Source organism: Heterocephalus glaber, unplaced genomic scaffold (assembly GCF_053883595.1).
Source record: "Heterocephalus glaber isolate CG9 unplaced genomic scaffold, H.glaber_assembly_v1.0 deba00000943, whole genome shotgun sequence".
In the NCBI taxonomy this organism is placed as follows: domain Eukaryota; kingdom Metazoa; phylum Chordata; class Mammalia; order Rodentia; family Bathyergidae; genus Heterocephalus; species Heterocephalus glaber.
In genome coordinates, this window is record NW_028258175.1 from 6,506,815 (window position 1) to 6,795,172 (window position 288,358).

General features: G+C 43.1%; 1 protein-coding gene, 1 long non-coding RNA gene and 1 pseudogene across 2 annotated transcripts; all 3 read right to left on the reverse strand.

The window, feature by feature from the left end:
- Nucleotides 1–76,401: 76,401 nt before the first annotated feature.
- Nucleotides 76,402–79,997, reverse strand: LOC147828649 (uncharacterized). The gene is made up of 3 exons (XR_015450448.1): nt 79,326–79,997; nt 78,154–79,225; nt 76,402–77,950 (listed from the first exon to the last, which is right to left on the reverse strand). It is a non-coding gene; the product is annotated as an uncharacterized LOC147828649 (long non-coding RNA).
- A 20,319-nt stretch (nt 79,998–100,316) lies between these two features.
- Nucleotides 100,317–193,848, reverse strand: Hs3st2 (heparan sulfate-glucosamine 3-sulfotransferase 2). Its single transcript, XM_004855935.3, has 2 exons — nt 193,236–193,848; nt 100,317–101,640 (listed from the first exon to the last, which is right to left on the reverse strand). The coding sequence occupies exons 1-2, from the start codon at nt 193,709–193,711 to the stop codon at nt 101,022–101,024; spliced, it is 1,095 nt and encodes a 364-aa protein (XP_004855992.1). The 5' UTR covers nt 193,712–193,848; the 3' UTR covers nt 100,317–101,021.
- On the reverse strand, nt 159,649–160,153 carry LOC101715488 (ubiquitin-conjugating enzyme E2 L3 pseudogene; annotated as a pseudogene).
- Nucleotides 193,849–288,358: the final 94,510 nt, after the last annotated feature.

A 288,358-nucleotide genomic window follows, 5' to 3' on the forward strand; every position in this document is an offset into this window, starting at 1 on the left:
TACCTGCATGTAATCTTAGCACTCTGGGAGGTTGAGGAAGGAGGATTGCAAGTTCAAAATTTAAGCCCAGCCCGAGCAATTTAGTGACTTAACGAGACCCTGTCTCAAAATTTAAAAAGGCTGGGGATGTAACTCAGTGTGAAGTCCCTTGCTTCAATCCCTTGTACCACAGGCAAAAAAAAAAAAAAATGTATGTGTGTAGGGATTTATGATTTATGCTGAGGATAAAGGGAAAGATCTGCACTTGGACATACACTGTGTGTTTTTCTAAATCCTGGTATAAAAAGAAAATATTCAAATCTGATAGGAACAGAAAATGGAGTGGCACTGTATTGTCCCCTGCAGACTGACGGTGGGAAGGCACAGGGTTATGGAATGGAGCAAGGACGGGGACCCCAGAATCCCGCACCTTCCCAAACTGGTGTTTTTGCATAAAGATAGAAAAATATTTTTAAACATTCAAGAATTCATAAAAGATACCATCCACATATTAGAAATATATTTGAAGCAGATTTCCAGAAAAATGAAAAAAATCAAAATAAGGAACTGAACAAAAAGAAAATGGCATTCAGGAATCAGTGGTTTAAACTATATCCATGAAGAAATATTAGTGGATTAAAGAATCCAATAAAAACAAACTAATCTGGTGGTCAGACTAGATTAAAAAACCAGATCTACATGCTGTTTATAAAGATGCACTGTAGATTAAAAATAAGTTGGAAGTAAGGGAATGGAAAAAGATTTGCAAATAGCTGGAGTGACTAGTAGCAGATGAAATGGACTTTCAAACAAAAGTATGAGAGGGACAATTTTATAATGGTAAAAGGACTGATAGGAATATATACCAATTATAAATATATATGTTAACCTACCAACAGAATCTCAAAATACATGAAACTGGAATGGCCAATCTTGAGGGTCAAATATAATTCAATAGAAATAGTTGGAGACTTTTATAGCCCACTTTCTTTTTAAAGTTTTATTTTACTTTGATAGAAAATTTTATTGGAGTACAGTGTGACATTGATATAGGATGCATTCACTACTCAAATCAGAGTAATAAGTGTATATAATCAGTACTTCACTTTTGATGATGAATAGAACAACTCTAAACCAATAAGGAAACAGAAGACTGAACAGCACTATAATTGACATAGGCCTACTGGACATCTATAAAATACTGTACCCAACAAGAAAATACACATTCTTTAAAGTTCACACATGGGACATTCTCATATGATATGCCACAAAACAAACCCTAGTAAACTTGAAAGGATTGAAACCATAAAATATAAATTCTGTTTATAAATGAGAAATTAGAAATTAATAGAAATTAGGAGAATTCACAAATATGTGGAAATTAAAACATATCCCTAAATGAATGAATGAGAAAAAATTAAAAGGAAGCTACAAAGTACTTTGAGACATGAGATGCAGCTGAAACAGTGGTAAATTTATAGATATAAACATCTTTTTTTAAAAAAGATCTTAAAAACACAATCTACTTCCTTAAGACTTGGGAAAAAGAAGAGTAAACCAAACCCAAAGCAAGCAGAAGGAAACAATAAAGATTAGATCAGAAATTAGTGAAAGACAATAAAAAATAGAGAAAAATCAATTGAACTGAAAGTTGGTACTTCGAAAATTTCAACAAAATAGGCAAATCTTTAGCTAGACTAATCGAGAAAAATAGGAGACCCAAATTATTAATATCAGGAAAGAGGGAACATTACTACTGAATTTACAGAAATAAAGTGAATTATAAGAAATACTATAAACACTGACAAAAACTTAGATAATGTAGATGGAATGGACAAATACCTAGAAGACACAAATTACCAAAACACACTTTAGAAGTAGAACATCTGAATAAATTTTTAATAAGTAGAGATTGATTTAGTAAAAAAAAAAACCTAAACTACTCATGAAGAAAAGCTCAGCCCAGATGGTTTCCTTGGTAATCTCTACCCCCCCCAAAAGATTAAAGAAGAATTAGTATTACACTTTTCATAAACTCCCAAAAATAGAGCAGAGGAGGGAATACTTTGTAACTCATTTTTTGAAACTGATATTACCCTAATTCCATAACAAGATAAGGGCATTGCAAGAGAAGTGAACTACAGACCAATATCTCTTATGAATACGGATGCCAAAATCCCTATCGAAAACTAGTAAACTGAATCTAACAATATATAAAAAGGATTATATATCATGACCAAGTGGGATTTATCCCAGGAATGTAAAATTGGTTTAACATCCATAAAAAATCAATATAATGTGTCATATAAATAAAAGACAAAACCCAAGTGATCATCTTAATTGATACAGAAAGGTATTTGAAAATGTTCAACACCTGTTTATTATAAAAGTACCTAACAGAGAGTAGAGGCAAATTTCTTCCATCTGATAAAGCACGTCCATTAAAAAAAACTAGAGCTAACATTATACTTTTTTTGTCCATTAAGTTTATTGACACATTTTAGGTCTAAATACAGTTACATTCATCATTGGGATCTTTTACTTGTACATGATGTATCTTGGTTATTTTTTCCCCATTCCCCTGCCCACCCTTCCCTATTTACAAAGACTTTGCTTCCATTTTTTCCATTTCTCATATTTTCTCTTTTCTCTTCTTTCCTTTCCCCTTCCCCTATTCCTTTAAACATTTTCTTCCTATTTCACCATATTCATTATACATTTTGATTCTTATTTACACTTTTAGTTTTTCACACCAGAGAAACTATTCGGTATTTACATGTGTGTGTCCTATTTATTTCACTTAAGAGTATGACCTCAGTGTGCATCCACTTAGCTTTAAAGAGAATGTCTGCTCTCTACTAAGATCAAGAACAAGACTCTCATGACTTGATTTGTTTTGGGATGGGGTCTTGCTATGTAGCCCAGGCTGGCCTCGAATGTGCAGTTCACCTGCCTCAGCCTCCCAAATGCGGGGATTATAGGCATGCACCACCACATCTGGCTTTACTCCCATGAGTTCTATCTAATATTATATTGCAGATTTTAGCCAGAGAAAGTCTAGAAAATAAAATAAAAGGCATTCATGTTGGGAAGGAAGAAGTCTAGGTATCTCTAATTTGCAGAAAACGTGATTGGACTAGTCAGCTTTCTCGTGGCAGAGACAATACCCAACACCCACAATTTAAATGAGAGGTTTGGTTTAGCTCACAGTTTTGAGGAATTCAGTCCATGGTTGGCTGGATTCAGGGGAGGAATATCATGGCAGAAGGGTGTCATAGAGAAGGGGCACAGGGCCAGAAAGGAATGGGCAATATATAGTACCCCTAGTCACACCTCCATGACCCAGCCCGACACACCCAGGAGTGAGCTTTGGTAATCTGCTAGGCATTTCTTAATGCAATGAAGTTGACATATGAGGATTAATGGTCACAATGATCTTATACATAGAAAAATCCTAAGGAATCCACTATTAGAATTAGTAAATAACTCCAACAAGGTTGCAGTATACCAGATAAACAAGAGGTATGAACATATGGTTGGTGTATAAATTTTAAAAATTCATTACAGTAAAAGATACATTGGCATGAATCTCTCTCAAAATATTCTGCCTTGCTTTGAGCATGCTTATCTCATCATTCTTGCCACTTTCTGAGGCAGTTCTGGAAATCCTTTTTTGTGGATGTTTTTATGAGGTGTGATCAAAAATACCGTGAATGCTGCTGCTGAGTGCCATCCAACAGAAAGGCAGGCTCTTAAAAACATGATGATGTGTCTTTATCCATGTTATTCATTGGATCTGGCACCTTACAACTTCTGACTCTTCCCCAGTGTCAAAATGACCATGAAAGGTCAACGTTTTGAGTCAGTTTGGGACAGCAAGGCAGCCAGGACAGCACAACTAGAGACACAAAAGAGGACCTCCAGATCTGCTTCAGAAAGCGGCAAGAATGATGTGAAGTGTGTTCAAAGCAAGGAAGAGTATTTTGAAGGGAATTAATGGCAATGTGTCTTTTATGATAATGAAAATTTTTAATTTAAACATTCATGTTTTTTATTACATCTTGTGTAAGTTGTAAATCTTTGTGACCTTGATTTAGGGAATGGTTTCCTAGCTATGACACCAGAAACAACAGAAGAAAAAAGATAATTTGACATCAAAATTGAAAACTTTTGTGCTTTAAAAGATACCATAAATAAGTGAAAAGACAATCCACAGAATAGGATATAAGTTTTGCAAATTGTGTATCTGATATTAGCAAATGTAAATAGTTTATAACAATAATGTGAAGACAAATAACTCAGTTTAAAAATGGGCAAAGAATCTGAATACATGATTCCTCAAAGAAGATATACACATGGCCAAGAAAGCACATGAAAAGATGTCAACATCACTAACCATCAGGTGAATGCAGATTAAACCTATGATGAGACACTACGTCACACCCATTAGACTGGTGTAATAAAAGAGGTGGCTAATAACAAGGGTTCAAAAGGATGTGGAGAAATTGGAAGCCCCAGCACTTGGTGGTGGAAATGTAAAGTGGTGTTTTGGAAAAAAAAACCTCAAAAAGTTAAACAGACTTACCGTACAACACAGCATTTCCTCTCTTGGGTGTGTATACACCCCAAAGAATTGAAAACAGGTGTTCAAATGTATGATTCCATTTATATAAAATGTTGGGAATAGGCAAATCTGTAAAAACAAAATACATTACTGAATGCCTTAGCCTAAGGACTGTGGGGGACACAGGTGAAACAGGGAGTTCTTCCAGTGAGTACAGTGTTTCTTGTTAGGGAGATGAAAATATTTGAAAATAGTTTGTGGTGATGGCTGTATGACTTTGTGACTATACTAACAACTATTGAACTGAACTGCATATTTTATACAGATGAATTACATGGTATATGGATTATATCTCAATAAAGTCACTAAAAGGGAATCAAACATCAGTGAAAATAGAGTTGGCTAGGTAATGTTAGTATGGTTGTCTTATAATTGATAAAAATATATCTTATTGAGAAAAATAGGTTGTTTGTAAGGAAAATGAATTTTTTTATTATGTATTTTTACTATAGAAATTTTCATATAGAAAATATAATGGATTCTATTTATCCCTACTTAGTTTCAATAATTATCAATATTTTGCCAGTCTCATATCATCTCGTAGCATATTTTTTATACATCCATGATAATCTGGAAACATATAAACTTCAATATTTAGAGATACATATTTAGTATTCTTTCCAGTTGTCCACAGAATACTTTTAAAGGATTATTATTCACTGAAGATGGGAATTGTCTGTCTTGTTTACTTAACTGAATTCTTTTATCACTCAGAAATACTTTCAGATGACAGTAACAAGAAACTCAACTATGGTGGCATGTACAAACATGAATCTACTTTTTGTCCATATAAGAAATCAGGAGTAGGCACCTCTGGTATTGATTCTGAAGCTCAACATTGTTGAGGCAAATAGTTCCGATATTCTCTCGGCCTTTCTCCAATTAACAATCAAGACAAGAATAAGGGAGGCAAGGCAGCATCAATATCAGAAAAGAAAGTGTTCCCAGGAACCCCAGCAACCTACATTTGTATCAGGTCACATGGCCACTTCTGCCTGCAAAGTGGATGAGAAATGGTTTGGGAATGAGAAGTGGGTCACCAGCTAACGATGTCTACCAGACAGCCCCTGTGTAGAGTAGGAGGTATCTCACTAGTTCTGTATAAAAGTCGGTTGAGGGTGTACGGCAGGTGTTTATTCACAAATATTCAATCTATCCACAGGATAAAACATCTGTGTTCTGCTGAACTCAGGCATTTGAATGTTCTTTGGTCAATGAAATGGGCATAGAAGTGGCAGTAAGAACCAGGCTCTTTCTTCCGTGAACACACAAGTCTGTTGAGATGGGGTTTCCATCAGCTTGGGTCCTTTAGTGACCTACGAGACCCTCCAGTTTATCCATTATGAACACATAATATGAGCACAGATTAACGTTTGTTATTTAAGCCACTGAACCTGATTTGGTTGTTTGTTACTGTAGCCTGACTTACCCTGTTCTGACTAATACAGTGCCTGTATCAGGTTACAGAGAAGTCCATAACAAATTCTCCACATTAAAATTTTGCAGATGATATTTCCTGATCACATTGATAGAAAGAGTATGCTTAAATGATAAGGCAATGATAAATGATAGCCACTAGAAATTTAAACAACACGAAAATAGCTTATCAAAACAAATCAGTACTAATAGAGGAGTCTAAACATTTAAGAGAATGGGGCGAGTGTATAAAATGAGGTATCACAAAAGTTATTCTTAGCGGGCTGGGGATTTAGCTCAGTGGTTCTGCCGCCTGCTTCACAAGTGCAAGGTCCTGAGTTTGATCCCCGGTACCAAAAAACAAAAAGGTTATTCTTAGCAAAATCCATACTTTTAAAGCTGTTATTCCTAAAATAAACATGCCTAAATGTTTAAAGGTTGAAAATAATTGAACTTAGAATTTGAAATAAGTAGAAAATGAACAGTAAAATAAATGTAAAGTCAGATGAAGCAATTAATATGGGTAACAGCATACATTAATCATGAAGCAAGTCAGTGGGATTGATAAATCAAGAATCAGAACTTTAAATCAATAAAATAGAATAGATAAATTCTGGAAAGTTGACTCCCTCTAAAACAAGAGAAAACAGATTCCACGTAAGATGAGGAAAGGACAGGGTATAACTACCATTTCTGTGGTTTGACGTAGCTGTCAAAATGTAGAATGTGCACACCTTGAAAAATTGTTGAGTATGTTGGATTGAATTAGATGAAGTTCTCCAATTGAGTCATGAAAAAATACTGTATTTTGTGATACTTTGGGGCATCTGGACCTGCTGAGAAGGAATGAAATGGAGACGCTTCTCCAACAGACTGGAGAAGGATGCGTCTCGGTCATTTCGGTCTTATGGATAGGCCACATGACGTGGTCCCCATGGCTGTATGAACCCAGAACAGGGGGAATAGTCCTGACTATCCTGCTTCCCTTTCCTCTGTCTCCTCTAGAAGTTTCTCCTGGTTTGTTCCTGTCTGGGATCCCAGAGCATCCCTAAGCTTTATGGGTGGTTCCAGCGAGGTCCTAGCCACTGGCGGAATTGACTCCCGACTGATGCTTCAGAGAAGCACCTCGGCTCTGCTTGCTCTTCCTCATGCTACAATGCAGGGCTCTCTCTGACCTCAGGGGAAGCTCCCCCTTCTCTCACCATTTTGCCCCAAGTTTAAAAGAATTAGCACTTGGGGATGGGAGGCTGAGGCTTACCCTGAGCTCTGGGCCTGTCCAGATTTCTTCTTTAATGCCCTGAATCCTAGAATGCAAAGTACAAATGCATTCAGGTTCCTGATCTACAGTAAACCTGGACCGTTTAGAATTTATTGCTAGAAATAAATGACATACCCTTCATTTGTGCATGTCTATGTTTATTCATTTACTCATTAATTCTCTCAAAAATATTTCTTTGCCCATCTACTTACTGCTGGGCATTTTACTAGTCTCCGGAGATTCAGTAGTGTGCCAGTTAATCTTAATTCACTTGGCTGGATTAAGAGACTGCTGGAGAGATGATTGGATCTTGGGAGTGCTACGGTCACCGGTGGATTAACCCACTGATGTTCAGAGTCGAATGTGCTGGAGGAGGTGGGGTCCAGCTGGAGGAGGAGGTGGCTTGTGGGGTGTGCCTCTGGATGGTGCCCCTCTCTCTGGCATCTTCCCAACCTTTTCTACTTCCTGGTCACCATGAAGTGAGCAGCTTTCTTCATAGTGTGCCTTTTCCACAGTGTTCCTGCCTTGGAGCCAGATGACCAGTACAGGAAACCATTTTTATTTTAAAAAAAAAATTCTTTCCCTCCTGGAGCTAGCATTATTGAAGGGGAGATAAGCAATAAACAAAGCAAATGGGTCAAGTAAAATGTATATTAGATGGTAGTAAGGTCTATGGAGAACAATAAAATGGGAGTGGAGGTTAGGATATAGGGGGTATTTGTGGTTTTAAGTTGAGAAATTAAAGACCCCACTGACAGGTGACATTTGAATAAAGGAGGTGAGGGAGGGAGCCATGCAGATTTCTGGAGAGAGAGATGTTCCGGTGACAAGGAATGACCCGTTGAGAATCCTCAGAGGAAGCACGTGAAGAATATTCCAGGGAGCAGCAAGGAGTTTGGAGCTGGAGCAGAAGGAGTGAAGGGGAGAGTGACAGGAGTGGAGTTGGGGCACCGCAGGTGGACGGCACCGTCGGACAGAACTTGGGCCACTTCCTGAGTGAGCTGTGCCCTGGGACCCTGAGGACGGGAGGGACTGGACTCCTGTGGCTGCTGAGCTGAGCAGACTAATGAAGCTTGGGCACACACGGGAGTCCGGTGAGGAGGTTTCTCGGGTAACCTGGGTGAGAGTGATGATGGATTCCCTTGTGGGGGTGGTGAAAGTGCTGGGCACTGGGGAGTCGAAGATCATGCTGCAGAGAGGGTGCAGAGGCAGAGCGGAATCTTCGATGACTCCAACAACAGTTTTTAATGCCGAGGACCCGTGCTTTCTATAGGACACCCCACAGGACAGCGCCTCCTTCCTCTCCAAGGCCCTGCATGAGATCGCCTCTGAAAGCTTTCCTGGAACTCAACCGTTCTCCCTCCAGAGGGCTCTGCTTCCCATGCTTGGGCTGGAAAAACAAAAAGAAGGCAAGCAGAAAGTGAGCCGGAGCTCATTTGAATTCTGCCTCAGCCCCCTTGCTCTCTTCAGTGACAGCAAAAAAAATTCCTGTGGTACTTGCTCAATGAAAAGCAATATTTAATTAGGGCTGAGAGAGTTAGACAAGCAAACAATTAAATGTTCTGTTACAATCAGTCGTGAGCCATTTAAGCTTCAGTTCAATAAGGAATTGTTATAAAGGTCTCATAGAAATGAAAATATAAATGCAGCAAATTCGCGTTGCGTTTGCACCATTTCCTCAGGCCATAGGATCTAAAGGCAGCTTGACCGTGGTGGAGGAAGGCTCCCAGCCCCAAGGGGGCTCAGCACAGACCTGAAGAAGGTGGAAGGCAGGCGCATCCACTTGCTGGCCGGGGAGGCAGGTGAGGGAGGAGAAAAGCCTGTTGGCTAAGCCTGTTTGGACCAGATCAACAGTGATCTTTTCATCTTATTTTTAATGTCTGAGAAGCAACGTGAGCATTCTGCCTGCAAGGGAGAAGCAGCTTAAAAGAAACTCCTGAATGTCTTGTGAGATGCTGGATTACAGAATAAACATGTCGAATAAAATCCCCCTTGGTCCTGCAGCTTTGAGGATTTGGAAGGAACTTCAGACTGTTTCAGGAGAGACAGCTGCAGAGGGTGCCACTGTCACCTGGAGGGCTGTGAGGTGAAGATGCTGTCCACCCCAGGTGCGGTCCTGCACGCCAGGACCCTCCAGGCCTCTGGATGCACAGGCACAAGTGCAGGTCCCCTCACCTCGCCCCTCTAGGGGAGCTGTCCCCACCTCAGGAGTTTCAGTTCCCTCTGCAACAACCAGTGTGTCTTGGGGACAATGTTTGGATGTAGTCTTTGTGCAAGTAGTCTTGTGGTGGGCTGCAGGGGACAGAAAACCCAACTCGAATTGATTCGAGCCAATCAGTGGGATAAAAGTTTAGATTTGGGACAAAAGCCTTTTGGTAAAGAGATGGGATTTTGCCTGGGCTCTGGAGCAGGTATGTCCAGCTTATAGCCCCCAGGCCCACATGGCCCTGGACAGCTAGTAATGCGGCCCGAGAAGACTGGAGACTTTTAACATTACTGTATGATCGTTAGAGGCGTTTTCATTGGTACATGTTGGCAGTACAAGACCATCACATTCATCACGGGGAGTTGGTAGACACATATCTTCATTCTCCTTTTAATCTCCTCCGCAGTCCCGCATTTTTCAGACCCCTCTCCCCATTTTGTGGTACATGTTTGCAGCACATTCCCTGTGGGGAGCTGATAGCCTACACAACACATCGCAATTCCTTTTTCCTTTTTCATCCCATTCTCCTCCCCTGTTAGGGATATTTTTTCACGACTCTGTTGTGTGTGCTCGAGCATGGTTTGCACAGGTGACAACGGAACCCTCTAGGGAAGGGCACAGCGCAGGGCTAACTCTGCTTCCTGTGACTCCACACACATTCAGTCGCACAGAAACCCACGTGTATCAGACGTTACGTGCATTTGTGAGATTTCGCGAGTATTACACAGGGATTCCCAACAACAGTATTCCAATCTACCTGCACATGTGTGTGCCTAGGAAGACAGGAGTTTATTGGGCCGGGGATTTAGCTCAGTGGTTCCAGCGCCCGCCGCGTAAGCATAAGGTCCTGAGTTCAATCCCCGGTACAAAAAAAAAAAAAAAAAAAAAAGGCAGGAGTTTATTGTTATTAAGCAGACATGTAAAAGTTTTCTTATTTAATTACTAAATGGGCTTATATAAATAATTTATTGAGTTAAAATATAAAAAAGCAAAGTTTGTTACTTATATACATTGACTATATTACGTATTTAATATGCAGCCCAAGACAAAAGTTTGAACAACCAAAGAGCATCCTTTCTCCTGTGAGCTCTCGGACACGTTCAGCTGCTAAATGAAAAGTCAGAGGCCATGGCTCCTGGCCAGGCTCACCATGGCTCCCACAGTTGAGGTTAATCAGATGCATTCTTTTTAGTTTTATTTTTAATCGACAAACTTTTAGTTATAATTTGTCTTCCTGTGTGGCCTTCTCCATAGCAGAGAATATACTGAGTAAACCAATTGTACTTCTAACTGTAAACGAATGCTTTGGAATTACAGCTCATGCACCAAGCTTGGTTTCATGTGAGTCTCAGAGAAATGAGTTCTTGGTCACAGTCCAGGCGAGATTTCAGCCTGATGAACAGAGAGCTGGACTGAGTCGCTTGGGGATTCACCAAAGCACATGCCACCCTGTAGAGCTTTTGCAACTGAGGAAGGCTTCTTTTCTTAGAAACTTCCTGATGCTCCAAGCTCCTTTTCTGATCTGCATTACAACTAAGAGAGAAGATTGTTTGGGTGGATGACAACATCTAGGTCTTTCTTCTTAACATTTCATTAAGTTTTCAATTGACAGATTATAGTTGTGGATATTCATGGAGTATCACATGATGTTTTGATACATACAGTGGACCTTTGAATTATGAACTCAATTTGTTGGGCTGGTCAACAAGGCCTGATTGTAACTCAAGTTGGTCAATGGAAGGCTCAGGCTCCTCTACACAGCCTTCAGAGTCTCTTTCTGTACACAGGCAGATCTCAGTGTCCTTGGAGAGACACTGGCCCAGGATTTCTCAGTTAGCCCCGCACAGGAAAGGATGCTGTAATGTTCCTTCCACAACTCTTTAAGGGTTAAATCTGTATCTGAGACCATCTGGAAGCACAAGTGGCCAGCATTAGGGCCGTAACTCAAGACTTTGTAAGTTAAAACTAAAATTCCAGTCATAACCCAAGTTGTTCATATGTCAGGCCAGTCATAACTCGAGGGTTTACTGTATATACATTTTATAATATTCAAATAATAGTAAGCATATCTATCTCCTCTGATATTTACCATTTCTTCCTGGTGAGAACATTCAAAATCCTCTCTTTAATCATTTAAAAAATATACAGTACATTATCATTATCTATTGTCACCCTTCTGTGCAATAGAACATCAGAACTTATTTCTCCTATTAACTGTAACTTACAATCTATTTGCCAACATTTCCCCTCCCCTCAATTCTCTCCAACCTCTGGTAACTACCATTCAACTCTCAACTTCCATGAGACTGACTTTTTTAGCTTCTACCTATGAGTAAAAATGTGTTACTTGTCTTTCTGTATCTGGTTTTTTTCACTTAACACAATGTCTCCAGGTCCATCCATGTTGTTGTGAATGGCAAGTAATTAGTCAGCTTTCCATTACTGGGACAAAATACCTGAGATAATCACCTTAAAAAGGAGAAAGGTTTATCCTGGCTCAAGTTTCAGAGATTTTGATCTATGGCCCATTGGCCCACTCCTTTAGAGCTGTGGCAAGTCAGTGTATCATGATGGGAGCACAGTGGGGAAGGAAGCTGCTGACTTCAGGGCAATTGGGAAGTGAAGGCAGGGAGAAGGGAATGGAGTCTCAATATCCACCTCAAGGGCACACCCACACTGCTCCCTGGGCCCCCCCTCCTAAAGATCCTACCACTTCCCAACTGCACTATGGAGGGAACCAAGCTACTAACACATGGGCCTTTGGGGAAGATGCCAGAACCAAACTATAGCAATAGTATTTTATCCTTTTGATGACTGAATAGTATTCCATTGTGTGTATGAACTCATCTTGTATATAGTCCATTGTTTTTTGGTACCAGGGATCGAACTCAGGTCCTTGTGGTTGCAAGGCAGGCAGTGGAACCACTGAGCTAAATCCCTGGCCCTACATTTTCTTTTTCTATTCATCAGTTGATGGACTACCAAATCTTATGTGATAAGACCCATCATTCAAAACATCTGTAATACCATAAGCATAATGCAGAGGCTGACAACCCTAAAGAACCATAACCTGAGACCCCTGAAGTAGATTTGAAAGGCACAGGCTTCCAGCTAAAGACAGTATCTCCTTACTGCTAGCTGGACATGATTATGTATCTAAATTCCAGATGATGGGCTGTGGGAGTAAGGAATGGTTGTGTCCTCTAAGCTATGCCCTCATAGGCAAAGCAGAACATCTTCCCCTTTCTCATTTCCTTTTCCACTGGATGGGATGCTGATGTGATAGTGGTGGTGGCACCTGCAGCAGCTATTTTGCGTCACTAGAGGGCAGCTACCCAGTAGGTAGGTGGAGCCATAAGATAGAAGGAGTCTGGGATCCTGGCAGATAGGCAGACATGCTGCCAACCCCCAGACTTTTCATGACAAAGAAATTAATGTCTCACTTTTGAAAGCCACTGCTGTATTGGCTCTGTCTCTTAGAGAAGCTGAACTGATAGCCTAACTCATACAGTGCTTTATTCCTCACGTATGTGATTACAGAGGACTGACAGGAGCTTGTAGGCTCTGGCCAAGATTGATCTTGACCAATATCTAGGATATTATATCAGGCATAGTACTGACTGTGACTGGAGGTGAAAGGGTGTTTGTCAGAGGCTGCCAGGGAGACAGATAGGTCTGACCCCAGTACCAAGATTTTGACAACCAGTGGAGAGACAGGTCAGAGAACAGAAAACTGGTGAGTGCCTGCTGAAATCCAGCTGATCTTACCCTTACCTAATCCACTGACTGATAAGGTCCAGGAAAGCAGGGAGTTTACTCTGACTTACCACTGTATTCCTGGAATAGAGTAGGTTCCCAGTAAATACTTGTGGAATGAATGCATAGAGCATCCCACACCAATTTAATAAGATCGGTAGTAATGATCTGATTTAGGCCATTGTGGAAATGAAGGCTCAAGTTAAGTAAGTAACTTACCTAAATTTGCGCAGGTGGTAAATAGCTAAAACTAGGATTCAAAATCAGGCAAGTCTGTTGGAAAGGTTGGGTTCTTTCCTCCATGTCTCAGTTACTTTTCCCATTGGTGAGACAAAATACCTAACACCTACAAGGTAAAGTAGGAAAGGCTTATTTTAGTTCATAGCTTGTAGAGGTTTCAGTCCATAGTCAGCTGGCTCCAAGGTGGGGCAGCATGGCAGAGGGCAATGGCAGAAGAAAAACAGTCCATGGCATGGCAGGCAGGAAGCAGTGACCAATGAAACATCTTTTCCCCTTTATCTCATCTAGACTACACGCATACTATTGGATGGTGCCACCCACACCCAGCATGAGCCTCCCCATCATCCACACCCAGAACTATGCTAAGCTAATCAGTAGACTGATTTAGTTGTCATATACCCTTAATCCATATTCACATACCCTAGATCCAACCACCTCCAAAAAGCACCCCACCTATGAGCTCATGAGGCTTTTGGGGGAACATCTAGATACAAGCCATAATACTCTAGTGTCATCTTCTTGGTAGTATAGTTTTCTGGTTATATAGCTAGAAACACTATAGACTCATGTTATTTAAACAAATAGCATAAAATTCTCCTTTGCAGTAGCATAGGGTCAGTAGCATTGTGGTTTAGATATGGAATGTTCTGACCAGGTAGGGCCTGGTCAGAAGAGGTGCATCACTGTGGTGTGACAGGGAAAGGTAAATCTTATTTCCAGCTCCCCCTTTGTCTCTGTTTCCTGGCTGCCATGGGGTGAGGAGCTTTCCTCCTCCATGTCCTTTCACCATTGATGTTTCTGCCTTGGAGCCAGCAACCATGGACTGAATCCCCTGAACCATGAGCCAAATTAAACCTCTCCCCCTTTAAGTTGTAGATGTTAGGTATTTTGTCCCAGCGATGGGAAAGTCACTAATACAGGGTCTCTTCAGGGCAGCCACATCTATAAGTGGCAGGCATGCTGAAGTCATTGTAAGAGTCCAGGGGATTGGGGCCAGGAGTCTTCTGGGAGTAGAGGAAAAAAAGCATCAGGGAGTGCCCAAGTTAGAATAAAGTGGACTTCTGTGGTTAAGTACAAGAGAATTATCACATATGGAAAACATCCCATCAGATACATTGTGGTGTAAATCAAGACTACCCACTGATTTTCGCACATTTGCCATAGCCAGAGGGGCTGCTGGTGATAAAAATTGACGAGATCTGCCCTAAAGTAGAGACAGGAGAACAGGAGCGAGTTGCCAACAGATTTTGTTGTTTGTTTTGCACTAAAGGAGGGAGAATTTAAAGCATTTGATAGTGGGGGAGCATTTTAATAGTTGGAGAGCATTTCTCACTTCTCTTATGTAGGGCTTGAGCAACATCTGCTTTCTTGAAATGGACTTGAGACTCCACGCCTGGGCCTCCACCAGCTGCCCTTGGCTGTATCACCAGTCTGGTTCTTGGTTCCTCCTGCGTTTGTGACCTTTTGTTTTTGGGAATAGAGCAAGTAGGTCTTGCAGAGGACAGACGTGGGCATGGATCTTCCCTGAATCTCCCTGGCCTAGGGGAGGTGCTGGGCACCAGCCTACAGGATGTCAGCCTGGGGCCTCAGGAGTCCATGGGGTCTTTCCATCCTCAGGGACAGGGACACCATGTGACCTGAGCATACAAGGCCACTAGGGATGGCATCTTTCTGTGGGGGAGAGTTGCTATCACCAGAGCCACAGAATTTCCCAGAATCCAGGTAGATGTGGGCCGGCTGGCCACTGGTATATGTGCGGCCATGAAGTGGTGGGTGAGTGAGTTTGTGTGCATCTCAGTGTCGGCTGGGTCTGCAGAGGGGCTGGCTCTGGGTGGTGTCTGGCTGCGTGCACAGAGGGAATGCGGAACTCTGTCTAAGGGCTGAGTCTGAGTGTAGCTGTGCCTTGGAGGCGTAGGTGTGTGATTGCGGGCAGTCCTCAAATCGGTGTGCTTGCTTTCTGTCATCGGACAGTTTTGTTTTATCTGCACACTATTTCACTTTCATTGACAGCAGCCCCTTCCCCAGAGTCATTTCGACGGGCTTAACACTGACCACAGGAATGAGGACCATCCACCCTGGTTCCACACAGTGTCGAGGGTTTACCTCCTGGTCCTGACTTACCTCTCTGTTTAGTTAGGGTTAGCTAGCCGGTTGAGTGGTCACATTTCAAGTTACTTTGGTTGATATCCTCTATTCAGACATTTTTTTTTTGTTCTGTGAAGTTGTTAAACCCTCATTCTCTCTGCAGCTCTATGCTGCAGAATTCTTCTTTTAAAAATTTAAATGAGTTTAAATCATCTCAGAATATATTAGATTACTGTCTCCCTTGGGTTGGATATTTGTAGGGATGGAAGTAAACTGAACATTTAGCAGTCATCTTTTCTTCTTTTAATTGAATGGAGGCTGGCGGCCAGGAGGATTGGTATTCTGCCCAAGGACTCCTTGAATATCCACAGCTGGGCTCCTGACGGTCTGTAAACACACAAGGCCAGGCTGGGGCAAAGGTGCTTCCTAATTTAGAGCCAGATCCTTGGCTTGTGAATAAAGCTGCGTTTGGGGCCCTCCTGAATCTCTGATGGTTAAGTCCCTTCTTAATTGGCAGCCCATCTGCCTCACATGGTGACTCAGAGGCCTCATGCCAGCATTTAAGAAACTTTCTGTTTTGCAAACAATTTATGATTCAGGATGAGCAAAAGATCTGCTCTTCAGATGGCCTGGCAGGGTAAGCATGACCTGGGTTTGGGATCCACAGGGTGGGGGACCCTATCCCCCATGTCCTGAGGGACAGGGGTGGCCAGAAGGTCCACAATAACATGAGGATGCTGAAGGTCAGGGCTTCCTGCCAGGCTCCATGGTGCCTTTGTCAACTGCTCCCCTGGGGAGACACAGCCCCACTGCCACAGTCTGGCAAGGGGAGGGCTACTTCTAGGAAATAAGCCTGCCTATTTGTCCCAGTGCATTTGGTCTTGTGCCAGGGAGTGTGGCTTGGTGGTAGACTGCATTTGAACCCAAGAGGACTCCCTGGTGAGGCACTGGGGGGCAGAGTCTGGGAGCAAATGCCATTCATTCTTTTGTGGCAGTTGGGCAGGTTCTGACTCTTCCCACCTTGAACAAAAGAATGACCTCTCCTCTTTGTCACCTTCTCCTCACGTTCTAACCATTCTGCTGGGAAGTAGGTGTTGGTCTCATTTTATAGACGAGAAAACTGAGGATCAGAAAGAGAGTGTCTTCGTTACTTTTCTCATTGCTGAGACAAAATACCTGATGCCCAAAGTCAAGGGAGAGAAGGTTTATTTGGCTCACAGTTTGTACAGGTTTCAGTCCATAGTTGGCTGGCTCCAAGGCAGAGTGGCACATGACTGAGGGACGTCGCAGAGGAGAAACTGTTCATGGTGGGGAGAAGACAGCAAAAGCAAAGCAAGGGACCTTAGCAGCTTCTTCCTGCCCCTTTTATACTCTATCTAGGCTACCGGGATTAGGGTGGTGCCAAACCAATCAGTGGACTGTTTTAGTAATCACCTACTCTTAATTCCAGCATCACACTAAATTCAACCACCCCTGAAAAAGCCCCACCTATGACCACATGAGGCTTTAGGGGGACATCTAGACACAAGCCATGTGAGAGCGTATTCTAAGGTTCTACAGCTGATAAGTGTTGACACTGGGACGATGAAGCACAAGTCAGCCCCCTACAAAGCCCTTCAACTACATTTACCTGCCCAAGTCATGGGATTTATTCTGTTTTCTTTGTGCATTGTGATTTTATGGTTGCTGCCGTATTGCCTCTCTCTACCTCTTCACCCTGTGATAATCCCTTTGTTCCAAATCTAGCTATGAGCTCTTTGGAAGGCTCTGTGATAAATGCTGGCTATAAGAGGCACATGAGCAAAAGGAGGACCTGGTCTAATTTGGAGAGATAAAGTCATTTGCACAAAAACTCAGTCCATTTCTGTTTCTCTATGGAAGAGTCCAGTGGGAGAAGAGGGAACCCTGAACTGGGGGTCAGGAGCTTGGGAATCTTCTCCGAGGCTGGCTGCTGATTTGCTGTGACATCCTCAACAAATCACTCAACTAGGTGTCCACCTCACAGGGTTTGTTTGGGACTTTCGCATGTCCTGAGAGACCCCTGTGTTCTGACTAAACTGCTGTGATTCGTCACCCTACACTCTGCCCTGAAACTTGTCTGTCTCCTTCATGAGGTGTTTTGCAGAAAAAAGGGAACCAGCGTTTTTTTCTTTTTGTCTCTTTTATAAGATTATACAAGTCATGCATGTTGATTGCTGGAAACAGAGATAACCGAAAAGTACAATGCTAGAATGGCTAATAATCATAAGAAAAGCTGCTCAATTTCACTCTTAAAGAAATGCAAATCAAAACACAGTATCACATTCACCTTTCAGATTGGAGAAAAAAAATGAAAACAGGGAGAATGCTTAGCTTAAGCTGGAGAGGCTGTGGGGGTGGGCATATACCCTTTCATTTTCTGTGCTGGGAATGCAAATTGGTGCAACCTCTTAGGAAGTCCGTTTGGCATATCTATTAACATCTGAGTGTGTACGTGATTTGTCCCGGCACATCTGTTTCTAAGAATGTGTCCTGTAGAAATTCTTATATGGGCCCATGATGATGTGTATAAAAGAATGTATGCAAACTTTTTTGTTGCAAGGGGGAAAGAATGGAACTAGTCTAAGAGTCCACCAACAAGGGTGAGCAATATGACAATTCCATATGGTGACAGTGTAGGTGTCCACTTCCTGTTATTTCTGTAGAAAGGGCTTCTCACACTCCAGTGAGCATCTAGATCTCCCAGAGGGCTTGTTCAGACAGAAGGCTGGCTGGTATCTCCAAAGCTTCTGCTTTAGCAAGTTGGAGCCTAAACATTTGCATTAGTAACGGTGCTGGTCTCAAGATCACACTCTGAAACCACTGACAGAGATAAATGAGAAAACCTGTTAAAAGTGTGACCCAGTCCAGATCTAGAAGCAGCACAGTTGGTAACAAATACTCAAGCAGGAGTTGAGGAGGAGGAAGGGAGGGTCTTCTGATGTTGCCTTTCTTGGCTGGAGCTCCCCCATGACCATCACTCAGAATGGGCCAGTAAATGGGGCTGGACCCCTCAGTAAATGTGAAAAGCTGCAGTTCCTGGAGAGCAGGACCCAGGCGTGGGCAGAGGGAGGACGCAGCTTGTGGGTTGCCCCTCAGCAGCAAGGTACAGGGCTGGGAGGAGGAAGGAGGGCCAGCGAGGGGACTTTGCCAGCTGTGTCTGTTGGTATCTCTGCTCCTCCCTAGGAAGCTGGCATTCTGGTTTTGAGGACAACATCAGATGCTTGGGGACGAGAGGCGCAGGTGTTACTAGGAACCAAACCTCACAAATGAGTTAACAGGTGTTGATTGCTGCCAGGCAGAGGTATTTTATGCATGGACACTGTTTTCTGCCTTATTTTCCTTTTAATCCTAGCCTAACACCATCACCTCTCCCTCCTCAGCTACAGCTTCCCTTGAGATCTCCTGTGACTTATTATGGGACTTTTCCCTAGGCCCGCAGTCATGTGCTGCCTTTCCCAGCTGTGACAGGAGTTTGTGGGGTCAGAAGCAATATAAGAATGGAGTGAGGGCACACATCCTTATTTTCCCTCTCTTGGAAGCCACCAAGTGCTGATCAGGGGATGGAACTCATAACTCTGGCTGGCAGCACCTCTGCTGTCCACGGTGCTGAATTCCACTCGCCAGTCAGCTCTAGGAGAACAGGAACAGGAACAGGAACAAGTCCTCAGGAAGGAAAATACAACTAACTGTCCTGGAACCTCAGCCCTCATCGGGAAGACACTACTAAATTAGGATCCAGTCAAACTGCAGTTAGTTTAGGTCTTTCATTTGGACTGGGACGCCTGGCCAAAGACAAAGGAAATGTAGTTAGGCCTTATGCTTGACACCTTAGCTACGTTATTTAATCTTTAACATAACCGGCATGGGTGGATGTTATTATCTTCATTTGCTAGTGCAGAAACACAGGCATAGAAAAATTGCTGATAGAAAAGTTGCTTTCAACTTTGGTGAAACTCATATAGTTTCGCTCCATCACTCTTAAGTGGTGGAGCCAGGGCTCAAACAGAGGTGCTGGTTCCCAAAGATGGAACTGGTGGCAGTGGACCCACAGGCCCCAAGGCTAGTGCCGGTGGCTCTTTGATAGGCAGCTATTCAAAAACTGCTGACACTGGCTTAGGTCACCAGATTGCATGGTTTTTTTCCCCTCTGGGACATTTCAGATTTCAAATCTTTGAGACTCTGAGATGATTTCAAAAGCTTTCATTGTCCTAACAACCACACATACCTGGCTCCCACAAATGAGCAAGCTTCATTTACTTTTTCATATATGGGAAAGAGATATGAATCTAAGCAAGGCATTCAAATTAAAATGGACTGTTTTATTTTAATTGACCTTTGATTCCCAACTCACCAACTCCCTCCACTCCCTGCTTTGGCTTCCTCCACCCCTTGCTGTGTGTGGTGATTCATCAGGGCCTGAGGCTCAGCAGCTGTAATTGGTTTGTAACTTCCTGGAATGTCAAAGCCGAGATGGAAATTTTACATATCACTCCACCAATTCCATCCTAGCTTTAATAATAAGTTGGCAGAAGGGAAGGCAGATTTACAGCGGGAGAGAAATGTAATCAAATTTGGAGGTGAAATGCACTAAGTGCAAATGCTAGTTTTCATTTGGAAGCTTCTTAGATAAATGTGGGCCCAGCCAGCTCCCTAACCAAACCCTTTGTTTTCCCCTGAGAACAGGGCGGCCTCTGTAAACTAATAATCCTCGAAGGGCAAGTTTGTATCTGGGGTTTCTTAGCCTGGCCTTCGCAAGTGACCCTGGAGGGTGGGAGGGCCATGAAAGGTCAGTTGGGGAGACAAGGCTTGACTGGGTGCCTCTGATATGCTGTGTACTGGGGGTCAGGGCAGAATCCTGTGCTCACTGGGTACTGTATTAGGTGCTTCGCATTTCTTGCCTGTTTCAGGTTCATGGCAACCTTGTAAGGTGAGTAATGATTTTTCTTCCCACTTTATAGAGGGATAAAGTGAGATTTAGGAGGGGATTCTCAGGAATAATATGCACATGGGGGTAGCTTTTAGACTTTGTAGGCTTTCTGTTTCTGAAAGAATAGTAACGGTTAATGTTTCTTAAATACTTATTGTTAGGTTCTTCGTGAAAACTTTCACAACATCTCTGTATGGAAAATGCTACCATCCTCTTTTTAGCTCCATTTATCAGGTGAGGAAACTTTCTCAAGATTGATCTCCTTATAAAATCAGTGAGAGTCATGTAAAAAGATGTTCGGCATCATTAGCTATTGGGGAAATCAAATTAAACCACGATAAGACACCATTATATATCTATTGGCATGGTTCAAATAAAAAATAATGACAGCACCAAATGCTGGTGTGGATGCAGAGAATGGAGATGGCTCATTCATTGCTGGTGGTGATATAAAATGATACAGACACTCTCAAAATGAGGATGGCAGTTTCTTACAAAGTTAAACATGTACTTACCATACAACCGAGCAATTGAACTCTTGGGAGTTTGTCCCAGAGAAACGAAATCTTATGTTCACACAAAAGCCTTTGCATGAATGTTCATAGCAGCTTTATTCATAACAACCAACAATTGGAGATGATCCACATGTCCTTCGACAGGCAAATGATTAAACAAACTGTAGAACATCATACATGAATTCCTAGTCAGCAATAAAAAGGAACAAGCTATTGATACATTCACTTGGATGGAACACAAGGGATTACACTGAGTGGGAAAAAAGTCAATCTCAGAAGGTTACAGACTATATGATTCTATTTATACAACATTCCTGAAATGACAAAGCTATGGGAATGGAGGACAGATTAATGGTGGCCACATACTAGGAGCTGGTAGGGAGGCAGGTAGCTCTGGCTACAAAGGATAGCACAAGGGATCCTTGTGGTGGTGAATCCTGGTGGTGGTCAAGTCTCTCTTCTCCTTCTCTCACTTCCCCTCTTTCTCTCCCCCTCTCTCACAGATCTGCATAAACACACACACAGAAAAAGACCAGTCTATGTAAAACTGGTTAAGTCTGCTAAGGTTGGTGGGTGGTATACCTGTCAATTTTTTGGTTGTAATATTGTGCTGTATTTATGGAAGATTAAATTCACCACTGGGGAAAACTGAGCAAAGCCATCTTCCATCTCACTGTCACAGACATCATAACTGCTTATGAGAGCCAGGCATGATGGGCATGCGGGGAATCCCAGCACCCTAGGACGATGAGGCAGGAGGATCACAAGTTTGAGCCCAGTCTGGGCCACTTGGAGACTCGGCAAGATCCTGTCTCAAAAGTAGAAAAAAATTTAAAAGGCTGGGAGATTGGACTCCAAACTTCATAACCTCTGCTCTGTGCTACCAGCCCCACCTAATAGAAAAATACTAGGTTTTTTACATCGGGGATGCATCTCTCCTCTCTCACACGACTCTAGTGATGTCATCAGTAAGGGGTACCTGGACCCAGGATGGCGAGCCCATGCTCTTGACCATACTCAGGGAGCGCATGTCCGAGCTGCACCCACAAGTCCAAGGACACAGAAATTCCCAAGCACTGTTTTTCCCACCATATCGAGATACGCTGCCTGAGAATAAACAGAAAATCAGAGGAAGTGTGTAGAAGGAGAAAAGCAGAACCCTGAGGATAAATAAGGAGGATCTATCTCTCTGTATCTGTGCCTATACTTGTATCATCTACCTGCATTTGTATCTGAAGCACCCACTAGTGGATTTCTTAGAGCTGTGAAGAATTATGTCCACTTTTCAGGTGCTGAAGTTCGAGTATCATTCCTATTACTTGCAACCCAAAGGGCCCCAACATATGACCACTCTGCTGCCCTGTGCCTCCTGGCACCTTTTCTACCTGCCTGAGCCCTGCTCTGCCACGGGGGGATTAGTGAGTCCACTCCCTGAAGGTCCTGAGGCCTGGCAAACTCCCCATATATTTGAGGATTCTAATCTAGGCTTCTCTCCTGGAGTCCTGAGCTCCATCTAGAGACAGCAAAATCATAGCCATGTCCTGAGGTGGGAGCAGCTCCCCTGGGCTGAGAAGTATCGACCCCACATGCCTTGGAGACCGTTTCCCACTTCTGCTGTCGGCCCATGACCAAAATGATTAAAATCAGCATTTTGGGGATACAGGTTGTCACTGAGGTCCTGGTAATGGGTACAGGACATAGAGCAAGTCATCTAGCGGCCGTGTCCTCACTCATGCCTGGGATTTGATCCCTACAAATGAAAACTCACTATGGGACCCTGGTGGCCTCTGTCACTACTTACTGGACCAGAACCTGGGATGGAAGTTACAGCATTTCCCAGAGTGTTTAGGGCCATTGCCAAGTTCTGGAAGATGCTCTGCAGGTTGAGGGAGGGGGAAGCGCAAGCCCTGGTGAGCACCAACAGGTATACTTAGGAGGATCCATACTGTGCAGTGTCCTTTCCTCCCCCACTCCCTTACTGATCTCCCCAAGGAGGACAACCCCCTCCCAAACAATTGCATGAGGCCATGTTTAGACAGACTATGTGGGAGGACCCCCTGCTTGGTCGGGAAGAAGCCTTGTCCCATCTTACCCCACTTTGTCTTCAAGTTCTCTCCACCCCACCCATCCCACCCTCCACTGCTCCCTCTCCCCCTTCTGCCTCTCTAACCTGTGCTTCCCTCATCCCCTCCAGTTCCTGCCTACGCCTCTCATTTCCTTTCCATTTCATCCCGTTCTTCCCATTTCACTCCAGCCCTTCCCATTTCTCTGCATTCTGCTCACTTCCATTTCCTCCCATTCACTATGGAATCTGGGGTCCAGTTGGGCAGCCTGACCACCTAAATCACTGCATGCAGGAATGACCTGAGAGTGGTTCTTAGAATCTCAAATGCAAACAGTGGTGCTTACTCTTGCCAGACACTGTCCTAAGCTCTTTTATTCTCTTGAACAGCTTCATTAGCTAGATGCAAATATTCTCTTCATTTTCCAGGTGAGCAAACCAAGGCACAAAATGCTAAATAATTTTTTCAAGGTCAAATAGCCACGGAGTGTGGAATAGCCAGATATGCTTTTATCTATGTTCAGTAGCAGTGGCAGGGGTCTCAATGGAGGGAACAGTTGAAGTCGGTTTTTATTGTCTATTTTGACAAAATACTTGTAATGATTAAACATTTCCAAGACATTATAACATGAATCCATAAGTAAGGAAAACGACTCCCCTGCCGCTCTCTGTGCACGTGGGACTGATCTCTCTTCTGACTCCATGAGCGGCCACAGAACAGGTCTGTCCAGGCAGGATCCGAAAGTTCCTGGCCATAGTGATTAATTCAGTGGCAGGCCCTTAACAAAAGCCAGATCAATGAGATCTGATGTGGTGTTCTGCTTGGCCCCTTTGCAGTTGGAGAGCCAGGTACTATGTGTTGATTGGCCAGGCCTGGGTCACATGCTCAGCCCCGAACCAATCCCTGTGGAGAAAGGGAGGAGATACGAGAATGGGATCACCACGGTGTCCTGGGCTTGTGGTGACCTCCACTCAATCTGCACGGGCTGAAAGTGGGGGCAGAGTGGGCCCTCCAAGAAAGGCTGGAATGCTTCTTTCTAGAGGAAGAGGGAGCGGATGCTGGAGGGCCTTGCTCCCATGCTCCTGCACGTGCTGTCTTCACCCACGAAGGCCGCAGTGAGTTCTCCTTTACCAGCCCAGCCCTGTCTGTTGCAGACCAAGCCAGAGCAGAGGAAGCAAGCCCAGTTTCATGAAGCTCACTTGTGGATCAACAGCCTTTGGCAGGCTGATCTTCAGATTCCAGAATACCTGGCCACTCTTCCACTGAGATGTTCCTGCCAGTTAAGGGGCTCCCGACCTAAGTCCTGAGCCCTGTCTGTTTGTCTCGTCTTTCTGTCTGTCTGTCTGTCTCTCTCTGCTTCTCCCTCTTTCTCTGTTATAGGACAAGGCTTCTATTCTACCTCTCATCCTGCATTCCTGCTACAGGTTTTAGTAGGGCTCCCAGTTGGTGCTCCACAGATACATTTTCTTTGGCTCACAGTTCTTAAAAAATGGAATTACCGCTGCCTGCCTCGCAAGCGCAAGGACCTGAGTTCGATCCCTGGTACCAAAAAAAATAAAATAAAATAAAATTAAGAAAATACGTTTGAGACTCAGCGAGCCAATGGCAGTGTGAGCCGAGTAGGGTCTCCTTCCTGAGAGCTGGGCCGAATGTGACATTGGCACACCCACCCTGACTCTGCACGGAGCCCCCAAGAAGGTCCCCATCCGTGGGCAGCCAACCCTCTCCCTTCCAGCAGTCGCCATCCGCAGTGTCCTAATAAACTGTCCCCCGCACAGTGTCAAAACAAACAAACAAACAAAAAAATGGAATTCATCGACATCATTAGAAAACAGTGATATTTCATTTCCAAACACAGATTTGCAGATTGTCTTCAAAACCTTGGAGGAACTTGAGTGGCAATGAGCCGAGTGGCAGCCGCCGCAGTTAGAAGAGCATGTGACATTCAGCTCCCCCGGGAGCCGACCCCTTTTTGGTCACTGCCAGGGCCTGCCTGGGCTCAGTGGGCACTGGGTTACAGCCCCCACTCTGCGGGCTGGGCCTGCCTCCATCTCTAGCCCTTTTCCATGGAGCTGAGGTTGTTCACTGAAATGCCATCCAGGTTTTGTCTGAGTTGAGATCAGAGCCACCATGAGGACCATGCTGCTGTACTGGGCTGGGTGGCCCTGGGCAGTCCCCCAGAGCTCCAGGACCCAGGTACCTACAGGGAAGAGGAAAGGAGATAAGAGATGTGAATGTCTTAGAAGCAAAAGTGCTCAGATGGGTGGAGGGGACTCTGCTAGCACCTCATTTTTCATGTACTAGGTGTGTTAGGCTTGTGGGGACGTAGCCAAGATGTCTAGGACCCAGCTAGCGGGCAGTGAACTGAGGGAGTTTGCTCTTTTCCAGTATGTAGTTACTTGCCCTGAACTTTTCTCCAAGGGGATGATTTTGCCTAAAATTTATAGAGCACAGAAAAGAGCAATTTTTTCTCATTTTCAGTATCCTCCCATACAGCCTTATAAGTAGCCACACCGAGTCACTGAGCAAGATGAGGAGGTGGGGATGGAATTGTGTTGAGAGACCCAGGAGCAATCAGTGATCTGCTTTGTCCTGGGCTTGGAGAAGTCTCATCTTCTCCTTCTGAACTAGTCATCGTTTTAGGATTTTTAACACCTGCTCCTAATGTTGGAAGGATGTGGGTTTTTACTAAGCATGTGGTGCTTAAGTCCTCTCTGCCATGTCAGACGGAGACCAACATGCAATCAACCACCATAGCGAGGAGCCAGGCATTTTTCACTGCAGGGTCTGTGTTCCGGGTATCACTCTGGGTCCACTCTGCCCTGGAATCTGCATTTTACCAAGCCATCCTAACCTGGTAAACCATATCCACGGGAAAGATTTAGATTCACTAACTTGGACCCTAAATTTTAGTTTCTTCTTTTTTTTTTTTGGTCCTGGGGATCGAACTCAGGTCCTTGCGCTTGCGCAGCAGGCGGCGAAACCACTGAGCTAAATCTCCAGCCCTGGACCCTAAATTTTAGAATAAAGGTTAAAAATAAATAGATAGTGGAAGTCGAGGTTTTCACTAGATGACTGTTTCACAGACAAAGCCCAGCAGCCCAGAAAGCTGCAGCGCTTAAGGCTGGGATTTAAGGCTGTAAGCATTGAAAGATTAGTGTTCCCCAGACCTGCCAATACTAATTCAAAGCAAAAACAATAATAACGCATAAAATGTAAGAATACATATTGAAATGACTTCCTTTGCGGGGTGCAAATTGGGAAATGTTGAATATGTTCATGGCAACAGAAATGGTCTGATTTTGGGGAGAAATCACTCCCTAACTGGTGGCCCATGATGATGCTTCTCCTGCTTCCCGAGTAATAGGGTTGCAGCATCATTCATTCATGCAACTAATATTTACTGAGCTCAGCGCAGCCGTTAATAAAAAGGCAAACATCTTTGTCTCTGTGGAGCTTACCTTCTAGTGATGCAAATGAGTATGCAAACGATGTGGCATGCTGTGGGGGGCTGCGTGCCCCGGAGAGAGAGACAGCGGAGAAAGAGGTAGCAGTTCTGAGGGCTGGAGTAAGAGGGAAACTCGGCCCTGCAGCAAGAAGGTCCTGGAGGAGGGGCCAGGACTTTGCCTCCTTCCGAGCAGCAGCCGTGCAGGCTCCAGCCCTCAGGCAGAAACCCCGGGAGCCCCAATCCAGAGGGAGGCTGTTCGGGACCACTGTGCTGCACTCGCCCTGGGCGTCCAGTCTGAGTTGTCTCCCACGGCCAGGCGGCCGCAGTCAGCTCAGGTCTGTTCAGAACGTCGGTCAAGCACCAGTCTTGTGCATAGGCTTGTGCTGGGGCTTAGTTAGATCCTGGTCCGCCAGCGGGACACAGCAGAGTAGCAGAGCCAGAGAGGGAGCGTCCGCGGCCGAGCGCCAGTAGCGCTAGCTAGCGGGCAACCGGAAACGCTCCCTCCTGCTTCTCTCACCTCACTCTCTGCTCTCCAGCACACTGGCTGCTTCCGGGGCCCAAAGGGATCAAGTCCCTTGTGGCTTCAGGGCTTTCGCTACCCCCTCGCCACCCCAAGATCTCTCCAGGAGTGAGTTCACACCGTGCAGGCTCAGACAAACGTCCCCTCCTCTGCTCGGCCTCCCCGATGGATCCCTGCAGCCTGTGCCTCCTCACGGTGTGCCGTGCCACCCGCCTTGTTTCCTTCCAAGTGCCCTCTGAAACTATCGTCGCCTTGTTTTTACGCTCTTCCCTACCCCGCCCAGAGCTGGGGCTTAGTTTCTCTCATCTGACCCTTCATCAAGGGACCACCGATGCACACTGCCCAGCCCCTCTGCCCGCTGGGGAGGCCTGTCCAGTCCATTCTTGGGCGCTCCCGCTGGCCACAGAGCACTGTTGTCCTCTGTCCTGCAAGACCTGGGGCAAGGTAATTGTTGACATTGTGGGCTGGGGACCCAGACAGACCTGCTTGGATCTCTGCTTCTGCTGCTTTCAAAAGTGTGTGCCCCGGGGAAATTAACGAACTTCCCGGACCCCAGCCTCAGCTTCCCTGCCTGAGCAAACTGCGTTCAGTCGACATCAGCCTTGGTTAGTTTTCCAGCCATGGTTACCGGAGGCCTTCCGGAGGCCTGGAAGGGTTGCTTGAACCACTGCGTACCTGAGATGAGAACCCTGGCCTGGGTGGGATCCCCCAGGGACCCCCTGAAGAGGGACCCATAACAATAAAAGTCCAAACTCAGTGATTGTGCCCCTGGGGACCAGGAGTTAATGATCCAGGGATGGTTAATGAGCTTCCACCTCTGCTCCTCTCCTCACAGGTTAAGGTATGGCGGCCTTCCAGGCCAGCGGCTGCTCCCTGCACCTGCCCTCCTACACAGCCAATTTCTGTGCAGTGTCCTAAAAAGCTAACCAAGCTGAAATCGCTCACTCCAAGGCTCCAAAACTCCTGCACCATTACTCAGTATTCTCTGAGGCCCAGACCTAGCCCCTGCCTCCCATCCTTCCCATCTGTCGGGAGCCGAGGAAGCACTTAGCTACAGTAGCTGCTGAGACAGTGATCTCAGTGCTGAGTCTTGGCCTTGCTCAGGTGGGGGACAGAAGGAGCCTACTCTGGATGGCTTAATTGACTGCAAATTGCCACAGTGAACTTTCCAGGCCTCCACTCTTCCTGAATAGGCCCCTATATTATGGTCACAATTACATCAAGACACGATGAATGGCACCAGTGAGCACTCCTGGAGAAAAGGCAGGACATAGAGTAGGATCAGGTTTCCTGGTTCAAATCCTGTTTTCACCATTTAATAACTGTGCAGTCCTAGACCTTAGCCCAAAATAATGATCGAACCACTCATGTATGCTAAGCACATGCTCCTTCACTAATCTACAGCCCCGGTCCCCAGTGTTGGCATCTGTTTTACATACAGTATGCTTCCTGCTGGCCAGGTGTTGTTCATAAACTCTCTAGCTAATAATAATACTAGTCAATATTTATTCAAGTCCAAGAAATAAAATTAACTCCTCGATTCATTCACTTAAACAAAGACAAACACATTAATGAATAACTTTTGGAGGTGGTAAGGGCTGTGCCTCAGCTGAGCCTGGACTCAGCAGCTCACGGGCATTGTACGGACCAGAGAAGAGAGGATAGCATGGCCCTAGTCCAGCCCTGTGAACTGGAGAGATATGTGTGAGGGCCAGAAGCACAGTTTCCCAATTCTTAATAACTTTGGTTTCCTGTCCATATCCTGAGGGTTGCTATTGCTTTTGGGATTCACATTGTATCCTTTTAGCTGCAGCCGTGGTGGGCAGTCCTCGTGCACATAGACAGCATCCCACCTCAAGTGTCCACCTCTGAGTCTGCTTCTCTGCCTCAGTCAGAGCTCACAGAGCCCTTGGGAAAGGGAGAGAATACTTAAAGGACCCCTTCAGACAATAGAGTGTGGGAGTCAGTAGTAAAAGTTTCAGCTTCCTGACCGTTAGAAGGACAGAGTGTTCCTCAGAATATCTGCAGCGGGACTGGGTCCTGTGCTCACAGTGGTACTCAGAGCAGGCTATGGTTTGAATGTGTCACCCGAAAGTTTCTGTGCTTGAAGCTTGGTCCCCAAAGTCATGTGTTAATGGTAATGGAGGTTCTGTTTTGGGGAAGTAATTAGAATTAGATGTGGTCATGAAGGTGAGACTCCTCTAATAGCATTAGTGGCTTTATAAGATGAAGAAGAAGGTGAAGAAGAAGGAGGAGAGGAAGAAGAAGAAAATGAATAAAGGGAATAAGAGGAGAGGGCGGGGACACTCAAGCTAGTATGCTTGCTCTGCTCACCATGTGATGCCTCTGCCATGTTATAACACAGCAGGAAGACCCTCACCAGATGCTGAACAGATGCCAACATTACGCTCTTGGACTTGCCAGCCTTCAGAATCATGAGCTAAACAAACCTCTACTTTTTATAAATTACCTGATCTCAGCTATTTTGTTACAGTAACAGAAAATGAACGAAGGTCAATAACACACAAGGTCTTGGCTTTTCCTCCTTCCTTAGGCTCCTGTCAGATTTGTCACAGATCTCAGCAGCCATCTTCTTGGTTTGTATCCCCTGCCTTGTAATACTGTCTGTCTCTATCCCTTGACTTCCAAGTCCTCTCCTCCCAGGCTGGCTGCCCACTGGTGCTCAGGCTGCCTTGAGTGGAGCAGACTTAAAAAGAAACATCAGGGAAAGTGTTCTATTTACCTCAGTATTTACAGTGCCTGGTCCATGGTAGGCACTCAAGAAATATTTGAGTATAGGACAAGTGATACAGTTATTACTATTTCTGATTAATATAAGCAATGGGCCTAGGTAAAATAACTGCACTTGTTTGAAACACTGTTGTTGCAGATTCATCCCTTGTTTTGCTTAGTGTCTCTTAATTAAGGTAATTAATCATCCCAATTTGTCCAAGACTGAGGGAGTTCTTGGAACTCAGGACTTACAGTTAAAACTAAAATGGAAGGGTTTCCCCAAAACAGGATACTTTCAGTGCTAAAACAGAATTGGGCATCATACCCTAATTAAAGACCCAAAGGAAAACGAGATTTTCTTGAAGCTCATGTAATGCAAAGAGATTGTCCTTCTGCTAAATTGGAGTGTTTCCTTTCAACTGCTCATGGGGGGGCTGCTTATGTTCCCCTCTTTGCACTGACCTCAGAGGAGCACAAAGATAAGGTTTATGGATAATGTCACAGCATCTATTGGTCTAGGTTGCCTGGAGATAATTGTTTTGTTGCTTCCGGCTTTCTTTTCATTCTTTTTCTCTTAGAAATTTTAACATATGATGCAAATTGCTCCCAGGACGACATTAAATAATTCCTACTGAGCACACAAGAGAAAATAACTATACCTTTTATCTTTTGACTTCCCTTCAGTTGGCTACTGTTTCATTCTATGTGTTTGTAAGTTAGGGAGTTCATAAACTATGGCCTATGGGGTGCATCTGGGCCTGCTGTAGCTTTATGTAAATACAGACATTTATTGGAACACAGTCATGCTCACTGATGTATGTATATTGATGACTGCTTCCGTAGGTTAGTGGCAGAGTTGAGCAGTTGCAAGAAAGAGTGTATGGTTATCAAAGCCTGAGTATTTACTATCTGGGCCTTGACAGAGAAAGTTTGCCATACCCTGTATTATAGTGAAACTTAAAGGGGTTTGAATGTAGTTTCCAATTTTGCATATATATGTATATTTCCTATTTCAGAAATGTATAGCTTCAAATTTTAGATATATGTATATCTTCTGTGTACAAAAGTAATGTGGGGAGATTATAGAAATGGTAACATCACAGGAGTCCATAGTGACCGTGTGGTCCCCTTTTACCTCAATTCCTATTGGTGTCTTCAGTTAATAGTTAACTAGTATAGATTTCTCCAAATTCCTTTCAGTGCAGCAGCTAATCTACATATATCATTAAAATAACACCACAAAAGACCTAAATCTCTAGGTGAGGAAATTTCCTGGGTAAACACTCAGATCCTCTATTAGCAGCAGTTTTGGGACACCTTCTCAGACATCCGCACTCACTGCATTCAATATCTTTCCTCATTGATCTGTTTTCATGAAAAGCCTTTTCTAAATCATCTTCACAATAGCAACATCTTTGCAAGTTCTAATTATCCCTGGTACCTCTCATTGTAATAATTATTCTCTTGTTTAATCAGTCCTAATTACTGTTACTTTAAAATACATCTCAGAATCAGTGAGGATGGCAAAGACCTAGATACGGTCACCTTGCTTCCAAACTGTCATGCTTAGTCAGGACTGTGACTTCTGCTGATCGCTCACTTGTTTCTAGAAGACCAGCAGGACCTACACCCTCATGTCCTACTTACCTGATTGCATCACCCACCTCCAGAAGCCCACATTTTCTAGGGGATCTGTCATCACCCAGAATCTCAGATCCCCAGAGAGCTCCATACGTTCGTTAGTGCCCTGTTCCCTTTGTCTCCCCACCTTTTGCTTCCCAAACACTCCCCCAGCGCCCTCTGGAATTCCCTTTCTGCAGCCAGCAAACATCCCTGTACTCTCAATGTCTTCTCCAAACATAGCTTTCTATTTTCTTGCCTCAGTTTAAACCTAGACGTCTCCTAGCCTCCTGCAGCCTTCCCAGCTGTAGGGTGCTTTTCCCTCTCACCTCATGTACTTAGTGTTCCTTGCTGTAACTTTCAAAATTTTCCGCCTCTTTTTGCTTATAGCAATCCCAGAAAGCTTTCAGGTAAAGTCCTTAGATCATCTCAATTCAGACCAGCTGTATTTAAAGTGCTCAATAAATAGCCACATGTGGTCAGTGGCTACCGTCCTGGACAGAGTAGTTACCAGGTCAGCTGTGCCTCCCCAAGGGATCCTCTACCACCTTTCCGTCACTAAACACTCCAGGGCCTAACCTGGTCACTCCTTGTCCTCCACTTCCCTCATCATCTTTGGTGGTTTCAATATTTGCATAGATAACCCGTCCAGCCTTTTGATTTCTTCATTCTTTGACCTTCACACTCATCCATGACTTTCTCCTTCCCTTCAGCCACACCCTGAACCCAACCATTGGAGGCAACTACACAACCTCTGGAATCTGGAGTTTAAGTTTCCCAGATTTTCTGGTTAAATACCCTACTCTGAACAATTTTCCTAATTTAGTGAGATCTTTGGTTTGATCCTGTCACACAGGAACATAATTCAAGCCATGCTCATGGCTTATAAATTTCTAGTAGCCACTTTAAGAAGTATAAAATCAACAGTGAAAAGTGAATTTTAATAATATATTTTATTTTAATCTAATAGATCCAAACTATTGTTGTCAACATGTGATCAATATAAAATCACTGATGAGATATTTCATGCTCTATTTTTTTCCTACTAAGTCTTTGAAATCCATGTGTATTTTGCATCTACCACATCTCGGTTCAGATTAGCTGCATATTGAATGGTTCACCACCACACCTCACATTGCTAGTGGTTACCACATTGGATAGAGCTGCTCTAGACTAATTAAATTTTCATCCACCATTTGCAATGTCCTTCAATTTTTCTGATCTGTTGTAGATTCCATTTCTCTTTACTGCGATCTATCACACCATTGCAAATGTTCCTCCACTCTCTATTTCTTCACCTAGGAAAAAACCAGCCTCATTCCTAGTTGGACCAAACCATCTGTCTACTCACATGCAACTGAATATTACAGGAGCAAATCACACACTTGGGCTGCTTCGGTGCACCTTCACTTCATGACCACAAATTTAAAATGGACATATAATGGTCCCTAGAAACCTTATCACATTTTCCTGGTTGAGTTTGCTTCCTTACTCGCAGAGACTACTATTTTATATGTTTTCATCTCTTCTCAAACCTCCCTAGCCTCCCCTTCCCCTAACCACTACCTCTCAGCACATGCCCTTGTTTCATTATTCATTAACAGACATCACACATATAATATATCCAAAATGCAGCTCTATACTCCCTGCCTGTTCAATCAGGTACTGGTGCCATTACCAAGGTCAAAATCTGAGTCCATATTAAATCTTTCCTCACTTATTTACCAGCAAGTCCTGTCAACCCAAACAGATCTAAAATCTGTTCGCTTCTTTTTGTGTCCATAGCTACAATTCTGGGTGGAGCCACTGTCGGCTCTTGCCTGGACTGCAGCGATGACTGGCTGGTCTTCTTTGTTTCCGTGCTGACACCTTGAAATCCATTTTCTACTGAGCAGCCAGAGTGGTCTTTAAAAAACATAAATCCGATCATGCCATTCCCTTTCTTACAACTCTTCGTTTCCATGGCTACAAAAGGTCCTATGTGATGTGACCTTTGCTTACTCCCTCAGCGCAGTCTTTCCTGGCTCTTCTGCCCACTCACTATGCTCTGGTCACAAGGCTTCTTTCTTGTTTCTTGAGCATATCAAGTTGCTCTTTCTTGCCTTCTGGATTTTGCACAGCTATTTCTCTGCCTGGAGAGATCTTCCCCTGGTGTTTCTGACGATTGGTTCCTTTCCTCCTTTTCATTTTTAGAGATGTCTTCCCTTAAAATTCCTTTACAAAGCCCTCTCCTCTCTCCCTCATCAGTTACTCATTTCTTGACTCTCTTTGTCATTTCTTTCATAGCATTTATTGTAGGAAACTACAGTACTTGGATTATTTCTTGTTTGCTTCTTTATCATGTTTATACCCTAGAAATAAGCCCCATGAGAGTAGGGACTTTGTCCTGCTCCCCCACTGTGTTCACCAAGGCTGGAGGAGTACCTGGCACATAACAGAAATTCAATGAGTATTCATTGAATGGATGAATACATGGAGGAACCAAGGAACTGGATGCTCCAGTATTTCAGTACTCCACTTATCACTGTGAAATGCACAGACTCACATGATCGAACTTAACATCCCCAGCAAGTTCATTAACCTCAGATTTGGGTCAATGAGGTTGACAAAGTGCTGGCTCTCTTTCCCCCTTGATGGAGATCATATCTATAAATACTTCTGGGTGCTTGAGCTCTTTAAATGTGGCAAAGACTGCTGGTCTGACAGGATTGGGTCAACAGAATATATCATCCTAGGGAGGCAGATGGGGTTGAATCCTCGGGGCTACATCAGTTAGTGAGCTCAAGTGATGTTCATCATGTGAACTGTACAAGTAGGCTATGACCTGGTGGTAGTTCTGGAAACTTAAAATCATGAGTCCCTTAAAAAATCATATTGGGTTCTGCATGGAGAATGGATAGGAAGGAAATGAGAATTAAAAGTCTTTCATTTGCAAGTAACAGAAACTCAACTTAAATTGATTCCAGCAACAAAAGCAGGAATTAGTTCATATAACCAAGAAGGCTGAGAGTATTTAGCTTTAGGTATAGGTAGATCCAGGTGCTCAAAATTATAGGCAGACAGGATGTGGAGCTTAATTAAGGATAATCCTTATCCTTGGCATGGGCTGAATTTAAAGTCTCACTTCCAAAAAAATGGAGTATGGAAATGGAAAGAAATAAAGTAAATTTAATAGTTGAGAAATCTGGGAAATTTTGTTGGCCAGATAATGAAGGTTAAAATCACCAGTGATAAATCATTTTGATAAGTGCACCTCTGTCATAAGGTGATGAGGTAAGCACTGCACTTTGCAGTTTACTCCTTGAAGCCCATAATGCCAGTCTGATCATAGAAAACACTCGACAAACTCAAGTGGAGGGACATTCCACTCCTGCCTGACTAGTACTCTGCAAAACTCCCAATGCCACGAAAAACAAGGAAATACTGAGAAACTGTCACAGACTAGAGGAGCTAAGGAGAGGTGACTATTCAGTGTAGTGTGGTCTCCTGGACTGGGCTCTGGAAGCAAAAATGCATTAGTAGAATAGTTAGTGAAATCTGAAGAAAGCATAGTTTAAGAATGTACCAGTTTTGGTGTCTTAGTTGCAACAAAAAGTACTGGGGTAATGTAAAATGTTAACAGTAGTGGAAAGTTGGTAATAGAGTATAAGGGAACAGTACAGTATCTTTGCAGCTTTTCTGTAACTCTAAAATTATTGCACTTATAATTTGAATTTCTCATATAATAGAAACCATGTGGTATTTTATCTGATTTATTTCACTTAACATGGTCCCAAGGTGCATCCATTTCTTTACAAATTACTCAAGTTTATCTTTCTTTATGGCAGGGTAGTACTCCATTACGTATAAATACTACATTTTCTTCATCTACTCATTTATTGATGGACATACAGACTTGCTTCCAAGGTACAGCTATTATGAATTGTGCTGCTATAAACATAGGTATGCATGTATCACTGTAATATGATGTCTTTAATTCTTTTGGAAAGATACCTAGAAGGGGAATACCTGGGTCAAGTGGAATTTTAGTTTCAGTTTTTTGAGGCATCCCTGTATTGATTTCTATAGCAGTTGTACTAGTTTTCATTCCCACCAACAGTCTAAAAGCGCCGCACCCCGGCAGCCTTGCCTGCATCTGTTATTATTTGATTTCTTGATGATGGCCACTCTTTCTGGGATAAGATGGAATCAGTGTTGTTTTAATTTGCATTTCCCTAATGGTCAGTGATGTTGAGCATTTCTTTATGTATTTATTGGACAGTTATAGAGCAAAATTAAAAAAGGAAGAAGGGAGGTAGATCTTTCTCAAATGGGAAGGGATCAAGAGATGAAGGGAGGGGAGGGAAGAGAGGGAAAGGGGATGAAAAAGGCATTCAAATGTGTTGTGTACACATAATAACACCACACAAAGAGTGTAAACATTATGTACTGCAAACATACCAATGAAAATAAAAAATAAAATGGCATCAAATTAAAAAATAAAATAACTACAAAATAAAAATTTGTAGTATATGTGCTGCTGAAGCAAGCACCAAATAAATTTTTTTTTTAAAAAAGATATTAACAGGATCTAGTTTCCTTGTTAAAAATCGTATATTTATTAGGAAGATTTTTTTCTATTATCTTTCTACAGTTTTCAATTGTGGACAATACATGTGTTATGGTTTAAATCTAAAATGTCCCCCAAAAGTCTCATGTGTTTGGAAAGTGATTAAATTATGGGGTGCTACACTTACGGGTGGATCCATCCATTGATGAGTTCCGTAGCTAAATGTTATCAGGAGGTAGGCCCAGATGGACTTGCGTCACTGGGGGCCTAACCCGGAAGGGTCTGTTCTCATCAGTTCCGCAGTTTGAGCAGCTTTCCTCTGCCACGCGTTTCCACCCTGCTGTTTTTGCTTTGGAGCCAACCAACCATGGACTAAATCCTCTGAAAACTGTGAGCCGAAAATAAACCTCTCTTTACATTGTGGGCGTTGGATATTTGATCCCACCAATGTGAAAGTGACAAATACAACACGTAACAAAGTTGCTTGTTTTAGGTATACAGCCCAGCGGCGTGAAGTACATTCACAGTGCCGTGCAGCCATCACCACCATGGATCCACATGACTCTTTTAATCATCCCACACTAAAATGCTGTCGCAACTAAATAGTAGCTCTCCATTCTCTGCTAGACCTGGGGGATTACTATTCCACTTTCTGTCTGTATGAGTTTGATTACTCAAGGTTCCTCAGTTAAGAGCAATCATACAGTATTTGTCCTTTTGCCACTGGCTTCTTTCACTCAGCATGAAGGCTGTCAAGGTTTATCCATGTTGTAGCATATATCAGGATTTCCTTCCTTTTATAGGTTGAGTAATATCCCATAGTGTGCATGGACCACATTTTGCTTATTCATTCATCCATCACTACATAATTGGGTTGCTTCCTCCTTTTGGCTGTTTTGTTTGTTTGTTTGTTTTCGGTACCAGGGATCGAACACGGGACCTTGCGCTTGTGCGGCAGGCGCTGGAACCACTGAGCTAAATCCCCAGCCCTCCTTTTGGCTATTGAAAATAACGTTTCTATTTTTGAGCTCTGCTTTCCTTGCTGTTAGCTCTTCTCATAGGCAGAACAACCAACCATCCCAGGCTCCCTGAGTCCCAATTTGTGTCTATTGTCCAGCGTAATTATTAATAGCACCTCTCTTTACTCCCCAAAGTGTTCCGGTTTAATGCTAACTTATGTGTCCACCCAGTCTCCCCGCACAGATGTCGGCAGCTCCAGTCTCACATCCTCCCAGTGAGAAGCCCAAGAGACAGGAGAAATGTGACCTCTCAATGGTTCTCACAAAGGTCCCCGTGCTGAGTCTGCTGGACCCTAAATGACCAGGTGGCCAGTCCTAAGACAATAGTCTGGATAGCTGCATACCATGTTTTTAGTAGGTGAGAATGGACCATGTTCCCACCTCGAGCATGAGGCCTGAAATCACTTCCATCCAAATTGTGTTAGAAAGAGAAAGGGCTTGTTTACACTTAAAATTGGAGGTGGAATGGATTCCAGTTAGACAAAACCCACAGATGTTAGCCAGGTGAGGAAGATGAGGTCTTCAAGTGATTTCCTTTCCAAATCCCCAAACTGGAAAGTTGTGCTCTTAATGTATCGCTCTCACTTCCTTGTGTCACAATTTAAGAATCACACGTATCTGCAGACAATCTAGTCTTGGTGATAGTTCATAGTGATCAATTGTTGCTGTTGTATTGTTTTCTGAACAGTGAGAGCTGGAAATTATTGTCTTGTTTGTGTACTGTGATTTATAGTTGCTTCAAGTTTCTTTTACATTTACCCATGGGGAAAATAGAAATTTGTTTGTGTTGACGGCGGTATATTGTGAATTCCATCTGATAGGTGTCAGTGGTCAGAAATGGGGAAGAACTGTTGTTGCAGTGAACAGATGACTGCTCCCTGTGAAAAGAGGGTCTCAAGGCCACTGGCAGGGCTGGCACAGTTCTCAGGGTGCTGGGTTCTTGGTGACTCCCACCCGCCAGGGCAGCTGATTCAACACCACCTAAGATCACAGCCTCCGAAGGAGGCAGTCTGTGTTGGGACCTCAAGCTTCCCAAAGCTGCGACCTTTGGCAAGTTACTGAATCTCTCTAAGAATAAATGAGTAATCATTATGCTTCCTCCCAGCATGGTTTTAAGATTAAGATAACGCCTTGAAGGACTTTGTAGTGACTAGCATAAAGTAAGAGCTCAGTAAATACTCTCTGCTGTTTTTATTTTCTTAGTACAGCTCCAGAACCCTGCCTACTAGAAGTCAGCTTTTCAATGTAGAATGTCTGAGGACAGCTTAAACAGGGGTCTCAGGCCCCTGTGGCCATCGCCTCAGCTAGGAGCTTGTTAGAAATGGAGTCTTGTGGGCTCTGCCTTCTGGACCGGAACCCTGGGGATGAGGTTCCAATGTATCAAGCTCTCCAGTGACTCACATGCCCAGTGTGAGCCCTCCTTCCTTCACAACATTCACTTTTCTACTCAGGCTCAGCACGTGTTTATTTACCTGCTGTGAGAGCAAAGGTCAGATCTGTTTGCTGCATCTTTAGGGCCTGGAAAGTACCGGATCAGAACAGACACTCAACAAATATTAGCTGGATAAATATTTAAAAGCCTTTTCTAATTTTCTAGTTCCAGTATTTCTTTACCCTCTGTGCCCTGGCCCGGGTTAGGTTCTGGAGGCCAAGGTGTGCGTGTGGGACACTCTGGGACAGCACCCATGGGGCTGGGTAGAGAACCAAATATGGGCGGAGGCAGAAGTTGAGCTGAGAAGGAGTTGTAAGAGAACCCTTAGCTGGTCTGGGAAGGGCTCCATAACTGAGATGACCCTCAGAAGCTCTTTCCTAAACCCACACTGAAAAACTGGGGGCAGCTTTAGGAGAAGGAAAGCACAGTGAATGGAGGGCAGCAAACTTTCTGGCAGCTGGGCAACTGAGAGACCAGAGGCAAGACCTCAACAGCTCATTTTCTGCCTACTGCACACCCTACTTGCAGCACTTATATCAATTATTTGTGGATGCTCATCTCTCCCTCTCAATATACCAGCCCTGGAAGGGTATGAGGTAAGATTTTCCCCATTTTTGTGATCCCCTATCGTGCTCAACAGACAACATGTGTCTTGTGAATGACACTTGAGTTTCATTTAGCAGGAGGAAATTGTAGCTAACAATGCCTTTCTATTTGGGAAATTCTGTGTGGAGTCCACAGAAGGGTTAATGGAAACTCTCTTGTGGTTAGAGAGGAAAACCACAGCCAGGCTCCTGGAAAGGTAGGCTTGGGAACTGAGCGCTCCTCTACTGAGTAAGTTCCAAGGGAGCTTTGCCGTTCGGCTGGGTGTCACTCTGTACTTGAAAAGCAAGCTATGAATGAGTGCTGAACACCATGGATCTGGTCTCCTGACACATAACACGCCAGCATGGAGGGAGTTTTCCTATTAGTTTTTGTTTTTGTTTTTGTTTTTTATTAGTATATGTTTGCAATACAAAATAATTACGTATGTCTTGGAGAATTGGTACATACACACATTGTATCTTGGCCATTTTTACTCTTCCTCCCCCACCTCCTTCTAACTACAGCTCCTCTTCCCACTCCCAGGGTCCACCTCCCTGGCTCCTGTGCTCTCTCTTATTTTACTCTTTAAATTGTTTATATTTTGGGTCTCTCGTATAAAAGAAACCAGGAAATATTTAGCCTTCTATGTTTATTTCACCTGGAACTGTGGTCTCAAGATCCATCCACTTTCCTACAAATGACTTAAATATACTCTTCTTTATGGCAGGGTAATACTCGATATTGTGTACATAAAGCACATTTTCTTTACTCATCTGCAGATGGCCGTACAGCTTCCATAGTTTAGCTATTGTGAGTTGTGCTGATGTAAAAATGGGTGTGCATGGCTCGCTGTAGTATGATGTCTTTGACTCTTTTGGGGAGATACCCAGCAGAGGTATAGCTGAGTCAAATGGAATTTCTAGTTTCAAATTTTTGAGGACCCTCCATACTGATGATTTCCATAGTGGTTATACTAGTTTACGTTCCCATCAACAGAATGTTCCTTCCTCTCAGCAACCTCACCAGCATCCATTGTTTTTTGAGTCCTCGACAAAGCCATCCTTCCTGGAGTAAGATGTAATCTCAGTGTGTTTTTGATCTGCATTTTTCTAATGGTCAGAGCTGCTGAGATTTTAAAAAATGTATTTATTTGCCATTGTTTTCTATTTTTTAATCAACTCATACTAGTGTACGTTTATGTGGAACACTGTGGTATTTCAATATATGTATACAATGTGTAATGATGAGAAAGCATATTCATCACCTCAAACATTTATCATTTCTTCGTGTTGTGAATATTCAAAATCTTCTTTACTATCTGTTTTGAAATTTACAATTAATTGTTGTCAACCACAGTTAATCAATCTACTGTGCCATAAAACATTACAAATCATTCGTCCTACCCAACTGCATTCCTGTACCCGTTAACCACCCTGTCTCCACCCCTTTTCTCCCTGCCCAGCCTCTGGAAACCACTATTCTACCCTCGACTTCTATGAGATCAACTTTTTAAGCTTCCACAAATAAGTGAAAACATATGGTCTTTGTCTTTCTGTACCTGACTTATTTTACTTCACATACTGTTTTTAGAAGATGAGAATTTGTTGGGAAATTCAATGTATTTTGCCGCTTACCTTTCACACACAGTATCTAGCACACATAGGCTGGAGGAAGGAGCCAGAAGGGGAATAATTAAGAAAAGTAATGGGTTTCAAACTGGCGTTACAACCCTATTTAGTGAAAAACTGGATTTGTCTTCCTACTGGATGAATAATTACACAGAATGTAGCAGGGGATGCCCAACATAAGGCTCTTGGCAGAGACGGTCGAGTTAGGGCTGAACTGTTTCCCGTCTAATCCGCTTTCCCACCATCCACACAGGTGGACTGGCTTATGTCTCACACACCTGTCTGAGGCTCGCAGCTGGTGGAGCCTTACCCTAACTGGATAAAGACAACGAGAGATGCCAGGGCAGTGGCAGAAAGGGTCCTGTTGATTTAGGAACTGGAGGAGCAGTTGGAATGGAGAGAGGGAATGACCTCCTTGGGCTGTGACAAAACATCATGACTGTGTGCCTTGGGATTCTTGGGTTAAACACAGAAAAATCAGACACCAGAATAAATCTCAAAACCTTGGGAGTTTTATTAATGTCGTGACACTTCCTATAATATGGAAACAAGAGTGTAGCTGTCCCCAGCCAGCTCCGGAGGACATGCATGTGAACTGTATTTAATAAGTCACTAGCCAATCCTACCATTCTCTCCACCAGCTAATGACTTGTCTGTATTAAGATGTAGCATAAGCTAATCTCACATTCACTGTGGCCTTGGGCGATTTTGTCATATTTCCTGTTTTTTAGAGTGTTATAATGCATGACATTCAGAATGTCATATGTCACCCATATAATTTATGACATGATATTGTTTTGTCCATATATGCTAAATATATGGACAGTTTCTTTGGGGCCTCCAGGGTTTATTTTTTGACCCAAGCAGCTCACTAGGTCTCGTACTAATAATTGAAACAACTTCCCAAACAGGAGTTCAGCTGGATTATGAAGACGGACATAGGAGTGATTTGGACATTAAGTGTCCCAGGGGAGGCCAGGCTCAGTAGGCTGAGTGTGTCCCTGGGGCATCTCACATGATATCTCTGGATCCTGCAGGTGGGGAGACCCCAGTGGTAAGAGAGACAGAGAGAGCTGATAATACTAGAAATGCCATTTGGAGGTAGGTGGACCTTTTCCGGGAGACTCTCTGTTATGGGTTGAATTGTGCCCCCTCAGAATACATACATTGAAATCTTACCTCCTCAGTAGAATCTTTGTAGAAGGTCAGACAGTAAGTACGATACTTTAGGTTTTTAGGTCCCATGTTCTCTCTCACAGAGAACTCAAGCATACCCCATTGTATGTTGGAGCATCAAAGCAGCTATAGACAATATGCAAACACATGGGCATTGCATGTGCCAATAAAACTTTATTTGCAGGAACAAACATGAACAGGGTTTGGTCTGCTGATGGTAGTTTTCCGACGCTTGCGTTAGGGACACTTTGAAAGACAGACTACTTGCTAACACCCAGGCTAGAGTGCAGGAAGTTGGGGTCTCACCATAGAATTGAGACTTCCGGGGGAAATTTCTTCCTAATAAACTTCACCCACCCAGGTTGGTTTGTCCCAAGCTCTAGCCGGGAGGCAGAGGGGCCTCTGCAGTGGTCTCCTGGCTGGTGAGCGAAGGATGATCGGTCATCAGCATGTGGTGTCCTGTGTAAGACAAGAGATTTGATGGTGAAATAATCCAGTAAGGCCCAATTTCTTTCGCCATATATTCAGTCAAAAATAGAATCCAGCCACACAGGAAGTTTAGCAACTTTATTCATTCACCTTGCATTATTAGATCATATTCCTGCTCTGTGGCTCCACCTTGCCCCGAGTGAAAGTCAACATCCTTCTGCTTGGAAGGACCTGGGTACCTCTTGGATCACATCTTCCTTTCCTCTCCCCCTCGCTCTGTCCAGCCACAGTGGCTGTTTTGCTGTTCTTTGAACACACTAGGCACACTCTCACCCCAGGACCTTTGCACTGGCTGTTTCCACTGCCTTGTCTTCCCTATTATTTCCATAATTTTCCAGCTTGTCACCTCTTTCAGATCTTTTCTAAAATGTCATCTTATCTTGGGAGGCTTCTGTGATCATGTCATTTGTAATTGTAGCTTTCCTTCCCCCACCTCGTCCAATGCCTTATTTCTTCTTCCTGTTGTATCATTCTTCATCACAGGTACCACCAGTTAACATCCCATGAATTTTAATTATTTATATGCTTATTGTCTGTTGCCCTCCATTAAAATACAGACTCCAAGAGGCCAAGGGTGTTGTTTTGCTGACTGCTACACTGTTAACACCCAGACAGAATGCAGCACAAAGTATATATTTAATACTGTACACATTTACTGCAACTTTCTGGCTCATGTAAATTAATCACAGAGCTTTTATGAATCCCGTTACAGGGTTATATCCTCATTTATTCACCCAAGTTCCTTTTGATGGACAGCAGCTGCTGAGTCCATTGTTTTGTTATTAAAAATAGTGGTGTAAAATCTAGACTGTGAAAAAGTTTATAAATCCTCTGCTTTTTTTCAGCAAAGAAATTACAAGACAAAAAGGGGAAATGGGTGAGGAAGAAGACCTACAGATTAAAGAAATTTGGGAGACAAGTCAGAAATCAGCACTGTGTGGACATTCATTGGATCCTGATTCAAATAACAAACTTTAAAAATTCATATTTTTGGACATTTATGATAGAATTGGAAATTTGAACACAGGATATTTAGCGATACTAGGAAAATATTAATTTTGTTGGGGTATGATAACGACATTATCATGTTGAAGGCTGTGTTGAAGGAATAAAGTTATCACTTTTGACACACAGGTTGAGCACACTTAATCTGAAATGCTCAAATTTGAAACTTTTTGAAGCCAAAAAGTTATAGATTTTGGAGCATTTCCAATTTTAGATTTCTTGACTCGGGATGCTCAACTGGTAAAGCCCATGCAAATATTCCAAAATCTGAAATACTTCTAGCCTCATGCATTTGGCATAAAGGGATGCTCAGTCTGCACTGAATGAAATATTTGCAGATGAAATAATAAGGTATCTCAGACACGTTTGTAAATAATACAGGAGTGGGGGAAGTGAGAAAGATACAGATCAAATAAGACCGGCCATGTATTAATAATCGTTGAAGCTGGGAGGTAGCTTATGGGTTATTTTTTGTACTGTTTCTCGACTGTAGCATACATTTTGACACTTTTTATGATGATAAAACTAAAAGAAATATATAGTGATCAATAAGCTGGTGTGGAGTCAGTGTCATTTTAGATGAAATAAAACTATGCTGGTTACTGGGTACACAGGGAATTTTTAGGTCATCCTCTCTATATGTATATGCCTCCATTTTCTGTTATGAAAGGTGATACGCGTATGTGTCAGAGAATATCCTCTCCTACACTCATTCTTAAATCTTTCTTGACCTCAGTTCCTTCATTTTGGTGTGGCTGGTCCAGAGCGGTGTCTGACCAAACACTGTTCCTGCCTTAATAAACCAGCCCTGTTTTTAAAAAATAAAAATCCCTAATGCCATTGAAACAACTTACAGACTATACGTAGAATTTACCAGTGTTTAGTGATTTTTAGTAAGTTCATAGAATTGTGGATCCATCTCCATAATTTCGTTTTGAAACTTTTCTATCACTCAATAAGATTTTTTTGTTTTTGGCAGTAGTGGAGATTGAACTCAGGGCACTCACATTGAACTACATCCCCAACCCTGTTAAATTTTGAGGCATGGACTTATTAGTTGCAAAATTGCCCAGTCTGGGCTGGAACTTGTAATTGTCCTGCCTCAGCCTCCTAGAGTGCTAGGATCACAGTCAATAAGATCCCTAGAGCCCACTTTCATTTAATTTCCTTGCCCATCCTCAGCCCTAGGCTACCACTAATCTACTTTCTGTCGCTATCAATTTGCCTTTTGTCTTTGCTTTTTTTAAATTCAGGGACCTCATGTGGAATTTTTTTTGTATTTTCTTTCTTACTTGTAAAATGGTGTCCCTTATGCAAGGATCATTCTTGTTCAGTTCTTACTGAACTAGTTTTTGTGACATATCTCCTCAATTTTCTCAGAAATTTGAAAGATTCCATTTCCTACATTATTGTGTCGCAGTGGGGTCTGTGACCCTGGAGTTACACAGAAATTAATGATATGCTAATAAGACAGTAATGATCAAGGCTCAGAAAATGTCCTACAGGTTAATGAGTGGCTGAGAGAGTAGACAGCCCAATCCAAATGGAGAGGTCACCAACCCCATTAAGTATGTCTCTCAATCCATGTCCCTAGGACCATGGCTCTCACAAGGTCTCAGAGCCCTTTGGGGTTTCTTGCAGTCCCAGGGCTCAATTTTGCAAGACTTCCATGCCACATATCTTTAACCCCAAGTCCTACAGGGTCATCGATATGATGATATTTCTGGGGCTTAATTCCTTACTTTGTAGTGCACGTCCTCCTGGTTCATTAGAAAGTATATCCTGTGGGTGTTCATGTTCTGTGAGCTAGACTTCTCCCTGGATCCAAAATATTAATGCAGGATCTGATGACCTGGCTATTGGATTGTCTACCTATTGAATAACTTCTTCTATCAATCCAGAGCCAGGGGAAAATTCATTCATTCATTCATTTCAATAAATACAAAGCATGTGTCACAGTCTAGTGGTGATGACAGACATAGAAATAGTGGCAAAACTGGAATATTGTGTGCAAGATGCAATGCTAGTAGAGAGGGAGTCAGGACATATTTCACAAAACTTATGTTTGATTTGGGTCTTGAGGAATGAATGAAAAATCGGATATGGTGGAAAAAAGGGGACAGGAGCATATTTTTTTCAGTGCTGGGGACTGAACCTAGGGCCTCAGTACTGAGCTGCATCCCCAGTTTTTCTTTTTTTTTTGGTACCGGGGATTGAACTCGGGTCCTTGTGCTTGTGCAGCAGGCGGCGAAACCACTGAGCTAAATCCCCAGCCCTCATATTTTTAGTATGAAACAGAGTCTTACCGAGTTTCTGAGTTGTCCAGGCTGGGCTTGACCTTGTGATTTTTCTGCCTCAGCCTCCCAGGATGTAGGAATTACGGATATATGACACCACACTCAGGTAAGGGCAGGCGCATTTTAAGAGAGAGAAAAATATAAAGTATGTGGTATAAAATGAAATTTGGAAGCCTAATTATTTCTTTTAAAAATTTTCCTTTGAAAATTCTCCTTTTTCTCTTTCAAAACTCTAAATGCGTTTCTTTCTCTTTAGTATTATTTAGTATTAGTATTATTTGAAGCTATAAATTTACCTTTGTATGTTGCATTGGAAACGCTTCATATTTTTTGACATAAAGTGTTTTTATGCAGTTTCCCAGATTCAAACTCTTTGGCTTGAAATCTAATTATAAAATAGAGCAGCAAGGCAGTCTTTGTAGGCTTTGTGGAGTTCTCCTTAACCTCTTCTGTTTTGTGTCTGGCTTTCTTCCTAATGCTGATGTGGTAACAATATTCACAGGCTATTCATTACCTTTATTAATTTGTACATGCTACATTCTTCCTGGATTCAGGTACCTTCAGTCACTTTTCCAGAAATCATTTTACTTTGACAACATTGTCTCCTTATGAGTTTTCCATAGTTAGCTGCTAAATATATACAGATACTAAAAACGTTGATTTGTTGTTGAGAGTCACTTGTATTGATCAGATGAATTTGGGGAATGACTGCCAAAGACAATAATTTCCAGAGTGACATTGAGTTTTTTTTCTTATTGGATTTAATATCAGAGTTACTTGTCTCATTAGGTTCATGGTAGTAAATCTTGGTACAGGATAATGAAACCATGTCCTTGGCACATGAGCATAAACTTTTCTTCCTATTTTCTACAACATAATTCGTGGTTCTTGTAGTGAAATAAAGATACAGAATTTTTAGTTGACTTAATATCTGAAAACTTCTCAGATGCTTACATTACAGATTGTTCTACCCAAATGCTCAAAAGACCAGTGAAAAAATTAATAAAGTTGCCAAAAGCTTTACTTTCCTCTTAGCAGATGTCTTCCAAGGAAATGGAAACTCTGCAGTTGATACAAAATAAGTGATTGAACCTGGCTACTCACTTGAGGCGTCAAGCTGATTTATCCAGAATACAGTCCGCTGAGTAGAAGCTGATGGATAGATTTTTGAAGTTCATGTGGAAAACTAACAGCTCCGTACCATGGATGGAAGACACAGTTGAAAGGAGGGAGGATTTTAAGGCCCATGGAGGAAATTGTAGCAAATTGGTCAGAAAAAAAAATCTTTCAAAAGTTCTAATGGCAAGATATTTTCTGGAGCAGGATACATCAGGGGGAGCTTCTACTCTTCTCAGGATCTTCAATAGAGACGCCTGTCCATATTCACTTTAGGATACCTTTGAGATGACTTATTGTTGTTACGATTCTAACCAAACTTATATAAGACAACTAAAACTACAAACTTGATCATATCTACATCTGTTTGTGCATTCTGTTCCTTACTATGAGATTTACTTTTTTTCTCCCTGAAATATTTCCCTTTTTAGTTCCCTAGTGGAAAGAGTATTTTGTTTTTCAAAGCGGCAGCACGTACTTGTAAGGACTGATAGTTTAGCTAGGTACACGATTCTGAGTTGACAGTTACCTTCCTTCAGTACGTCAGGACCTCCCCCTATTGTTAGCAAGTAGCCATGGAAACTGCACCTCAAGCTTTCCTTCGTATGTGTTTTATTTCTGGCTGCTTTTAAAATATATTTCCTTGGCAGGGAGGAATAGTTCAAGTATTCTTCAGTTTCACTGTGATGTGCACAGGTGTGAGATGTATTGTTTTGTTTTAGTTTTAACAATTTGGATTTGTGTGTTTTCTAAGTGTGAGGGTTAACTTCTTTATCAATTTCAGAATATTTTCAGTCATTGTCTTCTCAGGAACTGCTTTCTCATTCTACTTTTGGAAATATGATCTGATATATGTTCTAGAATTAATATTTCTTAATCAGTCTTAATTTTGTTTTTCTTTATCTCTGTACAGTGCTCTGGGTAGTCTACTTTTTGGTGATGGGGATTAAACCCAAGGCCTGACCCATGTGAAGCATGCACTCTACCACTGAGCTACACTCCTTAAGATTTTATTTTGCATTACATTTTTAATTCTAAAAAAAAATACTTTTGTTTTTCACTCTTGCCTCTGCTCTTTTTGCATGGTATTTTGGTGTGTCTCCTTTTAAAAATATGTACTTTATATTTTGAATTTGATAATTCTTGGGAACCTAATTGTGCTGTTGACTGCTTCTCCTTATTTCCATTCATGGTAGTTTATTTATTGACATGATTTTTTGGTTTGGGCAAGTGAGCACATGTTTAGAAAAGTATTATCTGTGGAGTCCTGGCAGGTCTGGGTTGAGGGTGGCTGGCTACCTCTGAAGAGAACTTGTGATTTTTATCCTGTAGGTACTGTAAAGTGTTACCAACTTGGATTCATTCTACTAGATTTTCAGCATGAGGTTTTCCAAACTACGTGGGGAGTTTCATTTAAATCTCAAATCCACATGAGAACGACTCCTGCCATTATGAATTCTCAGGGGATTTTTTTCCCATTTCAGATTCCAGAGCAAATCCAGCAGGCTTCTTTGACAGTGGGTAAATTATTTTCCAGTCAAACTTTCAGCAAGTGAATAGTCCTTTGAGGGTCCTGCCCTTACAGGGTATTTTCCCACCATGGATAAGTCTAGGACTTGGGTCATTCGTCCCTAAATGACTGCTAAAATCTGCAAACTGTAAAATCTCTTGGTTGCTGAGATTCGCAAACATTCCTAAGCCTACTATATCTTCAATGTCAATTTACCACTCTGTTTTTTAGGCCCTACTTCATATTTTGGCATATGGAGATTGCTGTTATTTGGATCCTGGAAGGATTGCTACATGTTTTGTGTCAGGGATTTCCCAGGATACCTAGCCTACTAAATTATTAGAGATGCAAGTCCTATGTTGTTTTATTTCATTTTTCTTGATACTATATAATGAACATATTTGGTACCAATATATTCATAATTTTTTATGAATGAAAATATTTTCCTATTTCTTTGTATATTTCTATAAGAGATTTTTATTTCATTAATTTTTTACATAGTCAAGTTTAAATATATGGGGTTATTTCTCTATTTGAAAGTGAGTGCTTTTTTAAAATGACAAACAGGCAATTACAGCCCTTTTTATTGTTGCTGCATCTTAAAGATAACTCCTTTAACTTTTGTCTCAGTTATGGCTTTTTGTTTCTTCCTTGGGCAGACCCCCCTCCCACTAACTGTCTGAGATATCATTATCATTGTGCATGCTCGCCAGTGCTATTTATAAAAGCGAGACAGAGAGGGAGACAGAGAGAGAGAGAGAGAGAGAGAGAGAGCATATACAACACAGAGACAGAGGCAAAGACAGAGAGAGACAGAGAGGGCAAGAGAGATCGAAGGCCCTGGTAGACATATGCACTTGCTTGTTATGCGGACCTCTTCAGCTTCCCCCAGGGAGCGCCTCGACCATCACAGCAGCTTAACTGGGGTTGTGTCTGGAGCTGGTGTGGTCTGTCTATCGATTTCACATTGCTAACAACCATGTGGAATAGAAAAAGCTTCTGTGGCCCGACTGAGTCCAGACTCAGACTTGCATGAGGAACCACGCCTGAAACATGGTCTGCTGAGGTAGTCACACTAGGCTTTATTTTTCATACACTTTCCATCTCCAGTCTCCTTGTGGTTGCAGGTGGGGCACAGCTGGGAGGACGGTATGGACAGGGCTGGGTGACCCTGGGAGGGTGGATGCTTAGCCATGGAAAGGTTTCTCACTGGGACGGTGAGCAGAGATGTGGCCTTGGACAAGTCCTTGGATGAAATACCCTCATGGGGTGCAACCATCCCTCGGTCTCACCCAGACAGCAGTTCCTTTAGCAGTATCCTCTGGGCTGGCAGACTTCCTCCATAGGCTTCTGGGAATATAGACGACAGGGGACAGACATGGTCCCAGATTATATTTATGCACGGTTGGATAAGAAGTGCTCATCCAAAGAACCACACACCAAGCCCTAAGTCAGTGGAAGTCTCACATGAAGCAAAAATTCCTCGGTGTCCAAACAGTTCTTAGAATGTCTCCCACCTCAGTTGGAGTGACAGAAGAAGGAAGGCTCCAGTTCTGTTTCTCACAGGAATCTGACGAGGTTCCTCACCTCCCAGGGCTTTTGTTGTAGTTCTGTTCTCACATTTTCTTTCTTTCAGGGTGGGGCATCACTGGAATATCCTTAGCTGGGTGGGCATCTCTTTGAACTGCTCTAAAATTGGCCACTCATCACGAGGAGGGGCAGAAGCACAGAGTCCGTTTAGGAAGCAAAAGATGATGGTGGTTTGGGCCAGGGGGATTGCAGCGAAGATTGGAATGGGAGGAATGAGAAAATGATTCTGGCTGATAATGAGTCCTATGGAAGAGTCTGCACTTCTACTGCAGCACTGACTACCAAGGCAGTTAATCGCATATTTACTTTCTCTCCATTGCACTGGAGTCAGAAACCATGCTGCTTCTTTGATTCTGTATTCTAGGACCCGGAACAGTGCCTGATAGCATGTGGCCACTCAAAGGATGGGTAGATGGGTGGGTGGGGGAATGAATGGATTAATGGATGTGTGAGTGGACAGATGGACACACGGTCAATTCAGGGATTCATGGATGTGTAGAGGGATGACTGAATCCCAGAGATATTTTTCCCACTTCCATTCTCCATACAGCAGCCAGCAATGCAGCTAATCACGATTTAGATCTTATCATTCCTCTGCTCATCAACATCTTCTTCAAGTGGCTCCCAACCCTAGGGCCCCTAGACCTCCCCTTTAGCCTATTCCATACCTCTTTGACCTCATCTCCTGCTGTCCCCTGACTTTCCTATCCCAGCCACACTGGGCTCCTTGTTGATCCTGGAACATGCCACGATCCCACCTCAGGGCTTTGCGTTTGCTCTGTAGTCCACCTGGAATGTTCCTCTCCTAAATATCCCAAATACCTGATCCAGGATCAGATCCCTTGCCACCCTTGGTCTGTATCCAGATGTCACCTTCTCATTTCCCTGATTTATTTTTTCTCAGCACTTATCACAAATACACTACGCATCTCAATTGCTTTTATTATTTATTATCCATTTCTCTGCTTTGGAATTAAGGTCCAGGATGGCGTGTATATTTGTCTGTTTTGTTCTCAGCTGGTTCTCCAGCACAGTGTCTGGGTCCTAGTACTGCCCCGTCCTTGCACTCACCAAGGAAAGAGCATTAAGACATCACCAGGGAGAAGGTCCTCATCCAGAGCCAGACATGCTGAGCCCTTGACCTTGAATTTCCAGCTTCCAAAGCTGTGAGAAATAAAGGCTTGCTGTTTAAACCACTTAGTCGGCGGTGCTCTGTTAAAGTAGCCCGATAGACACAGGCACGAACCAAGCCCGGGTGCCAAGTAGTTCAACCCAGAGTCCAGCTGCTCAAGGTCAAAAAGAGAATCCCCAAACATGCCGAGAAACCAGGGTTATCGTGGGGAATGGAATGCGCTGGCAGGGTGATCCAGGAAGATACCTAGGGACAATTCCTAAGTCCACTGTGGAGGAGTCAGTCATACCTTTCTGCCTACCATCATTTGGGATCATATTTTTGCCTTTTGTTTCTTTTATGTCCTGGAGAGCCTGGAGTTAGTTTCTTAAACCATTAGGTGGTGACCCTGCTTTGAGGAGTCAAAACCTGGAGGCAATTATTGACTGGGAGCTGGGCGCTCGATAGGCAGGTATGTTATATGCATCATCTCATTTAAACTTCACGGCAACTACAAGGAGCAAATGCTATTATTATTATTATCTCTAATTTACACAAACAAAAAGCCTTAGGCTTAGCAAGTTTTAAGAGTTTTGCCGAACGCCGCTCATCCGATAGGCGGCTCTCTTAACACATTGCTTTCTGAGTCAATTTGGGATTGGAGGAAACTAAAAAAAATGAGCATTCTGAACCTGGATAATGGCAGAGCTCTCAGGTGAGTATATATTTAGCATTGAAAATATCATTAGTCGTATTTAGTGCTCACTGATGGAGTCCTTCTTGTATCTTGGGAGCCAGAGTTATGTTTTATAGCTATGATTTAATTTAACTTTTGAGATAAACCTATATATTGGGCACTGTTGTTATTCTCATCATAAAGATGAGTTTGTTGTTGAGTAACAATCACTCTGTAGGTGGTTCTGAGCAGGTGACAGGCCAAGGCCAAGAGCAAAGATTGCCTGAGCTGCCAAGGTGATTTGCTCAATGGCAACAGGAAACAACTAAGTTCTTGGCCTCTGATGGGTTTTTAGAGATCTCGAGAAGAGAGTCTAATCCAATAGAATCCCCAACTTCCCTCAAGTAGGAAGCAGTAAAAGATTTGACCCCAAATTCTAGCTTTGGCCATAATTCAAGGACTAAGGAAACAGCTTCTACTGGGTGGCTTGGTTTTGTTTTGTTTTGGTTTGGTTTGGTTTTGTCCACAAAAGTTGGGTTAGAGTCTACTTTTTATTAAGATTCCAAACCGAAATACTTAAGAGAGTCATCCAGATAACAAAATGAGAGATATACCCTGTGGCAAACTGGTGAGCTCATACCCTTCTAAAGGGCCATTCTGGTCAACTGCTACCATGTTGAAATGTGGGTATATTATTGCTAGATTCCTTGATCTTCTAGGACAATCTGAAAATCCAAATTTTTAAGTAACATGTCCTTCAAAAAAGGTTGGCATTGAGTCCAAACCTTAAAAAAAGCAAAACAACAACAAAAAATCTGATTAAACACACGCACACAGCCATGAGCCGAATTTGGCTGGCAAATCCCTATTTATTGTGCCTGAAAATGCCTTCGCTTCTGTCCATTTCTTTACCTCCTCCCCTAATTCTTTGAACTTTAAGAGATATGGGAAGTAGAATTGAGGAAAGAGAAGAAATTTGGAATAAAAGAAAACCCTGGGAGGCTTCCCTGGGACTCTTCCCCTGGGGCTGGTCTCCTAGATCAGCAGTTCTCATGCACTGATGAGTTCAGAGCCACCTGGGAGCTTTGTAGCATGGCCAAGGGCCAGGCCCATCCTGCTTCATGTCTGGACCTCTGTACACCGTGTTTTGGATGACTCTGACACAAAGCAAAGATTGAGAACTGTTGTCCTGGATCAGTGGTTGTTAGTACTGAGTGTGAGAGTCTCCCTGGGAAGGTCTTAGAACCACTGATACTCAAGACCTGCTCAGGACCAAAGGACTAGCCCCCAGGGGACTCTAACCTGTGCCCAGTGTGATGGCCAATTACCTGGGTCAGTGCTCCTCATAAAGATGAGCTCATCACACTTCGATGGGCTCAAAGATCACCTCAGGATCTTGTGAAAATTCAGTAGATCTGGGTGACGGCTGAGACTCTCCATTTCTAACAACCCACCAAGTGTTGCTAATGCTACTGGTCTGGGGACGACACTTGAGGAGCTAGGGTCTGGGATAGGGTTTTCCAAATTTCCCCGAAGATCAGAATCACCTGCTCTTGTCAAATAGACAAATCCTGTGGCTATAAACAAAGATCATCCAGTGAGAATAAGCAAAGGGCTTTTACTCAGAGCTTGCTGTAGGGAGGGACATGGCCACCATCACTCCCGTTTGTCAGGGACTTAAGGGCAGGCAGAAGAGTGGTAAAAGCTTTGGGGTGGAAAAAAGGAAGCCTCGGTGTCCTCCGATGAGGCCGTTGGGCTGGGGAAGCTGCAGCCAAGTCACAAGAAGCAGCATCCTTGTGATCAGTTGGGAATATTTGCTGTTCTCTGTTTGGTCCTAAGGTGGAAACATGGCCAAAACTCAGAGGAGCTAATGTCAGGTATTTGGCTACAACCAGGTCCTTTTGTGGTTGAGCTCCCTGCAGATGATTGGTTAGAGCTTTGTTTTTATCTATGGTCTGGTTGCTGGCTGCTCATATATTCAGGCTTTCAATTCCGGGGCCTCTTCTCTGGACTTTCAGACCCAGACGTTCTGCATTGGGGCCCAGGAATCTCCAGCTGATTCCTTTCATTGGGAATGTGGGGAGACGCCAGTGGATACCATGTGAATTACAACTGCCTGGAAAAGTAGTCACCAGGACCCTCCAGACTGAATGCGTTAGAATCTCTGGGGTGGGTGAGGAGGGATTTGCCTATTTTGGGTATTGGTTATCTATTTCTGAGTAACGAAGCATCCCAAAATGGTGGTTTGACACTGTAATCCCAACACTCTAGGAGACAGAGGCAGGAGGATCATAAGTTCAAGCCCAGCCTGGACAACTTAGCTGCTTAGAGAGACCTGCTTCAAAATAAAAAAAAACTGTAAAAGGGCTGGGGATGTAACTCAGTGTAAAGGGTCTGGGTTCAACCTCCAGTGCTGCAAATAACAACAATAATAATGATGATAATAATAATTTATTACTTCTCATGTTCTGTGGGTGGACTGGGACCCTCTCCACTTTAAAGCCTCTGGATCCAAGGGCAATTCTAGACAATCTTTCCCAGGAAGGAAACTTGTTAAGTACAATTGGAATCATCAACGAATTGTACTGAAGTGAGCCGGTATGGTGATGGACACCTGGAATCCCAGCACTTGGGAGGCTGAGGCAGGAGGATCTTAGCAAGTTTGAGGCCAGCCTGGGCTACATATTGAGACTCTGTCTCACCCGCCCCCCCAAATACTGTATGGAAGTGAGGCCGGGCAGCGGTGTTGTTGGCAGGCTTTGAATATCAAAGTATAGTGATATCAACAAATCCCAAGGAGGAGTTTCTTTTAAATTAATGCAGTAACTCCAAGTGTTTAATTTGCTGCCTGATGCCTGCTCTAGTGATAATGATGTAAATGTTTAAAGCTTTTGAATGATGGATGTGACTTTCAAGTCAGTAATAATATGTAGTATTCATTGAAATATATAACATGCCACTCAGTTCTAAACACTTAATGCATATAATCTTCACTTAATCTTCAAGACAGTCTGATGGGGTAGTTCCTTATCAGGTAGGGAAATTAAGGCATGCAGTAATTAATTGGCCTGAAGTCATAAAGCTAGTGCATAGAGGAGCCAGGATTTGAGCTCAGGTGCCCTGACTGTGCACTACACATATTAAATAATCTGTATATGTCATGCACACTCAAATAAGAGAAATCAGCTCCTTCTAAAGCCCCAGGTGTGATATCTCCCAGCACATATTTCATGAATTAAAGAAAAGAGATTGTTTTGCTAGCAATTACCTGTCAGGTCAGAAAGGACTGGGCAGGGGTCTCAGCCCTCTGCAAGAAGTTACCTTTTGTGGCTGTCCACTCTTCAGCCGGGACAGATGTGGCCCTTTAACCCACTTCTCCCACCTAGAACCCTGTGATCGTCCATACACTTAGGGCAAGCTTGACAGTCTGGAGATGATAAAAATAAAACCATGGTGAAAACAGCCACATAATCAGTTGCTATGCCAACCTGTGCTACAACCCAGGCTATTTTATAGGGATTTGTCAAGGTAGAGATGGAGCTGGAGGATAAGGTGGTGATGAGGGGCATTCAAAATTTCCTTTGACAGATTTCCAATCTCTCTGCCCACAACGTCGCTCAGTGGCTTACGTTCGCCTTTAGGACAGACTCCCCACTTAGCAAGGCTGACCACCGTCCTTCCCCTTCTTCTGGTTTCATCTCTATCCATCCCGTCTTCTCCAAGTTCTCTCCTCCCACTAGATTGAACATTTTGTTCTGATGCCTGGCTCTCCCCCACCTTGAGACTGTTTCACGTGTTCTTTTTCTAGAACTCAGATCCCTCCTTCTCTCCCTCCTCCTACTTTATTCATCCTTCAGGTTTCATTTTGTAGATCCTGTTTTTTGGGGAACCAAAGTTCCAAGAATGTGAAAGCTCCGAATTTTTATCTTCTTGGCAAGCTCATCTATCAGCTGGCCACAGAGTCATGGATGCTATAGAAGACACAAGACCCTGGGTCAGAGGCAAAGGGTAGCTTACTACTTACTACTAAAGTCTGGAGCAGCAGCATTTTTGTGTTAGTGCTCCAAGCCTCAGGCCCTGCAGTGTGATGTAAAGAGGGACAGGTGACATGTGTGTACCAGCGAGCTACATTATAGGAGAGGAGCTCTGAACTTCATCGCAACGGTCCTTGTCTCAACTGAATGATCCTTTCCTTCACTTTCCCTCTCTTGATCAATGAACGTCACGAGAGTCATAAATTCCCATAGAACTTTGTACTTTAGGGCATTTATTTATCTCAGTCTGTAATTGTGTGACTGAGATTATTTAACATCTGCTTATCCCATTATGTTATGTAGTGAGGGCAAGGACGATGTCTATTTTTACAGCTGTAGCTATGTTGTTCAATGCAGTGCCTACCGGGTATACAGTGGTAACTGAATAAAATGATTATTGAAGAAATGGTTTATTGGATCAAATAAAATAAAAATCACTGGGATGCAGAGAAATGAGGTAATCTGTTCAGATTCCCTGAACTACAATTTGTTTTTCTTTTCCAACCACGGATGCTTACTCATATTTTGTCGCCACTCAGTTGTGCCAGAGGATTGTTGATTGGCCATGGCAATGAGAGGAGAGCAGGAATGACTTGGGCATGGATGAGAAGTATCTGGTCCACCTTGGCTTTTCCTCTCAGCTATTTCCTGCTTTGGGCTTCAGTGGTAACCCAGATTGGCTTAAGATTATTAGAAGCCCATGAGGCAGATAAATGAGTGGTTCACAGTTAAGAATATTGTGGAGATTACGAAGACAGCCTACAGTTATTCTTGGGATAGTCAGCTCCCACATGAACTCTGGACTGGCTTTGTAATTTGCTTTGGCCCATGGATGACTGGCAAATATGACATGTGTCAGTTCACTTTGTGTTAGTAAAATGAAATGAGTGAGGCTGGATAACTTTATAAAGAAAAAAGGTTTACTTGGCTCACAGTTTTGGTAGTTTAAGGCCCACCTCTAGGGGTGGCCTTCTTGCTTTTCCCCAAAGCAGTGCAGAGTATCACATGGGAAGAGACAGGGCAAGAGCACATATGTGTGTCTCCTTTGGTCTCTATTTCTTCTTATACAGCCACCAGTGTTCAGTGATAGGGATCCCACCATTCTGAGTTTATCTAATCCTAATCACCTCTCAAAGGCCACAGCTCTAAACACCATAGTCAGATTAAATTCCTGCCATCTTAATGTCTGACAATGGGTATTAAATTTCAACACTTGAACCCGTTGGAGGCCCACTCAAGCAGTACCCAAACCATATCATCACCCTGGGGGACTTTGAAAACACACCCCTCTAGCCCTGTGACTCCTCTGAGACTACTCCTGTGTGAATAAATCCAGGGTAGCCTGCTGAGGGATGACAGACACACAGCCAAGCCATTCCCATCCCCTCTGCCGGCCTGGCACCTCCTCCAGGCCCACGAGCTGCCCGCTGACCACCGAGAACAGCTGAGCTGACACAGACCGGAAGAACCAGCCTGTCCGCTCCTATCACTGTGAGAAATGATATATATCTGCTGTCTCGCTGGCTGTGGCAGTGCGCACCTAAAATCCCGGCACTCTGGGAGGCTGAGCCAGGAGGGTCACAGGTTCAAGCCCAACCGGGGCAACTTAGTGACTTAGTGAAAATGTCTTAAAAATAAATGATAAATAAATAAAATAAAAAGGGGCTAAGGATGTGGCTCAGTGCACAGGCTCTGGGTTCTAGCTCAGTATCACCAAAATAAGTAATTACATTAAATAAATATCTGTTGTTATTTGAAGTCATTAAGTTTGAGATGGCTTGTTACACGGTGACAGCAAACAGATACAACCATGACTTATTTAGGGCTAAATCCCAGGATCACCATTTATTTGTTTAACCCCAGAAAAGCCCCTTAACCTCTCTCTGCCTTAGCTTCTTCTCTAGGAAATAAGGATTAAAACGGATCATGTACCGTAAAGCATCAGTGTACACATTAAATAAGTTCAGATTTTAAAAAGCCTCAGAGCAGAACCTGAGACCGGGGAAGCACTGTACACAGACACAGCTATTATAAAAGATTAGGGTTTCCACTGCCCCCCCCCCCCAGGTGTAATGAAGACAAAAACCGATAAATGTAAGGATGCCTACGAAGTCTGTTTGGGAACTATGGAATTCTAAATGCTGTCAGACCCCCAGCCCATTTTGTGTGCACCCCTATTGCTAATGCGTATGAGTATTTTGGTATGGGGGACCCCAGCCGAGAGCCCCAGGCTGGAGGGATTCTCCCTCGGGCTACAGCGAGTCCCAGCAGCAGCTGCCGCACTTCAGGGGCTCCTTGGTCGGCAGCCAGGGAGTGACAGCAGTGAGGTGTTCACATGCACGCGGGGGTCCTGGGAGGTCTGTCCCCTGCACTGCGATCCACAGTGAGGGTCCTTCCGCGCTGGCTGGAGCCTCTGCCCTCTCCGCTATGGAGAAGGGCAGCTGAGTGTGTGGGGCCCCAGCCAGGCCCCTGCACCTCTCCCTAGGGGTCTACTCAGGCCAAAGCCTTTGACCACTTTTCCAGGCGCGCCAGCCAATGGAGTTCTGCTCCTTCCAAATTTCCACTGAATGGTACTAGAAAGGGATGAGCAGGCCTCCCTCCCCTGTGTCCCGAGATCCTGGGGGTGAGGCAGGAGGGACGTCACCGTTCGCTGACACCTGTCCTTGCGGGCTTTGGCTTACACCCTGCTCATTAATAGTTACCAGGGCCCCACAGTCTCAAAATGCTTAACCAAAGAAAATATGAGTGAAAGAAGAGAAGATGTAGTGCTGCGAGAAGTGTTACTGACTGTTCCGGCATCTCTCCACCTTTTGATTTTATATTGTTTGCTCTCCTGGGTACAAAGACCATAGCATAGATAAGGGGGCTGGGGAAGAACTCAGAGCACAGGCTTTGACGGCAAAGAGCTCTGCATCCTGGCCCAAATGGGGGAGTGACTGTGAGCTTGAGTGTGTCACGAAGTCTCACCGTGCCTCAGTTTCCCCAAATGAGAAATGAAAATGATAGGGTTATAAGAGATGAGGCACCTTTCCATTCTTCTCTGCTCTCAGGGCCTGGAGCATCCACTAGGTCCCTCCCTCACCCCCTCTGTCCAATGGAATGACTTCATTCTGCCCGGGAGGAAGCAAGAAGCCCTGAGAAGGGAAGTAGATTGCTCCAAGCATCCCACGAATTAGCAACAGTGCCGTTCTCTGAGTGCATTGTCCCCTGAGCTCCGAGCCCTGGGTTTGTCCCTGCACCCTCCTATTAGGAATATCTTCCCATCCCCACGCTGGCCTTCTCAGCTCTGGCTGGACAAGGGAGAGGCACCCAGATGGAGAGGCGGCCTGGCAGTCCTTGCTTGCAAGAATTTCCCTGGTGCCTTCTGCTGAAGCCGCGGGGGTCAAGCTGCACAGAGAGAGGTTGTCATGCTAAGAGGGGCCATGGGTGGTGGTGGGCAGGGGGTGTCCTATGCAAAGGGCAGCTGTGGAACAGCAGGATTCACCACATGAAGGACAGGTAAAGCGCATCTGGGTGGAGATGGGGCAGAGGTGTGCAGAGGAGCACACATGGGGGCAGTGGGGTGGCAAGTGGCATGGCGCCTAGCAAGTATCTAGGAATGAAGGAGGTGCTGGAGGGACGGGTGGGGACACTTGGACCCTCTTGGATTTTGTTCACTCCCTCCCTGCTTCCCAGCCTTATCCACTAGCCCAGTCAGCCAGTTCTTGGACTTCTGGGATTTGTCATCCCTAATGCCCCCCAGGCGTTCTGGCCAAACCTCTGCTCTCGGCTTTTCTGTGAGCAGAATGCTCCTCTGTAATGTGCAGTGCACAGCTGCAAACGGCAAGGCAGGTGGTGATCGGTGAGGGCTCAGGATGGAGGAAGGAGCTGTCTGAGGACAGGTGGGAGGGCAGCTAGGAGGACTGGCAACCTCCTCAGGCCAGACACCGTCCTCCCCCTCCCCCTCCCCCTGCCTTCCTCCTTACTTTCCTTCCTTCCTTTTTTCCTTCCTGTACTGGAGACTGGAACCAAGGCCTCGCACATGCTAAGCAAGTACTGTACCACATCCCCAGCCCTTTACAAATTTTAATTTCAGGATAAGGTCTCACGAAGTTGCCCAGGCTCACTTCAAACTTGCTTCCTCCTGCCTCAGCTTCCCAAGTAGCTGGGATTACAGTTGTGTGCCACGTAACCACACCTGGCTGATTTTTTTATTTCTACTGTAAAGAACAGTCCTAAACCTTGGAACACCTGTTGGGTATTGTCTCTGGATGGGTCTGCAGATTGATTAGGGTCAGCCACATGGCCTTTGCTCGGGGTCTCTTTTGCCACCATAGGTAGATGACAACTGGGCTGCAGTCATCTGAAGGCTCGATTTCAGGATTTCGGTGGTTGTCCCAATGGCCACTTACCTGGCTGGCAGTTGACCTGTCCATGAAACGCGGGGTGAGCGAGCGTGCACAGTGTGAGTCCTAGAAGCAGACAAGCCAAGTGAGGCCCCACTCAGCCCACTCGCTCAGGGGTGTTTCAAGGCAGCCATGTGGACCAAACATGGGAAGGGGCTGGCAGCAGGAGCTAACTGAGATCCGGATGGGGGGTGTGTCACTGAGTGACTGGATGGCAGGGAGCTGTAGGCGTTTATTCAGAAAACTTGTGTGTTACACTCAGAGGCAGAAGCCTGCCTCTCAGTCACCACTTGAAGAGCCAAGAGAGTAAGTCTTGTCTGTAAGCAAAAATGTTGGTTTGCTTTGAGCTCCCAAAGTGGGGGAGATGTATTGTGTAAAAGGCTTCGACCTTACCCTAAAGGTGAGAGTGGGGTGTGAGCTGAGCCTGCCTCTGATGGTGAGTTCCTCCTTGTGTGGACGACCTTTGCTCCCTTCGGTCATGGTGCAGGCACAGTCAGGGAGGAAGGGGTTTTTGAGAAATGCTACCACTGGTATGCATTGCCCCGTGGTGGGGAATTGATTCCAGAATTCTCCAAAACTGTCCCTGGAGCAAGCAATGTAGTTTCTTACATGGAACAGCAGCAGGAGTGCTATAGCCTACAAGATCCATTAAAACAGAATCTTGTTGCTACTCCACAGTTGGCCTTACCTTTGTTCCAGGTTCTCCGGGGTACAAGCATCAGCCAAATGAAGCTAAAAGTCTTGATTGAGTTTGACAGTGAAACCCAAACATATTTTTACTTGACTTCTTTCTTTAAATGATTCCTAGACAGGCTAGAGAGTGAACCCGATGCTGGAGATCATGCTTTTGTAGTGACAGTGGGGTGACTGGCAGCCTGAGCAGATTCTGGGAGAGGCTGGTGGTGGCAGGGAAACAGGGGAAGAGGAGCAAGGAAACTGAGAGTGGGAAGCAAGTGGGTGAAGTGAGGGCTTGTGGAACTAAGAAGAAACACATGGATGGAGAAAATGAGAAGGACAAGACACTGGATGCCCAATGTCACCGAAGCATGGGAACAGTGGGGAGGGTGGGATTGCAGCTGGGGAATATGCATTTATGACATGGGGCACCTCCAGGAGATGCCCAGAAGTTCCAGGATGGTGGGGGTTGAACTGCAGGACATCAGAGTCGCATAGTCAAGGAACTGGGTCTCTTTTGGGGAGATCATCTTCATAGACACTGAAAGTACCCCAGCCATGGAGGGGGCCCAGGAGGACTTGGAAGTCAGTGGGGAGGCATGAGAGAGAAGTGGGAATGTTTTTTTGCTTAGGTTTGGAAGAGCTGATGAAGAAGCAGCTCAGGAGAATTTAAAGGTGAGAAAGGTCCAGAGGACAGATGATCCAAGCAGCTGCATTTTATAAGGTAGCCCCTAATGGTGGTGCTCTCTGGTGGTAGGAACTGTTCTCACGTTTCCACCTCAGGCAGCTACACATGCAGGAGCCCAGGAGGCCCTGGCTGCCTCTGGGTTTCACTCAAATCTCAGAGTTTGTAGAACTTGACACATAATTCATTCCAAGAGCAAATGATGGGCAGCCACCATGGTGGACCCCACTGTTACTAGGGTGACATAATCACACACGTGCCCACAGCCTTAGGGGAGGCAAAAAAAGCTTCTGTGGGCTCATGCACCCCTCCATATCAGCATGCTTTCATGGCTCTGTGGAATCTGCAGTGAAGAAAGTCACCAATAACCTCCGAGGCCAGAGAAAGCATCCTCGGCTACGGTAATTTCCAAGCTGATTTCTCCTTTACTGATTCCCCCGTACTGTGTCCTTTTCAGGAGCCGCAACTGTGTACAGAATTGTGGTACTTGTGCTACGGATGCTTCCCCAGTGGGAGGGTCTTCTTTGGAGGGATGGTTTGACCAAATCTATCCCCCGCCTATTTTTCCTTTGTAATACTGTGGGGAGACAATCATTTTAGATGCTAAAGCAAGGATTCTTCCCTTATTCCATGACTTTCCCTCTCCACCAAGTCAGTGTGTTTTAGTGCTTGAGAGGAAGAATGGTAGCAGGAAAAGTAGGTGGACTTTTTCTGTTAGGGAAGGAGGACTTGGAAATAGCCGAATGCTGGACTCAGTGTGACTCTGGGGCAGAGAGGAAGAGATCTCAGCAGGGACTCTCGTGGGGATGGATTATGGGTGACGGATGACAGGTGAGATAGGAGAGGAACAGCGTGGCCTGGAGGATGCCAGCGTGAATGATGGGCAGGGATAAGGGACCAGTTCACCCTCTGGCCACTTTGCACCCAGGACATAGGTTCCCACCCACCCAGGGAACAAGTGGGAACCTTCTAGAACTGCAGAGATTGCATTTCCACAACCCAAGGAAACAAAGGTTGAGATATCAGTGAAGATCAGCTCTAGCACCATCCGAGGAGACTCAGTTTCTTGCATCTCCAGTTTGTGGCCTGAAATCCTTACCTCTGGAGGGGCTAACTCTCAGGACCACTCATCAATCATGTTTTTAGGTTAAACTGCACGCTCACATGCTGCATGGATAGCAGCTATGAGACATACAGCCACACCCCTCAGGGCCACTCGGAGGTCCTGAGAACCAGTGAGGAGGGATGAGGTGGCTCTGAGAAGTTACTACTGGATTTAAAAGGATGCTACCTGGGATACGCATGAAGGCAAGCTGGAGCAGAGCAGGAGACTGGAGGACAGAAGAGCAGTAGCATGGCATGCTCAAGGAGATCCTTGTTGAATGTGGTGTTTTGTAATGGAATCAGACTTGTTGGTGGAGAGGGCAGGCAGGGCCACGAAGTCAGAGAGGACTGTGACACACAGCCGAAGAGCTACCCTCTGAGCTCCCCACGCAGCCCTCGGGAGGGCCAGGGAGGACCCACGTGTTGGGATTCTTCTGGCCACCAAGTTCTTCAGGGTTGAGCCGGTGGTCAGGGCTCCTGGCCTCGGAAGTGGGGCCCTCGTTAGCAGTCTCCTGTGCCCCCGGGCGTGGATTGGAATAGTTTGGACATAAACACAAGCGTTCCTGATTGGCTTGTTTCCATCGAGTCCATCCCTATTAGGGATCTGTTGGTAATTATCCGGCTCCACTCCGGCCTCTGGGGGCCTGTATTCCGCAGCAGTAATGAGTCGGAGTGGCCTCTCTGGCATAATAAACAGCACCGGAACGCCCAGAAGGGCACTGCCTTCCGCTCTCAACAGGGCAGCTCAGGCTTCAAGGACGATGCAGAGACTCGCGATCACAGGCGAGCTTCAATTGCTTTTGTAAAACCGCAGATGAGTAGCAGGCATCGAGGTCCCCCCAGTCTCTGCTGAGAGGCGAGTTCTTTATTCATCTTGCTTGTTTGGAAAGTAAGTGGGAGGAACAATAACAGCAGCTATCATTTAGTGTTTATTATGTGCCAGGTTCTGCGGGAGGTACGCCGTGCACAGTATTTGATTTAAAACTCACCGCTACCTTCTGAGACTGGGACTTCCATTGCCCCCATTTTACAGATGCAGAAAGCAAAGCTCAGGAGAAGTGACGCAGTGGTAAAGAAGGGATCTAGCTGTAAATTGCAAGGAGCTTGGAGGAGCGCGTGAAGTAGTCTTTCTTGTTCTCTTTTGTCTTCAAGCTTGATGGCAGGAGTGACTTTAAAGGAAGTGGAAGTAAGACTATTTTCTTAATGTAAAATCTTTGTCATGGCTCCTAATTCTCTCTCATAAAAATGGAAAATTACATCAATAACTTCTGAAGTCTACCTGAAAAGTGGGCCGTGGTGTGCACACCTGTGATCCCAGCACTCTGTGAGGCTGAGGCAGGAGGGTCTCAAGTTCAAGCCCAGCCTGGCAACTTAGTGACTTGGCAAATCCTGCCTCAAAATAAAATCCTGGAAGAGGGCTGGGGACATTGCCAGTGTGAAGGCCCTGAGTTCAGTCCCCTGTACAATCTATCAATCAGCCCATCTACCCATTAATTTCCATGTTCACCCAAGTTATGGTAGGCCCCCCAAAGATTACAAGCACCCCAGCAAGAGCTCCTGATAACCACATGTACAACATCTGGGGAAGAAAGTAGCTTTGCAAGACAAGAGATAATTTGTTAAGAATTATAAGAAAGAAGTAAACAAATGGGCAAAAGACTGGAAAGATGTAGCCTGAGTGGGAGAATTCTTGTTGATTTTCTCCTTTCTTTTTGTTTGCTACAATAATTCCATTTTTAATTTAAAATTATCTCTAAAGCAGTTATTTTAAAAAACAACCGTAAACACTCTCCTACAAACTCAGCTGTGGGTATAAAACATTTCAACGAAGGAGGAAATGAAATGAAAAATCTTTGATTTTATGGGATTAGCTGAATTATTTAGGAAAAATAACTGTCTTGAATGCTTTAGTCATTCAGGGAGTAAAAAGTAAAAATGAATGTAATGAGAATTGACCTCAAGCATGGGAAAGAGAACAACAAAATAAACTCAAAGAAAGGAGGAAGGAGGATTAAAAAAAAGAAAAGAAAGATTATAAACTGAACTAGAAAACTTAGGGCCAATAAAAATGGACAGTTTCACCCAGGACCTGGTTCTAGGCCAATGAGATGAATATACCTCTTGTAAATCTAAGAAGATGAGCAAAATTCAAAATGGAAAAGGAATCAACACTATGGAATTAGAGGTAATTTGAAGTGAATTATTGAAGAATTATACTATAATACAGTGCAAATAAATTTGAAAATCTGGATGAAAGGACTTTTAAGGAAATAAAAAATAACTAAATTTGCCTAAAGAAGTGAAAAATCTAAACCAGCATCCCAGAAACAAATAGTAAAAGTTTTAGACAAACAAAACCTCACTTTGCCAAAGGATTTTTGTGCTCAAATTGTAGGTGAGTTCTTTAAGTATACAAAGGATGAGAAATTTCCACAGTACTTGAATTATTAGAGCAAATAAAAAGATTAGTTTGTCAAATAATTTTATGAAGCTACCAAAGTTGAAAGCAAAAATCACAAAAACACACATTAAAAAAGGAAAAATATCAACCCATTAAACATCCTTAGGAGTAATGATTTAAAAATCCAAAACCAGTTCCCATTTCTGGACCCCGAGAGGCATGTGGCCTCCCTTCTGGACCCTGAGCTGGTACGGGTGTCTGGCAGATCTGGATCCGTGTGGCACAGACTCCTGGGGCCAGAGAGGCATGGCTGTGAGCTCTGGAAGATGATGCAATGGTGAGCAGCAGAGAGAGGGCCTCACCGAGGCTTGCTGTCATTGAAAATTGAAGCCCACTAAAAGAGGGAAGACAGAGCAGACTACAGCAATTGGTGAGTTGCTGGGACCAGCACCTCCTTCTAAACCTGGACCTGCTACGATGGAAGGGAGCTCAAACCTGCAGTAGAACCTTGTAGAGTTCTAACCCATGGGAGGGGAGGGAGCTCAATTCTGGCCTAGCAGCCAGAAACCAGCCTGAATCTCACTGGACTGCAGCTGGCTCACTGAGATTGATGGACTTGGCTCTGCACACTGCTGCCCACCTTGTATACCACCAATAGCAGAGTCACACCTCGAAGGGACCTTGTCTTTCTCTCTCTCTCTCTTTCTTTCTTTTCTCTTATTTCTCTTTTCTTCTTCATTTCTCTCCTTTCTTCCTGTTTTTGTCCTATTCTGTTATTTTCTTGATTGTTCTTTTTTTTAAATTAAATTCTTTTATTGGTCCATTGTAGGTATACAACACAATTTGTTCTTCTTATTAAAAGAGTGTGTATACAGTTTCTAGTTTTCCTGTTGCTGTTAGTTTGTTCTGTTCTTGTTTCTGTTCCTTCCTTCCCTCTTTTCCTCCTGTCTTCACCAGTTTCCCAAAGTCTGTGAGATCCTCCTGTGTCCTCTAGCCCTACTTCTAACCTCTCCTTCTACCTCTCTATCCTGCCCTCCAACTGCTTCTAAGTCTTCTTCCTGGAGGGTAAAGCTGCTATATTGAAGGGCTTATTAAACATATTTCTGGTTGGTCTTGATTCTGATATATAACCACAAGTCTAGTTTATACAGTTAAATGTGTCAGAATAATAGCTACCACAATTGGTCATTTTCTAAGCTGTGTTTGATGCTATTGCTGTTGCAGATTGTATTACCTTAGCCAAGGTGACATGATGGTTTTAGTCAGTTGTCTTTACTGGTATACCAAGACTGAGATCGCTTAAATGCCATTACAAACTCAAAACCCAAACGTCAACTCTACCAGGAAGACAATCCAAGAAGTAGCCATTCCCTAAGGGTTCTAAATACTAGCAATAAAGGTAATTGCAATAAGCAATTTACAAGTAGCAAATTAAACCAAAAACATCATCAATAATAAAAAATAGAAATGAGAAGACACTTAAACAAGATGCAAACCCGGACTTCCAGATCACCAAAGGGAAATTCAGGAGGTGAGATGAAACAATCCAAAACTCAAGTAGCTGGACTCCCTGAACTGGCAATAAAATAGGATCTGGAAAAAATGAAATCAGAAATAATTTCTCAGATAACAACAGAGATGGTGACTATGGTGAGAGACATGATTAAAAACTCTAGAGAAGGCACATGTAAAAAAATAGAGGAGCTCAGGAACATGATGGAATCCCAGCATACAAAAGAAATGAAATCCATAAAACAGATTCAAATAGATATCCAGGAGATTAAAAACTCCATTGAAAGTTTACACAACAGAATGAGGCAATGTGAGGACAGAATATCAGATATAGAAGACAGGATTGTGGTTAGTGGTCAGGAAAGGAAAGATTTCTTAAAAACAGCAAGGGACCAAGAGAAATCAATCTAGCAGCTGCTAGATGGTGCAAAAAAGAATAACATACTACTGATTAAAGTCAATGAAGAAACAGGGGAGAGTGCAAAAGCCATAAAAAAACCTGTTCACAGAAGTAATGGCAGAAAACTCCCCAAGCAGGGGAAAAGAATTTGACATAAAGATAAGTGAGGTATATAGGACTCCAGCTAGCTGGGATCAGGAAAAAAAAAATCTATCCCTAGGCATATAATAGTCAAGATTCCAGAAACCCAACAGAAGAACAAAATATTACAAGCAATTAGAGAAAAGAAATGAATCACATACAAAGGAAAGCCCATCAGAATCACAGCAGACTTCTCAACACAAACCCTCAAGTCAAGAAGAGCCTGGAGTGAAGTAATTCAAGCTCTAAAAGAAAACAACCTCCAACCCAGATTGTTGTACCCTGCAAAACTATCATTCGAAATTGATGGAGAAATAACATATTTTCATGACAAAGAACACCTGAGGAACTTCATGAATACTAAACCAGCACTCCAAAAAATTTTAAACAATATGCTAGGAAAAGACAATGAGGGCCACAACTCCATGAAACCCAGCAGAATGAATCCATCAGGCATTAGCCACAGCAATTAGACAAGAGAAAGAAATAAAAGGAATAAAGATAGGAAAAGAAGAAGTTAAATTGTCATTATTTGCAGATGCCATGATACTCTATATAGAAGACCCCAAGAACTCCACCAAAAGTCTTCTAGACTTAATAATTAAATTCAGTAAAGTAGCTGGATACAAGGTCAACACACAAAAATCAAGTCTTCCTGTCCACAAACAACAGACTCACTGAGAGAGGAACTGGAGAAACTCCTTTCATAATAGCACCCAAGAAAGAAAGAAAGAAAGAAAGAATCAATCTAACAAAAGAATAAATGACCTGTACTCTGAAAACTTCAGCACTCTGAAAAAAGAAAGTGAAGAGGGTATCAGAAAATGGAAAGACATCCCTTGCTCCTGAGTAGGAAGAACCAATATAGTGAAAATGGCCATACTTCCAAAATTGCTGTATAGATTCAATGCAATCCCAATTGAAATTTCAAGAGAATATTTCACAAACCTTGAGAAAACAATACAAAAGTTCATCTGGAATAAGAAGAGACCTAGAATAGAAAAAGAAATTCTAGGCAACAAAAACAAGGCAGGGGGTATCACAGTCCCCAATTTAAAACCATACTACAAAGCTATTGTGATAAAAACAGCATGGTACTGGCAAAGAAACAGACCCAAGTGTCAATAAAATAGGTTAGAAGATGAAGAAATAACTCCAGACATACTCAGCCACCTCATCTTTGACAAAGGAGCCAAAGACTCTCACTGGAGGAAAGATAGCCTCTTTAATAAATGGTGCTGGAAAAACTGGGTTTCAACTTGCCAAAGATTAAAACTAGACCTATATCTCTCACCATGCACTAAACTAAAATTGAAATGAATCAAGGATTTAAATATTAAAACAGAAACACTAAACTTGCTGAAAGAGAGGTTAGGTAGAACTCTTGAAGACATCGGTGTAAGAAAAGACTTCGTGAACAAAGCCTCAGTTGCATGAGAACTAGCACAAAGAATCAACATCTGGGATCCCATCTTATTAAAAAGCTTCTGTATAGCAAGAGAAACCATCAACAGAGTGAAGAGACAACCCACAATCTGAGAAAATTTTTTTATCAGCTGTTCCTCAGACAATGGTCTGGTATCTAGAATATATAAAGAACTTAAAAAAAAAAAGACCTAAATTTAAAGATCCGGTCCAAAAATGGGTATCTGAAATGAACAGATATTTCTCAGACAAAGAAGTAGAAATAGCAAATAAACATATGAAAAAATGTTCAAGGGCTGGGGATTTAGCTCAATGGTGGTGCCATCTGCCTCCCAAGTGCAAGGTCCTGAGTTCGATCCCTGGTACAAAAAAAAAAAAGTTCAGCATCATTCAGGAGATGGTCATTCAAGAGATGCAAATGAAAACAATGCTGAGATTCCACCTCACTCCAGAAAGAATGGCTGCTATCAAGAAATCAACCAATAACAAATGCTGGTGGGGTTGAGGGGAAAAAGGAACCCTGCTCCACTGCTGGTGGGAGTGTAGACTGGTGCAAACACTGTGAAAATCAGTATGGAGATACCTCAAAAAACTAGGGTTAGAGGTCCCATTTGACCCAGCTATTCCTCTGATGGATATCTTTCTAAAAGAATTAAAAGCATCATACCACAGTGATATATGTTGTGGGACTGCATAACTCTGTAATCATAAAACTCCCCTAGCCCCAACCGTGATTGAATGTGAGTAAATAGATAAAGATGCTTGTTAGTTCCGGGACACTAGATAAGATCTGTATCAGCCATAAGGTCCCAAAGTAAATTACTCAACTCTTTGTTCGAAACTGATGTTCGGGACACCGCTATCTATAGAACAATCTACAAACATCTGCTGACCACCAGTACGTGTCAGCTGACCACTAACCTTTGTTCCTGTTCTGTAAATTTCGCCTGTTAACTTCCCCTGCAACCCTCTATAAAAAGAGCCTCGGACTCTGGGCTAGATGCCTCTCTAAGCTACTTTGCTTTGGGAGTGCCATCTGGCCAGACTAAGGTCTGTTTTACTTTCCAACTTGTCCGGTGTATTCCTTCCCGGGTGTTCTTCGCTGCAGTCAGCTCCTCGGAGCGTTTGGTAAGGCCCTCGGTCTTACATGTGTAACCATGTTTATAGTGGCAAAGTTTGTAATAGCTATATCTTGCAAAGAGCTCAAATGCCCATCAGCATTTGATGTGGAAGATGTGGAGTGGAGTTTTATATATATATATATATAAAATGGTGTAATTCCAATGCCTGCCTTGCAAGTACGAGGTCCCGAGTTTGATCCCCTATACCCAAAGAATGGAGTACTATTCAGCCATTAATAATGATAAACTAGAGACATTTATAGCTAAATGGATGCACATTGAGGCAATACTCTTAAGTGAAATAAATAGGACACACATGTGTAAATACTGAGTAGTTTCTCTGGTGTGAGGAACTGAAAGTGTAAATGAGGACCAAAATGTATAATAGATAATGTGAAATGGGAAGAAAAGGTCCAAAGGGGAGGGAGAAGTGGGAGGGGTAGGCGAAAGGAAAGAAGGGAAAGGAAAAAATATGAGAAAAGGAAAAAAGGGAAACAAAGTCTTTGTAAATAGGGAGAGATGGAGGAGTTGAAGGGAGGTCAGGGGAAGGGGGAAAAATAAGAACCAAGATATATTATGCACAGGTACAAATTCCCAATGATGAATGCCATCATACTGTATACCTAAGATGTACCAACTTAATGAATTTTAAAAAAATCCAAAATCAAGTATCATCATATTAATTCTAATCAAGTTGATTCTAACATTATATTACAGTTATAATAAGAATGATCCAACTAAGCTTAGTCTTATAATTCAAGGAAGGCTTAATATTAGGAAAGTTATAAACATATCTGATTACATCAGTATGTCTGAAAAGCAAAGCCAAATGATCAACACTGTAGGTTTCATTAGAAGCCTGTGATAATAATCAATATCTATTTTTCTTAATATCACTAGGTAAAATTGGGTTAAAAGTGCACTTTAATGATGAATTTCTATCCTAGACCAGTATCCATTTAATTTAAAGCAAAAGAGATAATCCCACATGGTTAAGAGCAAAAAGAGATGCCTATTATGATTTCTATATCATCAACATTTAATACTGTCAGTTTTCCAGCAAATATTTTTAAAGATAATAATATATAGTCAGAGATGGACTGACATGGGAGCTGTTGTGAGTATGTTTCTGCAAACCTAATTTTAAAATTTAAAATGTGAATAATAAGAGTTGTACGTGCTTGTGGAAACAATTACTGCTACTCAAGTATCTGAAATGAAATTAATAATTGTTTCTTTTTATATCCAAACTAATATCCCTAATGGTACTGTTAAAAATGTGTGTCTTCCTTTCCTATTTTCCTTTGCTTATGTAAACACATAGAAACATGAGTACTTATGCAGGTCCCCCTTTCTTTTTATGAAGTAGGGAATACAAGATATTGTTACTCAGCCTGCTTTGGTCAGTTACCAGTTTATCATGGAGAGATTGTCTTAGAGTTAATACACAATACTATGTATAGTATAATTAAAAATGATGTTTATTAAATGTTTGCTCTGTCATTATAAAGCAGAGTGGCCAGGTGCTGGGTGCTGAGTAGAGGAGTGGACTTCAGCCTTACCATCAATGCTCCACAATTCAGCTCTGGCCCTGAACTTGCACACCTCACTGAGCAAAACGGCACCCTGCAGTGATGTGGACCAAGCTCCCTACACACTACGTCAATGACTATTTATCCTGTGAGGGGCCTCACCTCTCTTCTTCAGATGGCATAATGGCACGTTCCTTCCAGCTATCTAAGAACCTCTGCTGGAGAAGAACTGACTGGAATGCTCATTCGCTTTTGGGTACCTCAGTGATGCTTTGTTGATGCCTCAAATGACCAAGCATCTTTCTCCCCGATCCAGCTCTAAACTTAAAGTAGGTCAGGAGTGAAAGAATGAACCTTCACATACTGTATGTGGAAATTTGATGTAATCTTTGAGTAGGGCATACGCACATCAAAATTGCCTACCATTTCATCGGGTAGTTTAACATAAAATAATACGCATAAAGATTTTGTTCTGCAAATGAAATAATTGGAGATATAGACAGAGTTTTCTGGACAAAGATGTCTACCAGTAATTTTTTTTATACCCCAAATGGAAACAATCTAAATGATCATTACCAGGAAATATAAGTATGGTATATGCATGCAATGGAATTCTATGTGGTTGTGAAAAATAATGTTCTAGAAGAATATTTATTATCCTAAGGAAATATTTATAGTATTTTGAAAAATTGACAGTCACTAAGGGGCCTGCTTTTCCTCAGGACATAGAGATACCTCTGTTGGACACAGGAACAAACCAGGCAAGACCAGGCTCAATTCTTGATTCCTATGTAGCTTACGATCCAGTGAGCCCTATCTTAATGCAATAGTAACATGAATAAATGTGGTCTCCAAGCAACGATGTCAACTGTTCCTGCATATGGGAGCTGGGAGAACAGGCTTGAGCATTGCTCCTTGCCTGGGACCTTCTGGTCCCCTTCCCTCCTTTTCCCAGCAGCCGGGGCAGGTGGCTAGGAAGCCACCAATTTTAAATCCTCCATGCTATGAAATGCCAGAGAATAGGTGGAGGAAGTGGTCTTCTCTCTTTGTCTTAGGATCAGAGGATGAGTAGGGCCTTTGCTGATGTCCCCTTCCACTGCTCAAACACAGGACAATCAGAGCAAGACTCCCTGTCTAAGAAGAAGGCTCTTCTCACCCCTTGGAGTAAACACACATGATGGAAGGAGATGTAGGAAGAGGGAGGAGAAATGTGCCGGGAGAGGGGAAGGTCTTGGGATGACCGTAAATCATCTGCAGTTGGCAAATGCCCATAGTCCAGATTAGGCCTGTTTGTTTTCCAGCTCCTCCTGAAAATCCCAAGACTCTGGCACAGGTGGTACCTTGCTTAAAACTTGCTTCATGTTTTCTCAGGTTCTGCACACAGCCACCAAATACTGCACAACCTCCGAGGGTGCCATTCCTCATGGAATGGGAAAGGTGCCCCCTCGAAGCATTCAATGTGGCGACCCTGCCCTTGCTTTTGCTTGTGCTTTGGAACTTCGAATTAGGGATTTTGACATATAATGTGTGATTTGCTCAAAGTCGTATTTGAGAAAGCCAAGGATCATCTGCCCCTCAATGTACTAGTGGTGCTCCTCTGGCTGGCGGTCTTATGACTGAGTTTTATTTTCTTCTTCGTGAATTTTCATTTCTTCCACTTCTTCTGCCATGCCCACATTTCTTTCTTTAAGCCGAGAACAGGGGGAGAAACGACAATAAATGTTACATAAAGAAAAAAGTAAACGAGGTGCTCCAAGAGTCTGGCCGGCAGCAGAGCAGAGGCCAGCATTTACTTGTAAGCGAGAGGCTGGAAGCAGACAATGAGAGGATTTCTAATGAGGACAATAGTCCAGGGAATGCACCAGAAGGGGCTGTGATTGCCATCTGAATCTAGCAGCCTTCTTTAGAGACTGCTAAGTGCACACCGTCCTGGGAGCACAGGGAGACATGGAAACCTGCTCAAGAGCAGGGTAAGTTGCTCCAGGAAGGAGGATTGCTTTCCTTCCTCCCTCTCCCTGAAAGGAAGTGAAAGCAGGCTCTGAGCTGGGGAGAAGCTTGATTAATTGCCAAGCTGTGGCTAGTGAATAAAAGTTCAATTAGAATTGTGCTTGCTAATGAAATCCAAATGCTGGAGCAGGAAGCTGGCAGGAGCAGCTCTGTTTTCTATAAGCACAAACCAGGAAGCTGGAGAGGGTGGGCTTGGGGGGGACCTGGCAAGAGCAGAGGGGTGCGTCCCCTGGGCTGGACACATTGCCAAGCAAGAAGATTTCACTCCAGCTCCAGCAGAAACAAATTGCATCCAAGTGTGTAAGATGTAAACTGGTTTATACTTCAATTTCCTCATCTGTAAAATGAGGATAACAATACCGTCCTCACAGGGCTATTGGAAGAATTAAATGGTGCAACTCATGTTAGTTTCCCTTCCCTTTTTCTCAAGCTAATTCAGTGTCAAGTACAAGGTCAACACCTGCAGGGGGCAGCTGGGCCCTGCCTGGAGGAGTATTTGAAGGGATGCATTACGGTATCAGGTGCTGTATTCTTTATGTGTATGGTCTCTTACCCATCACTACAACCCCACGAGATATATTGCTTTATAATAAATTAATTTCTTAACTTTTCATTTTGAAATAATTTTAGACATCCAGAAAAGTTGAAAAAAATAGCGTAGAGAGTGCCCACAGGTCCCCGAAGGTTAATATCTTATGGAACCAAAGTACAATTTCCAAACCAGCAGATTAACATCGGTGCAATTCCATTACATAAACTACAGAGCTTACTTGCATTTCACCAGTGGCTCCCCCAGCATCTTTTTCCTGTTCCAGGATTCAATTCAGGACCTCATCCTGCATTTTCGTCCTTGTGTCTTCTTGGTTTTGCCCAGGCAGGGCTGGTTTCCTGTCTTCCATGACCCTGACACCTTGATGAGCTCTGGTAAGTTATTTTTGTAGCGTGTTTCTCAGTGTGGGTTTTTCTGATGTTTTCTCCTGATTAAGTTGAGCTTCTGCACTTCTGGCAAGAGCACCACCCAAGTGATGATGTTTTTGTCAGTGCATCCTGCAGAGGGCTTCGTGACGCTCGTGTGCCTTATGATAGCTTTTTTAAACGTACGGCTTGAGGAATAATGGTGGCCCAGCCACTCCTCTGAGGCCCACAGCTTTGAACCAGGCAGAGTCATAAGCCACATCCCACTGGTCTGGTGGAGCAGGAAGGATTAATCAGTGTTAGAAATGCAGGATTGAAATTTAGGTGAGCGCTCCTGACTGCACTGTTGTCTTTTGTACATGGATGTAAACTAAGAAGATCCCCAGGTGAGGGCACTGCGCTCCTGGTCCCCTGTTCTGTAGCAGAAGTAGCACTAGTGGGTCAGGTGGACCCAGGGTACGTTGGGGAGCACTTGCTCCCCCTGCAGGAAGCTCGACTCTGCTGTGCTGGCGAGACCACGAAGGAATATGGATCCAGTGTGGCCAGATCTTCGAATTAATTTTTAAATGACCAGTAGTTTTTATTCTCATGTGAAATAACCTGACTATTACGTGTTGGACGTGAATTCCAGACAATAAGAGGAACCCTGTATGAACCAAACAAAGCACATTTTTTCCTGGCTCCTATGGCTCCTATGTCATCTCCGGGCAAGGAGCAGAAATCTGGGCATGAGCTTTGGGGTGAAGGAGGAGGAAGAGGGGAAATCAATCTCCAAGACCCGAAGTCTCGGCCTGAAGTCTGACCTAGCAGGACAGGGCAGCCCCTCGAGGGAGGGGAGGAGCTGGGGGTGTCCCACTGAACCCTGGTAAGAAAGGTGAAGAACAGCAGAGCAAGGCCGACTCTTTCCTCTCTGGTAACAAAACGTTGGTATTTAGTGGGTTTTGTTGCCGCTTAGAATAAAGACTCTTCCACCTCTCTTCCAGCTAGGTGTGGCTATGGGATGAAGTTGTAGTCAGTGAGATAGAGAGGGAGGGTTATATATGAGATATGATTTAAAAATACAGTGAATGTTTACATTTAAAAAATTATTCTGATCAAAGAGACGGTGTCATCGATCCTCCTCCAAGGACTCCCCTCACTTTAAGCACACTTATCCCATCTTCGTCCCTGCCACTTTCTGGAGCAGTTCTGGAAGTTCTCTTTTGAAGTGTGATCAGAAATACGGTGAACTCTGCTGCTGAGTGCCAGTCAATGGAAAGGCAGGTTTCTAAAACCACCAAGGTGTCCTCACCCACCCTATTCACCAGCTCCAGCACTGTGCGACTTCTGGCTCCTCCCTCAAGTCAAAATGACCACGAAGGCAAGTGTTTTGCATCGATTCAGGACATTGAGGCAGCTACAACAATGTGACTAAAGACAGGAAAGAGGATTCCCAGAACTGCTTCAGAAAGTGGCAAGAACAAGGGGTTAAGTGTGTTCCAAGCAGGGATGAATATTTTGAGGGGGATTATTGGCAATATGTCTTTTACTGTGATAATTAAAAAAAAAATTTGAGCATTCGCTGTATTGTTCCATCACACTTCCTAGGAAGTCCAAGAAGTCTCCTTAAAAGCTAGGGCCATCCCTCTTCCCTCCTTTCCTTCCTCTGGTTGCCCACAACATGAGTGCAAGGGCTAATTACAGTCCTCTTGGACCATCCAGTGAGGGCATAGGACAGTGGAGCATGAGCATAGGAGGAGGCTGGGTCCCTGGTGACCACAGAGTTACCAGACCAGCCCTGGGCTTCCTACCTCAAGTCTTATTCTTACAAAAGAAACATCAATTTTTATCTTGTTCGTGACCCTGACATTTTCAGCGGTTTTTCTTTGTATTCATGTTGGGTGAGAAATAAGAAAATGCCATCTACAGGGGCATCGATCTGGCTGTGCCAAAGAGAAGCTGGAAAGTGCTTCCTTTAAGTGAAAAGGTAATGAGAGAGAGAGAATATGCACATAACTTTTGTTACAATCTACAGCATTGCATGATCGTTATATTTTAGTATTAGTTATTGTCACTAACCTCTCATTGCTGTGGTTTGAATGCATCCCCCCGGATCTCATGTGTTGGAACCTCAGTGTGGCGGTGCTGGAGGGTGAGCCTAGTAGGACGCAATGCTCAGGAACGGATTTAATGCCTTCTTTGCAGACCTGACTGGTTACTGAGAAAGCAGGTTGTTCTACAGTGAGGCCGCTCCTTGCAGTTTGCTTTTTGCATGGGCCTGCTTGCCTCTCCCCTTTCTGCCATGAACTGAACTGGCAGAAGGCTCTCTCCCAATCTTAGACTTCTCAGCCTGCAGAAGTGAGAACCAAAAGAAGCTTCTCTTCTTTTTAAGTTACCCATTCTCAGGAACTCCATTATAACAACAGAGAAGGGACTGAGACACTTACTGTTCCTAATCATAAGTTAAACTGTATCTTAAGAATGGATGTATAGTGCATGCAGGTTACCATACTGTCAGTGGTTTCAGAATCCCTGGGGGTAAGAGCCTATTTCTTACAGACAAGGGGTACTACTGTGTATCTACCTGCCTTGTCAAGCTCATGGAAGCAATGAGATTCGCTTTGGTCAGTGCAAGTTGTCACATGTAAGCAGAACCACTTAGAAGTAGTAGAGAGTTTACGACCTCTCAGTAGCATTGCAGTACTGTCAGCCAGGGGCCTGGAATGAGGATGAGACAGAGCAGAGCCCCAGCCATGGAATGAGCAGGAAACCTTCGCTGTATTCAACCCCCGGGATCTGGGGGTCATCACTGAGGCAGAATCTAGCTCATTCTGACTGACACCAGCTAATTTGTCTAAAGCTAATTCATCGTGTTGCCCATTCATTTAAATAGATGGCTATTTTTCTCACTTTTCCTAAGGGGATTTTTAACTTAATTTTTTAGTCCTTTGAAACAGTTTCCACATTTGATCCATTTTGTTCTTGTGGGTGTCCTTTTCTCTTCTGTTTGCTGAACAAGCTTTCTTGAATATGTATGTTTAATAAATATTTTCCGATCTGTAGGGTTTTGAGCAGGATTTACCAAACCTGTCCATTTTGATTCCTTTTGTCTCCTTGACTTCTTTTTTTGTACTGTTCATGCTCAAGTGTATGTACCTCATGAGCTAAACCAAATTAATATGTTGTCAGTGCTCTCTGCTGTGTAAGGAGGCATTGGCTTTTTGACAGCAAAGATGACGGCACAAGATATATGGGTTTGGGATTGTATTGCATTCAACTCTATTTTACTTTTCAGGATATTTAATTCATAAAGTAATTCTGGGGTGATGAGACACAATGAAACATATAACATGACTACCAACTGCATTTATGACTAAATTGTAAAACTTTGCAGAAAATGTCACTAGACAAGCTGGCAAAGAGTCATTAAAGTGTTCGAGCACTCATTCAATCAACACATGTTTATCTAGTGCCTCCCTTAAACCAGGGATATAGGGAACAGTAGGACAGATGAGAGGCTGCAGAGTAGTGGCCAGAAGGTTTTAGGTCACTAGGGTGACTGAGTGGTTTACTGCACCCTCCCAGGCTCCGTCTTCCTAGCTGTAAAACGAAAATGATCATCATTCACGTGGCTGTATGATGAAGGAATGAACTCATGTCTCAGAGGATGCTGAACTGGCAGGTAGAAAATGCCTGAAGAGTGGTCACCTTGGTGGCATTAGACAAACGGTCCTGGAGAGCCTGGGAGCAGAGGACACACCAGAAAGGCACCGCTGCCTCTCCGGAGCACAGTGCGACAGTGGAGGAAAAGAGAGAGAAGGATGGTGGCAGGGAGGTGGGAAAATGTTGCGTGTTCAGTTCCAAACACTTATGTCCACTGGCAGAGAGAGAATGCAAAAACACTGATGTCTCAAGAGAGATGGGACAATAGGGGAAACTAAGTCTCGGGATCCCCGGGCTGATGCAGCACGTAGGACACAGGCGGAGAAGTTGGACTCAAGGGAGAAGAGGAGCTGCTGCTTTCAGGGCAGGGATGAAGCCTGGAATGAGAGCAGGAAGACGCTCAGGAATCCCGAGGAGGAGAGGCAGAATGTGATGGTCATCAGCTGCCAGGAGCCCCGGGTCTGCGTAGAGCCGTGAGGCTTGGAAGGCAGCTTGAAGCAGCGCAGAAAAAGTGAGCAAGCAGCGCGAGGCGGCTCTGGGCTCCTCCCTTCCCTCTGGACCTGCTCAGGGACAGTGGTACCTGTAGGCCAGTGGGACGCCGCTGGGCAGAAGTGTCTTCTCCCCTCCGGGGTTCTTTGGAGACGGCCTCAGTGATTTCTAGGAAGGAAGTCCCCAGACTTCACCTAAGAAGCAGCATCTGTCTCCCGGGCTTATCGCTAAGCCCTTAAGCACTTGCTGTTTGCCGGGAGCCTGCGAAGGCCGGAGGCCGGAGGAGATAACCCGGCTTCCAGGACCCGGCAGGAGCTGGCAGCTGCCCTCACCCTCGCACCCCCCACCTTTCCCTTTCCCTCCCCGCGGGGGGCTCAGACTTTCCTGTGGAGACCGGGGGGCCGCTGGGTGGTGCTTCCCTGCCCAGAGCTGTGCAACACTTCGTGTGACTCTGCCCAAGACTGGGGCAGCCCCCATCGTGCATCTCGAAGGGTGGAGAAGGTGGGATGCAGCTCCTCTACCCGGGTGGAGTCCGAGGGAGCCTGGCTCTGCCCCTCGCGTAGCTGAGGACCGGGTCTGTGCTCCACCCTAGCGCCTCATGCATCCCTTCCCTCTGCCTGCCTGGAACTCCTTTCTTTCTTTTTTCTTTCTTTCCTTTCTTTTTTTCTTACCTTCTTTCTCTCCCCTCTTCCCTCCCCACTCCCGCCCCATCCCCTTTCCCGGGTAATGAACCCAGGGAGGGCTGAGCTGCTTTAAAAATGTTTTATTTTGAGACAGGGTCTCACGAAGTTGCTCGGGCTGGCCTTAAACTTGAGGTCCTCCTGCCTCAGTCTCCTAGATTCATGATAGATGCCACTACGCCTCACTCTGGAACACATTTCTAGACCCTTCTTGGCTCGGATAATGTCTACTTATCCTTCACATTTTAGCCCAAGTGGCTCCTCCTCCAGGAAGCCCCCTTTCCCTCCCTCCCTTCTCATTATCCTTCTATCCTGTACTATCGTTGCCTGTGTGAAATGTGTCTCCTCCTCTAGACGAGGAATCTTGTACTTCAGTCCAGTTCCGTGCTCCTGGCAATAAATGGAACGACACGGGCCGGGGATGTAGCTCAGTGGCACTGCGCCTGCCTCGCAAGCTCAAGGTCCTGAGTTCGATCCCGGGTACTGCGAAACAAACAAACAAACAAACAAACAAATAAATGGACCAACCAGAGGCCCAAAGAACGACTCAACGGGACCCCAAAGAAACAACGACCAGCTCTACCTGTAGGTGGCGGTGTTTTAAAGGCAGCTCGGAGCCGGGACGGCAGTGAGGTTTCCGGACTCTGCACCCTCGCGGTTAAGCCTCGTGCTGCTCGACTTGGTGGCTGGAGCGACGGTCCTACCTTTGCCTCCTTGGCGATTACGTGAAGATCACTGGCTTTGGGGCTTTACTGTCCGACTTTAGATCCAGCCTTTGCCGCTTTACCACCGTGAAGCCCCAGGCAGGATTTCCCTACCCTGCCCCGAGCGCTTCCCTCGGAGAAATGGGCGAGGATGGCAGCAACCTCCCCGAGAGGGGGCGCAGCGCGGGCGCAGGCAGCCGCGACCCTCGGGGCGAGGTCGAGGTCGGGCTGATCCGGGGCTCCGTCTCCCCTCCGCGTCCCCCCGCAGCCGCCGGGAGCGGGGCGGGCAGCGCGGGGGTTTCCGGGGTTCGCAGCCCCACTGGGGCCGGAAGCGGCCCCGAGACTGCGGGACAGTGGCTTCCGCTGCTTCCTCCTCCAAGGTTGCAAGCAGCGCTGCGGCTCACAAAGCGGCCCTTAAATGGCTTTTTATAGCGGCGCAAAAGCGCTGGCGGGCGGCTGGGCTCCTCTGCGGTGACCTCTGAGCTGGTGGCGAATTGCAGCTCTCGGCAGAGGCGGCTGCGGGGAGCCCCAGGGTCAGCAGCTGAGCCCTTGCCCGCGCAGGGCAGCGCCGGGAGTGGGGCCGCCTGCCCTGCGGGGCGGGAGAGGGCCCGGCCTCCCACCGGACCACGCCGCCCCGTGGCCCCAGGCTGAGGAAAGAAGGGGGCCTCTGCCTGGGGTCCTGGGAATCCTAGGGGATCCCTGCGGGCGATCCTAGGGGATCTCTTGGGGCTGGTGGGAATGTTTTGAGAGCGGAATAGGCAGAAGAGCAGCTGTGACTCCCCACATTCTCTGCCAGGATTGGTGTGTTGGGAATTTAATCCTCAAATTCAGTGCAAATGGTATTTGTAGAGGAGCCTGTGGAGGGGTAATTAGGGTTAGATGAGGTCATGAACATGGGTCATGTGACAGGTTTAGTGACTATAAGAAGAGGAAGGGAAACTGACCTCCGCATGCTTGTTCTGTCCGGCCACCTGATCCCCTCCGCCGTGTTATCATGCAGCAGGAAGGCCCTCACCACATGCTGTTCCTTGCTCTTGGACTTCCCAGCCTCCAGAACCGTTAGCTAAATAAACCTCCATTCTCTATAAAATACCAGTGTATGGCATTCACGTATCACAACAGAAAACAGACTATGACACCCTGCGTGCGTCCACTGCCCTCCGCCCCTGCTGTCCATTCCCTGGCTGGCTCCTCCAGCTTCCTCACGGCTGGGGTCACACACTCATGGTCTCTCCCCCCTGGTCCCCTCTGCACACTTGGGCCTGAGAGATCTTTTTGGAATGTATCATGTTACTCTCCTGATTAAAACTCTCCTGACTTCTCCTGGCACTTAGAGTTGGAATTGTTTCTCTGCCTAGAGGCTTTTACCCTTTTGGTGTCTCATTGACTTCAGCTCCTACCCTCCTGTCCTCAGGATTTATGCTCAGCCACTGCTTCCTTTCAGTTATTCAGACATTCAGTTACTCACCCAACACAACCCCACTTGCTGTTCTCTCTGCTAGGAACACTTTCTCCAACCCCATGATCGTGTCATTGTCACTGCTGCTTAAGTCACCTCACCAGAGAGACCTTCCCTGATCAGCCTGTAAAATAAGAACCCCCTTTATTCTCCACCCCCCATACTCACCTTTATTTTCTTTCTGCAATCAACTTATTTATTCATCTTCTATCTTCCCCCTGAAACATCATTTCCCTAAGACACCTTGGCTGTCTCCCTCTCTGCTGTATCCCTCCAGCCCAGAACAGTGCTTATGTAGGGTAAGCATTTGCAAGGTATCAATTAAATTAACAACAACAACAACAACAACAAAATGACTTAATACTGAGGCTCCCCTGGCCTCTAGCATAAAGCCAGGCACAGAGCCAGCAACCAGTAACATTTTTTGAGTGACTAAATGGGTGCCAAAGTTGGCAATTGACTGGGTCATCTCTTGGTGGTTGTGTTTCAGTGTTTGCAGTGTGGCTATTTTATTCTTCAGAGGGGTGCCCAGAATCCCAGAGACAATGAAGTGAGGCACAAACTGCAAGACAAGGCCCATGCGGGGACCTGCACGGCATCCTCCTTACTTCCCCTGGACCGCTTCCCCTGGACCAACAAGCTGTTCAGGCAAGCAGCTGGTGGGTGAGTGGGTCTCTCCAGGGCTTGGTTAAAGCAGGCTATCAACACTCTGAATGTGTGGGCTCATGTGTGTTCCTGAAAGAACACACTGCCTAGGTAGACAGAACATGTAGTCAACTTTTCTTAAATACTGCTGCCTGGATGCTGTTGGGAGATGTCAATTTATATTTTCTCCCATGCAACCAGGCGGTCCACTTGGTGTTTGATTGCCTTGTGTTAGATATACAGGCAGAAGTTTCCCTGAGATTTCTGTCATTATTGTGGAAAACTCAAAACTGTGGAAAGCAGGGTTGTGGGAGGAAGCAGCGTGATTTGGAAGACTCAGAAAGGAAAGTGCTTCCTCAGACCAAGAGAAAGAGATATTCTCTGGGCGAGGCAGGATATAGGGGAGCGGTCCATGGGTCTCTGGAGCAATAGGAAGACAGGAGGACACCAGGGGAAAATGGGTGCACAACAGGTCCAGGGACATGAGGCCACAGAGACCTGGATCCCCAATCTTACCAGAGACTCCTATGTCCAAAGTGGGTTAGAAATAGCAGAGAACCCAGGGCTGAAGTCAGCACACAGATGGGTAGAACAAACCGGGGCAGCGGGGTGGGGGGGGTTGATATGGAAGTCATGTACTCTATGACTTGGTCCTGGACAGCATAGCCTGGCTGAGCTGAGTGAGGGACATGCCAAGAAATCAAAGTGGAATTCCCTGCAGCTCAGGATGGGAAATTCGACCGGTTCTTGAAAATAAATTATGGATACTCTTGCACCCCTGACTTTTGCAACTGAGATTCACATCCATTCTTTGTATTATTGCTGGTCTGAGAACAAAGCAAGAGAGAATGTGATAGAGGGGCATGATGATGCAATTCCTGGTTGGCCAACGGGATGGCTGTGTCTGTTTCCTGGAACTTTAATTTCCCTGGCATCCTTGAGGAGTTCTAGAGGTGTTGCTTCCCAAGGGTGTTGCATTCGTGGTTAGGAAAGCAATCCGTGCCTAATGATGCCATAAGGACCACTGCACCTTCTTTTGTGTAAATAATGTCTGATAAAATGAGGTGTGAGCCTGCTGTTGCAAAGAACACTTAGCTGTTAAATGCCTTCCTTTCCACTCCATTGACTTTCTCTATTTATAGCATTTCCAGCAGAGCATTGGTGTCATATTCATTTCCTACCAGCTGCTGGTCTCCTCATTTTAGCTCTAACAGGACAGGGACAGGCAAAGGTACCTGCCCAATACCACCTATTCCTTAGGGCCCTGGCCTCTGCTTGGACTAAGAGTTAATAGAGAAAGTACAGGGCAAGATCTCTTCTCTCTCCCTATATGGAGTTGGTCCAGAAGCATCTTTCCCAATGGCAATAGTAACAGTTTTCTGACCTGGGTTTACCTGGCCAGAGGTAAGGGTCATCTACTAGGAGTAAAGAAGTAAAGAGCCTGGGTAAGAGAAGGCTTTTGTCTTGAAAAGAGGATGAAGGCTATGAGAAGAGCCACTAATGTAAAGGCCCCAGTGAGGATGGGAACAGATTAATATTAATGCTAATATTAATATTAATAATAATGGTGATAGTTATTCTTTATTGAGTTGCTCGTTATGTGTTGAGCACCATGCTAAGAACTTAAATGCATTATGCATTTAACCTCGCCCCAGCCCCATGGGGTAGGTTGTGAGTAAGGATGATTGATCAGAGGGGAGCCTGCTTATAGGAGGAGTAAGCTACTGGGGCTGTGGAGTATGAGCAAAATGAACTGTGTGCACACACACCGTGGAGAAACCACGGAGGTCAGCGAAGTCCTGTCTGTAGAAAGACAAAACAGAAAAGTGGGCAGGTGGAACCGTGGGATGCGTTTTGTTCTTTGACTTCTAGAGTGGGTTGGAGCCCAGTAGAATTTATGTTTCAGTACAGATTAGATTTGCCCAGGCTCCACTTCTGGTTGCCCTGGTAATAGGGTACTCACTTTAGGACAATAGAATTATAATTGGAAAATGCAAATGAAATAAACAGTAGTTAGAGGAAGAGCAGCGTGTGGCCCAGTTTGCACTACCTTAGGGGAAAGTAGATGGTAGATGAGGGCAGGAGGGAAAACATTTGTGTTATGTGCAAAAGTTACCTTGAGAGAGCCAGGCATGGACCGTACCTCCAGATTCTCCCACAGAATTTGGGAAAAAACTAAATGGCTAATAAAGTAGGCAGTTACTTGTTTTACTGCCTCACCCTTTCCTCCGATGGGATAGCTACCTGGAGAAACATTTTTCCTGGGAAATAGTGAAAGGCCATCTTTCTAGCAATCTGCAGCTCTGTACTTGGCTTTGGATGCTGGAGTCGCAGCTGACCTGGGATCTGAGATGGACAGCAGCCCCAGCAATGTGCTGCTTAGATCTTTCTCCCTGCTCTTAGAGACACCAGAGTGGCATACCCTAAAGGAGCAATGGGAGTTGGATGGGAGTCAGCAATTCTTGCAGTTGACATTACTCTATAGATGAGGAGATTGAAGTTCAGAAAGGCTAAGTAATACCTGTGGAGTTATAACCCAAATATTTGGCGCCAGTTAAGCATGTCATTCTCTCCAGCCTCTTCTCTACCTTCTCAAAGCCAAAGAGATTTGAGGAAGACAAAGAAGGGATAGTTGATTGATTACCAAAAATGGTCGTAATTCTTCTCGTCTCTGAATCTGTTTTACTTGCATTGACTCTGACATTCCTTCCAACAAGGGACAGTTTATGTTCTTGCTGCTTGAAACTGGGCCGTCCTTGTTACTTTCCATGACAGGGATGGACCATGGAGTGCCAGTTTTGAGCCCAGGCTTCAGAGCTCTTACTTGGAATCCCACCGTTGTCACACAGCGACGCAGAGTAGCCTGCTGGAGGATGAGAAGTCTCATGGAGTAACACCGAGGACCCCATCTGTTCAAAGGTGCAAGAGATAAGCTAAGTTTGACCCAGATCAGCAGAATGGCTCAGCCAACCCAAGGACTCACAGTGTTGTGTTCCACTGAAGTTTTGTGACTCTTCATTACACAGCACTACTGAGGCCAGAGATAACAAGTACAAAGGGGTATCGGTACTCCATCCTGGAAAGAGGCAAATAGAATATCAGACAGCAGGAAGGCAAAGTAGACTTGGCAGATCACAAGGGCTCCGGCAACCCGAAACCCTCTGAGGACTGTGCACCAGTGCTGCAGAGAAAAACGTAGGTATTATCTAAAGCCCGCCTCAGAGGTATTGCCCGTGGAGAAAGAAAAAGGAAACCAACATCCTGTGCCAAGTAGTTGAGATTTGCTTTTCCATATTCTCCCCACAGCCAAGGAAGGGGAAGGGACCCATTCAAGGTCATATAGCTAAGAAGTGACAGAGTGGCGATTCTCATCCAGGTCTGATGGACACCAAAGAACATCGTCTCTTAACTGGCTCTGACTAGTCATTGAGCAGGCATTTATTATCCTGGGCCTGTGCTGAGCTTGGGATTTCCTAATTGAGTAGAAGAGGTCTCTGTCTGCAGAGAACTGGAAGTCCAGGTGTTTGGGGTGCAATGCAACAAGCCTATTTGGCATGCGGTCCCTGCCCAGTAGAGAAATGCTGGGTCAGAGGGTTCTAGATTCAGGCAATAATGAATGGCCAATAGTTTTAAGGAACTTAATGTTTTTGACTCCCCTCATCTTGAAGCAGGCATGGGATTTGGTCTCAGTTATGGGTTTTGGGTAAGACAGAATTCAAGGCTACTTTTCCACTGGATTCTGGGCTTGACTGTGTTCAGGATGGATTTTGGAGAAGGCTTTGGTGTTATAATTGGATTATACTTTGGCTTGTGTCTCAGTTGTTCTGGGAAATGTTGGGTCCTCATGTAGTTTTGCATTTGGCTAGACTCGGGACAAAATTTTGTTTTCCGTTAGTCTCTGTTTTTGGCTTTGGACACTGGGTCCTAGAAGCGCTGGGATTTAGGATAGACAAGGTAGGTAAGCTCAGCAGCACCCTCAGTTGTAACATCCTGGTCAGCTTCTCTTTGATTGCCTTTTCTTTCTTTTGTTCAATAAGTCCCTAAGATCCTGTCAGGAAGTGTTCCTTAGCCTCAAGGGAAGAGGGCCATACTTTCTCCTTCACTCATAAATGAAAATAGAAAAAGCATGTTTTGTATGGTTTCTTAATCTGTTTGCCACTTCCAAAAACAACTATACCACTTCCTTAGTACTTGCTATTGGTGAATCCTCTTAATCTTCTTTTTTTGGAACAGGGGATCAAACTCAGGACCTTGCGCTTCGAGGTAGGTGGCGGCACCACTGAGCTACATCCCGGCCCAATCCTGTTAATCTTATGTCCTAGAATCTAGAAGAACCCCGAGCATAGATTCTGAATGCAGAATGCCTCGGATGTCCTTTCTAAGGCTCCCGGCCACTGGGTTGAAGGAATCAGGTATTCCCTGTGGTCACCTTCTGAATGGTGGAGGCCACCGGGCTGTGTGCTGTGGAGTTCTATATGTACAAAGTGAGCTGAGCAAACCTGGAGACTTGGAGGACTTTTTTAGCCAGATGTTTTGGGGAGTGGGGTCAGGAGTTCCTAGTCAGAAAAGTTGGTATCTACCCTCTTTTAGTGTTTTGCAGAATTCACACTGGTGAGGCTGTCCATCTATGCACACTGAAAATCCACAGAGCCAGAAACCGGTTTATAGAAGTTAATTTTAAGATTTTGATCCAGAGAAGACAGCAGTAAAAACGAGGAGCCACAGCTGGAAGCCACATTGAGAGAGGATACAGGAGCAAGGAGATGGGAAATTTAATAATCACATTAAAAAATTAAACACCAGGCCCCAGTGGTTGTCACTTTCCCTCCGCTGAGATTCACAACACTTGACATCCAATTATAATTGTGGGTTCCTATAAAACAGCCCATTAACTGCAACTATAAATTATTATTGCTTATGTGAAGTAGGCTGCTGGTTTAGTAGCTGATCATGAGGATTATGGAAATTATTAACAAGCAACCATATCTCTTACAGTCTTCACGCTCTAAGGAAGATGCACAGACCTCGGGGTTAAAGACAGCTGCTCAGGAGTTTGGACCACATGTTCTGACTTGGATTACAGCTGCCTTTGCACTTGATGGCAGGAGGGCTTCTTTCTCCACTGCTCTCAGATTTCTACCTAGTCACCTCCCAGAGACAGGAAGGCCCTGCCTATACTTGAGGGCCTGGTGTGCAAGCACATCCATGTACACTTGTACACACGTGCACCAGGCACGGATGTTATTAATTGCTTACATTTGTTGAATGGTTTCCATGGCAAAAGTTAAGTAACATCTGATATCTTCACTTCATGTCATAGCCTTAAGGGATGGCGACGCCATTAGTCCCATTTTACAAAGGAGAAACCGAGGCACAGAAAGGTTATAAAGAACTTGCCGAAGGTCACAGAGCTAGCACATGTGAGAGAGTCGATTTCAGCCCAGGCAGTCTGACTTTGGATGTGGCTCTTCACATCTTCCCATGCTACTTGCCCACAAACCCCTTTCATACATAGCTGCAGATGCATCTGAATAGTAACAGACATTCATAAATTTACTTCTAACACTTTCTAAATACATAGTCCTCCTTCACAGATTCATGTACCGACACCCCAAGACACAAACACGCTCAGGTGCAAACACAGTCCCATGTACATCCCTGCCCACCCACCCTACCGCTCTACCTGTGAAGGTAAAATCAACAGATACGAGGGGTCCAAGGACATACTTTAAAAATTTTTTAAAGAACTAATTTAACTTTTTTTTGTTAGTACTGGGGTTTGAACCCAGAGCTTCCACACTAAGCTACATCCCCAGCCTTATTTTTCACTCTATTATTTTTCTGTCTCTTTAGTGAGACAGATCTCACTAAATTGTTAGGTTGCCCAAGCTGGGCTTGCGTTTATAATCCTGCTTCAGCCTCCCAGGGTGCTGGGATTACAGGCATATGACATTAGGCCTGGTTTACATTTCATTCTTTAGCAGCCTCTGAGTTAGCAGCTTCTCTCTCCATTCCTCCTCTGCTTCCTGGGACAGGAGGGCCAGGCAAGGAGTCGTGAGGGCCTGGGGCTCACCAAAGACTTCATGTGAGTTTTCTGTCAGGCTGACTGCATCATTTCATATCTTTCCAGAATTTTCTGGGGCTTCCTGTCAATGAAACCTTTCTCTCTTTTCCAGGGTTACCTGGGTTGCAGGTTTGTGCTTTTTATCATTCCAGTGGCATTTAGGGGAGGGAATAGAGGTAAATATGCAGGCTAAATGAGACCAGATTCACCCATTAGAAAACAAATGTTGTCCGTTGCTTTTTTAAAATTTGGTGATATTTTTTGTAGAAAAAGGCACATGTAACCATTGACTGCTTTGCCAAACACTGGATATACAGGGTCACATTTTACATACCTGGGAATTCTGTGAGGTAGAAACCACATTGTCAGCCTTTTGTGTAGTTGAGAAAACTGAAGCACAGAGAGGTTTCCTGGATGAAACTCACACAGCTGAAAAAAAATGGCAGAGCCAAAATTTGAACCTGGGTATTCTAAAGCCAAAGAAAGCCTGTTCTTTTAACTTACCCATGCCTTCTTTGGGCTGAAAGCAGTATTTCTTAAGCATCTTCTTTTTATAATGCAATGTCAAGTCTCAAGAAAATATGGACCACAAATAATTCCAAAATGCTTTTCCATTTTCTTGACTCACATTTCAGAAGAATCTTTTAGCATAGTTCTTTTTAAACTCTGGAAACTTAGTTTATTATTATTAGTTTTTTTCCCATTTCCCCGTAGTTTTTTCCTCCTTGTGCATCTTTATACAGGGAGATCTTGTCCTTTCTTGGGTTTTAAAAAATGGATCTGTCAGAGAGTGGGTGAGCCCTTGTCGGGTCTTTTTGTCTCAGACTAAGGCATGATGGCAAAGCTTATATTTTTGTAGTTTTCTTTTTCTGGACTGGGGTTTTGGTTGCCTGTGATGAGTAGGGAGTGAATTTCCGGGGAGTCAGCATTGCCCAAGAGAAGTTTCCTGCTGGGCAAAGCAGTTTCCTTTCTGGTTTTATTCTGCAGCAGGAGTTAGTAGGGCACTGGCCCTCCTCTAAGTGCCCTCATTAGGAGCTTGCTGCGGAAATGCCTCCCTGGGTTTGGCACGCTTGCCGGGGAAGTGGCCTGTGGATCAGCACCGATGCCACTCATATCTGTGTCCTGAGTCCTACCCTGTGCCCCTCACTCTGAGCTTGGGGTTCTTTGTGGACACCTCTCATTTGGCTCTGGCTTATTGCTGGCTAGCTTCCCAGTCTTCTGACACTGACAAAGGCCTCTCCTGGCCCATTTATTTTATCTCCATTTCTGTGACCATTTCAGTTGGAACACTTGAAGAAAGAATTAACAGCGTGACCTTCAATGATTATAATAAAATACAAATTTTCAATTTCCCCTTTAACAAGAAAAAGGACTGAAAGGACAAATACTCAAAGGTATCTCTATCTGGATAGTCGAATTACCAGTGATTTTTATTCTTTTGCAATTTTTCCTATCTCAATTGGATATGTTACTTTTACTCCTTAGTTTTTATATCTTTTAATTTCAAAATGACAAACACACAGAAAATAATATAACAGACATCCATGTACCCACCATAAAATTTAACCCATGTTATCATTCGCCCCATTGGTGGCAGTTCTATTTCTTTTTCAGAGTGTCAATTCTTTTATAACCAAAGGCTTCAAAACCTGAAAAACGTTGATTCAGGGACCCTCTGACGTCCTTCTGGAGAGAGTGTATTTCTTAACGGTGGTTGATGCAGTGAACGCTGTCAGGTCCTTGTCCCTGGCTCACAGGGCAACCAAATCTGATTTGGTGGAAGCATTGGGAGGGAAGCTGAGGTGTGTACTTAGGTCTGATGCCTGCGAAACTTTCCCCCATTTCTGCAGTCTACAGTATCTGCAGACGAGCATCCCCTGGCAGCTTTTTAGAAATGCACTGGGCTATCCCACTGTAACACACACACACGCACACACACACACACCACACACACACACACACATGCACACACACACACACCACACACACACACACACACACACATGAATCATCTTGGAAACTTTAAAATTCGGGTTCTGACCTAGGAAGTCCACTGTGGTGTATTAGTCACTTCCCTGTGTCTGGGACAAAATACCTGACACCTGCAACTTAAGGAGGAGAGGCTGGTGCTGGCTTTCAGTTCAGCCCAGGCAGCTGGCTCCAAGGCAGAAATGGCATGGTGAGAGGTGTGGCAGAGCGGTGCTCCATTGTATAGAAAAAATGCATTTTTCTTATCCATTCATCAGTTGATGGGCATTTGGGCTGTTTCCAAGCTTTAGCTATCACAAACTGTGCTGCTATGAACATGGGTGCACATATATCACTGTGGAATGATGCTTTTAATTCTTTGGGGAAGATACCCAGTAGGGGATAGCTGGGTCGAATGGAACTTCTTCTGCTTTTTTTGTTTGTTTGTTTTTTGGTACCAGGGATCAAACTTGGGTCCTTGCACTGGCAGGGCAGGCAGCAGAACCACTGAGCTAAATTTCCAACCCTAGAATGGGACTTCTAATCCTAGATTTTGAGGAATCTCCACACTGACTTCCACAGTGGTTGCACCAGTCTGTACTCACACCAGCAGTGGAGAAGGGTTCCTTTTCCCCACACCCCCACCAGCACTAGTTGTTGGTTGATTTCTGAGAGCAGCAATTCTTTCTGGGGTGAGGCGGAATCTCAGCGTTGTTTTAATTGGGCATGGTGAAGGAAAGCAACTCTCCCCTCATGGGAGCTGGGAAGCAGAGTGAAGGAGGAGTCAGGACAAGAATACCGCACACCTGCACACCCTTCCAGGCCACCCACCCCCACCCCCATGACCCAGCTCCGACCTGGCCCCATCTCCTGATGCCCATTCAGCTATTGAACTCATCCATGGATGAATCCACTGAAGGGTATAGCACCTGATGAGCCAATCACCTTCCAAACACATGAGCCTTTGGGAGAATTTTAGATCTAAGCCAAAACCTGTGGGGCTTGGGATCCTACATTTCAACAAACTCCCGGGTGCTGCTCTGCAGAACACACTTTGGGTAACAAGAGATCCGGAACTTTGCATTCCCCCTCTTGGGCAGCCACCCTGCTTGTACGTGGCTGGAATCTACTTTCATTGCTCAGAGCCAATGTTGTACTGGTTTTAATTTTTAAAAAAATATCCTGTTACTGGAGAAAATGTCTGGCTACTAGAGTACTTTAGGTTCTGCTCCTAATTTTGAGTGCACTGATTATTACAAATTATTGTAGTTAACTCTTTGAATAGAGCCCATCAGGGTAAACTTAACGTGGAATCTATTCTAGCTAGAAAGACAAAAAAAAAGATAAATTTATGTAACTCCCCAATTTGCTACCCGTACTTAGTGTATCTTAAAGTGGGATGACTTGACTCATTCTTGGTATGTGAGAGGGTTTGACATAATGCATTGATTTTTGTTGTTGTTGTTGTTGTTGCTGCTGTGCTTGAACTCATTTTGTGGCCCAGGCTGGCCTCGAACTTGCAGTGATCCTCCTGCCTCAGCCTCCCGAGTGCTGGGATTACAGGTGTGTGCCACCATGCCCAGCTAATAATTTTTTAAAGTGTGAATATTTGTTGGAATTGGATGGACACAATAAGGTAAGTTTTCTATCTGAATTTCTATCTGAATTTTCTATCTGAATTCTGAATGAATTGAGAAAAAAGACCAAAGCAGAGGGTAGATAGGAGATGATAATATTATACTTACAACGATAAAAGCCAGGCTGGGATCTGATTTGTGAGTCAAAAAATCCTACTAATGTTCTCTCCATCTTGTCCCTAGCTGGGACAGATGCTGTGCTGCCCTCCTGAGGGAAAGCACAAATGTGACCAAGAGACCACTTAGCCTGTTATTGCCTGACTCAAGACTGAGCGGAGAAGGAAGACAAAAGAGACAAAAACTACAATTTTTGATAAGTTAGTGCTTCCCAGTCAGGAAATGTGGCTTAATAACTATACTCACCAACCAGGTAAATTCTGTGACGAGAAGAAAGAAGGGCAGGCAGAATCTGATGGTGCTGTAGGAAAAATTCCTTCTCTAGGAAACCAGACGAGTGAGGTAAAGATATATTCTTAGAGCAATTATTGTGTTTTTGTGTTTTAATTAATTAAGGTTAGTGGAACTGATTTTCCATTTATGGTAGAACTATAAGATTTTCTTTTAATTGAAGCACATAAAAGTGATTTATAGAGATTAAGGTAATAATAGTACAAATAGTTTGTGGATGTGTCCAAAGTTTTTAAATGATGCAAAACATCCAAAACATCGACACATTAAGATTCCCTGAAATCTCAATGCCCTATCTCATCTTTGCAAACTGAATATCAAGGTCTATTTTCTAAAATTCTTTTTTTCTTTTTTTTTGGTACCAGGGATCAAACTCGGGTCCTTGCGCTTGCGCAGCAGGCGGTGAAACTACTGAGCCAAATCCCTGGCCCTTTTCAAACATTCTTATGCATAAGTTTCTGTGTGTGTGTGTGTGTGTGTGTGTGTGTGTGTGTGTGTGTGAGAGAGAGAGAGAGACAGACAGACAGACAGTGGGGGCTGAACTCATGGCTTTCATACTGAGCTATGCCTCAGCCCTTTTTTATTGCTTTTTAAGTTTTAAAACAGTTTCTCACAGTCAGAAGTTTCCCAGGCTGGCTTGAACTTGAGGTCCTCCTACCTCAGCCTCCCAGAGTGCTGCGATCACAGGTGTGCGCCACCATGCCCAGCTCTCATGTATAACTGGTTTACTTTATAGTTTGTAATGCTGGGATCCTAGAGTCCTCTATGAAGGCTGGGAGGTTTTAATTCAGTTATTCGACCACTGGTCATGGTTTGATTCAGTTTCACTTAATAGAGTGGTTAGAACAAATAAACTTACATCCTTGATATATTATTGGCTTTGATTTCATATTGTAAATCATTTATAGGTCGAGTCATACAATCTTAACAGTATCGATCAAAGGCTTTTAATTCTCTCTTGTCTTTCTCTCTCATCTTTCTAAATTCACTCTGAGAATCCGAGGGGATAGGATAGCAAATTCCATTTTTGTACTGGTATGAAATGAGGGCTATGCCCTTTAACAGTTTGGTCTGGTTTTTAGGTGAACTAGAAACATGTCCTATGGCCATAGTGAAACCAGCATCCTTTTACCCATGGATGTCAAGGCTCTATTTGTAGGTTCCAGGAGGAAACAAGAAACAGTTGAGCCTGCTGGCTAAAAGGTGCCAGGCAGGATTAGCTACATGTGAATGATGCCAAAAAGAAAACCTGTATTAGGCAGAAAAATCTTGGCATCCATGTAGGAAACATTAGATTATTCTACCCCAAAAGTTCATTCATTCTGTGACTTGGGAGCCGTATGGTTAATTGCTATACATTTGTACTCAAAAATCAAAACTAGCTGGGCATGGTTGCGCATGTGATCCCAGCACTTGGGAGGCTGAGCCAGGAGGGTTGCTGCAAGTTCAAGGCCAACACGGCCTACATAATGAGTTCAAGGCCAGCCTAAATTACAGAGCAAGACCCTGTCTCAAAAAAACCTAAAAAAAAAAATCAAAACTAGTCTTCAAATATGCTTATATAAGGGGTAGTAGCTCCTCCCCACTGAAAAGATACCTCAGAAAAGATAAGAATCATCTTCCATTTGAGTCCTTATAAAATCTCCACATTAAAAGACATCCTCTGAATTAGTTTCTTTTGAACCACGAGGTACTGTTTGTACAGCACGCAGTGAGCTGACGCAGTGCTAATTCGGGATGTTTATATAGGTCACCGGATGGACTTGGTAACAGAAAAGGCAAAGAAATTTAGTACAGAGAAGGAAAAGAAATTTGATTAGGTCTTCATTTATGGTGATGAGAACTCATGACTCCATCCCTTCCCCACCATTGTCCAAAAGAATCAACTGTCCTAACACCTTGCGGATGGGTGCATGGGGCGGGGTCAAGGTCCCCTTGTGTTGTTGAATTTTTTAAATTAACTGAGAACCATTTTGGGAGACATATTCTTGGCTCTGTCAGTAGTTTCTCTAGTAACTTCATCTTTGTAGAGTAATCAAGCTTTTAGTTTTTTTTATTACAAAGCATAATTTTTGTTGACTATATGCCAAATTTCTTTATTAGAGGCATCTCTTAAAATATTTTACAGAAAGTCATAGAATAATTGTCTTTCATATGCTTACCAATGAGATTAGTGGCAAATTTTTTGCCTATGCAAATGCCAAAGTCAGATGGCTGAGGTCCTAGGAAGGATAAGATAATCATTACTTTCTGGATTCTACAGCCTTTATCCCTCTATCAGTCTGGACAGCCCCTAATTTGTAATTCTTGCACCATATCATCTTGATTTCCTACAGAATCATCTCAATAGACCATTAATGTTTGTCCCTGCTAATGCAGGTCTTCATTATTTTATATAGAAAACACTAATATGTGGATTATCTTAGGATTTCCTGTAAAAGTAATTATCAAAGATACATTATGTTGACTAATATCTCTTATATAAAACTCTCCCTCAGGATATTGATTCTCTCTCCATTAACCTCACATCATTAGATCACATGAAGCACATTTCCCATCTATTTTTCTCTTTGCTTTGACAATTAGGAAACTCAGGATACATTTGAGTGCAATCACCACTGAACAGTTCTCATTATAGCATTTCTTGGGTTGACTCTACCTTCTTACTTAACTTTTTAACCTGGAATTTTGTCTTGACCTCTGGAGCAGCAGCTCCATTCCCCAAAGGTCAGTTTAGTTCTGAAGAACCGGTTTAGTGAGATCCCCACACTGTGTTATTCAGTGCTTGCCCTTCGTCTCAAAAATAAGATACAGTTCTAGGATTTGTGCTAATCTCTTGTTATTATCTCAGCCTCTCAGATACCAATATCTGGGAAGACTTAATGAGCAGTAGGAAAAAGACAATGTATGTTTGCTGTCTATTCCCAGGTGTAGCACACTTAGTTGATGGCCAGTTCTTAGAAGACAACTTAAATTTTAGGGTTATAGCATAAATCTCTTTATAAAGACAATGAATTTACAGTTAGAAGTTATAGATTTGAGTCCAGACTCTAATCTCAGACAAGCTACTTTAAAAAAAAAAAATCTCTGAGCTTCAATTTCTTCCTCCACAAAATAGGAATAAAAATCTCAGTTATTATAAAGAGAAAATGATATATTGTATGTGAAAGGACTGTATTCCCCTAAACCTGCGTACAGATCACATTATTATTATTATTATTATTATTATTATTATTCAAAGACAGGAGGAAAAGTGAAGCCCTATCTAAAATATCTTTGTGCTTGAATTCCTTACCTCTGCTATTTTATCTTTGCCTTTCTGAATTCCTCAGAATCCCATTGCTATGCCTCTGTCCAAGTGCTCTGAACAGCTATAGCCTCTGCACTGTGAGCTCAGGTTCTGAAAGTGGCATAAGATCCCTTTAAAGCCACTGTGAGGAGTCTAGAACTGAACTCCATTAGGACCGGGCTTATCTGGGTTTGGTGAGCTGCAGGGCCCAGGCTGGTGTCTGCCACAATGAAATGCTCAGCACAAAGAAAGTGCTGAATCCCAAGTGAGTTACAGGCATAGTCTAGCTACAGATGCGTAGATATATTCTTCCTCTAGGCCTAGAGAGAAACAGCCCATTTCTAGAAGCTTAAAGGCAGTATGGCAAGCCCATCTACAGGTGTGGCAAGAGGCCAGCTACACTGATTCAAGGGAGAGCATATGTCAGTCGGGCTGGTGGTCCTCATACATTCTCCAGACCGAGGTGGGTCATGTCCTGACACATGTTAGCCAGCCACAATTCAGTTAGCCACGTGGAGTCAATCATGTGCCTGTCAGGTGCGCATCAAACAGAAACGTGTCATCATGCAGGTTCATCTTCAGTCCTTCAGGGTACATGGGAATAACATGTCAGTCACACACATGCCTGCCATCTGCGTTTTCATCAAACACCGTTGAGTGGGGAAGGGGCACAAGCTCTGTGCTCCCAGGAGCAAGCAGAAGGAAGATGTATGAAATAAGATGTTTTAGAAGTTGCTTTCATCATCTCCTGCTTTTCTCTTGCATCTTTCCTTCATGATCTAGTTCCTTCTCCTGCAATCTGGTGATTATTACCTATGTCTGTGTGTACCTTGGGGATAAAGTGCCCAATAGTGGGGCTCAAATAAAATGGAGTTGTATCGTACTCAGAGATGAAGTTCTAAAGTCAACAGGTCAGAAGACAAAGGGACATAGACAAAATTGCCTTGAGAAATGTCCTTAATCCAACACTTCCAGTTTCATTGTCCATCTTAAGTCTATTTGTGATGCTACAAGAAAAGACCATAGACAAGGTATAAGCAATAAACAATAGGAATTTATTTCCCACTCTTCTGGAGGCTGGAAGTGCAAGATAAAGCTGTCAGCAGACTCGGTTTATTGTGAAGATCTAGTCTCTGCTTCCAAGATGGCGGCTTGCTGCTGTGTCCCCAGATGGTGGAGGGGACAGATGATAAAATGTGGATGAGCTCACTCCTTTGAGCCCTTTTATAATGCTATTAATCCAATCCATGAGTGAGGAGCTCTCATGACCTCATCATTTCTTAAAGGCTTTACCTCTCAATACTGTCTCATTGGAAATTAAGTTTCAACATCAATTCAAACCACAATTGTAATGGTTCATCATTGCAACAGATTTCTGTTTATCCAGTGGGGCTCTGAGGAACTAGGTGACTTGCATTTAGGGACCATGGAGTATATGAAGTATATAAAATGACTAATGATCAACATGAGAATCATAATTAGGGAGGCAAAGGCCCGTACAGTGAAGGGCATGCATGGAGTGGGAGGAGAAAAGACCCAAGGCTTCTTTCTTGTGCTCATTGTATAACACATACTCATTTTATCTGTAAAATGGTGGATTAAATTCATACTATTTTAATCATCTCTCCTTTTCTATCTCTGACAGAATAGAACTGACGTTAGGTGAGTTAAAGTCTTTCCGAGGTGATTCCATTGTGTCATCTGACGAAATAGTGTGAGTTAGTGTTGAAAATGTTTTGGGTCCAGTGCCCAGGGCTTAGCCTAGGCACTTGTGTGTCCACACAAGCATGTAACAAAACTCTGAAGCCTCTGATTTATTCTGTCAGGGTTTCCTGGCCAGGTGAGATTCTGTAGTGGTGTGCTAGGCCTGGCTAGATTCGTCTCCTAGAGTTGATTGTGTACATAACTTCATAACTTTGCATTCAGCAATGCCACCCTGGTAGCCTGAAACTGGCCACAATGGGTGTATTTACACCAGGGAAATTGGCAGATACTACAAATCAGATGTCTCCCTTTCTCCTGCCACGCCTGTAGGGAGCCAGCTTACTAGGTGGAGACTGAGGCAGAGAAACGTTGGAGCTGGAGCACTTGTCTTGAGAAGTCAAATTAAAAGGATGGGGAGACCACCTGGTTGTCTCAAATGAGAGAGGGGTGGAGACACTTTGAAAATGGGTTGGAAAATGTTGGTAAGCTAGGAGGATATTCTGTTTCTAGCTGAGTGTGGTACCCCCCAAATGAAAGATTACATTTCCCAGCTTGTAAGTGCATGACCAAGGAACTGCGTCTACCTGAGGATGTAGTGAGAGTAATAGCACCCCTTTGCACCACTGTAGGGGAACCATTCACAATATGGGAAATCTGTGGATAGAAATGATGGTGCAACCTCAAAAGGAAGAGGTGTGTTCTTCCTGTGGCCCTTTTTGCTTCTGAGAGACTGAATGTACCAATGGGAGAAAGGCTAGATGATATGACAGTGAAACTTGGGCCTGCATCCTTTGTAGTAACTGGCCCAGAATGATCAGGACTTGGATAATGACTGCTCTCTTCCCTTCATTTGGCCAACTAGAGAAAGTCAAATGTATCTCCAAACCAATCACAGAAGATGCCCCACTTCTAATGAGCCTGGCTCCAGCTTCCACAGGCAGAGAGCCTTGGGCCTCTGGCAGCCTTCGAGGCTCTGTCAAGTGCAAGGCTCCTGGCTGTAGCAAGCTTGTTTGTTCTCTCTTGGGTGGTGGTCTCTATTCATTTCTCACTCTCTTTCTGTTGCGTGGACTACAGTCATAGGGTGAGCCATCCTGAATCACAGGCACTTGGATGCAAGGATTCTGAGTCTCCGGTATTGTGGACCCCCACACTCTCAGAGCCAGAGATGGTGAACCTTCTAGAGAGTTTAATGATATGAACAGCCCGCTGCAGCACATGTGCCATAGGTTCACCATCACAGAGGAACACACTTCAGTCTGTTAAGGCACTGCTCTTTTGGGTTTCTGTTTCAGCAACTTAGCCAAATATGTACACGCACACACACAGGTACACCCTGAGGAGCCTTTTTAGTCTCAGATTGAATAGTCAAACTTCATCTGTGTAAGCCATACTAATTTGGAACTTATGCCAGTTTGCCCTGGGGCAGCCTGAGTGATAGGGTACATTTGCACAGGATTAAAAATCAGAGGTTGCTGAGCAGATTCATGGACTACAGATTTCACTCATTTAAAGTAGGATTTTTAAGGTACTTTAGCATCTTCTCTTTGCATACCATGATTGATATGCTAATTATAAGAAACTCATACCTATTCATTAAAACCGGGAGGCTACTTAGTCTGGGCAGTCTGAAAATATTTTACTGCAAAGGAATGAAGCTGCATTTTCTGCACACAAAATCCAGAATTTTCAATTCTGACTGACATCTTCCCAGTCAGGATAAACATGCACATTTCACTAGCTTTCTACAGGGTACTTCCTTTATATTCCAAGGTGATTCTGATATAGATATAGCTTTGGCAACCACATGGCTCAGGACCCCAGGACACCAAATGCTTTTGGATGGGGAAAACAGAAAGGCAATTTATTAATGTTCCCACAAGACTCATCCTTCTTCTGGCCACCAGGCGTTCAGGGGCCCAGCTTCCAAGCATAGTGACTCCCCTTCCCTCCTGATTACTGACATGGGAAGCACAGAGCGGCAAACTCACAGACCTGACTGCTCAGTACCACGGGGCCAGTCATTTGGTGCTCTGGCTGGAAGATGCTTCCAGTGTGGCTGCCGGTCAGAAAGAAGAGCCAAGACACAGAGCTAATGCTTTAAACTTTTGTGTCTTCTCCCTTGTAAGTCAGATCTTGCTTTTCAAGGAAGGTCTTCCACGCCTGACAGAGCAGACAAAAGCTGAGGGGCTCTCGGGGTTCAGCAGTCCTTCCTGGCCACCTGTGCTCTAGAGCTCTCTGGGAAGCAAATCCCAGAAATGCAGTTACTGGGAGGTTCTTGCCCTTACCCCCAGGCCTCCACCATGCATTCATCGCTGCATACGTTCACCCTAGGTTAGCAAGACAGGCCTGGTCCTCCAGGAGTTCACTGCCTGTGGTGGACACGTATGAGCATAGCCTAGTGTAACACATGCTGACATCAAGTTACGGATAACTGAAAGGAGAAGTGAGCTGATATGTCGGCTTAGCTAGGGAAAGTTTCATAAATACCAAGCAAGTGGCTCTGGAGTGAAGCCTTCATGGTTTTCTATCAGGAGGAGACGAGGGAGCAGGAGGGCAAAGGAAAGGGACTGGGCCACGGATGGAGATAAGAAAAGGAACAGAATTCCGTGAGGGTAGAGCAGAGGATGGGGGAGAAGCAGATGAGCCAGGAACCCCAAGTCAGGGTCAGACTGGGTGCCACGTTGGAGGGTTGGGACACTCTCTTGAGGTTCTCCAACACATTCAAGGTGTGGCTGGGGACCCAAAGGCCTACAGGGGCCTGGCGGATGGTGTAAGTTGGGAGAGGAAGCTGAGGAGCGAAGGCCCCACCGAAAAGGTGGCAACTAGCTGTCATGCTGGAGCGCAGGCTTGGTGTAGCCAAAATTCCACTTAAAAACATAAGAAGCTGAGGCCAGGCATAGTGGTGCACGCCTGTAATCTCAGCCACTTGGGAGGTTCACAAGTTTGAGCCCATCCTGGGCAACTCAACAATTTAGTGAGAACTTGTCTCAAAACAAAAAGTTAAAAAGCTGAAGAAGTACCTCAGTGACAGACCCAAGGTTCATCCTCAATACCAAAAAAAAGCAGCAGCAGCAGCAGCCACCACAGCAGCTAAGGCCAGGCATGGGGGCACATGGCTATAACCCAGCTACTGGGGAGACTGCAGCCGGAGCCTAGGCTGGGCAACTTAGCAAGACCCTGCCTCAAAATATAATTTCAAAAGGGCTGGTGTGTAGCTCATGGGAAAGCACTTGCCTAGTGTGCTCAAGGCCTTGGCCTCAATACCCAGTACCAAAGGGGCGGATTTATATGTTTATATAAATGCCTCTAGTTTTTCCAGTTTTAACTGTTTGTAGTTATTCTCAAAACACCGTGCTGGCCAAGCAAAAGGTATATGATTGTCCCCTCAACCCTTAGGTCATTGGCATTTGCAGTCTAAAGTGCCTAAGCAAAGATCTCAGCAGTCAGACATACGTGTCGGAAAGAGAACGTCCCATACAGGTCCCTGTGTGATCTTTCTGTGCCAACCTCTGCAGCAAGAACCTCTTCCTCCGCCCCCATACTCTGGCCTCTCCCTGCTGTAGTTCCATCTGTGCAATCCTCACTACCCTTCCAGACCATCCCCAGCACCCACTGCACCTTGCAGTGGGAGGAGGTGAATGAACGGAGCATGCAGTAGGCCTGGCTTACAGAGAAAAAGTTCAGTTTAGTCAAGGACACAAGAGAGCCATATTTATTTCACATGGACAAGCATGATTCTGTCGCATGCTACACACGAAAGCTCGCATGAGGAAAGTACCCGTAACAGCAGAGTTATGTGCTTTTGTTCACAGGGAGCAAGGAGAGTCACAGAGTGGATTTCAAAGGCTGTCCTCCAACCACAGGTTTGAAATCACTGCCTTCTACCATCATCAAAGGGGTACTTCTGCCTTTGCGATCTCCGCAAAGATCTGAGAAGGACTGAGGACGCTCTCCCACCCCACCACCCAGGGCTGCTCCGGGGAATTAAGCTCAGAGGGAAAGTACATGCCACTTGGAACTAACAAACCCATTCCTGGGTGGGCGGTGACAGGAACAGGGGGTTGTGTTTACAGCAACAGGACTATCACCACGTATTTCTCTGATCACTGGAAGATCCACTCTCCTCACGGCAATTCCCTCGAGGCCTCGCACAGGTGGAAGGGAGACAATTCTGGAATCGAATGGATGTGCCAGAGGCAGATCAAATTTGCCTGGACAAGTCGGCGGGAACCAGTGCCAGGGAACCCCTGGTCTCTGGGCCTTGGCCTTCGGAACTTCCTGGTTCCAAAAGGGTGGAGCCCAAGAGGGGAGGGGACTGGGGGCCAAGTCTGTTGAGAGAGGAAGACTGGAGGCCACACAGCAAACCTCACGCAGGACAGGAGGGAAGAGCCCGGGGGCGGCTTATTCCCACCGAAAGTCCTGCCCAACGGTTTCATAAAATTTAATATTATAAGGTCTATAAAACTCCCGGAGCTGATCTATCACCTCGGGGTCGATCTGTACATGAGTTCTTCCTTTGGATTTGCCCAGGCATCGAGGCAGCAGGCTCGACTGTGTTTTTTTCAAGCAAGGGAACCCTTTGGTCTTGTTGAAGTAGAAGTGCTTGTCCGTGATGAACCTCTTGATGCCCAGGAAGTCCTGCACGCGCCCCATCTCGCCGGCCGGGTCAGTGATGAGCCGCTCACCGCTGACGAAGTGGATCTGGGCCAGTGGGAAGTAGCGCAGCCAGCTCTCCAGGTGCAGCGCGTACATGCCGATGCGGATGGCGTTCCAGGACGCGTCCACCAGGCCCAGGCTGCGGTTGCGGAAGGAGAGGCCCTCGAAGGTCGGGATGTCGGGCTTCTTGGACAGCGTCTGCGTGTAGTCGGAGATGGCACGCGTCACCGGGTTCCGCACCACCACGATCAGCTTGGTGTCCCGGGACATGTTGAAGATCCGTCGAGGGGCCTCCTGGGTGACAAAATAACTGGGTGTCTTCTCCAGCGTGATCTGCGTCTCCAGAGTCCTGGGCATCAGGCTCCTGGGGGCAGAAACAGCACATAATTAGCCGGGGCTCAAGGGCGGGCGATGGGTGGCCCAGGCCTAGGCTCTGCACCACCTGGTCCACCTCCCCGACTGCAGGGTCCTCTCCTCTCGGCTGGTGGACAACCCACTTTTGCTACTGTCGATTTCTGTATCTTTGACAGATTTGCTTTCAGACTGAAAATACTCAAACATCCATCAGCACAGGTTAAACAAATTGTGGATTAGCCAATTAAAGGGCTCAGGTAGATCTCTATGCATTGATATGGAACCCTCCATACTCAAGGGTTCTGCTGACTCACCAGCTGCAGATCCAATTTACGGAACTTTTCCCTTGTCATTACTCAAAAATACGGAGGTCTGCCCACAACCTACCGAGGTCCCGAGTTGTGCAGAAGATGCCAAATCAGCCCGTGCCCCAGCAACAATCCACTGGACCCCCCCACCCTCCCCTATTCTGTACAGCCACCTGGTTCCACACTACAAAGACGCAGAGGACACCAGACCTCCAGACCACGGTACTGGGTCCCGCTGCTCCCGGCCCAGATGTAGGGGCTTCAGGGCCGCCGTCCCACTGCTCCTGGACCAGAGGATGGCTTCCCGGCCACTATCCCTCCCGCTGCTCCCAGCCCACAGGAAAGGGCTTTTGGGCCACCATCCCTACTGCTGCTCCCGGCCCCTGTCCCACCTCTCCCAGCTCAGAGGAGGTAATCCGTGGAGGCACCAACAGCGCCCCCTCCCAGTCAAAATGAGAAAACACGTAAATAAGTCTCAAAACCAGACTCCCAGATCACCTACAGCAACCCCAAAGGGAAATGAGATGGAACACTATGATACTCAACCACCTGGACCCACTGAACTGGCAACAAAAGGGGATCTGGAAAAAATGAAATCAGAAATAATTTCTCAGATAACAGGAGAAAATGTGCCCCTCGTGCAAGACATGATTAATAAATCTAGAGAGGAGCTCAGGAACATGATGGAATCCTAACATAGGAAACAAATGGAATCCATAAAACAGATGCAAATAGATTTCCAGGACATGAAAAACTCCACTGAAAGTCTACACAGCAGAATGAGCCAATGTGAGGACAGAATTTCAGATATAGAAGATAAGATTGCAATTAGTGACCAGGAAAAGAAAAATTGCTTCAGAATTATATGGGAACATGAGAAATCAATCCACCAGCTGCTAGATGATGCAAAGAAGAATAACATAAGACTGATTGGGCTCAATGAAGAAACAGGAGAGAGTGCAGATGACATAAAAGATCTCTTCACAGAAATAATGGCAGAAAACTTCCCAAGCAGGGGAAAAGAGCTTGACATACAGATAAGTGAGGCATATAGGACTCCAAATAGCCTTGATCAAAAAAAATCTACACATAGGCATATAATTGTTAAGATTCCAGAAACTCAACAGAGGAACAAAGTTCTACAAGCATTTAGAGAAAAGAAACAAATCACATACAAAGGAAAGCCCATCAGAATCACAGCAGACTTCTCAACACAAACCCTCAAGGCAAGAAGAGCTTGGAGTGACATATTCCAAGCCCTAAAAGAAAACAACCTCCAACCCAGATTGATGTACCCTGCAAAACTATCTTTCAAAATGGATGGAGAAATAAGATACTTTCATGACAAAGAGCACCTTAGGAACTTCGTGAATACTAAAACAGCACTCCAAAGAATTTTACACACTGTCCTAGAAACAGACATCGAGGATCACAACCCCAGGAAGCAAAGCAGAATGAACCCATCTGGCATGACAGGAAATTAAATGTAAAGGGGGAGAACCCAACAAAAAGAAAAAGTCATGGCAATGACAAGTCAATACGTTTCAGTTATAACCATCAACGTTAATGGTCTCAATTCACCAATCAAAAGAAATAGACTGACAGAATGGGTCAAGAAGCAAAATCCAACAATATGCTGCATATAAGAAACACACTTCATTCAAAAGGAAACTCATAGACTGAAAGTTAAAGGGTGGAAAACAATACTCTATGCGACAGGAACCCGAAAAAAAGCAGGAGTAGCTATCCTCTTGGCAGATCAAGTAGGTTTCAAACCAACACTGACTAAGAGAGATGAAGAAGGACACTACATCCTTGTAAAGGGAAGAATCCAAGAGGAAGAGATGACAATCATAAATATCTATGCACCAAACACTAGTGTGTCCAACTATATAAAACAAATATTAACGGACATGAAAAGTCATATATGTCCTAATACCATTGTAGCGGGGGACCTCAACACCCCACTGTCACAAATAGATAGATCAACAAGACAAAAAATAAGTAATGAAATACTAGAACTCAATCGAACTCTTGAACAAATGAATTTAACAGATGTTTACAGAGTCTTCCGCCCCACAAAATCAGAATACACATTCTTTTCAGCTGCACATGGGTCATTCTCCAAAATAGACCACATACTCACACATAGAACATGTTTAAGTAAGTGCAAAGGGATTGAAGTTATCCCCTGTATATTATCAGACCATAGTGCGATGAAATTGGAGATCCATAGCAAAAGAAACTCAAAAAATTTCACAAACACATGGAAATTGAACAACACACTTCTGAATAACCAATGGGTCACAGAGGAAATTAAAGAAGAAATCAGACAGTTCTTCAATTAAATGACAATGACAATACAACATATTGTAATCAATGGGACACAATGAAAGCAGTCTTACGAGGGAAATTCATAGCAGTGCATACGCATATTAGGAAAACAGAATGAGCCCAATTAAACAACCTGATGCTGAACCTCAAGCTTCTAGAAAAAGAAGAACAGGACAACCCCAGAGCTCATACAAGGGAGGAAATTATAAAGATCAGAGGAGAAATCAATGCAATAGAGACTAAGAGAACGATACAAAAAAATCAATGAAGCCAAGAGTTGGTTCTTCGAAAGAATCAACAAAATTGACAAACCCTTAGCCAACCTTGTCAGAAAAAGGAAAGAAAAGGCCCAAATCCATGCAATTAGGAATGAAAAGGGTGAAATTACAACAGACCCAGCAGAAATCCAGAGGATCATCAATACCTACTTCCAGAACCTATACGCCAATAAGATGGACAACACAGAAGAAATAGACAGATTCCTAGATACATACGAATTATCAAAGTTGAATGAAGAAGACCTAAAAATTCTGAACAGCCCAATATCAACCAATGAAATTGAAAATGTAATTAAAAACTTATCAACTAAGAAAGCCCTGGGGCCCTGATGGCTTCATTGTTGAATGCTACAAGACATTTAGAGAGGAACTGCTGCCACTACTGTTTAAACTCTTCAATGAAATTGAAAGGGAAGCAATACTCCCAAATTCATTCCTGGAAGCAAGCATCACCTTGATCCCCAAAGCAGAGAAAGACCCAACTGAAAAGGAGAACTATAGGCCAATCTCCCTAATGAACATAGATGCAAAAATCCTTAATAAGATAATGGCAAACAGAATGCAGAAGATCATCAAGAAGATCATACACCCTGATCAAGTGGGATTCATCCCAGGGATGCAGGGATGGTTCAATATACACAAATCAATCAATGTAATACACTATATCAATAGAGCCAAGGACAAAAACCATAAGATTATCTCCATAGATGCAGAAAAAGCATTTGACAAAATCCAACATGCATTTATGATAAAAACTCTACAAAAAAAATTGGAATAGATGGTCTCTACCTCAAACTGATAGAAGCCATCTATGAAAAACCAACAGCCAATATCATACTAAATGGTCAAAAACTGAAATCTTTCACACTAAAATCAGGAACAAGACAAGGATGTCCACTATCACCACTCTTGTTCAATATAGTTCTGGAAACATTAGCCACAGCAATTAGACAAGAGAAAGAAATAAAAGGAATAAAGATAGGAAATGAAGAAGTCAAATTGTCATTATTTGCAGATGACATGATACTCTATATAGAAGACCCCAAGAACTCTTCTAGACTTAATAACCAAATTCAGTCAAGTAGCTGGTTACAAGGCCAACACACAAAAATAAATAGCTTTCCTCTACACAAATGACAGATTCACTGAGAGAGAAATAGGGCAAATAATTCCTTTCACAATAGCATCCAAAAAACGGAAATACATAGGAATCAACCTAATGAAAGAAATCAAAGACCTCTTCTCTGAAAACTATAGCACTCTGAAAAGAGAGATTGAAGATGATATCAGAAAATGGACAGACATCCCCTGCTCCTGGGTAGGAAGGATTAATACAGTGAAAATGGCCATACTTCCAAAACTGCTACATAGATTTAATGCAATTCCAATTGAGATCCCAGCAGCATACTTCATGGACCTTGAGAAAACAATCCAAAAATTCATTTGGAACCAGAAGAGACCCAGAATAGCAAAAGCAATTCTAGGTAACAGAGACATGGGAGGGGGTATCACAATCCCCAACCTGCAACTATACTACAAAGCTACTGTGATAAAAACAGCATGGTACTGGCTAAGAAACAGATCTGAGGACCAGTGGAACAGATTAGAAGATGCAGAAACAATGCCAGACACACTCAGCCATCTCATCTTTGATAAAGGAGCCAAACAGCCTCACTGGAGGAAAGATAGCCTCTTTAATAAATGGTGCTGGAAAAAGTGGGCTTCAACTTGCCAAAGATTAAAACTAGACCTATATCTCTCACTATGCACTAAACTAAAATCAAAATGGATTAAAGATCTAAATATTAAAATAGAAACTCTGAACCAGCTGGAACAGAGGTTAGGTAGAACCCTTGAAGACATCGGTGTAGGAAAAGATTTTATGAACAAAACCTCAGTTGCCCATGAACTAGCACAAACAATCAACAAGTGGGATCTCTTCTTATGAAAAGGCTTCTGCACACCAAGAGAAACCACCAGCAGTGTGAAGAGACAACCCACAAGGTGGGAAAAAATCTTCACCTGGTCTTTCTCAGACAAAGGTCTACTATCTCGAATCTATAAAGAACTTAAAAAGATCAGACCTCCCAAATTTAAAGACCCAATCCGAAAATGGGCATCTGAAATGAATAGACATTTCTCAGACAAAGAAGTAGAAATAGCAAATGAATACATGAAAAAATGTTCAACATCACTGGTCATTCGAGAGATGCAAATGAAAACAACGCTGAGATTTCACTTCACTCCAGAAAGAATGGCTGCTGTCATGAAATCAACCAAGAACAAATGCTGGCGGGGCTGTGGGGAAAGAGGAACCCTGCTCCACTGCTGGTGGGAGGGTAGACTGGTGCAACCACTGTGGAAATCAGTATGGAGATACCTCAAAGAACTAGGACTGGAAGTCCCATTTGACCCAGCTATTTCTCTGCTGGGTATCTTCCCCAAAGAATTAAAAGAATCATACCACAGTGATATATGTGCACCCAATATTCATAGCAGCACAGTTTGTAATAGCTAAAACTTGGAAACAGCCCAAGTGTCCATCAACTGGAGACTGGATCAAGAAAATGTGGTTTTTTAATAAAATGGAGTACTACTCAGCCATAAAAAATGAGAAATTAGAGACATTTATTGCTAAGTGGATGCACATTGAGGTGATACTCTTAAGTGAAATAAATAGGACACACATGTATAAAAACCGAATAGTTTCTCTGGTGTGAGAAACTGAAAGTGTAAATATGGACTAAATGTATAATAGGTCATGTGAAATAGGAAGAAAAGGGGCAAAGGGGAAGGAAGTGGGAGGGCTAGGGGAAAGGATAGAAGGGAATGGGATTAATATGAGAAAATGGAAAAATAGGAACAAAATCTTTGTAAATAGGGAGGACTGGAGGGGTTGAAGGGAGGGGTGGGCAAGGGTGAAAAATAAGAACCGAGAGAGACTATGTAAAGGTGCACATTTCCAATGATGAATGTCATTATATTGTATACCTAAAATGTACCAATGATTAGAATGAATAATCGATAATGCAAAATAGCAAGAAAAGGTCCAAAGGGGTAGGGTAGTGGGAGGGTCAGGGGAAAGGAAAGAAGGGAAAGGAAAAATGATGAGCAGTGGAAAAAATGGAAATAAAGTCTTTGTAAATAGGGAAGGGTGGAGGGGGTGAAGGGAGGGCTAGGAATGGGGAAAAAATAAGAACCAAGATGCATTATGTAAAGGTACAATTCCCAATGAGAAATGTAATTGTGTTGTATACCTACAAGGTACCAATGAAAGAATTTAATAAATAAAAAATAAAAAAATACAATAGAACATCTATCTACACAGCATTTACACTGTATCAGAAATTATGAGTAATAGAGAGATGACTGAAGTATTCTGGAGGATGGGTACAGGTTTTAGCAAATACTCTACAGTGGCACCTCGGTTCACGAACTCAATTCTCTCCATGATTCTTGTCGCAAGCTGAACTGGATGAGAACCGAATCAGATTTTCCCGTAAGGTCAATACTGAACCTATCCATTGAATTTGATTCGGTTCTTATCCAACATGGTTTGCCACCAGAATCGTGGTTGAGTTCGTGAACCGAGGCAACACTGGTACATTTTATCTAAGGACTTGAGCATCAATGGATTTCAGTATCTCGGGCTGGGTGGGGCACCCGAGAGCCATTCCTGGATGGATACTAAGGAACAACTGTGTAGTTTTTAATAAAGAAAGGCAAGGTCTAGCATGCTTATCTCAGGAAGGATACATAAGAAACTGGGAAAACTAGTTGCCTCGGGAGGCAGTGAGGTGGGTGTAGAGCAGGAGATCAAGGATAAATGAGAATTACGTATCACTGTATCATCTTTTACGCTGCTTGAAATTTTTAATGTGTTTATTGCATATTCAAAAAATCCAAAGTAAGCCATTGAATATTGTTCTGGCAAAAGATGTTGCTCCAAATATGTTAAGAAAATCATTTTGGAGGGGGTAGAAAAAGGCTTGTTTTGCAGAAATAACAACTGTTATAGAAATGATTTCTTATGTCTTCTGCTGTTGAAAAAACATCAGAAAAACATCTTTTGTGTAGGTTGTAAGAAGCACAGAACTCCTGGCTTGCAGGGCCCTCAGTCAGAGTCAGGTTAGAAACTCTTCTCTCTCTTGTTTGTTTGGGGGTGAAGAAGGCAGGAGGTGGTGAACTCTCCTTCCCAGGTGAAGGAGGGGAGGACCCTGCTTCCCAGTCACCTCTCTTTTCCCAAGGTCATGCTTTGCTCTTAAACCAGTATTTCTTGATCCTGGCTGCACATTAGAACTATGCAAGGAGTTTTGGAATTTTTTTAACTTCTTTTTTTTTTTTTTTTAATAAAGGTGTCTGGGTGCTTTCAAACTATTGGGGGTGTGTACTTTTTAAATGCTCTTCTGATGATTCTAAGGCAGAGCTAAGAAACACCTTCTTCAATCCTTTTTTTCCCATCTCTAATTCTGTGATTTACCAACATGCAAAGCATCTATCCTTCCACTCCTTGGGAATGTAGACTTCTAGTCTTTTGCTTCCCTGTCCCTGTGATAGACACCATCTCCATTAATAACCTGGCCTCCTACTTCTTTGACCTTCTCTACCACAAATGCCTCCTTTTCTCTTCCCTTTAGCAATTCTGACCCATGGCCACTCCTTGGGTTTCATCATTGAAATTTCATGACTTTGAAATGATTAAGTCTAAAGTTTCGCTCTAAGACTCTGTAGTGGGTAGAATAGTAACCCTCCAAAAGATATGTCCACATAAAACCTGTCAGTGTAACCTGATTTGAAAAGTCCCTGCAGATGAATTAAGAACTTGTAGATAAGATCACCCTGGGTTAGGGTGGGACTCAAATCCAATGATGAGTGTTCTTATAAGAGAAGAGACACACAGGGAGGAAGATGACCTAAAAACAGAGTGTGGAGTAATAATCTACAAGCCAAGAACCCCAAACAAAGATTGCACTAGAGCCTAGGGGACAGGGCTGGAGCAGCTCCTCCTTAGAGCACCCAGAAAATTCAACCCTGCTGAGAAGATTAGTTCAGAAGTCTGAACTTCTGAAACATGTTGTTTTCCGTTACCCAGTTTATGGGAATCTGTTATGGCAGCCATAGGAAACTACGGATCCAGCTTTCTTTCTACTTTTACCAAGTCTCAAACGCATTATACTATTGTCAAATACACCTCTGTAATTTCACTTTTTTCCATACCTACCCTGGACCCAACTAGCAATTATTTCAATAGCATCATAATCATCATTCATTTCCTTGTACTCCTTGCTCCCCCAGTCTAATAATGCACTATTCTCACCTTTCATTCTTGCCAATTCTATCCGTGGGCTACCAACCAGCAGTGAACAAAACTTCTGCCCCTTACAAGTGGATCCTTTATGTATTTATCGATTCTAGCTTTAGTTGAATCCTCAGTACTGAAAAATAACTTTTTTTTTTTTTGGTCTTTACATGGTCTCCATGGCCTTATTCTTCACAGTAATTCTTCCAGTTTCTCACCAGAAGCTCCCACCCTGTTCCTGTCACCCACCCCTACCACACATCTTGTCTCCAACTCCAATGGAAAGGTATAAGCTATCACATCCGAGCCCCTTCCACTTCCCTCTTCGGCATTTGGAACTCAACCTTTCTGTACCCACTCTGAGCCCCTCCTGCTAGCTTCGGAGACCAAGGACTGCAGGGGCACACTTGTCCATCCGTGCTCAGACCCCTCCTTTGTAGCTTTTTCTGCAAATCCACCCACTAGCTCCGTGAGTCCACAAATGCACTGTGTAACTAGGGTGATACGGCTGATACTTTGCATCCGTGCCCACTTGTGAGCTGAAAGTTTTCATAGTGTTGTGTAGACCAATCTTTAATATAGGGTATCATTATGAACAATCACACACGCACTTGAATTGAATTCTTGGCTGGATTTTCTGAGAAAATCTGCTATTTTACATGATGATCTTGATGTACAGTGTAATCAGGTGTTTATGATGAGAGTGGACAGAGGTATACGCACATGACAGTGCATTTGAACTCTATTTAAGGGCTTTCCAAACTCTATAGGGCTTATTGACATAACAGTCATTCCCAACACAAAGAAGTTTTTGACTTGATAGGCCAGCAAACAGATTTCTTTGCAATATCCTTCAATACACTAAAGAATATCCAAGACAAGAATTGTGGGTGCAGCATTTCCCATGTGTATTTGACTATGGAAACTTTTGCCAGGAGCATCAATTAATGTCTCTCTTTGTTACCATTTTGGAAAATTCTGATAAATTCCAGTGATATCCAGAGTAGTACATCATTCCCCCAGCTGGGCACTAATGTAAAGCTCCACCATTCTAATTCTTAACTGGCAAAACCAAAAGACAAATACTAAAATGTAAGAAGCAGACTGTAAATAAAATCATAGTAGTCATGTCACAAACCAAATGGGCTCCTGTGCACACCAAATCTTCTCTATTTCAACAGAGAACACACTTCGATATTTATTTCTCCTTAGGCCCTTGGAATGGCATACTGGGTGTTGTTGGTGACAACGTGCAAGGTGAGTGGACATATACTCCTTGCTCCGTGTGCACGGGAGGTGCGGTATTAGACCGTGCCTTGAGGTACATCTTTTCTCATTATGTCACAGATTAAATTCTGCTTACTTGCTTCCAGCTGCTAGAAAACAGCTGAACTTTTCTCTCATCCTGTAAGCCCTCTTAAGCCTCTGCCTCCTTTCTTTTTCTAGTAGCTCTGCACAAATTACCAACACTCCCTGTTTGGACTTACCTCTCATCTGTTGTTTTAACTTGCTCAGCAACAATTTACATCTGGTGACAGCCCCCAGACATTTCTTTGAGGAGCCACCACTCCTACTTTGGAGAAAATTTTGGTGGGCTGAGGAGTGGGTAGATGATGGAAATCAGAGCCAATAAATGCCAATTTTGTTACAAGGACTAAAAATATTTCATAAGGACTGAAAATGGAGCTCTTCCAACCAGACATAATGCCCTGAAAGAGATTCCCCATCACTGTTTACTATCAAATCCCTGTGGCTCTCTTGGTACTTTTCTGTGGTGCTGAGGATTGAACCCAGGACCTTCACACTGAGCTCCATCCCCAGACCTCCACCTCTTTCCTCGAGGCAGGATCTCCCAGAGCGCTGGGATTATAGGTATGGACTTCGGCACCTGGTTTCTCCTTGTTCTTATCCTTCTGAGACGTGATTCTTCTACTTTCCTTGGGATTCTGTGTTACTACACGTCCTTCCTATAAATTATTGTGAATTCAGGTTAGAGCTGGTTTCTGTTGCTTGCACCTTTATCTTTCACAATCTGGCTTCTCCTTTTCCATGGAAGCTGCTTCTACTTCTCTTAATTATAAACTCCATGAAGCCTAGGTAAGATGTATCTGATTTGTGGCTCTGTCTCCAGAGTGTACCACAAGCCATGGCATAAATAGGGTCTCTCTCAATATTTTTGAGATTTAAATGAACCCAAACAACCTGTCTAACCCAGTCATGCTTTTCAAATTCCTCTTTCCAAATGATTCTCAATCTTTGCGACGGTTCACTTCCTACTTCTCTCATTTTATAGATCTTCCTGGATGATTTGTTCCTTTTCCAGACTTTAACTTCACCTGCGAGATGCTTACTCACAATTCTGTGGCGGACTGCAATGTACAACTTTCCTTTGCTCTCAACTGGAATGTCGAACTGTAGCTATGGACCAGACACCTCACCTCAACAATTGAACTCACTATTTGTGTCCCCAAACTTACTTTGGTCTTTTGCCTACTTTTGCAAATAATATTCCAAGCCTTGGCTCTTCCTCACGTCTGTCTTTCAAGCTTCTAAGTTTTCTCTCCCCAGTCTTCCCAAGTCTCCATTTTCCTCTCCTGGCCGCTCACTCAGCCCCATTGCCTTTGTCATCTCTTCCTCAGACAATAGATTTTCCTCTGATCTCCAGGTTTCTCCTGACTTTTCCTTTTCAATCCATTCTGTGTTCTATGATCACCAGGGAAAACTTTTTAAAGCAAATCCAGTCATGCCAACCATCAACACTTCTTTTGAAGAAAGCCCATATTCCTTGCAATGTGAGTACCCTGCTTACATTTCTAGAATTAATCTCTTGCTACTTCCTGGTTACCTGATGCTGGCATCCTTCAGAACACAAACCTACTCCCCAGATGCATCTTGTGCTTTCATGTTTATTTTGCACTTGCTGAATTTTTGTTTCTTTGTTTTTAAGATTCTGCAGCATCTTTCTTGTCTCTCTTGCTATGGTGGATGCCTTTTCATCTTTCCAAGTTCAAATCAAAAGTTACAACCTCTATAAACCCTGCCTTGCAATCTCATGGTACTTTGTATACCTACAAGCACCTTTGTCCCACCTTGTGGTAATTATTAATCATGCCTCCTTTTATATCAACAGATCATTAGCACCTTGGACATGTTTCTTGTTCATTTTCTCCTTCTCAGCACCTTACCTGGCATACCATAGGTCCTCAGTTAATGGGTTGAAGATCTAGGATCAGAGGCAGGTGCTGACTGAGAAGAGACCTGTGTTACTCAGCTCTCCATTAGTATGACGAAGGCCTGAGGTAATGAATCTGTGAAGAGGAAAGGCTTGCTTTGGCTCACTGTTTCGGAGGTTCCAGTCCATGACTAACCGGCCCTGTTGCCTTTGGGCCTGTAGTAAAGCAGCGCATTATGGCAGAGTGTGTGTGGTGAAGCAAAGCTTGTCACTGCATGGCCGGAAAGCATAAGAGGGAGGAAGAGGAAAGAGCTGAGGCCCCAACACCCCCTTCCAAGGCACCCCCACTGCCACTGACCAGAAGACCTCCCTGTAGGCCACGCCTCTGAAAGGCTCCACCACCTTCTGATGGTAGCGTGGGCTGAAGACCAAACCGAGAGCATTTGGACTTTTGGGGGTGCACCTTCCCAAAGCCTAGCATGGCTCGTGAGTCCTCAGAAGCTCTCAGTGCTGGTTCATAAAGCCTCTCCTTCATGCCCAGGCCTTGGGCAGAGGAAGGTTCTGGCAGCTAGTCCTGGAGGAGATATTGTTGTTGTTGTTAAGAATTCATTGTAGGCCTGGGTGCTCTGGTTCATAGATGAAGGGGGGATGCATCCAAGGTCCACTTTGACCAAAAGTTCCAAATTTAGGGTGGTAAAGTGAGATTTAAAGGCACACCTCTTATGCCATCTCTATTTTGCCATCTGCTCACGGCCCCCAGCCCAAGGCTCTGCAGAGTGGCTGGGACCATTTGAAGAGCTTTTGAAAGAATGCAAATGCCTGGGTCCCAAGCCAGACTAATTAAATCAGAATCTCTGGGAGCAGGGCCCAGGAACCTGCAATTTTAGAGCACCCCAGATGATTCTAGTGGGATGAGAGGCACTGCTGTAGACAAAGCGATCCTTAGGCCACAGGTGCTGTACTGTGGTTCCTCACGGATACCAACTAGGGTATGGCTTAGAGAAAAAAAATCCCCACGCTCCTCTCCTGTACATTCCTGTTCCATGGGCTGCAGCTGGAGTCCACAAATCTATATTTTCAACAAGCTTCCGCCATGATTCTTAGGGGCAGAGACGTTCAGGGAGCACAATCTTAATTAAGAGCGGCCTCAGGAGTAACATGATCACATTCATTATGATCTAATCCTTTACAGATTTATTTGTATGGTTAGGGTCTCTGTTCCCTGCTCCCACAATAGATTGTAAATTCCAAGAGTTAAGGCTTTTTTCTGTCTCGCTCACTGCTGTGTTCTCAGCACCTAGAAGGGAGACGGCACTTAGTAAAGTGTTCAGAAAATATTTGTTGAAGGGAAAAAGAACCAAAGCTGGGGCTGTAATCTGGGAATAATGAGGCAGAATCACATAGTGTGAACTAGCAGAGATGTGCTGCTCTTCTCCCAGCCTCAGAGTTCCATACTTGATCACCCAAAGGAAAACATCACACACTTTCTGTGGTACTTACTAGAAAAAGATCCAAACACTTTCTCATCATCCCAAGGCTTTCTGGAAATTACATTTTTGACCCACGTTGTCCACCTGCTGGAGTGGAGACAGTTCCTTTGCCCTCTGCCATGCATAGAGGGAACACCTTGTGTGAACCTGCACACGGGAGCCAGTCGGAGCAGGCTGCTGGTGGCAGTTAATGGAAACAGCACACCTCTGTTTGTTACTGAGAAGATATTCCAGAAAAGTTCATTTTCTGCTACATTTGTATAGTCTGCCTATCTGTTCTGGAAGGCACAGCTGCCTGGGGGACTTCGGTGATTTATGAGCTCCTAACAGGGCAACCAGGCTCCTTGAAAATCGTTGCAGTCTCTGGAGGGATAATTAGGAGTGGAAGAGGAGGGAAAAGGCCTTTATCGAACAGAACTGATTCTTAAAAGTAAACTTGATAAACCCACGCATGCGGAGCTGAGTGCCAGGCACAGCACTGTGACCATTTATCTTCATCTGGTTGAGGGTAGACCTGAGTTGAGTATCAGGAGACCACTCCAAGCCTGCAGCCCCAAATCTGTGCTCTTATGTGACCCTGGAGCAAAACATGCAGTCCTAGCTCACCCTCCATCGATCACCATCATTGCTCTAGGATTCTAGGATTTCTGAGGCTCTCTCCACGCTGTCCATGGCCACCCCTGGACTGTGGCTAGGCCAGACTAGTCAGAGTGCAGTCTCTTCTTCCCCAGATGTTTATTTTTCATGCTAAGGAGACTTTGGCATGTTGTGCCCTTTGTGTGAAGGCCCCTTAACCTGTCTGGCAAAGCTTTATTCTTGCAGCACACCCTCACTGCCACCATGAAGCATTCCCGGACTGTGCCCTTATTACTTGCTTCTGCTCAGAAGAGTAAGGCATTTTTCACCCTTGTGATTCCATAGTACCCAGTATAGACATATTCCACTTTAAAGACTTTGTCTGAGTTCCCCAAGAGTGTAAGGTCCCCAACGGCAGGGATTATGATCCTCATATCTCTTCCATCGACAATGCCTAGCTCTGTGCCTGGTATGTATTCACGTATTCATTCAGTGGGCAAGCATTTATTAGCACCTGCTATATGCCAGGGATAAAAAGACATATGAGGTGTAGTCTTTTTTTCTCAAGGAGTTCACAGCTTTGTGGACCTACTGGGATTGAAAGGGATGCAACTCCCATTTTCCTGTGTAATGGGGTGCACCTCAACTTAGCTCCCCACGAGAACTGGCAGCTGGCTTCCTCCATCTGGCAAGAGGGTCTAGGGATGAATGGGTCCCCATAGGTCCTCTAGGTGTCCAGGTGGTGGGCAACTAACTGTGGTCAACAGCTAGCACCTAAACCCAATCAACTGGTCTTTTATCTTCCTATGAACAAGGCTGCTCATATCCATGCCGTATCAGACAGGAAGTATTGTTACTGTTGTTGTTTTTGTCTGTTTGCCAATGCTGGGGACCCAGGCGAGGGCTGTGCTTATGCCAGGTGATTCCTCTACCACTGAGCTATACTAGACTACACTGGAGTGTGTGGAGGGGCAGAGCACCTCCCCTGGGCCATAAACCCACAGTTGTCCAGGTCCAGGCAGGGTGACCCTGCTTTCCTTTCTCTTTTATTGTGACTCTTGGCTTGTAGAAGCACCCGGGAAAGCTAATTCTTTCACCCATATCCCATGTGCCACGGAATTGGCCTGGAGCCCTGCTGTGAGGCAGGTGGACATTTCACAGTGGGCTTCACCAAGAACAGTGGGCCATCTTCTGGCTGATTATGCATCTAGAATTGGGAATCAAAGAGTCCTTCTTGCAAACGTTCTATCACTTGCTAACCATAAGAAATGGGCATGCAGCAGACATCAGACACACACATGGTCATAAACCCTGGACATAAACTAACAGTCAGTGACTGGCCAGATGCGGGGCTCAGTTCTGTGCAGGAATCATCTCACTCTAACTTCTCAGTAACCCCACAAAGCATCCCTCTGAATGTTCCTGTTTTAGGCTCAGGGAAAGTAGGACACAGAGTACTAAAGCAAATCACAAGAGCAACACAGTTGCTGAATCTGGATTCAAGTGCGACTTTGGCACTGGAAGAAAACGTGAGAATATAAAAAATTAATCTTGGCACGAGGACAGCTTTTCTAGGCATAGGACAAGGAAAAGATTGAAAAGTTAGACTACATTTAAAAAAAATTGTAAGTTACTGGAATAGAAAAATATCATAAATAAAATAAGAGGAAAACAATTGGAAAAAAATTGTAGCATGTATGCTAGAAACACAGAGGGATGATTTCATATGTTTATCCATATATTTATATGGTTTATATATCTTTTCAGACTTCTTAAAGATCAGCACATAGAGGAGAACCAGCTAGTAGAAGAAAGGAAAGTAGGCCATGAGAAAAGAGTTGATAGAAAAAGGCACAAATGGAAAATAAACATATGAGAAAAATCTCAATATCATACTCAAAAATCCCTCAACATACTCAATCTCTGAAAATTAAAGAAATGCAGATTAAAACCACAATGAGATCATATTATTCACCTAGAAGGCTAGGAAATGTGTTTTTAAAAATTGTAATAGTTACCCTTTTGGCAAGAACATGAAGAACAAGCACCCTCCTAACATTGGTAGCTGTGTACATCCATGAAGCTTTAGGAGGGCAATTAGATATTATCTATTGGATTAAAGTAAACATACCTCTATTTTGAAAGAAATTTTGCTTCTAGAAATTTCTTTGCACAAATGTGTAAAGACTTATGTGCAAGGACTGTTCACCGCAACATTTGTGGCAGAGACAGGGAGGCCTCCACCAGAGACCTGCTCCTCCCTTCAGTCCAGTGCTGCTCCCGGAGCGTGGCTGCCAGCCAGGGGCTGCCTTTCCCAGCATCCCTTGCATCAAGACTGTGAGCCATGGTGAATGCTTGGCAGGAACAGTGAGCAGAAGTGCAGTTTACTACCTCTAGGCTGCTTTTTCTGTTCCACCAGTTGGGGGCGGAGGACTCTATAGCTCTAGAAGGGAGCAAGTCTGAAAAGTAGGAGAATAAAAGATTTCCTACAAACCAGAAAACATCCTCTCTGGGCTAGTGAGAGAAAGAAAGAAACTTTTCTTTGGGGCTTATTTGTTATAGCAGCTAATGCAAACCTAACTATTGGAACATCGTAATAGAAAAAGACCAGAAACAACCCAGATGTCCACTAATAGGTGGCTAATTAGAGACACTATAACAAGACATACAATGGATTATAACGTGGCTATTAAAAATGAAGCATGTCCATATTAATATTGACACAAAGAAGTCCAGGATGTATTATTAAGTGAAAAAAACCAAGCTGTGGTCAAGTTAATAAGTCTACTTGCATACAAAATATACACACATGTGCTAGTGTGTGCATGCATAAACGTTTTCTAAAAGGGTGCACAATTAAACGTTAACAGTGGTGTTTATCAAAGAATGACCTTGGGGAAGCTGAGATGGATTGCAGTGTAGAAGAGGACTTTATTTTCACCTTTAGCTATCTGCATTGCTCAGTGGATCTTTTTTCTCTCCACAGTGAGCATATATTCTTTGTAAAAAAAAAAAACCTCTATCTAATAAAAAGCTACTTAAGAACGTCTCCACTGATATCACCCAGGAAAGAGAGAGCGACCGTGGGGAAGGCGAGGGAAGCTGCCTGGAGCGGCTGAGCTGCGTGGGTGGTGGCGAGGACATGGGAGGCTGGGCTTCTCCAGCAGCTGGCTCGGAGACAGGCAGGGTGACCGTGGGTGTTAGGGTGCTCTGTGCACAGCTCCGACAAGTTTCCAGGCAACTCGACCTCACTCACTCTCGCAGGCTCCATCTGTGGCTCGCCATGGGGACTCAGTCCGGAGATAACTGCACATCTCTCCCTTCTCAGTCTGGGCTTAGCATCCTCCTCTGCCCTTTTCTCTTCCTGGGAATGGGCTCCTCAAGGTGGTGCTTCTCACACTTTAATGTGCATTTGGGGAGCTTGGAATGCAGAAATACATAGTCTGATTCAGCAGGACTTGGGAAGAGGCCTGAGGTTTTTTTGGGTTCTTTTTTTGTATTGGAGATTGAACCCAGGGCTTTTACACTGAGCTACACCCCAGCTCATTTTTTAAAAAAATTTTAATTTTGAGACAGGATCTCACTAAGTGATTAAATTGCCCAGGCTGGGCTTGAACTTACAATCCTTCTACCTCAGCCTCCTAGAGTGCTGCGATTCCAGGCCTGAACCACCACGCCCTGCCTGTGACTCTTCATTTCTAACAGGCTCCACAGTGGGGCTGACCTGTTGGTCCTTGTCATTTGAGTAGCAATGTAATATGTACTGGCACCGATTAGACCTTTGGTGCTTATTGTATTCGATGGAAGTGAAGAGGCTAATTGATGTTAGGTGAGGAGTTGTGGATGATCTGAATTCAGAAACCCGGATGTGCATTGCAGTTTCCCTTTCCAGGCCTTGTGACTTTGCATCAGTTTCCTCACCTGCGGCATTACACCAGCTTCCCCTGGCCGTTGTGAAGTCTCAGCTGGATAAGGTGACAATCTCACCTAGATCTGTGCCCTGTGCCCACCTGTGAATGGGTTCCTCTTTCTCCACTTGCTTTTCCCCCTTTTGGTTCGTTTTTTTCATTTCAAGGAGCTCATCATCCATCCTTCCACCCTTTTCTGCTATCGTCCAGTGACTCCTACTCTTCCCAGCCAAAGTTCTGGAAATAAAGCTCAGTGGCTCCACTTCCTCACCTCACACCCATCCCGGACTTGTTACAGTATCTCATTCCCACCCCATCCTGCTCCGAGACAGCTCTCTCTGAACACAGCCCTCAAAAGCCAATGCCATTTTGCCCCTGGTCTCACTTCCCCTTCCTGTCCCATCTGGGGCATTTACCCACTCCCTGCTTCTTGAAATTTGTTTTTTCTTGGCTCTGGGAATACATATTCTTGGTCTCTGCATACATTTTACATACATTTTTCCTTGACTTACCACTGGTCTTCACATGTCTCAGTTACTGTTCATGACCCATCATCCACCAGCTGCCCCAGAAACACACATCTAATTTATAACCAGATCCAACTGGTAGCCTCTCACTCTCTTCTGATGTCCATCCCAGTAAGCACAGGGCCATCTCAGCTCTCTTTACCATTGTCAAAGCTGCGGGAGCTGCTCATCACCTTTGTCTACCCAGCATCCCCTTGGAGCCAGCTTGCTCTTGCGCGACACTCCCTACAGTGCCGTCAGGGCAGTGATGGGACTTCCCCTCAGAGCTCCTATGTGAGTAAATCAGTGCACATAGTAACTTTACAGGCTTTCTATCCGTCCTCCAACGGCTTGCTACTCATTCCCTTCTCCCCACACAGAAATTTTGCAGCCACCACTGCCAGGCAGAATGACTGTTCATCCTTTGGGATTGTAGGATACTCTCCAAAAGGCCCAGGACATGTAGAAGAGCCTCCTGAGTGAATGTGGGCGGGGAGAACCTGGCTACCCTTTCTCTATACCTGCATGCGAAGGACCCAAGGAGAACAGGGGCTTAAGAGAGTGCCTTACACTGGGAGGTTGCTTCCACTGCAGAGATCTGCTTGCCAGCCGGAACAATGTGGGCTTTTGGCACTCAGCTGGCAAGTCTGCCATGTGCTCTGGTCAGCTGGCTCTGCACTCTGCAGGACCACAATTTCAGACCTTTCCCACTGTGTGCAAATGGCCCAACCCTGCCCTTTCCCGTCTCGCTTGTAGGAAAGCTTTCATCACACTCCCTGGAAAACAAAAAGGCATAAAAATGGGTCGCACTCCCACTACCAGGCACACAAAGTTGCCCACTCTGAGGAGCAGTGGGCAGAAGATGGTCCCCCCAGAAGCCCACTGATGCCAGTCTCCCTGGACTCAGCATCTTTGCCTTCAGTGACTACTGTCCCCTGCCCTCACTGTCTACAGAGCTCCCCCTTCTCTACCATCTGTATTGAGATCCACTGTAAGGACTGGTCGGTCCCCGAAAGTTCTGGATGTTTCCTAGGCACTTGTAAGCTCTCCATCCAAGAGAGTCCGTGAGTTTACTTTTTTTTTTTTTTAACACCAAGCTTTAAAACTTTACCCTCCAGAGTCCCCAGAGGTATGAATGATTTTGCAGGGATGAGCCCTGTGAGCCTGCCCCACTTCCTGCAGCATAGCAGCGCCCCCTAGTGGGAGGTGATTCAACTACAGGGGATGCAGCAAATGTCAGTTTCTTGGCAAGTATTTGTTGCTTCCCTAGGAGAATGAAGCACTCATAAGGGCCTTTCCATTTTGTTTCTTGAAAGTTGTAGGTGAACCAGAATACATTAAACTCCATAGTTGCAAAAGACTATCAGGGTTGGCTTTCTGATTATATAGGGAGGAAGGAGAAATGGTTAGTACCGCTGGGCAATGCATTAGGAAGTCAGTGGCTCCAATATTGTCCAGGCCTCAAGATGTGCTTGAAGCCACACGTATGGTTGTTGGGTCACCAGTACTTTTGCCTTGTCTGAGGCCTGCCTAAACTGCACAAATCTGGATTCCTATCTGGGTTTTAATGTGTTCAGCTCTGCATTTCAGTTCTGGAAGGTACTTAAGGAGCAAGAGATATGTACTAGCTGCTGCTCTTAAAGCACCCAGTCCTGTCCTTCCCCTTTTCCAAGACTCATTGCTCCCTCTTCCTGGGACACTTTACCTTGTCTTCCCCCACAGCTCCACTCTTCTCCTCAGATCTCAGTTTGAATGCTACTTCCCAATGTCACTCTCCAAACCTTGCCGTTTATTTTCCTCATTGCTGTAAGCTCAACCTGTAATTACCTAGCATATCTGTTTGTTTATCTATCGCTTTTTCCTCCAGTGAGTCTCTAAGCCCCATTAGGAAGGGATGGTTTCTGCCTTGCTGGATGTACTATTTTACTCCTTGTCACTGTGCCATTCCATCACAGGCAGCAAAAGAGAATGACTCAGAACCATCGAACATGTTGCTTGTCAAATTAATAAGATGGGAAGGGATCAAAGCCTAAACCAAGAAGACATTGGCTCCTTGAGGAAGTGCAGCCCCCTAAGAGCTTTAGGGAGGATTTCCCACAGAGTGTTTACTTGTCATCTCCGGTGCACAACTGATTTGTGGATGAAATGTACACTTTACAGTTCTGTGTTCATTGCAATATATTTTAGGAAATTGGAACTAGGATATCACCTTTGTTTAACAGGTTTTGTCACTTGGGATGAGGCTCAAATACATAGTGAAGGTGGAAAATGTGAACAGATCTAAAAATAAAGTAAATGACAGTACAAATGGTATATGAAAGCATTAAGAAAGTAGCCCTTCAATGACTAAAGTTTGGGAACCTCTGGCTCACAGCAGTATGGGTACAGCAAAAGGGAATCAAAACCAAAACGGTGTGGATGTGCTACTCATTCCATAAGTACTTATTGAGCAGCTACTGTTTGCTGGCCATTTTGTTAAGCCCTGAGGTCACAGCTATAAGTAAAAGAGATGTGGTACCCATGTTTCTGGGGGTTTCTGGTTTGGTGGAGGTGATAACGAGCAAATGAAAAATGTTTCATTACAACTGGCAATAAAAAGAAAGAAGGAGATCAAGCGCAATGAGTGAAGTAAGTGGGCAGAGAAACCCTGGGTGGGTCGCTTGAGCAGAGAGAGGGGCAAGTGGTGAGCACAGGCTTGGGTGGAAAGAGATAAAGAGATAGAGAAAAATAGATGATAGACAGACAGATAGATCGATCTGGAAATAGAGTAGTTGTAGGCAATATGTAGTTTGTTGATGTGACTGAAGAAGATACAGGAAACAAATTGGATAGACCTATAAGTAAAGTCTTCGTTAACGAGATATTTGCAGCAATGGCTATGGGGGTAGTCTGAAAGGCCAGCTTACTCCTCATGAAATATAACTCATAACCATGAATCTATATATCCATCCGCCCATCCATCCACCCGTCCACTCACCCACCCACCCATCATCCATCACCCATCCATCCATCCATCCATCCAACTATATCTCCGTCCATCCGTCCATCTGTCCATCCATTATTTATACAGAAATGGATCAGGGTAAACATTTTAAATTATAGCTAAAAGGCAAAAGTGTTAAAAGTATTAAATTATCTAAAACAGGAAAAGTGAAAAAAATAGTTTTTCTACAAATTCAAGCCAGGTAAAGCCTTTCTAGAAGCATTAAATGCCAGTAGAAAAAAAATTATCATCTATAGAATTTTGCAGGAAAATACCGTGACTCCTAATATTTATTTTTTAGCCAGTTAATTGCAAAGCAAAAGAAAAGCATTGTAAGACATGCAACAGCTTGAAAAACATTACATCTCACTATTCCAAAAGTCCCTTAACAATAAAAACAATTGCCCATGTGATGGTGTGAGAGAACTTGGGACTGAGGAAATAGTGCATAAAAGGACAGTCACTAGGGTTCAGCAGCACTGAGGCCCAGTGGGTCACGCATGGACCTTCCAATATCAAGGGTACTCTTCTAACAAATACCATGTCTTCTCACTTATATAGAAAGTTAAACAATTTGATCTTATAGAAGTAGAGTAGTGGCTGGGAAGGGTTGGAAAGGATAGTTTAGTGGGTACAGGCGAGAACTTGGGTAGGAAGAACAACTTGCATTGTTGTATAGCACAGCAGGATAAGTGTGGTTAACAACTAGCTGTATATCCCCAAAAACTGTGTGCCCTACACAAAAAATGATAGATGTTAGATGGATGTGCCCTCATGCGATCATTACCCATCACCCATCACATATATGCATGTATTGAATTATCATGCTCTACTCTATACAGTTACAATAATTATGTGTCAATTAAAAATAAAATCAAGCAAAGCTTATTCTTTACAAAATTAATATTTTGATAAATCAAATTCCAAATCCCAGATAAATTAATAAAGGCTCAACATTGGGCAGCAGAGGAAGAAAAGCAGGGAAGAAGCACAATGAAACTACACAGGACTCTTTACTAAAAGGTACCATCTATTCATTCACTCTCTTACAAAAATGTACACTAAGGAATTGAACCCAGTACATACAACATCTAACACAATGGAAAACATAAAAACAGAAAACGCTGGTCATGCAACAAGAGAGACAGGATAAGGAAGTAAGAAAAAAAACCTCCAAAACTTTTACAGCAAGATGACAGAAGTATAGAAGACAGATACTATTAACATTTACAGTAATTAGAAATAAGCCAAAGACCATAATTTTAAAAAATGACAACAATAAGGATTTCAAGATCACCGCCCGCCAACACAGAGACAGAAACATTTTATATGAAAATGAAGAGGTTACATTAGGAAAATGTCATTCTAAAGAAAGCTTGAGTCAGGATATTAATTTCCAGGAAAAGTAGGCTCCAAGGCAAAAGACTTTAAATGAGACAAAGTAAATCCCTGAGTATCGATGAAGGGCCCAGTGCATAGTTGGAACTTCCATATCACATGTTGAATCAAATCTACTTCCTCTCACATCACCACCAAATTGATAAAAAATAGATAAAAGGTATAAACTCAAAATGTCAAAGAGAAATGGTGGAGCTGCTGACAGGCAATAAATATAGACAAACTCGGGAAGAAGGAGGCTGACTCATGAAGGGTATTTGACTTAGTAAGAAGGAGAAGTCCAAACTTAGGCAGCTTTGCGAGAGGGGAGAAAATAATGAGGAGAAATGGATCCTTGATACAATGTCTCCCAAACTCAGGAATTGGAGGCATGAGGGTCCATGGTAGGAATAAGACGTGTGGATAAAAACACAATGTGGTCTCTACAAGGAGCAGCTAGACCCACAAGGCCTTGCTCCTACCCCACAGGCAGACTGTCACTGTGCTCCTGTTGGAACAGACTAGCGGAGATTACCCTTTAGAGACAGTGAATCAGGCTCGGTGACACTGGGCCCAGTGAAGAATGGGGTGAGGCCTGTGCCACTACGCTGAGAGGCAGGTGGGTGTGTCTATCCCCAGGTAACAAGCAAAAGATGCCCCTCAGGACAAACTGAATATTCAAGATGACAAGTCCTATCTACCACAAAAATTTATTTAAAAAGCTGCCAAATCTCGCTCAGATCAATATCATCCCATCAAATACAGAGTTATAATTCAGTGCAGAAACAGGTCAAAGAAAAATATCAACAGCTTCTGAAAAAGCACTCAGTAAAGGCAACATCCATTACTAATTAAGAAAAAAATCACCTTAAGAAGGCGGGAAGGCTGCATCTCAACATGAACCAGAAAATCCATCTCAACCCCCAGGCACCAGCACATGAAGGACGATGAAATAATACTACAGGTATGAGATGTGATAAAATATATAATGAATGTTTAAATTAAAAATGTATGATAGTAAAGGACACATTACCACTAATACCCTCTGACACGCCCCCCTCTATACCTCAAGCACATTTATCCCAGCATTCTTACCACTCTCTGAAGCTGTTCTGAAGACCTCTTTCACGAGTGGCTTTACAAAGTGTGCCCCAAACTAAGGCAATGTTGCTGCTGAGACTCACAGAAACATTACTGTGTGTCCGTGTTCACCAGATCTGGCACCGTGTGATGTCTGGCCCTTCTCCAAAGTCAAAATGCCCACGAAAGGTAAACATTTTGAGTTGATTCAGGACATCAAGGCAGCCACAACAGCTCAGCTAAAGATATAAAGAGGACTTCCAGAACTGCTTCAGAAAGTGGCAAGAACAATGAGATGCATGTTTTTGAAGAGAAGGGGAGTATCTTGAGAGAGATTAATGGCAATGTGTCTTTCACTATAATGATTATTTTTAAAATTTAAATATTCACAGTATCTTCTGATCCTACCAAGTAACACTTACTGTGGACCTTGTGATAGGCAAAGCTTGATGTTTGGTTTTTTTTTTACATGTGTTATATCATTTAAACCTCACAATACCACCAGTTGGCATTACTATTAGTTTTATGACTTTATTTTCACTTAAGGAAATTAGGCATAGAAAAGCAACCTGCCCATCTGGGCGTGGTGGCCACACCTGCAACCCCAGCACTCTGGGAGGCTGAGGCAGGAGAACCATAAGTTCAACCCCAGCCTGGGCAATTTAGTGACTTAGGGAGGCCCTGTCTCAAAATAAAAAAGATTAAAAAGGGGTGAGGATGTAGCTCAATGTGAAGGGCCCGGGGACACAGTATCACAAAAATAAAAATAAATAAAGTAAAGAAAAAGAAAGCAAACTGTCCAAGGACCTCAAGGTATTGAATAGTGAAGCCAATACATGAACTCCAGCATTTTGATTCCAGTGCCTGTTCTTCCAACTTCCAGGCTATGAGCCTCATTAAAGTTAGGCAAGACAAAGATGCCTGCTAACACAATTAATATTTGATATTGCTGTATAATTTATAGACAACTCAATTAAAACTTTAATAAATGGAGAGCTAAGAAATCATAATATTAGAAAGACATCAATTCTTCTCAAATTGATCTATAAATCAAGTGTAATTCCAATCCAAATCCCAAAGGATTTTTAGAAAATTGAATTTGGCAAAATAATTATAAAGTTTCTATTGGATTAATAAATTAATAAAAAAGAGCCAATGCATTTTGTTAGGAGAAAGAGTGATAGGGAGAAAATTGCAGTATCTTGTATTAGTATATGTATATATTAATATATATGATAAAGCTGTAGTAATTAAAACAGTGTGTTATAGCTCAGGAAGAGGCAAATGGATTAATAGAATATAATACAAAATCAGAAATAAGCACAGCTATGCAAAAAAACCCCACAAAATAAAGGTGGCATTTTAAATCTTTTGGGAAATTATAGATTGTTGGATCTTTGTTGGAACAATTAATTTATCATTTGGGGTTAAGTTCCCTCATTCACAGCCTACCCCAATATTAGGTCAAGATGAATGAAATAATTCAATGTTAACAAGAAAACAATGATATAAAGAATTAAAATATTAATAAATATATGAATATCCCTGAGGAATGGGAGGCTTTATAATCAGGCCATCATAGGGAGAAAATAAAGAAAAAGACTTCAGATGTGACAATGTAAGAATTTTAAAGTTTTAGGAAACACAATAAATATCACTATAAAGTGAAAGAAAATGCAAAAGACATATATAATAGACAAATACTTAATTTCTTGACTACATCTTTTTGTAGATCATTAAGAACAAAATTCCCATGGAAAATTGAGGAAAAGGCACAATTCCTGGAAGAAGATATAAAATTGGCAACATATTCAAACTCACTATATGTCAAAGGAATAGAAATTAAATCCAAATAAGATAACACTTTGATCTATTACCATGTTAAAAATTACTTAGTGTTATCCATGGTACACAGGAAAATGCACATTCATCCAGTGCTGTCTTTGTTATTTTCTCGTCGCTGGTACACAATACCCAAACCCCACAGCTTAAAGGAGGAGAGGTTTGTTTTGGTTCAGTTTCAGTCCATGGTCAGCTGACTGCAAGGCAGGAGCCTCGTGGTGGAAGGGCCTGGAACAGGACAGCTGCTCACCTCATGGTGGCGAGGAAACAGAGAGGGAGGAAGGAGCTGGGGAGGGATGCACCCCGCCAGGTGACCACCTCTTCTAACCAGACCCCTCCGCCTCACAGCACATTCAGCCGCGGGTTCTTCAGTGGATTGACCCACGGCTGAGGATAGCACCCCATCCAGTCACCTTCCAAGAGCCAAACCTCTGGAGACACAAGCCTTTGAGGGAACACTCTAGAGCTAAACCCTAAGAAATGATAAGATTTCAAATAAATTTAAATTTCATGGAAGGCACCTCCTAAAATTTATTCTGTCAAAATATTGATAGTTCCGGACAGGTGCTCAACATAGTACTATTTATTTAAAGCGGTGAAATAATAGCATAAAAGTCCACAGTACTCCTACTGATCAAGGGATAGTACATTCACTTAATAAAATATTATGCTGAGGTTATAAATAACATTTAGGAGCTATCTGAGACACAAAGGAAAAGGCTGGTGTTCAATTGGTGATCTAAAAAGTTAGAAGTACTTTTTACATATGAGAATGGGTCTCTCCCCGTGTGTACTTGGATACCAAAAAGAAGGACATAATCTACTCCACGACAGCTGTATCTACTATGTCTCCCAATATTTATAAAAACATATCACTTGCTGTTCTTGTTGACTTTTCCTGAAAGACCACTGCAGAAGGGTCTGCTCTTTGATATTCATAAAAAACTCTTCACTACTTCACTCCTAATGCACCTATAAATTCTAAATGGGAACAGAGTTATACTCCATTTCTGCCAAACAACTTATAACAGCAACTTCAAAGAGCAAATAAGGTGTCGCTGCCTAAAATATATTGGTTGAGGCATAAGAACGTGTCAGGGCAGACCCCTGAGAAAGGAAGTTGGAGGCTAGGCACTGGAAGGAAACTAATTTTTCATTATGAGATGTAATCCCTGTGAGAAGGTATCAAATTGGCAAAATATTTAAATTCATTGATACAAAGAAATACAAATTAAATCCTTGGTCATTTTAATTTTATAGTTACATTTAAGCTAATTAAATTTAAATTTAATTTAAAGTGAATTTTTAATAATTTTAGTCCTTTGAAATACAAATTATATCCTTTTTGTACCCTTTCACTTTTTTGTCAAGTACATTTTTTTCCAAATGAAGAAGGTAGAAGAAAAAGCTTTGAACTCCTGTTTTACTACTTGTGTAGCCTCAATAGTCATTTAATCTCGTTCTGAGTCTCAGTTTCCCTGTTAAAGGAGATAAAATAAAACCTTTTTGGCAGGATTGCGGGAAGGGTTGGGAATGATGCCTGGAAATTCCCCAGTATGTCTCAATGTACAGTAGGTCCATGTTAGTGATGGTTATTATTATCAACCTTGTACCTGCCTGGGACTGAGAGAAGAACCAAACCAGAATGTAATTATCCACACTGGAATAAAGCCAGAATACCCGAGTCTTGCAAAACATGTGGCTGAATGCTCAATCAAGATATATGTAAGCACACAGCCGCAGAGCATACCCAGTGCTTTCCCCAGGGTACGGGAAGAAAAATGCATTTCACCATGACACATCTGCTTGGTTTTTAAAATTCCACAACTAATTAACCAGAATCCTCATCAGCAGTCTCTATATGGATTAACTAAACATGTCAGCACACTCTGGCCCTTTCCTGTTAAACACGAGCGATTTCTTCTTGCTACCAGTGCCTTCAGCAAGATTCTGAATGCCAGGAGAATCGGACAGTTAAGTTGAACTTCTTCTCTTCTTTTGGTCATTATTTAGAGAATACTTCATTAGTTTCTGTAATCCATGTAGATAAGACCTTACGTATTTAATACAGTGTGTGAGTCGAACCCTTTCTTAACCCAGGGGAAGGCATTTCTCACGTAGCAGGTCAGTTCGATAGCTCTTTAAGGTCAGGAAAGCACACTATATTGGGAATTAAGACCATAGAGTCTGGAGTCGGCCTGACATGGCTTCTAATTGCTTGCTCACCACATGGGTAATTTATTTAACCTTCTTAGTTCTCAGTTTTCTCATCTGTCCACAGGACCAATTGTGGTGTCCACCTCTTAGGATTATTGCAATATCTAATACGAGGATGTATTTGAGTTAAATGAGAAAATGTACTTCATTCAGTGCCTGGTGTTGGATGAGTCCTCAAAAATGTTAACAAAAAGAAAACGTATGTGCTTCTGAATTAGAAGATCTGGAGGGAATGATAATGTCCTCACAAAGACAATCAAAGAAGGAAACCTATTGCAGAAAGACGTGTGTAGCTGAGAGCTCTTTAAGAAACACTTTAATGACAAGAAAAACTCAAAGAAAATTCACATTGTCCTCTGTGTGAAGCATATTAAAAACTTGTTTATTAGATACCTGCAAAAGCAAAATGTGAAAAAAATGTTTAAAAGTATGACTCTATGAAGGTCAAAAACATTTCAATAGGTGCAATGAAAAAAATGTTGTTTTAAGAAGAAAATTTCTCTAGAAAATCTCAAAGTTGTTTTTATTGTGATTATCAAATGAAATCTCTCATATGTCCACATTTTTTCAAGTGATAAGGCTGTTATATAAATAACTAATCACATTATTTCCAAGTTCTTGTGTAGATAGTAATTTTCTGATTAGCAAGGAGGTTCAAAGGAGAGATATCAGCTTTTGTTTTTCTGATTGTACAAGATTGTCGGAGGATACATGAGTTCTTCATTGTATCAAGAAATGGGTCAAGACATTCACTATTTAACTGTTATATCTTGAGCTCAAGCCTAAAAGAATAGTCACTGCTCCAAAGGCAGAAATTTACCCTGTTTTATCTTTACTGAATATTTAAGAAAATAGTTTGGCAAAAGCCCATTATTTACTGGAAATTACTAGCCAGTTTCCAAACTTTTAGATCTCACCTCACCTTTTAGTTGTAAAAACTTAGTCAATGTGTAAAGCATAGCTTCCACCGGAGCCTATTTTGGTATAGTGAAAAACTTGGATCTAAGCTGTAATCTAATCTTCATCACTTAACAATTGGGGAATATTTTGCAAGTCATTTAAACTCTTTGAGTCTCGATTTCTGTACATATGAAATGGACACAATAGTATGTTCCCTACAAGGATTAAATAAAATGTATGAAGTGTTAGCCAAGTTCGCTGCACATGAATGGTGGAATGATGTCATAAATCACCTCTGTCACTGATGCTGTTTGATTTTTATTATAAATTTGTCACCAAAGTTTTTCATTGTTGTTGGTGTTTGCTCGTTTATTTTCAGACCGTGTATATACGTGTTGGTGTATGTCCAAGTTTTAACATGTGGCTTTCCAGGTAGACATATTCATGTGTGGCTGGAACATAAAAGGAAGATGGGTTGATACTGATGGTCTTGATGCATTCAGTATTCCAGTTTTACCAACTCATTCATTCAACATGGAGACACGAACTTGTATGTGCTGTATGCTATCTTTGGTGCTGAACTCGTTTTAAAAGACCTTGATTAAGGCACTCATAATCTGGCCTAGGAAACAAATGACTAAAATAATGAGAAGTGTTAAAGGTAGAAATGTGTTGAAGGTTCAGTGAGAATAGGTGATGAGGTGGAATCTAACTCGACTTCAGAGAATGCAGGATTGTCTTGATAAAGCCAGCATCAATGTGTTCAAATCTGTATCCCAACTAACAACTGCAATAAAGAGGAAACCAAGGGATAGCGTAGTTTCCATAAGGAGTGCCTGATAGCATCTAATGATGTAGCCAAAAAAGTTCTTAAAACTCGTCCTTGTATTTAAGAGATCAGGGGCAGCCTTAAGAAGTGAGCATGAGAGCACAGGTCAGTTAATCAGCCTAGAATGAGAAAGAAAACTGGTGATGAATTTAGGTGGTGTCTAGGTTTGCTGCCACTGAAGTAAAAGGAGACAGGATTTTACTGCAAGAACTTTATTTGGCAGGTGATCTTAGGAGCACCAGAGTGGGGACAGAAAAGAAGTAATTAAAAGCTGTGTGATTAAGTCAGTAACCACCCTGGGAGACAGTGTAGAATGCAGCCTAGAGTGGTCCCCCCAAAATAATGCTGGGGCACTTGTCCACCAAACTTTTGTCTGTTATCAGTAGAAGGCAGTTTCCAAGGAAATGAAATCTTTGGAATTTTGGCTTTCCCTTCACAGACCAAGAATGCCAGCGTTGAGCTACAGTCTTCATTGTGAAAGGGTGAACCCCAAGGCAGATTGGAGTAGAGCCATCAACAGTGTCTGCTACAGGAGCAGGCAAATGTGTCAACAGGTGGTGGGGGGGGTGCTGCATACTGAATATTTGTGTTGTCCCCACGTCCATACACTGAAACCTCATCTCCAAGGAGATGGTATTTTGAGGTGGGGCCCTTGGAAAGTATATAGGTCCTAAGTACAGAGGCCTCGTGAGTGAGATTAGTGTCTTTCTAAGAGACTTCATAGAGATTCTTCATCTCTTCCTCCATATGAGGATCCAGTGAGAAGATGGCCATCTATGAACCAGAATGCAGACACTGAATCTGCTAGTACCTAAATCTTGGACTTAGCCTCTAGAACTGTGAGCAATAAATGCATGCTCTTTGTAAGCCCCCAGTTGATGGTGTTTTGTCACAGCAATGGCGATGGACCAAGTAGGAAGTGGAAGGATTTGCAGGGACAAGATCACTGCTGAAGGGCTGGCAAAGGTGGTGCCAAAGACTTAAGGTGGAATGAAAGATTAGAAATGGCTAATGGGGGAATGGAAGTGGAAGGTTACCAGGTGTATATTTTACACACCCACGCACACCCACAGTCACTCAGAAACATTAGGTATGTGGATAAATGGTGACTCATAATTTTAAAGTAGAATCAATTTACAGTATTGCTTTTAAATTGTGAGGTACAAACCAGGAAAGGAGAGCAGATCAAATGTCTCCCTTCTTTCATCATCTTTAAGTTGGGTTTTCAACTGTGTGAAACAGAAGTCACTTTCTGTGCAGTGTGAAAGAATCTGCATGGGGCCCTCTACTTAAAATTTTGCCAATTGTTTCCTGCAGGGTGGCCCGGGGCAGGGAAAAATGGAGGGTAAATCAAGTCTCGATTTAATTTACCACGCTGTCTCCCTTGTAGCTAGGCTCACCTGAAGGTGGCACCTTTGTTTATTTGCATGAGCCTGGAAGTGGCCCTGGGATTCATACAAGGAATCTCTTTCACTGGGGTTGGGGGGGAAGGTGGATCTTCAAAAATGGGTCAACCAGGCCCTATGTCGAACGCAGTGATGTGAATATCCTCTTTTCTTACACCACTCCACGCCCACAGTGTACTTCCCTAGAAAGGTTTTCTGTCTAGTATCAGAGAAAGAAACAAAAAGCTATACATCAATTTGTTTATTGCTCTAAAGCATCTGTTACTTTGCTATGTTTTGCAAGGCAGCTTGGCATCTCATATTCATAAATGAGTTGCTTTGGGTTTAATTGTGCAGCTAACTTGGGCTATAAACTGGAATTCGTGGCTGCCTGGAGAGGATTTTGAGGAGAAGCAAATGAGCCCACAGGGCTACTTTGCTTAGAAGATAATCCACGTGGTAATGACACTCCCTGCAAGTGATGTGCAGTTAGCTCTCAGTCTTGGGATGTGAAGGAGCCTGGTACCCCATACAAGCTGGGAATAAAAGTTGATTTCTGATGGCCAGACCATCAGATAAAGGCTGACAGAGCAGAGTTGTGTCAGATGGTTTATCGGAATTCTCAGATTCTCCGATTTCTGGCAACTAATGACCATAGGAGGCTGACCAGCCCACTGTGTGGCAGTGGGTCTTACCCAAGACCCACTATGAAGGTGCTCCCATGGGAAAAGGTCTTCAGCTTCTTCCCAGCAGAAGGGCATCTCTGATAAAAATCTATGACAAAATGCAATCTACACGAACACATTGTGAGAGCACTCTAGGGAATGAAATTTGAGGGCAATAGCCCCAAGGTCAAGCTTTCTACTTGTTATATGAGTTCTATCAAAATATTCCCCCAAAGGCTCATGTATTTAGAGGTGAGGTTTCGGGAAGGTATTGGATCACAGAGGTGCTAACCTCATCAACAGACTAATCTATTAATAAGTCCATAGCTGAATGTGCTCTTTGGAACTGGGGCTGGTTGGAGGAAGTGGGTCACTGCAGCATAACTTCTTACTAGTGTTTTCTTAGGCAAGTTGCTTGATGTCTCTGGTCCTTGAGTTTTTCCTCTGTAACATGGAGACAATAAGAACAACACTTTATAGAGTTGTCACAAGGTTTAAATGAGATAATACAATGAGATAAATGGGGTGACAGAAAGCTCTTGAATGGTCTCTAACACAGAGTAGGTACCCTGTCAGTAAGAGATATCATAATTAACATTTGTATGGTGAACTTTGGGTCAAGTGTGTGTGACTTTCCTTCTTGACCCTGCGTTTTTTCTTTTCCATGATTTTCCTTTTCCCTTCTTTGCCTATGCAGAGAAATGATGGACCCCTTACTTACCCAGGGAAGGACTTGCCTGTTCTTGTTTCTAGGAGCAGGTCTGGAAGCTATCCCTCGAGTGTTCCTCTAGCAGACATAAAAGAGGGCCCAGTTCCCCTTAGTGGCTAGCTCAGTCCTCACTTTTCCCAAAAGGAGATCCCAAAGACACGTTTGAGGGGTACCTGTAGAATACCTCATTTTGGCCTTGAGTTCCTGATGAATTTTTCAACCTGACTTGGCCAAGAATACAGGAAATGACACTTTAGCTCTTACCTGTACCTATTCTTCTAAATTTTAAAAGTTTAAGACCAGGAAATGAGGAAGGGATATGATGAACTGCTAACTTCAGCAGAAGGGAAGTATTACACACTTCAACCAACAACTACTATTTTATCTTCAAGCCAAACGGAATGCAACTCAAAAACCAAAAATCCTGTTAAGTGATTTATTCTAGTCACTCCAGTGGCTTCCAAAGACATTCATTTCATTTTATCCATCGTGTTAATTGTGACTCCTGGACCTTCCCATTCATCCCACACAGCAGAGATCCAATTTCTCTTCCACGTACTAGCTTTTCGAATATTTCTACCTTAGGCAACTTTTGTATCCTTGCAAAATAGCTACTACAAATATTTCCATCTTAGATAACTTTTGTGTCTGGACAAAGTAGCTTCTGTTCCTTTTACTCTTCTTCGTTGTGCCAGTTTTTTTGTAGTTTTCTTGCCTTTCTGGCCTCTCTCCAATCTGCCTGACTGTCATAGAGGGTGTCACACCCTCAGACTTGGTTGCTGGGGGGTTGTTTTGGGCAGCAGTTGTCTGACAGCTGGGCTGGTGGGACCCTCCCTGAGCCTCTTTGCTATAATGTGCCTTTATCCTGTGATTTTTCAGAGGCACAAATGGTCAATGTGCTCAGGAATCGGTGTCTGTTTACAGTTTATCATATTCTCCAAGCATCATAAAGTTATCTGAATTTTCCCCAAATGGAGCATATGGATAGTAGGAATATTACTGCAGTCTGGGAATATCAATGCAGCTAAGTTCACCTCCCTTGCTGATCCCTAAGACTCTCCTTGGAAATCTCACATATGCTACTTTTTTAATGTGAAGTCAGAAATAAAGATTTTCATGTGAAATTTCTCAGTTATAAAATGTTGGCAAATGTTTTTAAAACAACATCAACAGCTACCAAAAAAAAAAAGATAAGGACCAAATAAAATCTGTCTCATGTTACTACTGTCTACTGCTGCCAGTTGCAGCCTGTATGTCTAGGCAACTTGCATTTTCACCTTTCTTTTATTGGTGCTTATCAAGGCCCTATTAAATACCAGAGATGCAGGGAGAAGAGGAGCAAGCAAAGGACCCATAGTTCTTGGCCTTGAAAATCTTGCAGTTACGTTAAGCTAAGAAACACTGGCATAAGGTTACTAGAGGCTATGAAGTGTTTTCTCCAGCTTTTCAAGGTCCCTGAAAAATTTCGCATCCCATTTTTGTTGAGAAAAGAGGGTTCTGTGTCATGGAAATCAGCAGTAGGTCCTCTGTAGATCCCTTTGTTCCTACTCCTGTCAGCTTCCTGCAAGTTCTACTTTCTCTCCACTCCCTTCCTTTGATTCTTACCATTCCAGTACGGTGGGAAGTGTACTCTGGTAACTTCTTTAAAGAATAGAGGGGTTTAGGGCCGGGGATTTAGCTCAGTGGTCCCACCACCTGCCTCACAAGCACAAGGTCCTGAGTTTGATCCCCAGTACAAAAAAAAAAAAATGGTGAAAGAATAGAGGTGTTTGTGGCTGTGAGGAGATGGAGAAACAGAATAAAGAACAGATAGCACAAAAGGCACGATCTAAGAGCAGCTGTTGGAGCTTGCCATGTCCACATGGATTCTACCTTATCTTCTCCTGATGGTGCCAATATCTGCACCACCACGCAGGGCTAGAGTGTTCTCTAAAGTTGCCCTCTACACTGGAGAAGGAAAGCAACCAGCCTTTCATTGAGTTAATGCCAAGGAATGGTCAAGAGTATCTACATGTGTTGTTGTCTACTCTCCCCATAGCCTTACGGGACATGTGCTATTACTATTTTTATTTTTTCAGCCGAGGAAAACATCTTTAAGGACAAACTAGGTTCTTTCCCTAAATCATACAATGAACAGATAGCAGAGCTAAGGTTTGAGCTGAGTTCTGCTGTTTGCTGGCAAGTCCCAGAACCTTAGCTCAAACTAGCTCAACCAACATGAGAATTTACTGTCTCACAAGCTTTGGCAGCCCAATGTTTCCCTGTACTCAGGCCCATTGGGATCTAGGGGACTCTGCAGTGCTCTTGGAGCTGTCTCCACCACCTGGTTCTGCTGTTCTCTAGTTTGCAGACCAATTTTTTCATTTTTTGGCAAAGCTGTTCATTGGCACTTGTAGGGATCTAGGGTTTGAAGGGAGAGGGGAAGGAGGAGAGGGGAAGGGAAGGAAAAAGGATTAAGATACTATATGTGTATGTATCAACTCCCCACAATGAAGGTATTCATCATGTATCACAAATATGTACTCATGAAAAGAAAAACAGAATCTCCACAGCTTGAGATGCTAAAAAAGAGACGTATTTCGACAGAAATCTATGTTTCAAATGTAGAGAATCCTAGACCGATAAAGTTTGAGTCCCCTGCCATCACCGAACAAATTACAATGGCCAGGGTCATGGAGTTCCCTGATTGGCCAGCCCAGGCTGTGGGCCCACCCCAGTGGGGAGAGTTCGGTCAGACTCTTCCGCCAGGGCCACGTGGCATAAAAAGAGGCACAACGGCTGCTGGGAGGGCAAAATTAACAGCTGTCTTCTATACTTCGTGACATCAAAGTTTTTCCCCCACAACTTTATTGGGAAGAAGAGAAATGAATGCTAAGAAGACACTTAGCAAATGTGACCCTTTCTTCATGTCACTTGATTACTCTCTAACGCCTGGATTAGCAGAAAGTCCTGAAAAATAGTTCCGGAGGCTGCTTTGTGGATCCACGGAGCCCTCCTGTTTTTTCTCACTCTCTGGTTGGGAATCTTGGTCTTCTCCCTTGTCTGGAGTTCACAGCCATGGAAAATCCCCACACTTTGAAGGCAGAAGGTGGACTTGACTGCCTTATCCTCTCCAGGAGCCCAGGGAAAGATTTCAGACACGAACATACTTGGAGGAAGAATTTGGCAGTGGAGTTGCTACCTGCAGATTAATTTACACTCCGGCAGCCCCCAGAGAGGCTGACAGACTGCTGGATGGCAATGCCTGCTGGGTGTGCAGCCGCAGTACTGCTGCCACAATCTCAGCTCATTAGCTCTGGGTTCCTCTCCTTCCCTTGCCACACCTTGGACAGAAATCTCATGTAAAATGGGGCCAGCTCACTGGGGCCACGTGCGCTCCATGTCAGATCCCTGGGGTAGATTCTCAACTGGGTGGCCAACCCAGCAGTGGGTGCTCCACTCCTCACCCCCATCCACCATCTGCTATCACCCTGCCAAGGGCACCGTGCAGGCCATGCAGGACACCTCGCAAGAGTGTAGCTCAGGGAGGAGCTCAATTACCTTCCCCTGGGGAGCGCAGTAACAGTTCCAAAGACAGGTGTGCTCCTCACATCAGCAGCCCTACCTGCAGGGCACTGGGCATGTGAAAGTTCTGGAGAAAATCTATAAGAAGCTGGAACTTGTAGTGAATTCCTAGGAATCCAAAAGATAATAATCACGATCATTTCCACAGGTCATTCACTCAGAAAACAGAGCCTGAGCTTGGGGCTGTCTAGACAGAGGTGCTGGTTTGGCGATGACACAGTGCCCATGCTGAATTTGTAGCCAGAACCTACGAAGCCCATCCTCTCGTGGTAACCTCATCTGCTCTATCTTTGCTCTCCTGATGTCATGATTAAGGGCATGGGCTCTGGAGTTAGACTGATGGACTCAGGCTTGATTATTATCCTTCCACTTACCCTTGTCTGAGTCAGTGCAAGTGACTTCCCCGTCTCAATTTCCCTTTAAAAACAGCAATAATAGTAATACAAACCCCACAAGATTTGGGGCTGAGTATGTGCCTAGTATAAATAGTAAATGCTCTGTCAATATTGGCTGCTGTTAGGATTATCCATTAGAACCTGCTTCTGGCAACTGTGACCCCAAAACACTCTCTTCAATATGACTAGGTATTGACTCAGATTCCACACACCAGCAGCCTCAGGTAAAAGTCGTGCCCACTGCATTGACCCAGTTCTGGTGCATCCAGACAAGGTAACATAGCTCACACTGCCTTTCCACAGGGTATAAGGAACAGGCAGGCCCCAGGTTGTCCAGATTCTGGCAAAGTCTTGAGGCTTAAAACCGGCGAGTCTCTTCTGAGGATCCTGGGGACGCAGAGCAGTAGCCCCTTTTCGTTATTAGTGGCCTAAGGACATAACATCTGGAAATCTGAGAACCAGGACATTTATCACCGGTTCAGCTGGTTCAACTTCCTGGGACCTGGAGGTACACTGGGTCCCGGTACTTATCTTGACTGTGACAGGTTCCAGCCCCAGCAGATGCCTCTGCTAGTTCTCAGCAATGATGCTCACAGTGAATAATGCCTCTTCCCAGACAGCATATGGCCTTGGCAGAGTTTGGCATTTTAGAGACACAGACTCACAGCCAAATGGGACATTGCCTAAGCTCCTTTGGTCAAGCCAGACCAGCAAGGGAAGGTAGGCAAGGGATCTCAAATGGGGATCCTTGTGAACCAGGCTTGAGGAGAGCTAAGTACAGAACTCGCTGGAACAAATTCTCCACAGTTGACTTGCAGATGGGAAGTGGAGAAGGAAAACTCACCTAGCTTTTCCAATTATTAGAAGTTGAGCTGTTTTCTGGCTTAGCTTATGGTTGTGATGAAGCTCATCATTTGCAGATACGGCTATAATAACTCACCTCTTTGTATTAACCTGTTTGGTAGTGCTATTGCACACCAACTCAAAACTTGGCCATCTGGCTTGTTTGGGCCAATAAGACAGTAATGAATGTGACACATACAGACACTTGGAAAGCTCTGTACAATGAAGCCTGGCCTTCTGCTGCACCTGAGGCTCTGTAGCAGCCATTGAGCAGGCCTAGGAATCCTGCCAAAGCATGAGTGATCACCTGAGGTGGGGTCGCCATCATCTCATGCCTTCTGGACTTCACATCACCTACACCCACCTGACCCATTAGTTGGCTACAGATGCATGAGCAAACCCAGCCAAGATCAGCTAAATCTGGCCCAGAGCAGAAGAACCATCCCAGTGAGCTCAGGCCAAACTGTTAACCTGCAGAGTTGCTGGGCTCAATAAATAGCTATTGCTTTAAACTACTTAGTTTTAGGGTGGTTTATTACACAATAGCAAACTGAAACACAAGGCCTCTGTTAGAGACTTCTAGACTAGATGAGGAGATAAGGCTGAATCCAGCTAGACCAGGATACCATTCGACAACATCTCAGAGTGCTCATTAGTAAAATGCGTGCAACAGAGTGACTGGGTATTCAAAATCACCTGGCCCAACAGTAAAATACTATCTCCTATGCTCCCCTTTCCAGTCTAGGTTATCTCTCACCTAACATTTTTAGGTAGATATAAGAAGAGGTTAAGAGAAAATGGTCCAAGAAACTTGCCATTAACGTGAGATAGGATGGAATGAACATTTAAATGTTTGCTATGTTCCAGGCTTTGAACTGGATGTTTTAGAAATTCTTGGTTTTGTTTGCCTCTGGCATTCCCATTTAATAACCTGTGAAATAGATTCACTTCCACACTTGCTGAAGCCAAGGCTCAATGTAGTGCTATTTTCCTTTGTGATAGGCTTTCAATTTCCCTTTGTGAGCACAATGTGCGACGGTTTTCTTGATACCACAGGATCCACATTCCAGCAAATATCTTTTTGAGCACTAGTTATATGCCAGGTACTTTTCTGAATGCTGTATGTGAGTAATTTAATCCTCGGTGCTAACCCAACAGGATAGAAACTATTGTTATCACTTTGCAGATGAGGAAACCAAGGCATGGAAAGGTTAAGAAACCTGTTCATGCCCACGTGTCTGGGAGTGCTTGAGGCAGCATTTGGCACTGGGCCTTCTGGCTGGAAAGTGCACACTTCCAGGCAGAGCTCACTATTAGTGGCTGAAGTCTTTTATGCAGAGCTCCTTCCCCTTGTTGAACACAAAGGCCCTAGGCAGGGAAGCAGGTTGTCCGGTAAAACCATGTTTGGTTCTCTGGGATGAAGCTATGGAGAGTCGTGTATTCCGGGGTTGAGTGCTGCTCGCTCTCTTATCTTTACAGGGCAGTTGCCCACTGAGTAGCCGAGTCGCTGGTTCAGATACAATGTAACCAGGTAATAGAGAGTGGAGTGGACAGGATGAGTTGATGGAGACCCATCTAAAGAGGAGCCACTTCTTTCCAGCTGACTGTCAACAAGCAGGAATATTGTCCAATGTGGTCTGAGTCTGCCATTTTTCAAGATAAGCCAGAAATGTAATTCTGGAGGTATGTTTTGATTTTTAAGTTGGCACCCAATACTTTTTTTTTTTTTTGCCTCAAATGCCATGTGAGCCAAACAAACTTCTCTGGGCCAAATAGCCAAGCACAGCGTTTGCTGTGTTTGGTATGGGGGATAAAACTCAGGGTAAATGACAGTAAAAGTCAGAATGTGTTTAAGCGAGAACTTACCTCCTGGAAAATAAGTCTGGAATAATCATCTTTAGGGTCGATATGAGAAGTGAAGGGTAGACTATTAAATAGTCTTTTACTTGGGTTTATCTTTAGGGCTGCCATTTGACATCCTAATGCTTGGTTGACAAATCACAAGGCTGTCCTACTTCTGTGTGGAGAGCAGATTTACAAGCCAGGTTGTGAAATTTTCATCTCCGTATCTGCTGTGCTACTGGTCTTTGGGTACCTAAAGCGTGCGATCCCATTTCCATCAACAGTAAACAGAGTGTCTGGAGAAGAGCAGGCACCCCCTGAAATCATTACACTGGCGCTCGAAGAAATGTTGGTCTGCCTGGTCACTCCCCCACAGGGCAATCTGAGGCCTGTTTGCGCCTCCCAGGTGGGCCTATCCTGGCCCTGGAAATGTATCCTTGTGCCTGCCAACCTCAGGGTCTGAGCCACACAAGTTTCTGCCCCATGTGGTGTTGCCACTAGCAGCTACTATTGATGTAGGAGTCTTCTTGAGTTCCCTGGGACCTTCCATAGCAAACCCAAGACACCATGTGGATAAAAGGGTACTGTACCAGGTTCATTCATCTGGCAAATATTTATTAAGCATCTACCATGTGCTAAGTACTGATCCAGAGTGCAGTGGTAGACTGAATAGAGGAGAAAAAAACGTCTGCCTTCATGGATATTGTGTTGTTATGGGGAGATAGACAATAAACAAGATGAATACATAAATTTTCTAACAGTTAAACCATGTTAGATGGTTGTTAAGTCCTAAGTGAAAAAATAAAGCAGGGAAGGGAGTGAAGAAGGAGTGGTTCATGAAGGGAGGTTTAAATTTTGCAAAAGGTGGCTGGAGAAGACTCCCTAAGATGGGGATGCTTACGTGAAGACATAAGGACAGTGAGGAGGCTGGGCACCAGTTTCCTGAGAGCTAGCAGTCAGGGTGTGGGGGGGGGGGTGCGGGCACACAGCCCCAAGGTGGATGCCATTGGTGTATTCAAGGGACAACAAGGGAGCCAGTGTTGTGGAGGGCATCAGGAGAGGAAGTCACAGAGACAAAGGGAAAGAAGTAGGGTGTGGAAGACCTTGAAGGTTGTAGAAGGACATCAACATTTGCTCTGAATGTGACAAAGAGGAGTGACGTGATCCAACTTCCTCCTGCTGTGTTGGGGGCAGACAGATGAGAGAGAAGGGTACAAGCAAGAGTGAGTCAGGCTGTTGATGGTCATTTACAAAAGAGACGATGGTGGCTGGACCAGGAGTAGGTAAGACTCCATCAGATTCTGGAGACATCCAGATCCTTGAACGCTTGATTATTACAGGGGTCAAAAGCTGCACCCTGCAGTCCAGTGTCCCACGTTCATTTCATGTTTGCCACTTACTCTCTTCAACACTAAGCAAGCTGTTTAGACTTTCCAGCAATCCCCTTTCTTCACCTGTTAACTCAGGTGTATTCCCAGTTGTACCTATCTTATAGGTTCAATGTGAGATAGTAGGAGTTAGCTTACATAATACTTCACAGCAAGTGCTCAATACACAACAGCTACTTTTGTACAATTTCCCCACCGGGAATCTCCCCATTGAGAATCTCCCCATTGAGATTCTGAGGCTTTGTCTACAACCTGGGCTAGATCACAGGTTAGCTCCCTGGTCTACCTAGAAGGTTCCTTTAAAAAAGATTGGCCTATAGTTCTATTTTTGGTTGGCTCCTTTTTTTGTTTTAGAATCAGGGTAATGCTTGCTTCCAGGAGTGACTTTGGGAGTTCTTCTTCCCTTTCAATTTCATTAAAGAGTTTGAGGAGCTCCTTTCGCTAATTAGATCCCTGATCTAAATTAGGAGGTTGAAGATCTTGAATTTTTTATACAAGGTATGCTTCACAGTCTTGAATCAGGAAACTGAGCCTCAGGCTAGCTAAGTACTTATAATTTGCAAAAACCTGCCCGAGATTACAGAACTAGAATGTGACAAAGCTGGATTTGAACTCACAACTGGTGGGTGCTAAAGCCACACCTTTCACTATGATACAAGTGCTGGAAGGCCTTCTGCAAAAAGATTTGTCCAGTAGACCAGACAAGGATGACCTCGATCTGAAAACAAAGTGTGAATCAGCTCTGTCTCTTAGGGTTATTTTACAGGGACCTGCTTCTCCAGTGGCACCAGGCTGTTCTTGCAACAAAATAAATCCCACTTGCAGCTCTTGCTGTTTAATGCCTGTTAGAAAAATGCTAATTTCATTGTAGGTCCCACTGTTGTTCAGATGTACACAAACAGGTCTATCACAAATGCGCAAGGGACGGCATTTATAAGTGATTCTCTCATACTCTCCACCAGCACAGTGGAGCCTCCTAAAGCTGCTGTTTCATTAATGGGCCATCTTCATACTTGTTAATGTCTAATTACTGATGCTAATGGGTCCATGTATTTTAAAAATGAAATTATGAGTTTTATTCAATTAGGAAAAGCACTTGATAAACCGCTGAATAAATTCAGCAAGGGACACAAAGGGCTGGTAGTTAAACAGGCACCCCCCAGCTCAGGGGAATCTCAGAATGCTGCAGCAGCAAAATTAACTCCAAAAAGAAACAAATCAATGCCGGAATTGTAAGAGGGAGCACAGGCATGCATGAATTCATCTTTAGATTAACAACAGTCCTGGGCAGGGCCCGGGCTCAGAAATGGAACTAAAACTTAACTGCTGCGGACTTTAAAGTATTTCCTGACTTTGCATTCTCTGGCTGATATACATGGAAATAACACAATGGATAAAGCAAAAAAAAAAAACAACAAAAAAAACAACGTATATAATTCCACATGCAGAGATAAGCACTACTCACAGTGTACTGTATATTCTTCCAGACACTTCTTTCCATTTGTGTATGTTTTTGAATGTGTGCATGTATACTATTTTTCAAAACACAAATAGAGTTGGGCGTGGTGATGCGTGCTTGTAATCCCAGCACTCTGAGAAGCTGAGACAGGAGAATCACAAGTTCAAGCCCAGCCTGGGCAACGTAGTGAGAAACCCTGTTTCCAAAAAAAGGCTGGGGATATAGTTCAGTGTGAAGGTCCTGGTTTCAATCCCCAGTACAGAAAAGAGAGGGGGTGGGGGGAAGAAAAATCTGGAATCACATTAAATGAATGTACCATTATGAGATTTTTCTATACCTGATTGTATATCATGGATAATATTCCATGTGAACAGTTTACACCCATTTACTTCATCTTTTCAAACAGTTGTGTAGTATTCCATACCAATCTTCTATACAAGTGTCTGTTTGCATTTTAATATTTAAACGAAATTATATTAAACATTCCTGAGATTACCTATGTAAATACTCTTTATTTCCTTGAAATCGTTTTCTAAAAACAGATTCTGATGCAGGGGATTTAGCTCAGTGGTTTCGCCTTCTGCTGCGCAAGCGTAAGGACCCAAGTTCGATCCCTGGTACCAAAAAATAATAATAAAAATAAAAACAGATCCTGGGTGTGACTTAGTCGGAGGTCTTGCAAGAAAGCAGCCAGATTTCCTCCCAGAAGATTATTGCACCAATTGACACACAGTGCGGCCCTGCGTGGGGATCTTTCTCTTTTTCCAACTTCATAGGTGAAAAAATGCTCCCTTTATTTTCCGTCATCTTTTCTGACTACTGAATCGAGTATTTCTTCTTTCCTTTGTTAACTGTCTATTTGGAGTTTTGCCCATATACATGCTCTTTGCTCAGCTTGCTTCTTGGGATGGTTTTTTTTTTTTGGTACTGGGGATCGAACTCGGGTCCTTGTGCTTGCGCAGCAGGCAGTGAAACCACTGAGCTAAATCCCCAGCCCTGTCAATTCTTACTCATATGCAGTACATCTTTACAAGTTAAGGATATCTAAACCTCAACTTTGTGTGTTCAGAATCTCATCACTGCTTTGCCTTTATGATTTTTAAAATATACAGATCTTTTACATTTTAGTATTTCATAGTTTCACATTTTTATTTAGGCCAATTTCTTAGTCTTTTCCTTGATGTTTTCTGTCTTGGGTGCCATGCTTAGACAATTTTCATCCTTCCATAAAGTATAAAGTCATTTGATTTTTAACATGTGACTCTGTAATCATTTTGAGACTGATTTCGTTCTATATGAGGGAAGAATTCTTTTCCAAATGGTTATCCCGTTGTCCTAACATTATTGGTTGAATATGTCTTTTCTACTGATTCAAATGCCACCGTTTTATATTAAATTCCAAAAATCTATAGAATTTTTCTATGTCACTGTTTTTTATTTCTCTGTTCTCTTTCTCTGTCTTTCTTTCCCTCCCTCTCTCTCTCTCTCTGAGATCTGGAGACTGAATCTAGTTCCTTACACTGAGCTACATCTCCAGCCCTTTTTATTTATTTATCTTTGAGGTCTGGTCTCTCTAAGTTGCCAAAGCTGGGCTCAAGCTTGTGACCCCCTCTCTCAGTCTCTTCCCAGAATACTCTGGTCATAGGCATCACCACCACGCCAGGCTTAACCAGCTTTTCTTTAGAAGCCTTGTACCGCTCATCATTACACACTTATATTATGCTTTAATATGATAATCTCCCTCTCTAGTTCAAAATATTCTCCACTGTTCACACTCATCTCCAGTTAACTTTTCAGGTAAACAATTTCTTTTAGTTGCATTTTCTACTTTATTGAGTAACAGAACAAATTGATTTGAAGATAGTTGACATCCAGACACTTTCCACTTATTCAGGTCATTTGTTTACATTATTGGGTAATGTTTTATAATTTTCTTCACACAGATTCTTCCTGCATATTTGTTTTAAATATTTAACATGTTTGTTTCAGTTGTAAATAAAACTTTTCCAATCCTCTCACATACACAATATTTCCTAAGTAGTTATTATGTGTGTGGGTACATGTGTTCGCCCCTCTACCAAATTAAAAAAAAATAATGCAAATGACTTTCAGAGATTATCACGTTTTAGAGATTATCACTGATTGGATATATATTTATAGAGCACCAAGTATGTGTCAGGCAGTGTGAAGAGTACAGACACGACAGTGTGTTGGACTGGTTAATATGCCAACTTTTATATATAGTCACTGACTTATTTTTTCCTCTTAAATCTCAACTCTCAGTGTGGAAAGAACTGTACAGTACTTTAAGTTAGATCACACTTTCCATGAACAGATCCATACATGCAAACGTTGCATTAACTAAAACTAATTTTAAGTGGTCTTTTGTTTCGGATCAGATCTGTCAACAAATTCTTCTCATTCAGTTGAAAATATAAAGTAAAAGGCTTTATTATCTACCAAACTCTTAATTGGTCCTAATACTTGATTTTCTCTTGTTTTGCAGGCAGACAATACTATTATCTGTCAATTGTGAAAAAATATGATTTCTTTCCAGGATTTATTTGTATTTTCTCCCTTTTCTTATCTTGTTGCATTGGCTATAGCCTCCAGAATAGTAAGAAATAACTGTTGTCATGTTTTTCTAGGCCTTAAATGTTGCCTTAAGCAAAATATAAGAAGATAGGCAGATGCTCTTTATTACATGAAAACCTATTCTCTTACCCTAATTTAGAAATGATAATTGTTTTTGGAAATGACCATTAACTTCCATCAGTGCCTAATTTAAAATTCATCCAACTGAATGTGCATTTTCCCCTCTGCTGGCCCACTACCAGAATTTTAATTGTATTACTGGGCACCCTAGTAACAAAACATTGGTGGCATTCTTGGAAGAAATCCTACTGGATCATAATACATTTGTCCTATGTTCTCTAGATGCAGATTTCTCTTTGCTAATTTAGTTCGATGCTATTTCCCTCCTGTATTATTTAGACTTTCTGCATGTGTGTTCAGAGTTTGTTATCAGGGCAATCTAGTTACTTGCTAATAAAATAAACAGGGAAGTATTTTTTATTAATGTCTGGAAGAAGATAAATAGCCTAGTTCCTTGAAGATTTGATTGAACTCATACAAAAAATCTTTTTCGTCTAGCAACTTTTTAAAAATACTAATTTTAAGTACGCCCATGGTTGTTGGAATAGTCTCTGTCAGTCTACTTTTTCTCAAGTCAACTTTTTTTTCTAAAAAAAATCTCTTTAAATGAGGTTTTACCTCCTATTCAATATAACTTTTTAAAATATCTGCTTTTTTCTTTATAATATAATGTGGATTTGAGTTTCCCCCCTTCCTTCCTCTCTCCCTTCTTTCCTTGATTTACCTAACCTGAGATCGGTCTGTTTTGTTGTTCTAGGCATTTAGTTTTACTTGTTAATTACAGTGTCCTGAGAGCCACGCCCCTAGAAGCAGCACGTCCTCACACTGTGTGCACTCAGTCACTAGAGTGGATCTGCTCTGGACCCTGCTTGGCTCGTCTCCCTTCCGGTGAACACCTTTGTCAGCCACAAGACAGTCCTGGCAGCCACATGTGTGCTGAAGAACCTGCACCTCCTGACCTGGACCAGATCAGCTATGGACATTTGGCTCAAGCTACGGCAGTCAGATCTCTCCTGAACTCGGACCTGCGAGTCAGACGTGCAAGTTATTCTAGTTATGCTAGTTAATGTCTACCATTTGCTCAAGTGGATAATTACTCCCTTGGTTCCTGACTGTGGTTCTTCGGAGGCTCTGCACTTCTTATTCCCTGCAGTAACCTTGTAACTTTATAACAACCCCTCTTTCTGTTTTATGTAAATTTAATATATTTCTGCTGTTCACAACCAGATGATACTCGATGAAGACAGTTACTGAGGGTCTGACATCTTTCACATCACCTTCTCCAGTAGGAAAAGTCACTGACTGTACTGGTGCAACCCTGACTACAGAGACAGTGTGGACTGCCTGACTGCCCAGCCCTCTATATTGTTAGTTAAATTTCTATGCTATCTTGAGGCTTCAGTTTCCACCTGACTTGCCAAGAGAATGTTTTTTCTGTATCTTGGAGGTGATGCTGTTATGAGCTCCAGGGAGGGGCTTTCACATAGAGAGAGAGAGAGACCCTTACAAAACTCAATATAGGAAGGAACTATGAAGCACTGAGTATAGGGAACTGCAGAGGATGAAGGGAAAGGGTGGTGGGTATTTTCCAGAGCTTCGGGATTCGGAAGAACGATAGATTACACTAACATAGCCAGAATAGCTTTCTCTCACTGGGACTTCTGACCGCTCCCTGTGTGTGTCCTGTCATCAGTGGTGGCTTGCTGAACCAGAGGCAGTGCAGCAGAACTGGTAACTTCCAGCGTATCCAAAGGATGGGTCCTAGCTTGAGAAGTCAGAGGTTTTGAGGGCTTCTGGAAGGGAGAGGGCCATTGAGTCAGGTGTGTGTGTGTGTGTGTGTGTGTGTGTGTGACAGAAGTGAGATGGCTGTTTTTATGAACATACCCGTGACAATAAGAAACAGCTTCTGGCCCCAAAGTGACAAATAGGCAATAACATCTAAGACATTGGGTCTCAGAGAGCCACATTCAGGAGGCACATCATCCTCAAATACTGGTCATGAGCTGACATTGTGGAGTGCTGGTGGGGGCACTAGGAATCCAAGAAGCACTCATGGGAGGTCCTTTACTGTTACCAGAGCCTCTCAGGCAACCCAGAAAACAAGGAAGACTAGATGCAGTTGGCTGAATAGTGGACCCCAAAGATTCTAGGAGATCACCCCTGGAACCCGAAACTGGCCTCACTGAGGAAAACTGTCTTTGCAGATATGGTTAGGACCTAGAGTTGGGGAGGTTGTCCTCTACTATTAACTGTGCTGGATGCTGAGGATGTGAATGGTGAACAAAATAGGCCAGCTCCTGCGCTCACGGGAGGCCTTCTGCATCCCTGTGGAGATGTTTCAAACCTTTGTTCTCCACCCCATCTCACACCCCTCTTGGCTGGTGACCATGCTCGTTACTGTACCTGGACATATGATATGCACCAGCCATACTTTGCCCGTCTCCCAAGCCAGCAGAAGTGACGAGCATAGTGACATCCCAGCTGAGTCCCAGATGAGAAGCCTGGTTCTCCAGCCAGGCCCCTGGGAATGGTTCCTCACCCACAAGAACAGCGGTGGAAGTCACAGAAAATTTGTTTTGAGTGCCAGTGATCCTGTAGTCCAGGGTGGGTAAGATCAAAGGCTGTGGATCTAGGTAGGTAAAATGAATGGGTGAGACAAGGATGGTGTAAGGAGATTGATACGGAACAGCTGGAAATGCAAGTGTAACGGGTGCCTAGTTAGTCTGCCTTTAAAACACTGTGGGAGGCCAATCAAACCACTTCAACAAATCCACAGGCCTCTTCTAGCCCACAGTCTACCAGTTGGCAACCTTTGCTGCTGATTCTCATCAAAGCCTGCCTGGTGCATGACACACACACCCACACTGTGCCTTCAGATCCTAGAATGGGCATGCCTAATTGGCCCGTTGCTGCAGCCATTCATTTATTTATTCATTCCACAAGTGTGTATTAAGCACCTATGAAATGCAGGGCAGTCCACTCAGCATTAAGGCAACAGTGGTAAATGAACCAGAGAAAAGGGCTCACACTAACACTGCTCACCTTCCCGAGGTGGGGGTGGGGGTGAGGGGTGAGCAGTGGAAACCGAGTAAGTGAATTTGCTTTTGTTCTATGGAGAAAGTAAACAGGAAAGGAGTGGCTATTTTAGATGAGGAATGACCCCTCTCACGGGATATACTGGGCTGAGGTTTGAATGGTACGAGGAAGCCAAGACTGGGGAGCAGAGGACTCCAGGAAATAAATGCAAAGGCCCTGACCAAGAAGCAGGTCAGAGGAGTCTATGGCTGGAGTGTGGTGAGAAGGGTCGGGGCGGACACATGGCCACTGAGGTCTGCAGTGGTCCTACCACGTAAGAACCAGAGGCCAAGGCAAGAGGCTTGCAGTTGATTATTTTAAATTCCCATGGTTCTTAGATCCCCAGCTCTGGATCAGGAGTCATATTCCCTCTAGTTATCATGCCCTAGACATTTCTTATGAATACCTCTCTGTGCATCACTGGTGATTCAGACAACGGCTCCATGCCCTCAGAAGGGGAGAAGGAGACTGGCCTCAGAACTGCACCCCTTCCCGGTCCCTGCTGCCTCATTGCCCACTGCCACGCTGGGCCTTCCAGGCCCCTCGGAAACCAGCCAGCTCCCCAGCAGCACAGCGTTTCTGTGCTGCTGGCAGCCAACTGCACTCAGCTCTTGTTCACATGCAGCAGAGCAGCTGCCCCAGGCAACAAGCAGAGAGCAGGGTGAGGAGACCAGCTCAGGTGGCCAGGGTCTCATTAAGGACCTTGGGAACCGTGTGTGACCATTTATAGACTGTGGTTACCTAGACATATGCAGCCATAGTTATACATACATCTATCTGTAATATGTATATGTGTATACAAATGACAGACACATACACATGTATGATAGCACATAGCACATGGTGTAATACATACAGCACTATATGTAATATATAGACATATACATAAATGATACACAAGACAGTAATATATAGTGTATGATATATAAATGATGTATATAACCACACATAGGTGTATATATGTGAATATATACAGATACATGCTGTCTATGAAATATATAATTTGTATACACGGCTCATATATATATGATCACATATGGTACACCCATGTAACTATGATATATAATAGCAAGTTTTTTATATATATATATATGACAATGGTTATTTCATTCATGCCTCCCCTAAGTATTTCCTAAGAACCCACAGTTCTGTGAAGTAGTTCTCGATGGTGGAAATTGCAGCAGTACGAAATAGATGCCAATTCCTGCCTGGGGGGGAAGCATAAAGCCCTACAAGAAGTAAATGATACAGTAAAAATCGTAACTACTGCTAGAAAATTAAAGCACCAAAGCGAGGCGAGACTTCCGACGTGTGCGGGGAGAGGGAGCTGCGATGTTTCTCAGCTTTACGTCTTGTTAGCCGTGTTTGCAGCAGCCCCTGGGGAGTTGGTCATGCACACCACGCATCTCAACCCCTTCTCACCCCCTCCTCTACTCCCTCCTCTTATCTCTTGATCCTCTTGCCTTGTGAAAGAGATCTCTCTCCCTGCTTCCTATTATCTGTCTTTTATTTTGCTCTTTGATTTTGGGTTTCTCATATAAGAGAAACCCTGTGATATTTAAGCCTGTGTGTCTGATTTATTTCCCCTAACATCATGGATTCAGGATGTATCCATTTTCCTACAAATGATGCAAGTTTATTCATCTTTATGGCAGAGTAGTACTCCATCGTGTATAAATACATTTTCTCTATGCGTTCATCTGTGGTTTTTTTATAAATATTTTAATATTAAATTTATTGAGACATCACGAGATTAATACACGTGACCTTTGGCCTCTACAATTGCAAGAGGTGGTCAACGTGGTGGCCGTGAGTTTCCAGATTTTTTTTTTTTTTTTTTTCAGAACTCAGGACTTTGCGCTTGCCAGGCAGGTGCGGTGCCACTGAGCTACATCCCCAGCCCTCTGTTCATCTGTGGATGGACATATAAGCTGCTTCCAAGATTGAGCTATTATGAGCTGTGCTGCTATAAACATGGGTATACATATATCCTGTGATATGATGTCTTTAATTCTTTTGGAAAGATACCTAGAGGGAAATAGCAGGGCCTGCAGTTGCAAATAGAATTGTTACAGTCTCCCTGTCTTTGAAGCAGAGATGTGCACAAAATAGGAAAGCAAGCACAAGCCACATGCGTAAAGGGGGTGGGGAGAATCCGGGAGATGAGAAGATGCAAAGGCTCTGTGGCAGGGCCCATAAAGGGGGCACTGTGGCCAGGCGGCAGGTGGACAGAGGCCGATGGCGCTGCGGGGCCCTGGGAGGCTCTTCCGGTCTGCACCCACTCCACCGCCACCCTCTCGTGACTTGCTCCAACCCTGCCTTCCCACCGAGTCTCAGCTCCACCATGGCCGATCTGAGAAGCCCTCAGGGGCCTGGCCAGGTCAAAGTGGCTCTTCCACTTCACAGTTAAGCGCAGCCTTTCATACTGCCTGCGCCCTCATCTCACACTGCTCAGTTAACTGCTGGACATGAATGTTCGCAGGTTTCCTTCGGCATAAATCACAGCTTACAGATTGCTGAAATTTCCATCAGCGGGAATTTTGAAGGCAGAGACAGAGACTTCCTACCGGACAGACTAAGAAACGAACTTGGGCAGGTGAGAGCTAGTCTGCTTCACGTTGAAGACTTTGAGACAAGAGAAGGGTGTGGTGGATTCTTTTATTTTTTATTTTTTATTTTTTTTGGTACCAGGGATCAAACTCAGGACCGTGTGCTTGCGAGGCAGGCAGCGGAACCACTGAGCTAAATCCCCGCCCCGGGTGTGGTGGATTCTTAACCCAAACCCCATAAAAGATGCAAGTCTGGCCACTGTAGTACTGGAAAGAAAAGTGAATCATAAATTATTGATTCAATTACATTTTCAGCAAATAATAACAGAACATGTACTACATCCAGTTATCTTGCCTTCTGCAAATTGGTGAGTCCTTCCTACCTTTCCCAAAGTGTCCCCTTTGTGCTAAGAATTATTAGAGGCTGTCTGCACCCTTCACAGTAAGAGTAAATTGTACTATGAGTACTGCAAAAATACTTTATACTTGTCTCCAATGTGGAGTTTTTGGCTGGGAGAATGGAGCAGGGAGACTGGATTACCAAAGTAAGGACAGGTGGTTTTTATCATCTTTCTGATTAGCAAGGCTTTGATTTTTCTTTATTATACTGATACAGTACTTAGTGATCCATATTTTGAGTTTATCATGCACATTACCCCAGAGAAGCCCAGCAACGGGGCCATTCTCCTCATTTTACATGGTAAAAACCAGCTCAGAGAGGTAAAGAGACATAAAGTCAAACAGTGCTAAGCAGGGACCTGAACCCAGCTGTCTGACTGTGAGTTTAGTCCTTCCTACTCTAACCTCTTTACTAAACTGACTACCTTCTCAGAATAGCTCACTCTCTCTCAGACAAAAGAAACTGGTTGCAAAATAGGCCTTTCTAGAATTATATTTGTAATAATATAGTGATCTAATTATCCCATACATCATCATTTGGGAGCATAAAACATCTTGGTTGTCTCAGCAGATGAGTTTTCTAGTAAACACACAAGCACAATCCCTACCACCAGCATGTATGTGTATGCATCTTCCTCAACAGCTCAGGAGCTCTTCAGGCCAAAGGACAAGTTATCCCTTTATCTCGGGGTCTAGCATAGCTCATGGAACATTGTAGACCTGAGTAAAGGTTTGTAAAATGAATGAATGAACAACAACAGAAAAAAAACATCCTCCTTAATACCTCACAGCTCTCCTTCAGCTCCCCTCCGATGCACGAATGGCTTATTAATTATAGATGGAAATGGAAGCACTGAAACAGAAGCTGATGTGGGTATAATCACACCCTGTGTTTGGATGATCATAAGTAGATTATTAAAAATGGATAAGGCAGCCATAATTGGGCTCCAGCCTACCAGAAATCTTAGAGGAAGCAGATGGAGCATTTGGGCATTTTCTGTGCTTTAATCTAAACCAGCAGGAAAAAAAATTGATTAGAAGATTGTCTTTCACATTCCATTATTGATGTCCGGGATATCATTAGCAAACGGGTCACCCTAAGAGCTTCCCCCAGCACAGAATCAAAGACACAGGGAATCTATTTAGAGAGAGTTAAACTTTGTTGTTTGTCAGGCTGTCTTCAGAGTTTGGGCATTTGGCCAAACTTGTAAGTGAATTTTTCCCTAAACACATTTCCCTTTCATTTTGAAATGGGGCTGGAAAGGAAATTATATCAATGCATTTTCCACTGTTTATGCTTTAAAACCATCTCAAATACTCATCAAGAGGCTATGGAAAAAGTAACGGGGAGGGGACTTTCTTAAAAGAAATCATCAAAAAGCATCTAGCTTGAAGGAAGATGATAGTGGTTGATAACAGGTGTGTGGACAGACACAAAGAATATTTTGTGAATAAACAGTTCGTGTTTTCCCGGGAAAAAGTTATCCCTGTGGAAATTAACAGTATTATTTTCATCACTATACTTTACACCAGGAAATCACACACCAAGTTAGGGGAATAAGATCTGATGTTTTTACACAAGGTATCTTTCAGCCCCTCTAAGCCACAATACTCCTCATTTATAAAGTGCAGGTGACACTAACACACCTGTGGAGGTGTTAGAAGGATTCTGTGGCATAGTTACACAGGTCCTGACTTGCTGTGGCTTGACTAAGGATTTTTCAACTTTATGATGGTGTGAAAGTGATACACATTCAGTAAAATGCACTTTGAATTCTGAAGTTTTATTTTGTCCTGGGATGGGGATATGTGGCGACATCTTCTTCTGGAATGCTGAGCAGTGGCAGGGAGCCGAAGTGCCTGGTTAGCCACACCACCAACAACCAATGTGAACAAACAATGTGCAGCCCCACACTATTGCTAAGCTGGGATGTGCAGTGGGCTAAGAATAATGCAAGCATTTGTGAGTTACTATATTTTCAACTTACAGTGGGTTTACTGGGACATAACATCCCAATAAACATCATCTGTAACCAGAACACACAGAATAGCACCTCGTGTTTATTATAGGTAGCAGTGAATGGAAGGTTTTTGATCAAGCTTAAACAGCATCCCTTGGAAATGTTTTAATTCTTCCCACTGAACACCCACAGACTTCAAATCTGGGAGTGGCCACACTTTCAGAACTGACCCAGCTCCACTCTCCCATGGAAAGGCCCAGAGAAGAGATGAGACACACTCAAGGCAGAGGAAAATATCAAGGCTAGAATGTCAGCTTAGGTTTCTGCTGGCAAAGGGCTGCTTCCTGGCGGTGCTCTGAGGTCACGGCAAACTCGGTGACACATCAGCTACCAAACAGGAGTAGACACGGACCCCACCTGCTCCTCCAGAGTCTAAGCCACAGCCCCAGGAATGGACTTCGCTACTCCTTCCCATCAGAAATGCTCAAAACCAAGAAGGTCGAGGATGAGAGCTGAGTTTCTTAGTGGAAGTGTATGTTTTGCGGGCATCCAGGGGACAGGAAACATGTTTAAGTTTCGCATTACCGATCACACATTAGCAATGAGATTGCTATTTCTGAGAAAAGACCGAAGAATGAAAACTTACAAACTTAAATATGCAAAAATAATCTGAAGAAACAGCGTCGGGACTGGCAGCTGAAGGAAAAATATCCCAGGGACCAGAACCTCCACATTTTTTAGCTCTGACAGGCAAAATGCACCTCCTTTTTGCTTAAACTAGTCTGGGCTTGTTTTAAGTCACTTGTATACAAAAGTTGCAAGCCCTGCCAGTGGCCCCTGATTTAAGGGGCAGGCTTAGCAGTGACAGGGGAGCAGAGACTGACAAGGCTCATCTGCAGAGCCTCATCTGCTGCCTGCTGAGGTCCTCTGGAGTTCAGGAGCTGAACCAGGGCCTTCTGGTGTTTGGGAAGCAGCAGAGTCCTGGCAGGGTTAGGTGGGAAGGGGCAGTTCCCCAAAGTGGCAGGGCTCCCTGGAGAGATGGAGGAAGCTTCCATATGGAGGTGGGGTATGGACACCTGGGGTGCTGAAAATCTGCCATGCTGGCCTTGTCAAACATAGGTAAGTCACAGCCCGAAGCTGGGACTGTCTGTGGCCTCACCTTCCATCTGCCAGGTCACTCAGTGCCTGAACCTGCAAAATCTTCTAGCTTGAAGTTCATGTGGGAGAAAACTGCTAGAGGAATCCACTGCTTTCTACTTGGAAAAAAAACAAAACCAGATATGGATAAAAGGTTCACCAATTAAAAACAATAAAAAGGGAGGAAATGAAACCTTTGACAAGTGCCTATGTCATAAAACGGGCAGAGGAAAAATGTGCCTTTGAAAAAGATTTACTACAGGAAATAGAAGTAAATTGCCACAGCATTTCCTTTGAGCTCTCAAAAAACGGTTTAAAAATGCAGCCTACATGAAACTAAAATATAGATGAGATGAGAAGACAAAGAGATGAAAATAATTATGGCGTAGAGGCAGAAACAAATTAAGCCATTTAAAATACATTTGATACAGTAACAGCTAAGTTAACAATGTAGCAAAGCAACTCAGTGAGAATGAGGACAAGTTAAAGAAGGTTCCACAGGATTCAGAAGAAAAGAGTAGAGGTGAAAAGAGGAGAGATGAGAGATAGTGAAGACAGACAATGTGAATATACAGCACATAGAAAATGGACCTTTGAGCTCAACATATCAAAACAAATGCAATAGAAATAATATTCAATATGAGAAAAATGTTTCTGAATTAAATAAAAATCTGTGACTGTGTTCAGAAGAGTACAAATCATATGAGAAAAAATTCATGAAGGGATCAAACCAATACAAGCATACTGGTAAAGTTCTAATTTCAAAGAAAAGAACTTTAAAAAACACTCAGGGGAAAAGCTTATAAAGAAAGAAGTAAATCAGCCTCACCTCAGACTTCACCTGTGTGGCATTAGACATCAAAGACAATGTCATGTTTTGAGGGTTCTGGAAGCCCGCACCCCCAGCATTCTGTACACACAGACAAACTGTTGCTCACAGAATCAAGAAAATATTCTCCAATATTTGAGGACTCAGAAAGTTTAATAGTCTGTGCCACCGAAATAAGGATCTAGCCAACCATCAGCTGACTCAAAATACAACTGTGAGACCACATGCCCATGCTGATGACTTGAGAAGCTGGATGACATGGATGGTTTTCTTGGAAAAATAAATCATCAAAATCACCATAAATCATCAAAATTGACTAAAGGAAAGTCAACTTGCTTAGACCATTAACTGTGCCAGGTTTCCTGCCTGACCAGACAACCAGCCTCAGAGGATACCCCAATTCAGTGGATTTCATTTGTTTCGGCTGCCAGCATTGGGTAGATGCCTTCCATGGCACTCTTGGGCTCAGGGCTGCTTTCTAGTCTTGCGGGAAGCCCACGTCCATGCTGGTTCCTGCTCTGGTTTCTCTGCCTGTTTGCAGAGGCAGAGATGGGAAGAATGAGCTGCCTTCCATGGTACCTTCTGCCAGTCTCGTCTCTTCTGTACTGCTGTTGTCGATTCCTTCAGGTTTCTACCATACACATGAAACCATTTCTAGTACAGTTTGACTTTTCCTTATCTAAAACGCTTGCGATCCAAAGTATTTCCGATTTTATTATTTGGGACTCTTTGCAGATACACAATGAGATGTCTTGGGGATGGGATCCAAGTCTAAATAGGAAATTTATGTTTCTTTATACATCTTTCATATCAAGAAGATGAAGTCAAGTATAGAATTTCCCACCTGGGAGTGTTTTGGACTTTGGAGCATTTCAGACACTGGGTGTTTGGATTAGGGAAATTCAAGCTGTGTCTACATGGCAGAGCAGATTCTCCTCCTGTTCTGTTGTGCTGGCCACTGTCTTAGTGGGAAGGGAGATGCTGAGGGGAAGACATAGATGCCTGTGGGAAAGTGCCCATCATTTCTGGAAGTCTTTAATTTCCTCTTTTACCCATTCATGACTGTGAAACAGCAGCGGCAGAAATTTTACCAAAGTCTTCTTTTTCTCTGTGGAAGAAGCCATTCAGACATCTTTTTGTTGTGATCTCTACAATAATTTTTTGCATAGCAAGATTACCTGTCCATTGCAGGGTTCATAAAACTGAGTCTGGGCTTTTTTTTTTTTTTGGTACTGGGGATTGAACTCGAATCCTTGCGCTTGCCACTGAGCTAAATCCCCAGCCCCAAGTCTGGGCTTTTTTGGTTTGTTTTTCTTCTGAGTAAATTTTAAACTAAAGTCTTTCTTTCTTTCTTTCTTTCTTTCTTTCTTTCTTTCTTTCTTTCTTTTTTTTTTTTGTTTGGTACCGGGGATCAAACTCGGGTCCTTGAGCTTGCACAGCAGGTGGCGAAACCACTGAGCGAAATCCCTGGCTCTAATGTATTAATTTCTTAAATAGTTATGGACATATTTGAGGTTTCTGCTTTTGTTGAGTTTTGAGCAATTTATTCTTCCAGGAAATCAAACACAAGTTTTCCATGTATTTGTATAAAATTTGTTTCTGTTCTTTTCATATTATAGATCAAATATCAACTGTATATGTCTGTGTCCATTTTTTCACTCCTAATAGTATTTATGTTTTCTTTTTTTCTCTTCTTGTGAGTTCATGCAGAGGCTTACCAACATTATTAGTATTTTCAAAAAAAGGCAAGAGGACCAAAAGATAGAGGAGAAGGGGAAGAAAAAATTAAGATGTGTTATGTACATGTTCCAACACCCCTCCGGAAATGTAATCATGATGCACTATAAACATGTACTAATAAAAAATGAAACTTGAGGGGCCAGGGATTTAGCTCAGTGGCACCACACCTGTCTTGCAAGGTCCTGAGTTCGATACCCCGTACCAGAAAATAAAATAAATAAATAAATAAATAAATAAGACTTGCAAAAAGAGAATAAAATCAATACAAAATTGTGTACAGTCATTATCTCTTGTTTATTTCTATTGTCTTCCTTATGTTTTTACATATTTTACAAAAATTTCCCCAGTACTAATTTTCCTCACAATAATACTTGTAATAAAATGATACACTTAAAAAAAAACTAGAAGCTGCAACTCAGTGGTCCCCAACCTTTTTGGCCCAAGACACAGGTTTCTGGAAGACAATTTCCTACACACAGTGCAGGCTGGGGCAGGGAGGGGTTGGGATGATTCAAAGGAGCAGCAACCTAGATCCCTCACGTAGCCCAGTTCACAGCAGGGTTCGAGCTCCTATGAGAATCTAATGCTGCCGCTGACCTGGCAAGAGGCAGAGAGCGCTCAGGCAGTGATTCCAGCATAAATATAGATGGAACTTCACTCAGCTGCCTGCTGCTCACCTTCTACCTTGTAACTCAGTTCCTAACAGGCGTCACACCAGGATCATTCAGTGGAGGAGGGGTGGGGGACCACGTAACAGGGCTGATTTTCAAAACGTGGTTATCTGCAAGCAGCCTGACACAAAGAGACCCATCCTGTAAGATCCTGCAAGATTTCACCTATATAAAGTTCAGAACAGGAAAAAAAAGTCTTTTGCAACAGAAGAAACAGTCTTTTGTGGGGTTCATGATTGTCTGGAAAGTTGGAGGTGACAGAATGTTCTAGATCATGAGCTGAGAAGTGGTGACACAGGTGTACACAGGTGTAAAAACTGACAAGATGTACTCTTTAGACTTGTGTTTTTGTTTTTTTTTAACTACCTGCAAAGTTATGCCTCCATTCTAAAAGACCTTCCAAAGTGGATGTAAAGACAAGCTGATATTAACTGAAATTGCATGTTTTGTAGACAAAAAAAACTATGTATGTTTTTGGTGTTAATTATTCAAAACACAATTCTTTCCTCAGTTTAGTTTGGAACCAAGACTTTGTGTGTGTGTTTTTTTAAAGGTCCTAAGGGATGTGGAGATTTAACAGAGGAACAAAAGTAATATTTTTCATCTCTTCGAAAAAAGCACAGAATGGTTAGCTTCCTTGGGGAATAACAGTGACCGTTAAGGTCTGTGGTCCTGAGGCTGGGGAGCTCGGCAGGAACAAGGAGAGGACCGGCGGAGCTTTTCTGCAGGAGAAAAACCAGTGTTAGCAACCAGCTGCAGAAAATCTTCAAGGTGAGTGAGAAGGGAAGGGGCATGTCATATGAGGCAGAGTCATTAAGGGCTTCGGAAGGCAAGGAGGAGACAGACAGGAAGCTGGAGGGAGGAACCTGCAGGGTCTAAGGCAATACCTTTCTCTCCTGGGGGTCTAAGAACCAGTGAGAATCTGAGTTTAGGCCGGCACAGTGGTGCATGCCTGTACTCCCAGCTACTGAGAGTACAGTAGGAGCACGCATTTGAGGCCAGCCTGGGCAACTTAATGAGATCTTGTCTCAAAATAAGAAAATTTTTAAAAGCTTGGGAATATAACCCAGCGCTCCTTGTGTTCAATCCCCAGAGCCAGTGGGGAGGGGCGGGGGGACTGAACCTATCTGCAGCGCCTCCCACACCTTTGCAAGAGGGAATGGCCAGAGGCAGTGCCAACAGGGAGACTGGGAAGTTTAGCTGGGAGGAACTGTTTATTGTGCTTGCCTCATAAAACATGGTTCTCTCACATCTGCCATTATAGCTGCCATTTATTACCGCAATAATGCTGCATTTAAAACCTCCCACAAAATTCAGAGGTTTCAAATAGCAATCACTTTATTTTTGTGCATGTGTCTAGAGGAAGGGTGGGGGTTTGCTGATCTACACCAGGGCTTCCTAACCTCGGCAAAATTGGCACTTGAGGCAGATAATTCTTTTTTTTTTTTTTTTTAGGAATATCTGAAACTTTTAATCCTTTCTTTACAGGTTACTAGATCACTTTTGATTAAGAAAACTGTAGAAAGTAACTGTCACAAGTCAACTCCAGGTGGTGGCACTTGTCAATTTTCCACAGAGTCCTGCTTTGGGGGGTGTCTGAATGCACTGTTCGGGGTCTCTGCTCACACTTGCTGGAATCATTTGTGGCAGATGTTAGTCCACAGATCACTATTCCCCATATTTCTTTGTAAACTCTTCAGCATTCTTACAGAATTTTTTACGGTCCTTAGAGTATTCTTCAGCTAGGTCAGCCTGGAGAGGTTGCTCGGGCTGGGGGTCGTTCACCAGTGCTATGAGGGACTGGATTACTTGGTCGGTCTTGGTCGCTGGCTTCCAGTTTTCAGCACTAATTACTGGCAGGCAAACCTGTCCTTTTCCATCAGTGTTTGGGTGATAGATCTTTAAATGTGATCTTCGGTGGTTTGAATGGGTACTCTGCTGGAAAGTTGATTTCGATTCTAAAGGCCCCCTTATCATATGGAGGGTTGTCAGGAACAATAAGCCCTTGCCAAGTCAATAAACTAGCTTCATCAACCTGGATGTTACGGAAGTTTTTCATTCCACATTTGCGGATCTCTTCAAGCTCCTTCACCAGCCTCCTGCTGGCCGCCATCTTGGACCTGGTGCTGCTGCTTTCCCAGAATACATTGCTGACCCTCAGACGGATAATTCTTTATTACGGGGACTGCATTGAGGGATGTTTAGCAGCATCCCTGATTTCTACCCACTAGATGCCCATAATACCCTACTGCAAGTTGTGACCACTAAAATGTCTCTAGACATTGCCAAATGTTTTTCAATAGGCAAAAATCACGCTGGATGGAGAATCAGTGGTCCAGGTTGAGTTGAACTGGCTCACTGGGGCTTTGGCTGAAGCTTCAGGTTGGGCCTGGGCCTGTTTCATCTGTCTTCTATCCTTCTGAATCAACTCCCTACCCGGGAGAGCTCTTCTCAGGGGTAATTCAGAAGCACAAGAGAGAAAGTCCAGCTACACAGCCGCATTTCAAAACTTTGATCATATTTTATCAGCTAACATCCCTTTGAGCAAAGCATGGCTCATGGTCAGGCCCGACTGATGGAGTGAGGAAGGAGAGTGCCCCAGTAGAGGGGAGAAGGAAGTAATATTTATGGGATAATAACTGGAACTATCACAGCAATCAACACTGTAATTGGTCTGAACCTATGCTAATCTAGGATAATGTTCTTTACCTTTTATCTTAAGTCATCCTAGAGACGATCCAAGGCAGTAAGTAGGGAGTGGGGAACTCCCATGAGTCAGGAGAAAATGGATCAGATCTCAGAATTCCCTCCTTTAGGAGGATGGATTTTCAGCCTAATTCTTAGACCCATATACAACAGCTGTAACATCAGCCCTTGGTATCTTCAGGATTGACTCTTACAGATTCAACCAACCATGGATCAAAACTATTGGGAAAAAATTGCGTCTGTACTGAACATGCTCGGACATTTTTTCTTGTTGTCATCTCCTAAACAATACAGTATGATATCTATTTATCTAGCACTGATGTTGTGTTCAATATCATAAGTAATCTAGAGAAGATTTCAAGTGTATGGGAGGATATGCGTAAGTTACACATAAATACTATGCCATTTTACATGATAGGTTTGCGCTCCATGGATTTTGCTATCTGCAGGTAGCCCTAGAATCAGTGCCCTGTGGATATGAAGGGATGGCTGTACCACTCCAAAGAGGAGACAGCTGGGCTGCAGTGGAGAAAAAATAATGACTTGGAACCAGACACCTGGGCTCTAGTCCATCCTTTGCCACTTACTGGCTGCTGGATTTGAGGCAAGTCCCTTGATTCCTCTAAGACTTAGTTTCTCATCTATAAATGGAGGCTGAATCAGTTTCTGCTAAATAGTCTTGACTTGTGGGTTGAGTTACATTATGCATAAAATATATACAGTTAATAATCTCCAAGATGGCACCATACGTCCTGTCCCTTCCTTGAGTCTAATTTCCCTTCCCTTGGATCTAGATTTCTCTCAGTGACTCGCTGCATTAATGAGGCAAAAATGATGCTCTGGAACTTCTGAGACCAAGTCTTAAGAAGACTTCAGCTTCTCCCTGGACTTTCTGGAAAATCTCCTTATGAAATCCTCCATCTCAGAAGCCAGCTGCTCTGCTCTGAGAAGCCCAAGCCATTTGGAGAAGCCATGTGTAGTCACTGTGCTTGACAGCCCCAGCCATGTGAGTGACCACATTAGCATTTATCCTGGTGGGATGTCCCATTGATTACAGCCCCAGGTGACATGTGACTGCAACTGTATGGGAGATGTTAAGCAAGAACTTTCAGCTGAGCCACATCATGCATGGAATCACAAGAGATAATAAATTATTGGTTTAATTAACTAAATTTTGGGGTGGCTTATTACATAGCAATAGTTAAGCAGAACAGAGTCATACCATTGTAAGGTATCATTTTCAGGGCTAAATGCCCGGAACAGGACTACATCAATTCATCCCTAGCATAGTTAATAGAATGGACAATTGTGGTTTATGCTTCTCGGTAGACATTGTCCCTCATTCTGCTAATGGAGCAACCTGATGTTGCTTTGGAGAACCACCTTTTCCCTACATGTAGTTTGGGAATGGGCTCCTATATTGGGTTGCCAGTTTTATCTGATAAAAATATAAGCTCTCCTATTGTCATTTTAGTATGGCCATATTACCCAATACAAGGCAACGGGAGTTGAGTCCCAGGATTTGTGGGAGGACCTATTTGAGGGGACCCTGTCTTTTTTGCTGAATTGAGTACTGTGAACTTAGTAAGCATAATTTGAGAATGGAAATAAGCCAGTGGAATCAGATTGCAAGATGGAGTGTAATGGCTTCTGTAGGCCCCTATCAAGCCTTTCCTGAAGCTGTTCCAGGTAGAGATGTAAAGAGGTAAAACATGTTACTATATTCCCTTCTCTACAACTAGAGCTAGACAATGAAATCATCGGCATTCTCCCATCCATACAAGATGAGCTATATCATATCTGTACTGTAAACATTTGAGTAAAAGATTTGTTTTCCCTAATGCATACTCTTAAGTCTCTGGTGGGCTGGCTTATTTTAAAGAGCAAAAGGTCTGAATTGTATTAAAGAGGTAAGCATATATATCTGCGAGCTTCTGTTGGCCAGCACCGGTGAGATACTGTGGCCAACTTCCTGGAGAAGGTGGAGGAGTTCTAACTGCCAGAGAGCAAGACAGTATCTGCTAAAGCTACTGTTTAGGGCACATTACCTGCTTCTTATCTCTCTGGGTGTTTAAAAAGGTGGTGCTGAAGATCATTCCCATTTCCTAGATGAGAAAAACAAGGCATCCAGAGGTAAAAACATCAGCCTGAAGCACAATGAGTCAGTGGCATTGTCCAAAACTGCTGGGTTTAAAATGTTCAAAAAGTGAATGCTTTTAAAGACTCTCAGGTTGAATGCAAGATTTTAGAAAGCAGCTGGATAATTTTATAGCGTGTGTAACCTGCTGCTAAGATGAATGCAATCAATCTAAAGGCCTCAGAAAATCACCACAGTCCATGGTACAGTGTCAGGTTTCTGCACTCGGCAGCAGGCGCGGGGATAATCATACAGCCTCACGTTAAGTTGCGGTCTTTCTAACAGACAGCAGAGAACAAAAGCGAGAGAGAAATATCTTGGAATACTAAGAGTACTTCTCCATGAGACCAGCAGGGGGGAAGGCAAGTGAGAAGTCACAGAGTCCTCAAGACTGAACGCAGAGAAACAGAGCCAGGCAGCGGGAGGCTGAGGCGCCAGAATGGAGAGAGAATTCCTTTCTAGAGGTATTCAAAGGAGGATATTTCACGAAGACACGCAGAAGCAACCCTGATGCCTTTTTTAAAACGCTGTATGAAAGTTCTTTTTTAGCAGAAGCTAAAGCCACCATCTTTTGCTCCAGTCTATGGTGAACTTCAGTTAATTTGTTAAAAAACAAAAAAAAAGACAGCAGAACACCTATAATGTGTTGGATAGTAGAGGAAAAACAATCCAGGAGAAGATACTAATATTTATTGAGTATCTACTGTAGGCACTGTGCTGGAAGTAGTTTATATTTCCTCACTGGGTCCCTGTAACAACTCTGACAGGTCTACTTGCCCTTTTTTTTCCAAATGGGGAAACTGAGGCTCCGAAGATAAAGTGACTTACCTAATAGTCAAAAAGTGGAAAAGGCTCATCTAGCCTCCAAATCCATGCTCTTTCAGCTACATCTTGCTGCAGCCATTTAACAATGAATAAGATGCAATTCCTGCAATTAAAGATCGTCCTAGAAGATGGGGTGGGGGCACAGATTACAATAAGAATTATAGAATTCCAGAAAACACACGAGGCTGACACGATCAGTTAAGAATTCAAGAAGAAAATGAGTCAACTGAACTGATGTGTTCTCCTTCTTATTAACATTGGCTATTGAGAGTTAATCATACCCCTAACTCTAAGGCTCATCTTCACTACTGGTCTCTACACAGCCTCTTTCTTGTGTATTTAGTAATTAATGAATTCATTTGTATCCTCATTCTCCTCCCCTATAGGGAATCCATCCTCATACATTTAATGTGCATCTTTTGGCTGAAGTCTGCTTTTGCGAAATATATACTGTTTTGCTTTGTTTTTAAAAATTTACACAAATGGTATTGTGCTAAATATCTCACGTCTTTTCTTGTGCTTGTTTTTAACTCAGCACTATGCTTTAAAGTCCATCTGCACTGCTTTGCATTCATCCAATCTGCTGATTCTACGTGCTGCAGAGAACTCCATGCTATGTGCCCCACCTTTGCCCACCTACCTTGCCAAGGATGGACATTGAGATGCTCTCCAATTCTCACCATCATGGCTACTCTGCAATTACATTCCATGTCCATGTGTTTTTATGCTGCTTTGTAATAACATCTTTGACCTATATGCCCCAGAGGAGGGTTTCATATGTTTTATTTGACAATCATGTTGACCAGAATTGTCCTGGGCCACCTTTCTATCAGCACTGCATGACAGTCCCTTGACTCTCTGATCACTCTAGTATGTAGTATTTAAAATTTTTTTGCTAGCTTGGCATGCTATCCCATGCCTGTAATTCCAATACTCTGGAAGGCTGCAGCAGGAGGATTCCACGTCTGAGCACAGCCTGGCAACTTAATGACCTAGCAAGACCTTGTATGAAAAAAATAAAAAATATAAAAAAGGCCATAGCCCAGGGCAAAGGTCTTGGTTCACTCCTCAGTACTGGCAGAAAAAGAATCTGCTATCTAATAAATGTGAACTGACATCTTAAATCTTGTTAATTTTAATATTTCTGATTACAAATAACTTCATGCAAAATATATAGATTTTTAAACTGTCTACTACTATGTGTTTGGCACAATGGGTGATTAGCTCAGGCTCTCATTAAGCTTGCATGAGGTTATAAAGCAAGACCAAAATATAATAAGGGAGGTATGAAAGGTGTGAGCACAGAAAGGGTTTGCAATGAGACAACACTGTCTGGAACTGAAACTCTGTATGGAGCTGGGAATCTTACGAAGCTTGCCATTTGGGAGAAGGAAAACTAGAAAAGCTTTCTACTAGCCCAGGGGAACTGTGAGAAACTTTTGTTACTCAGATCTCTAAGAGGAAAAAACTAAGTTTTGAGAAATGGAACCCCTGAGCTTGTGTCTAGCATGGTGCAGGAATCTCAAAGCAAAAAATTAACACAAAAGTGTGTCACAGTGCAGCCAAAGCAAACGCAAAGGCACTTGAGGGCTTCACACCAGGACACATGGTACTCACATAACCAAAACGACCCCATCTAAGATGAGTTCAGAATTCAAAACACGCTAGAAAGGATGCGTCATACTGGACAGTGAGGAGACATGACAAAAAGAAACTTGAGATAATATTTAAAAGAAACCATGAAATATATTTAACATAATCAAAGTGATTAAAAGTGACTAGAAACACTAGTAAAAGAATAGCACACTATGGGGGGAAGGCAAATCTAAGTTTCAGCAAGAGTTCTAGCCTTTCCAAATAGAGCCTTTTTCTTGTTGAAAAATATCCTTGGGCAAATTAAAAAAAATAGAGAAGAAAATTTCTATAGTTCAGCAAAGAGATTAAAGGAAGAAAGACAAGGGAGAACATTAAGACATGGGATAAATGCTTTAGAAGGTGCAACGTGTCTAATGGGAAGTTCTCTAAGAAGAAAGCAGAGAAAATGGGAGAAAATATTCAAAGAGTTGATGACTGAGAATTTTCCAGAATTGATTAAAAAAAGCATTAATCTTCAGGTTCTGGAAGCAAAATGTGTTCTGATCAAAAGCTAAATAAGTAGAATGGTGGTTTTCAGAGGCTAGGGCAGTAGAGGGTAGGGAACGGCCAGAGAAATACCAATCTGAGGATATAAAATGTCAGGTAGGTAGGAGGAATAAGTTCAAGTTATCTATAAACAACAGTGATTGTAGTTTATAACAATGCACTGTATTCTTTTGTTTTGCTTTTTTGAGACAAGGTCTCACTACATAGTTAAGGCTGGTTTTAAACTCACTATGTAGCCTAGGCTGGCTTCAAACTTGTGGCAATCCTCCTGCCTCAGCCTGTCAAGTGCTGGGATTACAGGCACGCACTACCATGCCCGGCCCTGCGTTGTAGTCTTGAAAAATGAAAAATAAAACAAATCTGTGTTTAGATATATTGTATTAAAATTATAGACTGCCAAAAATAGAATTTTAAAAAACAGAGAAGAGACACATTTTTTTAGACTTTGATCAGGTTTTTAAACAACTGTACAAAAGTTCACAAGGCACTGAAATTATATCTTCCAGTATCTGAGGGAAAATAACTCCGACACAGAATTCTGTACTGAACTACTATTCATTAAAGGGAAGGCAAAATAGGGACCCTTTCATTTTTAAAAATCACAAGAATTACCAATGAAAAAACTACTAGAGGCAACTGAACTCAGAAGGAGGAAGTGGGTGACAGATGCCATGGCGAGCAAAGGAAGTAGGAAAACTTTTGGGCTCATTTCTATACATGTTTGCTGTTTTAAGAAGGGAATTGATAATGATCATATGACCAGGGCTGGTACAAACACGGTATAACTGGTGGGGGTGGTGATAGGAATTAGTGTGCTAAGGTGGCTGTATTACTCAAGGAGGCAAAATACCGATATATTCTAGTCTAAGTCAAATTGACATTGTAAGGGTAACCCTTCAAGGATTAGAAATAAGACAGACGACTTCCACAATAGCTGAAGGTGAGCTGGTGGGCTGGCTTGTGGCTTACTGCAGAGGGAGAAATGCACGCAGTGCCGCCACAGAATGTTGTCATCTGCTGCCACACCACAGTGTCTCTCCTGACAGTAAGAGGCAGATCATGGAGCAAATGGCCACTCTGACCTTCCCTCTCGCATGCAGCTGGACAAAACTGCTGCCATTTCCCAGTGCAGCGGCAGCTTGCTCTCACCTCTTCCATGGACCCTGATGCCATCAAATAATTCTTATTTTGTGAGTTCCTTTTAGTAAATTGTGAATGCAGATGTCATCTCTGGAATAATGAAGTTTCTTTGTCCAGGAAAGAATATGCAGACTGGGCTAAAGGTGACCTCACTGACATAAGTACACAGGAAATGATGCAGCATGAATTTCACTGAAGGAGTTTTGGAGGAATCTGGGGCTCTTGACCCAGGGCAACCCTCATCAGGCAGAGGTACTCACGGAAGCCTCTGATTCCATTTGCTCTGCTTACCTTCATAAACAGGTGCCCATCGGCATCAAAACCAGGAGTCAGAATCGACTGAATGGCAAAGATGGCATGTGTAGTGCACAACAATTTCAGCATCTCTGCAAGCATTGGAAGCATGATCTTTGAATTTTAAGGAAAGCTAAAGGCTATTTTTTGACTTAATTTTTGAGTTGATATCTTTCCCTATAAAATGACCGCTTACTTTTACATCAAAAAGCTGAGGTGAAAAGGCCTAGACAACTCTTTGCAAAGATTACATTCATACTGCATGGATTGGAAGGCAATCGACTTCCATTGCAGTAAGATAAATTTCCTACAAAATGCTGCATACACACACACACACACACACACACGAGGATGGGGTGGGAATATACAGCTTTTATCCTATTCTCAGAGAAATTATGAACAAAATGTGGGTAAAAGATATCCAAGATATTAACTCTAGCAAGAGCAGCAAGTAGGGGGTGTATCAGATGAGTGAAAGGGGGGAAACTGTGTGTCATCTCAAGAAAAAAAAATAATATGCTATCTTGAATTGAAGAAAAAGAGTGAAATTACCACTACCCAGGAAAGAAAATTTCACATAACTTACCGAAGTTACCTACACAGCAGCTTTTGTGCCAAGGAAAAAAACATTGAGAAATGCAGCTCCAAGGTATGATTTAATTTATCAAATGTGATTGACAGATCATTCAAAATTACAACTATTCTAAATGCATAGGCAGGAAGGAACACTGTTACACTCCTCCCTCACTACATACTTTCATGCTTATTGAGAGATCCTTCCAGGTTTCCCGAGCAGCTTTTCAGTTTTTCATGTATCTGCAGCTTAAGCCAAGAGTCCGAGGGCTTGCAGTGAGTACCTGTGAGTTTTCGGAGTCCTGATCTGCTTATGTGGTGCAAACCCTCATGGATACATTTGGCAAGTATTTTTAAAGCTTGTCCTGTGCCCGTCGCTTTTCTAGGAACAGGAGCTATAGGCATGGACAAGGCGGGACTTCATTTTGCAGCAGTGCATGGTGACTAAGGACGCTCAGTGCAGCAAGGGAGTAAGCGTGTTACAGAGGGTTTCCAAGGGCAATGTATGTGTGCACCGTGTTAATCACAGTTTAGCTCCACTCTCAGTGGAGGGGACAGTGTTGGTGAGGGCTGTGCAGGTGGCATGCTGCAGTGAAGCATCAGGTTGTGTCTGTGGCTGGACAGTGAGGAGCAGCACCGGGCAGAGCAGGGGCTGTGTGGTGAAAATGGAAGATAATGGAAGAAACAGCATCCTCTGAATCTTTCCCAGGCTGGAAGAGACAATAAGGCACAGCCTAGCAGACACCTGTATGACCTCCACTAGTCTTCAGCATAAAGGAGAAATGACTTCCCAGTGGCTGCCTGACTTCACACACCATTGTCCTTTCAACAGATCACCTCCTCACTCTATCACAGTCTTGTCCTTCACCATGACCCCTGCCCTTTCATAAAAGCAGCTCCAGGAGCATCCGCTGCTGAGTTTCAGCAGCTGTGGACACCTAATCGATAGCTCTTCATAATGATTTTCTCCCCAGCCAGGACTCTGGCTCAACTATTCAGCTACAGCACACCTGGATTAAACTAAACAAGGATGTCAAAACAGCCAAAGCAGCAATTTGTCGTTTATGATTTTTAAGGACTCATTCTATAGCTGCTGAAGGACAGAGGTGTCCACCAACTGTCAAAAAAGCCTCTTGGATCCAATGTAACAGACATGTCACACGAGGAGGGTGCTGCTCAATGTGTCAGCTTGAGCATAATCCGAAGGACTCCAAAGGGGGACATTGCATCCTCTGTCCCAGCTGCACAGACTTTTGCTTGAACAGATCCTAGAGCTAGACAAAGGAACTCTAAATCCATTTTCTTCAAGTCAGTCATTCATGCACAACTCCAACAATTCTTACCGTATTCTTCACCTATTGTTTACTTCATATTTTCTTTCCAATTCACTTGCTTTTTTTATTTACCTAAATCTTTTTTAGTTTTTTTTTTCTCCTAAAGCTTTGTTAGAAGCACAACTGGAACAGTAGGTAAGCGTAAAAATTAAAAAAGAGAAATTTAAGGTTAAAATCTAACCAGTGTATGACAGGTGTTAGAGAGTGTCAGAGCTATTGACACCAAATGGAGACCCGCTCCTTAACTCCATTGGAATGAGGGAATGAAAATTAAAAGGGGAATGTTTCACGGTGCACTTGACAGGTGTAACGTGAGTGTGTAGCATCCCATACACTTCAGGTGTCAGCTAAAGGCACCCAGCTTGTGACACATCATCCACTCTGGTGACACAGTGTAGCTGAACCGTGTGATTCTGTGAGTGAAAACACTGACACCCAGAGTACACAAGCCATTGACCAACGTTACAGGCATGTTGATGAACCTACTGGAACTACAGCTGGGACTTCTCCACCGTGACGTAGGACACCTCAGCATCATTCGGCTCCCTGGGAGGACCAGGCCCATGTCATCAGTCCAGAGAGGCTCAGCTGTTACCTACTCATTGGGGGCAGCTAGAGCTGAACACGGTAAGAGGGCAAAGCCCTAAAAATGGCTAGGTGCTATGGCACTGGGCCTTCAGCACCTCATCCCAGAGGAGAAGGCCTGGTCTGCAGGATTCAGGCCAAACTAATTTCTGATAGACACCTGTGAGCCAAGAAAGCCAAAATGGGACTGAGAAACTGGTCTTACAGCCTCTTGGTCTGGAGCAAGATCAGCTGGAAAACTGGAAGAGCTGACGGTCACTGCTGAGCCAGCAAATGGAGCAGCAAATCAGACCCTTAGTGAGATGCTTACTTCCCGGACCTGGGTTGTTCTCATCTCTGCTTCCAGAGAAAGAACTCCAGAAGAGAAAGTGTGATTTCTTTCTGAGTTCAAGGGCTCTGATCTGTTATACAGCAGATGCAGTCTGAGCCTCTTTTTATTCCCAACTTATCCCATCTTGGAATTCACCTGCAGCTAGGTGAACGGTTCCTGTGGACTCTGACTGCACCCCTCCTTAAGAACCTGTGGGGTCTCCGGACTCTGCCCAGGGATTTACTCCTGGGCAAGTGTGGTTGCTTGCTGTTCTCTCACACAGGGTAGACCAGAAGCACAGGGAATGAAGCACCCCTTGGAGAAATTCTCTACCAACAAGTCCCTTGAATGGACAATTCAGACGCACTTTCTAAACAATTTCTTAGGTTTTGCAGCAGAATTGAGTCTCAACTATCACAGTGGCAACCAGCTATCTCTAGGTGACTGTTCTCCTTTTTCCTTGCATTCTTCTCCCTACGCCATCATTCCTGCCTTCAGGAGTCACATTCTAAATAAACTACCTGCACTCATATTCTTGTCTCTGGCTCTGCTTTTCAGGAAAATCCAGTATGCCAATATCTCTTGCAATCCAGACACAGATCAGCTCCTGTCCCTCTCAGTAGAGGCTACTCTTCCCTGGAGAGAGAACATTAGGTCCATCAGTGAGATAGTTCATTACCAGGAAGACTAGATTTAAAATCCAGACCCTACTGCAAAACAAAAACAAAAACAAACAAAAAACCTCAGTAGTTCCAGGAGATAAAAGATGCTAAGGCTGGTTTCAGGTTGAAGGGGCTATTTGTGTTTTCAACTCCCCCCTCCAAGCCTCCCTGGTCTCTCCTGGTAATGACAAATAGGAGAAATTTGTGTCGGCACTGGGAACTTGGGATGCATTAAAGCTACATGCCAAGATTTTTCAGAATTTCTTTTTTACAAGATACAATAAAGATGAGACCACACTGAGGGAAGACCCAACCAACCTGTGATTCGCAGCATGGGCTATAACAGCTTGCCTGAGATATATGTGGAAAGAAAGACTTAAAGCAGGAAGCATTGTGAATTCAAAAGAGAGGGGGTGGAGGAAGGGACTCGCTGCAGGACAAGCTGTGGTGGAAATGGAGATGTAAAGCTCACTCTCGCTAAAGTCCTGGGGCTTCCCCAAGTACCAGAGGCTTCAGACAGCAGAGATGCTACAGAGCCCTTATCCCCAGTGGGTTCCTGGGATGCAGGGCTGTGCCGAGCAAAGGAAGACACATATCTACCAGACGCCTCAGAAGGAAAAGGGGATGCTAAGCTGGAAGAGCCTCTCGCTGCTGTCAGGATTATAGGATGTTCTTTGGAAATTTTCCTTAATTATTCATAGGAACAAAGAAAATTATATTGAGATATGATCTAAATGTTTAGCAGTAATAATAATAATACAGCATATTAAAGTATAAAAATCCTGTCGTCCTTGCTATAGACTAGATCTCCTCCTAAGCACTTTGTTAATTCATGTCCGCCCTCACTTATCTCCATGTGTCCAGTAGGATTCTCTCCTGGGCTCATTCGGGAGAGAATGAGGTGCAGAGAAGTTAAAGCAAGACACCAAGGGGGCACAGCTCGTAAGTAGAGGAGCCAGGACTTGAACCCAGGTCAGACTGGCTCCAAGCCTCTATTTTTCAAGTTAAATAGAAGAGAAAACTTATACAGGCGTCCAGGCAGGCAGAACAAAGGAAAACAAAACAGTGTTCCTACCAAGAGATCAAATGAATGCAGCTGGAGACCAGCGTCTCCTCGGTCACACACACAAAAGATGCCCTATGACAACTGAATTCATGTTTTCAGAGGTGCTTTCAAAAAGAAATTTGTCCTAAAAATTCCAGACTGGCCAAATTATTACTCACATGTGAGAGAAGCAGGAAGACATCCTCTAACCTGCAAAGGGCTCAAGTTAAAACACTAAATTAAAATTTAAAAAACAAGTTATTCATAAATGTGCATCAGCTAGTTGAGAGAGAAATAAAATCAAACAATGAAAGAAAGTTGTAAACTAAAGAAGAAAGATGAGGCCTGGAATGAACAGAGACTTGTGTTGTTAATATGGTTACAGAGATTAAGTGCAACTTCAAATGTAATATGTAAAACAATAATTATACATAGAAGCAAAACTCAGCAGCAGTCACTGCCACCACACTCTGTTCTCCGTGGCTGCTATTTTCTTCCTTAGTTCTGGGCTAAGATTTTTGTTTTTATTTATTGCACTGTGTCTAGCTCTTCTATCTGTGATCAACACGTTAGCACTTCTGTGATTTATCAGCAAGAGTTTGGGGGAAGCGACACCCACATGGGCTCAGGATGCCATCCACATCTCCATTAGCTTGAAAATTCTTTAAACAATCATACTCAGAAAATATCTTAGCACATTCGCAGTGTTCTATAAGGATTAAATGTTACATTTTACCTCATTCTTTTCCAGTACCATGAAGAGGCTTGAATCCTTCACAGATTTTTTTAAAAATCCTGCAGACTTGTCTTTTTTTTTCACTCCCAATTTTGTCTGATTAGACACCATAGATGCTTGGCTATTTTACCAATTTTTCAAAGAATTAGTTCTTGCATTTTGTCTTTAAAAATCAATATTACTGTTTTCATCAAGCCATTAATTTGTTTTTGTCTTTCCAAATGGCTTTCCTGTTTTCTTGTTTTTTCATTTCTATAAGACTTAGCATTGAATCCTAACTCTATTCATTTTCTTCATTTAAGGAAGAAGCTAAGTTGCTGCTGAATATAGCTTTGTCCACATCTGACTAGTTTCAATAACTATTGTGTACATTATCATTATTCTCTACATATTGTACAATTGTGGTTTTGAAATTCTTTCTTTACCTGAGTGATTGGCAGGTGCAATTTTAGCTCTCAAGGTTATCCTTTCTGTGATTTATAAGACACAGCAATATAAACATGTTATTTAGTAATATGGAGGAACAGAGAAGTGAGAAAGCCAAAAGAATCAAAAATTGGTCACTTCCATTAAGAGAAGCAGAATGCACAGGAAATCGGGCAAGGGCTGCCGATCTGTGCTAAGCCGTATGATATTAACTGTTGGAACCACGTAGACACATTGTTTTGATAAAGGTTAAAATCACAAAAACAAAGAGGAGCAAAATGCCTGCCAGCCATTCTTTGGAGAGTGCTGACACAGAAGGCTTGGAATCACTGCTCTATGTTACTCTTGATCAATTTTTTGTTTTATTAGATATGAAGTTATCTATTGGAAGTGCAGAATTAGCTAATATAACTTCCACTTTAGTAGAGGAAAAAAGGGGGAGAGTAAAGAAAATTCCATCAACTCAACAGCAAGAGTCAGGAGATGGGAGAAAAAGAAACAATGACACTGAACAAATTAAATGACTTCTTAAATCCAAATTTATTTATAAATTTTAAAATTTAAGCTTTCTTTTTTATTTTCAGGTTGTCTCCATTTATTATTGGTGAGAAACATCCTCAAGGTAATACAGTGTGACCTCTTCCCAGAGGGACATGGAGGGAGAAGACCGCAGGCCTGAGAGAGAGCTCATAGAGCAGTGCTTTGAAAAGATTTAAAATTCTTTATTGAATGATGAAAATTATCAGGCTGGGTAAAACACATAAAATCCAGCCAAATTCAACTCACCAGAAATATCAGAAATAATAACACATGAAAAGGTGAAGTCAACCTGAAATAAGGATCATTAGTCACTGAGCACTCTCTTTTAAAAATGAAAAGAAAAATCTCCAACAGGAAAAAGAATAACCAAATTTTAAAAAATACATTAAATGTATAGTACACATTTTAAAACGGCCATAAAAAGTTTTCAAATTAGAAGAGATCGTTTTATGCATTAGGTTGGCCAAGAATGAGTAGATGGCTAACAGTCAGTGCTGACAAGGCGGAAAGCCGCCCTCTGCAACTGAAAAAGCCCTTTCGGGGTCTGAAAGTATACCTGCCCCACCATACTGTCACAGGGGTAGGGAGAAGCTAGCAGTATGATTCAAAAATTGACACTTTTTCTTTTTTAGATGCTTTTTTTTTCCTTGCTTAAATTCTTTCATTGGTACATTTTAGGTATACAGTACATTCACATTTATCATTGGGTGCTTGTACATGATGTATCTTGGTTCTTATCTTTTCCCCATTCCTTGTGCTCCCTTCCCTATTTACATAGACTTTGTCTCCATTTTTTCCTTTTCTCATAATTTTTCCTTTCCCCTTCCCCTCCCAGTTCCTCTACCCCTTTGGACCTTTTCTATGTCAAATTATCAATTATTTGTTTTAATCATTTTAACCCTTATTTATACTTTCAGTTTCTCACACCAGAGAAACTATTCGGTATTTACAAGTGTGTCCTATTTATTTCACTTAAGCGTATGGCCTCGATATACATCCATTTAGCTATAAATGTCTCTAGTTTCTCCTTCTTTATGGCTGAGTAGTACTCTATTTTATTTTTTAAAAAACCCACATCTTCTTTATCCAGTTTCCAGTTGATGGGCACTTGGTCTGTTTCCAAGCTTTCGCTATTACAAACTGTGCTATGAACATGGGTGCACATATATCACTGTGGTATGATTCTTTTAATTCTTTTGGGAAGATACCCAGCAGGGGAGTAGCTGGGTCAAATGGGACCTCTAGCCCTAGTTCTTTGAGGTATCTTCATACTGATTTCCACGGTGGTTGCACCATTCTGCACTCCCACCAGCAATGGAGAAAGGTTCTTTTCTCTCCACACCCCCACCAGGATTTGTTATTGGTTGATTTCTTGATAGCAGCCACTCTTTCTGGGGTGAGGTGGAATCTCAGTGTTGTTTTCATCTGCATCTCTCAAATGACCAGTGATGTTGAACATTTTTTCATGTGTTTATTTGCTGCTTTAACTTCTTTGTCTGAGAAATGTCTGTTAATTTCAGATGCCCATTTTTGAATTGGGTCTTTGAATTTGGGGGGGGGCGGTCTGATTTTTTTCAGTTAATGTATTCTAGATAGTAGTCCTTTGTCTAAGGTACAGCTGGTAAAAAATTTTTTGCACATTGTAGGTTGTCTCTTAGCTCTGTTGGTAGTTTCCCTTGCAGTGCAGAAGCTTTTCAATAAGATGAGATCCCAGTTGTTGATTCTTTCTGCTAGTTCCCATGCTACTGAGGTTTTGTTCATAAAGTCTTTTCCTATGCCAGTGTCTTCAAGAGTTCTACCTAACTTTAGATGCTTATTTTTAAAGCTAAAAATTTCTCCAGAAGAGATTTATCCCAAAGGAAAAAGACTAGGCAAAGTGCTTGCTGTTATCTTTTTTTTTTTTTTTTTGTACTGGGGATTGAACCTAGGGCCTTGCACATACTCGACAAGCACTCTAACACTAAGCTATGTCTCCACCCCTTACTTTTATTTTTAAGTAATAAAAAAAGGGACAACCTAAACATCTACCAATAAGCGATTTGGTTAAATAGATAACGATATAGCTATACAACTAAATGCTGTACAAGCATTTAAATGATGCCATAGATTCATGCTTATTGGCATGGAAATATATCTATGTAGTACTGTTAAATAAAATTGCCAGTTATAAAATGGCATGTGATGTACATATATATATATAATACACATATATATCAGCATAAAATGGTATACAAAATATACAATGGTTTATCTGGAATGATAAAAAGCAAAATTCTAAAAATGGTTACAATTTTGAGTTCAATTTTGGTAATTTTAAAAATTCTATTACCAATTGCTTAATTTTTCCACAATGCACAATTTTTACCATTTTAATTCCTCAAAGAATATGTTCACATAGCACAAAAATATACAAAGGATATAGTGAAAAGTCTCTCCTATCCCTGCTCCCCATCTGCCCAATTTTACCCTTAGGAAATTGCTGTTATTAGTTCTTCTAGAACCTTTCAGAATTTTATGCAGAAATAAGAAAATTTGAATATATATTATTCCTTTCCCTCCTTGTGTACAATACATGTTTTTGCACTTTACTATTCTTCTTAACCAAGCAATATATCTTGAGAATTTTTCATATGAGTATGTATATTTCTTTATCACCATGCTGAATTCTATCTGGATATATCTTTATTTGCTTGTTTATTTGTTTGTTTTTAAATTAATTACTCTTAAAATAGGAACAAATAAAAGTATATGTTGGGGACAAATGTCAGATATCTCAAAATATAGTGTGATCAATTTTGTATACATACACATAAATTACCAAAGCTGACCCTACAAGAGTACAAACAGACCAATAATCATGGGGAAATGGTACAATTGGGCAATATTCAATGTTTTTCCCCAGAGACTGAAGCAGAGTAAGATACGCCTAGGGGAGGACACCCCCAACACGTCTGGTGCATCCAACCCCCACTGTGTTTCAGGAAATGACACTGTCCCTTGCCCCTCCACATCCTTTCTGGGTTACACCACACCTGTGACCTCCTTTGTACATGCTCTTGGGTTACTGCAGCCACTTCCATTAATTTAATCAGTCTACAACAACCCAAGCAAGGCAGTGACAGTCATCCAAGTAGCATCTTAGTTATCTAAGGAGCAGTAAACTATTTAAACTAACCCTAGTAGAAAGGGGTTTTTGAAAGGATGCAAGGGCCCCTTGTGGCTCTAAAGTGCAGGCTCTACTGCTATTTTCTCTCTTACGGACATGGTGGTGGTGTCTAGTTCTGCATGACATGGACAGAGAGCACAAGAGGTGGATGTTCCTCTCCAGCTCTGGGGTTGCTCGAGTGGAGGGGGAGGTGAATCAGGGAGGTTTCTGACCCTGCTCTGCTGGCTCAGGACAGAGGGTGGGGTAAGTTGATGAGATACTTCTAGCTCAGCCATAGGCTTCCTGGTGGTTAGGACATCATGGGTCTGTCGGTGTGATCATAAATTGTTTTGTTTCGGGGAAATCCTTGTCTCCTTCCACTGTGGCTTTGAAGACTCATCTTTCCTTGTTCTGAATCCCCTCCAACTTTTCCCAGGACCTCAGTCCAATCTTATCCAGCAGCAATCACTGACTACAAGATGCACTTCTCACTGCTGCTTCCCGGGTCCTGACTTCACACCTCCAGGTGGAGTCTAGTTGGCCATCTGTGCCAGGTGCCCTGGTCTCACACCTTCCCAGCCTTTCCCATATCATTCTGGAAAGTGGATGGGGGTGGGCATTCCAAGAGCTACCAACATCATTGATTCTAACTCACAATAAGGGTGGAAGTTAAGGAAGTCTGTGAACTCCAAAAACCTTGAGGGCTAGGTCTCTGAGAGCAGGAATCACATTCTCCTGAAGAGCATTAGGATGCTCATCAGTCACAGTACTCTGCAATCATAGATGTTTTTCAGTGAAGTTTTCTTTTTAAAATTTATCTTCAAAAATATACAGCAAAATTAACTTTATTGGTGTTCAGCCATATCTATAACTGTATCTGTCTAGATTTAGATCTAGATCTAGATCTAATGTTTACAGCTCTGGGCATCAAGTCCAGGGCTTCACACATGACAGGCAAGCACTCTACCACTAAACTACATCCCTAACCCCTACTCTGTGAGTTTTAACACATGGATAGATTCATGTGGCTACCACCACCATCAGGATACCGAACAGGCCCCTGAAGGTGTCCCTACAGAACACCCCCCAAAAATCCCTCATCTGGCTCTACAGTCACCCCTCCCCTCTTCCCTGAGCCCTGGCACCCTCCGATTATTCCCCAGCACTTTGGTTTTGCCTGTTTTCGAGTGTCATATACATAGAAACATACTGTACATAACCTTTCTTTCACTCAGCATAATGCCTTTGAGATTCATCCAAGTCACAATGTGTTTAGGAAGCATCAAACAAAGGTTTTAATAGGGGATTTAAATTGGAATTGTAAAGACACTTTGGGTCAGCACTCAGGTAATACATTAGAGAGCAGATATTGGGACTTATCAAATCTAAAGTCCAGATATAAATTATGCAAAACCAATCTGGGGAAAAAAGATCTAAAAATACTGCAGAGCTGGATCTCTTCCTCCCATTTTTTCCTGTCTGCATTTGCTTTCCTGTGATGCCCCCATTCATTTGCAATTTAAATTGGAATCACAGCTTTTTAAACCACTCAGACTTTGTAATGTCAGCCAGTCCCTCCCAAGCTGTTGATGGACCATGACACCCAAATATGATAAAATAATACAATGGCTTCACATTAAGAGAGATCTAAATGGGTAGGCCAGCACCTCCGAAGTGTGGGATATGTCCAACTAGTGGCTAAAAACAAACAATTAGGTGGTCCGTGTGGGGACTTTAAATGTCACCTAATCATTTCATTAGAAAATAATTACCTTTCCTTTCCACTGTATTCAGGTCTCCAGTTACATCATGGAGAAAGGTGCTAGAATGTTCTTAACACCTCTCTAATTGTTTTTGATCTCCTTTCTTAACAGAGAAAGGGGCTGCTTCAGGCAGAACATGGCACATCCAACAGTGTCAGGTTAGAATTGAACTGCATTGTTTAGTTATAACTGCATTCTTTTGGTTGTTTTTGACTTATTTCTATTTCTTTCGTGAGATGAGGACTCTCAGGACAGTAATATAAAGTTTCATTTTTAAATAAATGCATTTGAGTAAAAGTTATGAGTGGACTTTAATATGACGTAAAGTAAATGAAGATGTCTAAAAACTAATTGTGAAGATGGCGCAAAAATGGCTGAAGGTTAGGAGATAATATATTAGGAGTTACTGAGTGATCGGCAGATTGATTGTAGTGGGGATTGAACCCAGGGCCTTCAATTGAGCTATACCACCTTGCACACCCCGCTCCCTGCCCTGGAAGCCTTTTGACATGGGCTGGATAAAATGGCCAGGCTGAGCTCAAACTTGCAGTCCTCCTGCCTCAGCCGCCCAAGTAGCTGGGATTACAGACATGTACCACCAAGCCTGGTCGCTTCAGAAAGAACGGTGATGTGATGGCTCCACTACTGAGGAGGCTAACAGACAGATTGCCCCAAAGTCAAAACAAACCTAGGAAGATCTCCCAGCTCTTTCACCCACAGTTTATACATTCAGGATCTCAATAGCAATCATTAAACCAATCCCACTGGACTGCTCATGGCATCAAAGCTTTGCTTGGCTTTAAAGAGTTGCATTATTTCTGAGGCAGCCTTGACAGCATTTGTTTTCCTGGGGGCTGGCTGCCTTCACTCTCCTCCCTCCAGTTTCCTTCATCCCAGCCCCTGAAGTCTAGTGCTCCTCCTGTCTTTCAGCAGATGGCCAGCACTAATCAAGGCTGGACAAAAATTCATCTAGGCTGATTTTTATAGCCCAGCCCTGCTCATCCCTAAGCCTCTCTTTGTTAGCAAAATCTCTCTCTCTAGCTTGGACTCCATATACACTAAGCTTTCAGAATTAGAGAGGCATTCACCTTCTGGGCAAGTGGGGCATCTGGAAAATGTGAACCTCTGAGCACTTCTACCTGACTCAGGTAGCTGATGCCAAGAAAAGAGTAGAAGGATGCAACAGCTTGGAGCTGTTCAGAGTACGGCATTGAGAGCTGCACTGAAGCAGCCACCAAACTTCACAGAGCTTCCATCCCATGAGGAAGCAGTTGGAGCAGTGACAGCACCACACACTCAGCATCCTACAGGGATTCTGCGGGGACCTGGGACGAATGACAACAAAGACCAGCGGAGATTGCTAGCTCCTTCCCTGAGGTTTTCAATTCTACAACCAAATGGGATTCTCCAGCCTTGAGTCATCCTGGCTCCAGATTCTTCTCCCCACTTGCTGCGCTGCTAAGAGCCCGCCTTCCTCCCATGGACAGAAGTTCGCTTATGACAGTGAATATCACTTGTCTTGCAGGCACTGTGGCCATCATCTTACCCGTGATCACAGCTGTCTCAAACACAGCCTGGGAAGGGGACCCACAGCAATAATAATAAAATCTAACACTTTCTTCTTATGCCGAGTCACTACAGCAGCGTATGAGGCAGGAACACTCGATATCCTCACGTGGTATAGGAGAAACCAAGCTCAAAAGGGTGAGGCGACATATCCTACAGTGGGTAAGTGGTGGAAGTTAGACTAGAAGGCAGTAGTACTTATTTCTAAGGTCACGAACGGGCAGATGACAGGTGACGCTCAGCCTATAAAAGCTATGAATCAGTAGGACACAATTACAGACAAAGCACTCAATCTTTAAAAAAAAAAAACACCAGATCTGGCAAAACAAACATTGTGAAAACGCCAGTCGGGATTGAGTTAGTGGCCGTCCTCGCTAAATGGAATGAGCACCGTCTCTAAAGGAGCTTTTGCTACTGGGGACAAGTCCCTCCTTCTTCTTACTGTCCCATGGCCAACATCATCTAATCATCTAGACGTCCACAGAGTCCCTGAGTCTCTGATGCACTTCCTCTCCCAAGGGACCAAAGCTCGGTGATGCTCAGTCACCACCCCAGCCACAGTGTCATATTCAGAAAGGCTGAGAGCTTCTGCATTCTTCGGCATACTCTTGGCATCAGTGTAGAGGTGCTCAGAGGTTCCTGTTTTAGGGGTGACCTTATTTGTACATTTGCCATTTGAGTGCTGCCCAAATTTGAGAACCTGCAAATGGCTTTGACAGAAGTACCCTCCCAGAGTCATTTATGCCTATTTCCTCCTCTTTATCCACGTCAGGAAAAAACAAATGAATTAAATGAAGTTCCCTCCCTCCTAGACAAATGACTGACAAAGACCTCAGCAAGAATTACCCTAGAATCTCTGGTTCATGAAGATGTTTATGCGCGAGAAAATATGAGAAAGGATGTCCAAAGTATGGGCTGTACCACCACAGAACTCTGCAGTGACTTAACCTATTTTTCATGGAATTAATAATTCAGATCCCACACGGTTTCAGTGAGAAGTGGCTGTAAACTGCAGAGAGTTTAACCAACCACTTCTGAAAATGGGGATTGATCCTGGGAAATGCTACCTCCACTTTAAGCCATCCCGCCTGAGCAAAATGAAAGCTGTTAGATGATTTCATATCTTCATTAAAACCATCAAAGCAGAAACACATTGCAGAGAGGCTGCCAAAGCAGAGAACATTTCCCATGCTTCAGCAGCTCTGGGGAAGTTGGAGTCAGATCTTGGAGGAAGACATTACAGCATTGGATTCTGTCTGAAGGGAACCACACACACAAGCGCCCTGAATCTGGTAATTCATCATGACTGCTACCTGGTCATGTATATCGATGGGGCTGGGACAAGAGTGAGAAGCAGGGTGGCACACACCAAGTGACATGTGGCTTTTCAGGGTCGGAGCACAGCTAATTCAGTCTTCAAAGGATCTCAAGAGGTGACCTGAGAACTCTGCACTTGTAAAAAGGGCTTAGGAAGGGGGACTCTGCCATCTTCTACCAGCTTGGGAAGGTCCCATGCTACAGTTGAATATAACATTCCTTTCTTTGGCTAATTCAGGGACATCCACAGATGGATGCCTGACCAGTCAGGCTAGGGACTGTCAAGCAGGCACAGAGCATTAGGTTCAAACCTCAGCCTGTCATTTGTAAGGACCTGAAAGGTCACAAATCCTTAACAGAAGGAAACAGCAAATGCAAGTGCTCCAAAGCGGAGGCATCACCCCCAGCGGAAGTTGCATGACCACCGTCGTCACCTTCATCCTCTTCCTTGACTCCTCTCTCCCACCTTGCCTCTATGAAACCCACCAGCAAATCTTGCAGCTGCATCTTCAAGCCATACCCAGCATCTTCTCACCCCTCTTCTTCCCCACCATCACCAGCAACAGCCTCCTGCCCACTTTTCCTGCTTCCATCCTTCCTCCCCTTCACAGCAGCCCAAGAAGCCTTGTAAAATGCATGAGATGTGCTGAGTGTGGGGCACATGCGTATAATCCTAGTACTGGGGAGGCTGAGGCAGGAGGATCGCTGTGAGTTTGAGGGCAGCCTGGGCTACACAGTGGGTTCAAGGGCAGCCTAAATTACATAGCAAGCCTGTGTCTCAAAACCATCAACAACAAAAATGTAGGGGTGTGATCACAAAATATCGTGAGTAAATTTAAAATTTTTCTGACGATAAAAGACACATTGCCATTAATCTCTATCAAAATACTCGACCCGCTTCGAACACACTTGTCCCATTGTTCATGCTACCTTCCAGCAGTCGTGAGGGTTTTCTTTCATGGGTATCTGTAGTTGTACTGCTGTGGCTGCCTTGATGTTCCGAATCAATTCAAAACATTTACCTTTAGTGGTCATTTTGATTTGGGAGAAGAGCCGGCAGTTCCCCAGTGCCAGGTCGAGTGAATAAGGTGGCTGAGGACACGCTGCAATATTTTCAGGAGCTTGACTTTCCCTTGGATGGCACCTGGCAGCAACATTCACCGAATTTTTGGTCACACCTCCTAAGACACTCACAAAAGAGGACTTCCTGAGCTACTTCAAAAGGTGACACGAATGGGGATAAGCATGCTCGAGGCGAGGGGGAGTGTACTGAGGGGGATTCGTGGTAATCTGTCTTTTACTGTAGCAAGTTTTATTTAAACCCGCGCACTGTTTTGTGACCCGCCTTTTCAAGTCAGATCCTGGGGCTCCTCGACTGCAAGGCCCCCAGCATCTCCCCTTTTGCTCTGAGTAGAAGCCATAGCTTTGCAGCAGTTACAAGACCCTGCTTGAGCAGGCCCTGGAGCCTCTCCGAATTTATTTTCCATCCGTCTCCTCCTTGCTCCTTCCACTCTAGCCACACTCACCCCTAAGGTTTCCTCCATCATCCCAGGTGGCATCACAGCTTCACAACTGTTCTCCCCGCTGCGAGAGTATTCTTCTTCCAGGTCCCAGGTCACCTGGCCCCTTCCCCTCCTTCAAGTCTTGCTCAAATAGCATCTCAATGAGGCTTTTCCTGACCACCCTACTCAAAAGCAATGCCCTCCAGCCTCTGAGTAGTCTTCAAAGTTTCCCATAGCGCTTACTAGCTGGCACAAGCACGTTTTACTTATTATTGGCCATCTCCTCCCCACCCCATAGGCAATAAACACCATGGCAGCAGCATACCTGTAAGACCACTTCTTCATTATCTCCCTGCAAAAACACCTCTGTCTAAAGAAATCCTACCTGCCCACTAGGAGCCAAATAATACACCACCTCCTCTGAGAAGCCCTCCCAAATCCCCCCAATGACATTTCATCTCCTTTCTGTTCTACTACGGTATCTACTCCTATCCGACTTGTGCATAAATTTTCCACGAATATCTCAACTCCCTCCATTGTGAAGAGCTCAGAGGCAGGACTTGTGTGTGTCCCATTCATCTCTGCGTCCTCAGTCACGACAGCAAAGAAGTTTGGATGGCAGAGTCAATGGCCGACAGTGACAACTAACACTTGATGGACACCTTCTATGAACCAGAAATGTTTGTGGCACTTCGAGGTTTAATTGTTCACCGACTGCTCACTGATAGCCAATGTGGTTAGCTCAGTGTGCAGATGGGTAACCGAGCCCCAGAAAGCAACTGGCTGGTGGACACACTCCCGACAGGTGGTGCAGCTGAGTCTCTCACACACTCCTCCAAATCCCAGAGCCCAAGCTTCCAATTGCTGGGCTAAAACTGCCTCCGCTAACACAGCTGTTCTCCTTTCTCACAGTTTCCATTACCCATGGTCTGCTGGGACTCAAAATATTAAATGGAAAATTCCAGAAATAAAGAACACATAATTTTTATAATTGTGCACAGTCTTAAAGAGTGTGATAAAATCTCAGGCTGTCCCACTCCACCTGCCCTATTCCACTTGGGAAGGGAATCATCCTTTCGTCCAATGTATCCACTCTGTATATGCTACTTGTGCATTAGTCACTTAGTAGTTGTTATGGGTTGACTGTCATACGATTTCAGTGTATGTGTTTAAGTAACCCTTCTTTTATTTAATAATAGCCCCGAAGCACAAATGGATGCTGACAACTCAAATATCCCAAAGAGAAGCCTTCAAGTGCTTCCTTTAAGTGAAAGCACAATGATATACTTTGAGAGAGACACCACATACATGCAAATTTTCCTACCGTCTATTTTATAACTGTTTTGTTCTGGGCTGGGGATTTAGCTCAGTGGTTCTGCTGCCTGCCTCACAAGTGCAAGGTCCTGAGTTCAATCCCCGGTACCAAAAAAGAAAAACAAACACAGAATTGTTTTGTTCTACCAGTATTGTTGTTGATCTCCTTTCACCTAATTTATATGTCAAATTTATCATATGTATGTGTAGGGAAGAAAACATAGTGTAGGCAGGATTTGTTACTCTCTATTGTTTTTAGCAGCTCCTGGGGGTCTTAGAACATATCCCTGGTCGGTAAGGGGAACCACTGGAATTTGTTGTCTTTTTTCTGTGAGTTCATCCCACCCATGCCTTTAAAACTGTCTCTCTCTCTCTCCCCACCCTTCTCTCCTCCCCTTTCCCCTCTCTCTCTCTCCCTCACTCTCTCTCTCCCCACCCTTCTCTCCTCCCCTTCCCCCCCCTCCCCCTCTCTGGCTCTCTACCTCCCTCTCTGATCTTTTAATTGCACTTTAATTTCCCCTAAACAGCTTACTCCACCACAAGGCATTGCTTCAATGCCTGCTCATCTCTCTTCCAACCTCAAGGTAGCTCTGAGGTTCCTTTGCCCAACAATATGCACTGAGGCCTGTAGAACCCCAAGAAGTCAGCTCCTCATTAGTATTAATAACTCTCTGCCTGATTATAGGCAGGCTTGGGGAGCCCTGACGTCAGATACCCTCTAAGGTGACTTTCTTAACAATGTATGGGAAGCCCCAGGCACCGTTTCCCCAGCGGGGCCCCTTTGACACAGCTAAAAAGATATTGGAAGAAACTGCATTATTTTCTGCTCCTGATTCTGTGAAATTAAATTATCTAAGACAGCAGAAGTGACACTCTCCCTTGCCCTACGTGTAAGCCCCACATCATATACTGTATCACAGAGAGATGAACTGTGCATCCAGAGATTTTAAAAAAGGGATATCCTGTCTCACATGGGCCACAAAATTAAAAGAAAAATATCCTTGAGCCCCTCTTCCCATAGGCTGCTGACTTCCCAGGGAAGAGAACATTTTCTCTGACCTTTGCAACACTGACACCTGCAGATATGTAACAACTTAATGCAGGTGTGACAGTCGGGGAGACAGTGCAGATTTTCCACCAGAAAAATAAGGAAGGAATTCATAGGAACCTAGTGGACTTATTTTTTTCTCTAAATACTCAGTATACCCTTTCTTTAGGAAACCTCATCTTCTAAAGGCTCAAAGCCTTCAGAATATTCCAAGTCAAACCACTTTTCTTTTTCTATTTTTTGGTACCGGGGATCGAACTTGGGTCCTTCCACTTGTGAGGCAGGTGGGGACTGAGATAAATCCCCAGCCCTAAAGCACTTTTCTTAATGCTCCTATTTGTTCTGGAGTTTGTCTCATTCAATCATTAATACATCAAAGGAATCTGAAAAACTAGAGCCATCGCTGGATTTGCTTAAGCTGGGTTTTCTGCAAATTCCAACAAAGTTTCCCATGATGTCAGTGGTTATCCTTTGGGTTAAGCCACACAGAATTTCCAAACACCTCCAAATCACAGGGGAAGCAAATGTATCATCTTTTCCATTTCATTTTCATTCCTTCTGATTGCCTCAAGGAGAAAAGTCTCACACTGATATCAATGCTTCTTTGGCCTCCTAATAATGTCCTCTTACATACCCTGTTCAACAAAGATACAGACACTGCAAGCCTGGAACATTCCAGCACTACTATTTAGCAGACTCAATAACACGGTTTTGTTTTTCAATCTATCTATTTTTATGGTTACTCTGTAATTATGGCAAATGATACTGGTTTTTCATTTAGGGTAGCTTTAAAATAAAGTTGCTTTGTGAAACTATTTATTTTAATCATATTTTCATAGGATGGGTTAAGTCTACACATGCATAGCATATCTTTAGAAGGACACCTTCCAAATGGGTGCTTGTCATTGCTTCTGGGAAGAGGAATGTCACGGCCAAAAGATGAGGCAGGAAGTAGGAGAAAATTTTTCACAGAATAACCTTTGTCACTTCTGAATTGTGTGATATGAACAATTACAATATATTATCTATTCTAAAATATACAAACTGAAGGGAAGATAAGCCTTGTTCTTTATGAAAAATTACAATCTATAAACTTACTTTGTAATTGATACATAAAAATTGCACACACTGATGTACTATGGTTTGGATCCGTAAAATGTCACCCCAATGCTCACGTGTCAAAGATTTGGCCCCCTACCTGGTGCTGTTGGGAGGTAATGGCACCTTTAAGAGGTGGAACCTAGGGGAGGTCATAGGTCATTGGGGGCGAGCCCCATAAGGGAATCATCCAGCCCTTTCCTAGCTCTCTCTTTCCTTCCTTGCCCTGAGGTGAAGGAGGTGAAGGCTTCCTCCAGCCATGACCTGCTGCCTTACCACAGGCCCAGAAGCAATGGGTCAATTTGCCGTGGTCTGAAACCACCAAAATAAACTTTTCCCTTTTACCCTAATTATTTTAGGTCTTGTTATGGTGATGAAAGCTATGGGGTACCACGTGATGCTTCCATGTATGCATACACTGTGTAATGTTTAAATCAAGTTAAAGATATATACTCCTCAAAGATTTATCATTTGTTTATGGCGAAAACATTCAAAATCCGCTCTCCTACCCTTGTGAAATGGATAGTCCATTAGTTTTCATCTCTAGTCACCCTGCTGTGCTACCACACACCGGAACTTTGCGCTCCTTTCTACCTGTAACTTAGGACTCATTGATAGCCTTTCCCTATACTTCCACCCCATAGTCTCCTCAGCACCTGGTAACCACCAATATAACTTTGGTAGTTTCTTTTTATGAGTATGTTTGCAAGACATAGTACTTACCTTCATCTGGGGGAATTGGTACATATACGTATCACATCGTAATCATTTTTATTTCCTCTTCCCCTCTCCACACTCCTGCCCACCCCCACCATCCTGAGGTTCCCTTCCCATCCCCACAAAATCTACCTCCCTCTTTCTTATCCTCTATCTTTTATTTTGCTCTTTAAATTATTTATATTTAGGCCTCTCATATAAGAGAAACCATGCAATATTTAATCTTTTGTGTCTGTTTTATTTTACTTAGCATTATGGCCTCAAAATAGTACCGGTTGTGCTAGGCTTTGAAAATATGAAGGTGGTAGGACAATGATGGAAATCTAGAAAATGCTTTTCTCCCAGAGAATGTGGGAGCCACATCACCAAACAGAAGGAGGCAGTGAGAGATCCTCATGCCTCCACTGAGAGCAGATGCCCCTGCTCATCCCCCTAGAGAAGTAGAGATGGGACCACTCCCAGCTCTTCTGACATGGAAAGCTTGGGAGACATCCCAACTGACTTGTGCTCAGTCAGGAAACCATGCGGTGCACCTCCAGCCCATGTCTCCTGGAAGGCTGGGCTCGGTCAGAGCTCCTCACCACACCCCCTGTCCCACCATCATACAGAAGAACTTCTGGGAGTGCAGCAATGGACCAACAGCCCGGCTGTGTATCTTGACAGGTAGCAATTACCTCCGAAATGCTAAGTTACTTCCACTCACTGGTGGCTTTTACCCACCTTGTCAAGCTGCTCATGGACTACAAAGCACTTCAGCCCATCAGTGCGGCCCATTAGGAGAAAAAAAGTGGCAGCAGAGCCAGCCTACAGCAGCCTGGCACGAAGCCTGGCAAATGGTAGGCGTTTGACAAATAAATGGATTAACCTGCCTCAGAGTTAGCTCTGGGGGAGACAGTGAGTCCCCCAGGGTCAGGTTACTGTGACCTTTCAGACCCTGCCAGCTTGACTTACAGTGGTAAATCTGCTTGTCTACCCCCTGGCCACTGAGCCCTGATACACAGAGACTGCATCTGCTTCCCCTCCAAGGCCTCCAGCAGATCTGGATCAATAGAGAGCTGCGTGCTTCCACCCCCTCCACACCCACTCTGTCACTCAATCATTCAGAAGTGATTCATGGAATTCTAACCAAAGGAAGAAAGCTATTCTACAGTTCTGCACACTGATGCACACAACATTACAGGCACACAGGTAATAGCACCTATCAGCACTGACTGTGCCCCAAACTATTAGGACTCCTGGGAGATGCCTCAAAGCGTGGGGAGAGGAACACAGTGAGTGCCTCCATCTGCCAGTCTACGGAGAACATGCCCATCACAGTACGTTATCTTTGTGGCAATAAGCCCTGGCCCTTCTCTAGTTTTTAGAATGGATGCTTTCAGGGAGATGCGACAGGTACCATTTAAAATCCAAAATGGGTACAGTTCCTTGACCAATGAGAAGAGGCCCCTACTGACTACCAAGAGGAGGCTAATAAGGCAGTCCGCCCTTCAGAAGGTCCAGTGGATTTCAGGTTAACTGGGGAAGCCAAGTCTCTAAGCCAGAAGGCATCCTGGCTCTCCAACCAATGTGAAAGCACCCTATGTCACTGTATCTAGGACATCCATCACCCAGCGTATAGCAGATCCTAATCTCAGAGATATTAAAATGTGAAAAAAATGTGTAGCAACAGCATGTGCCAGCTAAAAAGCTCAGGGACTGTCAGGTCACCACCTCCGAATTCATATCCCAGCGGCTTTGGGGAACTCTCATTCTTCCTTCTGCACTCTCCTACTGTCCCTTCAAGCTCTACAAGGAAGTGAACCCCGCTCTTTGAAAAGCTTCCTTGAGCAGTGGCAGCTCTGCTAGCCCATTCTGAATGCTCCTTGGTGCCTGACAAGAACTGTACATGCGCTGGAACTATTATGTCTCTCGCATGCTGCAAGGCTGACAGAGAGCTACAGGTGGATGGGGATTTAGGGACTCCATGGTTTCATTTAATCAGAGTATGTGGACCAAGGCTGGAAAACTCCTTAGAAAGATGTAAGTCTGCAAGGCATTATTTGTGCATGCAAATGCACAAATGTGGGGTGTGTACACATGCGCACCTGTGCACCCCCAGTAAGCGTGGGTCAGCCTGCTTCCTGTGTTGACCAGTTTGCTGTAAGATGATAAACCTTCTGCATTCCCTGCTTTAGGCAGAATTCCCCTGCCTCTTCTGCCTTTGGGTTGGTATCTTCCCAGTGTTTATCTTTCCAGAGCTTGGCTTTGCTGCTGGAATATGATTTCTTGATTGAAATGAGCTTGATAATGTGATAGATTTCACTCTGTGCTTTTTATTCTCTATCTTACTTAGACTATTGTCTCTGGGGCAAATACTGTGTCTTTTTTGTCTTACGAAGTCCTGAGAACACCATCGATGTTGAACAAATAAATAACCAGAGATGTGAAATGGAGTCGAAAATTTATAGCACAGGCTCATCTATCAAAATTTGGACACCAGAGCACAGAGTCAATTATCACGTATTAATTTGCTCTTGTTGGCATTTTAATGCATTGAGAAAAGATTCACTTCCTCTTCACACACACAACCTGCCACCCTGGAGCACCAGCAAAATTGAGAACACTTTAGACAAAACTCAGCTTCCTCTGGGACTCCAAAGACTACAGGACCCAGCACGGTTTCTATCTCTATTTCTCCATAAAAGACAAAGGCACTGCAGAGTCTGTCTCACAAACTTCAGCAAAACAACAGCATTCTAAATACAGTCTCAGATTTGGAGAAGCACTGACACACTGATTGTCTTACACGATTTTTACAACCTCGGAATGCAGGTCAGGCACTGCCCCATTTTAAAGATGAGCACAGTGGGATGCAGAAATGTGAAGGGACTTTTTATCAAAGCAGAAGGAAGGAAGGAAAGGAGGGAAGGGGAAGGCAGAAAGGAAGGAAATGGAAAGAAGGGGAGGGAGAGAGGGAAAGGAAGGTAGAAAGGAAGTAAGAAAAAGGAAAGCATGAAACCATTTTGCTAGCAATTAATTCCTCAGCCACATTTGGTAATAGCAGCAGGGACAAAAATGAATAGTTTTAATACTGGCAGTATAAGGGTGCTGACACAAGTGCCGGTAGCAAGTCAAAGGAATAGTGGCACTGGTAGTTATTAATGCCTTGTCCTTACTTATAAGGGATTTTTCCAGGGTATTCCATGCTCAGGATTCCATTTCTTCCAGGACAGTTACTAGACATCCCACTCTATGGTTAGGCAGCTGAAGAGCGCCTTTCTTCATACTGCACAGCGTCTGGGGGCAACTCTTATCTTCCGACACAGGTGCTCCATCCTGGCTTCCCCAACACCCTAGTGTCACTCTGCTTCCCGGTCCAAGCAGCTCTAGTGGACCCTACTCTGCCCTGCTGAGCCAGCTGTTGCCTTGGGGAGGAAATCTGGAGAGGGGAACCCAGGCTAGATGCACAGGGGAAGTAAGCGTCAGATAGGTATCCAATGGGAGGGAACCCTGCTGCACAGGGCTGGAATCGCTAAGGGCCTGGATGGGCTGATTCTCAAAAAGGGGGCCAAATGGAACAAGTGTCCCTCTGGTTGACACCTTCCCCCTGGCTCTGTAACTCTGCCTCCAAGAATCATATCTTCTTGCACCCGCAGAAAAGTCTCACCTGTGGGTTAAGGATATGAGTTTGATTTTGCTAGTGTCAATCTGGATTTAGACCTCCCAGCCCAGGAAGTACCACCGGGGGCCTGGGTGTGGGCACAGCATTGAAAGATCCTCTGCCCGCACTGAACTCTGCAACCTGCCTCTGGGAAACCCAGGCCACTGCAGTGGGTTCGAGGGCTCCTCTCCCTCGTCTAGATGGAGGATACTGGCTTAGGGTAGCATGCTATGCAACAATGAGGGCAGGGGGCAGAAAGAGGAATCTGCTGTCACCCACTGTACCTCACGCATGGAATTCAGAAAGAAAAGGAGAACATGGGTTTGCTCTGAAGAATCCCAGACATCCCCACCGTTTCTTCAATTAGTGCACATCACTTTAGTGATGAGAAAGATAAAGCGCGCACAGTGAAATGTTCTGCAGATGACTGATACAGTCTCCAAATGGGGCAGTATTAGCTTGTGCAGAAGGGACAAGCCGCAGCTGACACCCTGCACTCTGGGCGCGCCAATCTGTAACTGAAAGAAACACAAACTACACCGCGGCTTCCTGATTGCTGTAGGCTGTCCTCAGTCTTCCTGGGCAAGTGATGGAGATAGTAGTTATGACCAGACCTCAGGGCTAATCTCTTTTTTAGCTCTATGAAGGAGGAAGGGCAGGGGTGGGGGAGTGGAGAAAGAAGTGGAGCTGTCAGTGTGCTTGATGTTAAATAAAACCTACCAAGACTCAGCTGAGAATTTTAGCAGAATCTAAATGTGCTAGAAAAAAAAAAAAAAGGCATGGCTCCCATCTCTAAGGTTCACAGCTAAGCTGGCTTAGAATCACACATGCCAAGGTTAAAAATAAAAAGCAGCCATCCCTGAATGACACAGGCTCTGGGAAGGAAGCCTGAGGTAGCTGTTCGGTGGGGGAGGAGAGGGGAAGGGGGAGGCCCGGTTCGGAGCCTAGGTGTGTATTAGAGGCATATTACCTAAAAGCCAGATGCTCAGAATTTTGCTATTTTGCATTTAAAAGGCACTTCACATTGCCAGAAGCTGTCGTAATGATCTTCAGATTTTCCATCGAGGAAACCCTGGCATGCATTTGAGGCTGGCCGTGGCTGACTGCCCTGGGCTGGGTGCTGCTGCCCTGTCTTGTCCCTCCCCACCCTGGCTCAGACAGCATCCTCACACACCTAGACGGGATGCCTGTGGGCCAGAGCTCAGGAAGCACAGTGGGCCATCAGCAGCGGCACAGAGGCACGCTTGCCACCATGGGCCACCCTATTTCACTCATCAGATGCGATGGCGCTAGGGCCCCCACTGGCCAGCTATCTGCTGCTTGGCTCCTGCAGGCAATGTTTGTCTCCTGAGGACAGTGTGTGGCCTTAACCCTTACCCTTGCCCTTACAGCCACAGCCACTGCAGGCCAGGGCTAGCTGGCGAAGGTGACAAGGTGGCCCTACAGTCTCCCCTTCTTGCAAATCCAGGGTCCCCTGTTATGGGTCCAATAGGGTCTTCTTTCTAATAAAATTGTCTTTTGTCCAATATGCTCATGACCTCTACTGTCTAAGGGCTTACATTTATACAAAAAAAAAATTGGCATCAGCTACTCTAACTACCCTGCCACCCCTGCACATTTCCATCACTATGCGGATGTTTCTAGAAGGTCTTCAAGAGGCCAGGCGAAATGATAAGAATTCTGGGAGCCAGGTGCCATGAGACCCTGGCTTAGCCCATCTGTGGATGTATGCCACACTTCTGCACCACCCAGGGCTTGGGAGGCAGGTGGGTATTCCAGTGGAGCTACCACTTCACAGAAGTGCATCTATGACTAGATACCACCTGCCTGGGCGACTCTCGGCCAGGCAGTGCAATGCAGGAGCAGTCTACGCATGTCTGGCTGCCCCTGTGATCCTGGCCAGCCTTCACCTAAGTGCCCACCTGTATCCCAAATTCCACACCTCGGCTGCTGGTTTGGAAGCACTGCCCAGCGCAGCCCACTGCAAGGTGTCCTGTCCACACCTTCTCAGTGCATTGCGAAAGCCGTGAGAGGCAGCCAAGGCAAGGACTGTTTTCCTGCCCCTTGTGATGGATGAGAGAAGAGGCTGGGAGAGTTAAGGAACTTGCTCAAGCAAGTGACAGAGCGAAGGCTTGAATCTAGGATTCTTTCAGTTACTCCAAGACCTTTAACCAGAAGCACAGCGAGTGGGGGGAGTCGGGCAGGTACCTGAGACCCCCTAAGGGGCCTTTCTCATTCCAGAAACCTCAGGGGGTCTCTCCTTCAGGCTGGACTACGGGGACCTTCCTCAAAAGGAGCCCCACCCCGTGGGGTTTCTCTCCCGACTTCCCCTTAGTCCTTCAGGCTCTCAGGACCACGGAAGATCTATTTAGGGCCAAAATAGGGCTGTGATCAGGAAGCCCTGAGGCTGCCTGGTCCCACCCACCCTGAAACGGCTGGACTGGAGGCAGCCCTCCAACTAAAAATCTCCCTTCCACCCAGCCTCAGGGGACGAGATGGAACGCCCTCTGCAGTCCAGGAAGCCGCGTGCCCTGCTGGATAAACACTGGGAAGTTCTGGGTAAATCTTTCCGGTACCTCCCCTCTCCCCACCCCAGCCCGGAACCCAAGCGCAGGAGAGGCTCCCAGCGCTAGCCAACCCGAGAGCTGTGCTCGCAGCGGAGCTCCCCTCCTTACCTGTACCAGTCCAAGCCGCGGCCGTAGTTCCTGTCGAAGAAGTGGGGTTCCGTGCCCAGGGCCCGCACGTCCGGGTGCACGCGGATAAACTCCAGCACGGCCCGGGTGCCCCCCTTCTTCACGCCCACGATGAGGGCCTGGGGAAGCCGCTTGGTGCCCAGCTTCGGGGAGCCCGAATGGTTGGAGCCCGAGAGGCGAGGGGCGGGCGCGGCGGCGGCGGGCGCGCTGGGCTCGCTGGGCGTCGGCCCGGGGGGATCACAGGGGCGGGACTTCTGGAGAAGTTTCTGGGCGCCCGCCCTGGGGCCGCGGAGGCAGCGCGGCGCCCCGAGGAGGCGGCTCCGGCCGAGGTCGTCGCAGCAGCACAGGAAGCTGTAACACAGGTAAGTGCAGGAGAGCGACAGCGTGAAGGCGAAGAGCAGCCTACGCGCCCTCCGCGGCTGAGCTGGCCCCGCGCGGCCCAGGACCCTATAGGCCATGGCTCCATGGGCCCGCGCCGGGGGTCATGGTTTCCGAGGGGCACCTGCGGCGGGGCGGCTGTGGCCCTGCGGTCGCCTAGAGGGCTCGCGCGGGGATGCCCGGGCCGCGCGGGGCGGGCGCAGGGGGCGCCGTCTTCTCCCGGCGCTGCCGGCCGGGGCGCGCACCGTGCCCGGGGGTCCCGGGGGCGGCAGCTGCTCGGGGGACCGATGGCTGCGTCCCCCTCATCTCCCGGCCCTAGGCGCTGGGGCTCCGGGCGGCGCGGCGGCTCCTGGCGTTCCGCGGCTCCCGCGTGCGCCGGGGTTGGAGCGCGCCCGGAGCCCGAAGCCCCATCCCCGAAGCTCCGAGCGCCGCGCGCGGAAAGATCGGCGGCGGCGGCGGGGCTGCGCGGGCTGCGGGCGGGCCGCGGGCGGGCCGGGCGGTGGCGCTAGCGCCGGCCGCGTCTCGGCTCCTCGGGAAATGCCGAGCCAACGCGCTGCCGGCTCTATTTAAGTAGTCGCCTGACGTCAGCCGCGCGGGTCCCCCGAGCCCGCGCCGCGCCCGGGGACCTGGCCCGCCCCCCGCGCCCCCACTCTCTTACTCTCGGCGGGGACTCGTCACCCTAGGCCCTCCTCCGCGCACACTACTCCCTAGAGAGCCCTGGCCAGCGTGGGGCGGCGAGCGGAGGACGCCAGGCACATCCCCTGCTCCCCCGAGATCGGACATGCCCACCACGCTGGCCTCTCCACATGACGCCCGCGGGGGAAACACAGGTCGGAACTGCGCCAACATCCAACGGAGACGCCGGGCGCAGACGAGAGCACCCGACCCTGCCGCGCTGTCCGCTACCCCGGCCCCGTGCGCACGCACATCCCCGGGACACGCAGGCGAGCCCAGACACACCCCCGTACCTAGCAAGGGTGCGGAGGAGGAGCGTCCTAGTCTGGTACAGAACACCGACAGGGACACACCCCTCGCCCGCTCTCAGCCCCACAGCCCGGCGTCGGAGCGGGCGGAGAGCTCGCAGCCGCCGGCCCTGGGGCGCACGCTGTGAGCGGCTGGGCGGAAGAGCCGAGCGGGAGTGCGACTCCGGGACGAGTCCTGGAGCTCCTCGAGCTCGGCCCCCCGCGCACTGAGTCACACCCAGGCGGCTCGCTCCGTCTCACACCCGTGAAGCACGCACCTCCACCCCACTCCCTCTCCACCTCTTCCTGGGCCTGGCTGGAGAGCGAGCCCCAGAGTCGCCGTTTCCGCGTGGGGCGGGCTCCTCTTAGCTGCCCCGTAGCGGGGGGGGGGGGGGGGGACCGCTCCCGGGAGCTGTCCAGGGTACCATAGTGCCCTAAAGGCCTGGGTGCTAACCCTAAAGGCATTGGAGGCATTGGCTCCAATGGAAGGAAACAAAGGACAGGGAAGACTTATTGAAAGCAATTCCAGTTCCAGTAATTCCTAAGTGACTGCTTACGGGGCAGTTGTCAGTGGCCATGCCCAGAACTGTCCCGAAGGGACCACACTAGTACCATATGCAGAACCAGGTTTGAATGGCCATGATCCAAATCACAGCCCAGTCAGTTCTGCACAATGCCAAATCACCATGTCTAGGTGTTTCCAAAGCTAGGACCCCCGTAGCGTGTCTGGATGACCATTCCCTCCGCATCCTCCATTCATGCGGTTCCTGACCTGATCATAAGTCTCTGTGGATCTTAGCTCCAACCAGGAAATATTTTGTCTCCAAACCAGGCCCATAAATAGGAACCTTAGACCACTCCCTCTGCTGTGGATAATAATAGCTATCAACGTTGTGCCAAGCATTTGGCACATGTTAACTCATTTAATGCTTACTATAATCTATGAGAGTGTTGTCATAATACCCACATCACTTTGGTTTCTTAATTCTAATAATAGCTAACCTTTCTCAGGTGCTTGTTTAATGGCAGTAATGTGGTAATCACTCAATAGGCTCTACCTCATTTATCTTTGGAGATAGGTATTATTATAATTCCTAATTTGCAGACAGTAAAAAGGAGGTTTACTGAACACATACTCAGTAATTGGCAGAGCTGATATTATACCCAGGCAGCCTGGCTCCAAGATTCAAGGTCCTAATTACAGTGCGATGAAGCTACCTTACTTCCTTTGACCCTTAATCACGTAATTCTATTCCAGGCTCCACTCCCAGATGTGAGCTAATTTATGGATGTTTCTACTAAAATGTGGCACTTGGACTGAATGAGAATCTCAGCTACAGATTGAAAACTTCAACAGGACCCTCGCCTCACTTCTGTAAGCTCTATTTCTAGTAATGCCACCTAAGATTACGTTATCTTTTTCTGTTAGCCGCATCACACTGCTGACACCTCAAGCTTGCAGCCAAGTAACATCTGTGTTTCTTACAAGAGCTGCTGATTAATGCACGTCTACCCCATACTGTGCTTCTACAGTGGACTTTTTTGGACCCAACATGTAGGTCCTTACACATTTGACCTGATTAAATTTCATCTTGTCTCATCATTTCACTGCTCCAGTTTTTTTTTTTTTCAAACTTCTCTCTGAATCTCAAGTCATGATGTAGCTTTCAAATATTCGAAAAGAAAAAGTAGAAATATTGTATCCCAGCTTTACTCTTGATTCCATCCAGGTGCACTTAGGGCAAGTGTGTCACTCTCTCTGAGCCTCAGTTTCTCCAGCTTTAAAATATGATTATGATTAACCTCAAAAGCCTTTTGGGGTTCTGATATTGTGTAGTTTTATGATCCCATTATACACAGCATAAAGCAATCTCCTGGCATCATGTCATCTCCACACTTGATTACAATTTAATTAATTCTTCACTCAAATTGTTAATAAAAATGTCAAAACAAATATGTTGAAAGAAGTTATAATACATACTTTCAGCATTTTTTCACATCACAAACCTGCTATTTCTGCACTCTATTGTTAAATTTACAAGGTTAAATGTAGAGTAATCCATTCTGACAGGTGCTTTTTTTTCTTAGGAAAAAAGACATGCATACAGTTATTTCTCATAATTTTGTGCTTGGCTCAATTTTTATATTATTTTTAATCATCGAATTCACACGCTCTGAAATTCCAGGTACATCAGGGCCAGGCAGAGTTTCTTTATGCAATTTCCAATAGAGTAATGGCCATGACTTGGGTGGAATTTTCCAGGGAGTGAGACAGTGGACATTTCTACTCATCGCCTTCCACTGGTATCATTTTACAGCAGCACCTTGATTCTCCTTTGGAAGTATCATGGTAGAATTATGATGAGTTAGGTGGTAGATCAAGTAACACTCACTTATAAACAGGATATACATTTTTTATCACATCAAAGTCCAGATAAAGAGGGTCAAGGTTGGTACTGAAGCTCCACAATGTAGGGACCCAAACTCCTCCTATCTTGTTGCTTTACCGTGTCTCCTCCATTCTAAAGTCACTGTATTCTAAGATGATTTAGTCTTCTCCAGCTATCATGTTCACAATATGGCCACCAGTAAGGAAGAAAAGGACAGAGAAAGACATGCCATATTCCCTTAGGACATTCCTTGGAAGTTGTCTACATTATTCCTGCCACTATTCAATTGATCAAAATGGTGACACATCTTTCTAGCTTCAAGGTATTCTTCAAAATGTAGTTCTGGCTTTGGATAGCTATGTGCCTGGCTGAAAGGTGGAGGTTTTCTTTTTATCAAGGAAAAAGTGATGGAGGCAACTAGAAATTTCTAGCATCCTTGGAAAAATAGCTTCCCCTCATTTTTCCCCATGTGGTTTGGGTGGTTGGAGCCTAGTTCAAAGGGAAGCATGTGACCATGCCTGATACCATTATTTCCTAATCCTATTTCTGTGATTGAAACCAACTCAGACCTTCCTAGTGAGAATCAATCACAGAACTTCTGGTGAAACTTTTTTTTCTTCTTAGATGATGAGCTACTGTGAAATAAGCTTGGGACTTTTAAAGGCCATCTCTGCCATCAAAACTGGAGACCCTGAGAATGACACTACCAAAGAGGGAAATGGGATGGAAAGATGGAGATTTTGATTCTTTGAGCCTCTGAATCTTGCCGTGCTGGAAGCATTATCCCTATACTTCTTTTTCTCTATCTTATTGTTTTCTTTTTTACTTTTTTCTTTCTGGTACTGGGGCTCGAACTCTGGTCCTTGCGCTTGTGAGACAGGCATGGCACCACTGCACTAAATCCCCAGCCGCCCTATTTCTCTCTGTATCTTACTTATTTTTCCTTGAACTCTTAACTGCTATTTTCTTTTATTTATGAATCAGGAAATGTTACTAATTTGTAGGTAACATAAACAGGATTTGATTTTATAAGCAAAAAGAAATTTTGGATAGCTCACACAGGAAAGGAACTTTAAGGTTACTCACAGGATTAAACAGGCTGGACCGATGGACTCCCTGACCATAGCAACCGCTTTCTCTTCTCCTTTCTCTGCTGAGCTTCCATTTCTCTTTTGCCCCCAGCATTATCTTCACTTTTCCTTCCCACTGTAATACCTTGCATTGAAAACCTTGAATTTGAAATTGTAGAACAAGGAAACTTTCCCTTAAGTCTTTGGACCTAATCAAGCTTTACTATTCAATTTTATTCTGGTATAAGTTTCAAATCTTCTCCCAAGAACAGAGTTTCATAAAGTGTGACAAAGTGTCCCAAAGATGGTGATTCTGAGGCAAAGGGCAGTAAAGTGGAGTCACGTGGCCTGTAGGTTGTGTGAGGTGCAAAGGTCACATGGGAGCCGAGAGAAGGTGCATGAATGTTCTACATTTAAGAAAGAGTTGAAAGGTAAAGACGAGAGACTTTTAGCTGTGTACCATTGGATAAAATCAGAGGGCAAAAGCTCCAGGTGCTTCCAGATGCTGCCCATAAAAAGGAAGCGAATCTAGAAGGCCAGAAACCATGGTTGATTTTAGGGACTTCATAAGATTCTAAACTCTTTGTCATTCCCACGTTGGTTACTTCTGTTATTGGCAGTAACCATAATCATAACAATAGGCATTGTGTATTGCACATTCACTCTGCCCCAGGGACTAGGCTGAGAATTTAGATGCATTACCTAATTTAATCTCAGTAAATCAATGAGGTAGACATTATTACACTCCCAATTGTATAAATAAGGAAATGATCTCAGGTGGGGTGAATTTACCATGTTTTCATAGATGCTCCAGGCTGAGAAGGGGGAAATTAATTATTTTTTAGAAAAAGCATGAAGGGGACATGTGCATCTAGGATCACCTTTGCCTGGCCCTGAATCTCTCCTTGGACCGGTGCTGTTTAGCATCCCCACCTCCGAAATCCTAGCTTATTTAACAGCCTATGCTATCTTATCTCACCTTGTCTTAGAATCTTGCCTTCCTAATGAGACTGTAAACTCCTTGGGGACAGGAGCTAAACAACTACTAGTTCTAATTCAGCCTGGTACTTGGAATTTAGACCACATATTCATGTTTGAATTCCCTCGGTGTCTTTATCTCCTTTCTCCTACTGGGATGGACCATAAATAATCTCCTTGTTGGGGCTTCCAAGGAAGAACTAATATTTCACTTCAGAATGTATCCAGAGTCTTATTATTTGGAACATGAAGGAAGATACTAGGCCTGTGCTCTTGCACAATAACGTGGTACAGCCGACCAAGGAGCATGCCCTCTCCTCTCATTTTCTTTAACCAAATGGAAGCAAATAAAAATGGCTCTACTGGTGGTGTTGCCCCAATTCATCAATTTCCCAAAACACAGACCTCAGTGATATAGAAAGACATGAGTGCAAGAATATATAATTACAGAAAATATAGGGAGATAAACTGGTTTTTTACTGACTTTTAAACAATGAGTGCACACTAATTATACAGAATATTAGGTTTCATTGTGATATTTTCATTGTGATACATGCATGTAACATACTGGATCTGACCCATCTTCCATTACCATTCCTTTCCCTCTTCTCCCTCTCCCCCATCCTCTTTCTCCTCTGTAATGAACTCTCTTCTACTTTCATCTCATCTTTTCCTCCCTATATTCTATATATGAAAGAAAATAAGTGATAATTATCTTTTTGAGTCTTATTTTGCTTAATCTAATGAAGATGTAAAAGGAAATCTTTAGCAATCAATAATCAATGTATTGCATATTTTTTAAATTTCCCTTTAACTTTTTTTGGGAGAGGGAGTTTTGGGGATCAAACCCAGGGCCTTGCAGATGCTAAACATATATCACTGGCCTATATACCCAGCCCCTCTATTTAATGTTTTTATTGTGTAGGCAATCTAGCCTCAGTGTAGAAACAAATGAAAATACTGAGAAGTAAAAAGAAAAAAATTTTTCCAAATCATAATGAGAATTTTAGTTATAAATTTCTCAAGAATATAGTTAATTTTGTTAATATTGTTAATGCTTTATATTCTCTCAATTATAAATGTATTTATTAATCTGTTTGCTTATGGATCAGCCTAGACCTGCTATTTAATGAGTGTTTTTTTCTCTTCACAATATTATGAATCTATTTTATATCATTAAACACTTGTGTAATAGCTCTTTCATTCAAGAACAGAAACTATCTTTCACCTGGAAATGCTACAAAAAAAAAAAAGACAGGGTCTCACTTTTGGCCGGGGATTTCGCTCAGTGGTTTCGACGCCTGCTGCGGAAGCACAAGGACCCGAGTTCATTCCCTGGTATCAAAAAAAAAAAAAAAAGACAGGGTCTCCTGGAAGTGCTAGATTGCTAGATGTATGGATGGTGTAACCCCACAGCTGCTATGAATGGAGAAAACCTAATATGAATGTGATTTAATGCAACACAGAACCAAGCAGAGTAAGAGTGAAAGAATGCCTCCTGATAATAATGTTTGAGTCCCTGGATCCAGCTTTGCCTGAACCTATCTTTTTAAGAGGGAGTAAAGCATAGTTGTGAGGAGTACAATCCACGGAAGCAGACTGCTTGCATTCAAATTCTGGCTCTGCTTCATGAATTAAACGGGATAATAATTGTAATGCACTTAGAACAGAGCCTGGCTAACAATAAGCCTTCAATGAACATTGACCATTATTATGCTGAGAACTTTTCAATTGCATCTGCCAATAAGTTTTCTTTTTGGCTTAAGTTACTTTGATTGATACAATACATTCTTCTCAACTAGATGTGCCTCTTTCAGCCAACTTGCAAGCTGTGACAACAAACTGAAATCAACCTCTGATCTCAGAATTTACCTAAGATCCCTCCTGCTTTGAATCCAATGTCTTCCTGATATTTTACGTGTTCCTAGGGAAAGAACCAAAAACTCTTTCTAGATACAGTTGGCAAGTGTTCAATCAGTTCTTACTTGATAAATAGGTAACACCCTCAAACCAACCCTATGTCTAGAGGACAACTATTTTAACCCTGAGGATATGGTCTAACTTAAAGAACTGAATTGTCTGTTTATTAGTCAGCCCCTTCATGTCCTCTCTCCCCTCTTTATTCAGTCTCAATTCCATAGTAAACGTGATAATCACTTTTTTGGCTATATCATCAGCTCCCTTGACCTTCTCTCACTGTGTGTACTTCGTGGTTTAAGTCAACTTTCTTCCCACTTGGTGCTTGCACCCACACAGCTGAACACAGCGAATGTACAAGCGTGATGACTGGTCTCACTTCAGATCATCATTTCCTGTCTCAAGTGGGCCCTTAACACTTCCTAGCAATCATACCACATTTTCTAGTCCGTTCATTCGCAAGTCTGCTGATGTAAGCATTAGTACCACTCGTCTCAGACCTCTAGCACCTCCTCCCTGGTCCCCACGGGCTGACGACCTTGCTTCCTATTTCTCTGTTAAAATAGAAACAATCAGAAGAGAGTTTCCCCCACCTCTCTCCACTTACCTGCATCTATGTACATATACTTTATTTTCTCTCCTGTTAATATGACTTTATTGTCTGTGTCACTTACTGAGTCTCACATGTGTCTCTTTTCCCCTGATAGCAAATGTGAACTTACTCGGATCTCCTCTTAGATGTCTAATAGACACCTAAAGCTAAACATGTCACGAATCTGAACACTTACTAGTTCCCTAGAGATTTATTTTTTATCATAGCCTTAGTCTTCTCTGTAAATGACAACTGTACTCTTCTCATTGTTTACACCAAGACAAATCTAATTAGGTTTGACTGTTCTTTTTCATACCCCACATCTGATCTGTGATGAAATCCAGTTTATTTTCCCCTCAAAATAGGCACTAAATTTGGCTGCCATTGTTATCATTCCAGTCCACATCACCATTCTTTTTCATCTAAATTCTTGCAGGAACTACTGTCAGTTATTTCTTTTCTCTGAGTTATTTTGCCACTCATGCTCACCTTCAGATTGCAAGTTGCTGGATGTCTGAAAACTACATTTCCCAAAATCCTTTGCCAGCTGGTTTCTAGTTAGATTGGGGGCGGGGGGGGGGGGAGGTCCTGGCAAGAGACTGAAAACAGAAGGAAGAACTTGTGTTTTGCTCCCAGAAGAGTATCTTATAGCATTAGTAACAACAGCGGGGGTGGTTAAATGCAGGCTTCCCATTCTTGTCCTCATAGCATGGTGGTTGAAGTGGGCATCGCTATAGACTCAGCAGCACAGAACTCACAGGCTTTGTCTCTAGCTGTGTAACAGACCCTTGACCTCTCAGACAATTTGGGGGCCCCCAGGAGCTTGCAGGGCTAGTGGGAGTGTAACCTGCTCCCTGCAGGGTGGGTGTGGCCATGGTTCTAAGGCAGTAATAGCCAATGCTTCAGCAGTCACATGATGTAGCGGTCTAGGGCTCTCTTAACATTTTCTCTTCTATTCCTATAGACCAGGGGTAGTTATTAATTTTTAAGTAACTTTGTCCCTCCCTCTTTTGCTCCTCTAGTTCTTCCATCAACTTTGAAATCAATTCCTTGATTTAAACTATTTTTATTTGAAATATCTAGAGTGGTTCTGTTTTCCCGAGCAGACATTGTTGGAGACCCCTAGCAGGTCTTCCTAAACCCAGTCTCAATAGCACGAGGGACCTTCTATACAAACCCCTCTGTGACTTCTACTCTCAGTCTGGAAGAGCTCCCCTTGAAGCTACAGACTTGTCAATCTGTAAGAGGTTGTCGGAGACAATAAACAAAAATAACATCACCCCCTGTCTGGATCATTTCCTGCCTCCCTGCCCACCACACCATTCTGAAGCAGCTAACAGGCTCAGGACTGGTTCCATCCAGTAATGAGAAATAACCAGCAAGCTCTGGAATGGGAACAAAGAATGATTCTTTTGGTTTGTTTGTTTTAAGGACTGGCCAAATGTATTGATATAAAAGATTTAATCATATGCAGAAATCACTTAAAGCTACTTTTTTTCAAGTTAAAAAATATCACCTATTGAGTTGGGTTAAAATTAATAAAACATACAATTTCAGAGATTGTCATAATGATCAAGAAAAAAATCTGTTGATTTTGATGACTTTGCTTTTAAAAATTGTCTAGTAATCTCCGGCAAATAGTTTGAAAGGATAAATACAATCATTGTAAATTACAGAAGACCAAATAATACTGTGACAAGTAGGTTTTATAGCTGTCCTGCAAATTTTGAACACACTTGCTATGTTTGAAAATTTTGAATTTAATACAGAGGATGATCTTTAACCTAATTCACCCCAGTTTACCTCAGCAGTCCAGCCTTTCCCACTAGTCTGTTTGAGGTCATGCAGTCTGGAGCCCATCTTAATTTGCTGTAGAAAAGGTGACCAAAGAGTGAGCTTTACTTTTTCCTGGCTGAGTGCAAGGCGAAGGCTACTTGAGGGTTCCATCGCTCAGCCCCTACCTCTTTCCTGCTTTGCATAGTACCTGATACCTGCAGGTACTGAGCCTTTGAAAATTCCTTGGGGCAGCACTTTCTATTTTAGACAGGCAGCTACAACTTTCTTGCCTCTGCTATGTTAGGACCTGCTTCCAATTTCTTATTGTGATCTCATATTTTCTGCGGTGTCCTCTCACTTCTTTGTCCTTGTAGATTAATACCTTTATTTCATTTCTTTAGACACAGTGGTATTGTGAAAATACAATGTGTGTGACAGAGGAGTTTGGAAAGAAACTTGAACTTCTCCAACGCAAAGCTCTCAGATGGTGGCTGCTAAGCTAATCTCCCTTTGCCAGAGAGGCTGCTCCTACACGTCTGTGTCTCCAGCTCTGGCAGTTTTCAGATCCGGACCCTGCAGGTGGCTAGTGGTGGGCAAATAAACAGTTTAATAAGGTCAGCTGGTGGACAGGCGGGAAACCTAATTAATTTGTACTATACAAGTAGTAAAGAGTCATTCCTTTAAGTAAAAGCATAGAGGAAAGTAGACAAAGGTAAGATGTCCTGTGACCACTCCTCAGCGTTTTTGGGGCTCTCTTTTTCTCCCTAAAATATCCTAATATTACCACAATTTAGATAATATCATTGCATACTTTGAAACACATTTTCTTATATGAAAAATAGGAAAACCCATGTTAGGGGTTTTGAGAAGAGTGTACATATGTGATTATAATATTCTGGAGCTTGCTTTTTTCACAAAGCTTGCTGTGCACCTAGATTTAACTCAGTTTCTATAATATTTCATCATGTATATGATGCCTCCAGTTTTTCCAATTTATGTATCACAGTATATTTCACCATTTCGTGGTTAGTGGATATTTAGCTTTGTGTACAGTAGGGTGAAATTTAGTATATAACTGAGAAACCCAAAACAACAGTAGTTTGCATTTGATATAAATTTCTCTGTCTTATTTAAGGGAAGTTCAAAAGGAGGCCATCTGGGCATATATGGCACCTCAGTGAATTTTACTACCTTTTTTTTTTATTCATTAAGCTTTTTGGTGCATTTAAGTTATACATTATGATAACATTCATCATTGGGAATTTGTACTTGTACATGATGTATCTTGGTTCTTATTTTTTCCCCATTCCCCTGCCCTTCCATCAACCTCTCCACCCCTCCCTATTTACAAAAACTTTGCTTCCATTTTTTCCTTTTCTCATATTGATTCCTTTCCCTTCTTTCCTTTCCCCTACGCCTCCCACTTCCCCTTCCCCTTGGCAGCTCAATGAATTTATCAAGCATCCACGATTCTTCCAGCTCTCTGCAGTCTTCAATGTGTCCCACCTGCCTGTGGTTGAACTCCCCCAAATCACATTCCCATTCCAGGTTACTGCTTGGAGGAAGGGGAGAATGTTGCTCTACCTCCCTCTTAAGAAAATTTCCCAGAAGCTTACACGTTGGCTCCCTTTGCATTATTAGCCAGAGTTTAATCCCATGCCCATATCTGGTCGCAAGGAAATCTAGGACATGTAGTCTTGACAGACAGTAATGTTAATAGGTTTTTGTTGTTTTGGAAGAGGAAGTGGATATTTGGAAGGCAGTTAGAGATTTCTATTTCAAGTTGCTTATATTCTGTAATTCTTACAACAAGACTTCCATGAAGTTCTTTTAACACAGGAATCAGTCAAAATATCCTCAGCTAGTTAGACCAGATCCTGTCTGTTGGCCTGGAGGAGGACTCCAGGAACTCTTTTAAAGCCATCAGCCCTGTAATTGCTGGATCACAAGAGAGAATGGGGCTGAGGAGAAGTGTGACCCAAAAAGTTAGAGGTCAAGATGCTTTCAGGACCTCAGATTAGGGCTGTCACCAACAAAAAGAGAAGAGTTTCAACGGTAGCCACTTCAGAGTCCCCCTTTTACCTGCCCTACCAGAATACACATGGTAATGTTTCACTAAAGTGGATTCACTGGGTCATAGGATGTGATGTGTGTGTTTCCAGTTTCAGTAGATTCTCTCAAAGTAGTTAGGCCCACACTCCCCCAGCAATTTCATTCAATCTCATCAGATTAAGAAATTATATTTTAAAAATAATTTTGCCAATCATGTGGAAGAAAAATAATGATATCCAATTGTTATTACTTGCATTTCTGTATTGCTAAGGGTAAGAATCTTTTTGTTTTGGAGCCATTGGAATTTTTTGTTTGTAAATTAATTATTCACTGATTTTGCTAATTTTCCTGAAGTCTACTTTTGTATATAATCTGAGGTAGTGCTCTAAGTTTTTGGATAAGCGATTGTCCAGAATCAATTACAGTGCAATCATCTTTTCTCACTGATATATGATCCTATATTTCTCATCTCTAATTGCCTCTTTGATTTTATAAATCTGTTCATCAGTATTTACAAAGAATATTGTTTTCACATGCTTTGACATAGTAATATTTTACAAGTTATTTTAAAAAAATAATATTCAGGTAAGAAGTTTGAAGAAGCAACAAAATGCTTCTGAAAATATAAACAAGAATGATGTACTTTTTGCCAGATCTTAAGACAAATTTTAAGATTATAGCAATGAAAAGAGTATAGTATTAGCTCAAGAAAAACCAGCCACGTTAGTGAAAGACAGAGAAGAGAAAGCCAGCAAATAGGACCTTTGGCTTGTTATATGATGGAATACGTGTTGGCATTCAGGCAATTTATTTGCCAACAAATTCGAGATGAATGAAAGCATTTAATGTTAGAAATTAAACCGTAAAATAATTAAAGAATAAAAAATAACTTTTTAAGCATAAAACAGCAGAAGATACCAGAAAGGGTAACACTGGTAAATGTCAGCTGCATAAATATTTCATGCCCATATATCTAAAAAGCCAAAACCAAAACAAATAACTCAAGTAAAATTAAAAGCAAATGACACCAAGAAAAATAGCATCCATATATATCAAACAAAACTTAATACCCTCAATATATAAAGAGTCTTTTAAAAATCAGTAAGAAAAAATGAACACTGCAAGAGAAAAATGATCAAGGCTCAGCTATTTCAGAAAAGAAATAAGTCCAGCAGAGTGGCACGCTCCTGTAATTCCAGAACTCCGGGACGTTGAGGGACAATTAGTGATATCCTGTCTCGAAATAAAAATTGAAAAGGACTGGGGAGTAGTTCAGTTCAAAGGCCCTGAGTTCAGTCTTCAGGACTGCAAGAAAAAGGAGGGGCCGTGTGGTGGTTCACGCCTGTAATCCCTGCACTCGAGAGGCTGAGGCAGCAGGATGTCTGAGAGGGCAACCTTGGCTACCCAGGGAGGTCAAAGCCTGAATTGAACAGCGAGACCCTGTCTCGAAAGAGAAGACGAAGAGATAACTAATTGACTAATGTACTGACATTAAAGAACAAAATAAAATAATGTTAGGTAGAATTTATTACCTATTAAGTTGACCAATTTCTTCTAAATGATAAGCTCCAGGCTATTGAACATATGGAAAAAGTTTTAAAGTATTAGAGTGTTTAAATTGGAACAATAGTTCTGAAAGTTAATTTGTGTTAAAAACTTTAGGAAATATTCATACCTTTTTACCCAGAGTGGAAATTTACACTGGGAAAGTAGATCACAGATACAACAGTTTGTGCCAAAGGTGAGTGATTCATTAAGTTATATAAATAAACTTAGAAGCAATCTTAAGGATACACTGATGAATTTTTGCTTGATTATGGTCTCTTGCTCTCCTGAGGGCAATCTTCCATCTCCACTCAGAGTTGACCAGGAAGAGGCAGGAGATTATGGATTAGAGCAGGAACAAGATGGTGTTAGGCACATGTGTCTGAACCTGGCCCTAATGATCCAGTCTAGTCGTCATTACTTTGGGGTGCACATTAAAATCACCTGGGGACCTTTCTTTTTAAAGCTGATATGGGAAACCCCTCAAATCCCAATGTAATTGGTGCTGGGTGAAGCCTAGGCATTGGTATGGTATTATTTTTTTAAAGTTCCATGGATGATTCCAATGTGCAGCCAGGGTCAAGATCCATTGCTAAGCGGAAACCCCTTTAACTTGATTAATTACCTAGGCGATTGACCAGCGCTGCAACTAACAGCCCTCAAGGAGCCCAGGGAAGCCGGGCCGATGCTTGAGCCTGGCTGATCACAGACGGGCAGCAGGCAACCAGATACCCAAGAGACCGACCTTCCTAGCCACGAGAGAGCCCAGCCACCCCGTGTCTGTTGGATTTAATACCGAGGAGGTCACGGGTGACCTTGACAAGCACACTTACGGGTGAGGGATTCTCAACTGTTCTGTGACAAACCGCCAGAACAAGGCCACACTCCCATTCGAGTTTCCATTTTTAGCCTCTTTATTACCTCCATCTGTCGATGGAGAAGGTGGCAGCGAACACACAGGGAGTGAGCGGCAGAGTTATCTGGTATTGTATAAATAAAGGCAGACAAACTCCCACAGCCTCCCACTTGCAGGGGGCTAGTGCTTCCGAAGTGGGTCCCTCCTGCTGTCCGTACCTTCAGTTTCTACCCCCTCGCCGCCTCCTCGGCCCCTTCTCCTACACCTCAGTAACAAGTTTGCAGTTTACACTCCATTTCACGCAAACAACTTTCTGGCGCTTGCTGGCTCACACAGTGATGGCTTGAGGCTTAGCAGCAGACCTTGAAATGCTTTTTTATTTTCATCAGCGACTGCCTTTTCCCTAATCCCTGAACTGCCCTCTCTCTGTCTCTCATTCTCCCATCCCTAATGATGTGACCGAAAGGATCATGGTTCCTTTTAGATAATTAACATAATATAAGCGATGACTCACTAATGTCAAGAATTCCCCTTTCTAAGACAAAAGAATAAAAGAGAAGAGGAGATGATAAGGATAATATTTATTGGGGGATCTTTATTCTAGGGCAGTGCTTCCCAAAGTTCTGTTACTTTCAATGCATTTTCATCATTTCTGCCCCCCCCCAGCAATATGATTATTTCTGTAGCATTTCCTTACATCATCTTTATTAATACTAAATACACGTATGTATTATTTTTAAATAAGCCTGGTTATTACTCAAAATAAAAAAACCAGTGTCCTTTTCCAAAGTTGAAGGTAAGCTTAAAAACACATAAAATAAAGACAAGACAATGTACTGAGGTTCTGTAGACGTGTCGCCTGCTGAAAGCTGAGTTTGAGACTTTCTCTTTTTGTTTAAAAGGTGAATAAGCAAGAGAGGTGGTAAGGGTATTTTAGCACCCTCTGACATTTCTCTTTTTTTATTAGCGCGTGTTTGCAGTACATGCAGTTTGCAGTCATCCTGAAGAGTGGCTACGTGTATATAATACAGCTTGTTTCTTTTTTTAACCCCCTCCCTCTCCCTCTCTCCCTTCTCTGCTAATTCTCCTTTCTCCATTTTCATTCTTGTTAATATTATTAATTTTAGCTCTTGTTTATGACATATAATGTTCATTGATATTATTAGGTTCCTGTACATGGCATATCTTTAGTCTACTTTTTTTTTCTTGGTACCAGGGATCAAACTCAGGACCTTGTGCTTGTGAGGCAGGCACGGTGCCACTGGGCTAAATCTCCAGCCCCAACTCCTTCCCTTTGGCAAGAGATCCATCTGCTTGTCTCCTTCTATTCATCCTTTATTATGCTCTTCTTTTGTACTTTGCCTTACTCAAATGAGAGATACCACACAAGTATTTAAACTTGTGTGTCTGGTTTATTTCACTCATCATCATATTTCCAGATGCTTCCATTTTCCCACTGATACCTCGAATTTGTCCTTCTTTATAGGCTAGTAGTATTCCATTGTGTATAGATAACACTTTTTAAAATCCAATCATCTGTCAATAGGTACATAGGCTGCTTCCAGGATTTAGCTTTTATGAGTTGTGCTACTATAAATATTGATATGCATGTTGATATTTCTTGATATAATTAGAAAAATGGAAAGAAGTTTGTAAAATAATAACGTTCTTTGTGAATTGATGGCTATGTTTATGACACCTGACATTATCTCAGTGCTCATAAACACCCACCCTTGGAGAAACATCCTCTTAGCCCAGTGCTTTTATTTCCAGTGAGAGCTTCTATCTGCCTCTTTTCCTGTTTTGGCTGGACCCAGAAATAAGCTTGAATATGATTTTGGATCCTTTTTTAAAAACTAGACCAACCATCTAATGACCAGTAAATCTCCCTGAGAGGTTTTAACGTGGCAGGTCTGGATTACAACTCAAATCTTTATTTCTAAAAAGTGCACCAGATGACACTGATGGGAAGACAAACCAGGGAAACCTTCGCCTAGAAGTTGTCTTTAAGCAGCAAGATCCCTCTAACAAGCCTAGAAGCACTTGGGTTACCCAACTCCTTCCCAATCACTCAGCTCAAAAGGCCCAAACTAAACCACCCTAAGGCATTTCTACCATAAAAGGTCCTCTCAGCTTTTACCATCTTCCTGCAAAACTGAACAGTATTGCCTCTATGGATAATCCCTGAAGATGTCCCATTCTTGACATGCACATGGAATATGGCGAAGGAAGGAAGGAAGGAAAGAGGCAAGAGGATGGCCTGCTCTCCTTCCACCACTGGGGAGACACAGGTTCCATTTCCCAGGCACTTGCCATCTATTTTCCATTTCTACTGGGATTCCTTAGTCCTGTCTTTAGAATTCCAACTTCTGTGAATCCTTGATCCTAAAGAAGGCTGGTGAGAGGAGAGAGTGCCAGGCCAATAGTGCCAAAATATCCTTGAACTCAGCTTGATTGCCTTCCCCAAGAGACACACCGTGCAGTGAATGCCCTCTCTACTGTGTCCTGATTCAGGATCTGTCATGTGACAGAGTATTAGGCTTTCTACAGTCAAGACAGATAGCTACTAACATACATTTTGATTTTTAGATCCAAAGTCATCTCTCCCACCCTCCAGAGATTATTCAGTATAATGGTAAAGCTTGGTCTAGAAGCTAGGGAAACTTGAATCCAAAGTCTATTTTTGTAGCTTGCTAACCAAGTGACCTTGATCACATTTTCTAACCTCTAGCATCTCAATTTTCTTATCTTTTTGTGGGTGGCAATGAAAGGAAATTAAAATTTGCAGTCCTGATGATTAAGAAAATATATGAAGAGATTTGCATAGTGCCTGGAAGAAGTGAGTATTCCAAAAAGGTTGGGCTTCATATGTCATTGACATTGTCATTGTCATCATCACCAACATCATTTACAAATCTCTGAGTAGACCATGGATAGCATCGAAGTGTTAAAGAAAGATAGTGGACATTTTTCTTTTTATAGTTTGCCCATATTTGAGCATATTTCCCATGTTTATGGAATTACCTATGTTCAGAGTCATGGTGTCAGAAAAACTGATCCAGCACTTAGAAGTTGAAAGTATCAGATCTCACTTTCCTGAACTCTCTTGCAGCTAGGGAGACTCGGACACTACCTGTGTCCCTTCCCACGGAGTGAGGAGCCTACAGGGCCAAGGAGATGGCCCACCTATAACTCCTCCTTATAGACTACATTCCATTGACCTGGATCCTGGAATACCTGGCCAATAGCCTTGCCCTGTATCTGAGCCTTCTTTTCTCCAGGTCCATCCTACCCGTGGTGGACTGCATTGCCATCAGGCATCCCTGAGGCCCTAAGGAAGGCTGAGAAATGGCTGTTTGTGGAGATGAGGAGAGTATGTGGGTAGAGCTTGGATGTTTACACACTTGTGTACAAGGCAATTTAAAGTGGAGGATGATTAGGGAGTAGAAAGAGAAAGGGATTAGGCCATAAGCCAGGGGCTGGTTTTCCCCATCCTTCTAGGATGTTCTGAAGATACATATTCAGAGTGGGATTCTAGAACATATTTAGTACTCTGAAGATTTGGTTCATTACTTTTAAATGTTTAGATATGTAGCATATCAACCTCTATTTGGGCTCAGCATAATTCCCTGGAAGCCCAACCTTGCCCATGCATGCAGCAGCAGTTTATTCTGGTTTATATCACAGTATGGTATCACAATTTCTTTAATCATTGAGAGATATTGGCAGCATTTTGTGTTTCCACTGGTTTTTTTATTTTAGCCATTCTGATAGGTATATAGAGTGACACTGTATTGTGGTTTTAACATGTTTTCCTGATGGCTAATGATGTTGAACATCTTTTCTTGTGCCTGTTTTCCAAATGTGTGACCTTTTCGGTAAAATGTCTTTTTTATGTCTTTCACTCAGTTTCTAACCCGATTTTTTAAACTGTTGAGTATTAGAGAATTCTTTATATATTCTGGCTACTAGTCCTTGGTCACACAGGATGGTTTGCAAGTATTTGTTTCAGTCTACAATTTGTCTTTTCATTTTTTTTAAATGTATAACTTTATTATCATTCACTAAACACACGTATACAAAAATTAAAATTATTCAAAGAAAAGTAATGCAAGGGAAAAAACTATAATAATATTCAAATATAATAGAACTCAACCAAAGCAAAACTGAAAAATGCTTAAACATTTTTCCATATAATTTTTTTAAAAATCTCAGGCATTAACAAGACATCACAGGATGTGATTTGTTTTAGAAAGATTTTCAAAACCAATATTGAACAAATAGTGGTCTGAAAAAAAATTCTAATTAGCTAATAGACTCCACATAGGCCAAATTTTTTAAATTTAAATTTCAATACAGTCATGTGACACGTGATGGAAATACAATCTGAGAAATATGTTGTTAGGCAATTTCATCCGTGTGTATTGCAAAGTACCACACAGAGCGCCAACTTCTAAGTGCAAACTGAGAAGGTATACGTCAATCATCTGTGATGATCCCTTGATATTATCCAAATACGCAGTTAAACATGAGATACCTGAGGCTACCACTGCCATAGCAGCACACTGTTTTACAGAAAACTCTTTTATATAAGTAGGATTATGCTCTAAAGGATGAAAAGCACAGCATGTTATGATGAGTACCTAAAACAGTATCACACTGTATCGAGTACTGTGTACTGTAGATAGCTGTATGTGCTTCTTCTGGAAACATATCCTTTTGTCCTTTGATCTCAGTGACTCTTCCTTCCCAACCCACTGATGAGCTCCAGCCTAGTCTCTATCTACATCTCTTCCTGTAGTTTTAACCACAATCTATATATGAATTCTTTCCAGATTCCAGCCTATAACTCTGGTCTCTCCCCTTCCCCTCCTACCACCTCTACCCCTTTGAACCTTTTCTTCCTATTTCAAATTATCAAGTATTTGTTTTAATCATTTCAATCCTTAATTACACTTTCAGTTTCTCACACTAGAGAAACTATTTGGAATTTACACATGTGTGTCCTGTTTATTTCACTTAAGAGTATCGCCTCAGTATGCATCCATTTAGCTATAAATGTCTCTAGTTTCTCATTCCTTATGGATGAGTAGTACTCCATTTTATTAAAAAAAAAAACCCACATCTTCTTTATCCATTTTCCAGTTGATGGGCGCTTGGGCTGTTTCCAAGCTTTAGCAATCACAAACTGTGCTGCTATGAACATGGGTGCACATATATCTCTGTGGTATGATTCTTTTAATTCTTTGGGAAAGATACACAGCAGGAGAATAGCTGGGTCAAATGGGACTTCCAGTCCTAGTTCTTTGAGGTCTCTCCATACTGATTTCCACAGTGGTTGCACCAGTCTGCACTCCCACCAGCAATGGAGATGGGTTCCTTTCTCCCCACATCCCCACCAGCATTTGTTATTGGATGATTTCTTGATAATCTTTTCATTCTTTTCATGGAGTCTTTGTAGAACAAAGTTTTAATTTTGATGAGGTCAAATATATCAATTTTTCCTTTTACAAACTATGCTGCGGGTGTTAATCTAAGAACCCAAATCTTTAATATTTTTCTCATTTTTTCTAAACATTTTATTTTTAAAGCTGGGTGTGGTGGTGATGCATACCTATCATCCCAGCACTCTGGGAAGTTGAGACAGGAGAATTCTGAGTCCAAGCCCAGCCTGAGAAATCTAGCAAGACCTTGTCTCAAAATAAAATAGTAAAAGATGGGCTGGGGCTGTAGCTCAGTGTTAAATGCCTGGGCCCAATCCTCAGTACAAAGAGAAGAAAAGTTTTATATCTAAAAGCACATTTTGTATTTAAGATATATTTAAGATCATGATCCATTTTCAGTTAATCTTTTTAATGCAGCATGAGTTTAGACTGAGATTCAGACTTTTTCCAGATTTTGTATATAACTAATTATATAAATTAATATAAATATATGCTATCATAAGAATAAACTGTATCATATCTTATGTCCTGGTTGTACAACCTAATTTTCTCAGGAAGCCCTACATTGTAGACATCTTCATACAGCAATACAGTCTAATCTGTTTGATAATGTCTAATGGCTGTGTAATAAGTCACTGCATTGCTGTATTACAAGGCAGGCATATTTGAAAACCTGCTTATACTGTCCCACTATCTATTTAATAGGATTCTTTATAGCTTAAAGAAGGCAGCAGCAATATCTGTTGCTTGAAGCTAAGAACTCTCATACAAGTGCATAAGCTGCTTTCTGAAAGGTTATTTAAGCAAACATCACATGTCAAGTATGTCAGGAAAAGAGCCAGAACCTGGAAAAGAGTTTTTTCCTTGAATCCTTTAGGCTTCAATATTAGACCAAATCACAGAATCTTGCAGCTTCAAATGGACCCTTATCTTTGTCCGTGATAGAGTACTCCCCAGACCACAGCGGTTGTGTTACGTACATTTCTATTTCCGTGCATATTTGAAGATTTACGTAGATTTCTTTTTAAGGCCCTGAGTGAATCATTGCCAAGGTTGAGGTTGGGGATTGTGGAGGTCACCCCTCTCGCTCGGTGAGTCTTCCCTGGGTGTACTGATCAGCATCTTGGGGGAGCTGTTTCAGGTTATACCTTTGCATCTCCCACCTGACTTTACTGAAGTATAATCTTCCAGGATGGGGCCTGGACCTGTATCTTGGGGGACATTCCCCAGGTGATTGTCATCCACATTCAGGATAATGAGCCTTTCTTTGCCTTGGATCAGCCTCTCCCTTTCAAGTATTCCACAGTCAGAATTTCTTTTGGTGCTCCCTTCCAAAGCAGCCCATTTGGCCACTTATATTCTCTATTAGAAAGTTCTATTTGCTGAGTGTGAGTTTGCTTGCCTTACAACTTCCTCTCACCAGTTATAGTTCCATTACCTACAGCAGTGGTCCTACCCTTGACTGTACCTCCAGACCATTTTGGAGAAGTACAAAAAACATCGATGCCTAAGCTTCACCCCAAGAAACTGATGTAATTGCTCTGGGGTGCAGCCTTAACCCTGAGATGTACAGGCCAAGTTGAGAACCACTGGACTGAAGGGTCACAGGGTCACATGTTCAAATGCCAGAAGTGTGAAATAGTTCATTGGGTGAGGACTGTGACGAACTACAGTGCTCTTGGTTCATCCAAAAAAAGATATCAGATACTCAGCTCCAGATTGCCAAAAGGGGGGACTTTGTTTTAAAGAAAGCCTGGAAATCCAGATCTTTATATGAAATCTTGGATTCTTAAATGTTGGCAAGTGATATTAAAAGAAAAAAGTCTGCAGGCTAGATTCAGCAGGCATGATACTTTGCTCTAAAGCATTTTCGTAGAGAGAACTCCTTCTACAGGTTTCTCAAGCTCAGAACTGTGGACATTTTGAACTGCCTCCTTGTTGAGGGGGTTGTCTGAGCATTGTAGGATGCTCAACATCCCTGTACTCTACCTACTGGAAGCTAGTAGCAACTTGTCCTCCCCTATTTGGGACAATCAACAGTATCTGTGCATACTGCCAAATATCCCCCAGGAAGTAAAATTCTCCAAGGACCACCTTTCTAAAACAACTATTAAATGTCTCCAGTGATGAAGAATTCACTCCTGAAGCAGCCCATTCAGTCATTTATTAGGTCTAACGATGAGGAAGTTCTTTGTTTTTCTAAATAGACATTTCTCTTTCCATAACTTCTGCCCTTGATTTATAATCCCATTTTCTAATGCCACACACAAAAGCAAACCTTCCAGATTTCCAAGTCGCCTCTTGTGTGGCCCCTTAAAAGCTGCTGAGTTTCCTAATTTTCTTCCTACTTCTCAGGCAGCACGTTTTCCAGACAATTCACCCTCTGCCAATGGCCTCCGGTTTTTAGATATCCCTCATAAACTGCCATACTTAGATGAACATGACATTCCAGGTGCAGTCTGACCATCAAAGTCCGCAGAGGAACTATTTCCTGCCTTGGTCTGGGCATTGTGCTTCTGTTAATGCACCACTGGATCGCATTAGTTATTTGTTTGGTAACCACATCCCACTGTTGACTCAGACTGAGCTTGTGGTCAATTAAAACCCACAACCCTTGGTCATGCTGCTCTTAGTTTTACTCCATCCTGTGCCTCTGCAGTTGTGTGTGTGTGCATGTGTGTGCACTTCAGCCCGATTTTAGAATATTATACTTCTTGTTGTTACATTTCATCTCCTTGGTGTTAGTACATCATTTCAGTACACCACATAATTTGAATCCATATTCGTCATTCAACAGAAGAGCTATTATTCCCAACTTTGTGTCATTCACGAGTTGTTAGCTTGGCAGCTCTGCTGCGTCCTCACTCAAGTCATTCTAGAAACGTTGTCCAGGTCAGAGTCCAGACAAGAGTACTGTGGAACTTTCCAAGCCAGCTTGGCTCAAGTGAGAAGGCTTCAGTGATGTTTCAGCATTCCACCTCTGTCTGCACTCCTGCAATTTATCCACAACACAATGATGGGAAATTTTAGTTGTTAAAATTGAGTTACACTATTAGCATTAAGAAGAAAGGAAATTCTGACACATGCTACAGTGTGGAAGAGGCTTGAGGACATTATGCTAAGTGCAATAAGCCAGCCACGAGGGGTAAATGTATGATTCCTTTTATATGAGGTACCTAGGATAATCAAATTCCGAGAGACAGAGAGTATAATGGTGGTTGCCACAAGCTGGGGGAAGGGAGAATGGGGAGTAACTGAGTAGAGTTTCAATTTGGGAATATGAGAATATTCTAGAGGTGGATGGTGGTGAGGATTGCACCTATGTACATGTTTTATTGCCACCGAAATGTATACCCTCTGAATTAGATTAGGTCAGTTTCATATGACTTATTTGGTGACCCTGTCATTTTTTTCCACATACTTGCAACACAAAAAATCTAAGTGTTCATTTAGGATTTTCCCACTTACCCATCTTTAGCTTCTTGGAATTTGCCTATCGTGGAAACAAAGATTAGCATCCTTTTCCAGTCTCCTAGAGTTTTTTCTCATAAATATTGTGGGCACTCTCTGTCCAAGGTTTCGAAGGTGAATGACCCTCAGGATCTGACCCTCAAGAACACAAATGATTATGGGCAGTTGCTTGGGAATCCTCTTTCCATGTGTTCTAGAATGACTGTAGTCCAAAATGAGTCAGGAAGGACAAATAATCCCCAGGAAGATCAAGGATGCAGGGATAGAAAAACTGTGATCTAAACTAGATTCTCTTTCTAGAGAGTTCAACCAGCAAGGAGTCACTTCTCGAGATATGACCTTCTGTGGTCTATGGCTTAAGTAAGGGGTTGGTTGGCACATGGCTGCTGTGGAGAGTGATAGCACATGGTGGAGAGGGACAGTGCTTAGAAGCCTTGGCAGGCAGAAGAGCGGTGTCCTGAAAGTCTTCTCATGGGTGCAGCTCCCACCCGCTAGCTGGAGTTGGAGTGGTTGTCCCCATGGGATGTGAAAAGCATGAACAGTGCATAAGGGAGAGGGAAAATGGTAGCAGGTTCTGGAAGAAAAAATTTTATAAGTAGATTAAAGCACATTGACATGGGAATGGTTTATTTCCAAGTCTTAGGGAATCATATTCAAATAAGAACAAAATTTGAAAAATATTCTCTACTAGGGGCCATATAAAGATGAAGAAAGGAACCATTCAGAGATCTTGATGCAGAATTAGGATGTTACATATCCTGGCATATTAGTCAGCTTTCCATTAGTGTAATGAATATATGAGATAATCAACTTATAAAGAGTAAAGGTTTGTTTTGACTCACAGTTTTAAGGGTTTTAATCCATGGTCAGTTAGCTCCATTGCTTTTGGCCCTTGAGAAGGCAGCACATCATGGTAGCAGTGTGTGGTGGAGCAAAACCGCTCATCTCATAGTGAGGATGTAAAAGAGAGGAAGAGTAGTGGTCTGCAGTTGTACTATCCCCTTTGAGGGCATGCTTCCTGATGACCAGAGGACCTCACACTGGGCCTTACCATTACCTCCCAAGAGCATAATGCTGGGAACTAAGCCTTTACAACATGGGCTTTTGCAGGATTTTGCCAAGGCTTCCTAGAATTGTCTGCATCTTGGGAAGAGTTTATGGAACTCCCAGAAAAGAAGGCAAGGTTTTCTTGGTCGTTCTTAGTGTATTTTCAATGGAAAACTAAGAGAATCTAAAGTGTGTCCATGTTGTACTTCTTAGCAGTGGGGGAGCCATGCCCCTTCTGCTCCCCAACATCTCTTACCTCTGATGAGAAGGTGCTTGGCAACAGTAAGTTCACTGTCATCAGAAGACCTTGACTTCACTTGTAAAAAAAACACCCTTGTGTACATACACACAACAAATCACTCAGGTTCTCAACCCTTCATGCCCCTTCCAGTCTGACTGTGGTAAGAAGGCCTCCCTGTTATAGTTCATATCTAAAATATCCCCCCAAATTTTCCTTGTTCAGAGGTGGAGTTCTGGAAGCTGGTTGCATCATGGAGGCTAACTTTATAGGGTAAATTCATTGATGAGACCATGATTTCCTGGCATTATTGAGAGGTAATGGAAACTTAGGAGGTGGGGCCTCCTTGGAAGGAGTAGGCCAGGGGTTGTGTCCTTAGTTATTGTCTGGTCCATGGCCCTTTATCTCTGGTTTTCCCCTCTTTGCTTCCTGACTGCCATGAGGTAAGCAGTGTTCCTCTACCACACCCTTCCATCATGATGTTTCCACATCGCCATAGGCCTACAAACAAAGGACCAAGAACCAAGGACTGAATCCCCTGAACCATAAACTTTTCCTCCTTTAAGTTCTGTAGGTCTGGTATTTTGTCCCAGCAATGGAAAGGTGACAAATACACTCCTGTATCGAAGAGTTATTCACTGTAACAAGACCTGCCCTTACTCATCTCTTTCATCAGGCTGAGCTGAGAACTTGATAGGAGTATGCTCTCGACTAGATGGCAACCCGAGCACCAAATCTGGGGAAAAAGAGGAGGACATATAAAATGAAGTGAGAGACCAGGGTGCCAATTATGTTTGGTCTACAGACTTAACCTCATGTAATAAAGCGGAATCCATTTATCTCTTCATTGCTCTCTTACTCTTTAAATTCTATTTTTAAGGATTTCTTCTTTCAAATCTGAAGGCCATTTGTTTTGGTTAGAAGGAAACTAAAATCCAAGTTCTTCTTTTAATCTGTCAACTCTTGGCACAATCCTGTCGTTTATCTTCTTGCTTCAAATGTGCCCGCGCATCAATTTTTCTTGTCCTTAACATTTTTGCAAGCCTTAGCTATTTTTTTTGCCTTGGCCTCACTGAAACCATTTTTGTCTGTGCCTACCGCTTTTTCATATGCACCTTTAGTTTTGTTCCCCTCTTTCCGTCTTTTAAATGTTGATCACTTTAACACCAGAACTCAGTATCCCAAGGAGGGTCATTCCCCCTCTTTTTCCCCATGGAAATTATATAGGAAATTATCAAACATCCCTTTATTGAGCTGCATATATTCTGCTTTGCATTTTTGGCATGGGATTACGGGATATGAAAATGTCAAAGTCTTTCTGTCTAACAGTTAAGCCATGGGGTACAGTAACTCATTTGAGCTCCACAGTTCCCCATAGCTAGGCAAGACAGATACTAATAGGTTATAATTGACACTAAATTCTGGATCATTTGGCTTCTGGTCACCAGCAGCAACATACAGGGATAATATTGACTAGGCACCGACCATGGCTGAGCATTGTTCTGGAATATGGGAATATATCAGAGAACAAAGCAAAGGCAGTGAGCTCATGGGACTTGCATGTTAGCAAGGAGAGACAGACAAGTAAACATACAGCACATTATTCCAGATGATGATGAGAAGGAGGAAGGATATTGCTTTATATTGGAGTAGAGCTTGCCTCGCTGATGAGGTGATTTGAAGGACATGAAAGAAACAAAGGAGGCATGGCAGAAGCATTTCAGACCAAAAGAAGAGCCAGTGCGAAGGCCCTGAGTAGGGAGTGTGCTTGCCGTCTCTGAGAAATAGCGAGGAGACTTATGCTATAGAACAAAGTGAGTGAGGAAAAGGACAGCAAGAGATAAGGTGAGAAGGTCTAGATCAGTGATGGTGAATCTTCAGAGCTTTCACTGATACAAAGAGCCCACTGGGGCACATGTGCCGTAGGTTCGCCCCCGCTGGTTCAGATTATACAAGACTTTGTGGGTTATTACAAATTTGGATTTTATTCTGAGTCATGTGAAAAGGCACTGAATTTCTTGGCCAATTGGGTGTGGAGTGTTAGAGGAAAAGAAGTCAGTGGGAACTTCCAGGTTTTGGACTTCGGATGGGAGGTGCCATTACTTGGAATAAGAGGGTGGAAGAAGAATCAAGTTGGGGGCCGGGGCAAGGCCAGAGTTCAGTGTGGACAGGTCATTTACTGGAATGAGGAAGACTGAAGGAGGAGCAGTGACAGTTGGGAGCAGAGGAGGTTGAGGATGTAGCAGCATAGACTGATGACAGTGTGATCCCAAAGGGTCAGTAGAAAGATTTGGGAAAGTAGCAAGGGATGAGGAGTGGGCAGGGCACGACTAGAGAACTAGAGAACATGGCGCAGAACATCTGCCATGGCTCCAGACTTGCATATCCTGCTAATATCTTGCCCTTACTATTTGGAAGTTTTAGCTTCCCAAACTTAACAGTTTCAAAACCAGCCTATCGTTCAAGCCTACATTTGTGCCTCCATCAACCCTTTGCACTGCAGTAAATTGCAGCACCATCTTCCTAGAACCTGAAGCCTTCTTTGAGTCTTCGCCTTGCATACCAACCTCTCAGGCAACGTGTCAACAAATTCTGTTCAGTTGAACTCCTAGAAAAGAGATTTCAAGGGCCAGGGATTTAGCTCAACAGCACCGTGCTCTTGCCTTGCAAGAGTAAGGTCCTGAGTTTGATCCCCGGTGCAGAGAGAGAGAGAGAGAAAGAGAGAGGTCTCAAAAGCTGGTGTGGTGGTGCATGCCTATAATCCCAGCCCTCTGGATAACAGAGGCTGAGGCAAGAGAATCACAAGTTCAAACCCAGCCGGGACAACTTAGCAACTTAACAAGAACTTGCTTCAAAATAAGCAAAATTTTAAAAGGGAGCTGGGGATGTAGCTCAGTGTGAAGCTCTGAGTTCAGTCTCCCAATACAACACAAACACACACACACACACACACACACACCCTGAGGGCAGATCTCAGGTCTACTCTGTACCACTCATTATCTCTGCACTAGTCCTAGCCCTCATCACTTCTTAGCTGGTGTGTGCAAAAACCTCCTCATCCCTAAACTCACTCCTACTCTCAGCCCTCTACTATGTTATTTACCCAAAAAGCTGGATTATTATTTTTTTTCATCAAACATCCATTGAGTCACATCACCCTTTTGCTTAAAACCCTTAGGAAAAAAATCCAGGCTATTACTTTAGGCTTCATAGCCCTGCACACCAAGGTTTGATTTTTACTTGGAGATTTTTGCAATACTGTTCTTTCTGCCAGGGTCTCTCACATGCTTTTCTATTTTCCTCACACCTGAATACCGATGTGGATGCATACTGAGTTAGAATTTTCTCTTCCCAACGTTGCATCGGCGTCCTTTAAATCTATTATGGTACTTTATTGCTGAAGCAGAAAGGTCTGAGCCTACTGAATCCTCTTAAATATATATATATATATATATATATATATATATATATATATATAGTTGTTGTTTTGTTTTCCTTTGTGTTTGTGTTTTTTCTTGTATTTGTTTTCTTGTATTTGAAGATAGCTCTTTTCCTGCTTGAATGCCTGCTGCATAATTTCTTATCTTGAAACTCTAACAGATAAGTTTAGATGGCAGGTCCCCTTTAATTAATTTTCTTTTCCTGAGAAAATAATGAAGTCTTTAATTTAAGGAAAGCAAACGTTTTGCTTGTTACATCTTCTGTACTTCTGTATTCACTCAGCTGCCATTTCATTGCCATTTTTTTTTATTTAACTTTCACTAGTGATGGTTTTTCCTCACTAAGAAAGAACATTTAAATCTTGTGACTCAACCAGAGCAACGGGCAGCCCAGGCAGGTTGTCACAGCTCTCTCTCAGCAATCACAAGAGCTCTTACGAACACCCAGCAGGACGTCCCCTCTGGGGCTGTTGTAACAGAAACACAAAATGTCCATTCAGAGATACACACAGCCCTGTCCTCAAGGAACAAAGATCTGAAGGGATACAAGACTAGAAATAACAAATAAGATTAGAAGCAATATTCTGGCCTTGATGTTTTTTCAGGTTCTGAGTAGAATAGATCAAAGTTTGTCTTATTTCCACAGTCCAAAAAACAAAACAAAACAAAACAAAATCAAGGCCTCAGGCCAAAAAATGTCACTGCGAATTCAATTTTCTTTTCTAATGTGTATGTCACTCAGCACCGTTTAATTTTGTTGCCATCCACCTGCTGCTATATTTTTTTAATCCTGTTAGAACTGAATTTCATGGCCAGTTGCTTTGGTCTTGAAGAAGCACAAATGAGACCCAATGGACCATTCTCTACCCAACAGGGTTTTCTGTTATGAACTTTGTTATTACTGAGCTCCTAGAAGCTAGGGAAGAAAAACAGCCACTGGCTGAAGTTTCCCCCAAATGCCCGGCGAGCCCTTCCTGCCTGCTTTCTGACTCACATGTGGAACTTGGAGGTGGGAGATGTAGCACGTTCATCTTTTCCTAACTACGAAAGTGGATTCCACCATGTCAAACCAGAGTTAATTCAACAATGCCCAGAATTTAGGCCGAGTCATGGATGAAATAGTACAGAGCCCTTTAAGGTTGGTGAAAAATCATTAAACATATAAAGCTTCCCGAATTTGTAATCCAAATCTATAAACAGATTTCCATACACTGATGTAGAGAAAGCGCAATTATCATTCATCACGGGTCTGTTGTTGTCAGAGCTTCTGAGCCGAGGCCAATCCGGCAGCTGAAGTCATGCTTCTCCACCGCACCCCAACAGAAGCCCAAAATGATGAGGACTGGAGACACACACTGAATAATTCAGGCCCCACGCCGCCCCTGAGCCCCCTCTCAATGTGTCCAGTTCTTGGTGGCTCTGGAAGGGTCTGTGCACATCTACAGGTTTGAATCAGGAAATTACCTCTATTGATTTCGTTGGAGTGTGTGATATAAATTTACATTCTGTCTTCCTGGCCTCAGGCTTAAATGTCAGAGATGTCCCCTTCCAAACAGCTGAGAATACAGTGGCCATTCGACTGGCTGTGTAGCACAGAAGCTTCTTGGGGGGGGGGGGTGCTCTGAAGGTATTTTTATTTTCATAATGTTTATTTTTAACTTTTAAATGAACATTTCAAACATCCTATAGATAAGATAATAGCCACGCATGTATGTAACATCCAGATTGTTCAGGTGCACACATCTTTGCTCGTGATTTTTTGCATCTATATGGAATGTTACAGGAAAACAAAAAACGCTTTCCCAGATACACACTCAAGTCTGCTCATCCCTTGACCTTCCTCCTGTAAACACATCCCAGAAGTTGGCCCTGAAGTTACTATAGATCTTTCCCAGGAATGTTTCAATATTTACTACATATGCTTGTGTCTTTTTTTTTTTTTTTGTCAGAACTGGGGGATGAACCCAGGGCCTTCATACTGAGCTACATCCTCAGTGCTTATTTTGAGGCAGGGTCTCACTAAGTTGTCCAGGCTAGGCTCAAACTCGACATCCTTCTTCCTGCCTCCCAGAGTGCTGGGATGATAAGAATGTGCCTCCATGCCCAGCTTGTACACATTTTAAAACACAGAGAAGTGCTGCATGCTCTCCATGTCTTCCACGTGTGACATTAAGATTGCTCAGTGTTAATCCGTGCCCATCTAGGTTATTTTAACTGCAAGATATGTTCCACCAAGTCAATAAATAAAACGTTTTTCTTCTAGCACTCTAAGTAGACATTTAGACTTTTTCAGTTTTCATTATTATCAACAACACCATAATAAACACCCTTACCTCTATTTCTTTATGTGCAAGTGTGAGAGTTTCTTCGGGGCAGCATCTGTCAGATTTGTTTTTCTTTGCTGCACCCTGCAGAAAGGATATCTTTTCATTGCCACCAACACACGAGCGAATGATATGCGTGACTTTTATAAAACCAGTAACTAATCTTACTATGTGTAATGAGCTTAGGTCTTCTTCCTCTTCTCTTCCTCCTCCCCCTCCCCTCCCCTCCCCTCCCCCTTCCCTTCGCCCCTTTCGCACCTCTTCCTCCTCTTTCCCTCCCCCTCCCCCCTCCTCCTCTTTGTCCTCCTCCTTCTTCTTCTTTTTTTTTGGTACCAGGGATCGAACCCGGGACCTTGTGTGGCAGGCGCCAGAACCACTGAGCTAAATCCCCGGCCTTCTCCTTCTTCTTTTAAATGACCCTTCTAGGTTTTGCAGCCACTGTGGAGAGGTGACCAGAGCATGGTAAATGACTAGAGATTGCTTGTGAAGGGAGAGGGTCCGTGTGTGCTGAGACTGATGCCAACAACCTCTCTTCAGAGCAGTCTCTCCACTTTTCAGCAGCATCTGGCTTCTTATTAGTTCACATCTTTGCCGATGATTGTCACGGTCAGACTCTGACATCGTATTGATCAAGTGTATAAGAAACTGAAATTGAAATTGCCACTTGAATTTGCATTCCCTCATTTCTTCTGAACTGGATATTTTCCCCTTCCATGTGAACTTTTAGAATCAATATCCACATGTTTTAATATATAGTGTCTTTTGTTATTCATGTCTAAATATTTTGTAATTTCCATTAAATTTCTTCTTTGGCGTATGAATTGTTTAAAAATTATCACTTCCAGATGTAGTGAAGAGAGGGTTTGACTGTCTCTCTGCCTTTCTTTCCGAATTTTACTGCATTGTCAAGGTAACAGTCTATAACTCTGATACTGAGTCTTTGGTGTTTGTTTAGACTTGCTTTGTAGTCTGAGGAAATTTTAATAAATATTCCATGTGCTGAACAAGAACATATTCTAATTTTAGGTTCTATATCCTCAACATGTGCATTAGACCAAGCTTCTTAATTATGATATTCATAACGTCAAAATCCTTATTTTCATCTCCTCCATGTATCAGTTTCTGAAAAATGCTTATTAAAATTTCCATCTGTGATCATAAGCTTATCTAATTTCCATCTGATTCCAACATCTTTTTTTACATGTCTTGAAGCTATGTTGTTCATTGAAAATAGCTGATGAACCCTTCTTCATTGTTGGTGGGAATTCAGACTGGTGCAACCACTGTGGAAATCAGTGTGGAGATACCTCAAATAACTAGGATTAGAAGTCCCATTTGACCCAGCTATTCCCCTGCTGGGTATCTTCCCAAAATAATTGAAAGAATCATACCACAGTGATATATGCTCACCCATGTTTATAGTGGCACAGTTCATAATAGCTAAAGTTTGGAAACAGCCCAAGTGCCCGTCAACTGGAAACTGGATAAAGAAGATGGGGTTTTTCTATAAAATGGAGTACTACTCAGCCATAAAGAAGGAGAAACTAGAGACATTTATAGCTAAGTGGGTGCACATTGAGGCCATATTCTTAAGCGAAATAAATAGGACACACATGTATAAATACCGAATAGTTTCTCTGATGTGAAAAACTAAAAGTGTAAATAAGGATTAAAATGTACAATTGATATTGTGAAATAGGAAGAAAAGGTCTAAAGGAATAGGGGAAGTGGAAAGGGTAGGGGAAAGAAAAGAAGGGAAAAGAAAAATATGAGAAAAAGAAAAAATGGAAACAAAGTCTTTGTAAATAGGGAGGGGTGGAGGGGGTGATGGGAGGGCAGGGAATGGGGAAAAAATAAGAACCAAGATACTCATGTAAAGGTACAAGATCCCAATGAGGAATGTAACTGTATTGTATACCTAAAATGTACCAATAAACTTAATGAAAACTAAAGAATTTTATAATGATCACTTTTAATTCCTAACTGTGCTTTGTTGCCTTAAATAGTAGTTTATTGAGGCTAATATTGGTATATCAGACTTCTTTGGCTATTATTTGCCGGGAATGTCTTCTTCCATTTCGTTGCTTTCAAAAATTACTTTTTAGGTATATTTCTAATAAATAGCATATAAATATATTCAGATTTTTAAATACAATTCAAGAATCTCTGTATTAATTGATGGTAATGATCCATTTACACTTATTGTGATTGCTAGTATATTTTTATTTATTTTGACCATCTTATTGTATGATTTTTATTTTATGTTACATGTTCTGTATAGTTTACATTTCCTACCTTTGTTGAATTAATTAGGTAATCTCCTCCTACTTTTTTTGAACTTATGCATTCCATTTTTACTCTTTCAGTAGTTCCACTTAGGTTTCTGACACATAGGCATCATTTCTGCAGTTAATCTATTTCTACTGTCCTCCGAACAGCACATGGATTTTAGAAACCATTAAGTCTCATCACTTTCTTCCCATCTGATTTATTTTTGTTGTCTGTTTATTTCTACCTTGTTTTAACTCCCTCTCCCAATATTAGTTATTATTTTTTAAGAGAAATGCTTCCACTGAGTTATCTATAATTGTCCCCAGTTTGTGTGCTCAGTAATGCCTCAGGCTCCCTAGTCCTTCATTCTGTGTTCAATATCTTTTTACTGAAACACATCCCTGGGATTATTAGACTCTCTCCATCTCTTCTGTCTAGAGATGTCTTTTTATTACCTTCATTTTTGATATTTCAGCTGGGTAAAGGATTCTAGGTGGATAGTGTTCTTTTCCAGGACTTTGAAGAGACTATTGCATTATGAGCCTCTATTATGGCTATCAATATGGCTTTGTAGGTCATTTCATTGTCTTCAGTTTCACTGTCTTTTATCTCTGGTGGCTTTTTTTTCTTTGTCTTTGTCATTTTTCCTTTTCACCTGAATGTATCCAATGTGGATTTATTCTTATTTACCCTCTTCAGAATTCACTGTGCATCCTGTATTCTAGAAATTCTAATTAATTAAATATTACCTATTTCTCATTTTCTCTATTCTTTCCTTCTAGAACTTGGGTCATAGTCTGTTCCCCATATCTTTTATTCATTTTTCCTACCTCCTTTCTGTGATCTTATCCTTGGTAATATTCCTAGCTCTATTCCCATATTTCAACAATTCACTTTTTAATTATGTTTATTCTGATGTTGAAAATATTTATTAAGGTTTTGTTTTCTGTGACTGTATTTTTATTGAGAGATATCTCATTTGATTTTCTCTCTAATATGCTTGTTATTATTTTTATATTATTCTGTTTTTAAGATCATTCTATTTTTTCATCTCTTTAAAAACTCTTACATACACTCATGCCTCTTTTACATTGTTTTTGTGTGACTAAAGTTCCTGAGATTGCTAGTTTTACACTGGGGTATCTGCTGGCCTTTCCTCATGGTTGATAATTTCGTCTTATAGTTTGTACTTTTTGGATAATTGCTAAATTCTGTTTACACTCTGGGTGTCCTGTGGAGCCTAAGGTTATGGTAATGTTGTTACCAAAAGATTTTACATGTGTCTACAGAGGAACTCAGTGGTTTTTACCAGTCTAGAACAAATTTATCATGCCAGCTGATCACTTTAGATACCTCCGCACTTAATCAATCACGTAAATTTGACTTTTAATGTGACCATGTGGTGTAGGCTTGGCATTTTGGTGTCTCTTGGGTGGGTCATTTTGTAGTTTTCCAAACTAGAAACATGTTTAGTGACAAATTCTCCAATTGATCCCTTGGATTAATGGACACAATTTTTCTAATTTCATGCTGTCACACACACACACACACACACACACACACACACACACATTCTAGCAGACCTTCATTCTAGAAGAGACAGAGGTGGAACCTTTGCCTTTCTCCAGCCAATACTCTTGGCCTGCTTTCTTGGGTGCTTTTTACTTGAAGGCTGAAACTTAAGGGAAAACGCCCCAAAGAAAACCTCTATTCCGATTCCCACTCCATTGCAAATGTCCCATGAGGAAAGGCCTCAGACACTGGTCCCTGCAAGGGGACCAGGAAGAAAACAGGAGAAAAGAACTTAGTGGGGAGAGATACAAACATGAATATCTCATCACATTGTCCTAGGGTTGTGGCTTAGGGTCTTCCCTGATGGAGTCTGACATCTCTGCGTTTAGATCCCAGCTGTGCCACTTCTAACACCAGTGTGACTTGGCCTTCTTAGACCCCCTCCCAGCACTTACAACCCCATAGTGCAGATTGAATGTCCTTTACCCAAAATGTTGGGGTGATAAGTGTTTTGGGTTTTAGATTCTTCTGGATTTTGGAATATTTGAATATCTATAATGAGATATCTTGAGGATGGGACCCAAATCGAAACATGAAATTCATCTGTTTCACATACACCTTAGACATCCAGCCTGAAGCTAATTTTATACTGTATTTTCAGTGCACCTGCATTTTTTTACTGCAGCCCATCACATGAAGTCAGGTGTGGAATTTTCCATCAGGACATCATGTTAGCACTCAAAAAGTTTCAGATTTTGAAGCATTTCAGATCTTAGAAGTTTGGATTAAGGATGCTGTTGAGTCCCACCCAGGTCCCCTTTGCAGCACTTAGCTGGTGGTGTTGACTGGCTGGGTTCATACTTGCATTCTCTCAGCCACAGCCACCCTGCCTGGAGGTGCTTGAGAGATAAGAACCCGCTTCCCACTTACCCTGGGCCACCTCTAGCTAATAGCCGACTGACACGGCCTCCTTTCTTCAAAAAAGTCCAGGACACTTGACTCAAACTAAGCCAACCAAATTCTTTATCCTGAATTTTAAACAGATGGCCCCAGAGTCTGGGAGCTAGACGCTCCTATGGCAGAGATTCAGAAGCAAAGTTGAAAATGTCTTGTCACTAAGATCCCCGGACTGCCCGAGTCCTACAGTTTCTTGAGTTATTCATCTTTCCCTGAGATTCCAAGAACATTTTTCACTTAAACTAGCAAGATTTGTCTTTTGTTACCTGCAATTAAAAGAGCTTCAACTACAACACTGCAAGATAAAGCAAGGAGAGAATCAGTGTAGCTCCCTTTATCTGCACTTATCCTTCTTTTAGTGTGTTTCCCCTGATTCTTAAGAGGGAAATAAAGAAGGCTCCTGACACTTGCAGTCTAGTGGGAGAGACAGACATACACAAATCATTTCAATACAATTCGGAAAGTGCTCTAATAGCAGTACAGAGGGAGTGTCATGGGAACAAAAAGGAGGAATCTTCCAACTCTGTTTGGGATGGGGTGGGGAAGGCTTTACGCAGAGCTGAGTCCTGTAGGATGGGTGGGAGTTGTGATGTACTGATATATTATCCAGACTATGTGGAGAGCATTAACAGCTTTTATATTTCTTAAAAGGATGAGAAATGAGAACGGAAATAGAGTGAGGTATAATTTGCTCCTGCCTTTAAGAGCTGTTGTTGTCAAGATACTCAGGATTCTGCTGTGGCAACACATTAACCCTGGAATCTCAGCTGGTTAACCCAGCAAAGTTTATTGCCCCCTGATAGTACTTATCCAGCAAGGTCACCGGAGGGTCCTGATATGTACAGTCACTTAGGGATCCAGAGTGATGAAGATTCTGACACCTAGTTGCCGGACCACGAAGAACAAGAGGCTTCCTTGGTCCTCACAGCAGGGCAAGGAAGAGAACAACACAGGCCCATGATGGTAATGAAATGCTTTGCCCTGGAAGTGATACTTATCACTTCCGCTGCAGCCCAGAACTTATCACGTTGCCCTGCCTCGTTTGGTGGGGGTTGGGCTGTGTTGGTCTCTGGTATGTCCAGGAGAAGTGGAGGGCCAATGAGGGTGAGCCCTGGAAGTCTCCCCACAAGAAAGCTTCTTCACAACATGCTCATGAATTCCCTTTCTTTGCACATTTCTCCAGTTCCCTTTTGAATCATTTCCTCTCGTGACACCTCATTCCGTGGTGAATCAGGGGATATTATGAGAAGTATAAGAAATAAGTCTTCAGATGTCTGAAACCAAGCTCCTCATCATCCCCCTCAAAACTTGCTTCCTCTACAGCCTTCCCTGTCTTAGATAACGGCAGTGCCACACTCTGACTTGCTCGTGCCCACCTTGACTGCTCTCATTCTGACACCTGTGACACCAAGAAATCCCACTCACTCTCCCTTCAGAATATATGCAGAACCCAGCCACTTCTCACCACCTTCCTTCCTATCACCTCAGAACCTTTCCATTAGAGTCACTGCTTCTATTCTTACTTAATAATGGCCCATCCTCAATGCAGCAGCCATCTCACCCTTCTAAAGATAGATCAGATTCTGTCACTCCTCTACTTAAAGCTCTGCAAGGGTCACCACAGCACTCAAGAAAAAGCCTGCATACTCTCGGTGCCCTACAAAGCCCTGCACATTCGTCCCTCGCCACCTCCTCTCCTCCTCTGCCTTGTACTCCTCCTCCCCTTCCTCCTGATACAGAGGATTCCTTCCTGCTCCTCAAGGACCCTGGACTCTAATCTCATCATTCTTGCTCTTGCTGTTCACTCTTGCTGGGAATACCTTCTCCCAAGAATCTGCCTTCTTAACTTCCATAACTCTTTCAATCACATTCTTGGTGATGCCTACCCTGACCACCCTATTTAATGCTGTGACTCCATTGTGACCCCATTGTTGATTTCTGGCAATTATTTCATAGCATTTTTCACCTCTTGATGTACTTAACTATTTGCTTATTTGCTGTGTTTATTGTTTCTCCCCCTCCTCGGCTAGAATATAAGTTTCTTGAGGGCAGGTTTTTCTTGGTTTGGTTCACTTTATATATTTCAAGCATCTTGTGCATGACCCATAGTAAATGCTTCATAAATATTTGTGCAATAAATGAATTAAATGTGATTTGGCTTCAGTGATTCTGTGTGGTAAACTTCTTTGATCTTGGGATATAAAATATCTTCTTATAAGCACCATAAAAGCAGATGCTACATGAAACCATTCCAACACCCAGCACCAAGGAGAACACTGAGTCTGCATACAGGTCACCCCCACAGCTGAGACAGTTGCATAAATCCTACAGATTACAGATGAGGATGGTGAAAGCAAACTTGCTACAGGGTGCAGGCTGCAGGTGTATCTAGTAAGTATTTCAGTTCGCAGCCACAGGCCAGGGCAGCTGTGCACCGCTGCCATAGGTGAGTGTGTGAGGCTCACAGGATCTCCTGTACTCCACCTTGACAGCCAGTAACTGTTCACACAGTACCTTGCCAGAAACCTGAGCCCACAGCTTAGCCATCTGCTCCTGATACTGCTGGGCATCCCTGAACATCACCCATCTTCACATAGAGGAACAGACACAAACTCAGACAAACCTAAATCAAGATCCATTCTTATTTCCTTCTTTTCCAAATCTGGAAAATAATATCCACAGCATGGAGTTATTAAGAGGATCGAGTGATATGGTGACTATTAAGACAGACTCTTAGAAGAGCTCCTGACACTAGCCCCATACTCAGTCCATGCATGCTCTCCTCTAATGTTTTTGATCATCTACAAGGACACTTTCATTTTCTGTGGGATTCTCGATACTGAGTACTTGTCCAGTGTCCTGCCTGTGAGTGCCCCCAATACCTGTGGCTGGGTTTGCCTTCCGAGGAACTTTCTATTCCTCTAGCTTGGCTCAACATGTAAAGTGGCTTGTCCTATTCAAAGAAGAAGAATGGGTGAGGAAGAAGTTAGATGGATGGTGGCATGTAGTGTCCCTGGAGTCTTGGGAAGAAAAAATTGGTTTTGTTAAGGATCCAGGAGTGAGTCTGCAAAGGGACCAAGTCTGGTTCTAGGTGACTAAAGTTCAATTACTCTTGAGCAAAACACTACTAGTATAGAGAAAGTCTGTGTATCAACTGCCAAATTTAATCAAAAGTTCTCTGAAAATTGACCACTTCCCTAAAAAGAAAGGTGGAAAAAGAAATATATACATAATGTAGATGGTAGAAAAGGACATTCTAGGCTGGGGATTTAGCTCAGTGGTTTCACTGCCTGCTGCACAAATGCAAGGACCTGAGTTCGATCTCCGGTACCAAAAAAAGAAAAGGACTTTCTAAGTGTATAGCAAAGACATACACTACATAAGAATAGGTAACTATACCAAATGAAACTATAAAACAAATAAAACTATACCAAATAAAGACTTCTCATTGTGTTCCAAAATATATTACATTTAAAATGTATATATATCTTTTAAAAGGTAAATTTTATATGTTAAAATGTATAATATTATATATTAAGTGCTAATGCATAAAGAGCTCTTACAAATCAATACAACCATCCCAATAGAAAAATGATCAATAGACTTGAAATTTAAACTTTAAAAAGAACCTCAAACAATTGATAAAAATATTCTACCTCATTCATAAGCAAACAGGTACAAACAAAAACAGGAAGATAACATTCTCTGCTACTAAATTGGCAAATATTAACTAGAAAGACTTTATGTAATATTGGCAAGCATGCTGGAAAGTTAGCATTCCCATCTACTACATTTCTTGGAAAGTAATAACTTTCTATTAGATATTTGAAAATCATAATATTATTTGTATATTTTGGTCCATCACTTATCATGAATATGCACAAACATTTGGTTATTAGAATCCTGGGTTGCAGCACTGGTTATATTAGCAAAAAACCTGGAAATAAATACCAAGGGGAAATTGGTCACGTATATTAGTCATAATGTGGTATCTTTCAGTAACAGAAGATGATGCAGTCACTGAAGAAGAAACTAGAGGAAAAAGGCCTTCAATGCAAACTCCAGCCATGTGACTATGTTCGTGCACTCAACAGCTGCTCACTGAACATGGACTTGATACTAGGCATCACTGACATCAAGAACAAGACAGAGACAGCTCTCAGTGCAGAGGAGGCTTCTGGGTCAGTGTGCTACAGCTCCCAGTGCAGAGTAGGAGGCTTCCAGGCCAACCTACCACCGCTCCCAGCACAGAGGCAGTGAGCCACGCAGGCTCCAGCAGCACATCCCCCACCCCTGAAATGAGAAAACATGTAAACAAGCCTCAGAACCAGACTTCCAGATCACCTACAGCAACCCCAAAAGGAAACCAGATGGAACACTCTGATACTCAACCACCTGTATTCCCTGAACTAGCAATGAAAGAGGATCTGGAAAAAATGAAATCAGAAATAATTTCTTACATAACAGCAGAGATTGTGCCCATAGTGCAAGACATGATTAATAAATCTAGAGGAGGAGCTGAGGGACATGATGGAATCCCAACATAGGAAACAAATGGAATCCATAAAACAGATGCAAAGAGATTTCCAGGGGATTAAAAACTCCATTGAAAGTCTCTACAGCAGAATGAGCCAATGTGAAGACAGAATTTCAGATATAGAAGATAAGATTGCAATTAGTGACCAGGAAAAGAAAACTTGCTTTAAAATTGTAAGGGACCATGAGAAATCAATCCAGCAGCTGCTAGACAATGCAAAGAAGAATACCATAAGACTGATTGGAGTCAATGAAGAAACAGGAGAGAATGCACATGGAGTAAAAATAACTGTTCACAGAAGTGATGGCAGAATATTTCCCAAGGAGGGGAAAAGAACTTGACATACAGATAAGTGAGGCATATAGGACTCAACTAGCCTTGATAAAAAAAAAATCTACACATAGGCATATAATTGTTAAGATTCCAGAAACCCAACAGAAGAACAAAATTCTACAAGCAGTGAGAGAAAAGAAACAGTCACATACAAAGGAGAGCCCTTCAGAATCACAGCAGACTTCTCAATGCAAACCCTCAAGGCAAGAAGAGCTTGGAGTGATGCATTTCAAGCCCTAAAGCAAAACAACCTCCAACCCAGATTGATGTACCCTGCAAAACTATCTTTCAAAGTTGACAGAGAAATAATATACTTTCATGACAAAGAGCACCTTAGGAACTTCATGAATACCAAACCAGGACTCCAAAGAATTTTACACAATATCCTAGGAAAAGACAATGAGGATCACAACCCCAGGAAGCTCAGCAGAATGAATCCACTGGGTGCGACAAGAAATTAAAAGCAAAGGGGAAGAATCCAACAAAAAGGAAAAGTCATGGCAATGATAACTCAATACATACCAGTTATAACCATCAATGTTAATGGTCTCAACTCACCAATCAAAAGAAATAGACTGACAGAATGGGTCAAGAAGCAAAATCCAACAATATGCTGCATACAAGAAACACACTTAATTCAAAAGGAAACTCATAGACTGAAAGTTAAAGGGTGGAGAACAATACTCTATGTGACAGGAACCTGAAAAAAAAAGCAGGAGTGGCTGTCCTCTTTGCAGACCAAGTGGATTTCAAACCCACACTGATTAAGAGAGACAAAGAAGGACACTACATCCTTGTAAAGGGAACAATCCAACAGGAAGAGATGACAATCATAAATATCTATGCACCAAAAACTAGTGCACACAACTATATAAAACCAATACTAATGGACATGAAAAAATCATATAAGCACTAATACAATAGTAGTGGGGGACCTCAATACCCCATTGTCACAAATAGATAGATCAACTAGACAAAAAACAAGCAACGAAATCCTAGAACGCAATCAAACTCTTGAACAAATGAACTTAACATGTTTACAGAGTGTTCCACCCCACAAAATCAGAATACACATTCTTTTCAGCTGCACACTGGTTGTTCTCCAAAATAGACCACATACTCACTCATAGAACATGTTTAAGTAATTGTGAAGGAATTGAAGTTATCCCCTGTATATTATCAGACCATAGTGCGATGAAATTGGATATCCATAGCAAAAGAAACCGCAAAAATTTCATAAACACATGCAAATTGAACAACACACTTCTGAAAAACCAATGGGTCACAGAGGAAAATAAAGAAGAAATCAGACAGTTCCTTCAATTAAATGACAATGACAATACAACATATTGGAATCTATGGGACACAATGAAAGCAGTGATATGAGGGAAGTTCATAGCATTATTAGGAAAACAGAGAGCCCAATTAAACAACCTGATGCTGAACCTCAAGCTTCTAGAAAAAGAAGAGCAGAACAAACCCAAAGCCCATAGAAAGGAGGAAATTATAAAGATCAGGACAGAAATCAATGCAATGGAGACTAAGAGAACAATACAAAAAAATCAATGAAGCCAAGAGTTGGTTCTTCGAAAGAATAAACAAAATTGACAAACCCTTAGCCAACCTTGTCAGAAAAAGGAAAGAAAAGGCCCAAATCCATGCAATTAGGAATGAAAAGGATGAAATTACAACGGACCCAGCAGAAATCCAGAGGATCATCAATACCTACTTCCAGAACCTATATGCCAATATGATAGAAAACACAGAAGAAATGGACAGATTCCTAGACACATATAAATTACCAAAGTTGAATGAAGTAGACCTAAAAATTCTAACCAACCCAGTATCAATCAATGAAACTGAAAACTTACCAACTAAGAAAAGTCCAGGTCCTGATGGCTTCATTGCTGAATTCTACAAGACATTTAGAGAGGAACTACTGCCACTACTGTTTAAACTCTTCAGTGAAATTAAAAGGGAAGTAATACTCCTGAATTCATTCCTGGAAGCAAGCATCACCTTGATCCCCAAAGCAGAGGAAGACCCAACCAAAAAAGAGAACTATAGGCCTATTATTTGTTATAATGAACAAAGATGCAAAAATCCTTAATAAGATACCGGCAAATAGAATGCAGAAGATCATCAAGAAGATCATACACCCTGACCAAGTAGGATTCACCCCAGGGATGCAGGGATAGTTCAACATACGCAAATCAATCAATGTAATACACTATATCAATAGAGCCAAGGACAAAAACCATATGATCATCTCAATAGATGCAGAAAAAGCATTTGACAAAATCCAACATGCATTTATGATAAAAACCCTACAAAAAATTGAAATAGACGGTCTCTACCTCAATCTGATAAAAGCTATCTATGAAAAACCAACAGCCAATATCATTCTAAATGGTCAAAAACTGAAATCCTTCACACTAAAATCAGGAACAAGACAAGGTTGTCCACTGTCACTACTCCTGTTCAATATAGTTTTGGAAATACTCGCCACAGCAGTTAGACAAGAGAAAGAAATAAAAGGAATAAAGATAGGAAAGGAAGAAGTCAAATTGTCATTATTTGCAGATGACATGATACTCTACATAGAAGACCCCAAGAACTCCACCTAGACTTAATAGACAAATTCAGTCAAGTAGCTGGTTACAAGGTCAACACACAAAAATCAATAACTTTCCTCTACACGAACAACAGATTCACTGAGAGAAATAGGGCAAACAATTCCTTTCACAATAGCATCCAAAAAACTGAAATACCTAGGAATCAACCTAACAAAAGAAATCAAAGACCTCTTCTCTGAAAACTATAGCACTCTGAAAAGAGAGATTGAAGACGATATCAGAAAATGGAAAGACATCCCTTGCTCCTGGGTAGGAAGGATCAACATAGTGAAAATGGCCATACTTCCAAAACTGCTATATAGAGTCAGTGCAATCCCAATTGAAATCCCAGCAGCATACTTCATGGACCTTGAGAAAACAATCCAAAAATTCTTTTGGAACAAGAAGAGACCCAGAGTAGCAAAAGCAATTCTAGGCAACAGAGACATGGCAGTGGGTATCACAATCCCCAACTTGAAACTATACTACAAAGCTACTATGATAAAAACAGCATGGTACTGGCAAAGAAACAGACCTGAGGACCAGTGGAACAGATCAGAAGATGCAGAAACAACTCCAGACACACTCAGCCACCTCATCTTTGACAAAAGAGCCAAACACCCTCACTGGAGGAAAGATAGCCTCTTTAATAAATGGTGCTGGAGAAATTGGGTTTCAACTTGCCAAAGACTAAAACTAGACCTATGTCTCTCACCATGCACTCAACTAAAATCAAAATGGATTAAAGATCTAAATATTAAAACAGAAACGCTGAACTGGCTGGAGCAGAGGTTAGGTAGAACTCTTGAAGACATTGGTGTAGGAAAAGATTTTATAAACAAAACCTCAGTTGCCCATGAACTAGCACAAACAATCAACAAGTGGGATCTCTTCTTAACTAAAAAGCTTCTGCACAGCAAGAGAAACCACCCAGCATTGTGAAGAGACAATCCACAATGTGGGAAAAAATCTTCACCAGCTGTCCCTCAAACAAAGGTCTACTATCTTGAATCTATAAAGAACTTAAAAAAATCAGACCTCCCAAGTTTAAAGACCCAATCCAAAAATGGGCATCTGAAATGAACAGACATTTCTCACACAAAGAAGTAGAAATGGCAAATAAACATATGAAAAAATGTTCAACATCACTGGTCACTTGAGAGATGCAAATGAAAACAACACTGAGATTCCACCTCACTCCAGAAAGAATGGCTGCTATCAAGAAATCAACCAATAACAAATGCTGGTGGGGCTGTGGGGAAAGAGGAACACTGCTCCACTGCTGGTGGGAGTGTAGACTGGTGCAACCACTGTGGAAATCTGTATGGAGATACCTCAAAGAACTAGGACTGGAAGTCTCATTTGACCCAGCTATTCCCCTGCTGGGTATCTTCCCCAAAGAATTAAAAGAATCACACCACAGTGATATATGTGCACCCATGTTCATAGCAGCACAGCTTGTAATAGCTAAAACTTGGAAACAGCCCAAATATCCATCAACTGGAGACTGGATAAAGAAAATGTGTGTTTTTTTATAAAATGGAGTACTACTCAGCCATAAAGAATGAGAAATTAGAGACATTTATTGCTAAATGGATGCACATTGAAGCGATACTCTTAAGTGAAATAAATAGGACACACATGTGTAAATACCGAATAGTTTCTCCAGTGTGAGAAACTGAAAGTGTAAATGAGGACTTAAAGGTATAATAGATAATGTGAAATAGGAAGAAAAGGGGCAAAGGGGTAGGGGAAGTGGGAGGGGTAGGGGAAAGGAAAGAAGGGAATGGAATTAATATGAGAAAATGAAAAAAAGGAAACAAAATCTTTGTAAGTAGGGAGGGGTGGAGGGGTTGAAGGGAGGGGAGGGGAAGGGGGGAAAAATAAGAACCAAGAGAGTATGTAAAGCTGCAAATTTCCAATGATGAATGTCATTATATTGTATACCTAAAATCTACCAACAAAAGGATATACAGTTAAAACAAACAAAAGAACAAGACAGAATCCCTACCACAAAGCAACCCACATTTCTTGTGAGAGGCATTTGGTAAATGACACAAAAGGGGGCTGATCTCAGTTTAGCCATCTTCCTCCCTCTCCCCTCAATAAAGTGTCTGTCCTAGTGAGTATTTCAGATTTGAGAGAATCAATAGCAATTCCAAACCATGAGTAACATTACTAGAGATCGAGGTAGGCTCACACTCAGAAGGAAAGTAGTTGTTGACTACTCCACCATCAAAGGAGGTATCAATGTATTAGTTAACTCTTGTTACTGTAACAAAATTACCACCAATTTAGCACCTTAAAACAACTCAAGTTACTATCCCACAGTTCCTGTAGGTCAGGAGTCTGAGGATGACTTAGCTGGCCCTCCCACTTCTGGTTCTCACAAGGTTGCAATTCAGATGTTGGCCAAGTCTGAGATCTCATCCAAAGGCTCGACAGGGAAGAGTCAGCCTTCAAGCTCATACAGTTGCTGGCAGAACTCAATCTTTGTGGCTGTTGGGTTGGCAGCCCCAAGTTCTAGCTGGCTCTTGGCAGGAGGTCACCACCAGCTCCCTGCTGTTTGTTGGCTGGAGGTTCTGTCAGTTGTTTAAACACAAACCTCCCCTACATGGCCACTTGCTTCATCAAAGACGGCAAGAGAGATAGTCTGCTAGCAAGACAAACACCACTGTCTTATGTACTATAATCTGGGAGTGACATCCTGTCTCCTTTGCCATAGTACTAGAGGTGATCAAAATACACAATGAATGTTTAAATTTTCTTTTAAAAATTTATTACAGTAAAAGACACATTGTCATTAATCCCCCTCAAAGTATTTCCCCTTGCTTTGAACATACTTATCCTGTCATTCTTACCACCTTCTGAAGCAGTTCTAGAAGTCCTCCTCCCTGAATGGCTTTAAAAGGTCTATCAAAAATATAATGGATGCTACCACTGACTGCCATCCAAGGGAAAGGCAGGCTGCTAAAATCATTACGATGTGTCCTCATCCACCTGATTCACCAGATCTGGCACTGTTCAAATTCTGACTTCCCCAAAGTCAAAATGACCACAAAACATAAATGTTTGAAATAGTTCAGGACATCAAGGCAGCCACGACAGTACAATTAAAGAAACTCAGGGAAGAAACTTCCAGAACTACTGCAGAAAGTGGCAAGAATGATGGGATACATGTGTCCAAAGTGAGGGGTAGTATGTTGAGGGGGGATTCATGATAATTATCTTTTATTATCATAGTTTTTTAATTAAATACTCACCATGTTTCTTTATCATATCTTGTATATTGGTTTGAAGGGAGTCATAAGTCCTGCCCACCCTCAACAGAAGAGTACACAACGGTGTAAGTACCTGGACATGCAGATAATTTGGGACATGCTTGGGAAGAGTCTGTCCACCACAGGGAGAAACCTTAGTTCACGGGAGCTAAGTTCTAGAGGAGCCAAATCTGAGCAGAGGTGTGGATTGGGAAGGAGGAATTCTCCAAGCTGCACCCAGTGAAGTAGCTGTGGCCTCACCTCTCTGCCCTGCAAAGGTATAAAATGGTCCACTCTGCTGCTTCTTCTGAACAGGAGAATAGTTTCTCTGTCACAGCAAACTCAAACTCAAATACCTGCAAGGGCTGGAATGATAACACGATGTCATACAGCTTGCCTGCTGAGGGAGAGGTGAGGACTGTGACAAACTGGAGCACCCAAGGCCCTCACAAAGGGACGGCAGCCAGGCGGCTCAGAGTGACTGTTGTCCATGCAGAAATGCAGGCCTTTTCTTGGCAGACTTTCTTCTTTTACAAAGAAACACATAAGCCACATTTGGACATGGCATTTCCCCCAATTTAAAATTACTTGTAGGCTCAATAAAATGCATCTGTAAGCCAGATGCAGGCCCCGGGATCCTAATTTCAGACCCCAGCGCCCCCCCCCCCCCCAGCATTTTGCAGGAGTATAGAACAAGGCCATTTGCTGAATTTCAAGTTGCTATTTTCACTCTGCTAGCTCCTGGCTGCTACTAACTTGCTCTCTTCCCCTTTGAGCTTCTGATTGTATGAACTCATAGTAAAAGCAGACCAGCCTGCTGATTAGCTTTCCATTTCAGCAGCTTTAAGAGCTCCAAATTTAGAGGTAAGCATACTCATTAAGAAGTCATTTGATAAAAATTAATCCCTCTAGGAATATCTTGGACTCAGAAGAAAGCCACGGCACGCTCATTAGCTGGTTATAAGCATACAGTCCACCTTGGAGACCCCAGTCCTCCCTGGGTTTGACTCAGAGGCTCCAAACAGCTACCAGAGTCTGGGGACCGGATGCCAATGATTCTGAAATCATAGGAAAGGATTTAACAGAGCTTCGAACTCCAAGGCCACAGCCAGTCCCCTGCCCCCTGAGCCTGATTCTCCGATTTAATCACTTTCACTCCAGCCTGAGAATGAAGGGACAGATTTTCATCTTACTGAGTAGGTTTCAGAGCTTACTTGCTTAATCCTGGCAGATCTGTCACTGACCCAGCAAAGAGAATAGCTAAATGAGTGGTGAGGTCAGCACAGAGGGGCTCCTGGGTGAGGAGGCATCCCTTGGGCTCACCTGAGGATGGCCTGAGCCCACGCCGTAGAGCACTGTCAGCCACATTTGCGCTCTGTCTGCCTTCCCCCTCCAGGTGGCAGCAACATGTCCCCAGGGGCCTGTGAACCTGTGCAGAGCAGACCCCAACTTTAATCTCGAACTAACCCAGCTATACAGCTTTTACGTAAGTCACTGATGGTTTGGGGAGCAAAGTGGCTATTCTCTTTTCTTTCTTCAATGTTTCTATTGTTATTTTTTGAAAAGATAATGCATGCACATTGTTGAAAGAAAAATGCCAGGAGAACAAAGGGGAGCCCATGAAAAGTAAGTCCCCCAGCCCCCATCCCTGTATCCCAATTCACCACCCCTTAGCAATCACTGTTGTAAGTTCCCCGGTAAGAAAAATGGCTGTTTTTAAATTTTCTAATTTGGTCTCAGAAATAGCCAAAGGCCAAATAGAGCCCACAATAATGTAATTAAAATGAGTGATGAGGTTATGCATGTAACATGTCAGAGGAAGAGAGACACAGACTCACACCCACAGAGCACATCAAATCAGTGTGTTTGGGGTGTGTGTGTGTGTGTGTGTGTGAAGGAGGTATATGTACAGTGCATATATGTGTACTTGTGTATGGATGTGTGTGTGTGTGTGTGTGTGTGTGTGTGTGTGTGTTTGGTCCCTCATCTCCCTGAAAACACCAGTCAATTCCATAAACATTTATTGTGTGCAGAGTGCCAGGCCCTATTCCCAGGACTGTGGGTTATACCAAGATAAATCATACAAGGTCCCTGGCTTTGGGGAGCTTACAATAAGAATAACTCACACTGGATTGGCCCCTTTCCCTTTACAGGGGAATTTTCAGGCCAGTTCTGTCATAACTCAGCTGGCTACAGCCAGAGGCATGCTGGGACTGGAGCAGCCCAGGCTGGTGGGAGGGGGAAGCAGGCATGGGGGATGGGGACAGAAAAGTGGGCACTGCAGAGGCTGGGTCTCTGAGAACTGCTGAGGACCAGGGAGTTGGACAGAGGCTCCAACCCCTAGGGAAGGTTCAGGCACCCACATCAAGGAGGTGATGCGTGCTGCCTGGTAGTGCTAGCCATCCAACAGCCCTGCCCTAAAGCCCAGCTCTGCCACTAATTACAGTGAGGTACTGGGCAAATTACTTAACCTCTAACCAGGCTCTTCAGCAGAGAAATGGTAACTCTGATAACTTGCCTAGTGCTGATTTGAGGCTTAGGGAGATAGGCAGGCAAAGGCAGCATGGTGTCGTCCAGTAGATGCTGTAAAGGGCAACATTGCTGCTGTTATTATATTGCTGTTATTCAATGAGGTGGAACTCTGAATCCCCACCACTAAATAAGGGAGGAGGGTCCCTGGTGAAGAGGCCCTTCTGATCAAGGGCGCTTGAATTTATTATCTTGAACTTCACCTTCCATTTGAGATTCCTTGTCTGGCACTTGTCCCTTCTCCTTTTCAGCTTCAGCACCAACATAGCATAAGGATATAGGGCAGAATTTTTAAAAAATCTGGGCTATATTTTAAGGGAAATCGGTATGCTACACACAAAGACTCTGTCTCATGTCAGCCGACAGGGCTTCCAGGCTCATTTCTTTCTACATTGGAAGCCCTATAAAGCAGGTAGCTCTGCAAGAGCCCCTTACTTCCTGGTTCCTTGTGTAGTGGCTGTCTAAGCTTTGAAAGCATATAGCAGGCATCCTAGACTAGGTAGAGAGTCAGGAATGTTCTCTCACAGGAAGGACCACTTGAACAGAGACCTTCATAATGAGTTGGGGTACCTGGGTAAGAGGTAGGGAAGTCAGAAATGCAGGAGATAATATTCCAGACATAGCCAAGAGCACATGCAAAGGTCCTGAGACAGAAAGACACAAGATGAACTGGAAAGACTGAAAGAAAAAAATATTGTCCCCAAAAAGTAGATTCTAAGGGGGGGAATAACAAAAAAATGGGGCAGTAGCCACATTGCAAAGAATGTTGGGACCAAATGTGGTGAATGCTGCTGCAGCACTCATGAAAGAACTAGAGCCACTCCAGATGCAAGCAGCGAGGAGCCCTTCAGGGGTTGTCTTGGCTTCGGGTGGCTGCCTCGCCCGATGTTACACCCTTCTCTGGCTGCACCACATCCCCCAATGAGGAATTAAAGGCTTGGCCACCTTGGCATAATCCAAGATAGCTGTGAGAGACCAGGCTAACTCCAGAGCTCCCCTGGGAGTCAGCTGAGGTTCTTTTGGTCCCGTGTCACCTCACCTCTTTCTGCCCACTGTGTTCCCAGCCCCAGCCCCAGCCCCATCCATAGGTGTTGATGCTAAGGGCACCTCTTAATAAGCTTGCTTCATGCCAGACTCCATCTCAGGATCTGCTTTCTGGGGAACCCAACCTGCAGCTGGAGCATATTAAGAATTTGGGATTTTATCCTAAGCACCACGGGGAACTGTTGAAGGAGTGATGGGAAGGAGTAATAATCAGAATTGCATTTGAGAAAGCTCAGTTGGCTCCACAGTAGATGAATTGGAAGATAGTGCCTCCTAGTTAACCAAAAGGCCTTCGCCCTCAGGGGGCATCTTCTCACTATCCTGGGCTCAGTGTAATGACATCACGAGGCGACACTACCATCCTGCAGTCGTGCCTCTTGAGTTACCCACACTAATGAGACCAAGATTGCCAGAGGAGGGACATGTAAACTCCCTCAATAAAGTCAAGCTGAAGACTGCAGTGCTAGGGGCTTGATAAAATGCTTTGGTACTGATTTCCAGCAATGATAGGTGCACAAAAGGTTTTATGCCCTTTGCTATAACTTCTCAGGGGTTTGTAGCTCACAGCTGCGAGATCGTGCTTAAACTCACTGCAATGGAGCAAGCCCTCCGTCAGGGAACAAGGGTATCTGTATGAAGGTCAGGACTCAGCAGTTCTCAAAGTGTGGTCCTTGGACCATCAGCATCAGCAACACCCAGGAACTTGTCAAAGTCCTAACTGTCAGGTGGATATAAACTGAATCAGAAATTCTGGGGGTGGGGCCTGCCAAGCTCTCCAGGGAAATATGATGCATGTTCAAGTTAAAAAACCTCTTCTATTAAGACACGATGTACACTTGGATCAGTAAGAATCAAGTCTATATCCATGTGTATAAAGACAGGTAAAGGCGATTATTTTAAAAGAACAATTAACCTAGAAAATGGGTATTTAGTCCTGCCTGTGAATCACCTGTGAAACTGTATCTATTTTTCTTTATTATTGATGGCCAATATTTCACATAGACATTTTGCTCAGTCTGTGTTTCAAGTTCCACAGATGATTCTGATGTAACCCTGTGACTGAAATCCCTCCTAATTCCCAGACGGAATTCTATGTGAGCAGTAGAATGGGGATTAGTAATCAGGACTACGGAGCTGTCTCTAATCAGTGAGAATTACCTGGGGGAGATTCCAAAATTCCCAGAGCCCGTGCTGAACCCCAGACTAATTACACTAAGAACACTTCCAAAGGGGCTCAAAAAACTCTTGCATTTGGAAACAGGCTAGAAGTGAGAGCAAAGTGGAACTCTCATAGAAGATTCTGAAATTATAAAAATCCTTCACAGCTAGAGCCATGGTTCTTAATCTGGGAGACCTCACCATCAACTAGGGAGCTGTTTATATGTAATATTAAAATATATGTGTTTATATTTGTATATATATAAAATTTAGGAACAAATTGTACACAGCAAAATAACTGGCTATATAGGATGATATCCTTTCTATAGAAATAGCACCTTCAACTAAAGAGAAAAAGATGACTATCCCAACAGAGAAAAAAGGCACAACATGAATAAATAATGCACAATAGAAAAAATTACAAATTTCCAAGTACACATGAAAGGTATATTTCATATCATCAGGAATTAGAGAAATACAAATTAATACAATAATAAAATATCACCTTTCTATAATTAAGTTGCCTTTAAACATTGCAATTAAAACAATCCAGTGTTGGCTAGGATGTAGGGACAGGGATATAATGGATTCCACCATTTTGAAGACTTCGCCCTGAGAGAATGGTAAGGTTAAAGGTTCAATCATGATATTCTTCATAATGCTTTTTACAATGATGAAAAATGAATAAAACTCACTATTAGGAGAATTTGGCTATGCAATTGTTATATTTTTACAAGATGAAAGCAAATATAACAAAATATTACCACCTGCTAATTGTACCTGGCAAGAGTGTAGGTGTCTAATATGTTGTTCTTTGTGCCTTTCTGTGACTTTAAATTCTTTCCAGATTGTGGTCAAACATGCTATAGAAAACAATTGCTGGAATAGGGAAAGACTAAAAATATTTTTCAGTGAAAATAAATACAAATTAAAGAACATCTGAGTATTCAGATTTTATTTTAAAAATATGAATGAAAAGAAAAAAACTTGTGTGCCACATTATTTGGGGGTGTATAAAAAACATAATTTTCATTTTCTTTATGTGCTTTTCTGTATTCTCCATATGGAATATTTATTACTTTTGAAACATACTAAAATCATACCTAAACATACTTAGAAGACATGTTGTGCTTTCTATGGCTCATGACTGAACATAAATTCCTTTATAAAACTACAAAGTTAAATATGAAGAACAAATCGATGTCACATTAGGGGTCATATTGAACTTAATGTGGAAAATAGAAATAAAATGACTGGGTTTTAGAATTTTTAAGATTCCTGCTAGCAGGGCCGGGGATTTAGCTCAGTGGTTTCACCGCCTGCTGTGCAAGTGCAAGGACCGGAGTTCGATCCCTGGTACAAAAAAAAAAAAAAAAAGATTCCTGCTAGCAAAATTCTGATGTTTTTATCCATTCATCAAATATTCACTGAACCCCATGATTATCGGGATTCTTGGGTTGCAAGTGACAGAACCCCAAAATAAAATGACACATATTTCTTGAAAAAAAATCATTAGCTCAGTGAGCTGGTAATTTAGGGAAACGCCGATCAGGCTCACTTAGAGCCAGAGACCTGGGGACGGTATTAAGATTCAATATCTGTCCATCTCTGCAGTGTCCTCTGTGTTGGCTTAATTCACTCTTCCCCAGACTGCAGTGGTGGCCACTGGTGGTGGTAGACTATTGAATCATGTTAGATCTCATCACAGTAAACATCCTTACGGCCATCCAAGAAGAAAGTCTCTCCGCCACCCCTCAAAGAGCACCAGGCAAAGTCCAGAAGGTTGTCTCGTTAGACCTGCATGGTAGCTAATTAAAGTGAGCAGGGAAAATGAAGATACTGATTGCCAGGCCTAGGTCACATGTTCACTGTGGAATCTGGGAGAGAGATCACCCTTTTCTAAACCCAAGGGCCAAGGAATGGCCAAAGGTGACTCCCAAGGGAAAACCAGGGAGCAATGGCAGAAATTAGGATTAATGATTGTCTTAGCTACTTTCTCGTCACTGAGACACAATACCTGACACCTACAGTTTTAAAAAAGAAAGGTTTATTTTGGCTCACAGTTTGTAGAGGTTTCAGTCCCTAGTCAGCTGGCTCCAAGGCAAGGTGGCGTGGTAGAGGGCCATGGCAGAGGAGAATTGCACATGGCATGGCAGCCAAGAAACAGAAAGAAATCACTGGAGAAAGGAGAAAGGGATAGATCCTTCCAGGCCACATGCTCAGTGACCCACTCCCCCTGCAACCAGCCTTCAGCTCCCAAATCACGTTTAGCTGTAAACTCATCAGTGGACTAATCCGCTGATGAGTATCATGCCGCCATGATCCAATCACCTCCCCAAGGGCCAACCTGTGAGCACATGAGGCTTTGCGGGAACAGCTAGAGATAAACAATAACAATGCTAGATAGGCAAAAACAAGAAAGACTTCTTCAAGTTTATGTGCACATGCTGAATGACTTCATGAGTGGGAAGTGCTTGCAGTTGAGCTGGCATAGTCCCTACAGTGTAACCCATGGGAGGTCACTGAAGTAACATCATGTTTTCTTAAGAATTTCTTGATAGGAGCTGGGCATGGTGGTGCACACCTGTAACCCCAGCTCTCTAGGAGGCTGAGGTAGGAAGATTACAAGTTCGAGCCCACACCAGGCAACTTAGCAAGATCCTGCCTCAAATTTTAAAAAGGGGCAGTGGAGGTGTAGCTCAGTGTGAAAGCCCTGAGTTCAATCTCCAGTACTTCAGAAAAAAAAAAATCTCTTGATAGGAAAGAACTGCTGGGGCTCTGGCTGTGGCTTCCTGAATTCCCTTTCCAGATGCTCATTCCCCAGCACTCCCCACTTCCCTTCTCTGGCTTATGGTTTCCAAAGCACTTATTACCGCTTGACATACTGTACGTTTGATCTACCATATATCTCTTGACGCTAGGCAGTAAACGTCTTCCTTGCTGCTAGATGCCCAGGTCCTGTTAGATGCCCATTTACATGGAGGAAAGTAGAGTCACAGAATGGTAGGATGAACTTTCTCAGGATCGTGTAGTTAGTCACTGGTACCAGGATTTGACACAGGCAGTCCAATCTCTCACATGTCATCACAACACGGGGACTTCCTACTAACTCCCCTCAGGGACCCTTTCTCAGAACAGTTACACGCTAACAAAAGCAACAAAGCAGAATTGCTCCCCCTGGAGTCAAAACCCAGCCCTGCTTCTCCCTGGGTATGGGTTCCTGAGCAGGTGCCTAAACTCCCCTGTCCTCCATTTCTTTAAATGTTTGAGGGGAATAGCTGATAGTAGCTATGTAATAGGCTCGCTGTAAAGATACAATGCAATCAGGCGTGTAGCTCTGAAACTGCACATAACGTGCAATAGGTGCTGAAAACAACTAACTAGGATGATGCTGACGACGATGACGACGTTGAGATGATGATGATTATGCCTGCGAGATTCTCTCCACAGCCATCTAAAAAGTGTCTGGTCACATGCTGCCCCACTTTCTGTCCCAATGGGAAGCTACAGCAGCAGAGCCATTGGGGTCCCTTGACTCAGCTCTTGGCGCACTCTAGGTGTCCAGTGAATGTTTGTTGAATGAATGGTCCAAGTTACCAGCTCCAGCTTGTAACTGAGTCCTCCCTCACCCTTGTGGAATGTACATTGATTTCTTCTGGATTTCTTGATAATTAATCTCTTGATAAAATTTAAGACCTGTTAATTACCCCTGATTAATTAGGGTGAACTTTTTAATTGCTTCCCTAAGCTGAAATACACTGTCAATAGGACCCATAATTAGTGACCCAGTAATCAGTTTTAAACCAATTATCCCTTGGTAACAAGTGAAACTAGGCAAGAAGTGCCCCAGGGGCTTGGGCCAATTTCAGTGGAGCTCAGAATAATACAAATTGGCACTTATGTGGGTGAAGAATTCATGTTCAATGTAATTGGAAATGCAGATACTCAGATTCTCTTGGGTGTTTCATTTGTCTAGGTTTTCAGTGCTGTATTATTTGAAAGCAGTATAATAAGTGTACTTCCTGACCATCCAATGAAAGGCCTGGAGCAGGTTCTCAGGGTTGCATGGCTGCCTTTGAGTATAATTAAGGCTGTCACATAAGGTTGTGCGGGTTGTGTACTGCACAATTCTAGAGGTGCCACTCACACTGTAGCCTCTATGAATGGCCTCCCTGGAGATTGCGCGGTGCACGGTCTGGATGCAGTAACCTGTGAATCACATGGCACAAAGCATAAGGATTTGAATCATATTCTTCCAAGGGGAATGATGGGCTTGAAGGCATATTAGGCTTTCCTAAAATGGGAAGATGCAGACAGCAGGCAGCTTTCATGGGCTGTCTAGAACCACAGTTGTATCATGTGCACATTTAACTTCTGCTAATATAATCATTTGGACTTGGAAAAATTAACAAAGAGAAATAATAACTTAAATAGTACAGGCAATTCTGCCTGCTGCTCCATTCAATACGCACACACCCAAGGTGGGCCTGAAGTAGGGCCTTGAACCTCCTGCTCCTTGTGTGTCTCTTGTAAAAGAATATCACACCATGTGAAGTACTTAAAGATTGGTGCCATTTTTTCCAGCTTTATTAACTTTTTAAACAGCAGGACCTCCAAGCCAGCCATTCATCTGGTGTCCAATTGAAGAAACAGAGATTTCTTCCCATAGTGGAAGAAAACTGGTCGGGCTGGCCTTTTAGAAACGTGACATTCAACCTCCAGCACGGAGCCTTCCGAGGGATTTCCAAGAGCAGTTTTGAAAATGTGAGCTTTTCTCTTCCTGTCTGCCCACTCGAGTCCTTAACACAAGGCAGAACTCCAGTCTAGGGGTTTTAGTTGTCTCCTCTGGTGTGTGAAGCTCCTGGTGGACCAGTCAGTTGTCAAGATAGGGCTGAGACCACCTGCGTTAGAAGCACCCTTGTTTATACAATGCAGGTTCTCAGCTCCCACTGGGCTGACTGCATCAGAATCCACAGGCATTGCCTGTGGAATCGGCATTATGATGGGCAGCTGTAAGCTCAGGTCAAGGGTTACCTGCCTTCAACACTTGGAATGAGCCTGGTGCGTGGGATACATTTAATGAATATTGATTAAGGCCTGGAAACCAGCTTCTGGTCCTTAGCTTTGCTCGCTCCATGCGTGGAGCAGGGGTGAAGATATCGGCCAGTGGGACTTAAAGGAAGAAGAGTTCATCTGTCTCCTCCTCTCCTTCAGCACTTCTCCAGGATGGAGGCCTGATACCTGCCTTAGTGAGCTCCACCACTCAGCATGTGTCCTGCTACATGCTTCACAGACGGTGTGCCGCGTCTCACAGATGCCATTACCCATTCATTTAGTACCTAATCCTCTAATCCAACTGTTTGTTGATTTGCCAAGTAAGAAATATGGAGATACACAAGCCACTTGTTCCCAGAGTTATTGCCAGCTGGTGAGAAGAGGCATCTGGGGAAGAGGCTTTAGATTTTCTTCTTTGAGACAGGAAATCCCAAAGTGACACTGGGATGTGGCTCCCAGTCTGGGCCCTTCTAATGTTGGGGTTCCTCCGAGAACTGTTCATAAAAAGATTAAGATATTTCAACCATCCTGGGAAGTCTAATCCTTGAGAAGCACAGCAGGTTGGTTTTACATGGAGAATATCGTAGGACTGTCACCTTTCGCCCAAGGATCTCATTCATTCAGCAAGGATTTATTGAGCATCTAAGGTATGCCAGGCATGGCTTGAGTTGCTTAGGATACATCAAGGAGCAAAACAGACTCAGAGCCCTGTTTTGTGGAGCTGCCAACGAACCTCACACACTCCCAACTGAATGTGCTTTAGCAGAGGATGGGTCGTCCATGGCCGGACCTGCCATGTCGTCTTGCAGCCCCCAGCAATGGCGTCTTCCCATGTGCTCTTCTTCCTTCTCAGCTGGAACATGGGAATGGCAGATGGCTTACTGTGTGGTCAGTATCTCTGGACCTGATCTAGGAGAAGCCTTGTGTATTAGTCATTTTCTCACTGTGGGGACAAAATACCTGACATTTACAACTTAAAGGAAGAGGGGTTCATTTTGGGTCATGGTTTTAAAGAATTTAGTACATGGGCAGCTGGCTCCAAGGCAGAAACAGCATGGTGGAGGACAAAGCTGCCTGACTCACGGCACCTAGGAAGCAGAAAGAGAGAAGACAGGAGCCAGAGGAAAGAATACACCCTTCCACATCATGCCCCCTGCTACCCATCTCTTCTGACAGGCCTGACCTCCTAACAACACATTCAGCTATGAACTCATCAATGGCTAACCCGCTGATGAGATGGCATCCACATGATTTTGAAAGCCCCACCTCTGAACATCAGGCTCGGGGAACATTTTACATCTAAACCATAACACTTGGAAATCCTCCAACATCCATTGCTTCTGTCCCCCACGCCAGATGGCTCCTTTTGGCCCCTCAATTTCCTACCCCCTGCATCCTACCCTCTGCACCCGGGACCAAGCCTGCACCATGTGCCTACACCAAAGGTTTTCTGTGGCAATGGATTCCGGCCAATGGGAAGCATCAGGAGCAAGAGGAAAGGAGGTCAGGACACTTGTTTCTCTGGCTCCCTCTGAGAGGTGAGCTCAGGGTGGTGTGCTCCTCTGCAGAAGGTCTCTGTCTCTCTCACAGAGACTTACTTACTCTATCCAACTTCCATCTCCTTGTCCATTTGGGGTGTGGGGGTAGCAGCTGCACTGCCACCATCCCCACACCTTGCATGATTTCCCTGCCCACACTTCTGTGCTGGGCTCCTTTCTCCATACATCCTCCCCAGTGTATACTGATTTGAATATGCTGCCTGTTTTCTGAGTGGAACCTGACTCACAAACTCCTTCTCCCCATTCTTCTCACATACACTCTGTGAAGAAGCCAGAATCAAGATTGCAAAGCCAGTGTTGGGGTTACATCCTGCCCACAGATGTGTCTCCTCTAGCCTGCACAGTCGTGGGCCTTCCTGTGTTTTTATATTTGCCATCACTAAATGGAACTCAAGGTATTTTAAATAGAAAACAAATTTTCAGCTTCTCTTGAAAACTTAGAATTGCTGGCAGTGCTAGGCTTGTAGTTTTGCACGGCATCAGCAGGTTAGAGCTGCATGTCAGCTGCCCGCGCTGTCAGAAGAGTTTCCTGCTCACCACTGTCTGTACTGCTCACTACAGTCTCCTTGATACTAAGACTGCTCTTCACCCCTCATTCATTGCACTAATGTTGTTGCCTTAGAGTTAAAAGAAAAAACTAAAATAAGTTCTTTGCCTATGTCTAGTAAAATATGGAAAAATAAAAGTTAGACCTGGGTAGGTGGGGACAGAGCATGAGCAGATGGCTTTGTAGAAATAGACTCTTCCTACTTTTAAAATATTGAGTCCCCAACCTACTACACTCATTTTTGTTACCTTTCAAAATCAAGAAAAGATTTGAATTTTTGGCTTTAAAATGCAGCTTTAGCTAAATCTCCGTTGTAAAGGCATCAACTGAGATCTCAGAATGATAGAGAATAAGCGAATTAGAGCTGAATTAGACTAAGGTTAGGAAAATGAGTCTCAGAATGATTCTGTCTATTTCCTACACTATCTTATCTTACCCCTCCGCCCTGAGCTGTAGCTTCTCTGAAACACAGGCTCCAAGAAAAATCTAGGAGATTTATAGTTCACTAAGGATAACTACGATACAGAAGGAATTGATCAAGTCTTAACTTTATATACAGACATTCGTTTATATCAATTTAACTCTCACCCTTAAGGAAATGGGCACTAACGTTTATTAAGTTTAATACTGTGCTGAAGATTTTATCTATGACCTCTCTTGAATACCATAAGGATTTTATGGAGTGGCTATTATGACTCCCACTTTAAATATAAAGAAACTGAGGTTCAAAGAAGTTAAGTAACATGGGCAAAAGCAACAGCTCCTAAGTGATGGGAATGGGAGTCAAGCCCCTGCTTTTATCTCTTTATTTCTTATTACCTCGGAAGAGAGGCTTTAAAAAGATACAAGCAAGCTGGGTATTCATCACTGTTTAATTGATATAAGTTTTGCTTTCTTTAGTCACCAAAACAGAGAGCTTTCCACATCCATATATACAGCCCCACCTCATTCTCATTAACAGCTGCATGTCTGGGGGCACCACAGTTATCTAATGGCTCCCTATCGGTGGGCATTTCCATTGTTTCCCAAAGCTTCATGATTATGAAGAGTGCCATAATAAATATCTATCTGTCTACCCACCTTTGAATACTTTTGTGAATAGCTCTATAAAGCAAATTGCTATGACTAGAATTGCTTTCTCAATGATATGCACATTTTAAATTTTGATAGCTTCTGCCAGATTTTTTTTCTCTAAATTTTTTGAACCAATTCATCATTCCCACCCATGGGAATGCCTGTTTCACAACAGCCTCGCCAATAAGCATGGTGTTTTTAATCTTTGCCAGACCAAGTAAAAGGCTGATGGTTCTGTCATTTTATATGCATGTGTCATTATTACTATTCCTTCTATGTAGGCCACTTGTATTGTTTCCTGTAATTTGATTATGTATGTCCTTTCCCATGTGGAGGAGGGATGTAGCCCTTTATTTCTTATACATAATGAAAAGCTCAGTTCAGATGAGATCAAAGGCTACTGACAGTGACTCCATAGGGAACTTCAAATAGAGTTTAAGTCCGGGAGAGAGAATAGATCTCTCAGCTATGGTTGATAAGAATGGATTCTATCCAGTGCTCTCACTTCATGGTCTCAAGGAAGAGTCAACGAGCAGAGTCCAAGCCAGGAGGGCTGGATGGAGAGCACCTTGGGATCCTCTGTGTAGGTGGCAGTAGTTGCCCCTTGTCACATTGCTTCCCTGACCTCCACACATGGAAGATCCACAGTTGAAGACTTTCCTTGCCACGGCTGCTTGGGGAAGTGTAATCCTAGGGTCTCAGTTGTTTCCGTCATCACTGGGACAGAATACCTGGTACCCACAACTTCAATAGGCAGGGTTTATTTGGCCCAGTTTGTGGAGGTTTCAGGCTCCAAAGCAGGATGTGATGGAAGAGGGGAAGCAGCTCCTGGCATGGCAGGGAAGCAGACAGAGTAAAGGAAGGATGAGGAAGAGAAAGTCCTTCCAGACCGCCCCCAGTGACCCTCCTCTTCTAACCAGATCCTATCTCCTAACCAAGTCAGCGGTAAATTCATCCATGGACTGATCCGCTGATGAGTACCAGGCCCTTATGATCAAATCACCTCCCAAAGCCCCACCTAGGAGCACATGAGGCTTTGGGGGCAGAGCCAGATATATGCCATGACACCTACTCTAGAGACAAAAGAAAGGGAGAGCCACCAATGGCAACAACCACAGCTACAGCCGCTCTAGAAGCGCATCTCTGAATGCCAAGGGGTCTTAGAACTCAGTGGTGAGCATGATAAATTGACACAAAAACTGTGTCCGAAAGCGTGCCCATTTCATCCAAGTAAGGAGTAAGGACTCCTTTCAGTATGGGGAAATGGTTCTTTTAATCCCACTATTGTAGGCAAGTTCAAGCTTCGTAGAGTTATCCCTCTGTATCTGCTGACCAGGGCAAGGGGGATTGGTTCCAGGACACCTGCAGATATCAAAATCCTTGCATGCTCCAGTCCTTTATATAAAATAGCCTAGTCTTTGTGTGTTACTGATGCTTTCCCCTCTCTAGACTTTAAGTCATCTCTACCCTGCTTATAATATCTAATACAGTAGACCCTTGAGTTACACCCAGCCTGACACACAAACAACTTGGGTTACAACCAGAATTTTAGTTTTAACTTACAATGAACGTCTTCAGTTACAACCCGAATGCCAGCCACTTGTGGTTCCAGATGGTCTCAAATACAGATTTAACCCCTAAAGAATTCTGGAAGGAACATTATAGCATCCTTTCCTGTGTGGGGTTGAGAAATCCTGGACTGAGATCTGCCTGGAAGAAAGTGAGGCCTAAAATTATACAGGAGAAAGACTTTGAAGGCTGTGTAGAGGAGCCTGAGCTTTCAACTGACCAACTTGAGTTACAACCAGCCCTCAACAACAAATTGAGTTCTCAAGTCAAGGGTCCACTGCACAATGTAAATGCTATGTGAATAGTTACTATACAGTATTTTTTTTTTTAGGGAATAGTAACAAGAAAGGAAAGGCTGTACATGTTTAGTGCAAACACAAGATTTTCTTTGTCAAAAATCTTTGATCCATGGTTGGCTGAAACCCTGAATGTGGAACCATGGATACAGAGGGGCAACTGTACTGACTGAAATTACAAATTCCTATGCCTCAAACTAGATGCCTGGGTATCAGAACCTCCAGAGGAGCAGCCCAGGCAGCTGTGTGTTTAACAGGCACCTCAGGTGATTCACAGAGACAATGGTTCTCAACTGGCCACATAGCAGAAAACCACCTATGAAGGCTAAAATACAAACCAGCCTGGAGCCCACTCCGGAAGATTCTCGTTTTATTCATCTAGAGCTAAGACAGGCACTGGTGTTTGTTGTCATTTGTTTGTTTTTATCTTTCCTAGTGATTGTATCATTCCACCCACTTTGAGAACCACTAATTGTTTGGTTTCTAAATGTGTTAGACGGTCAGAATCATCTGAATGCTAAAATACCATTTTTACCACTTAGGCTGATAAAAATGCATATTCAAAGTCTTCAACTCTGAAAGATCCTGGCAAAACAGATCTGGGATGGGCCCTGGTAATAGATACAGAGTTGTCCCTCAGTATCTGGGGCACTGGTTCCATGACCTACCCTCATGTCAGAATCTATGGATGTTCAAGTTCCTTATGTAAAATGAAGCAGTATTTGCATATAACCTATGTGCATCCTCTCATGTACTTTAATCTCTAGAATACTTATAATACCTGCAAAACACAATACACATGCTATGTAAATGATTGCTTTATTGTATTACTTAGGGAATGATGAAAAGAAAAAAGTTAGTATATATTCCCTACAGACACAATATTTTTAAAAATATTGTCCATGCACAGTTGGCTGAGTCCATGGATGTGGAGCCCACAAAGTTGGACAGCTGAGTGTAGTTACAGGATCACCTAGTGTAGTTGCAATACCCAGTGGAACCGCTAACTTAGGTGATTCACAAGTTGGAAGTCTCTCCAGGAAGACAAGTTCATGCCATGTATTTACACAAAGAGACTGGATGTCAGAAAGGAGCAGCAGCCCCCAAATAGAGGGAGAAAAGTGTGTGTGTGTGTGTGTGTGTGTGTGTGTGTGTGTAGAAGTGAAGGCTTCCTTCCTTTGAAGGAAGATCCCCCACCCACTGTTTTACTCCCTCGGGTTGTTGAATCCACCCTCACTCTGTAGAAGAAGCACAACAATGAGACCTCAGTAGCCAGCAGGAATTTTTTTCTCTTTGTATTATTAAAAGGTTTTCCTTATTTTCTTTAAAATTTCTTTCCAGGGCCTGGGATTTAGCTCAGTGGTTTCTCCACCTGCTGTGCAAGCGCAAGGATCAGAATTCGATCCCCAGTACCAAAAAAAAATTTCTTTCCAACCTGCAACATCATCACTCAGCTGCACAAGGCCCCTCCCTTGTTCCATTGGATTATCCCCTTTCCCACACCATAGGCTTCTTTGTAAAACCCCTCCAGGTTGACATCTATGCAACTCGTCTCCCTGCTGTCCAGCACTCTGGGCTTTCCCTGTCCACCCTCGCACTGAGGGACACTGAGATGGCCATGACAGTTCAAGCTCCAGGGATCATTCTCTGCATGTCTCCTTCTTTGGGAGAAGGCTCCCTGGTTCAGATGGTATGGATATTGCATTTGATTTAGTATAGCCAAAGTGCTTGGCAATCTACCCTTCGTTCTGCAGGACAGAAGGCTACCAAAACAGCGTTATCCAGATTTCTGACTTCCTACAGGTATAAAGTGATATCTTGTTATTGTTTTAACTTGCTCTTATTATTGATGAATTTGAGCATCCCACCATTTTCTTGTTCACCTTTTAGATTTATGTCTTCTTTTAAGCCACTCTACCTGTGCATGGTTACTACCGAATGGATTGACCTTCCTATACTTCATCATTTCAAAGGTTTCTGTTTGGACATAAGTCTTCCCATATCTCCTCCTGACTGTGAGGGCTAAGAAGAGGTGGATGCACTTGGATTATCTCTAATTGGCTTTTCACAGATGGAGGCAGATTCCTTTGTTGATTGGTGCTATTGCTCATTCCTTTAATGAACATGAAGCATGAAAACAGGCCCGTAACATCTTTGTACTGTCCAGGCTTAATTCCTTAGAATTAAGCCATTTGCCTTGGGCAGTTTCATGCTCTATGGACCATTTCTCTCCCAGACTGTTTCCCACATGCAGGCTCCCCTTCCCCTTGAAGCTACTGTGGGCTACAACAGGTCCTGGACTGTAACTCAGATTTTCTTTTGTCTGTGTGACTGTAGTTCCCCATTATTCGTCAAAGTTTCTGTGTTTCTCAGTTTGAGCTTCTGTAATAAGTTAACAAGGGCTGCAAGGATGCTTTGGCCTGTTCTTATAATTTATGACTAATAGAAATTATTTCTCACAGTACGGAGTCTGAGAAGTCCAAGATCAGGCATCATGTCTGGTGTCTGGTGAGAATTTAGCCTCTGCTTCTCAGCTGGTGCCTTGACTACTGTGTCCTCTTGTGGTGAAAGCACAAAGGGGCATGAGTGCTGTGTGACACCTCTTTCACATCATTCATGAGGGAGGACCCACTGTGACCTAATTACCTCCTAAAGGTCCCACCTCCTTATATTTAGGGGGAATAAAATTTTAGCTTGAATTTTGGAGATCCACCTTCAGACCCTAGCAGTGACTTAAGTCACAAACACTTATTTATTTCTCAAAGTTCTGGAGGCTAAGAAGTCAGAGGTCAGGGTGCTGACAGACCTGGTATCTGATGAAGGCCCTTTTCCTGGTTTCCAGATGCCCATCTCCTTGTATTTTCATAAGTTGTGTCTCTTTCTATAAGATTACCAAGTGTATTTATGAGGGTAAGGCCCCACCTCCAAATGCCATCACATTGGAAGTTGGGATTCGACACATGAATTTGTGTGATGAGAACACAACATTCAGCCCATTGCAGTTCCTTAGGATGCAAGTAACAGAAATCATACAAAGGAAATTGTTGGAAAGCTGCCAGGATATCAGAGTATCCATGAAGCTTTCAGACATATAACCCTGAGCAAGGACAGAAGCCAGGGAAATCTGGGAGCTCTCAGAAGATGGCTTATGTATCTTTTCTCTGGAGCAGTGGTCCCCAAAGTGGTGTAGACATACCCTTGGGAATGACAGTACCATCCACTGAGATACAGGAAGAAAACATGCCAATGTCTTTGTTTTATCTTTTTTTTCCTACTTTTATATGTTTTATCATAAATGTACAATAATTAGTATTATATTTGTGCAATTTAGAAATAAATACATGTACATATATTTGGGTGAATAGTCAGAACATGGGTATGTTCAAGGTCCTTCTATGCAACATGTTGTCCAAGAGGCAGCAGTAGAAGCACTGTGGGGTCACATGTTGGTTATGCAGAACCTCAGGGTCTACCCCACTCCTGTTTCATTTCCATAGCTTCATACCTCCCAAATCCAACCTGTAGCTTTGGAGTGGGGCAATTCTCTTCCCTCCATCATCTTTCTTTCTCTGGCCTCTTTCTTTTACCAAGCTCCTTTCCCCTCCTCCAGTTAAAAAAACCCAAAAAATAAAGCTTCCACAGATGCAAATCAACATAGACAGATTGGACAGAATCAAGAGGTGGTAAAGGATATATCGAGTGTTTCCCTTACTAGAATCAGCTAGTAAAAATACCCTATTACAAGTATAACCTTATTATTTTCTTATTGTTCACTACCTCAGGTAATTTGGTTTTGTTACATTGATCTGTGTTCCTTATAAAGTGCCACGGCCACTATTCCTGCGGTGTGGTGCCCAGCTTCTGTGAGCTGTAGAAACAAACACATTGTGCAGGTATGAGCTGTGCTGAGTCAGAGCATGGAGAGTTCCAATGGGGGCAGTTTGTAGTCAGTCTCTCCAAAACCAGTCCAGACAGCCTGTTCACCTGCGTGCAGGTGTGGCAGCCACTAAAGCCACATCATCACAGCTCACGTCTTTGGTTTTGCTTGCATCAAAAATAACTGCTTTATTTGTTCAAACAATGCCTGGTTCAATAGCTTCTGCACCTCCCCACCCCTGCCAACATATACTCCCCCAAAGTCTGAAATTCAAGTGCATTCTTGTTATCAAGTTTAGATTAGCTGCATGTCTAAGACTGGTGGAAGTCACAACTTCCTCCTTCTCCTAGGGACAAGAATAGGTTAGGAGGCCCCTGTGATTGCCTTGAGGCACAGCTGGCTCTGCCCACACTCTTTGTGTCCCCCCCATCCCAGGGAGGGGACGCATCATTTGAGGCAGCCTTATATTGTAGGCTAAGTAATATCTAAGCACATTCAGACTTTGGTGGCAACTGGAACTTAATAATGTGCTATCCTCGTAAGTTGTCCTTCATCCATCCATCTGTGGAGTCTTCCTAGATATCTTCCTTGTAACTGATCATAGGCTCTACTTCCTCTGCATCACAGTTGTGATGTTTTTCAGACTTCCCTTCTGCCAAAGGGTTGGTCCCTACAGCCGCTTCTTACCAGTTATTTCTTCTGCCTCAGGCATACTATGCGTTCCTCTTCCTCAGCTTCAAATTGAGCTTTTCCTTTATGCAGGTGGCCAGGTCCCCAAATCCTGAAGATTCTCACACAAAAACTCGGTTGACCATGTGTAATTAGTTTAATTCAGAAGAATACTCGCTGTCCAGCTTCCATGGTGTCCCTCAGGCAATAGCCACAGCTCGACAGCCCTACACCTCCCCCCAGACACTGTAGTTTTCTAGGTATTACCTCCAGGGGCCAAGAAGCCTCTCTCTTATTAGAATAAGGTGGACACGGTTTTACAAATAAACTTCAGTCTATCAAGTGTATCTGCAAAGGACTAGATTTTAGAAAATGAGTGTTCTTGTCAATATTTTTGACAGTAAATAAATTTTTGAAAAATTCAGTGGCCAAAGGATTCCCAGTTAACATTAGGGGTCCAGACCTGAATGCTTACATTTGCACAATACAATAGGAAACTGACTCTTCCTAGTTGGATCCATGCCCAGTAAAGTGGGTATGTGTCTCGCATGAAGGTTGCCGAATAGACTTTCAGCCAGTGTGAACTGAAAATTTCTGCCCTTACAAGTCTGTGTATCTAAAACTAGAAAAATTATTCCTGGGCCCTACATTCCAGTATTGGACTAAGCTTTACTGGGGACATTTGAAGGAGAAGGGTTAGACCTTCAGGAACCACACTTCTCAGAGGCAGTAACATTGATCTATCAACTAGTAGCCGGTTTTCCTACTGATAGACAATATAGGTGGAATAACTGATGTATAAGCGTCATATATTTAAGTTAGGGATAAGTGTTATGTATTAGTTAATACTTAACCCCTCATGGCTTTCTCTTTCCCATGAGAGGTAGATTAGCTACAAAACCACCTTCCCCTTCCAACCTCCATGCCATAGGAGCTTCCCAACAACTATCTCCAAACCAAATTTTCCTGATGAAGAGACTATTAATCTACTTTCACCTGATTCTAGGTAAAATAAAACTGGAAAAGATATCTTCTCTCACCAGCATTATTTCAAACTTCCCACACTGTTCATGTCAACTAAGCAGAACGTTTCAGTTGGCCAAGCATGTAAGCATTCATTACTTCCTGAAAGCATGATTGGTTATTTTACCAAGCACTTTCTCAGAATGTGTGCTAGCTTTATTCTTAGTAAACTCAGGCTTGAATCTTTTCGCCCAATCTCTTACCTTAGAAGCAAGCAGGACTGAGTGTACCTTCTGCTATTAGTCCATTTTCATTACCCACAAAATGCCCAAGGCTGAATAACTACCACATTAAAAAAAAAATAAAAAAGAAGTTGCTTCAGTTCCGTTTTAGGGGCTGATGGCTCAAAGAGCACAGCACTGGCTCTGGCACAGCACCCATGGCAGATGGCAGGAGAGCAGGAAGTGAGAGGGAGGGATTGCATTGCCAGACAGGAAGTCGAGGTCTCTCAATCCTTCCCGAGGCCACACCCATGACTGACCTTCGGGCCTCACTAAGTGCCCTTCACCTCAGCACCACCACACTAGAGACGAGATCTCTGATACATAAACCCTGAGGGGACAAAGCATACCCAAATGACAGCACTTCTCTTCCACTCACCACCACTGTATGCTTCTACTAACAGGGAAACAAAATCACCTGCAGCTCTCCTTGGCCTGCAATTTCATGGAAAAGGAATAGCTGCAGAATAGTCCAAATATAACATTTATTCACTCATTCAACAAGCATTCATGTTGAGGCATGCACAGTGCTGGGGTCTTGGCAGCAAAGATGGGAAACGAGATCTCTGACTACAGAAAAGTTATTCCCCTCAACCAGACTATGCATCACTGTCCCCAGAGCACTTATCAAATATACAGATTCCCAATCCTTGCCTCAGATTCTCTAGGGGTGAGTTCCAAAAAATGTCTTAAGAACAGAGTCCCATGGACTCTGCCACATCCAGGTTCGGTGATCACTGCAGCGGGAAACCCATGCTAAGGGTAATCCATGGAAAGAAACCCTTCAGGACAGTGGGTTGGGTCCTGTTGTAAGACTCAGTGTGAGTCTCTGTGAGAGAGAGTGGGCTTATCAGGCAGGGACCAGACATGGGATAGGAGCCATACCAGTTACTGGGACAGGGGGAAATTAGTGCAAAAATTATCAACAAGGAATAAAGCTGATACCTAGGGAACTGAAAGAGGAAAAAGAAAAGTCCAAGGTACCACCACTAGGGTTAGGGAAACAAGGAAAGAGGTTGAAATTATTAAAACTCAGAAGACCAGAGGAAGGGCCCTGTGGGCTGGGGACCTCAACCTGTGAGGAGGGAGGGCCTCAGGTGCTGAGGCTGAGGGCTCTCAAACGACTGGTTTTATGAGCTTAGGAAAAACCACAGACTGGATGTGGAGTGAAGAATCTTGTTGAGAAGATGCTTACAGGCTGGGTGTGGTGACACACACCTGTAATCCCGGCTCTCAGGAGGCTGAGGCTGGAAGATCATTGTGAATTGGAGGCCCACCTAGGCTCTGCATAGTGAGTTCAAAGCCAGCCTGAACTGTATGTCTCAAAAAAACAGAAGATAGAAGAAGGAGGAGGAGGAGAAGGAGGAGGGGAAGGGGAAGGGGAAGGGAAGGGAAGGGGGCAAAGAGGCTCGCAGGTACAGGAAGTCAACAGGAAGAAGGAAGTCTCACTTTCCTGTCCAGCCCCAGGCTCTCCCTCTAGCGCCCCTTGTGGACAGAGGTTAGCAGGAAGCAGCCAACAGAGCCTAACAGAAATGCAGAGGCCAGATTCCCAGTCTCAGCATTCCAAAGCTGAAAGTAGAAGGTGGGGTTTGGAGCCAAGAGACAGTAATTTAATAGCTACACAGTGGATGAAAAAAAAGAAGGGAATTTACTAGTGAGGCATTGTGTTTTACAAAAAATTTAACAATGGAATTTTATTCAGTTCCCACAACCCTTAAAGGATGAAGCTGAGAGAGATCAATTCACCTGTTCAAGGTCACACAGTGACTGGTGGTGATAGATGAGTCTGCATTTATCCTGCGAACTGGCTCTGGGCCTCACAGAGGATTCAAATTAGGATGTCATCTTCTTTCTCTAATTGCTTCCCCTAGAACTTGCTTAGATTCTACTTTACCCTCTAGACTAGCTGCTCCCTAGATAAAATTTAGTTATAGAAGAGGTAAGTTTTCCTTCTCTAATTTTCCCAGTTTAGCAAGGCTTGTATGTAACTGGGGTATCATTGATTAGTGTCCCAACCGATGGGGAAGGGAGTCATCTCACGCTGAAAAAGGTGACTAAATCTCAGAGGACAAGTGAGGATCCCCATCACCACCTCTCCATTAGTACCTCAGACCCCACCCAGCCCTCCAGGACTGTCACCAGTGTCCTGAGGAACACTGAGGGATAGGTGGGGGCATAACAAGACAGAAGAAAGTCATGGTAAAGATAGGCAACATGCTTGCTGGGGCATCTGGCAAGCTGCTAGGTACTAGTGCAGGAAAGTGAAGGAATAGTAAAAGGTATAATCCCTAGACTTGAGAAAAGAAAGTGGCCTGCTCAAATAGCTGGTAAGCCACTATATTGGTCAGCTTTTCATTGCTGGGAACAAATACCTGACACACACAATTTAAAGGAGGAGTGGTTTCTTTGGCTCATGGTTTTAGAAGTTTCAGTCCATGGTCTGCTAGCTCCAAGGCAGGAACATCATGGCAGAAGGGCATGGAGCAAAGATGTTTAGTTTATGGTGGCTGGGAAGCAGAGCAGGGGAACAATGCTAGTGAGGAAGGGGCCAGAGGCCAGACGTAGACTTCAAGGTGACCCACTCTTCCATGACCTACCCAAACACACTTAGAGGTGAAGTGGCCTTTACTACTCCCATAGGTGGCTCTCAAGCCAGCCACATTAACACACTTAACCCTCACAGGTATTTCATCCTCAGTTCAATTGCTTAGAATTAGATTCTTTGCCCTCATTTCTCCCAAGTATAAACACAAATTTTAAAATCTTTCCCTAACCCCACATTCTCCTCCAGCAATTATATTGCTCAGGGTTCTTCAAAGCATTGTCTTTACTTGCCTTTCACCCACTCTGATCTGTCTTCTTCCCCAACTTGTCTGAGGAATCAGTTCTTACTGAGGTGATACATAACCTCTTTGGTCCTAAATCCAATAGGCTTTCTTTGCCCTTATGGCATTTGGCTTCTAGCCAATGTTTGACAACATTGACTCTTGCTCTTTGAAATATTCTCTTCCATTGACGTCTAAGACTTTGATGTGGCTAGAAGTCCACTCTACTCTCCAGCTCTGCATCAGAGAGAGTTATTTAGTTCCAAAAGAAAGAAAGCAATGCTGGGGGTAAAATAAACTTATCAGGAGGTTTTGAATGAGCTCATGGCACACAGTTGATCCAATAATATGTCTAATTCTTCACCCCTCCCTATGTCCAGTGTGAATTTGAAGCTTCTCTCACTTCCTTTGGTCAATGGGGCATTAGAAATTGTGACTCAGCAGGGACTTGAAAAGGCATTGGCATTTTTCACTCTTTCTCTTGGTTCTGTGGCTTTATCTTGCTAGCTTGCTGGAAGACGGGACATGTTGGACATAGCTGGGTCCCCTCCGTTGTCCTAAGTGAGGTCATCCTAGACCAGCTGGCCCGATTCCCAACTGACCAGCCAGACACATGACTGTGCCCAGCCAAGACCATCAGAGTTGTTTAACTGACCTTCATCTAATTCCTGATTCATGAGGGAACCTCATGAAGACCAGAAAACCCACATAATGATCCACAGATTTGTGAGCCTGGATAAATGCTTTGTGTTTCAAGTGACTAAATTGTGTGATGGTTTGTTGCACAACACTTTGTGGCAATAAATAATTGATATATGACATCAAAGGCAAAGCTGAGAGTCAGGCCACCAACAGTACGGGACAAAGACAGGACTAAGGACCCATAGAGTGAGAACTTGCAACCAAGTAATGGTCTCAAGGTCTCAAGATAAGCAAGCTCGAATTTCTCCTTCCCTTCTCCTCTCCCTTTCTCCTTCTTCTTCCTCTTCTCCTTTTTCTTCTTCTCTTCTTCTTTCTCCTCCTCCTCTTTCTCCTCCTTTTCCATCTCCTCTTCCTCTTTTTCCTTTTCTTCCTTTTCCTCCTTCTCCCTTTCTCTTGCTCCTCCTTTTCTTTCTTTCCTTCTTCCTCTTCCTCTTCCTTTTCTTCTCTTCCTCTCCCTCCCTCTCCCTCACCTGTGTGTCTCTGTTGGGGAAGAGGGTTCCTACCATCATTCTTCCCAACTGTTCAATCCTAAAAAAAGCTCAGGCTCTTTCTTCGGGTTTTATAACATCTGCTTTGTCCCTGCGCCAAGATGCTAGGAGTGCTGGCTGGGGTTGGGTAACAGATTGAGCATCCAAAAAATTCTTGAACAATTGGAATCAAAGCACAAAGCTAGCAAGATGAAACCAATACAGACTTGTGGGAAGGCCTCTACTTTGTCCAGAGGAAATAGCACCTGGTGGGGACAGGATAAGGACTGTAGGTTTGGAATGAGCCAATGTAGGGAGAAGATGGACAAGGATGGTGGGTGGATGCTGGACAGAAAGAGTTGAGGAAGAGGATCCAGGATGTAGCTCAGTGGTACAGAACTTGCCCAGCACGTTTGAGGCCCTGGTCCAATCTCCAGTACTGCAAAAATGAAAGAAACAAAAAAAGGACTCTTGAACAGGGCTCCCTTCCCCACCCTCCTTTTGACAGGGTCTCCCTAAGTCACTAAGCTGCCCAAGCCGGGGGGTCCTTTCTGTGCTTCATCTTAGTTTGTATTAAATGGGGTGATGATAGCACCTAGCACCCACCATTTAAAGTTGCTCCACAGTACTAGCACAAGGCATTTAGCAACAGCTGTCCTTGGGATTGTATTACTAGAGCAACTTTCTGTTTTATGGAGGTGAATTCTTAGCATAGACTCCTACAGTGCAGGGATAACAGGCATGAGCCACAACATCCGGCTGGTCACACAGCCTTGATGGAACAAATTTTAGGCCCAGGCAAACTGGCTCCAAAGCCTATGCCCATAACCAGTGTGTAGCCTGGCTCCCGGGGAGAAGGACAACAGCAGCCCGGGCTGTAATATGCTCCTTCCTGGAAGATAAGTACTGTGCTAGACTCCCCATTGTCGACATGAGACCTCATAGGAAAAGAATTGGGATGTCCCTGGATCTATGCCTCAATGAATACTCATGCTCTCATCCTGGGACAATTTAGGATCTGGGAGAGAGAGGCAAATATCTGAGAGTTGTCGGATTATATTTACTGTTGAACTCCAGGAGGAGGAAGTTGGGGCAATGGGTAGAATTTATGGTGACATAACTTTATCTCAAAGTTACAAAGGTCTGATACAGATTACTAATTCTTATAATCATACAAAATGTAAGAATATAAATAGTATACCTTTTACTGAGCATTTATTATGCACTAAGAACTTCACAGCCATTATACATACATCCATTTTAGTTTTTAAAAATCACAAGACAATTGTTACTAAGCATTTACTAATACCAGTACTGTGCAACAGCTTTAAATGGCAGGCACTATCGTTCGCACTTGATTTTTTCTTTTCTTTTCTTTTTTTTCTGGTACCGGGGATCGAACTCGGGTACTTGGGCTCATGCAGCAGGTGCTGAAACCACTGAGCTAAATGCCCAGCCTAGGCAGGCGCTATAGTTATTCGCACTTAATAAATGCAAAGATGAAGCACAGAGAAGTTCAGTCGCCCAGGTCACACAGCTGGAACGAGAATCAGGATGTGAACCGAAGGACCTGGGTGACTCCAGGCCCCAGCTCCTAGCGATCCCGCTGCCTGCCCGGCTTCCCTCAAGCTGCGCCCCAAGGGCCTGCCAGACCCCTCCGGGGCCTGGGTCCAGGCTGGGAGGCCGGATGCGCCGCAGAGACCAGCTCCTGCGTGCTCTATTAGAAAGAAGTGTTTATCCGGCCAGCTGCTGGCAAGGCCGGCTCGGCAGTTTATTAGGACTTCATTTGCAGTGTAAACTGTTGCCGGTTTATAAAAAGACTCTCGCGGAGCAGCTCCGCGGGGATGGCCCAATCGGCTCTAAGTAAGGAAATCACTGATTTCCCTGAGGAAGCAGCTTCCGAGGAAGAAGACTCCCCACTTTACGCCCTCACACCTGCTGCTGGTTCCCCGGCCTCTCTCTTCAGTACACTGGCCCTAGAGGGCCTGCGAGGGCAGGAGACTGCAGGCGCCCAGGGGCGTTTGAAAGCTGTGAGTATTGCAGGCAGGGCAGAGTGTGGCCTGGGACTGCACCCCTCACCCCTGGAGTCAGCCAGGTTTGGGTCCAAAGTGACCTTGAGCTTGACTTGCCAGATTTAGCGAATAAAAATACAGAACACGCCACTGGATTTGAATTTCAGATCAACAATGAATCATTTTTTGGTGTAAGTATGGGACACGTTGATCTGAAATTTAAATGTCACTGGGGGTCCTGCATTTCTCCATGCCGCACTACCTCTGGTGTGGCATATGTTTCCCCCCCGACTTGGCTCGGCCTCTGTGAAATCTTGAGATTCTTGTGAGAATTTCTGAAGGCAGTGCCTGAAAAGCCCTCGACACAATGCCTAGCACATTGTAGGTGCTCACCCGATGTTATCTACTACCTTATTATTACTGTTGTGTTTTTGTATCATCCAGTCTGCAGCCTATGCTGGTGATTTGCATACACCTTCACACTGCCCTGGGAGCTTCTAAGAAAAACTAGTGCAACCTAGCCTTGTGTTCCCAGTGTCTAGAAAGTTCCCTGAACAGAGTAGGTTCTAGTAATATATGCCGTATAATTTAACTGAGTGTTAAATAGTTGTAAAAATTCAAAAACTGGTGAGGGAGAAATCAGAGACCCTGGACCTATTTACTCCAACCAGATCCTATTTATTTATGCATTTATTTATTTATTTATCCATGATTAGCACATAACATTCATCTTCCTTGTGGAAAGTTGGTACACTAAGTGACACATCTGCGTTCCTTTTTTCCACCCCCTTTCCCTCTCTCCTCTCTGCATCTCATGATCCCCTTCCCATTTGAAAAAGATGTAAAGAAAAGGAAAGACTGCCTATCTCCTGACACATACATACAGCGCCACGGCTAAGGTACTGTGCACTCCTCAGAGTCTGTCGTGGTTCGAATCCCGATTCTTGTTCCCTGCAGTAAAGTTTACTCACATTTGTGCTTGTGAAATGCTTGTCACAGGGTCGGTCACATAGACCTTGGTGGAAAATTCATGGTGGGAATTATTTACACCAGCCTTTGTCTTATGCCCCCAGGACAGCTAGAGGCAAAGGACAGCAGGGAGCATAGGAAATGGAGGGCACAGTAACAGGTGGAGGAAGACTTGAACACTATTTACCCGCAGCCTGGAGATCAGAACAAGGATGGCTCAACTGTGCCTGCAGAGAGAAACTAGAGACTGCCTCAAGGAGGCCTGGGTAATGACCATGCTATGCAGAAAAGGGATCCCCATAACATTTATCATCGTCTGACATAGACGTTTAGTGTCACCCCTCCAGAAAGTGAATGCAGTGATGGCAGAAATTTTTAATTTTTATTTGTTTACTGCAATATTCTAGAAGAACACCAGGCACAAAATGTATCAGTCAGTAACTGCCACAAGGAGCATGCTGTGTAACAAACCATTCCAGATCTCAGTGATTTATTCAAGGAACATTTATTCTCCAGCTCATGAATCTACAGAGCAACAAGAGTTCAGGCAGCAAGTTAGGCAGAAAACCAGCTTCTGGTTCCTTGGAATGAATTTACATATATTTGTCCTGGGGCCCAGGACAGCAGCCACAAAGAGTAAGTTCTTCACATGGCAAATAATCAGACACAACCAAAGGGTGCAATCAGGTATAAAGCCTCTGCTCACATCCAATTCTCCAAGAGTCCTTGGGTGAGCCTAGCACCAATGGGAAGGTGGAAGACTGTGAAGAAAACTTCTAATATCACAGTATGTGTTATGAGAAATATTTGTTGGTAAATGCACTAATTTAAGGAGCTGAGCCCATGTTCCATTCCCTCCTTCCTCCTCTAGAGAACCTCTCTCTTCATTATTTTCTACCTTTAGTACTTCTTCAACTCTTTCCCTTTAGCCTCTATAGACATCCTCATTCTCACACTTTCAAAGGAAGAAAGGAAGAAGGGATGGATGAAGGAGAAAAGAAGGGAGGAAAGAAAGGAAAATTAAAATACAGAATCTCTCTGAACCTTATTTCCTCTTTGCCCATCCCTTCAAGACCAGTAGTCTATTTAAAGATGTACAATGTAAAACTCCAGCAAGCTGCACATTACACCCACTGAACTGGCAAACACAAAGACTTTGATAGAACAAGGTATGCCAAGGATGTGGGGTTATAGGAACACACATTCCTGGTGAGGATGCAGCCTCATTGGAAAGAAGTTGGAAAATATGTATGAGAATTTAAAACATACTCTCCCATTGAGTCAGCAATTCTACTTCTAGGAATTCATCCAACAAACATCTTTACACATATTTTTTTAAAAGATTGTAGAATAATGGTCATTGCAACAGTTTTTGCAAGAATAAAAAGCTGTCCATAAGTATGATATAGCTATATAATAAAACACCACTTAGGCATTAAAAGAATGAAGGTGATCTATATGTTGTGAATAAGAAAGTTTTCTAAGATGTATTAAGTTGGGGATCTTCAGCAGTATAAAAAATGTACTTTTCTGTCTCTGCATGTGCATGTGTATTTATACAGTGGTGCCTCGCTTCATGAACTTGATTTGTTCCACAATTGTGGGGAAGATGGCCATGGTCATTTTTATCACCTGATGTGGGGTTTGCAAACAGAAGCCAAATTTTGTCACGTGCTTCTGTTTGTGAACAGAATTGTTTTTAAACAGAAGCTTTCGTGAACCAAGGCACTACTGTATTACACAGAACATTTCTACAAAGATGTATAAGGAACTGCTCAGAGTGGCTGCATCTTAGGGAAAGAATTAAGAAAGTGGGAAACTTCTGGACTGGAAGAGAGGCAATTTTTCATTGAATATTATTTTGTTTAATTGACTATTTTCCTATATGCATAATTACTGCTTTAACATTTAAAGAACAGTTAAAATATTTGAAGACCAATCAAAAATATTTTAAATGATTTTTTTTGAATTGTAAAATAATACACTCTGGGAAAAAAGAATGCAAAATAAATTCTATAGAAAGAAAAGCACCTGTAATCCATTCACTCAGAAATAACCATTCTTAACCTTTTAATGGATATCTTTTTGTTTCAGTGTACATGTGCTTTTTACCCACAAAATGCTGATATTTTGTCCTTTATCCTATTGTAAAAAAAAAAAATTAACCATATATTGGGCAAGATTATTTTATATTATTAAAGCAGACTTCTTGAATTACCATGACGATGATAGAGATATCCCAGAATGTATTTAATGAGACCTTTATTGTTAGATATTTGGCTGTTCCCAATTTTTAACTATTGTAAATAATGCTGCAGTAAATATCTTGTATATACATGTCAGATTATTTCCTTAGTGAAAATTCTTTATCATGAAATTTCTGGTTCAAGGGTCAGATGTACCTATTTTCATCTTTATTAACACAGAGAAAATGTTTATGCTGCATTAAAGAAAAAACAAGACAGAAAATAGTGTGATTTACTTTTGCACATGTAGATGTGGGTGTGTATGTGTGATATGTGTATACACACTATGCACATTTAATATACTTCCAACTGTATGAATATGATAGAGATATCTATGTATTTATCTGTACACACCAAAACATTAACAACCCTTTCCTCAGGTTAGTGGGTCTGGGGTAATCCTTACTTCCTCCTTTTTGCCTCTGTTTCCTGAAATGTCTCCTGCAGTGCGTATTGTGGAGCATCACCATGGCTGTGTCTCTGCCCGGAGTGCGGGTCACCGGAGTGCTCTCAGCTGGGACGGGAACCGTCCTCAGCTTAGAGAAGGGCCTTGGAGCGGCCCTGACACGTTTCCTGGAAGCACCTTCCCCCCACAAAGGGTCCGTGTCAGCTCCTGAGGCCTTGCCCTCTCCTTGTCCCCAGCTCCAGAGTCCCGCAGCTAAGGCCCAGATGACAACTGCATCACAGTCTAGCTTCTCCCTCTGCCCAGTTCCTTTGCTCACACCGTGACCCCACAAACCTTCACGCAGGTAAGCCAAACTCCAGCGTGGAAAATGAATGCTGATTATGGAATTAATATGAGAAAATGGAAAAATGGAAACAAAGTCTTTGTAAATAGGGACGGATGGGAGGGCAGGGGAAGGGGGAAAAATAAGAACCAAGGGAGACTATGTAAAGGGGCAAATTTCCAACGATGAATGTCATTATATTGTATACCTAAAATGTACCAATGATTAAAATGAATAATTGATAATTTGAAATAGGAAGAAAAGGTCCAAAGGGGTAGGGGAAGTGGGAGGGCTAGGAGAAAGGAAAGAAGGGAAAGGAAAAAATGGAAACAAAGTCTTTGTAAATAGGGAAGGGCGGAGGGGTTAAAGGGAGGGCTGGGAATGGGGAAAAAATAAGAACCAAGATGCATCATGTAAAGGTGTAAGTTCCCAATGAGAAATGTAAATGTGTTGTATACCTACAATGTACCAATAAAAGAATTTTTTAAAAAATGAATGCTGATTAATTTGGTAATAAGGAAAACATTTTTAAAACATTCCTTGTAAACTATCCTACTTTTTTGCTCTGGATGATCTTCCACTATGAAAAATTGCTGTCTCTCTAAAGTGACCAATAACGTGCTATGATATCTGCTCCCCAGGTCCCACTGGGAAAGGCACAGAGGCCAATTCATCCATTAGCCCCCTTGCCTTCCAATAAGCCCCTTGTCAGTGGAGCCCAACCCCAGCCAGCTGACATTTCCATAACCCACTTGCCACCTTCCGAGTGTTAAATGGCTTCTTGTTGTCCTAAACTTGGAGATTTTAATCTTGTGTATTAAGCCAGCAGGGTCCAGTAATTCCCTGAATGCATTTTTATTGACTTTGTAAATCAGACTTCCCTGCATCAGGGACTGCGACAAGGAAAGAAGTGTTTGTCTGTGAAATTGGCTGGACACAGCCCATCGGCCGTGATGATAACCAGTGGTTTGTGGGGCCAGATAGACAAGCCGCATGCACTAAGCAGATTAAAATATAACGAAACAAAAAGGTTCCATCACCGGGAATACCGTCAAAGGGCAGCAGGATGTTTGTGATACAAGACAGAAAACAAACTAATTCCACATCTGGAAGGAAGCCCAAACCAGCGCTTTGCTTCGTCTTTAGTTAGCCGAAGAGAAAGTGTGTCAATGCTAAGCAAACAAGTTCTGAGAATCCCTTGAGCAAGTCCAAGAAGGTTGGCTCTAACCCCACCTGGGCCCTTCTACATAAGGTTGTGTGCATCTCTGGAGGAGGTACTTTTTTTTTTTTTTTTAAATGGGGCAATAATTGCTCTTCTTCCCACTGAGGATAAAGTCTAAAGAACTCTAAATGGTTTATCTCATGTTCTCACTTCGTCTTTTGTTATTCTCATTCTTACTCACTTCTTTCCACCTATGTTGGCCTTTTTGCTGCTACTTTCCTACACTAGCTCAGTCTGGCCTCAGGACCTTTGTACTTGCTGTTCCTTCTGCCTGAGACATTCCCAGTTCTAGCTGACTTACTTCACTCCTGTCTTTAGACAGATGCCACCTCTTTAAAAAAGCCTTCCCCATCCCTCAAGCTCTCTTCTTATTCATAATATTTGTTGCTGACCAACATTGTATTATACATTGTTATGCTTATTTGTTTATCTTAAGCCCTTCTCCTCCAGAGAACAGGATTCTTTGTCTGTTTTGTTCACCACCATATCCCCAATGCCTAGAACAATGAGTGCTCAAATATTTGTTGAGTGAATGAATTATGTATCCTGCATTCTGTTCTTTAATGTTTATCTAAATGGCCTAATTTATTCACATATTTGTTCAACAAATGTTTGTTGAGAACCTATAGTAAGCCAAATACAACGCTGAGCAACTGCTTGTCAGGATCATAAGATGATACGCATGAGATCTATTGTTCTGTCGAGATCTAAGGTGTAGCTTAGTAATGGTGTCAATGTAGTTACTGAAAAGAACTGTTATTGAAATTAAATCATTCTTTTTGCTACAGTAAACAGAAAAATAAATATCTTACGTCCGCTGATGGGATGATTACTCACAATTTCTTACCTTCTCTCGAACTTTATTCACACTCAGTTACATCCTGGGCTTTGTCATTGCTTGCACCGTCTCCGAATTCAACATCTGAACTAGGCAGAGGCTGCTGGCCACCACCCCTGCTAGTTCTCAGCTTCTCGGGGAGAGATGGCTGCCCAGCCAGACTGCATTTACATTTCCCAGCATCCTTTGTAGGTTTGTCAATTTGTGACTAATTTTTGCCCAATGGCCTGTGAGTTTAAGTGGTATGTGTGTTTTTCAGTCATCTAGACCAGTGCTGCCAAAAAGAAATATGGGAGCCACCTGCATAATTTGAAATTTTCGAGAAGCCCTATTTTTAAAAGTGGGAAGAGAAAAAGGGGAAATTGGCTTCAGTGATATATTTTATTTAACCCTGTAGATCCAAAATATGACTATTTCAACATGTAATCATTTAAATACCATTGAAGAGAGAGTGTACACTCTTACACTTCATCCTCAGTCTTCGAATTCTAGTGGGCATTTTAATTTTTTTTTTTTTTTTTTTTGCAGTGCTGGGGATTGAACCCAGAGCCTTCACATTGACCTTTATCACCTGCTTTTTGTTATTTTCTATTTTGAGACAGGGTCTCACTAAGTTCCTAAATTGCCCAGACTGGGCTTGAGCTTGAGATCCTCCTGCCTCAGTCTCCCGGAGTGCTGGGATCACAGGGAGGCGCCACCATGCCCATCCCAGTGGGCATTTATATTTATAGTCCATCCCAATTAACATGCTAAATTTTCATTAGAAATAATTGAGCTGATCTTTGATGTTACAAGATTTGCCGTTGAAAAAGCATATTGAATATATCGGGTTACACACACTTACAGGGTTTAGAATAACTGAACAGAGCATCATTTTTTAACTTAAGTGTAAATTAATTAAAATTAATTTAAAGTGCCCAGTAGCCCTGTGTGTCCTCCATCTTGGACAGCTCAGGTGTAGACATGACAGAAATGAGCACACACTGCTCTGGGCTCTCCTCCTTCCCACTGGGTGGGAGATGAAACAAAAGAGGCACTGGTATGAAACATGGAAGCCTTACACTGGAACTGGCAAAGTCACTCCACCCACCACTCGACTGCTGTATGAAAAATAAACTTCTATTCTGTTTAAACCTTTGTGTGTTTCTGATCCCCCTCTTGCAGTTTAGCGCATTCCATTACAAATATACCTCCCAGCACTGTTTCAACCATTTTATAAGCCCACTGGGGACTTGCAATGCCTCTCCCCAACTTCCATGCTGGCTTCCTCTCCAGATACAACGCTAATTATTATTGATACCACCATTATTAATTTGTACTGGTATTTCCCAGCACATGCTTTCTATGGGGCATCACTTCAACTGCTCCACAGTGTCTCAGCCTGTTGTCTGCTATCTTAGCAGATTTTCAGCTTGGACTCCAGTGGGAGCCCATGGTGGGTAGAGAATGCCTGGGTTTGAATCCAGGCTCCACCACTGCAATTATTAATTTTAATGTTAACCCATCTGGGCCACAAGTCCCAGACGTTTGGTCACATGCTAGTCTGGGTGTGTCTGTGAGGGAATTTCCTATGAGATTAAGACTGGATAAGTAGACTGAGCAAGCAGATTGTCCTCGCTGATGTGGGTGGGCTCCGTCCAATCAAAGACCTGCATAGAACAAAAAGGCTGCCCCTCCACAGGTAAAAGGGAGCTCCTACTGCCTGACACTTTTTGACTGGGACCTTGGCTCCTTTCCACCTTTGAGTTCATCTGAAACATCAGCTCTTTATGGGGCTCCAGCCTTCCAACATTCCCACTACCTCACTGGCCCTCCCACGTCTTCAGCTTGCCAACCGCAGATCTTGGCACTTGTTAAACTCCATACCCATGTGAGCCACCTCCTAGAATGAACGAAGGAATGAATGAATGACTGTCTTATTAACTATTTTGCTTCTCTGGAGAACCCTAATAGTGACTACTAGCAAACTGCATTGCTCCACTGTGCCTCAGTTTCCTCATCTCTAAAATGGAGAAAATAATAATCCTTTCCCAAGAGTTACTTATTATTGTTATTATTGTCACAACACAGGGACTGGCAAGAATGTTTCTGGGGGCGGGAAATAAACTGTGCAAACATGTACCAGGGGAATTCATCACGTTCAAGGTTTCCAGCTTTGTCTTGTGCCTCAGCATTCTGGCAGCCTTTTTATACATTCTCGGTCCTCTCCTCTTGGCTCTTCCCCTCCGCAGCTGATGTACATCAAACCCACTCATCCCCTGCTCTCGCCCTCTAAGTTATCCCCAGCCCCCTTGGGTTCAACCCTGCATTCTATTTCACAGAGAAAATTATGGCTCTCAGGCATGAACTTGTTAATTAATTTTGTTTCATCTACTCACGCTTTTGATCTTCTGCCCTCTCCCTCCTTAGGGACATTCTCTCCACATTAACTTTTCTCTCTTTCTTGGATTTGTAGCATCTCTTTCTCCAACAGCTCCTTCTGCTTTAACCAATAATCATGCCTGCAGCCATTTTATTGTTAGAAGTTGCCTACGGTCTTGCCTTCTTTTTAGTGCTCCACTCTGTTCCCTCCCCACCTGTCAAGCTTCTTCAGACTTCGGTCGCTTACTGCCATGTCATTCATTCATTTACCTCCGCTCCCTCCAGAGAAGCTCAGGAAAGGGAAGGAGCCATGCAGGTTGCTGCGAGACAGGTATTCCAGACAGGGGACCCAAGTGCACACCTCAGCTGCGAGTGTGCTTGGATGGGCCACACTGAACAGAATGAGCAAGAAGGCGAGTACTGGAGGTAAAATCAGGGAGGTAGCTGTGGTCTAGGATGTTGGCTTTGCCTCCCAGTGGAATGGGGAGCCAAGGTAGGATTTTGAGCTGAAAAGAGAGGTGCTCTGACTTACATCTTAAATGGCTTCTTTTGCAAAGAGACAAGTGCAGAAACAGGGAGTCTCATCAGAAGGCAAGTACAAAAGCCCAGGCTGGAGATGTGGGGTTCAGACCAGAGTAGGAGGTACAGTCTAACTCGGGATACATTTTGGAAGCAGAGCAAAGAGATCTGTGGGTGCTTTAGATGTGGACTGGGGACAGGCAATAAAATATAAAGGAGCCAAGTGTGGTGAGGCACATCTGTAGCCCTAGCTACTGGGGAGGTTGAGGTGGGAGGGTTGTGAGTTCAAGACCAGCCTGGGGAATTTACCAAGACTTCATCACTCCCCCAAGAAAAGCATGAAGTACTTTATCTTAGGCCTCTGTCCTCCCTTACCTGCAGCCACCTGTCCTTTCAAGGAGCAGTCAGAGTTTTGCATTATAGTTACCTCAGATTTAAAATTATGGCTTAAATCTGTCCTTGGGTATAACAGTAAATACTTATAATCATATAACCTATAATGATATAAACAAAGCAGGAAGATGGAGGAAAGACAAAAAGAGGTAGTAAAAAATCAGAAATATCCTTGACTCTAATAGCTGGTGGCCAGCAAATAATGTCCACATACGATAAATCAAAAAGCAAGCGATTTTGCATGGTATGTAGAGATGTGGAGGTAAATAACAGAAGAAATAGTTTAAAGATTTATAATTTGTGGCTCTGAGAAGCAGGGTTGAAAGTGGGCAGGAGGAGGTAGTAATATTGATTTTCATGAAAAGTTATTGTATACTGTCTGCTTTATTTCTGATTTTTACAATGGACATGTATTATTTTCATTTAAAAAGTTTCTTTAAAGGTTCTCCCATTCCAGCAATTCTCCAGCACAAGGCTTGTTGTACTCTCCTGTGTTCAACCAATGGCTAAATTTATGTGTTTGTTTTTTTAAAATCACTTTATTGGCATTATAATGTTGATCTTGCTATAAATTTTTTAAAGAGCTTGGGCCAAAAAAACCTGCTTTAACTCCCGAGTGACACGGCCTGTAAACGCTGTTTATAAGTTTCCTATAACATTTTTTGAATGAAAGGACTTAGTGTTGCAGATCGAATTAGCTGTTCACATGTTTTGGATTGCCTTTGACATGGATCAGGCAGGTCTGTGTGTATTGAATTCATGGCTGCCACACGGGGACAGTGACAGAGCTAAATGGCTTTTTCCTGATTATTAAGCCACTTGATAAATATATCCATACCAAACAAAATCAATCCTGGGTGGTTCCAGGTTGCCTAAAGTAAAAAATGTATAGCTAAATGGCATTTGCAATCTGAATCTAGATTTTTTTTTCCCAAGTCATTTCCCTACTACACCCTTCTCCTCCTCTGCTGCTCACTCTGGACCCTTGTCACTAAGGACAGTAAGCAGTTTCCAGTCTGTCTGCCTTTACCTGTGCAGGTTCTCCTGCCAGGTGACCTCTTCATTCACCTTGTTGGGGGTCTGCCTTGCTACTATGAGCCTAGTGACACTGTTCCCAGCTGTTATGGTTTGAATGTGTTCCCCAAAAGTTCATATCTTGATGGTTCTTGGAGGTAAGGCCTTTGGGAAATAATCAGGTGGTTTCAGGAGGGTAGGATCCCCAGGATAGTGTCAGTGGCTTTATAAGACAAAGAAAGACCTGAGCTGTATGCTACTTTTCTCTCACCAAGTGCCATGGTTTGGCTCTAAAATATCCCCCCAAGTTCTCATGTGCGTGGAAGGTAATTGGATCATGGGGGTGCCACCTACTCATCGGTGGATTCATCCATTGATGAGTTCATAGCTGAATGTGCTGTAGGAGGTGGGGCCCGGCAGGTCTCTGGGGCGGGACCTAGAAGGGTGTGTTCATGTTGCCAGCTCCTCCCGTCTCTCTGCTTCCTTGCTGTCATGGGTTAAGCACATTTTCCTCTGCCACACCCTTCTGCCATGCTGTTTCTATTTTGGATGCTGCTGGCCATAGACTCTAACCGAGAGCCAAATACACTTCTCCTTTAAAAGTCGTGAGTGGCAGATATTGTGTCTCAGCTATGAAAAAGTGACTAAGGCACCTTGTGATTCCTTCACCAGAGGATCCCAAACCAAAAGGCCCTTGCTAGATGCATGCTCCTTGACCTTGGATTTTCCAGCTTCCAGAATTATAACATACACCTCTGTTTTCTTTACAAATTACCCGGTCTGTGGTATTCTGTTATAGCAATGTGAAGTAGACTAAGTCAGACTTTAGACAATTGGGAACCTTTACACCTATCACCACCCACTCCATCCTTGCAGTCTGCTGGATGGATGTGCTCTGCCTTTCTTGGATGCCCCTGATGATATGGATTCATTCATGCATGCATGCATGCATGCATTCTAAAAATCTTTATGGCATACCTATGGCTTTGTAGGCACCGTACTAAGACTTCAGAATACCACAGTAAGCGAGACGCCAAGACACGATCTAATGGCAAGGTGGACAGCTAAACAAGAAATGACAGTGGTGTCATGGGTACGTCAACAGAAGGTGTACCACGTGCTGAGAGAATGTGTAAGTAGGAATGACTAAACAGAGAAGCAGAGGGTCGGAAGGAAGTGACATTTCAGCTGTGTAGGAGTTTGTGAGGCAACTTGGGGAAGGAGGAAGAAGAACATCTCAGAAAAGTACAGCACGTGTACAATTCCAAAGTGGCTGGAGAGAGTGGCGTGTGACCCAAGCAGCACAGGGACAAGAGGGCAGAAGATAGGAGAAGACAGAGTCCTAACCTGATTGTCAAAGACCTTGTAAATCTGCTTCAGGCGTCTGTACTTTATTCTAAAGCAAATAGGGAGATAGAGAGGGATTTTAAGCAGAGGAGTGACAACAGTAAAATAATGTTTTTCATTACTTCCTTTTTTAGGGCCTTATTATAATTACCACATAAAAATAGAAAGCAAACAAACAAAAAGATATCAGATATGAAGTTTTAAAGCTGTAATACCTTACAGAACGTTTGCAGACATGTTTTCTCACTGCTGTTCTTTTCCTGACACCCTTGCAGGTATTCATGTTTATCAACCTTTTCAATTAGCAGTTAATGTAGATATTATAACAGAAATTTTTATTCAATGCAAATTTTTCTGACAATATCAATTATAGTTGCTATGACAGAAAATAAAGAAGAGAAGAATATAAAAATCACCCCTAGGTTTAACAACAAGAAATGAGGGCTATCTTTTGTTCCTGTGCACAGATGCACTACTCCATACACTGGTTTAGATGTGGCATCATTCCACGTGTAACAAACTTTGCAATCTACTTTTTCACTTAACAAATAGCATCATTTTCCATGTTATTAAGCATGCTATTCAGATTTCATATGAGAATGTTCACAATGAGTTATATTTATGGTGGGTTTTGTTCCTCCAGTAATAATTCTTAATCCAGAACGTCTAGAAAAAAGAAAAGCACATGCGAAACAGTCACCTTGTAACCAGGTAAACATGTCAGTGAACACCCTTGCAAGCTCTCATTTTCCAGACATCTGTTTATTTCTAAGAAGAACTCTTTTTTTTTAGAAAGGGGAAGAAGAACACATTTTTCTTAGAAATAAACATAGAGCATATTTTATAGTCTGCTTTTCATTGATCAGTGTATTGCGAACACTTTTCCATGTTTGATAAGCATTTCAGTGTAGCTGGAAGCCCCGCTGGAGTTCTGTCCTCCACTTTTATTTCACTGAGAGTCAGATTACAAAATCTCCCTCATTGTTTTCACTTTGACTTTGTTAGAGCTCTTGCTACTAACAAAATTCCCAGTTTTTAAGCCTTTAAAAAGTAGAAATAATTGCCTTTATGTAGCAGTATAAAAAGTCTAAAATGGATGCTTTATTCCTTCAACTCTGCCTAACATGAAGGCTGTCTGTGAATCTCTTTGTGAAACTATTATAATGTCTGTCTCCAGAATAATCACTTTCTCCCTCCACGATACACCCACTTTGGTTTGTGAATTTCTCAATATTATATTTATTATATAGTATGCAAGTTACTTCTCTCTGTTTCCTTAGCTATCACTATTCAAAAACTTTTTTAAACACCTTACAATACACCACTACCTAAACCACTGTGCTACGTGAAGGTTGGTATAAAAATCTTGAGTCGTGGTTTCAACATTCACAGGGAAGCTACTGAGACATGCAGATAATTGTAATACTGAATAGAAAGCATTTCATTATTACTCTGGGAGGCTGAAGCAGGAGGATCCCAAGTTTGAGCACCATCTGGGCAGCTTACCAAGACTCTTCTCAAAAATTTTTTTTAAAAATTCAAAAGAGCTGGGGGTATAGCTCAGTGTAAAGGCCCTGAGTTCAACCCTCCATACCACATGAAAATCATTTGATTAGTTTTTGAATATAGGGTATAATGGCAAGGCACGGAAGAGCATCACCTCAGTGAAGAGGACGGGGCGATCATGGACAGCTTTCCAGAAGAAGAGACAGCTAAGCTAACTCTCTTTATTCATTCAGCTCCCATTAAATCTACTGAGATTGCTACTGCCCTTGGCTAACTCCCCAATAGCTTTCATTGCCTCTCTTCAAGCCAGTGACCTCACTGCAATCTTCATTTTAGATGATCTCTCTGAAGACACTGCCCATCACTCACTACTTTGTTCATTTATTGACTTATCAGATGTTTGTTGAGAATGTTTATTATGCATAATGGGATGCAATGGTGGACCCTTACCTTTTGTGACAATGTCTCACTGGTTCTGCACCTTGGTGCTATGGTTTAAATACAGTTTGTCCCCACCAAAACTCATGGGGAGGCCTGGTTCCCAAATTAACAGGGTTGAGAGATGAGGGGACCTGTAAGCGGCGATTTGGTCCCTAAGGGGAATTAATGCTTTTGTCACAGGACTGGGTTATTTCCCCGGGTAATGGATTAGTTATCCCAAAAGCAGGTTGTTCCAAAGCAAGCCCAGTCTCTAGTGCTCGTCTCTTTTGTAAGCACTCGCTTCCTCTTTTATCATGTCATGACATAGTACAAGACCCTTACCAGAAGCCGAGAGCAATAGCCAAAATAAACCACTGTTCTTTACAAGTCAGTCAGTCTTGGGTATTCTGTTATAGCAACAGGAAATGGACTAAGATACACCTCAATCTCCTTTAAGAATTCACTTTATCTTTCTCTGCCACCTGGGTTCCTGTCTCCCATGTTGACCCAGCAATCCACTTTCTGACTATTCATGAATCTTTATCTCCAAACCTAATTTTTCTCCCAGTCTCCAAAAGTTTATTTTTATTTGCTTGCTAGACATTTTATCCAAAAAAATTGTGAACCTATTATGAGCTAATCACTGTAAATAAGATAAACAAGGTAAATTTCCTCCACTCAAGTGGAAAAGTTAAATCTAAAAATCTGCAGATATACTAAATACACATCCAAACATGTATATTACCTTCTATTCCTGAATATAGGACATCTGATCTCTGACGAAGTTTGTGTGATTCCAATGCACAATGCCAAGGGATTCCATTAACATAGTCTACAATGTAAATTAGACTCTCTACAGTTGAATAGTATACAATCCACACCAGTCCTACACCGGAAGTCCCCAACCACAGGACTGTGGACCAATACCACCAGCCCATGGCCTGTTAGGAACTGGGCTGCACTGTGGGAAGGTGAGTGGTGGGTAAGTAAATGAATCTTTGTCTGTATTTATAGCTGCTCCCCATTGTTTGCCTTACCACCTGAGCTCTGCCTCCTGTGATCATTGGTGGCATTAGATTCTCATAGGAGCAAGAACCTTACTGTGAACTGACTATGCAAGAGATCTAGGTTGCATGCTCCTTATTGAGAATCTAATGCCTGGATCTGAGGTGGAGCTGAGGCGGTGATGCTAGCACTTGGGCAAGGGTCCAAATAGAGATTCACAACAGCAGAGAGATTTGACTGCACAGAGACCATAATGAATCAATTGCTTGCAGAATCATATCCAAACACTATCAGTGAGTGGAAAATGACAATTAAGGTGCCTCTGGTGGCAATCTTTAAGTCAGAATCTGACACTTATTTTAGTCCTCATTTGGCCCACCACTTCCATCCATGCCTCCTTCCTGCGCTATGAACTTATCCCAATCACTGTTTTGTCAAACTGCAAGCTAGACTTAGCCAAAATAAGTTTTTTTAAATGCCACTGGAGAACTTCCTTGAAAAGGGAGAAGACCCAATGGTGAGACAGCAGAAGACTCCAGCATTGCCAATATAAAGAAAGCTGCATTTAATAGAATCTACCAAGAGTCCTCCATAAATTACTAGCTCATTCCAACAGATGATCACATTCTTTAAGCCCACTTTATACAATACATAGTTACCGGCTATCCAATAAATCCATAGAACCTTCAAAACTGTTTCACCAGATGGAGATCAAGCATTCTGCCTTAAAAGACAAAACTTTGGAGTTTTTCAAAAGGAAAAGAAAGTCATGAACATGAAGAATAGAAGCAATTATTGAAGACTACCACTTCACCACACTGAGAACATTTTTCTTCTTAGCTAACTACATTGCTAAAGCTTAGAAGCTCTTTACTATTGATGAAGAGTTGATCCTGACTGCTGCTTTTTATGCATTTGTTATGAACTTTTAGGAGAGGCTGCAGTTCAGAAGGTAGCACATGCTCCTCTTTTGTCTGCCACCACAACTAGATGAGTTGATAAAATAGCAGAGGATATTGAGACAAAATTGTTAGAGGGGATTAATAAGTCACCATGGTGTGCAATTCAGGTTAACAAGTCCACTGATGCTGACAAGAAGGCAACCAGACTTGTTTTTGAGTGATATACTTTTCATGCAGGTTTTCATGGGGACATGTTATGTGCACTTTTGTTGCCAACCAACATTCCAACTGCAGAACTCTCCAGGTCTTCAATTCAATTGTTACATATCAGGAAAACTAAACTGGTCATTTTGTCTCGGTTTTGCATGTCGGTTTATCTGCCATGACTGAGTGGCTTTCTCATCTCACTTCTTGGGTCAAAGGAGTTGCTTCTGAATGTGACTCTACACACCATATCATTTATAGAGAAATACTGGCTAGCCAAAATATACCACCTGAACTTAGTTTTATGGGATGTGATTAAAATTATCAGCCACATTAAAGTACATGCCGCTAACTCATGTTCATGCAGCTCTGTGAGATGGATACAGAGCACACACATCTTCTCTTATAAACAGAAGTGGGATGGATTGCTAAAGGAAGACCACTCACTGGTCAGAGATTTTGAGTTATAAGAACTGCTCCAGAGATTTCTTTTAGAAAAATAGTCACCACCAGCAGCACATTTTAGCGACAAGATGCGTCACAAAACTTACTTACATAGTCAACCTGCTCAACAGACTCAGTTTGTCACTTCAGGGGAGACTAAAACCTGTGTTCAACTCAGCAGATAAAACCATTGCTTCATTCAAAACCATACTGGAATTATGGTGGCAATGAGTGAAAATAGGTATTTTTGATATGTTTCAAACATCAGCAGAGATTTTGAAAGAGACTGAGCCAGGACTTCTTGTCCCAGCTGGTCCATGATCTCTTCTCTCAGCTTTCAAAAGAGTTTGAGCATTACTTCCTGACCACAAAACATCCCTGAAGTAGAAAGAAATAGACCAGTGACTCATTTATGAATAAGCCAGGTAGATCAACTTTGTCTGTGCTAGAAAAGGATCAACAGTTTGAGATTGCAAATTATGGTGGCCTTAAAAGTATGTTTGAGATAACTTCAGATCTCCATATGTTCTGGGTTAAAGTAGAGGCAGAATGTCCTGAGATTGCTACAAAAACACTGAAAAGACAGCTTCCATTTCCAACATCCCATCTCCGCGAAGCAGGGTTTTCTGCACTGCCAGCAACTAAAATGAGATTAGAGTAGACTGGACATAGGCAACATATTTCAAGTTTTACTGTCTCCTGTCACCCCCAGATGATACTGTTTAGTTGTAGGAAAACAAGCTCAATGGTTCCACAGATTCCGCATCACGGAGAGTTGTATAATTATTTAATTATATATTATTATCATTATTATTATTATAGAAATAAAGTATAAATAAATGTAATGTGTTTGGACATCCCCAAATCACTGACTACCCCTGTTCATGGAAGAATTGTCTTTCCCAAAACCAGTCCCTAGTGCCAAAAAAGGTTGGGGACTGCTAACCTACACAACTTTACGTGGAAGCTTCCATTGGGCGCCATGTTCAGCTGATAGTGACTGGCTGGAACTGTCAGCCCTGATGGCTCATTTGGTGGTTCCTCTGGTGATCATTCTCATGCTGGGTTGCTTATCTTCACACTTGTTCATAGAGTCTTTTAGGAGCAGAGTTCTGAAAAATGTTCCTCCCAATTAAAAAAGAGAGAAAGAAATAACACCCTGAGATTTGAAGAACCCAATATTTAAATTTCCCCTCTTTTCAGAGTCCCTCATAGAGGTTAATTGCTGCAATAAAATAATTTTCTCACTTCACAATCTAGATCTAATGCTGCCAACTGGTGAGCCATAATATTTGTGTCTTGTTTGACCCATATACTATTTTGAATTTAGCTGGTGTGACCATTAATAATGATATATCAACTTGAATGGATTACAAAATGCCTAGCAGGCTAATGAAGCACAGTTCTGGGTGTGTCTATGAATGACTGACATTTCAGCCAGCGACCTGACTCCTGACTCGAGGAGATTCACTTCAGGTATGGGCGGTACCAACCAATAGGCTTATAGCCTGCATGTGATAAAAGCAGAAAGAAGGAGCGTCTCGTCTCTGGACTTTAGTCTCTAGTTTCTTCAGTCTCTGAATGCAGACTTGCACCGGTGACTGCACACTGAGCTTCTGAGCCTTTGAGCTTGGCCTGATGCTGCGTTCTTGATCCCTTTGTTCTGCAGTTCCCATCATCTTGAACTAAGCAGCTACTGGCTCCTCTGGCTCCTCTGTGTGCAGGCGCCCATTGTGGATTCTTCGCTTCTGATCCCCTAGACAGCCATTATGGACTGTCCCACTTCTGATCCTGTACGCTGCCTAATAAATCGCCTTGCACAATTATACATATATTTCCCATTGATTCTGTTCCTTTAGAGAACCTTGATACAGCTGCCAACCAATTTCATGTAAATATCCAGATTTTCATCTTCTTTTGAAAAAGCTGGAAGAAAGAATAATATTAGGCCCACATTCCCACACAGCAACACTCAGTGCAGCTGGGGAGCAACAGCCCCCTAAGGCAGGAAGTGTGCTTTGCTATTCTTCTTAGTCCCACCCTGTCGCCTCCATGACCTGGCTGGTTTCACTCTGTCACCTGCCTGACTTCCTATGTAGTCACAGTAACTTCAATTTTTAAAAATTCTTTTCACCGGGCCGGGGATTTAGCTCAATGGTTTCACCGCCTGGTGCGCAAGCACAAGGACCCGAGTTCTATCCCCGGTACCAAAAAAAAAAAAAAAATTCTCTTCACATAAAGAAGACTTACTAATTATTCTATTAATTTTCAAAATCTATTAATTTATTGAATTTTCTAGGGGTGATGAGTCTTAGCTATAGAATAAAAATAAAATTAAAAACCTACATAAGAAGAGATTCCAAGAGCTATTTTTCTCATTGCAACCAATTAGTCCTGAAGAAACAAGGTCCCCTCCCTCACTTCTGAAAAGGCTGTCCCGTGATGAATACATTTTCAAACATCGTCTCTGATCTACCTTGAAATGAGCTCAGAGATCTCCAGAGCCAGTGTAATTAGTTAAAACTCAAAGGCAGGGCTTGCCTGCAGGGGTACATCAGGGCGTTTTAAACTAACCCTTTGTGACCTGAACAGGCATCAGTGAAAATGGAGCTTCTATTCATAAGCAAGCTCACAGAATGAAGTCTGAACCCAAGATGTAGTATTTTCATTTTTTAAAAAAAAAGTGGCAGACATTCAAAAATAGCCAGCAAAGGAACAGATCAGGCACTCTAATTTATTGTTTTGAGCAGTACAAATTGGTCCACCTCTTAGGAAAGGCTATGCAGAAGTATATTTCAGGATACATATGTGTGTGTGTGTGTGTGTGTGTGTGTGTGTGTGTGTCCATAAATCTCTATGTTCAAGCTCAGGTTTCTTACTCCTCCACTTACCAGAGGCTAACAGAAGATACAGATGGGGTGCAATTGACATGACAGGTACCTCAAGGAATTCCTGCTCTGTTCAGTGTGGCCAGGATCCGGTACAAGACTACTCTTCAAGGAGAGGTTGGGGTGTGCTGGGGAGACCCTGGTAGCAACCCCCTCTGCCCCTCACCCCCCAGAGTGCTCCCTAGGTCCGAGGGTTTGGGGCTCAGGTATAAGCAAGGCCTGCAGAAGCCCTGGAAGAGCCTGCAGTGTGGCCCTTACTGGGCTGTGATCAATGCCATGGACTCAACCCCACAATTGAACGAGGAAACACAGGAGATGTCATCGTCCCACACCCTATGAAGAAGAGGCAAACCAACACATCTGAGTAAGTAACCGGCTCCCCCAATCCATTTCACACACTTGGACAAACCATCCTACATAAGCCACTGGTTTTCACAAAAGAAAATTAAAATACCACCATTCCCTCAACATCCGGCACCACTAGCGTCACTCTCGAGTGCTGGTGGAGCTTCCCTCATCTCTTCCTCCTATCACCCTCGCCCCCAACCAGAAGATTCTCTGCTTCCAAAGTTAACATTTTCCAAAAGGCAGACTCTGGATGAGTCATCACTTCCTTCCAGCCCCACCCTTCAAAAGCAAACCCTCCCAGGGTCAGGTGTGCTGGTTATGCCTGTGTCCCAGCATCCTGGGAGGCTAAAGCAAGCAATTCCCAACCTGGGCAACTTAGCAAGAGCCTGCCTCAAAATAAATAAGAGTCTGGGGATGTAGCCCAGTGTGAAGACCTTGGGTTCAATCTCAGTACCAGAAAAAAACAGAAAACCTTTTGGCCACCCTGTGATCTCCAGAGAAAATATACCCTTTGCCTGCCAAACTTTTGCCAGTACCAGGTCCCCCATTGAATGCCACGTGATCATCATCCAGAGAGCTGTGCTGCTGAAACCACTTTCTCTGATATTCCTGCCCATTCCCAGTTACTCTGTAATTAGCTTTTTTTTTTTTTTTTTGTACCTGGAATTGAACTCAGGTCCTTGCGCTTGCGGGGCAGGCGGTGGCATCACTGAGCTAAATCCCTGGCCCTGAAATTAGCTTTTATTTGCATGATTATTGGATTAATATCTGGCTGCAACTCTAAAAACTATAATCCCCATGAACTCAAAGACTCACCATAGAAGCCAAAGCACCCAGAACAGTATAACTAAACATATATGAGAAGTAGAATTAAAGAGCTGAAGATTTAACTTGCAATACAGCTTCCCTCATTGAAAGAGGCATGTAAGGGTGGATTTTGAAAGCCAAACTAAGAACTTCTTAGCCACACCAAATTTCCAATGGTGATAGAGCCAAAACTTTCTATTGCAGATGCATGTTCAGTGCGATCCTTTTATGTTGCTGAAAGAACACCTGCCTTCCCTTACACCCTGGGTTATTCACATGGCGCCACTGGGTCTTGGTTTGGCAGAGAGAAACCTTGGGTTTTGTTTCTAGTGTTTGCAATAAAGTCCCTTGTGGGGGCCACCCAAAGACATCCCTTGCATTCTTCTTAGGGCTCTCCTCTCCAGTCCCTGCCACACAAACACAGAAGCTTCTGAATCCCCCAAACTGGCCACTGACTGGCAGATTTTAAGTGCTGCTTCCCTTTCTCCTTAAGTGTGGAACTGAAGATCCCTTTATAAAGATCTGGACAAATAGGAGAAACAGTGGGAAGCATACAAAAATATTCTGCCCTTCAAAGAAAGGGAACTTCTCTGCAGATCAAGATAAATTAATTTGCTGCCAAATAAAAGAGAAGAAAGAGGAGGAAGAAGAGAAAGATGAAGGCAAAAGGGCAGAAAGGAAAGAGGAAAGCATTTGTTAAATATCAGAGCTATGATCTTGACGTGATCCGATAGGTCTTTTTCATCTGCAAAACTGGAACAAGTAGTCAGAGTGAGAAATTAATTGTAGATTGGAAATAATTACCTAAAGATAAAATACAATAATCAAATTAGAAGCCAATTTGGAGGCAGCACGTGGGAGAAAAGGCCACACAGAAGGCAGAATCAGTGAAGAGGAAGATAAACTTGAGAAAAAGCACGCCCTTCTCCCACGAAGCTCAGAGAAAATGATAAGAACTGTGAACAAAAACAAATAGCAGAAATATCAAAAGAAGCAAACGCACTCTTGAGTAAAAGAGAAAATGTTTGGATCTAAAAGTGGACAATAGTTTGAAAATAAAGACTGGACTTTTGTTTAGGCAAATAGGATCCACACGGGAATATTGGGGGAAAATTAATTCCTATAAATAATCAAGGAGAAATATTACATTGGCTTCAGATTTATATCCTACAACACTCCATGGTTAAAGCAAAAATGAAAAGGCTCATGACCAAAGAGTTCTATATCTCACAAAGTTGCCATGTGCGAAGTATCGCCAGGAATATTTTTCCAAACGTGCAAAAACCCAACCTTCATAAAGTGCTGGACAACTTACAATAGAAAAAAAAGACCAATCAGAGGTGAAGAGCTAAGCATGAGGAAACAATGGCTGACAAGAATGTTAACTTGATGTAGTTAAATAGAATAAACACAATAGCTTTACAGTATTGTTTTATAATGGACACGAGGTTCATTGCCCAAATCGTGTGTGCGTGCATGTGTGTGCGCGTGTGTGTGCATGTGTGTGTGTGTGTGTGTGTTTTTAAAGTAATGAAGTTAGATTCACAAACACTGGGGAAAGTCTCATAATGAAATTTCTCATCTTCCACAGGAAGGAGCATCCCAAAATTGTAATTCTGAAAATGATTTTGATAGTTAAATATAGATTTAGGAACTTCTTTAAAAATCATTAAGGTGCCTGCTAATAGAATTAAAATTGAGGTTTATGCCTCCCAAGTTTTTATAAAAAGTAACAAATCAAAACAGTTTGTTAAGGAAAAAAAAAAGTAAAATTTGAAAATGACAATAAAGGGAACTTTAAAAAACAAGATTAAAAAAAAGTATGGTCACCAGTTTAAGAAACAGCTGTTGCAACAGTCAGGGGAAAGTCCCAAAGTGCCTAAACAGGGTAATGGGAGTAGGGATAGATCCAAACCCATGTTCCAGGACTATTTAAGAAACAGCATTTGCTGCAGAGTGGGTGGTGCGTACCTGTAATTCCAGCTACTCGGGAAACTGAGGCTGCAGGACCACAAGTTGGAGGTCAGCTTAGGGAACTTAGCAAGACCTTGTCTCGAAATATAAAGTAAAAAGGCCTGGGGATGTAGCTCAGTGATAAAGCATCCTTTAATTAGATCCCCAGTACTGCACAATAATAATAATAATAATAATAACATTAACAGTAATAATAGTAGGCAGTACCTAACGACTTAGCCATTTGGACATGGGGGTAGGGACTCCACGAGAAGGAAATTTCACATTCTAGGTTTACAGCCGTGTGGCCAGGAGTGCTACCAATTGAAAAAGAGAACTCAGAAAAAGTATCAGTCCAGCCTTGGACATATTAATCAGATTCTCCAAGACAGGTTGATG

What these genes read in the sequence shown, in the direction of transcription:
- Hs3st2 (XM_004855935.3), bottom strand. Translation starts at nt 193,711, where the DNA reads ATGGCCTATAGGGTCCTGGGCCGCGCGGGGCCAGCTCAGCCGCGGAGG. An exon ending in CGCGGCTTGGACTGGTACAG is followed by an intron (nt 101,641 to 193,235) that starts GTAAGGAGGGGA and finishes TTCTGCCCCCAG; the next exon opens with GAGCCTGATGCCCAGGACTC.